Source organism: Pyrus communis, chromosome 3 (assembly GCF_963583255.1).
Source record: "Pyrus communis chromosome 3, drPyrComm1.1, whole genome shotgun sequence".
Lineage (NCBI taxonomy): Eukaryota > Viridiplantae > Streptophyta > Magnoliopsida > Rosales > Rosaceae > Pyrus > Pyrus communis.
This window is the reverse complement of record NC_084805.1, coordinates 29,992,585-30,205,769: the sequence shown is the minus strand read 5'-3', so window position 1 is coordinate 30,205,769 and position 213,185 is coordinate 29,992,585. Positions and strand designations below refer to the sequence as shown.

At 37.7% G+C, this 213,185-nt stretch overlaps 40 protein-coding genes, 1 non-coding gene and 1 pseudogene across 52 annotated transcripts; 24 read left to right on the top strand and 18 right to left on the bottom strand.

Annotated features, from left to right (window-relative positions):
- Positions 1-5,640: 5,640 nt before the first annotated feature.
- On the bottom strand, positions 5,641-12,224 carry LOC137730286 (tonoplast dicarboxylate transporter-like). The gene is made up of 6 exons (XM_068469345.1): positions 11,671-12,224; positions 7,265-7,742; positions 6,762-6,805; positions 6,585-6,680; positions 5,962-6,475; positions 5,641-5,844 (listed from the first exon to the last, which is right to left on the bottom strand). The coding sequence occupies exons 1-6, from the start codon at positions 12,091-12,093 to the stop codon at positions 5,807-5,809; spliced, it is 1,593 nt and encodes a 530-aa protein (XP_068325446.1). The 5' UTR covers positions 12,094-12,224; the 3' UTR covers positions 5,641-5,806.
- Positions 12,225-19,159: 6,935 nt separating this feature from the next.
- On the top strand, positions 19,160-20,718 carry LOC137728643 (uncharacterized). Its single transcript, XM_068467372.1, has 3 exons — positions 19,160-19,905; positions 20,050-20,192; positions 20,663-20,718. The coding sequence occupies exons 1-3, from the start codon at positions 19,160-19,162 to the stop codon at positions 20,716-20,718; spliced, it is 945 nt and encodes a 314-aa protein (XP_068323473.1).
- Positions 20,719-27,382: 6,664 nt separating this feature from the next.
- Positions 27,383-31,046, top strand: LOC137729658 (F-box protein CPR1-like). Of its 4 annotated transcripts, none has more exons than XM_068468658.1 (3): positions 27,383-28,792; positions 28,980-29,056; positions 30,431-31,046. In XM_068468658.1, the coding sequence occupies exons 1-2, from the start codon at positions 27,603-27,605 to the stop codon at positions 29,017-29,019; spliced, it is 1,230 nt and encodes a 409-aa protein (XP_068324759.1). In that variant the 5' UTR covers positions 27,383-27,602; the 3' UTR covers positions 29,020-29,056; positions 30,431-31,046. The 4 variants fall into 4 exon arrangements, with proteins under 4 accessions (XP_068324759.1, XP_068324758.1, XP_068324757.1 ...); XM_068468657.1 differs by having other exon boundaries at positions 29,346-31,046; XM_068468656.1 differs by having other exon boundaries at positions 29,198-31,046.
- Positions 31,047-31,918: 872 nt separating this feature from the next.
- Positions 31,919-37,335, top strand: LOC137729098 (E3 ubiquitin-protein ligase UPL5-like). Of its 2 annotated transcripts, XM_068467926.1 has the most exons (4): positions 31,919-34,145; positions 34,887-34,969; positions 35,279-35,479; positions 36,698-37,335. In XM_068467926.1, exons 1-4 carry the CDS (start codon positions 32,237-32,239, stop codon positions 36,959-36,961), a joined length of 2,457 nt encoding a protein of 818 aa, XP_068324027.1. In that variant the 5' UTR covers positions 31,919-32,236; the 3' UTR covers positions 36,962-37,335. The 2 variants fall into 2 exon arrangements, with proteins under 2 accessions (XP_068324027.1, XP_068324026.1); XM_068467925.1 differs by having other exon boundaries at positions 31,928-34,145; positions 34,887-35,479.
- A 1,030-nt stretch (positions 37,336-38,365) lies between these two features.
- On the bottom strand, positions 38,366-39,660 carry LOC137728006 (major latex allergen Hev b 5-like). The gene is made up of 2 exons (XM_068466882.1): positions 39,502-39,660; positions 38,366-39,131 (listed from the first exon to the last, which is right to left on the bottom strand). Exons 1-2 carry the CDS (start codon positions 39,514-39,516, stop codon positions 38,646-38,648), a joined length of 501 nt encoding a protein of 166 aa, XP_068322983.1. The 5' UTR covers positions 39,517-39,660; the 3' UTR covers positions 38,366-38,645.
- A 5,807-nt stretch (positions 39,661-45,467) lies between these two features.
- LOC137727955 (uncharacterized) lies at positions 45,468-48,588 on the bottom strand. The gene is made up of 8 exons (XM_068466818.1): positions 48,304-48,588; positions 48,084-48,177; positions 47,294-47,413; positions 47,146-47,194; positions 46,841-46,940; positions 46,668-46,729; positions 46,471-46,529; positions 45,468-45,878 (listed from the first exon to the last, which is right to left on the bottom strand). Exons 1-8 carry the CDS (start codon positions 48,453-48,455, stop codon positions 45,774-45,776), a joined length of 741 nt encoding a protein of 246 aa, XP_068322919.1. The 5' UTR covers positions 48,456-48,588; the 3' UTR covers positions 45,468-45,773.
- An 8,901-nt stretch (positions 48,589-57,489) lies between these two features.
- LOC137728641 (F-box protein At3g13820-like) lies at positions 57,490-59,043 on the bottom strand. The gene has a single exon (XM_068467371.1). It carries the CDS (start codon positions 59,041-59,043, stop codon positions 57,490-57,492), a length of 1,554 nt encoding a protein of 517 aa, XP_068323472.1.
- Positions 59,044-63,893: 4,850 nt separating this feature from the next.
- LOC137728640 (uncharacterized) lies at positions 63,894-65,428 on the top strand. The gene is made up of 5 exons (XM_068467370.1): positions 63,894-64,265; positions 64,384-64,495; positions 64,621-64,702; positions 65,022-65,073; positions 65,159-65,428. Exons 1-5 carry the CDS (start codon positions 63,894-63,896, stop codon positions 65,303-65,305), a joined length of 765 nt encoding a protein of 254 aa, XP_068323471.1. The 3' UTR covers positions 65,306-65,428.
- A 376-nt stretch (positions 65,429-65,804) lies between these two features.
- On the bottom strand, positions 65,805-68,853 carry LOC137729375 (uncharacterized). The gene is made up of 6 exons (XM_068468318.1): positions 68,185-68,853; positions 67,261-67,375; positions 66,952-67,123; positions 66,660-66,871; positions 66,286-66,430; positions 65,805-66,140 (listed from the first exon to the last, which is right to left on the bottom strand). Exons 1-5 carry the CDS (start codon positions 68,706-68,708, stop codon positions 66,305-66,307), a joined length of 1,149 nt encoding a protein of 382 aa, XP_068324419.1. The 5' UTR covers positions 68,709-68,853; the 3' UTR covers positions 65,805-66,140; positions 66,286-66,304.
- A 6,308-nt stretch (positions 68,854-75,161) lies between these two features.
- Positions 75,162-77,114, top strand: LOC137729277 (uncharacterized). Its single transcript, XM_068468150.1, has 3 exons — positions 75,162-75,396; positions 76,385-76,606; positions 76,707-77,114. The coding sequence occupies exons 1-3, from the start codon at positions 75,211-75,213 to the stop codon at positions 76,914-76,916; spliced, it is 618 nt and encodes a 205-aa protein (XP_068324251.1). The 5' UTR covers positions 75,162-75,210; the 3' UTR covers positions 76,917-77,114.
- A 1,085-nt stretch (positions 77,115-78,199) lies between these two features.
- Positions 78,200-80,146, top strand: LOC137729278 (rho GDP-dissociation inhibitor 1). Its single transcript, XM_068468151.1, has 5 exons — positions 78,200-78,673; positions 78,782-78,848; positions 79,232-79,450; positions 79,561-79,685; positions 79,920-80,146. Exons 1-5 carry the CDS (start codon positions 78,425-78,427, stop codon positions 79,995-79,997), a joined length of 738 nt encoding a protein of 245 aa, XP_068324252.1. The 5' UTR covers positions 78,200-78,424; the 3' UTR covers positions 79,998-80,146.
- A 1,563-nt stretch (positions 80,147-81,709) lies between these two features.
- On the top strand, positions 81,710-85,940 carry LOC137729249 (uncharacterized). Of its 2 annotated transcripts, XM_068468120.1 has the most exons (11): positions 81,728-81,792; positions 81,970-82,059; positions 82,180-82,569; positions 82,681-82,925; positions 83,068-83,152; positions 83,629-83,814; positions 83,906-84,073; positions 84,177-84,377; positions 85,047-85,218; positions 85,306-85,477; positions 85,559-85,940. In XM_068468120.1, exons 3-11 carry the CDS (start codon positions 82,204-82,206, stop codon positions 85,650-85,652), a joined length of 1,689 nt encoding a protein of 562 aa, XP_068324221.1. In that variant the 5' UTR covers positions 81,728-81,792; positions 81,970-82,059; positions 82,180-82,203; the 3' UTR covers positions 85,653-85,940. The 2 variants fall into 2 exon arrangements, with proteins under 2 accessions (XP_068324220.1, XP_068324221.1); XM_068468119.1 differs by lacking the exon at positions 81,970-82,059 and having other exon boundaries at positions 81,710-81,792.
- Positions 85,941-87,201: 1,261 nt separating this feature from the next.
- Positions 87,202-88,781, top strand: LOC137729845 (acyl-CoA--sterol O-acyltransferase 1-like). Its single transcript, XM_068468888.1, has one exon. The coding sequence runs from the start codon at positions 87,470-87,472 to the stop codon at positions 88,574-88,576; it is 1,107 nt and encodes a 368-aa protein (XP_068324989.1). The 5' UTR covers positions 87,202-87,469; the 3' UTR covers positions 88,577-88,781.
- Positions 88,782-92,356: 3,575 nt separating this feature from the next.
- On the top strand, positions 92,357-93,650 carry LOC137727532 (long-chain-alcohol O-fatty-acyltransferase-like). Its single transcript, XM_068466383.1, has one exon. The coding sequence runs from the start codon at positions 92,485-92,487 to the stop codon at positions 93,595-93,597; it is 1,113 nt and encodes a 370-aa protein (XP_068322484.1). The 5' UTR covers positions 92,357-92,484; the 3' UTR covers positions 93,598-93,650.
- Positions 93,651-97,803: 4,153 nt separating this feature from the next.
- Positions 97,804-99,640, top strand: LOC137729279 (V-type proton ATPase subunit e1-like). The gene is made up of 4 exons (XM_068468153.1): positions 97,804-97,944; positions 98,111-98,266; positions 99,125-99,172; positions 99,331-99,640. The coding sequence occupies exons 2-4, from the start codon at positions 98,169-98,171 to the stop codon at positions 99,395-99,397; spliced, it is 213 nt and encodes a 70-aa protein (XP_068324254.1). The 5' UTR covers positions 97,804-97,944; positions 98,111-98,168; the 3' UTR covers positions 99,398-99,640.
- A 657-nt stretch (positions 99,641-100,297) lies between these two features.
- On the top strand, positions 100,298-100,728 carry LOC137727719 (uncharacterized). Its single transcript, XM_068466538.1, has one exon. It carries the CDS (start codon positions 100,354-100,356, stop codon positions 100,690-100,692), a length of 339 nt encoding a protein of 112 aa, XP_068322639.1. The 5' UTR covers positions 100,298-100,353; the 3' UTR covers positions 100,693-100,728.
- Positions 100,729-100,936: 208 nt separating this feature from the next.
- On the bottom strand, positions 100,937-101,721 carry LOC137730183 (BAG family molecular chaperone regulator 5, mitochondrial). Its single transcript, XM_068469241.1, has one exon. It carries the CDS (start codon positions 101,660-101,662, stop codon positions 101,024-101,026), a length of 639 nt encoding a protein of 212 aa, XP_068325342.1. The 5' UTR covers positions 101,663-101,721; the 3' UTR covers positions 100,937-101,023.
- Positions 101,722-102,641: 920 nt separating this feature from the next.
- LOC137727878 (fumarylacetoacetase) lies at positions 102,642-106,269 on the bottom strand. The gene is made up of 14 exons (XM_068466713.1): positions 105,945-106,269; positions 105,772-105,850; positions 105,605-105,663; positions 105,398-105,522; positions 105,229-105,303; positions 104,839-104,914; positions 104,624-104,723; positions 104,479-104,538; positions 104,297-104,367; positions 104,134-104,196; positions 103,904-103,968; positions 103,443-103,539; positions 103,197-103,322; positions 102,642-102,924 (listed from the first exon to the last, which is right to left on the bottom strand). The coding sequence occupies exons 1-14, from the start codon at positions 106,149-106,151 to the stop codon at positions 102,862-102,864; spliced, it is 1,266 nt and encodes a 421-aa protein (XP_068322814.1). The 5' UTR covers positions 106,152-106,269; the 3' UTR covers positions 102,642-102,861.
- Positions 106,270-107,269: 1,000 nt separating this feature from the next.
- On the top strand, positions 107,270-111,345 carry LOC137728014 (transcription initiation factor IIF subunit alpha-like). The gene is made up of 10 exons (XM_068466894.1): positions 107,270-107,415; positions 107,555-107,736; positions 107,820-107,978; positions 108,271-108,422; positions 108,585-108,967; positions 109,427-109,542; positions 109,900-110,034; positions 110,321-110,539; positions 110,643-110,852; positions 110,998-111,345. Exons 2-10 carry the CDS (start codon positions 107,563-107,565, stop codon positions 111,088-111,090), a joined length of 1,641 nt encoding a protein of 546 aa, XP_068322995.1. The 5' UTR covers positions 107,270-107,415; positions 107,555-107,562; the 3' UTR covers positions 111,091-111,345.
- A 569-nt stretch (positions 111,346-111,914) lies between these two features.
- On the bottom strand, positions 111,915-113,242 carry LOC137730105 (mavicyanin-like). The gene is made up of 2 exons (XM_068469169.1): positions 112,890-113,242; positions 111,915-112,432 (listed from the first exon to the last, which is right to left on the bottom strand). The coding sequence occupies exons 1-2, from the start codon at positions 113,077-113,079 to the stop codon at positions 112,062-112,064; spliced, it is 561 nt and encodes a 186-aa protein (XP_068325270.1). The 5' UTR covers positions 113,080-113,242; the 3' UTR covers positions 111,915-112,061.
- Positions 113,243-118,874: 5,632 nt separating this feature from the next.
- LOC137729253 (phosphatidate cytidylyltransferase 2-like) lies at positions 118,875-123,967 on the top strand. The gene is made up of 12 exons (XM_068468125.1): positions 118,875-119,029; positions 119,975-120,126; positions 120,486-120,739; positions 120,854-121,005; positions 121,226-121,367; positions 121,450-121,606; positions 122,023-122,070; positions 122,171-122,257; positions 122,725-122,853; positions 122,948-123,004; positions 123,211-123,294; positions 123,401-123,967. Exons 2-12 carry the CDS (start codon positions 120,043-120,045, stop codon positions 123,482-123,484), a joined length of 1,278 nt encoding a protein of 425 aa, XP_068324226.1. The 5' UTR covers positions 118,875-119,029; positions 119,975-120,042; the 3' UTR covers positions 123,485-123,967.
- Positions 123,968-124,151: 184 nt separating this feature from the next.
- LOC137729254 (alkaline ceramidase-like) lies at positions 124,152-126,791 on the bottom strand. 2 transcript variants are annotated; one of them, XM_068468126.1, is made up of 3 exons: positions 126,657-126,791; positions 125,608-125,928; positions 124,152-124,940 (listed from the first exon to the last, which is right to left on the bottom strand). In XM_068468126.1, exons 2-3 carry the CDS (start codon positions 125,859-125,861, stop codon positions 124,427-124,429), a joined length of 768 nt encoding a protein of 255 aa, XP_068324227.1. In that variant the 5' UTR covers positions 125,862-125,928; positions 126,657-126,791; the 3' UTR covers positions 124,152-124,426. The 2 variants fall into 2 exon arrangements, with proteins under 2 accessions (XP_068324227.1, XP_068324228.1); XM_068468127.1 differs by having other exon boundaries at positions 126,630-126,778.
- Positions 126,792-130,068: 3,277 nt separating this feature from the next.
- On the top strand, positions 130,069-131,553 carry LOC137727331 (uncharacterized). The gene is made up of 2 exons (XM_068466197.1): positions 130,069-130,723; positions 130,981-131,553. The coding sequence occupies exons 1-2, from the start codon at positions 130,327-130,329 to the stop codon at positions 131,490-131,492; spliced, it is 909 nt and encodes a 302-aa protein (XP_068322298.1). The 5' UTR covers positions 130,069-130,326; the 3' UTR covers positions 131,493-131,553.
- A 1,324-nt stretch (positions 131,554-132,877) lies between these two features.
- LOC137728639 (uncharacterized) lies at positions 132,878-134,044 on the top strand. The gene is made up of 2 exons (XM_068467369.1): positions 132,878-133,271; positions 133,719-134,044. Exons 1-2 carry the CDS (start codon positions 132,878-132,880, stop codon positions 134,042-134,044), a joined length of 720 nt encoding a protein of 239 aa, XP_068323470.1.
- Positions 134,045-135,027: 983 nt separating this feature from the next.
- On the bottom strand, positions 135,028-135,120 carry LOC137730392 (small nucleolar RNA snoR109). Its single transcript, XR_011068152.1, has one exon. It is a non-coding gene; the product is annotated as a small nucleolar RNA snoR109 (small nucleolar RNA).
- A 755-nt stretch (positions 135,121-135,875) lies between these two features.
- LOC137730185 (phosphoribosylglycinamide formyltransferase, chloroplastic-like) lies at positions 135,876-138,397 on the bottom strand. The gene is made up of 5 exons (XM_068469244.1): positions 137,851-138,397; positions 137,144-137,255; positions 136,477-136,653; positions 136,232-136,358; positions 135,876-136,071 (listed from the first exon to the last, which is right to left on the bottom strand). Exons 1-5 carry the CDS (start codon positions 138,242-138,244, stop codon positions 135,958-135,960), a joined length of 924 nt encoding a protein of 307 aa, XP_068325345.1. The 5' UTR covers positions 138,245-138,397; the 3' UTR covers positions 135,876-135,957.
- A 3,111-nt stretch (positions 138,398-141,508) lies between these two features.
- On the top strand, positions 141,509-143,102 carry LOC137728638 (uncharacterized). Its single transcript, XM_068467368.1, has 3 exons — positions 141,509-141,527; positions 141,589-142,132; positions 142,218-143,102. Exons 1-3 carry the CDS (start codon positions 141,509-141,511, stop codon positions 142,564-142,566), a joined length of 912 nt encoding a protein of 303 aa, XP_068323469.1. The 3' UTR covers positions 142,567-143,102.
- Positions 143,103-144,881: 1,779 nt separating this feature from the next.
- On the top strand, positions 144,882-147,961 carry LOC137729594 (uncharacterized). Its single transcript, XM_068468575.1, has 3 exons — positions 144,882-145,377; positions 147,013-147,171; positions 147,463-147,961. Exons 1-3 carry the CDS (start codon positions 145,030-145,032, stop codon positions 147,568-147,570), a joined length of 615 nt encoding a protein of 204 aa, XP_068324676.1. The 5' UTR covers positions 144,882-145,029; the 3' UTR covers positions 147,571-147,961.
- Positions 147,962-148,271: 310 nt separating this feature from the next.
- LOC137728734 (mitochondrial pyruvate carrier 4-like) lies at positions 148,272-150,086 on the bottom strand. Its single transcript, XM_068467484.1, has 5 exons — positions 149,965-150,086; positions 149,475-149,573; positions 149,317-149,369; positions 148,758-148,831; positions 148,272-148,572 (listed from the first exon to the last, which is right to left on the bottom strand). The coding sequence occupies exons 1-5, from the start codon at positions 150,017-150,019 to the stop codon at positions 148,527-148,529; spliced, it is 327 nt and encodes a 108-aa protein (XP_068323585.1). The 5' UTR covers positions 150,020-150,086; the 3' UTR covers positions 148,272-148,526.
- Positions 150,087-151,049: 963 nt separating this feature from the next.
- Positions 151,050-151,799, top strand: LOC137728637 (carboxylesterase SOBER1-like). The gene is made up of 3 exons (XM_068467367.1): positions 151,050-151,162; positions 151,546-151,615; positions 151,707-151,799. Exons 1-3 carry the CDS (start codon positions 151,050-151,052, stop codon positions 151,797-151,799), a joined length of 276 nt encoding a protein of 91 aa, XP_068323468.1.
- Positions 151,800-152,869: 1,070 nt separating this feature from the next.
- On the top strand, positions 152,870-154,441 carry LOC137729395 (uncharacterized). 2 transcript variants are annotated; one of them, XM_068468340.1, is made up of 2 exons: positions 152,870-153,754; positions 154,279-154,441. In XM_068468340.1, the coding sequence occupies exon 1, from the start codon at positions 153,037-153,039 to the stop codon at positions 153,685-153,687; it is 651 nt and encodes a 216-aa protein (XP_068324441.1). In that variant the 5' UTR covers positions 152,870-153,036; the 3' UTR covers positions 153,688-153,754; positions 154,279-154,441. The 2 variants fall into 2 exon arrangements, with proteins under 2 accessions (XP_068324441.1, XP_068324440.1); XM_068468339.1 differs by lacking the exon at positions 154,279-154,441 and adding an exon at positions 154,106-154,261.
- Positions 154,442-159,668: 5,227 nt separating this feature from the next.
- LOC137727302 (serine/threonine/tyrosine-protein kinase HT1-like) lies at positions 159,669-162,021 on the bottom strand. Its single transcript, XM_068466166.1, has 3 exons — positions 160,951-162,021; positions 160,186-160,641; positions 159,669-159,917 (listed from the first exon to the last, which is right to left on the bottom strand). Exons 1-3 carry the CDS (start codon positions 161,368-161,370, stop codon positions 159,669-159,671), a joined length of 1,125 nt encoding a protein of 374 aa, XP_068322267.1. The 5' UTR covers positions 161,371-162,021.
- Positions 162,022-167,532: 5,511 nt separating this feature from the next.
- Positions 167,533-172,188, bottom strand: LOC137728636 (probable splicing factor 3A subunit 1; annotated as a pseudogene).
- A 3,731-nt stretch (positions 172,189-175,919) lies between these two features.
- LOC137729220 (uncharacterized membrane protein At1g16860-like) lies at positions 175,920-183,118 on the top strand. Of its 2 annotated transcripts, XM_068468081.1 has the most exons (4): positions 175,923-176,865; positions 181,593-181,730; positions 182,018-182,229; positions 182,338-183,118. In XM_068468081.1, the coding sequence occupies exons 1-4, from the start codon at positions 176,119-176,121 to the stop codon at positions 182,528-182,530; spliced, it is 1,290 nt and encodes a 429-aa protein (XP_068324182.1). In that variant the 5' UTR covers positions 175,923-176,118; the 3' UTR covers positions 182,531-183,118. The 2 variants fall into 2 exon arrangements, with proteins under 2 accessions (XP_068324183.1, XP_068324182.1); XM_068468082.1 differs by lacking the exon at positions 181,593-181,730 and having other exon boundaries at positions 175,920-176,865.
- Positions 183,119-183,431: 313 nt separating this feature from the next.
- Positions 183,432-185,660, bottom strand: LOC137728984 (tropinone reductase-like 3). The gene is made up of 6 exons (XM_068467801.1): positions 185,393-185,660; positions 184,703-184,819; positions 184,317-184,451; positions 184,000-184,128; positions 183,805-183,906; positions 183,432-183,703 (listed from the first exon to the last, which is right to left on the bottom strand). Exons 1-6 carry the CDS (start codon positions 185,528-185,530, stop codon positions 183,554-183,556), a joined length of 771 nt encoding a protein of 256 aa, XP_068323902.1. The 5' UTR covers positions 185,531-185,660; the 3' UTR covers positions 183,432-183,553.
- Positions 185,661-186,166: 506 nt separating this feature from the next.
- On the bottom strand, positions 186,167-190,017 carry LOC137730274 (EH domain-containing protein 2-like). Its single transcript, XM_068469335.1, has 16 exons — positions 189,852-190,017; positions 189,670-189,749; positions 189,212-189,280; positions 189,054-189,108; positions 188,880-188,935; positions 188,754-188,793; positions 188,619-188,674; positions 188,247-188,360; positions 187,992-188,094; positions 187,855-187,904; positions 187,590-187,718; positions 187,230-187,481; positions 187,061-187,140; positions 186,837-186,963; positions 186,564-186,707; positions 186,167-186,473 (listed from the first exon to the last, which is right to left on the bottom strand). Exons 1-16 carry the CDS (start codon positions 189,934-189,936, stop codon positions 186,288-186,290), a joined length of 1,626 nt encoding a protein of 541 aa, XP_068325436.1. The 5' UTR covers positions 189,937-190,017; the 3' UTR covers positions 186,167-186,287.
- Positions 190,018-190,890: 873 nt separating this feature from the next.
- LOC137728635 (RPM1-interacting protein 4-like) lies at positions 190,891-192,765 on the bottom strand. The gene is made up of 4 exons (XM_068467366.1): positions 192,760-192,765; positions 191,460-191,957; positions 191,028-191,225; positions 190,891-190,920 (listed from the first exon to the last, which is right to left on the bottom strand). Exons 1-4 carry the CDS (start codon positions 192,763-192,765, stop codon positions 190,891-190,893), a joined length of 732 nt encoding a protein of 243 aa, XP_068323467.1.
- Positions 192,766-195,164: 2,399 nt separating this feature from the next.
- LOC137728634 (non-specific lipid-transfer protein 4.2-like) lies at positions 195,165-195,704 on the top strand. Its single transcript, XM_068467364.1, has 2 exons — positions 195,165-195,499; positions 195,689-195,704. Exons 1-2 carry the CDS (start codon positions 195,165-195,167, stop codon positions 195,702-195,704), a joined length of 351 nt encoding a protein of 116 aa, XP_068323465.1.
- Positions 195,705-198,543: 2,839 nt separating this feature from the next.
- Positions 198,544-199,113, top strand: LOC137728633 (non-specific lipid-transfer protein 1-like). The gene is made up of 2 exons (XM_068467363.1): positions 198,544-198,887; positions 199,098-199,113. The coding sequence occupies exons 1-2, from the start codon at positions 198,544-198,546 to the stop codon at positions 199,111-199,113; spliced, it is 360 nt and encodes a 119-aa protein (XP_068323464.1).
- A 549-nt stretch (positions 199,114-199,662) lies between these two features.
- On the bottom strand, positions 199,663-201,459 carry LOC137730273 (uncharacterized). Its single transcript, XM_068469333.1, has 4 exons — positions 201,036-201,459; positions 200,369-200,818; positions 199,970-200,273; positions 199,663-199,888 (listed from the first exon to the last, which is right to left on the bottom strand). The coding sequence occupies exons 1-4, from the start codon at positions 201,429-201,431 to the stop codon at positions 199,755-199,757; spliced, it is 1,284 nt and encodes a 427-aa protein (XP_068325434.1). The 5' UTR covers positions 201,432-201,459; the 3' UTR covers positions 199,663-199,754.
- A 1,774-nt stretch (positions 201,460-203,233) lies between these two features.
- On the top strand, positions 203,234-206,860 carry LOC137730272 (ubiquinol oxidase 4, chloroplastic/chromoplastic). Its single transcript, XM_068469332.1, has 9 exons — positions 203,234-203,701; positions 203,902-204,085; positions 204,403-204,496; positions 204,996-205,111; positions 205,202-205,310; positions 205,671-205,739; positions 205,945-206,016; positions 206,101-206,148; positions 206,407-206,860. Exons 1-9 carry the CDS (start codon positions 203,550-203,552, stop codon positions 206,619-206,621), a joined length of 1,059 nt encoding a protein of 352 aa, XP_068325433.1. The 5' UTR covers positions 203,234-203,549; the 3' UTR covers positions 206,622-206,860.
- A 1,299-nt stretch (positions 206,861-208,159) lies between these two features.
- LOC137730270 (E3 ubiquitin-protein ligase COP1-like) lies at positions 208,160-212,842 on the top strand. 4 transcript variants are annotated; one of them, XM_068469330.1, is made up of 14 exons: positions 208,161-208,551; positions 208,657-208,734; positions 209,112-209,267; positions 209,367-209,693; positions 209,832-209,974; positions 210,064-210,129; positions 210,308-210,386; positions 210,728-210,883; positions 210,985-211,083; positions 211,221-211,325; positions 211,477-211,656; positions 211,758-211,868; positions 212,064-212,261; positions 212,513-212,842. In XM_068469330.1, exons 1-13 carry the CDS (start codon positions 208,168-208,170, stop codon positions 212,232-212,234), a joined length of 2,055 nt encoding a protein of 684 aa, XP_068325431.1. In that variant the 5' UTR covers positions 208,161-208,167; the 3' UTR covers positions 212,235-212,261; positions 212,513-212,842. The 4 variants fall into 4 exon arrangements, with proteins under 4 accessions (XP_068325432.1, XP_068325431.1, XP_068325430.1 ...); XM_068469329.1 differs by having other exon boundaries at positions 212,571-212,841; XM_068469328.1 differs by lacking the exon at positions 212,513-212,842 and having other exon boundaries at positions 212,064-212,425.
- Positions 212,843-213,185: the final 343 nt, after the last annotated feature.

Here is a 213,185-nt window from a genome sequence, read left to right as displayed (position 1 = left end):
AGGCGAGTAGCCGACAGCTTTGCAGGCGGTGGGGCCCGCGCGGCAGGGCAACTTGCAGTCGTCCGGGTGAAGGATACGTGGCCTTCCCAGAGCCGTTGGATTTCCAACGGCTAGTTTTTTAGGCCGTTGGATTTCCAACGGTAAAAAAAATTTCAATTTCAATTTTAAATTGGACCGTCCGATCATAGATCAACGGTCCACGTTTATTTCACCAAAAATTTAAAAAAAAAAAAAAAAAAAGGCCCAACGGTCAGAAATTTGACCGTTGGCCACGTGGCGTAATGAGTGCTGTTGGATTTGATTATTTTTCAAATCCAACGGTCCCGATTAATTACAACATTAAAATTTATTAAAAATTAATTAAAAAATGTCAAAATTTTTTTAAAAAATACAGAAAAATTTTAAAAAATTAATTTTTTTTTCTATAAATACCTAACCCTCATCTTCCACCTTACACCACATTTCAATATTTTCTACACTTTCTACACTTTCTACATTTGAATATTTTGTACACTTTGAGAGAAAAAAATGACTTCGTGGAAGCTCAGTGAAGATGTTACGTTGTGTGAATGTTGGGTTCGCACTACTCATGACCCGATTACGGGTAATGAGATGGATAAGCGAGAAATGTGGAGTAAAATTACGAAATCGTTCAACGATGTACATGGAAAAGATGTACATGGAAAAGATGCCAGATCTAGTCAAGGTCTTCAAGGTCGTTGGAAAAAACTCAACGCATCCTTTACTTGTTGGAAAAACGCCCTCTGTCATGCTTCTGGTAATTTGCGTAGTGGGACAAGTTTAGCGGATGAGGTAACAATATTTTTATTTATTTATATGCATTCCACCCGATTTGATTATTTTAATTTATTTAATTTCTTATGTAATTTTTATGTAATATGCATTCCAAATACTTATGTAATTTTTATGTACTTTTTATATAATTTTTATGCATTCCACAATTCTTATTTAATTTCTTATGTAATTTTTATGTAATATGCATTCCAAATACTTATGTAATTTTTATGTAATTTTTATATAATTTTTATGCATTCCACAATTCTTATGTAATTTTTATGTAATTTTTATAGACACTACAAGCACAAGCATTCTACAATGCAAAGAACCATAACAAATCATTCAACAAATGGGAATGTTGGCAAATTGTCAAAGATTGCCCTAAATACAAAATTGTGGCAACCGGTCCAGAAGTTGTCATGCACGGTATGGGTCTACACAGTTCGCCAGAAGAAGACACAGCCGAACAAGAAGCCAACACATTTGAAGACACGGAAGGGATACCTGAACAAGTGCCAGAGACCCAACCGACTCGTCAGTCCCTCAGGCCTCAAGGTAAAAAGGCATCAAAGAAAAAAGGTAGTTCTTCCAAAAATGACTACACTAAATATATGGAGGAACTTACTCGTCAAGGTGAAATGAACATGGCATGGGAAAAGGCTAGAGATGAGGAAAAAGCTGCTGCTGTGGCAGCAATTATTGCAGCTACTGAGGCTCGTGATGCGGCGTCTGAGAGACAAAGAGAAATAGTTAATCGAGAGAACGAGATGATTAGAGAAGCACTTCATCGAGAGAACGAGATGATTAGAGAAGCACTTCATCGAGAGAATGAGATGCTTAGAGAAGAAAGGATAGCTCAAACAGATCGTGACACTATGAACAAGTCTCTAGTAGGACTGTCTCCGAATTCAAAATATTTTTGGACATCAGAAAAAAGAGATGTCGTGCGAAGGAGGCGTGCAAGAGATGCCGAAACAAGTCAAGGGGGTTCCAGCTACAGAAATCCTAGCAACCAAGATCCTAGCACCACATATCCTAACTCCACAGACTTTGTATAATTTCGCATTTATTTGTACTACTTTACTTAATTTCTTATGTAATTTCTTATTTATTTTTAGAACTTTATTTAATTTCTTATGTAATTTCTTATTTATTTTTAGAACTTTATTTTTAGAACTTTATTTAATTTCTTATGTAATTTCTTATTTATTTTTAGAACTTTATTTAATTTCTTATGTAATTTCTTATTTATTTTTAGAACTTTATTTAATTTAAACTTAAAATTACATAACCTCACCATTTAAACTTTTAAAAAAAACCATTTAAACTTAAAACACCAAATAAAATTACATAAAACACCATTTAAACTTAAAATTACATAACATCACCATTTAAACTTAAAACACCAATTAAACTTAAAACACCAAATAAAATTACATAACCTCACCATTTAAACTTAAAAAAAAAACCATTTAAACTTAAAACACCAAATAAAATTACATAAAACACCATTTAAACTTAAAACACCATTTAAACTTAAAATTACATAACCTCACCATTTAAACTTAAAAAAAAAACAAACACACTAAATAAGATCACTTAAAAAACAATACACTTTATTCTTCAACCACAAGCCTTATTTTAATTATCTTCGCCTTCGTGCAATCTCCACTGATGGTCAATCAAGTCATTCTGGCGGGCTATGTGCCAGTATGGCTCTTGCAATGAAGTGTATCGTTGAACGATCAATTCATTGTAACGTCCATCCCGTTCCAACGGCTCGTGTTGCACGGGATCTTCGGTCCGGTCATGAGCATAGTAGATTTGTGTTCTTGAGTTGTTCATCGGATCCGGCTCATATTCATCGACGGCATCATAATCATACTCGTCTTCAACAATCATGTTGTGAAGAATAATACACGTCATCATGATGGATCGAAGAGCCTCGACATCAAACATTCTAGCTGCACTCCTGACAATGGCCCAACGAGCTTGCAGGATGCCAAAACAACGCTCGACATCCTTCCTACACCCTTCTTGACACTTTGCGAAGTGTTTATCTTTTTCACTCTGCGGGTGTGGCACTGTTTTGACAAATGTTGACCACCTTGGGTAAATACCATCTGCAAGGTAGTATGGTCCCTCGTATTTAGTACCATTAACCCAATATGTGCATCTCGGCCCACGCCCTTGTAGCAGTTCGTCAAACACTGGAGATTGGGCAAGGACATTTAGGTCATTCTGAGCTCCTGGAACACCAAAAAAAGCATGCCAAATCCATGTATCAAAAGAAGCCACCGCTTCCAAAATGCTGCTTTTGGCTCCTTTTCTGTCGCCATAAGCTTCTTGCCACGCACTTGGACAGTTTTTCCATGTCCAGTGCATGCAGTCGATGCTTCCAATCATGCCAGGGAAGCCTCGCATCTCACCCTTCCTCAGAAGCCTTCGCATGTCCCTTGGCGTGGGTTGCCGAAGGTACTCATTGGTGTAGAGGGCTTCAATTGCAGAGCAAAACCGCATCAGGGACTCCAGAACTGTTGTTTTTCCCATCCTTGCGATCTCATCCACTTGATCTGCAGATGCTCCATATGCAAGCATTCGCAAGGCAGCCGTAATTTTTTGCTCAGGAAGAAGACCTAGCACATGAAAAGCATCCTCTTTTTGCACAAAATATGGATCATGGTTGCAAACATCACTCATGATTTTAGCGAACAAACTTCGTTGCATTCTAAAACGACGTCTAAAAACATGATCAGGGTAAACGCTGTTGGGAATAAAATAATCTTCCAAGAGATCTTTACCTCGTCTTTCCCTTCTTCTATCGATGTTTGCCGCACGTTCGGGTTTGGCTATCTGACCCATAGCTTGCATGATACGGCGGGAATGTGAGGCCCTCCGCCTTCTATGGTGATCATCCTCATCCTCCTCCATTGCGAAGACCTCATCTCCACCTCCATCTTGGTCAAGATTGACCAATTCTTCCTGTTGTGCCAACAACCTTTTCTGCTGCTCTTGCAACTGTTTATACGCTCTCCTTGAAGAAGACATTGTAAGAACTCAAGATTTGAAAACGATAAAGAAGAATTCTGAGCTAAAAAAAAAGGATTGAGTTTAGTGTGAGGATGGATGTAGGGATGTAGGGTTTATATGGACAAAAAAAAAGAAGATGAGGTTCTGGACAATGCCACGTGGCACTACGTGATTGGTTGAAAATCTTAGCGGAAATCTATTCAAAAAATAGTACGTTCGGATAATGACACGTGGCGTGACGAGATTGGTTAAAAATCTTATCGAAATCTTGCCTAAATTATTGTAAACAGGAAGTGACACGTGGGTTGTCGGGATTGGTTGAAAATCTTAGTGGAAATCTATTCAAAAAATAGTACGTTCGGATAATGACACGTGGCGTGACGAGATTGGTTAAAAATCCTATCCGAAATTAAAACTATTTTTTTTTTATTATTTTATAAAAAAATTATTTAATATTTTAAATGGACTGGGTGCCAGCGCATTTTGTAGGGGTGGAGATCGTTTGTGCCAGCGCATTTTTAGACTAGGTGCCAGCACATTTTTTTTTGGGGTGGAGATGCTTTGGCCTATTACTGTTCATTGAGTCTGTTACTGTTCAATTAAGTGGATAAATGGGCTGGGTGCTGGCACAAAGTGGATAGGGGTGGAGTTGCTCTTAGTTTAAAATGAGAAGATAAAAGAGAAAAGATTTCAATTTTTGTTGCAGTCCTATTTGATTAGGAATGTAATTGTGTAAATCTTAACATATTTGTGATATCCTTATGGGATTCTACCATATCTTTTAGACTATATATTATCCTATTAGAGTTGTAATCATATTGTGATAAGAAATTAACCTTCCCTACTGCTATAAATAAAGACACAATGGAGTAGCATAGAACGCGCACCTCACAATTACACATTTATCTCTTCTCTCTCTATGCCGCACCCCCTCTCTCTCTCTGGCCTCCATAATTGTTCAGCAAATTATGTCTATAACACAACACGTTATCAACACAAGAGTTATGCCTACAACACTTATCAGCACAAGAGAGTTTGATCTTTAATCAAGGGAGTATGACATTTTAATTATTCTTTTATGATTAATTTATTATTTTATTGAATTGATTTACATGCTATTAATTCAATTTAATTTTTATGTGTTGAACGTGATACAACGCATTAGAGATGCAATTCCGGTTTTCCGAGATGAATCTTTTACAAATTCAAAGGCTTTTGTTGTTTTCTATCAATTAGATACGCTTAAAATAAAGTAAAATATTTGAAATGACCGTGAAGCATGAAAGCATTCCCCATGATGCATGAACCTCCTACATTTATATCTACCTTCCGATATATATATACACACACACACGTTTCATGCATTACGCAATTTTTGCTATGTGGAATTTGTGAGGAAAATTATGCCCGCACTCCGCTACATGGAGATTAGCCATTGTTCAAAGTTCAAAAATCTTCCCCGCGAGGTTGAAGAGCAAGGAGTTTGGAGAAAGCAAAATTGATCATGAATAGGGATCAATAACAGCCCAGAAAATCACCATCTCCGTGGAAGCCTCTGATCATTGATTTATCTTGGTTACTGTAGCCTTAAACTTTGTGTGCGATATATATTGTGGTGTGCTGTTAAAACTTAAATTTTCTTGGGATGTAATGTTAGTTTATTAGAGATGATGTAATGGTGTGATCTTGTATAATAAGCAAAAATATATATGCATTAGTTGTACTTTATTTATTTGTTTGGTTTAAAGTTAATTTGATTTGATGTACATAATCACACATATTTATAAGGTTGATCATCATGGACATCATATTTGAAATGTAAATTTAAAATCGTGCTTCGAATTCATATAGATATCTCACAATCACATATAGCCTCACAAATGAATGGGATCATAAGATTATCACTAACGAAACATGTTCTACTTTTTATTATGCCCTGAGATTTTGTGAGACATCGTAACAGTATTGAACTTTCAAGTCACTGAATTGGTTCACTTGTCCTAAATACATAAGCTCCTGCAATAGCCAAAACTCAATAGTTACTTATGAACTACAACATCACGTAGAACTAGTGAAGATGAAAACTAATCAAAATTTAAGTGAGCTAAATAATGAAGAGAAAAGGAATGATACCAAGAGTGGGCATCAAAAGGGACAACACAGCAATCCCAACAATCTTCAATGGCAAGCCAATCTTGATCATATCTTGGATCTCAATGTGGCCAGTGGCGAATCCTACGGTATTTGAAGGAGTTGCCGTAGGAAGCAAGAAAGCAAATTGTGCCCCAATGCCACCCGGAATCATCAGAAGGAGAGGATGCACATGCATACGTTTGGCAATTTGAATTAGGAGAGGAATAATAAGCGTGGTTGTTGTATTGTTTGATATGATCAACTCGGTGATGGAACTACTTATGAGACACACAGCAGGTGCAATTGCAACATATGGGACTGCCTCCAAAAAAGCTAGGGTTTCGGATAATATATTAGCAAGGCCACTGGATCGAACTCCGTCAGTTATGGCTAAACCAGCACCTAGTAACAATATGATATTCCAGGGTAGCTTCTTGCATTTTTCCCAGTCCATCAACTTCTCACCTTTTTGTTTTTGGCTTGGAATTATGAACAAAAAAGTTGCAATCATAACCTACAAACATTTCAAGTCACACTTGAAAATTTGATCCAACGAAAGGTCTGTTTATAAGGCTATTTCGTGTTTAAAGTTAGAACACATAAGAAGAAATGTCAATACTCACACTGACAGTTCCATCTCCGGCATGCCCGTTGAAGAGGACTCCCCAGCCCGGAATATCCTCCGTTATGCTTCTTGTCATCCACAAAACAATCAGCATCTGCAGAAAATGCTAGTCATAATAACTGGAGGACACATCCATACTAAAAAACTATGCGAAACTGAGTACTTGGGGACGCACCGAAAACAAAGCCAGTACCATCTTCTCAACAAAAGCCATTGGACCTGCCGGTTGCCGCATCAACAATTGTAAGTTGATTTGGAAATACAATTACACAGAAGGTGTTCTCTAGTGCCTAAGATTGGATACTGAACATTGGACCAAAAGCAAACAAGAACATGACCAATACGGTGATACCATGTGTTAACTATTTTATCATGGCATTTGGGGTATCCACAACAATTGCTATAAAAAAAGAGTGGTTTTTTCGAAATTGCTTTTGTAAGAAACATTTTTTCTCATCAACGCTTTAATATCAGTACTTTCATTATAAACAAGTTGATTTTTTTTTATTAAAAGTCCTACTCCCTCAAAGACACATTTGAATTTTTTTTTGCCTAATTTATTTAGAAGCAGTTTTAGTCATCAAAAAATTCACAAACAACAATGCGTGATTGATTTAGGATACACCACAATTTGATGCTGATTGCATGTAAGTTGCTCTAAAATTTGAGAGATCCTACCTAGCAATTCGAGCTCCTCCTTCAAATGGGCTTTGTCTAAATAAACAGAGAGAGCCTGGCCTGAACTCCTTGAGCAATACAAGCAGCAAAGCAAACCCCACAAAGCCAAGAACATCAACAATGCCGAAGGGAAGGCGAAACAGAACCAGGTGTTGAAGGTGATCGGAGCTGCTTGTGGGAAATAGGTCTTCCACATTCCAACCAATATGAGATTGACATCGGTCCCCGTCAGAGTGCTCATCCCTCCTATGGTTATGGAGTATAACACCCCCAAAATCACCGCTTTGCAAAAGTTGCTCACAACCACGGACTGGTCGTGACCCGTCGGAAACCGCCGGAGAATGCCGGTGGCTACGGGCATCATCATCACTGCAGTTGCCGTGTTGTGCATCCACATGCTGATGAACGCTGCGGTCCCACATATTCCCAGCAGCAGCAATGGCGGATTCAAGGGGTCTCCATAGAACACCAAGGTTATCTGTGTTCGGGGGTAAAAAAAAAGGGGTTAACTAGTAATACTAAATAAATCAACTTATCCAATTTGTAAATATGTCACTAATAAAAAATAAGTGTTACTACGCTTATCCAATGTCTTATCTTTTCACCCATTTTGAAATTGTACTTTTATTGACAAATTTGTCCTTGTATGGAATCACTTTACTTAAAAGACCAATCATTCATATCTTGCCCCAACCCCCTTCACCTCCACAATTAAGATAAATTATTGAGTAATGCAAGGAGATTAAATTAGCAAACTAAATTATATGTCACCAATAGAAATGAGCACGTCTATCAATACTTAAGTAATAAATCAATCATGAACTTACATGTCATTTAGTTTTCAAAATTTAGTCTATAAATTTAGTCTCCCTAGCATTACTCTAAATTATTGGAAAATGATCTTCGTCGGATCATTTTCTTGGGGATCACATGATCGTGATCGTTTATTGTACATCGTGTGGTCAATTTTTGTTAAGTATTATTTTATATTTCATTTAAATTTTAAATTTTAAAATAATTTATGACCGCACGATGTACGATGAATAATCACAATCACGGAATTTCTAGGATCTCCAAGGAAAAGTGTCACATCCCAAGCTTGACTCCACCGTAGCACGATATTATCTGCTTTGGGCCCCGACCATGCCCTCATAGTTTTGTTGTTGGGAACTCACATGAGAACTTTTTGATGGGTCACCCATCCTGGGAATACTCTCACGCGCTACTCGCTTAACTTCAGAGTTCCTGCAGAACCTGAAGCCAGTGAGCTCCCAAAAAGTCTCGTGCTAGGTAGAGATAAGAATATACATATAAGGATCACTCCCCTAGGCGATGTAGGATGTCACAATCCTCCCCCCTTAGGGGCTCGACATCCTCATCGGCACACCACAGCCAGGGTTAGGCTATGATACCAAATTGTCACATCCCGACCCCGGCCCCCACCATATCCCGGGCTCAACTTCACAATAGAACGATATTGTCCGCTTTGGGCCTCGATCACGCCCTCACGGTTTTGTTTTTGGAAACTCACACGAGAACTTCGAGATGGGTCACCTATCCTGGAAATGCTCTTGCGCACTACTCGCTTAACTTCGGAGTTCCTACGGAACCTGAAGCCAATGAGCTCTCAAAAGGCCTCGTGCTAGGTAGAGATGAGAATATACATATAAGGATCACTCCCCTAGATGATGTAGGATGTCACAAAAAGGATCTGGGTGGTAATACAGTATTACCACATACATAACTTCCACCCAAAATGTAACACATACACAATTATTATACAGCTGGACTTAAAGCTTATTTTAACATAAAAATGAAAAGTAAGGAAAAAAAATAAAATTGAAGAACCTCATTACCACCACCCTCCCCAACCTCATCCTCCACAAAAAATCAAATGTAATAAAAAAATTTCGCACAAGGCTGTCTCTGAGATTTTGGGGGCCCTGTGCGAAATTTATAAAAGTGCCCCTCCTTAATATAAGTCTTAAAAAATGTAAGACAATGTATTGAAGCTAGAAAACAATCACTTAAATCAAAACAAAGTTTATCACTCACTAATTGCAAAGTTTAAAAATGTCATTAATAATAAGTAAAAGGAGTTACAAACATAACATTCACTAAATAATCAAAAGCAGTTCAATCTTAAACAACCAAAGAAGAAAACGAACTTAAAAAACTCTAACTTTAAAGTTTCACTTGAATATGTAACATTATTATATAATAATATTGAAAAAATATCGTCTTTTATGGTGTATTATTGACACTTTAAATATCTTATTGTACTCTAAATTTTTGTATTTAGAAAGAAAAAAAAAATACTCTTATAAGAAGTGTAAGATGAGATTTTAACGTGCTAACAAAATCAATTTTTGAATATAGAACATTATTTCATAACAAAAGCAATTTTAAATATAGAATATTATTACATATAAATATTAGGTGACAAAAATTTTGGGGGCCCTGTGCAACTGCACCTTTCGCACCTTCTCAACGCCCCCTCTGGATATTTGGAGTTGGAGTTATAGGGTATATTTGTCACATCTCGGCTCGGGAGGACCACTTCCCGGGTCTGCTCCACCACCGTAGTACGATATTGTCCGTTTTGGGCTTACCATTCCCTCACGGTTTTGTTTTTGGGAACTCACGAGCAACTTCCCAGTGGGTCACCCATCATGGGATTGCTCTAGTCCCCTTCTCGCTTAACTTCGGAGTTCCCATGGAACCCGAAGCCAGTGAGCTCCCAAAAGGCATCGCGCTAGGTAGGGATGGGAATATACATTTAAGGATCACACCCCTGGGTGATGTGGGATGCCACAATCCACTCCCCTTATGGGCCCGACGTCCTCGTCGGCACACACGGGACCAGGGTTAGGCTCTGATACCAAATTATCACATCCCCGCCCGGGGCGGATCACTTCCCGGGTCCGCTCCACCACCGTAGCACGATATTGTCCTCTTTGGGCTTATCATTCCCTCACGGTTTTGTTTTTGGGAACTCACGAGCAACTTCCCAGTGGGTCACCCATCATGGGATTACTCTAGCCCCCTTCTCGCTTAACTTCAGAGTTCCCACGGAACCCGAAGCCAGTGAGCTCCCAAAAGGCCTCGCGCTAGGTAGGGATGAAAATATACATTTAAGGATCACACCCCTAGGTGATGTGGGATGTCACAATATTTGTTTAAAGCAAGGAAAATTGGAAGAAGCAATATATGGGGTTATTTTGGGAATAATGGTGGGTGGGAAAAGAGTTTATGTGTGTTTTGTTTTTTTATGATGAGTGTAAATATAAAATGGATAGAAAAATAAAACATTGAGGTGAGCATAATACTATTCTAGAAAATAAATACGTTAATCAATATTTAAGTAGTAATTCAATCATCGAGAGATTTTTTAGTATGCCGCAAACACCGCCCGTCAAATCAAGTATAATAATACAATTTGTTAGAAACTTGAAAAAAGAAATTCTAACAAATTTTATTATGACATTTAGCGAGGGGTATTCAATTTGGATTTTAAGAGAATTTAATTATTTTAATGAATCTAGGGGTATTCAATCAGGATTTTCAGTGATTCTCTAAAATTCAAGGTGTCTTCAATTAGAATTTTAAAATAGTTTATTAAAATCCTTAGAAATCCGAGTGTATTCAATTAGGATTTTAAAGAAGTTTATAACATTCCAAGTGTATTCAATTAGAAATTGATTTTAAAGAATTTGAGAAAGTTGAGGAATTAGCGGGAATTAAAGAGATTTCGTAGTGTATTTTAAGCATCCACAAATCTCACATCTTCTGTCACATCCCGGCCCGGACGGGACCACTTCCCGGACCTAACTCCATCGTGCCAATCCTTAGGCGGGGTGTGTCATCTTCCCATGAGATTTTGAGGGAATTGAATCAAAATTTAATATGGAATCTCTACAAATCAATTAAACTCCATAAAAATCCATAAATTTATAAATCCATTAGTCTCTCAAATTCTCAATTGATACACCCCCTTAGTGTACCGAACCGAATTTCCACACATTGAAAAATTTATCTCAATCATCAACAACCACACCATATAGTTTCCAAAATTTAGTTTAAATAAATGATCTATTTAGCATTATTATAAATTATTCATGTACCAGAAGTTCAAATTTTGATTCTCCTTCACTAATATCGCTTGAATCCAAAAAATAAATTATTTTGAAAACCCTAAGCAGATAGTACGAGCTAGGATTCGGGCACAATGCAGCTCTCACCGTAGTAGGATTCGGAAACTAAAGCATCCAAATCTCAAGTTGTGACACGTATCAATATTATTGAAAATATATTTATGTTTGCTTTGTTGGTGACAATAATATTTTGTGAACATATATCACATGAATGAGGTAATATGAGAAAACTGCAACGAAAAGAGGACTCACATTCAAGGCGAATCTTTTGGGTATGTTATAATGCTCAACGGCGAGAGCCAAAATAAAGCTTCCAAGAACAAGGGCAATAACATCGTTCATGTAAGAGTGGGCAACATCATCTGCAGAGGCAATTCCGAAGAGCGGGAAGAGGAAGAGAGGGGACAATGAGGTAACTGGCATCGGCACGGCCTCCGTGAGCCACCAAGCAAACACCCATACCAGCACCGCCAACATGTTCCGGCTGGCCACCGGGCCATCTAGCTTCACACAGAGGCATATGATGGTGCACAGAAGAGGTCCGAGGAGGATGAAGAAGTTCTCGAGTGTTAGAATGGATTTCAAGGATGAATGGAAGCTCTGCGACCGTTGGATTTGATCGTGGAGATGGAGAAGCGGGGTTTTGGGGTCTTCGGATATTGGATGATGATCCATGTTATTGATGTTGGATTGGATTACGGAAATCACTTGACTATATATTATACTGCGAGGAAATGGTGCTTTTATATTCGGTTTTGTATACAAAGAAGTAAGGCTTTTCTATCTAGTTAGGCGTACGAGGAAGTAAGGTTAATTGGTTGGCCGGTATAGTGTGTCCGTCGTTTTGTCTTTTGAGTTTGAGTCTTTTTATTTTTATAGAGTAATGCCATTTCTATTTACAAATTGTTCATGTTACTGATACATACTCTAATACAAATAAATTCTATAAATTAAAATGTTTTAAAATATCACATCTCAAAGCATATAAAATAATAGACAAATTTATCTTTCTTTTTATATGTGATATCACACGTAGGTATTGCAGATCATTCGTGCGAGCTTTGAATAATATAACTTAGGTGTAAGAAGTTTTTGACTCATCACTAAAGCTGTAAACAAGTTTGGCTTTCATTTTGATATTGCTAATTAAATTGGATTTTGCTGCTAATTGTCATATCTTCTATATATAAAGCGAGACGCATTGAACAGTGGGATTTGGTGTCACCGCCTTCGACAAAAGTAACTGAACCAAAATGCCCCTCGGCCAAAAAAATTCAAAATCAGCCCAAAATGATATATCAAATCATGCAAGGGTAATTTGGTAATTTGATTATCATAAAATAAAATATAAATATAAGTGGGAAGACAGAAAAGAATAAAAAAAATGAAAGGGTAGAGAGAAAATAATAAACAAATGACAAAATTGATGGTGCCCACGTGATGAGGAAAGAAAAATATAATAAAAAATAAGAAAAATTATGAATGTTGTGTTCAAAACATCTTAAGAGGTGCGTAGCGTTGTTGATAAAAAAAAGAAAATAACGAAATAAAAAAATATTAAAGCAATTCACGCATATAAATAAATTTAAAATGTATAAGTCACGCGTAGCGTGTTGTGATTCAAAAAATATCTTTTGCACGCGGTTGTTTATTAAATATTATTTCTCAAATTTTAAACACTTAAGAGGTGCATTGTGCCGGTTATAAAAAAAGTCTCTCGTACTCGCATAATAATGTGATTCAATTAGTTGTCAAATGATCATTTTTTTAACAAACGATGTTATCTACACTAAGGGGAGGGAGTGACTTTAGCCTCACAATGGGCTAGCAATCAATTGTTTATTAAATATTATTTTTCCAATCTTAGTGTAAATTCAATAAAATGTAGATGGAAATTGAAATACAACTTTTATTAATATGGATTCAGCTGTTTTGATTAGTTAAAAGACCGCTTTGTTAAATGTATATATTATTCATTAATATTTTATTATTCATTTCCATCTACATTAATAAATATATTTAAAACATGTACATCACGCGTAGCACGTCGTAATTCAAAAAATATCTTCTACACGCGCTTGATTGCTTGCATGGAGGCTAGTTATATATAAAGCCAATGGTGAGATGAACAGTGGCTTGGATCAAGCATGGGACAAAATTTTGGCGTCACCCCCTTTGACAGAAATAACTGGACCAAACTGCCCCTCAGCCAAAAAATTTCAAAACCTACCCAAAATAATATATCAAATCATGTAAGAGTAAGTTGGTAATTTGGTCATAATAAAATAAATATAAATATAAATGGGAAGAGAGAAAAGAATAAAAAAATAAAATGAGAGAGAGGAAATAATAAACAAATGACAAGTTGATGGTGTCCAAGTGATGGGGAAGAATAATATAATAAAAAATAAGAAAAATCATGAATGTTATGTTCAAAACATGTTAATAGGCATGTAGCGCTAGTGATAAAAAAATGAAAATAACAAAATAAAAAAATATTGAAGCAATTCATGCATATAAACACATTTAAAATGTCTAAGTCGCGCGTAGCGCTGTGATTCAAAAAAATACTTTTTGCATGCGGTTGTATATTAAATATTATTTCTCAATTTTTAAACACTTAAGAGGTGTGTAGTATTAGTTATATATATATAAATAATAATAATAATAATAATAATAAAAAGTCTCTCGCACATGCATAATAATGTGATTCAATTGGTTGTCAAATGAATTTTTTTTTTTTTTTAACAAACGATGTTATCTACACTGAGAGGAGAGAGTGGGCTTAGTTTCACAATGGACTAACAATCAGTTGTTTATTAAATATTATTTTTTCTAATCTTATTGTAAATTCAATAATATGTAGATAGAAATTGAAAGACCGTTTTTATTAATATAGATTCAGCTGCTTTGATTAGTTAAAAGACTGCTTTTATTAAATGTATTTACTATTCATTTTTATCTACATTAATAAATACATTTAAAACATGTAAATCACGTGTAACATGTCGTGATTCAAAATATTTTTTGCACGTGTGTGAGCACGTGCATAAAAGCTAGTTGTCATTTATTCGCTTAAGAGTTAGCAAAATTTATATCCAAGAACATGGCAAAGTGATATTTTCTGACAAATGACCTTTCATTCAAATTTAGTGTGATTATGCGCGTGCATGAACGCTAATTGTCATTTATTCACTTAAGAGTTAGCAAAATTTATATCCAAGAACATGGCAATGTGTGACATTTTCTAATAGGTGACCTCTCATTCAAATTTAGTGCGAGCAAAGAGGCCACGAAACAGAGCCACGTGTGCAGAAAGGACTACAAATTGCCACAACCATTGAACTTGATAATAATGCAAGGTCCAGCCAGGCTCTGAATGATCGTACTATAAACCATGTAGCATGAAATATATCAACGGATCTCTTTCCATCAAGACTATATGATCAAGTGATCCGGATCTTTGAAATTTTATCTAGCAGCCAATTTATTTTAATTCTTTAAAAGTTATAATAATTTTTTACTATTAGATAAAATTTAAAAATCTGAATCACTTACTTCAGTAATCTTGATGGAAGATATTCGGAGATAATCTCTTTCCGATGTCAATGTCAAAAAACAATGAAGAAACTGTGGAATGGTTCGGTGGAGGGATAGAGAAGCTTGTTCACAATTAGTTTGATTTTTATATCGTTTTCTTGATCTCGAAATGATGTGTATGTACACGTGGCAGACCCAAATACATTTTATCACTGAAGATTAAGCTTACAAGTGATATTGGATTATTTTTTAAGATAACGATAAAAAGATTATCAATTTAAATCGTATGAAGTGATCGTTGATAATTACATTATTATTATTATTATTAACGTGCTTATTTTATTATTAGTATAATCCGATCACGACATGTAAAAATAATTCATATCAATCTCTAGCTGCCCTCAATTTCGAAATAAAACGTGATAAGACCTTCAAAAATCAACTCTTAGTGATATGTATTTTGTTAATGAAAGTGACGTAAAACACATATTGGGCAAGGCCTTGATGATTCTTCTCCAAGTATCTCACGCGGGATCAAGGAAATGTTAAATGTTAACGTGTGTACAAGTAGGGCATCAGTCCATGTGAGGCATTGTACATTTGGTTTTATTTTGAAATAATTAAACAAAGTTGGAGTTCTACCGTAAAATTAACTGGCAATATGAGGAGTAGTCCAATTTAATTCTATGCAAAGTCCATTCTCTTATCAATATGAGATTCATTCTCAACACTTCTCCTCATGTGTGTCGAATTTTCAAACCTAACACGTGGACAACACAAATGGGATGACGTGAAGCACGTTTAACAATAACAACTTAATTCTTTCATTTCTCTCCTTCAAGTTTCAGTCTCACTTTCATTTCCTGTAGCCATGATCTCCACACGTAAGTATATCTTTCGATTCAGATGATCATGTTATCCTCAGTCGGACAAAGACTGCTGTTCGTTTCTTTCAGACTTTGAGAGAGACAGAGTTTGAGAAACAATTATATGCTGATCATATATAATATGATCATGTGAAAGTGGTTTTGTAGGTTTTGGATTGCCAGAGATCATGTGCGAGCAAATAAGAAAGTAAAATAGCACTAAAAAGGGAGTATTCGTGGCAGCTTGTGAGAAAATTTTTTGTTTGATATTAAAGGCACGGGTAACCCTAAGCCGTAAATATAATGCGTAAACAGAGAACCCTAGCTCCTTCCTTCTCTTAAAGTTAAACAAAACTTAGAGCGAGAAATCAACATTAGGTACTATGTTAAAACTAAAACCAAGACACTAATAAGATTGATTAAAGAAGAATTAATAATCCAAGTACCTCGCAAGGGACGATTTCTTTGCAGGCATTGAAGTTGGTGCCTTCGTCCATGAATATTCTACACCTATTGCATTTGATGTCGATGGAAAGCCTCAACTTAGAAATTGGAAAGGGTAGTGCTATTCTCATCCTATTTTTAGGTTTCACATTTTCTCTCAATTTTAAGCCTTAGGACGAATAAAATAAAAAAAAAATCAATCGTCAAATATTAACAAGAATGTGAGGATAAAAATATATGTATGAATAATATTATGTATTGTAAATATCCGACGATTCTCATGTTGGTACTGTAACATCCCGTCCCAAATTTCATTTTAACGTACGTGTGAGAATTACAATTTTACCCCCTAGTTGTTATTTTACGTGTAGTTTTGTGTTGTGTGGTGTTGTAGGACCACACACACACTCATACACCTCGTCTCACTCCCCCGGGATTCCCTCATTTCCTGTCTCTTCTCTGTCTCTTCTCTCTCTCACTCTCCCCGAGTTCTTCTTCTTCTTCCTTCTGCAAACATACGGACACACACACAAACCTAATCAAATCTTCACCAATCAAGAAACCAAGACCACCCTCGTGCTCGTGAGGCTGAGAGGAGTTCAGAGGTACCATTTTCAGGTAAGGATATAGTTGTTTTCACGTCGTTATCGCCATGGCCGAATTATGTACTGTTCATGCAAACCTATTCTAGCTTGTTTTAGGAGATTCTAAGCTTGTAGTTGTGTTTGTGAGGTTCCCAGGAGCTTGGGAGTGTTTCGTTGGACGAGTTTGGACGTCGGGAAGGCTAGGTTCAAAGTTGGCCGAACTTGGATCGTTGTTGCAGGTATAATTCCTTGATTTTTAGGCCTTGAAACTAGCCTATCGTGATTCTACTAGTCCTAAGCTTCATTTTGGTATAAAGATCGTGAAAAATGGTTGAAAAACGAAGGAGAAAACAAAGTTTGAAAATTTCCCAGTTTTCCGGCGCCGTCGCCGGCGCCAGAGTCTCGCCGGAGAAGGAAGGGGAATATTCCGTTAAGTTTAACGGAATATTCCTAACGGCAGTGACGGCGTCAGTTAACGGAATATTCCGTCAGTTAACAGAATATTCCTGACGGCGTCAGTTGACGCCGTCAGTGTGCAGGTCACGTGGCCGCTCGTGGGGGCGCGTGGGTCCGTGCCTGTTCAGGCGCGTGGGGGCGCGTGCCTGTTCAGGCGCGTGGGGGCGCGTGCGTGGTCCAAAAATTATTTTAAAAATATGGGTGTGATCCTGAGGTTGTGTAGATCACGTTGGTATATTCAATTGTCCATTTTGAGCAATGTATGAGAAGTTATTACGAGAAGTTGCTTAGGTGCTTTTAAATTAACGTTTTCGTAGCTTTTCCGCGTATAGGTGATTCGTATTCCGAGGACGAGCGTACGCACTCGAGGCAGGGGGGCTACGACCCTTCTAATTATCTGTGAGTGGGCTTTTGTTTTTCGTATATACCTATATACATATTAATTCCCAGAAATTAAATAGAAAAGGTTATTTGTTTTATGCCATGCATCATATGAACGTTGTTTACGCATCATCGCATGTATTAGTATTGGCATACATATATATATGTGTATTTGGTGCTGTGGACGCACAGGTAAGTGCCAGGTAAGCGGTATTCATGTTGTTATGCAATAGTAATTTGAGATGCTTAGAGAGCTCATAATCTGCACCCCCGGTGTTAGTGCTCCCGCCCAGAGAGGGGCATAGTCCTTCACGTGATGTTCACCCGCACCACACGCTCGCCTTGGATCCAAGTTAGGTGCAAGCCTTGTCGTGCAGACCACATTAGGTGGTTCCGACTCGTAGGTGACCCGCGATTATTCGCACAGTCTTCACGTGATCGTAGCACTAGAGCGTATATATTACACCCAGTCCTGTCGTGCAGACCACATTAGGTGGTTCCGACTCGTGTGCAGATTCAGTTATTGAGTTGAGATTGGAGCTCTATATGCAGCGGTACATGTCACGTTAGGTGACTCCCGGCTGCCAGATTATATGTTATTAATGCGAATTACGCTTGAGCATTTACATTTGATTATGAGATTCTGTTGTGGCATATTCTCAAGCATGAATGGCATATTGTGAGCATGAATGGCATATTTTGGAGCATTATTGGCATACCTATACATACGGATATATGTTCATTTTCTGGGAAGTATACAGGTTTTACGGCGAGGGGTTATAATGTATTTTGCTAAAGAGTTTTCAAAGAACTTTGTTTTTGCCCACTCACGCTTTTGTTTTTGCGCCTCTCCAGGTTCTAGTGGTCTAGAAGGTTCGGTGGTTTTTCCCAGAGGGCGTCCCGGCATTTCTGACAGACACTCACCATTGTAGGGTCACCTTCGGGTGTAATTATGTCGCACTTTCCTTTTTGACTGCTGTAGACTCGCTCTGAAATTGTGTCTCACATACACTAGTACTTTGTATGCTAGTTAGTTTTTAATTATTCGTACTTTTATATTACTATCTTAATAGCTTCCGCACGCGCACATGGCTACGTCACATTCGTGTGACGGCCAGCACTCCCTGATCTCGGTCGGGGTGTGTCAGCTTGGTATCAGAGCCTAGGTTTGGCAGTCCTGTGTCTTTGTGAGTATTCTAATAGTTGGTGTCTTCTGTCAGAATCATGCCGCCTCGTCGGGAACCACGTCGCTCAGATGAGCCTAGTTTCCCCGATCTTACTCAGTTGGGGGAAGTGATTGCTACAGCCCTTCAAACAGTGATGCGCCCTCCCCAGAGGACTCCTCTGGAGACTATGTATAATTTGAAGTTGGATAAGTTTAAAGGTAGTGAGGGTCACGAAGGCGCAGAACGTTGGTTGGAACACATAGAGAAGACTTTCCGTGTGTTACATAACCAGGAGAACCTTCCTATGGAGAGGTGGGTCGAGACAACTTCATGGTTTCTGGAGATGGAGTCTGCAGCCTGGTGGGAACAGGAGCTTCGTAGGTTGACTCCAGCTCAGAGGACCGATTGGAATGTTTTCAAGGATGCGTTTCAGAGGAGATTTGTACCCCCTGAGTATATTGATCGTAAGAAACAGGAATTCACCGAGTTGAAACAGCGAAAGATGACGGCTAACGAGTATTATCGTAAGTTCACTGATTTGTCTCGTTACTATCCTGATGTCGCTGTTCGTCGTTTCCGCTTAGGCACTAAGAAGAAATGGCGTTCTATGGCGACTACTACTCACTGTGAGTCCTACCAGGATTTCTATGAAATATTGTTGAGGGTAGAGGACTCTGAGAATATGTCGAGTGACAGTGATGAAAAGAAAGATGACAAAGGGAAAAGTCAAGTGTCGCTGGGGCCTCGCCAAACTCAGAACTTTAAAAGGGGTGGTGCAAGTTCGAGTTCGTCTAGTGGTGGTTTCAGTACCTCTGGACAGGGACGTGGAGGTAGGTTTTATGGAGGTGCTCGAGGCCAGAGACAAGGTGATGGTGGTCGAAACCGAGTTCCATTTTGTCGTAGATGTAATAACCGACATTTCGACGAATGCTGGCGTGGCAGCGGTGTTTGTTTCACGTGTGGACAGGGGGGACATATAGCTGTGAATTGTCCCCAGGGTCAGCAGCAGAAGCCGCAGCAGACCTTTATGCCGCCACCTGCACCGATTCGGCAAATCCAAGGTCCGAGTAATTATGGTCAAACAGGTAGAGGTGGTGCTTACCACTATCAGGGTGATGTTGTTCCCTATGCCCCGGGACCGTATCAGTACCCCCAGGACCTGTATTCACAAGGTGGTTATCCCCCGTATCCCAGCAACTACTTGCCGTATCCTCCAGTTCCAACGGGTGGTTCTCAGTGGTACCAAGTAGGACAGTATCAGCAGAGTGAGAATGCTACTAGTAGTGCAGGGTCTTCGAGACAGATGGGTCAGCCCAGTCAGGGGCGTGGAGCTCAAGGTCGCGGTGTTCAAGCGAGCAGAGGTCGCGGCGGACGACAGCAGGGCCAGGGGCGTATTCACAATATTTCCCTGCAGGATGCTCAGAACAACCCGGATCTAATTATGGGTACGTTAAACATTCTTGGTTATTTTGCTAGAGTCTTAATTGATTGTGGAGCTACACATTCCGTTATTTCTCATACATTTGCTCAAGTAACGCAACCTCGCCCCACACCTCTAGGGTACGATTTAGAGTTCGCTATGCCTAGAGGAGAGAGATGTGTTGTAGATTGTCTGTACCCAGGATGTCCAGTGATAGTAGAGGGTGTTGTTATGCCCGCTGATCTTATCCCGTTAGATATTGTCGATTTTGATGTGATTTTGGGCACAAATTAGTTGCACTTTTATCGTGCCAACATTGATTGTTACGGGAAAGTAGTTACGTTTCACCGTCCTGGATTACCTGAGGTTACTTTTGTGGGTGAGCAGAGTGGGGTAAAACACGGCGTTATGTCGGCTTTGCGAGCGAAGAAGTTGTTGTCTAAAGGTTGTCAGGGGTATCTAGCTCATGTGGTGCTAGAGGAGACCGTTCCTAGCAGAATTGAGGATGTGAGAGTGGTTAGACACTTCCCTGATGTTTTTCCTGAGGATTTACCTGGTTTACCCCCAAATCGAGATGTGGAGTTCACTGTTGAGTTGCTTCCAGGTACAAATCCTATTTCTTTAACTCCTTATCGTATGGCTCCCGCCGAGTTAAGGGAATTGAAAGTGCAGTTACAGGAATTAGTGGATAAGGGATTTATTCAGCCTAGTACTTCACCTTGGGGCGCTCCAGTGTTGTTTGTGAGGAAGAAAGATGGGACTTTGAGGCTATGTATCGACTACAGACAATTGAATCGGGTGACGATTAAAAACCGTTATCCATTGCCTCGTATCGACGATTTGTTTGATCAGCTGAGAGGTGCTTGTGTATTTTCTAAGATAGACTTGAGGTCTGGGTACTATCAGCTGAAGATTAGTAGGGATGATGTTCCTAAGACGGCGTTCAGGACTCGTTACGGTCATTACGAATTTCTGGTTATGCCGTTTGGGTTGACGAATGCACCAGCAGCTTTTATGGATTTAATGAACCGGGTATTTCAGCCTTACCTGGATAGATTTGTTATTGTCTTCATTGACGATATTCTGGTGTATTCTAAGTCCAAAGCGGAGCATGTCCGACATCTTACTTTGGTGTTGAAGAGGTTGAGGGAACACCAATTGTACGCTAAGTTTAGCAAGTGCCAATTCTGGTTAGATCAAGTCGCATTTTTGGGGCACATCATTTCTGCTCAAGGTATTCTGGTTGATCCTCAGAAGGTTGCAGCTGTGGAAAGTTGGGAGCAACCACGAACCGTCACTGAGGTGAGAAGTTTCATTGGTTTGGCGGGATATTATCGGAGATTCGTTAAGGATTTTTCGGTAATTGCCTTGCCACTGACGAGGTTAACAAGGAAAGACGTTAAGTTTGAGTGGAATGATAAGTGTGAGCAAAGTTTCCAGCAGTTGAAGCATTGTCTTACTAATGCACCTGTTTTGACACTCCCGGACGATAGTGGTGATTTCGAAGTTTATAGCGATGCTTCCTTGAATGGTCTGGGATGTGTATTGATGCAGCATGGTAGGGTGATTGCTTATGCTTCGCGGCAGTTGAAACCCCATGAGATGAATTACCCTACACATGATTTGGAGTTGGCTGCTATCATTTTTGCGTTGAAGTTGTGGAGACACTATCTTTACGGAGAGAAATGTAGGATCTTCACAGATCACAAGAGTCTTCAGTATCTCTTCACTCAAAAGGAACTTAATCTTCGTCAACGGAGGTGGTTGGAGTTGCTCAGCGATTACGATTGCACGATTGATTATCACCCTGGTCGTGCGAACGTAGTAGCCGACGCACTTAGCAGGAAGTCACATGGCCGTATCAATGCGTTGTACGCTAGTCGTATTCCTCTTTTGGTGGACTTGCGTACTACGAGAGTAAGGTTAGAAGCAGAAGATCGAGAAGTGGCGTTGCTTGCTAATTTTCAAGTTAGGCCAATCTTGGTTGATCGGGTGCTTGAAGCTCAAGTAGCTGATGAACAGACTCAAGAACTAATTCGAGCTCGAGATCAAAGAAGGAGGCGAGATCTCAGAGTTCGTGATTCTGATGGCATGTTGATGTTAGAGGGTAGAATGTTCGTGCCTAGTAATGCGGATTTGAAGAAGGAAATTCTCGATGAAGCACATATCTCGGCTTATGCCATGCACCCAGGAGCGACCAAAATGTATCATACCATTCGACCATTTTATTATTGGCCGGGTATAAAAAGGGAGATAGCTGAGTATGTGAGCAGTTGTGCTGTTTGCCAGCAGGTTAAAGCAGAAAGAAAGAAGCCGTTTGGATTGTTGCAGCCGCTTCCCGTTCCAGAGTGGAAATGGGAAAATATCACCATGGATTTTGTGTACAAGTTGCCGCGTACACATAATGGCTTTGATGGCATTTGGGTGATCGTTGATCGGCTCACTAAGTCGGCACATTTCATTCCAGTAAGAGAGAAGTACTCTTTGAGCCGGTTAGCAGAATTGTTTATCTCAAAGGTTGTAAAGTATCATGGTGTCCCTGTAAGTATTGTCTCGGATCGTGATCCACGATTCACATCGAAGTTTTGGGTAGCTTTTCAGGAAGCTTTGGGCGCGAGACTACTTTACAGTACAGCATATCATCCACAGACGGACGGACAGTCCGAGAGAACTATTCAGACCTTGGAAGATATGCTGCGAGCTTCGGTGTTACAGTTCAGTGATGCTTGGCACCAACGGTTAGACTTGATGGAATTTGCTTACAACAACAGTTTCCATTCGAGCATTGGCATGGCGCCATTTGAAGCTTTGTATGGTAGATCTTGTCGCACTCCGTTATGTTGGTCAGAGGTTGGCGAAAGAGTCTTAGTAGGTCCGGAGATTGTCGAGGAGACTACTCAAAATGTTCAAGTAATTAGGTCTAACCTGAAAGCAGCTCAGGACAGGCAGAAAAGTTTAGCAGATCGATATGCTACGGATAGAGTGTATGAGGTCGGAGATTGGGTATTTTTAAAGCTTTCACCGTGGAGAGGTGTTGTGCGGTTTGGAAAGAAGGGGAAGTTGAGTCCCAGGTACATCGGGCCGTACATAGTTACGGAAAGAGTTGGTGAGGTAGCTTACAGGTTGGAGTTGCCTCCGGAGTTGGCTAAAGTGCATAACGTTTTTCACGTGTCTATGCTCCGACACTATGTTGCTGATCCGTTGCATGTGATACCTCCTCAACCGTTAGAGATAAATCCAGATTTGACGTACGACGAGGAACCGTTAACGATATTAGATTGGAAAGAGAAGGTTCTGAGGAACAAAACGGTGAATTTGGTGAAAGTCTTGTGGAGGAATCACTCGGTTGAAGAAGCGACATGGGAGACAAAATAGGATGAGGGATTTGTATCCTAGATTATTCTTTGACCGTTAGGGGTGTAATTAGTTATTTTGAATTTCGGGACGAAATTCTATTAAGGTGGGTAGGTTGTAACATCCCGTCCCAAATTTCATTTTAACGTACGTGTGAGAATTACAATTTTACCCCCCTAGTTGTTATTTTACGTGTAGTTTTGTGTTGTGTGGTGTTGTAGGACCACACACACACTCATACACCTCGTCTCACTCCCCCGGGATTCCCTCATTTCCTGTCTCTTCTCTGTCTCTTCTCTCTCTCACTCTCCCCGAGTTCTTCTTCTTCTTCCTTCTGCAAACATACGGACACACACACAAACCTAATCAAATCTTCACCAATCAAGAAACCAAGACCACCCTCGTGCTCGTGAGGCTGAGAGGAGTTCAGAGGTACCATTTTCAGGTAAGGATATAGTTGTTTTCACGTCGTTATCGCCATGGCCGAATTATGTACTGTTCATGCAAACCTATTCTAGCTTGTTTTAGGAGATTCTAAGCTTGTAGTTGTGTTTGTGAGGTTCCCAGGAGCTTGGGAGTGTTTCGTTGGACGAGTTTGGACGTCGGGAAGGCTAGGTTCAAAGTTGGCCGAACTTGGATCGTTGTTGCAGGTATAATTCCTTGATTTTTAGGCCTTGAAACTAGCCTATCGTGATTCTACTAGTCCTAAGCTTCATTTTGGTATAAAGATCGTGAAAAATGGTTGAAAAACGAAGGAGAAAACAAAGTTTGAAAATTTCCCAGTTTTCCGGCGCCGTCGCCGGCGCCGGAGTCTCGCCGGAGAAGGAAGGGGAATATTCCGTTAAGTTTAACGGAATATTCCTAACGGCAGTGACGGCGTCAGTTAACGGAATATTCCGTCAGTTAACAGAATATTCCTGACGGCGTCAGTTGACGCCGTCAGTGTGCAGGTCACGTGGCCGCGCGTGGGGGCGCGTGGGTCCGTGCCTGTTCAGGCGCGTGGGGGCGCGTGCGTGGTCCAAAAATTATTTTAAAAATATGGGTGTGATCCTGAGGTTGTGTAGATCACGTTGGTATATTCAATTGTCCATTTTGAGCAATGTATGAGAAGTTATTACGAGAAGTTGCTTAGGTGCTTTTAAATTAACGTTTTCGTAGCTTTTCCGCGTATAGGTGATTCGTATTCCGAGGACGAGCGTACGCACTCGAGGCAGGGGGGCTACGACCCTTCTAATTATCTGTGAGTGGGCTTTTGTTTTTCGTATATACCTATATACATATTAATTCCCAGAAATTAAATAGAAAAGGTTATTTGTTTTATGCCATGCATCATATGAACGTTGTTTACGCATCATCGCATGTATTAGTATTGGCATACATATATATATGTGTATTTGGTGCTGTGGACGCACAGGTAAGTGCCAGGTAAGCGGTATTCATGTTGTTATGCAATAGTAATTTGAGATGCTTAGAGAGCTCATAATCTGCACCCCCGGTGTTAGTGCTCCCGCCCAGAGAGGGGCATAGTCCTTCACGTGATGTTCACCCGCACCACACGCTCGCCTTGGATCCAAGTTAGGTGCAAGCCTTGTCGTGCAGACCACATTAGGTGGTTCCGACTCGTAGGTGACCCGCGATTATTCGCACAGTCTTCACGTGATCGTAGCACTAGAGCGTATATATTACACCCAGTCCTGTCGTGCAGACCACATTAGGTGGTTCCGACTCGTGTGCAGATTCAGTTATTGAGTTGAGATTGGAGCTCTATATGCAGCGGTACATGTCACGTTAGGTGACTCCCGGCTGCCAGATTATATGTTATTAATGCGAATTACGCTTGAGCATTTACATTTGATTATGAGATTCTGTTGTGGCATATTCTCAAGCATGAATGGCATATTGTGAGCATGAATGGCATATTTTGGAGCATTATTGGCATACCTATACATACGGATATATGTTCATTTTCTGGGAAGTATACAGGTTTTACGGCGAGGGGTTATAATGTATTTTGCTAAAGAGTTTTCAAAGAACTTTGTTTTTGCCCACTCACGCTTTTGTTTTTGCGCCCCTCCAGGTTCTAGTGGTCTAGAAGGTTCGGTGGTTTTTCCCAGAGGGCGTCCCGGCATTTCTGACAGACACTCACCATTGTAGGGTCACCTTCGGGTGTAATTATGTCGCACTTTCCTTTTTGACTGCTGTAGACTCGCTCTGAAATTGTGTCTCACATACACTAGTACTTTGTATGCTAGTTAGTTTTTAATTATTCGTACTTTTATATTACTATCTTAATAGCTTCCGCACGCGCACATGGCTACGTCACATTCGTGTGACGGCCAGCACTCCCTGATCTCGGTCGGGGTGTGTCAGGTACGCAATCACAAAATTTTATATAAAAGATAATGAATATAGTAGAAAGGAAACACATACATGTTAAAAGCTTCGTAAGACTCGTAATCAAATTGAAAATTCATCATACACAAGGTTATATTAAATTCACTAATTCATAGTATTTCTCAAAGTTTTGCTTTTGTTTCTTTTTATACCTAGAACCAGATCAAAGACAACTCAAATGCCGGCACAAAAATAGAAAGAGTCATGCCATCTAAAATTGAATTCTTCTAAGATTTATTGCTTGATTTTGCATGCCTTGTCGTATTGTATAAGGTCTATCGAATGCTAGATGCAGATGTACAAATTAAATCGATATGAACATCATGAGGTATCTCGTAATAAAATCGGTTGTATTTGTTTAATGATGACATAATATATTTACTGTATCGTGACAAGATAAAGTATTTGATCACACAAACCTAAGACTAAGATGCGTTAAATAGTTTTTTTTTTTCCTTTTTCTTTTCAGTTAGTCTTATATGTCTAAATGATAATTTTTCATTTTTATTGCAAAACATTTGATTATGGACCTAAACAAATGAATTTTTCATTTTTTTTATGCAAGCTATTGAAAAAAAAGGATTCAAACTTGATATTTGGGTGAGAGAAAAGATATTCTTGTGAACTCTTAAACTTAAATGAGAAGATAAAAGAGAGATGATTTCGTCCTTAATAAATGAAAAATCTTAGGTTTGATTTTTGCTAAAGGCAAGTTTGAACAAATTTCTTTTTTATCGCTCATCCATTATGTGATTCCCCTTCGTGTAGATAATATCGTTTATCAAAAAAAAAAAAAAATTCGACGTCATTAAGTTAAGTCCCCCCCCACCCTCTCAAAAAAAAAAAATATATATATATATATATATAAAAGAGGTGGTAGATTTAAGGTAATTCTATAATAAGAAAATCATAATAATTTAGTTTAAACTTCTCCTTGTTAATAAATTTTTTAATGTACGTTATATGTCATTATAAAGAGAAGAAGAAGAAGAAGAAGAAAAAAAAAAAAGAAAAAGAAAATCATAATAATTTTGTTTAAACTTCTCCTTGTTAATAAATTTTTTAATGTACGTTATATGTCATTATAAAGAGAAGAAGAAGAAGAAGAAGAAGAAAAAAAAAAAAAAAAAAAAGTCATTCGACTTGTACAATAGCAAATGATGTACGTGCCGTGTATCACTAAAAGATCTCTCTTCGACCACCATCGAAACTTTTTAAAATATTTTATTGAATTCGGTGGGAGAGAAAGAATAGGCTTCGAACGTGGTGCTCATTCGCGAGTTCCACGTTGACCTTTAAGCAGAAAAATCATCTTTTTCAGTACATCACGTGGCTCACGAGAAATCTTGTAAGGAACGTGGTGCTCATTCGCGAGTTCCACGTTGACCTTTAAGCAGAAAAATCATCTTTTTCAGTACATCACGTGGCTCACGAGAAATCTTGTAAGGAACCTCGCGCTCTCATGACTCATCTCACATTTCTCCAAACCGCCACTTGAATTCCTTCCCCCAACTGCAAAGAACACTCTGAAAGAAAGTGAAAGTGAAAAAACCCTAGACCCTGCAAGCAAATTCCAGAAATGAAGACTCCAAAATCCACCCTCGATACGACGCAGCTTCAAATCCAAGCATCCATGGCCATGGCCGAACTCCCGCCGGAGGTAATCGTCGACATACTCTCTCGTCTGCCGGTCGCCCGCCTCCTCCGCTTCCGGTCGATTGCAAAACCATGGCGGTCGCTCATCGACAGCTCATACTTCGTCCATCTCCACCTCACGCAATCGGCAGAGTCCAAATCGCATCTCAGTTTGATTCTCAGAAAGGAATCCGACCTCTACTGCATCAGTTTCGACTCCTTAAACGACGCCGTCGAGCTCAATCATCCACTCATGTGCTACAGCAATCGAATTCGCGTTTTGGGATCCTGCAACGGCCTTCTGTGCCTCTGTAACGTGGCCGAAGACATCGCTCTCTGGAACCCGTCGACGAAGAAGTACAGAATCTTGCCGTCTCTGCCATCGGATCGAAAGCGCGATTCGAACATGTGCTTATGTGGCGCGAGGGTATATGGTCTTGGATACGACGCTATTCAGGATGACTATAAATTGGTGAGGATTTCTCAGTTTATCGGATTGGATTACCTGTCGTTTCAGTCCGAGGTGAGGGTTTATAGCCTGAGAAGCAACGAGTGGAAGCGACTCGAAGACATGCCTTATGTACTCTGTTACACACGAAAAATGGGGATTCTTGTGAGCGGTTGTGTGCATTGGGTGGTGACTCGGAACCTCGAATTGGATCAATCAGCAACCGAATTGGTCATTGCATTTGACGTTGCGAATGAGACTTTTCGTGAGGTGCCTATGCCGCAGAGCATGGACTGTAAGTGTCAGATTGATGTGGGATGCTTGGGAGGGTGTCTTTGCATTGTAGCTAAATATGAAGATAAGGATGTTGATGTGTGGACATTGAAGGATTATGGGGTTAAAGAGTCTTGGAGTAAATTGTTTACCGTTGCGCAAACTCGAAGAATCAAGAGCGTTAGGCCTTTGGTGTATTCAAAGAATGACCGCGAAGTTTTGTTCGAACAGGACCACGAATGTCTTGTTTGGTTTGACCTGAAAAGCCAGAGGGTTAAGCATGTCAAGATTCGCGGCTTGCCAGATTTGTTTGAGGCTGTAGTTTGTATGGAAAGCCTTGTTTCGGTTCATCCTCGTAGACAAGACGATCGTAAGCAGCAGGAAGCAGCAGGGGACAAGAAGAATAAGAAGAGGTAAATGACATGCTTCTTCACATATCATTGCCCATTTGGTTGTATCTGCAAAAGTATCCATGTTGTGATTGTTTTGGGTATCAAAATTTCGATTAATTGGTAATTTGCTGCAATATTGTTATATATGCTATTATGTGAGTCAGTATTCAGTGATTTGATTTGTTGAGTTGGTTCTTGTATTTGTCAGGGATGATTTTCTGGCCCAAGGCTTCAAATTGGTGCTGTAGGCAATCAGAACAAAAGACGAGGACATAGAGCAGAGAGGTAATTATCTGACTTATACTTGGTACTCTAGTTTAGATATAAAGTAGGAACCCGAGTTAGTCGAGTAGGATCAACGCAGAATGCATGGATGTCTCATTCACCCACTTTTACTTTGGTCTTCGAAACAATTGTTTCTCTCAGGGCTGAATATGAAGTAGCCAGGTTGTGTACTTGAGCTGAGCACATCAGCGAGTGCCGAATGATTAGAGCATAGTTACCTTAGAATGCTTTCACTTCCATTATACGAACATACTCGAGTCAGGTTTGGTCTGATTGTTAACCATATCAGGTGCACATTTCTTCATCCACAGCTGCTAACCAAAAATAAGGACGTGCTTTCTCTATGATATCTTTTTCCATTTAAGAACTTGAACTTCTGGAAGATATTCTGAATTCGATAGCCACTCTACTGTCTGATACGGTCACTGCACTGTTGAATGTAATAGTCACTACGTTTTTCAAAGTAGTATTTTCTGTTTCTTCTAGTTCTGTATACATATTATATAAGAAATGACTATGTAAGAACTTTTAACCTTTGAAACCTACAGTTGTAGATTTTCATTTCAATTACTTGTATCACATTAGGATTTGACTTTTGTGTTTCACTTTGAAAACACGTACAGCACAGCTCACAAGTCATATCTTACTGGGTTCCTCAATGAAGGATCGTGAGTGTTCTATAGTGGATGGCCGATACGGTCACTATGCCGCATTGTTTGACAGCAATGCTAATCTCTAGATTATGACGGAAAGCACTTCTCATATACTCTGAGATACTTATCTTTAGCATTCCGGAATTTAAGTTGATACACAACACTTATTCTATAAAATTAACAAAATTTCAAGGTATAATTAGAACTTAGACTTTAAACAAATTTCACAAAAAAAAAAAAAAAAAAAAAAAAAAAAAACCCCACCCGGCTGCCTAGCCCGCCTAGAGCCACCTCGATTTTTCCAGCTGTTTTGCACAAAATCGTCTCGGTTCCAAGGTGTCTAGGGCGTTTTTTAGAACACTGATTATAAGTGAAATTCTTGGGAAGTCATCCGTAGGGGTGCTCTCACTATCAAGCGGGGGACCTCTGCAATTGGGGTGGGACTGTCATTTGGAGCTGGATCCACTTGATTGTTAGACATATCCTGCGGATGATGTAATCAGGCCGTTAGGCACACTCATTAAGATGTTCTACAGTATTAGATGATATTCATGATATTGTTTCTTCATACTTTGTATACCAAATCTGTTTCTTGTGAGGGGCTGGTTAAAAAGCTTTTGTGTTGAAAATGCTCGTTGCTGAGATGGATTCAACTGATCAACGGCTCACAGTTCTTCACCGAAGTGCGCCACCAATGTTTCATTGTGGAACTTATCTGCAGGTGAAGAAGGTTTCGTTCACAACCTCACACTTTTGAGGTGCCAATCCGAGTTCTGTTTTTAGGGCTATGACCACCACATTTGAATCACGGGGGAGTTTTTGATTGGAATGCTGCCGTCACCGGGACGTCATTCATTCCAACCCTTGAGATCTCATGAAATGGTATTCTTGGAGCAACATGTGGTCTATGTTTTGCAGTGTTTTGTTAAGTGACTTTGATTGGAATCCTTGAGATGGTATTGTAAGAAACGCAAATTATATTATGTTCAAGGGTAGGTATCCTATATTACGGAGTTTTTAGCTGTTGGATATTGATCGTTGTATCTTTGACCAACAATCTAACGGTCAAAAACCGCAGAGCATAGGTTACCCGAAGCATACTAGAAAATCTTTGTAAGAAAAAGCCTATGTTTATTCACTAGGAAGACTTGGTATAGAAAATGTGGTTGGGGAAAGAACGCGTGGAAATTAGAGGGCAGAAGTGCATTGAATGTACGCCGACTCGGCTAATAAGTGCTGAGTAGAAAAGGAAGCGGCGACTTTACACCGACATCATACCATCCAAATTCGTTTGTATTACTCTCAATTGTGATCACAAGAAAAAGCAATTTGTTTCATCAGATATTTTTTTGGCCAGAATTTCATCAATACGTTTTAATACGCCTATTCACCACAGTTGCGGTACTATTTTCCTCAACTCTTAACATTTAAGCTGAGATCAAATGATTTAACAAACAATTTTAGTGAGAATTCTGCTTCAGACTCCTCTTCGATCGAATTTTTCTTTAGCCCAAGTCTTCGTCACTCGATTATAGACTAATAAGCACTCAAGAGGTTATAGCTTCAAGCCTGCAAGCTATGCACGCTCACTTGGCCATGGCCATGGCAAATCTAAAGTAAATTTTAACAAACAACTTAGTTCGAACTTAATACTTTTTTCAAACATTGGAAACAGAAGTATCACTTTTTCTTTTTTTCTTTTTTTTTTATAGGACACCACCTTGCATATTTTCCACTTGTCCATGAGTCTATCATAAGTCAAAAACTGGTGACTGGCAAAATGACAAATTACCCAGTAATTAACTATTTCATTAAATTATTGGGTTGAAAAGTGTGGATCAGGATCCTCTCTTGATCTTTGTATGGGGATCTTCATGACCAAGGAGTGTGGGCCGTTAGATGAAAATCCAACGGCTATAATTATTATAACTTTAAAGATATCCTCCTGTTTGTAGCTATTATATAAAAATTCAATGGTCCATACTTTTTGATCATGAGGATCCCCATACAAGGATCATGAGAGGATCCTGATCCGAAAAGTGTAAGCTAACAATATAAAACTAGTGGCATCAGAGCCGTTAATTATCAGTAACGCCCTTGGTACTAATCCTAGTAGAGACCAGAGAGTCGATAATAACAAGAGGGCATTTTTGTAATCCAAAGCAATTGAAACAAAAACATTAAATTAATCGAAAAATTATAAATAAATCCAATTATATAAATTAAAAATATATAATAGCGTAGGATTACAGTCTTTGTAGATGACGGCTGTGAATGTGAAGCCCAGACGTGAGAGAACGAGAGAGACAGACGACCCCTGCCCCCGATCGTTGGCTTCCCCCAACTTCGACCCTCGCCGGTAATTTTATTCTCCGTTTTAATTTAATTTAATTTATAGAATTTTGGTTTCCCGGGAGGACCGGCGGCGATTTCATGCACCCACGGCCACCGTGCGCGTGAATTTTCTCTCGAGAGGTAAAACCGTAAAGGGAAGGAACCGGCTGGCGGGGTGGGCCCCACCCTGTAAATGTCCATCACCGGGAGCCCCACCACCAGCAGCACCGTCGATTGCGCTGCCTACCAGCGCAGCGACACCACTGCCCTAACTGCCGTCCCCGCCGCGGTGGATCAGTTCCACCACCGATTGTCGTCCAAGCGCAAACTCGACGACTATGGCGGGCCCACCTTCTCCGACGAAGAGGACGACGCCCTTCTCTCTGACCTAGTCCACGTCAGGATGAGGAAGGACGAACCCAACGCCATCGATTCGTCGTCCAACGGCGTCGCCAACCTCCCTCACTCCTCCGCCAACAGCGACGCCCTCAATCCCCGTGTTCCCAATGCCCGATCGGCCTCTCACGGAGAGTCCGCTCACTCCGAGTCGACTCGGTCCCGTACCATGCTCCAATTCTTCATCAGAACCATGTCCGGTGGCAATAATCTGGTAATCCAGGCCTACGCTGACGACAAGGTGAAATCGCTACACCATCGCATACAGACGATCACTGGCATTCCGGTTTTTGAGCAAAGGCTTATATATAGAGGTAAACAGCTGCAGCCGGACCAGTCGCTCGCTGAGTGCGCAATCCAAAACGACGCCAGTTTGCAACTGGTCGGCCGCTTGCGGAGCACCGACCACCCTCAGGCCTGGCAACTCCTGGAGGACATAGTCTCCGCCGCATTTCGGATGTGCCGAGGTGAAGAACTTCACGAGCCGTCCAAATACATCAAGAGCAGGATGAGCCAGTACTTAACCATGGCTCAGAAGGAGATGACAGCAGGATATGGGGTTAGCCATATCCGGGTGTTCCTTCCGTCCTCTGCCCCCTTGGCGCTGCTGATGCTCTATGTTTCTCCCCTGCCAGCTAACAGAACAGTTGCTGAAAATTCAATCAAGTATTTCCTGAATTCGTACCCTACATTGTTGCCGAAACACTTGCATAATTACTGCGCGCCGATTGTGTTAGAGTTTTGTAAGTTTCTTAGGAGATTAGGGGAGGAGGACCCTCTGTACCTCCTGTGCCGAGGTTCACTTGGTTCCTTGTTAGAAAGTGATGGAAATTCGCAGGACTCGGAGCCAGTGGAGGGATTGATTGGTGGGTTGAAAGAGATTTCTCCATTTGTTAGGGAGCTGTCAAGTATTTTGTCTAGGGACTTGGTAGTGAGTATGGACCTTCCTGCGAGTGGCCGGCCGGTGTCGGATGATGTACGTGATTTTAGAGCGTTCTTGCTCCCTTTGCGCACTGCAGTTGCCAGTCAAGTGTGTTTCAAGAGTTCTAATCTTGCATCCTCGAAAGGGGGTACTTTTAGGCATCCACTATATGGAGAGGAGATTGAGCTTCTTCACGTTATATATGCTGATTTGCTGAAAAAAATGGATGAATGCCTTGGAAAAATGGAAGAGTCTTTGGCTGGGAAAGGAAAGGTGGAAGGTGATGTTACTCATTCTGGATGGTCTCAGTATCTTGCTGTTTTAAAGGAACTGAGTGGAATTTCTATGCTTTATCAGAGCTGGGAAGAACAATTTAAGACGATTTTGAGGCTTAGAAGGGCTGCATTATGTGCTTTAGTTGTCAAGTATGCAATGCGAAGTGATGATCATCAGTGGCTTATTAAGCACAAAGATGTGCTAGATTTTGAGTCTCGGAGGCATTTGGCTATGATGATGTTCCCTGATGTTAAAGAAGACTATGAGGAGCTGCATGAGATGCTCATTGATAGGTCGCAAATATTGGCAGAATCGTTTGAGTACATAGGGCGTGCGGAACCTGAGTTACTTCATGGCGGTTTATTTATGGAATTCAAAAATGAGGAAGCTACAGGTCCAGGTGTACTGCGGGAGTGGTTCTTTTTGGTATGCCAGGCCATATTTAATCCGCAAAATGCACTTTTTGTTGCATGCCCAAACGACTGTAGAAGGTTCTATCCTAATCCAGGTGTGCTTCCTTCAGCCTTTAATGCATGGTGTTCTTGGACAACATTTACATTTTGTTTTTCATTTTGCGTGTCTTGATATGTTAATTCCAGCCTGCGATGATAATTGGTTGACTGAATCCTATATAGCATTCATATATAGATAGGTGTTGAAATATGATTGGGTATTGACCAGAGATTTGAACTTTAAATTGCAGACAGACAGAACAGTGTTGGTTACTCGATAGATATGGTCAAGCACCAAATGTATAATGGAATATTTTAGTACATAATGATGCTCTATTCTTTTGTTGCTGTGTGTGATCACATGTGCATGCTTCACTTTGTTGGATCTCTCTAATTGATGCCGGCGAACATTAGATGTCCTTTACAGAATGTTCAGGTTTAGACTTTGACTAGTAGAAACATTGGACACCAGGGTAAGGTCAAATTCTTTAGTATATTGTGCCTAGATTTGTAGAAATGTTGAAATTACGAAACGACAAACAGAAAAGGATTGTCAGTGTATTAGTGTTGTTGTTGGTTGTTCTGTAGGCAGACTAAAGGAGGCCATAATTCTGCTAAAATTGTTAATCTCTAATCAATTGCATGAAGTTGTCACTTCTGTTAGCATTACTCACATTTCTGAAACATTTGTATCCTATCATATATCATGTAGCATTTTTCTTGCGTGAACTTTTTTTTATATATGCTTGAAAGTTCCTACAAATTTTTAGTAAGTCACGGGTCTTTTATTTTTGCAGCATCTAAAGTTGATCCTCTGCACCTTGAGTATTTCACCTTTGCTGGCCGAGTGATTGCATTAGCTTTGATGCATAAAGTGCAGGTGGGCATAGTCTTTGATCGTGTGTTTTTCCAGCAACTGGCTGGAGATATATATTTATCTTTGGAAGACATAAGAGATGCAGATCCAGTCTTGTATAATAGTTGCAAGAAGATACTAGAAATGGATGCCAAGTCTATTGATTCAGATGAGTTAGGGTTAACATTTGTTAGAGAAGTGGAGGAGTTAGGATTCCGGAAAACTGTGGAGCTTTGCCCTGCTGGGAAAAGCATTGTTGTGAACAGCAAGAACAGGGGGGAATACATTAATCTTCTAATTCAGCATCGTTTTGTCACATCTATATCTGAACAGGTGTCCCACTTTGCGCAAGGTTTTGCTGATATACTTTGTGGCTCAAGGCTCCAGAGCATCTTTTTCCGAAGTTTAGAGCTAGAAGATCTTGATTGGATGCTTCACGGAAGTGAAAGTGCTATTAGTGTTGAAGACTGGAAGGCGCATACTGATTACAATGGCTATAAAGAGACCGATCCTCAAATACTCTGGTTCTGGAAGGTAAACTTGCTCGTTTCCCGCTTTTATTAGCTCTTAATGTGCTTTGCTTGCCTTATATTTTGCTTCTTTCTCATGATGCAGGGCAGCAGTGATAAGCTGCTGTCCAGTGGGTAAAATAGGGCCAAATTGCACTAGGAGCAGATTCCAGTGATAAACATAAAAAAGAGAGATAATGGCAATAAAATCAAAGATGGAGCAAAGATAACTAAGTTCTAGGGCAATAAACCCAAGAGAAACTCTTAAATCTGAGTTCTGGAATTATAATTGATAAAAGTTTAGTAATAGCCTAGCCTAGCAACCCCTAATCCTTGTTCATTAAGCCATCCAAATCCAACTAGGACTTACCCAATTAATCCCTTTCGTATTAATACTGCTTAGTTTAGTACAATTATTATATTATTAGCATCAGATTTCAGATTCAGGATTCCACGGGATACCATACTGTTCTGGGTTTGGCTTTTTTAATTACTCCTGATCTGTGAAATATGAAATAGAGTAGAGTATTGAATCAACCAATAATTATTGAAAGTAGAAATTGGACTTGCGACTTGTTTCTTTTGGTCAAATATGTAATTATATTTTTGTTACATGTCTACTTTTCCTCAGCTGTCTAGTATTTTTCAATATAGCATATCAATTGACAAGCAGCTTTATTCATAGAAAAGTCTTTGGTGAACTAGTTTGGCTTATCGCACACGGAAGCTATTGCATTACTTTTCAAATTAATGAAAGCATGCATTGTGATGGTTTTGAAATAATGGAGTGACAAATAAATTAGCGTTGCAATTGGGCTCACTAATTAGTTATTTAGCACTGGGTTTTTTTAGATATTAATAGTATCAGACACTCAAAATTTAATTTGTTTCAAATTTGATAAGGTTGAACAAAGTAAAACTGCAGATAGAACAGGGAGTGTAGTGTTGTATGCTCAGATGAAGTTGTAAGGTTTTCGTTAAATTTTCGAGTTAAGCGGTGTGTGGCCAGATTTGTATAAAGCTTTGTGGGAAGGTTCACAGTTTATGAGAAAGCACAACCCCAACCTACACACTCCACATCAGGGTTCAACATCTTTTTGCAGTTGTGATCGTTTTATATTATGATGTTAGTATAAACATGATCGAAAGACAAGGAAAGCAGCTAAAAGTTGCTTTGTATTGGTAGGCTATGAGCATAGAAGTACAATGTGGCTAAATTTTTTTTTCCTTGAAAATTATGCAGATTGTTGGGAAAATGTCTGCAGAGCAGAAAAAGGTTCTTCTCTTCTTTTGGACCTCGGTGAAGTATCTTCCAGTAGAGGGGTTCCGAGGTTTGGCTTCTCGGCTTTACATTTACAAGTCCTCAGAGGCTTGCAGTCGCCTGCCTTCGTCTCATACTTGCTTTTACCGGCTGTGTTTCCCGCCTTATCCATGGGAGGCAGAGATGAAAAGCCGCCTTGACATCATCACCCAAGAACATGTCGGCAGTAGCTTCGGCACATGGTAGTAATATATTAGTTGCATCTACATTTTGAGGTAAAATGGGGGGACTTGACTGCACATAAAAAAAAAAAAAAAAAAAAGACTCGGAACTCAGATTGTACAGAGTATAGGATACTGTCGTCTTCGATGTCGTCGTCTCTTGTCGTTTGACTAATGTTAGAAGAAGGTACTGTGGATGGTAGTGTTTTTGTTTGTTGAAGGTTTGCAGTGTCATTGCTATTTTGTCAAGTGTTTATATAGGGTGGTTATAGTATAAATAAATTTGGAAGCAAGAGTTTAGAAAATTTATCTGCTTAACGGACGTTACTTTTCTTGACATGTTAAGTACAAACAGATCCTGCAATGATACATATGCAAATTCTATACAAATGATTTTCCTATCTTGTCCGGCCATCGCACATGCTATGACATATGTGCTTTTGGAGGATAATGTTCAAGATACTAAATACACGTTTTAAATTCGAATCGAAATGTACATGACCAGATGCATAATGTACATATAGAAAGTAAGTACGAGATCATTCTCAAAAGGATTGTGCTAATCTAGATTCATATCTAGATTATGATTCTTAACAACTTAAACTAATTTATTCACAAAAGATATCAAATATGCACAGGATATAACGGATTAGATTGAAGACGGCATGGGAATATAATTAAATGCAAACATATTTGGAATAAGATTTGAAGAAAATGAGGAGACGGATTAGGGTTTTAGAATCCACCACCAATTGCCTTTCTAGAGTAACGATATACACAATGCTATAAAACAGATTAAGATGCTCATGTTTGTCAACTTAAAGGCTCGTTAGGTTATTGATTCCCCTCAGCAACACATTAGACATGGTATATACTGTAACTCTTTTCATTCTCAAAGTATTTAGCATGATATCTACTAAGTTGCACTTCGAGTAAGCATAATACAATAGAAATTGTCAAAACATAGAAGCTATAGGTGAGCTAGCAAGTAAGCTTCCCGACTCCTAAAGGCAACTAATTTATAATCGTTCATACGATCAGGACTCATTCATTCATTGAAACGCAAAGCCTAGAATATGATATCTATTATTGTCTTTCATGTTGATTAATCCCAAGAACTTCGCAAAAGTTCTTTTGTCACTTGGCATAAGCACCAGACTCGGTCATCTAAACTTACTTATGTAACAAACTAAATACAAGGCATGATTATCGTGATCAAACATAACAAACATATGTGAAGAGTAAAATAGAAAGAAAAATGAGCTCTCTGCGGTTGCCATTGACTTCTCAACTTTCTTCTTGTTTTCAACTCCATGCATTTTAATGCGATGCGAAGTCATTGATATCAACATCAGCTCAAGTCCACAGATCCGTCAAATTATTACAACAGAGGATGAATATTACAAAAAACAAAAATATTATTCAAAACTAAAGCAAATCATATATTTTCACACCATACTAATCACCAATGCATTACATTCTTCAGTATAATCTCAGATATATCAAACCATAAAGCAGGATGCTTACATTAAGTGGAGATCATAATCCAAATGCCAAACCCCATTAATTTAATTTTAAAGCCTTACCTCAATTACAACATAAACTAACAAACAAATAGAAATGTGGATGAAAAGATGACCAACTCGAACATGCAAACCTAGAAAAAGGACTCCTTAAACTTCTCTCTCATCTTGTCATATGTTCATCTTCTATTCTTCAGTCTTCTCGACTGGAACTTCTGTGGTAGCTTCCTCTGCTGCTGCTGCTTCAACTGTTTTCTCTTCCTCAACTGGAGCAGCTGCTGGTGCCTCAGTTTCAATGGTCTCTTCTTTGGTCTTCTCTTCCACGGCAACAGGCTCTGCTGTTACGACCTCTTTAGGCTCTTCTGCTTCTGTTGTCTCCGTTTCTACTGTTGGCTCCTCCACCTCAGCTGCCTCGGCCGCCTTTGGTTCTTCTGCCACCTCCTCCTTGGTCTCAACTTCAACCGGAACTGGCGCCTCGGCTTCGGGAGCAGCTGGTTTCTCGATTTCTGCTTCTACGGGTGGTGTTGTTTCCTTTGGCTCTTCGGTGGTTGTAGCCTCAGACTCGGTTGAAGGGGGTGCTGCAGCCACGGGCTCTTCCACGATTGCCTCCTCAGTCTTGGTCACGTCGATTGTCTTTGGCTCATTCTCTTGCAACGCTGCTGCTGGTGCAACCTTGAGTACCAATTTTGTTGAAAATCAGTCATATTTTAATTGTAAAATTAAGAAGATAAACAAGTTTTAAGATGATCTAATATACATAATACTTCGTCTAAAGAACGGAGGTCATGCGCATAGAACTTTTGATATACACGATATCGCATATCTTACGTTTCTCAAACGGATCAATTAACTTCGAGCTTGTATTTGTATACAAATAAGCGAAGGGATTTCTTAGAGCAAATAAAAAATATATGAAAACTAATTGCATGAAGGTGTGTGTGTGTGTGTGTGTATAGAGCAAATAAAAAATATATGAAAACTAATTGCATGAACGTGTGTGTGTGTGTGTGTGTGTGTGTGTGTAGTCTGTAGTGTGCATTACCTCAACACTGGCCATTGCTAGAGCAAATGAAAACTGAACAAAACAATACTTGGAAAGATGGGAGGAATGAAGGGTGCTTAATCGCTAGTGAGTGAAAGAGATGATCAAATGTGAGAGCTATATATAGATGTGAGAGTACCTCACTCTAATAAAAAACTGAAATTGGAGAAAGAGAGAGTCTGGAGAGATTTTTCAGTGTACCGGGAACAAAAGCCATACATTAAGTGTCATAATATAAGTGATTAGATTCCCGAATTTCTCAAGAGTTTGAGCACTTGAGGAATCTTTTTCCAATTTGACACCTCATGTCACTAATACAAATTAAAAGGACATTAACTTGTCTAGTTGTAAATGTTTTTTGTTATTTTTATATATTCAGATAACACTTTTGCAAATTGCAATGAAAATAAATATTAGCTTTGTGGACAATGAATTGGAATGGCAAATGGTGGAGGCCATTTCTCATATATATCAGCATCATCATATCTTTTCTTTTGAGTGGGTTTTTCTGTGTTTTGTGCAGTAGGGCATGTAGGTGGCTAACCATCATGCACTCATGTTCTTGTGTTGTGCCTTCGTTTCTTTTTCCATTAATCTTTTGTGTTGGTAGGCCCTAACCTTTCACTAAATAAGCTTAGCCTAGTTTAGATAAACGTCTTTCTTTTCTTTTTTGGATGCAAAATTTAGGCAAAATATTTGATAACTCAATTTAGTTCACAGAATGCAAGTTAAACATGACAAACGTGAGTTAGATCAGTCATTATTTAAGCACTTCAATTGTCAACCTTATAAAGGCCTAGGGTCTCTTTGACTTGGTGTTTACACCGCCTGACTTTTTTTGTTTATGCTTAGATCAAGGCATTTAGATGCTTATTGTGTGTTTGTTTTTGGTTGAGGAATGGAACTATGGCAACTAGAATGGGCAAGGTTTCTCTTGATCTGCTGGTTTAGCTCCTTTTCACTTGCGTTGAGATGAAGATGAGCGTGAGTTTAGCTTTCTAGGGAGGTTTTTTTTTGGATTTTCTGTTTGCTAGTCGTCTCCACCAATTATGTGGCGGAGGAGGGGCGGGGGAATCTCCCTTAAGGGTTTTTAGGTTTTTTTGTGTGGTCACTTTGGTTTTTGTGTGGGTCTTAGCTTTTGAGCTAAGACGCATTCTATATAATTTTATGTTTTGAGTATAAATGAGAACCTTTACTCATGCATTGAATGTATAAGTAGTGTCTCGTTTGTACATATTTTATTTACGAGACGGTTATTATTTTCTCACCTTAATTTGCGGAGTTTTTGTATGTTGTCCTTTTGGAATTTGTTGTAAAAGTTCCCATTGAACAAAAAAAAAAAAAAAAAAAGCTCCTCAACAACTATAAAAAGAATCTTTAGGTTGGCATAGTAATGGAAAACCCTTATAACTTTTAGGTATCTCTTTTTATTTTTAATCACCATCATAATTCAATTGCATTACTATAAATCATAAATCATGAATGACTGAAATGCTTCTGTGAATCTTCTCAATTAAGAAAAATAGACTGCCAAAACAAAATCAGGTCTCTTTCAAAAAAAAAAAAAAAATTCAAAATAAGCATGGGGCCTTGGAATCTGAAGAAATTCAAAATAAGCATGCATGGGGCCATGGAATATGAAAATAATTCAATTCCTTTTTTATTTTTAAAATCAAAATCAAAGGATTATTTGTACAAACATGATGGCATTGTTGAATTCAAAAGCATTGGCGGACAGCTTTTACTGTTTATAGTCAAAAATTTTACCATTTTTAAGGTTTCAGTTCATCTTCTTAATCACCCTTCGATTGAACTGAAACCATAAAAAAACAACTCCATCGATACGATCAAATCCTTCAAATGGACGTCAGCCAAACAAAAGAAAACAACTAATGCCTGAGGGGTGGGACCCGACAGCACCACCCTGCGATCATCACCGTCCCATGCCCCATGTGGGATCCACATGTAAACAAATCAAACGCTGCCGTGGCTTGCTTTTCCTTCCCTTTCAGCCCATTGCTCTTGGCTTTCGCAACCGCCCTTTCTAAAGATGGGGGACTGCGTGGGCCCCGGCGGGCCATGTTCTTGATGCTTTCCAGGTCGGATGCTCGTGACAGGGGACCCCACTAGCTGCCCGTCTGATGCGCCCTGCTGGATTACGGAATCCCCGATTGAAAAATAAACTAAACATTATTCTAATAGTAATGATATTCATACTATGTTTTTGTACCATATTTTCATATCATCTTAAGTAGCATTTGATATGGACAACCACATCATTTGAATTAATCAGATTTTTAAATTTAGTTCATTATTTAATAAACTAATACTTAAGAAAAACTAGTTAATTAAATTATGATTGTAGTATACAATGGGTCTTTCTCCTTCCTTTCCTTGGGTTTTACAAATTTTTTAAATAATGTGACTATCCACATCAGATGTCACCTAAGATGGTATAAAAATATGGTATAAAAACATGTTATGAATAACATTACTCTTATTCTAATGATTGAGGTTACATGATAAGTTGTCTACTCAATTGTTTTAAAGAAAAATTGTATCACTCCACTCTAATAGGCAAACAAAGTAGACAAATTTAATTCTATTATTTATTTTCATCATTATCATCTTTTTTCACTTCCTTCACATAAAATACTTTATTATAAATAGAGACGTGAGGTCTCGTTCGCCTATAATGTTAAAACTTAAAAGTAAGTAATATTGTCTATTTTGTAAGTGTAGGTAAAATTTGCCTACCCAATTAACTACATCATTGAAATACATATTCGTCTGCTATCTCATAAAAATGGATTTTAATTTTTAACATTCTATTTGCCTGCTCCATTGAAGATGCTATTACAGTCGTAGTTCTGATTATACCCTCGAGGGCCTCGACTGTACACGTAATAATCTGCCCTCTTCGAATCATGCATGTGCCATGCACAGTAATATAGTATAAGCAAAGGACGAATTCGACAATGAATTTGATCGAAAAATAAATTTACTATGCTATTGTGGATCTCCACAATGACAATAATTGTAATACGTACATGCGTGATTCTACAGATTAACTCGGATTTTGGACACAAATAACAGGAACAAACGATGCCCTCGATTTGTGTGTCGTCGCTCACCAAATTCATTCCTACTCTGCTCTTAAAATGCTTTAGTCATGTGATTTAGTTCAGCGACATTCAATCCTTGATATTAATTTTTAGGGATAACTTAATATAGATCCAATTTTGTGAATCATTAGTAGAATTAGTCCACTTCATTGAAATAGATCCAATAATTGAGATTCTACGTATGTTTATTTGTGGTTTGTACCATGTTTACCCCTTAGGCTTACGAATTGTTGTAAATACACAAAATTTCTTAATTATAGGATTATTTGTCGTTTAACTAATCCCTTAATTGTAGGATTAGCTATAGCCAGCAACATTCAGTCTTAAATTTATTACTTTCTAATATGTATCGATCTCAAGATAAAGATTGTCCGATATAGGTTGAATTAGGATGATGGTGTCCAACCTCTTCCTTCATTGCTTGGTTACTAACTTCTAATATATGTATTTAGGGTAGAGATTGTTTGAAATAGATCGGATTATGCTCCTAGTATTAATCATTACGAAAAATATATATTATTTACGAGTAAGAGAATGAGCTCAGAAAATACAAATGCAAGTATTATCCTAATATCAATTATGCGTCTGTGGTCAAATTTGTCCAACATTTAGTTGGACTCCGAAAGGATTCATCATCTTTTCTAAATTTCTAATTACATATCTGTACTGTAAAGTGTGATTGTGGAGGAAAAGCTAAATGTGGGGACGGTGGGGAGTGTCCCACCAATTGGATCCCGCGAGAATTAGCATTACGAGTGGACCAATCAATAAACATAGATGACTTACAACTTGCTTTAATCTATATATACTAGCATATGGACACACAAAGTATGTGTGAAAATTTTTTATTTTTATTTTTGAAATAAAAGGAGAGAGGAAGAGAGTGATAGAGAATGTGGAAGTGGGAAGTTTTTATTTTTATTTTTTTAAATTTTTTAAGTAGAAATATGCTAGGATTACACATAGGTGATGGTTTGGAAAAAAAAAAAAACAGCAAAATTTGGTTGTGTAAAATTACATTTATATCCCATATTTCTTATTCATGTTATTTTTTAATTAGAAAGTTAAACTGGTATTTTCATAAAATTTTGATTGATAATGAGTGTTTTATTAATTAGTAGAGATAAAAACTCTAACTATCTCAAAGCTAATAATTTAGTGCTATGCAAAAGCTTTTTCAGCTTTCTTATGTAGTAATGTGTTTAACTTGAGATGCATTGTGACATGCCTATGCCAATAAATTCTTCTCCTCTAAATCATAAAGAAAACTTCGTATGGGAGTCAGATCAGTTAAATGTTCAAACTCTCCCGCAAAAGGAGGAGCTTTGCTCTGTTTAAGTATCATCAGGTCCGATGCAAGCGTAACTTTTAATAATGCTACTCTCACCCTTTGCGAAAGTGGACAAGCTAATCAAATTGCGCTACTAAAGTTTTATCCTGTGACAATGTTACACATGTTCGGAATTACCGAATCATTTAGTACGTCAAAGCTTCCCAAAGAAGTGGGGCTTACGAGTCAAGAAATCCTCTCCGGATCCCTTCCACCAAATCCATCAAGTTAAGAAATCTGAACTCTTGAAATTTGATCCAATGACTAAAAACAAGGGTCCCCTTTAAAAGTTATAATAATTTTAACCGTTGGATCAAATTTCAAGAATCCGAATTTCTTGACTTAGTAAATTTGATGAAAGGGATCCGGAGAGGATCCCTTTTCCCCATCCCATGGCTCCAAGTTGAGTCTAGGTGTGTACACGTAAGCCTGAGTTTGGCCATGCTGGAAATGGTAAAGTAGTGAATGATTCCCTTTTGCCCATACGCTTCTCCAAATTTCTTTCTTTATTAGCTAGTAGATCATAACACAAGATTTTACATTTATATCTTGTGAAAGGCAAGCTTCAACATGGAAGGGCAAACCTTGAGTATGTACTTGATTTGTTCTGAATCATTGTGAAAATTGAAATGCGATGTGTTTTGCTTAAAATGTAAAAATGGAGGGAAATACCTATCAAATCATTTCGGATCATTGTAGCTAATTTTTACAAAAAAAAAAAAAAGAAAAACATAACACGATTATCAAATTTGTGATGAGCGATGTAGAGATACTGCTTGATTACATATAAAATTGTTGTCTACTGAAAGGTGGTGAGTTTTATACGTAACTACAAAGTTTTTAATTTGTCCATCTATCTCAATCACCAAAAACGTTACAATCACAAGGTTAATCAGAAACTATATAGCTTTTGCCACATATATTTTCACTTCTATCAGTTCTATGTATTGGAAAATTTGGGATTGCAACAGTTGGGCAGACATCTCTTTCTTCCTTTTAATTTTTTCCACACTTGTTTTGGTAGGCACTCTGCTCTTTTCTTTTAGGTAATGCTAAGGAGATTAAATTTGGAGAAATTTATAATTGTAACCGGATCACGGGTTGGTACATCACGTGCTTTTATATAATTGGTGGGAAACTTTATTTTTTAAGTTATTTTGTCAATTCAGCTGGTATTTTTTAAGTTATTAATCTTTTAGGTAATGCTATGTATTTTTTAAGTTATTTTCAAAATTTTATCTACAAATTTAATCTCTCTAACATTATTCTTTTCTTCTTTTTCGCGCATATTTGTCGATTCAGCTGGTCTACCACAGAAAATGGCGGGCCTTCTTTGAGCGACAAGGATTTATTTGTCAATCAAAAACTTCCGAAGTTTCGGGCACTCGGGAAGGAAAGGAAAGGCTGCAGATTCAATTGAATCTTTAAAGTGCAGACCATACTCAACGCTAATCATGTTAATTAAAGTACAGCAAGCCACTTTTGTTTGGCAGCCACTTACTTGCGCCATCTTTTTCAGGGAACTTTGAAAATAAATCATTTCAACAGTTAGTTTCAGACCAAAAAGAAAAGGAATTACGAGTTACAACCAGCAGTGGGTTCGATCTGCTAAAAAAACAGTGCCTTGTTTAATGATCAGAACTTAAATTTAAGCTGCTAAAGACTACGACGACTGCGTTTTTTGTAAGTTCTTATGTTTTTCTTGGGTCTCTTTAAAGTCTGACTGACTTTACTGCCTGGGTGGAAGAAACCCAGGAGGAGAGCATGTGAACAGAAACGATGCTTCCGTCGGGCAGCCAACTTCACGATTTCAGGTTTCATCTGGCAAGTTCTCTCAATACTGCTTCGGCGCGATGCTCAAATTTTGGTAAGGCCCAGTCATGCTGGACTATATCAAGACTGTCCTTCTCAGCTCCCAAGCTCTGATCAATCCAAAAAGGAAAAAGCAAAACCCCTTTTAGATTAGAACTCGTGATGCAGAATAAAAGTACTTTTTAGTTAATCATATTTCCAATTGTTTTCATCCAAAATAAGTAAATGCAAACATGATTCAGACGAACATCCAGATGAGGAATGGTTGGAACTTCATTTGAATGCTTCTTAACAGATATATCAAACTACCACAGCACAAGTCTATTAAAAGCTACAGAAAAAAAAATAGCCATTCTATTACAAACTTTACCGTTCAAAGTGATGGGTGCTTCCCAAATAATTAAATGATTAGTTTAATGAAGGATAAGGCATCCATTGTCAAGTGAGTAAGTTGATTGGACAAGCATATAAGCCCCAACAAATTTGCCCCAAAAGGAAAAAGGCCCTGACCTTAACGTTCACATGACTTGACAATAAATGTACTTAAAGAACAATGGCGATGCATGCACTCAGGGTCTAAAACAGATACTTTCATGAAATTTAGTTGCGTATCTGTGTTTTTCATCCGTCAAATTGAACAGGCCAACAGTGCATAAATAGATTTGTCCAAAAAAAAAACATAAAAATTACTTAAGTTCGTACCTTTGATGGATCAAATCCAAAGCCACTCATTTGCATCATTTTCTGAGTATCGTCCATGGCTGCATAACAAAAGTTAATAGTTTTCAACCTCATAGATCATATAAACTTGCGGTGCACATGTGTGAAAAGACAAAAAATATGCATTTCTGAGGAAGAAAAATTATCGTGAGGTACTAATCATATAAGGAGATACCAACCATTTTCTTCTCCCAGAATGAGACTAAACAAACCCCTTAATCCAAACAGATTAAGAAAGTACCTGAGAGAACAAATTTGAATAATTAGAGACAATCAGTTAAGAAAAAACACCCAATAGAAAAAAAAAAGATGAATTTTATACAACGGGATTGCTCAAAACATAAACATGTACCATGAGCGGCTACTGACATAGCTAACATCAACAGTGCTCAAGTCAATCCCATTCTGAAGCATAGACCTGAACCTTTGAGTAAGAGGAAAGGGAATTTTGGCTGTGGAAAAGAAAATAAAGACACTCATAAACATGACATCTTGAGCATATTATGAAGATTTATATTACTAAAAATGACTATTATATATCTATTGAATGACAACCTATTATACAGGTCAATCATCAAGGACGTGAAAAAGAAGGATGACAAAAATTTATGCAAGCACAGGAACCGAAAAATCAGTTTGAGAGGCATTGAAACATACCTGCTACAAATCCAGAGAAGAAAAAGTTGACCCATGCAAAAGTAAGAGTCTGGCCAACACAAAGGTAATCATGAAAAATCAGTTACAATATCTGAGAAAATGAAGCCAAATTACAGTAAAAACTAAAAACTCAAGCAATCTGAAATACCTGGGGTATTATCATGGACAGATTTTTCTTCATCATATCCATGGCCATGTTGGGATCAGAGAACATTTGCGCTTGTGGATTCTGTGCCTGACCCTTAGGAACAATTAACAACCCATTTTCCTGCCATAGTGAAAAATGTTTGACATCAGTATCAACAGAATGACAACAAGAAATAGCAGACGACAACCTAGTTTCAGTGCATCTTCTAGACCTCCATACATGAATCAAAGTTTTGACGCTCCTAACCATAGAGAAAGCATTGAAAGTTTAGTAAATTCGAGAACACTGAAAATTAGTAAAATAGAGAGCATTGAAATTTTATACAAAAACGCTTCAAGAGCTCAATTGGAGAAAATACAATAAAAATCTTATCCAACCACATGTTATGCTCTAATTGGTTCGTAGTTGTGAGATTTCTTAAAGCTTCCCTTCTTCCATTACAAAGTCAGCTGGGTTTGTTTAAAGAATTGGGTTTGAAGTGTTTCTAAGTGTAATGCTATCAAAGGGTTTCTATGTGAAAAGCCTTGAAATTTCTCGTATTCATCGGCTCCTTACCATAAACCATGCTGTAAGTTTTCAACAACAAAATGAGACGAAGAATTCTCGCTATCCGTTACAACAAATTTCCAATCCAAATTACATAAGCCCAATGCTAAACTCTAACTCATCAACAACACCAACAAATAAAATTCCTTTCAGCTTACGATAACAAAAGCATGTCAATTTAGTGCTCTTAGAAAAAAAAAATTAAACGACTAATTAGCAAATACAACAAGAATTATTGGCAAACCTCGTTGTTGTAATACAATCGGCGAGCACGAAACGACTTTGGAGGTATGAAATTAGCAGCAGCACGTAAGTTCCGAGCCCTGATAATCAATTGCCTGAATTCACAACCAAAAGCTATTTCATGAAGTCAGACGCAGTAATAGATCACAAACACATACAAATATAGACATACAAACGCATGTAGTATAATAAGCATGTGTAATTAGGGTTAAGAGGGAGACCCTTCTTTGACAATTTTGGCATCGGGAACTTGGTTGGATCGCATGAGCTTGGAGACGAAGTATCGGAGGACGCCGATGAGAACCATGACCACCGAGAGAGGGATGAGAACCCAGTCTCTGATGGCTGTGTCAAGCACCAGATCTGCCGCCATTGTTGGAGCGGGCAGTCAAAGAATGAGAGCTAAACGACAGTCTTTGGTTGCGCTTTGGGTATATCTCTCTCTGTTCTGCTCTGCCTCGCCTCGTTATCGATTGGATTTTCACTACACGGTGTTTGTCTTTCAGTCGGTCCAGGAATGCGAATGTGAAAAGACCAAACGCAGAGGGGATATCCGTGTCCTACTCGAAAAGGTCAAGGGTGTTTTAGTACTTAAGGAGTTGAACTTCATGAACTCACTGACCCAATGAAGACAGAGTAAAAGGCCCAAGCCAATCATTCTCAAACCCAAAATCGTACCAGCCCAAATATTTTTCTAAGACTCAACAATGCGAAGATATTACTGGTGGAAAGGTGTTGAGTCTTTGCATGACGATGTGGGTTCGAACCCGCGGGTGGCTTAAAAAAACAATGCGAAGATATTATCTTATTGTTTGTGAAGAAAAACAAATAAACAAATGTACCAAACTTCAAATCACATTTATGAGCACCGGAAATACAAATTACGCTAGTATACCATTTTACGTGTTGTAGATACTAGATAATTCATTGAGGAACTTACAGAAAAAGATTAACTAGCTACTATGCAACACCTAAAAAGAGTACAACTAACGAAATATTACACCTTTGAAAGGTAACATTGTGCTACTGCTAGTGCTACATCATGAGGTAAACTAAATTCCTGCCTTCTGCAGACGTGATACTTGCAGTAGTCGGTTGTCCTTGAACCAAACTCCCGTAATTTCTTAGAGAAATCAAGGACGGGGTATAACTCAAGATGCTGGTGCACACGCTATTGGATGGGAATCATTTTGCTTTCTTCGTGGAACCGCTTCTTAGATCCAAAAAATATGTACTACAAGTGGCACCTCCGTGTTGATTGAAAAATATGCCGTGCGCCCATTGGTAGCAATACAAAGGAAACCGCGCATGGTAGAAAGGAGTATCCCTCCCGTAAATTATTGTGGTTTCTACCTTGTACTCAAGACTCCGCTCTTGATTCTTGTCATGGTAATTCTTTAACACCCATATCTCAATATGATCCCATGACGAAGCATCTACCAAGGCCATATATCCTCTCAAATTTACCAAGTGGAGGTGGAAAAGGTGGTTTTTGCGAGCACCTTCCAACTCCGCTGGCGGTCTATCCCCACAGGCAAGATACTTGTAGCTGTCTCCAAAGTATTTGGGAGGAGGAATTCTTTGGTGGAACTCCTCTTTGCTGAAGTCGAAGGAAACTATGCTTATAGCCCATTTTATTGGATCACCATCATCATAATCATAATAATCATCAGCATCATCATCATAATACTCACCATCATCATCACCATTATCATCATTAATGGGATACTCATACTCTGACCATACCAGCCAATGCATGTCCCCGTATGCATATAACTTTGTCACGCTTAAAGGAGGAACTGAGTCTACCTCCCGCCACGAGTTTGTTCCCAATACATGAACTTGGGCCACCAGCTGGCTGCTGTAGTCTTTATTGCCAGAGACACGTACGATCTTGAGATGATTGGTAACATTATCCAATCCCATAGCTAACCAATCTAAGACGCTATCTTTTGGACATGATGCTGGAAGTTAAGCGTTGGTTGTTGTTGGGAGCACTAGGACTTCTCTCCTAAGAGGATTAACTAAGATGCATGGTTCTTCAAATCTTATGGTATCAGATTCCGGATTCCCAAAAAACCTATAACAAAGCAAGTTGCAGAATACAAATTCAAATTTGTCGTACCAACCATCTTGCCGCAGAGGTGGGGGACCAAACTTGGGCGGCGCGGTTGCATCATCTTCCTTGTGTGTGAAGGCATTCTTACTGTCGTCGTATTCCACTGATTGGAAGGCACAATATCCAGCTGTGGTGGTACTATGATCTATATGCATAAGTTTAGGTACTTGATCATGATTAACATCATCAAAATTATTCTGGGTAGCTTGTACTGTAAGTAAACGTTGCGTGTGAAGGGCAACAAAAGATGGACAGTCGACTATGTTTAACACGGTCTTCGAGACGCATCGGTTGCAAAACAGTGAGCTTACGGGTAGCCTTAAGAAGATGTCGATAAGAATTTCGGTGGGTAGGCTCGTTAACGAAGAACAACTAGTGTTGTTGTTGATGCAACAGTCCTTCATCTTCCTGTTCTTTCTCTGCTGCTCGATCCCAGCCAGTATCTCCATGTATTTTCTCGATATAAAAAAAGCAGTAGTTATTTCTCTCTCTCTCTCTCTATCAATTGTTTTCGTGACTTCAGCAGTTGAGGTTCTTGAGGCTAGGTCTTGTATATTTATAAGGCTTTGAACTTCTCCATGTGCCGGAAGGATTCTCTCTCTCAATTTCCAAGTTTTCCACTACAAAACGAAGTCGTGTTCCTATTGCAAAACGGGAAACCAAGACCAGTTAGGAAACTAACACTTACTAGGCATGTTTTCTTAACTGAAATCGGAAAGTTACATTGCTACAGAAAAATCACATTGATTTGGTCCTAGATGATGCAAAAAATGGACGAAAAGACAAAAGAGTCAAAGGCGGATGGGAAAATAAGGAAGACTTAATTAGTTAAACACCAGAGTTCATAGATATGATCGTCTTTCATCACTGTGATAAATTGACGTCAGCATTAATACTAGTGGATTTGAAAATTAAAAACTTGTTTACTAACTTTTTTTCATTTTCAGTTTTTTAAAACATGAAATTATATTTATATATATTAAAACCCAAACTAGAAAGAGATTTTTTGATGTGACCAATACATGAATTGGTACACCACGTGTTACTATACAAATGATGAGATATGTGTGTTAAAAAGTTAACAACTTAAAAAATAAAATTTTTCACCACTCATATAAAAACAGGTGGTGTACTACAATGAAAATTTTCTCCCAACCCGAAAACACTGTTCATTAACAATGATCTGACGAAATTACCCTTCATTTGCTAAACATTCTATGCTTTTTTTTTTTTTTTTTTTTTTCTGTATTTTGCACAGCAGATTTACTAATCTATCCCTCCTTTACACATTTTGCTCACCGTTTCCTTTTAGGCTGCGTCGATCATCGTTGAAATCTCTACTTCCAATTCTTTTCGACATTTATGGCACGTTTACGTAAGGGTAATCAGAATAAGGAAAGGGAATTGAATTTCGATTATGGAGTATTCTGGTGTTTACTAAATACTAAGGGATCAAAAAAGTTGTGGAGTCCACACGAAACAAGGAATCCAATTCCTGAAATTGGAGGAACAGGATTCCCTAGTTTTGTGTGGTATTTGAATTCCCTGAGGGTAAGGGAATCGGGAATGCATCTTTTATTCCTATTATGCCCTTACTTTTTTTCTATTATCCCAACATTACTCTTCATTTGACACTCATTATGTCATTTTCAATAAATAAAACAAACCTATTTATATATTTTTATATAGATAATTTTATTATATAAAATAAATAAAACAAACCTATTTATATATTTTTATATAGATAATTTTATTATATAAATTTAATTAATTAGTATGAAAATAATTTATTCATGTAAGGGCAATTTAGTCATCAACTTAGTTTTCATTCTGATTGAAGTGAATTAGTAAACAACTTATATGGACTCAACATTATTCTTGCCATATTTTAATAAATAAATAAAACCTATTTATATATGCTTATATATATGAATTTTATTATATAAATTTAATTAATTAGTATGAAAATAATTTATTTATGTAAGGGCAATATAGTAATCAATCTAATTTTCGTTCCGATTGAAGTGAATTAGTAAACAATTTATATGGACTCAACATCATTCATACTCCGATTTCAGACAGTTTTAGTAAATATTTTTAACAGAAATCTGATTCTGGTTCCATCTCATTTCAATTCATTCTCAATCCAATTCATCTCAATTTGATTACGGATTAATAAACGCGCCACTAGTATAATAAGCATGCGTAATTAGAGTTAAGAGGGAGACCCTTCTTTGATGATTTTTGGCATCAGGGACTTGGTTGGATCGCATGAGCTTGGAGACGAAATATCGAAGGACGCCGATGAGAACCATGACCACCGAGAGAGGGATGAGAAACCCAATCTCTGATGGCTGTGTCAAGCACCAGATCTGCAACCATTGTTCGAGCTTCGCGGGCAATCAGAGGAATCAGAACTAAACGACGGTCTTTGGTTGCGTTTTGGCTATATCTCTCTCTGTTCTGCTCTGCCTCTGGATCGATTAGATTTTCACTACACGGCGTTTGTCTTTCACTCCGTCCAGGAATGCGAAAATGACTGACCCAAGGGGACGTCCGTGTCCTTCTTGAAAAGGTCAAGGGTATTTTAGTATTTAAATGGTTGGATTTCATGAACTGACTAACCCAATGAAGACAGAGTAAAAGGCCCAGCCCAATCATACTCAAACCCTAAATCATTTCGAGTACAGTACAACCTAATTATTTTAAAAAATCAATCTCTGCACATTGAAAATTTTCTCAAAAACAAAACGTCACACAAATCAGATTAAAATAGTATAATGATGTTTACACAATTTTTATCTTTCACACAATTTTATTAACTTTTATATATTAATCTTCTACGATTAAATGGTTTCTGCAGTCAAAAATAAAAAAAAAAGTGTTTGCGGAAATAATGTTTGTGTGACCTTAAAGCATGCGAAAACGTGGCACTCTCACAGACTATAAATAATACAAGAAACGGATAAAAAATCAGATCATTTGTGGCTGTAGTTGAAGATGCTGGATCTGGGAAAAGCGGAGGGTTTGCGATTCGGCCGAGGAAGTGGCGGCCAACGCGCTTACGAAGGCGCGAAGCTGGCGGAGTGATCAGAGGAAGGCCGGGCCGAGTGATCGGAGAAGAACTCGGGGAGAAGTACCTCGTGTGAGATGTTCAGAGATACTCTGCTAAAACGCCATGCTCCGGCGCCGCCGTCACGCTTAAGCGGTACAAAGTCTAGGCCCTTCTGGTAAACTGTCGGTTGAGACTTATATGTGTTTTCTTTGAGTTTCTCTTATTATCTTACAATGATGATTATATTAGATAAATGCTTTTTTGGTTGGCCAGTTCATTTTATTATTGCCCGAATTAGTCTGTGCTACGAACCATTTTCTTTCCACAACAAAATTATAAACAAACTTCTAAATCTAAACAGATCACTTAGTATCCTAATTTTCTTAAAAGAACGGATCCTTCAAAGCATTTTCGACTTCATCTTTTTATCAGGATCATACGCAAGTAAACCTTGCATGTGAAACGAAATATCATAAAAACAAACAGATTAATTCAGAAACTAGGAGCCTAGCATACATATATGGGAAAGATCGCAACCATGAACACACAGAAACAACCATGTTAAATCAACCTCTAGATGCTGCGTAGACAAGCCGGCCATAAAGGTACCTGGTTCACTCTTGGCTATTTGGTTGGGGTGATTGTTCCTAAAACCCTGTATATCCATCCATATAGCTTAATGTTGTTGAAATATAATTAATTAAAACCACAAATCAAAGCCAAACCCACTCATTTGCATCATTTTCTCAGTATCGTCCATGACTCCATGGGTGCATAAGAAAAGTTACTAGTTTATTAACATCCTAGAGCATATAAACTCTAGCTCATAGCTGTGGCGGTGCACATGTGAAAAAACTAAAGACATGCAATTTTGAGTATGAAAATTACCGTGATGTGACTAAACAAACCTATGAATCTTAAAAGATCACTTACATCCTAATTTTCTTCAAAGAAGGGATGGTTCAAAGCATCTTTAACCTTCATTCTCTTACCAGGATCATAGGCTAGTAAACCCTGAAAACATGTTATAACGAAAATATCATAAAAACAAACAAACATATGAATTAAGAACTAGGAACCTAACAAACATACATGTAGCAGGTCACAGCCATGAACACCTAGCGACGGGAACAGCCATGTAAAATCAACCTCTAGGTGTTGTATAGTTTTATGACACTAAATGCAGCACTTTGCTGCAACAGAAATCAAAGTAGCACTTGCCTATACGTTATATAGTTTTATGACACTAAATGCAGGTCAAATATAATATATACACACACACACATATATATCTATATATATGTAAAGTGTATACCTTCTTACACAACACCTAGAGGTTGATTTTACATGGCTGTTCCCGTCGCTAGGTGTTCATGGCTGTGACCTGCTACATGTATGTTTGTTAGGTTCCTAGTTCTTAATTCATATGTTTGTTTGTTTTTATGATATTTTCGTTATAACATGTTTTCAGGGTTTATTAGCCTATGATCCTGGTAAGAGAATGAAGGTTAAAGATGCTTTGAACCATCCCTTCTTTGAAGAAAATTAGGATGTAAGTGATCTTTTAAGATTCATAGGTTTGTTTAGTCACATCACGGTAATTTTCATACTCAAAATTGCATGTCTTTAGTTTTTTCACATGTGCACCGCCACAGCTATGAGCTAGAGTTTATATGCTCTAGGATGTTAATAAACTAGTAACTTTTCTTATGCACCCATGGAGTCATGGACGATACTGAGAAAATGATGCAAATGAGTGGGTTTGGCTTTGATGCTTCAAAGGTCTGACTACAAGTAGTTTTTTGTACTCGTTAAGGTTTAAGAGTCACCAATCTTAGAAGATTTCAGATGCCATTGTTTATTGGTTAATTTCTTTTCTACCACTCTGTTTTGCACTGCTGCGTTAGTTAACTTGATGCACTGCTGCCTTACTTAATTTGATGCATTATTGCCTTACTTAATTTGATGCACTGTTGGCTGTACTGTTGCCTTACTTAATTTAATGCATTGTTGCCTGCACTGTTCCCTTAATTTGATGCACTGTTGCCTTACTTAATTTTATGAGTGAGCGTTAAACACTGGTATCCATGTAAATTTTACGATAGCATTATTTTTAGACCTTGAAATCCATGCATTGTTGTCGTTGATGTTGTTTCTCAAGTGTATTTGTTGTCAAGTCATGTGTACTCTAAGGTCGGGGCTTTTTCCTTTTGGGACAAATACATATGCTCGTCCAATCAACTTTCTCACTTGGCAATGGATGTTCATGTTTTATCTTTTAAACCAACATATTAGTTTATTCCTCTGAATGTTAAGCACCCCTCACTTGGGAAAGATTTAACATTTCTAACAGAATGGCTTGCTTTCTTTCTATCTTTTCTTTTGTGCTTTAGTAGTTTGATATACCTGTGAAAAGACATTCATGTGAAATTCCAGTCGTTGCTCTTCTGGATATCCGTCAGTATCATATCCAGATTAAATTTTTGTATGGATCATAACGGTTGGAAAGATGTAAAATGTCCCCAACATATTTAGTGTCTAACTAAATGCATGCGAAGCTGACTAAAGTACTGGAGCATTTACCATATTGTTTATATATATATATATGGCTTAACGTTTCGAGACAGAAAATCAAAACTAATTTTATTCTGCATCATGAATTCTGATCTAATGGGTTTTCCTTTTTTCCCCTTTTGAATTGATCAGAGTTTGGGAGCTGAGAAGGAGAGACTAGAAGAAAACTTGCCAGAATGAAATCCGTATTCACGCAGTTGGCTGCTTGACTGAAGCTTCATTTTTTGCTTCCGTGCTCCAGTCCTGTGTTTTCCCACTTCAGCAGTATTAAGGTCAGTTGGTGTTAGAGAGGCCTATGAAAAATATAGCAACTTTTGAAAACCATAATCGTTCTAGTATGTAGAAGAAATGTTAGTTTTGCATCGTTGGGGATGTATCTCCATCTCGGCGCTCGTAACCAAATTCAGCTTTATAGATTGTTCTAGTTCTATTGTGATCGACATGAAATGTTAGTTTTCGAACTTTACCATCACATTGTCCATGAAAAAGTATATGAATGACTTATTGTTGTCGATCTTTGAGCGCTCTTATTGTTGGCTATATGAAATTGTTTGTTACTTCTTACTGGTCGTGAAAAATACCTTATCTCCACTCGATTGATTTTTCATTAGTCTCCATCAGTTCCGTATATGGTGTTGGACCAGTTGATCTGAATTCTCAAGTCAGCGAACAAATCGAAGCTTTTTACTTTTGAATTTTCTACAACCCATAATGGGTATGTTAAAATTAGACGGGTTGCGGTCCACCACTAATAGTATCAAGAGTGTCCTCACTCAATCACCCTTGTAATCAGTACGTGCATGATTTTTATGCAAAATGCCTTGATGCAGTTAGAAGTGGAACTATTTGTTTTAAGTTGTGATTTGTTGTAAGATTTGTTAGTCAACCTAATAATTTAGGCCTGTATCAAAAAGATATTATGTTAAAGTTATTGCTGCTTAATCACCAGTGCAATGAATACGTAGAGTTTTTAAACAAAAACTCTCGACGCAATAAAAGTGGAATCATACACTAATACTACATTTGTTTTTAAGATGCCTGCGTACTTGCTTCGCGATGGGATGGTATAACACCGCGCCACTCGTAACACGAGTTTGTCTTTCAGTGAGTCCGGGAATGCGAAAGTGAAAAGACCAAAGGCGGAGGGGAGGATATCCGTGTCCTGCTCGAAAAGGTCGTGTTTTAGTACTTAAAGGACTTGGACTTCATGAACTCACTGACCCAATAATGACAGAGTAAAAGGCCCAAGCCGATCATTCTCAAACCCAAAATCGTACCAGCCCAAATATTTTTGTAAGACTCAACAATGAGAAGTATTATCGCCGTGGTTGAAAGGTGTTGAGCCATTGCATGATGACATGAGTTTGAACCCCGTCGGTGGCTAAAAAAAACAAGGCGAAGATATTATCTTATTGTTTGTGAATAAAAATAAATAAATAAATGTACCATACTTCAAATCACATTTATGAGCACCGGAAATACAAATTACGCTGGTATACCATTTTACGTGTTGTAGATACTAGATAATTCATTGAGGAATTTACAGAAAAAGATTAACTAGCTACTATGCAAAACCTAAGAAAAATACAATTAACAAAATATTACACCTTTGATTTCTTCCTCGAGGCTGAGAAAGGTAACATTGTGCTACTGCTAGTGCTACATCATGAGGTAAACTAAATTCTTGCCTTCTGCAGACGTGATACTTGCAGTAGTCGGTTGTCCTTGAACCAAACTCCCGTAATTTCTTAGAGAAATCAAGGACGGGGTATAACTCAAGATGCTGGTGCACACGGTCTTGGATGGGAATAATTCTGCTTTCGTCGTGGAACCGCTTCTTAGATCCAAAAAATATGTACTACGAGTGGCACCCCCGTGTTCATTGAAAAATATGCCGTGCGCCCATTGGTAGCATTTCAAAGGAACCCACGCTTGGTAGAAAGGAGTATCCCTCCCGTAAATTATTGTGGTTTCTACCTTGTACTCAAGACTCCACTCTTGATTCTTGTCATGGTAATTCTTCAACACCCATATCTCAAGATGATCCCGTGACGAAGCATCTACCAAGGCCATATATCCTCTCAAATTTACCAAGTGGAGGTAGAAAAGGTTGTTTTTGAAAGCACCTTTCAACTCCGCTGGTGGTGTATCCCCACGGCCAAGATACTTGTAGCTGTCTCCAAAGTATTTGGGAGGAGGAATTCTTTGGTGGAACTCCTCTTTGCTGAAGTCGAAGGAAACTATGCTTATAGCCCATTTTATTGGATCATCATCATCATCATAATCATAATAATCATCAGCATCATCGTAATTATTATTATCATCATCATAATACTCGCCATCATCATCACCATTATCACCATTAACGGGATACTCGTACTCGGACCATACCAGCCAATGCATGTCGCCGTATGCGTATAACTTCGTCGCACTTAAATTACAAGGAGGAACTGAGTCTACCTCCCGCCACGAGTTTGTTCCCAATACATGAACTTGGGCCACCAGCTGGCTGCTGTAGTCTTTATTTCCAGAGACACGGACGATCTTGAGATGATTGGTAACATTATCCAATCCCATAGCTAACCAATCTAAGACGCTATCTTTGGGACATGACGCTGGAAGTTGAGCGTTGGTTGTTGTTGGGAGCACTAGGACTTCTCTCCTAAGAGGATTAACTAAGATGCATGGTTCTTCAAATCTTATGGAATCAGATTCCCGATATCCAAAAAACCTAAAACAAAGCAAGTTGCAGAATACAAATTCAAATTTTTCGTACCAACCATCTGGCCGCGGTGGTGGGGGACCAAACTCGGCCGGCGCGGTTGCATCATCTTCCTTGTGTGTGAAGGCATTCTTATTGTCGTCGTATTCCACTGATTGGAAGGCACAATATCCAACTGTGGTGATACTATGATCCATATGCATAAGTTTAGGTACTTGATTAACATCATCAAAATTAGTCTGGGTAGCTTGTACAGTAAGTAAACGTTGCGTGTGAAGGGTAACAAAAGATGGACAGTCGACTATGTTTAACACGGTCTTTGAGACGCATCGGATGCAAAACAGTGAGCTTACGGGTAGCCTTAAGAGGATGTCGATGAGAATTTCGGTGGGTAGGCTCGTTAACGAAGAACAACTAGTGTTGTTGTTGATGCAACAGTCCAGCAGCTTCCTCTTCTTTCTCTGCTGCTCGATCCCAGACAACATCTCCATGTATTTTCTCGATATCAAAAAGGCAGTAGTTATTTCTCTCTCTCTCTCTCTCTCTATCAATTGTTTTCGTGACTTCAGTAGTTGAGGTTCTTGAGGCTAGGTCTTGTATATTTATAAGGCTTTGAACTTCTCCATTTGCCGGAAGGATTCTCTCTCTCAATTTCCAAGTTTCCCACTACAAAACGAAGTCGTATTCCTATTGCAAAACGGGAAACCAAGACCTGTTAGGAAACTTACACTTACTAGGCATGTTTTCTTAACCGGAATCGGAAAGATACACTGCTACAAAAAAATCACATTGATTCGGTCCTGAATGCTGGATGCAAAAAATGGACGAAAAGACAAAAGAGTCAAAAGGCGGATGGGAAAGTAAGGAAGACTAAATTAGTTAAACACTAGAGTTCATAGTTATCATCGTTTTTCACCACTGTGATAAATTGTCATCAGCATTAGTACTAGTGGGTTTGAAAATTAAAAACTTGTTTATTAACTTTTTTTCGTTTTCAGTTTTTTAAAACATGAAATTGAAACTAAAAGCTGAAAGTTATTTTTTATGAACTTTCAATGTCTGACTTTCAATTTTCTGTTTTAGGTTTATAAAAAGAAAATATAAAGGTTCGCAATACACTTGCTACTGGGTGAGAGTAGGAAATAGAGAAAGTTTAGAAATGAAGTACGATGAGAAAGTAAATTTATTATTATTTATTTATTTATAACCAATAGAATAATTATTATATATATATATATTTTTTTTTTTTTGGAAAACCTCGGCGGCACAAGGTAAATATATAGATAAGAAAAAAGAAGTTACACCTAGTCAAGGGGGGACAAAAATCTTACCCCTCATAGAACAAGAAAAACAAAAGACAAAGAGGGAGAACATACACCTTATCCCTTTTGAGAAAGGAAAATACAGGAAAAAGAGGGGGGACATAGACCGTACTCTTCTTGAAAAGAAAATACAAGGAAAAGATTGGGTGGACATATGCCCAAACCCCTCTATAAACCTTAAAAGGTAAGAACCTGCAAGACAAGCTACAAAACGAAAAAGGAAATCCAAAAAGATTAGGTAAAAAAGGGAAATCACATATCAAGAAGGGGAGACAAACCTGTAGGCTGGCATGTCCAAGAAATCTGAGTGCAGAAAAGGAAGAATCTCTATAGGGGAATGGAATGCCAAACAAGTGAAGATGAGATAAGCCCTAAATTGGCTAATTTGTCAGTAACATCATTCCCTTCTCAAAATGTATGAGAGCAACGGAAAACCATGTTCTGCAATTAGAGAATACAATTGTTCCAGCATGTCTGGAGCGACCAAGGGGGAGGGAAACATGCAGAAGCAAAACACAATATTACACTAGAAGAGTCACTTTCAAGCCATAAATTTTTCCAACCCCGCACATGAGCCAATTCGACAGCAAGCATGACATCATGGAGCTCCACATAGAAAGAAGTACGATGGCCCAAGCTTAGGGAGAAACCACCAAGAAAATAACCCGCAGAATCTCGGAAAACCCCGCCACAAGCCGCAGGACCCGAATTACCTTTAGCAATACCATCAGTATTCACTTTGACCCAAGAAAAAGGAAAGGGATGCCAAAGAACAGGGACAATAGAAGGAGCTTTACAAGACTTAGCTGAGATTCCAAGAGAGACTAAAAGTTGCCTATCCAAAATGCCTCGTGTGTACCCAGGGTGAGAGCTCCAACTTGCCTAATCCAAGCCGAGATGGAACGGCAAAAACGTGGGAAGGAAAGGGGTTTGCTTTCAAACTTCACTTTATTACGCATCTTCCAAATAGTCATTAGTAAGAAAAACCCTAAGGCTAACCAGACATTGCGAAGTTGTGGAGAAAACCGCTTTGACACAAAGGCAAGCCATAAATCGGAGAGGGAGCCCGTAAGTGGAATAATAGTGCCAAATTGGGTAGCTAGCCAACACCAAGCACGTTGTGCAAATTCACAACTAGAAAATAAATGGTTAATAGATTCAGAATCCTTGTAACATATTGGCATATTGGAACCAGCGGGATGCCCCATCGCTGAAGTTGATCTTCCGTTGGGAGCTTGTTGAAAAGAATCTTCCAAACTAAAATAGAGTAGCGAGGTGGGATGAAAGAACGCCAGATAGTGGAAGCCCAACTCTTAATAGGAAATCGATGACAACAATTTCATAGCCATCGAAAAACAAAAAGACTCCAGATGTAAAAGCTTCCCAAATTAAAACGTCCTTGTCCTCATCAATTGGAAGAGGCATTTCTAAAATCTCTTTACCTAGGTCTGGAAAAGTAGATGAAAAAATAGAAGGAATAACCCATTTTCCCATACGAATAATATTTGAGACTTAGTACGAGATAGAGAAGGAGGAATCTCAGTTGCACCAATGATGTCCACAATAGGCGTATCCAACCATTTATCAACCCAAAGGGAAGTAGTAGAACCATTTCCAATCACCCAACAACAATTCTGAAACAAGATATGAAGAATGGATTTAATACCAGGCCATATAGAAGATCGCTTGTAACTACAAGAATATAAACGACCATGCAGCTGGAAACGTTCTCGAAAATAAACACTCCAAGGAGAATCAGAAGTAATAATAACCCATCCAAGCTTTAAGAGAGCTGTAGTATTAAGAGAGCAAAGATCACGCAATCCCAAACCACCTTCATTCTTCGGTGCACATATCTGATGCCAAGAAACTGTAACAAACTTCTTGGAGGTCACGTCACCAGACCATATAAAATTGCGAGCACATCGTGAAAGAGACCTCAGCAAGGAAGAAGGCCACTTATAAACAGAAAAACTATGCAAGAGCATACTCTGAAAAACTGATTGAATGAGTTGAACTCTTCCTGCCATAGATAAAAGTTTCCCCTTCTAACCTGTTAACTTAGCTTCAGCTTTATCTGCCAAGGCTTGAAGATGACTCCTATTAGGCTTGCCACAAAAGATTGGAACTCCTAAATAGACAAATGGTACTTTGCCTTCTTTGAATCCCAAGTAACTCTCAACCACAACTTTGTGATGCCTTGAAGTAGAGCCCAAGTAGAAAGTACTTTTTGCCTTATTGATAAATTGACCAGAGGCCCCACTATATCTATCAAAAAAACCTTGCAAATTACGCAGGGTGACACCATCACTTCTACAGAAAATGAATAAGTCATCTGCATAGAGAATATGAGAAGGAGAGATACAACCTCTTGGAGCAAAAATTGGCTTAGTAAGCCCATCAAGTTGAAGACGACTCAAACCCCTTGATAAAGCCTCCTCAGCTAGACAGAAAAGTAACGGAGAAAGAGGATCCCCTTGGCGCACTCCTCAAGAACAAGAGAAAAAACCATGCGGGGAACCATTGATTAAGATGGACAATTTAGCAGATCTTAAGATAATAGAAACCTAGTCCATAAAACAAGTGGAAAACCCAAAGTTAGTAAGCACCCGCAATAGAAATGACCAATCTAAAGTATCAAAAGCCTTAGCTATATCAACTTTAATTCCCATATTACCACCACGAGATTTTTTGTCAAGCACATTGAAACATTCTGAAACAAGGCCAATACAATATGTGATACGTCGCCCAGGTATAAAAGCAGCTTGTTGTGGAGAAATAATGCGTTGAACAACATGAGAAAGACGAACTGCCAAAATTTTGGGAATAATCTTGAAGAGAAAATTTGCCAAAGCAATAGGTCTAAATTGGGTAATGGAAATAGCGTCTTCCACCTTCGGTATCAGAACTAAGAAATTATTGTTGGCATTAGGGTATAACCAATTCCAGTGAAAGAATTGCTTCACAAATTGAATAACATCAAAGCCAACAATATCCCAACAATGGTGATAGAAAAAACCTGGAAAACCATCTGGCCCTGGCGCACTAGAAGCAATTAAAAAGAAAACTGCTTCCTTAATTTCCTCATCAATAGGTAATGCAGATAAAAGATCATTTTCAGAATCAGTGACCATTGGCCGAATGACCTCACAAACCTCATCAATACCTGAAGGAGTGAAAAAAGAGCCGAACAAGGTCTGATAGAAATTAACACTATGGTTCTCAATTGCCTGCGGATCAGTAAGAAGATTATTTCCATCAAGAATACAACTGCTACGAGAGCTGGAGGATTTAATACGAGCATAGGAATGACAGAAAGAAGAATTTGTATCCCCTTCAGTCAACCACTTATAAATTTATCAAAATTATGAGGTGGAGAATTTTAATTTGGGTGTAGAGGGTGGTAATACTAACCCTTAGAAAATGGAGACCATGAGTCCTAATCTTGAGAACAGAAACCAATGTCTTGGCTGCCCATCTGCTGGGCATGCCTGCCAGTAGAGCAACTGAGCAAGGTGTGAAAATCTGGCCAGTTCTCCGAAGAAATTGTGCCCATAACCCTTCATCAAAATATGTAGCCGTTCTTGGTTGTCATGTGATGACAAGGATACCCTTCCCTTTTCGCAATGTGGAAAAAAGTTGCCAAACCTTTTCTCCATACATGAAGAAATGGACGGTTAGTTTTGCTTACGCGGAAGAACAGGTATTTCAGGTTTTGAGCTTCATCCGTAACTATTTGAATGGTGTTTTTCGAATCGTTTCATTGGGGTTTCGCTCAAATTTACGTTTTAAGCAAACAAAGCTGGCAGTGATCTAGGCGATACCATTACCAAGTAACCAAGGAACAAACTTTGCTTGTGGATGTGGGCAACATACTTAACTTCCTTTGCTGTATATAGCCATTTAGGTTAGGAATCTTGTCAAAAAACATATTCATCTGCTGCATTATGTCTGTCTATATATCATATCTCATATGGTTTAGAACTTTCGATGTCTTACAATATTGATTCAATGTTCGAATGACTTTGGTTATTTGCCCTACCGGGGCCATTGTTCACAAAAATTTGAAGAAAACAGCGTCTTCTTGTAATGTTTTTGGCAATTTTCATCCACCAAGTTGTGATCATCGACAACCTACTATTCAGGAGAGCATCTTTCCAAAATCAAAGAAGAGAGACTTCTTGTTAGTGCCAGTCAATTCTGCTAGAAACTCAGGAGGATTACCAGGGGATCATCAGGGAGCCGAGGATCCACGAGCTCTGGAAACAGTCCTCAAACTCTACACCGCTATCAAGAACAAAAACATTCGCGAGTTGTCTGAGATTATAGGAGATGAATGCCAATGTGTATGCAATTTATTCTCAGTCATCCAACCCCTCCGAGGAAAGAAGGTATACATTTTACATATACATATATATATATATATATACATGTATTATATATGACCTGCATATAGTATCATAAAACTATATAACGTATAGGCAAGTGCTACTTTGATTTCTGTTGCAGCAAGTGCTGGATTTTTTCTCATATCTAATCCGAAGCTTGGGAAGCAACATCGAATTTGTTGTAACGCCGACGTTGCACCATGGAATGAACGTCGGTGTTCAGTGGAGCTTAGGTATATGAACTGATACGCCTGCAATTATTTTTTCTGCAGATTAATTAAGATTGTGTAACTATTTATGGAAGGAACCCCGTTTCTCTTTCTTTTTTGCAATAAGGGATTTATAATTTGATATGCAGAGTGGAAAAAAACGCATGCGCCTCTGGGAAAGGGCTTTAGCTTCCATATATGCCAAATCTACAAAGGGAAGGTCATCATAAGGTGCTTGTTTGCTTCATATAAATTGCATACCCTCTTCTCTCACAGTTCCCCAAGAAAAATTACATAGGAGACCACATTTTTTAACCTCATCCACGTACTATCTGATGTGGCAAGTGATGTGAATGTGGTAAAAAAATGTGATCTCCGTAGCATTATTCATTTTCCCAACATAAGTGCACAAGCGAAGCTCAAGTATTGTTGGGAAGCCACTTTGGATGTATCTCAAACCATTCATTCATGGTCGTGTTTGATTGACTTAAAATATTGATTGTGACATCATTAAACTACTCGTTCATAATTCCCGTTATCTTATTTACAGAAATGTGGAGATGTTTATGGAACCACTCCTCCATATTGAACCCCTCAGACTGGTAAGTTAGGTTCTAATGACTTCTTAATTTCACTAATTTTCTTTATGTTCATATTTTCTCTGTGCTTATTATATCACTTTTGCAGAAAATAATGGGAATTATGGCGGGTTTAATGGACAAGATGGGTTCCAATTCAATGTTCAAGGGTAAAGCAAACAGAATTCTGTGGGTTTTACTCTTTCTGTTCATCAAGGCTGCCTTTTTAATCATATTCAAACTTATCTTGGATTAAGCCATACCCACGAGAGAAACTAATCTACAACCGGGGTGTCGTTGCTCTTTTATCTCAAGTCAATCGCACTGTCGTACCTTTCATAGGATTGTTTTGAAATTGCAAAACTTCGGCGTCTTTTGATTTCACGTACCACTTTTAAGTAATTTCAGAATTTGCAATAGCAGAAATTGGTTGTACGTCCAAGTCTTTCTTCAAGAATGGGACGCACTGTACTGGCAGTGAAACTAAAATCTCAAACTTTTGCAGTTACACTTCAGTCCACCCCGTGGCAAGGACGGATTGATCCAAAACACGGGGTGGCCGGCCTTGGGCAGCCATTGACGGCTGACATTGCGCGTGATGAAACACAACATTTTCTTTCCGACTGATCAGTAGTTTCCAAGTATTATCCAATTTGAATTTTCTGAAATATATGTATCACCACGAAAGCCAGAATGCTAAAAAAAATCGAAGTTAAAATAAGAATTTACTGCGATGTAAGAAGATACACAAGTTGCAGTTAAAACTAACATTTACCGCCATCTATGAAATACAAAGGTCCTTCCACGCTGTACAGAGCATTTTATCATTCTGTCACAGTTTCAAGGTTAGGAGAAGACGATTAAAAACGAACTAACCTAGGCAATGGCGTAATCTAAGAAACTTGTTCCCATTAACCCACAGCACATAGCAATTCTAAATCCAAATAACCACGACAAGTAAGACGGCGTAGCACCTAACCACGTCAATGCACAAATGAGATGACGAAAAAGAAAAACAACGGATATAAAGAACTGCTCTTTCCTATGTTTTCTAGGATCAGAAGAGACCAGATGGCAAAGGTCCCGAGCACCTGCAAAAGAATAAAACAGACCATTTCAGTGATTGTCAATAACACATCGAGTGAGAGGCAAGCAAACTAAGCTAAATAGTTTATATGCATACAATTTTGTTAAGAAAGAAATGAGACGAATTAAACAAATGGAACTTATACTAACCAGTCAACACTACCAGAAATCATAATTGTTTGAATAAATGATACCGATCTAACATCTCGTGCAACCCCGCAGCAGAAATGCTTTCGCATCCAAGAAGCTCGTGGAGCTTTGCGTCACATAATATCACTGTAGAATTTAGAGGATCCTATGGAAATACAAGCAAGGCGCCATCATAAGTCTTATTTCCACATGCACATGATGTGAAAGGTCCAAACCAAGCAAGGTAGCAGTTAAGCAAGTAGAAAGGTAAGGAGAATTACATCACCTCACTAGCTAAAATCAATCCAGCTTGTGATTGATAATGGAATAACGGAGATAAATTCAACGTACCCAATAAAATAATCATCTACAGAATTCTGCACCTGGATACTTACCTCCAAACGGTTAACCTTTACATACTCCCAAACAAGTCTTGTTGCCTCAGATGGGAGCATCTCCCTTCCTCCAAAGCCCAAAAACTTAGCTAGTGCTTCAGATATTCCTACAGTAAGGGACCCCAGTTGCGGTTGCGGTTGCGGTTGAGGTTCAGTACTCTCAGTTGTAGACTTGGCCTCTACCTTCAATCGTTTAGCTTGACTTGACTCCTCTGTATATACACAGGAGAAAGATATAAATTAATCTAGCCACATGGAACAATATCTGAAGCAATACTCAGTGTTTACATACTGTTAGGTCCAAGGGGTATAATGTGTTTGGATAGCAGCTTATTCATCTTGAACATGTCAGTACAGTCTGTCTCGAATACCACACGTAAGGCATCATCACAAATAATCTTTCTCTTATTACTTGGATCTTGGAGGTTGTTTTTCCTTATGTATGCCCAGAGCTGCTTCACAATCTGAAATAAGCAAAAATAAAATCTTAAAACATACCCACAAACCTACATTAAGATCTACCGAGAAAAACCTGAGCCACATCATTGAACATAACAAGTTAGCATAAAAAGAGAATCCGGGTTTATGTGGGAGTAATAACCTCAGTCCTTGCCAAGGCCGGTTCACCAACAACAGCCTGAAGCTCAGGTGTGACACCACAGACTTTGTTAAGACCCCCTGGCCCTCCTCTTCTCTTGGTTCCAGAAGATGGAGCACTGCAGTAACATTACGGAACACAAGCAAGTCAGGTCATCCGTTGCAGCATGAAATAAACTGAACCATAATAGATTACTTGCAAGTACAAAACAAGAAGATAATATTTGAGCTACGGTGAACGAAGGGATGATGCTGCTTTTCCAAATAGTTTATTCCCAAACCCTGTTAACAGGACGAAACTTCAACCCACAAAACCTCCAAATTTACGTAAAAATATTAACGGCCAACCAAACTGACAAGCGAACTCGTTTAATTAGCACGACCATTAAGCCAGCTCTTTCAATAATTGAGGATTGAGACTCTTACAGTCTTACTATATAATTAGAGTAAGAGTCTTCCTAATTGACCACCTGCTGGTTCCTATTTCATGTTTTATGCAACGAGACAAACAACAGCATTTTTTAGTCTGACTTTTATCCGAACGACAATTCGTCCGCGAAAAAGGTTAAAACTTTCCTATCACAATACTAAGGAGGGTTTGAAGGCCAATTTCCATATGTTTGTTCCCTAATTTATTATAAAAATTTACACAGTAGGCTCTATTTACCCAAAAGAGAAAACGATTAGTGAGAAATAGCAATTAAGATATGCAAATTAGCGAAATTTGGTAGAAGCAAACAGGAAAAAGCAGAATTTTCAAAAGTTTTAAACGGACACTTGACGAAATGTTGCTGATTGGAACCTCTGGAAACATGGGAACCAATTGAATTTCATAAACATGCAACCTTCGAAATGTACAGGAAAGAAAAGCGGGAGCCTTAAATCCACATATTTTTTAATTTCAAAATTTGAAACATGAAATCCGAACCTCTCTTTGGGCGTTTCCGGGGCGGCTGTGGGGGCATTTTGGGGGAAAGCCTCGGTCTTCACAGACGGAGGCGGAGGCTGAGGCTGTGACTGAGGCTGAGGGCGTAGTTGCTGAGTCTGAGGGCGTAGTTGCTGATGCGGCGGCGGCGGCGGCGGCGGGGGGTGGAAGTTGTGGGGTTCGGGGGCGCGGTGGTGGGGGTGGAGAGCAAAATGGGGAGGGAATTGTTGGGGGAGGAATTGAGGATGGCGGTTGTGGGGGAGGTTGTGAGGGTGGTTGTGGTGGTGGGGGTTGAGGTTGTAATGTATGGCAAAATGGTCTTTGGGGGGTTGGGGTTGCGGCGGTTGGGCGAAGGGGCGGAGGAGGAAGTTGATCTGGTCGCGAATGAAGGCGGCCTTGTGGGAGAGGTCCAACCCTAGCTTGGCCTCGAGCTGCTGAACGACGGCGTTTACGGAGGCGACGTCGTTAGGGCCTGATTGACGGAGCACAGTCTCCACAGCTTCGGCTATCTCTTGGTCCGACACCATGGCGTTGGCGATGGCACCTACATATAGTAACTGAATAAACGGAAAATCAAACGCTCTTCACTCTCTCTCAGGCTGCTCTCTCTCTGTCTCTCTCTTCCTCTCTCTATCTCTCTCTACTCTCAACCTCTCTCTCTTTATAATTCTGCAATGACGAAAATATCCCTTTGTGTTTGTTTTGTTGGTAAAATGTCGGTAATATGCCCATCGTTCTAGCCACTTGAGATAGAAATTGCTGAAAAAGGAAAATGATTTTAGGCTATTTTTACCTTTGTGTACTTTATATTTATTTTTTCTCTAAATTTTTTTATAAATTCAAAAGGTCTTAAACAATTAACAGTGTGTAAATTCAGAAAATAAGTGCGAGAAGTCACTTCTTTTAAAATAAATACAAAAACTCATACTAGAAAAATGTTGTCGAAGTATTCAAAACCAATAATGCAGCTTGAATTACTTCTTTTAAAATAAATAAAAAAGAGTTTTTATTACAAATTATCTTTGAAATTGATCCACACTTTCAAAATGAGTTTTGAAGTTAAAAATTAACCAATGTAGCATCTGAAAATAGGTGTTACAAATCAATATGGTCATTCTGTCACAATTCTGTCAAAAATTATGTTATATGCTGATGTAGCATACAAATGAATCTCATTTTTATCAAAACATTCTTGTAACGATATTCAAAATTAATCATACATTGTTACGCATTTAAACTTTCTCCGACAGCAGCCCAACAGTGTATAACACCAAAGTTGTTCTCCTCCTCTCTCTCTCCTGTTCTAATTTTTTAAAGACTAAAGTACCCTTCGTTATGGGTAAAAGATTGGGGGTAAACACGTCATCTGCGAAAGTTAAAGCTGATTTTCTTTTCTTTTTCCCTCTTTTTGTTTTCGCTTTATAAATTAAAGATAAAGAGATAGCGTGGTAGAAAATGAAACTCGTTTTGTCTACAGCTACATAAACCAAAGTTGACGATTGAATTACTGTAATACCCTCACCAAAAACGGTTGATCTCTCTCTCTCTGCATCGTGGATTGAGAGTGCAAATTAGATGAGGAAAATATGATTAGTGGTTTTGACTATGGACCGTTTGATAGGGATTGGTGGGGTTTGGTCAACCACTGTTGAACGATGTCGCTTGATCCGAAGGTCGAGAATGTACTTGCAGTTATCTATCAGCAGACAACCCATGCTTCTTTCTTTTACCTACCACCTACTTCATGTGGGACAGTGGGATCGCTTCGAATGTACAACAACAATTAAGTCTCATGGTACTTGAGTGTCTTGTTTGCCACGTTTGCCACACGGTGAATAAAGGAACTCGAGAAAACAGTGGTATTCTGAGTTTATCGCACGTTAACACGGTCTCAAATTAATAAGGTTTTTCATTTTATGAAAATCAGAGAAACAACTGTCGTACGTAGCTTTTGTAAATAAATTGTTTTTATAATTCAAATTTGTGATTTTTCGATCTCAAAAATGTAATATTTTTGTTGCGTCAAAACTCACCCTCGTAAATTAAATCGTATGTTATTAATTTTAGTTTTATAACATTATATGATTAATTTAAAATACAATCGTAAGATAAGAGTATCTTTCGTTGTATTAAATTAAAGTTGTTTTTGTTTACCAAAAAAAAAAAATTAAAGTTGTTCTCTGCAATGTTGCAAATGAAAGCCACAGATTATGTGAAGTTGGTGAAGCCACATGGAAAATGGAACTCCACCCAAAACGCAAAGCATATGGATTTTCATCGTATTTCGTATACAAGGAGAAGCAAGTGAAGTCTCATATGCATGGGTCGATTTTGATGCATGTTGCTCTAAAAAATATTGGTGAAATATGTTGCTTTTCTAATGATCACCCTCGAATAGTTTTGAATTTGAGTTTTTTTTTTTTTTTTGTAGAGATGATATTTAAGAAAATACTTAAATAATATATAGTTGGATTGTTAGAATACGATGTAGAGTGAAATCTACAAAAGTATCCCTCAATTATTTGAGAAATCTTTCAACCAATAGTGATTGTAAATATATGTATTTGAAATTTGGACAATCGTCGTATGCTACTAAAACTCAATGAATTTTTTTATAGGACGTTAATAAGGCCATTGATGCCTTATAACTCATAATGTTAGGCGGTTAAAAAACAACACGTGCAAAGAATGTCATTAATCTTATAACACATAATGTTAGGCGGTTAAAAAGTAGCATGGCAAAGAATGAGAATAGGGGAGAATGAGTGTAGAGGGGATGAGAATGCTTCGTTGGATATGTGGGCACACGAGAAAGGGTAGGATTTAGAACGAAGATATTTGAGGTAAAGTAGGAGTGGCTGCAATTGAAGATAAGTTGAGAGAAAATAGTTTAAGATAGTTGGATAAGTGAACTAATGACCTACATATGCTCTGGTTAAAAAATTCGACTATGAAACGAAAGATTAGAACAAAATGAGTAGATGGCATAGAAAGACTTGGAAGGAGACTATAAGCTATTGAGTACTTGAAACCAACATAAAACTTGACGTAAAACTAAGCACAATTGCGTTTTAAGATTCATAATGATTTCACTTAATGAAACAAGACTTATTTGTTGGTGTATAGATTGCGTTTTTAGGTGATACCATGCAAGACAAACACGTGTCATAATAAATACATATTTCAAAAATTTAGAAAATTAGAAGTCTAATTTTGATGTTTGAAGTGGCTAATCAAAGAATTTAATATTGTGGCCCCTTAGAAAAAGGTTCGTAATTGTTGGCCCAACGTTGATACCGATCCAACTTGAACGTAAAATAGTCTTTTATTCACGCACCGACCCAAGTGTTATGTTGACTAAAAGGAAACTTTGAAATGTTTATGTTGACTAAAAAGAAAGTTTGAATTGTTACGTTAATCCATCGATGATGTTTTATGGCAATAACGGTAAATAAGTGTGTATATCCATTTGGTCACGGGTTTAATCTTTATCGATTTACCTTCTTTCTTAAGACCATCTACAATGGTTGGGCTAAAAGCCAAATTTTTTAGCCCGAAAAATTTAGCTTTTAGCCCAGAAACAGTTTTTTTGCTTCAACCGTTCTAGCCTAAAATTTTAGCCCGGGATTATTAAATAATGAACTTAGGCTTTTTTTTTGTTAAATTATTTTAAAAAAAAATAATAAATATGTAGATTATCGTAAATTACTTTTATGAACATTTTAATCTAAAAAAATTTAAATTCCGATAAATATTCGGTGGAGTCCATTCCGATTTCTGGGCTAAATTTTGGAGGGAATTTGGCATTGGTTTAACATTTAGCATTTAGCCCAAAATTTCCCCTTGGGTTGGAGTGGGTTTGGGGGGAAATTTTGGGAGGTAATTTAGCTTTTAGCCCACCATTAGAGTTGGTCTAAGCTGTAAGTTATAATTATTTTATTCATTAATACTAGCAAATGTCTTCACATATTGTGTGTGAACAATTTCATTTCATTTTGTTTTTTATTATAAAGTGGGATAAATTTTTTTAAAAGAAAAACTAATGAAAAGGGTTTGAAAACTTTGAGTTTTAATGATAAGGACAAAATAAAGGGTAAAGTAAATAGTACCAAGATTGACTTTTTAATGTAAAATGTGGTTTTTCGTTAAAGTGAACAGTACCGCGGACTTTTCGTTAAAACTCCCTTTTTAAAATTAAAAAAAAAAAAAAATCAGTTATGAAATTTGAGATAACGATGAGCAGCTTCTTCTAATGTGAGAATATTTTATTTTTATTTTTATTTTTTAAATAGGGTATGTTATATTAACCTGACTGTTAAATTATTGTAAAAAGCAGCAAAATTTATGTTCATATAATTACTAAATTTTTATTTGAGTTTAGTTTTGATGAGATGATTAAAATGGTAATCTCCCAGTGTGTTGGTTGACAACCAGAATTTTATTAATATGTAGGTTAAACTATCATTTGTCAAACAAAAAGTTATGTTAAATGTAGGTGTTTATCTGTAAGAGCAAGTCTAGCGTTGTGCATTGCCTTGGGGACCGACTACTCAAAAACCCAAATTGCCAGCCTTCCTTGCTCCAGCCCATGCTGGCAATTGGGCTAGAGGCGGGCCTATGGGAGAGGGGAGGCAGGAATACACGGCCCAAGCGCCTGAGGCGCACTACTGACGTCAACCACGTTATAAATTAATAAAAAAATTAATAAAATTTTTAAAAAGTGTAACAAATCCGAAAACAAAATTAAAAAAAAAAGATTTAATTTTGCTATAAATATCTTATTATTATGTTCAAACTTACACCACAATTTTGTATTTTCTCAAATACTTTGGGTTGTAATTTCTTATTTAATGATACGTGGTACAACGAGACAGATTTAAAATCCTATCCGAAATTACAAATAAAATTATTTTTTATTATTTTATAAAATAAAAATTACTAATATTTTATTGTCTATTGCCATGACTATTCAGTTTAGAGGTGAAAATGCAAAAAATAATTACTGTTAATTAAAGATAGTTACTATTCACTGAAGGGGATTCAATAGGCAGTTGCCCTAAGAGCAACTCCACCCCTATCCACTTTGTGCCAGCACCCAGCCCATTTATCCACTTAATTGAACAGTAACAGACTCAATGAACAGTAATAGGCCAAAGCATCTCCACCCCAAAAAAAAATGTGCTGGCACCTAGTCTAAAAATGCGCTGGCACAAACGATCTCCACCCCTACAAAATGCGCTGGCACCCAGTCCATTTAAAATATTAAATAATTTTTTTATAAAATAATAAAAAAAAATAGTTTTAATTTCGGATATGATTTTTAGCCAATCTCGTCACGCCACGTGTCATTATCCGAACGTACTATTTTTTGAATAGATTTCCGCTAAGATTTTCAACCAATCCCGACAACCCACGTGTCACTTCCTGTTTACAATAATTTAGGCAAGATTTCGATAAGATTTTTAACCAATCTCGTCACGCCACGTGTCATGATCCGAACGTACTATTTTTTGAATAGATTTCCGCTAAGATTTTCAACCAATCACGTAGTGCCACGTGGCATTGTCCAGAACCTCATCTTTTTTTTTTTTGTCCATATAAACCCTACATCCCTACATCCATCCTCACACTAAACTCAATCCTTTTTTTTAGCTCAGAATTATTCTTTATCGTTTTCAAATCTTGAGTTCTTACAATGTCTTCTTCAAGGAGAGCGTATAAACAGTTGCAAGAGCAGCAGAAAAGGTTGTTGGCACATAAGAAATTAAATAAGTACATAAAAGTACATAAAAATTACATAAGTATTTGGAATGCATATTACATAAAAATTACATAAGAAATTAAATAAATTAAAATAATCAAATCGGGTGGAATGCATATAAATAAATAAAAATATTGTTACCTCATCCGCTAAACTTGTCCCACTACGCAAATTACCAGAAGCATGAGAGAGGGCGTTTTTCCAACAAGTAAAGGATGCGTTGAGTTTTTTCCAACGACCTTGAAGACCTTGACTAGATCTGGCATCTTTTCCATGTACATCGTTGAACGATTTCGTAATTTTACTCCACATTTCTCGCTTATCCATCTCATTACCCGTAATCGGGTCATGAGTAGTGCGAACCCAACATTCACACAACGTAACATCTTCACTGAGCTTCCACGAAGTCATTTTTTTCTCTCAAAGTGTACAAAATATTCAAATGTAGAAAGTGTAGAAAATATTGAAATGTGGTGTAAGGTGGAAGATGAGGGTTAGGTATTTATAGAAAAAAAAAAATTAATTTTTTAAAATTTTTCTGTATTTTTTAAAAAAATTTTGACATTTTTTAATTAGTTTTTAATAAATTTTAATGTTGTAATTAATCGGGACCGTTGGATTTGAAAAATAATCAAATCCAACAGCACTCATTACGCCACGTGGCCAACGGTCAAATTTCTGACCGTTGGGCCTTTTTTTTTTTTTTTTTTTTAAATTTTTGGTGAAATAAACGTGGACCGTTGATCTATGATCGGACGGTCCAATTTAAAATTGAAATTGAATTTTTTTTTACCGTTGGAAATCCAACGGCCTAAAAAACTAGCCGTTGGAAATCCAACGGCTCTGAGGAGGCCACGTATCCTTCACCCCGGACGACTGCAAGTTGCCCTGCCGCGCGGGCCCCACCGCCTGCAAAGCTGTCGGCTACTCGCCTGGCCTCCCGTGTGTTGTGCACACGCCAGAAACAAACCGGGGAATGGGTCTGTCCATTTTGGGCTGGGCTCTTGACTGGCACGGGCTGGGTGCCAGGCAAGTTGGCGGGCTGGAGCACTTTCCCTGCATGCCGGGCTGTTATTTGGACTTGGTGCTGGGCAAAAAAAGCTCCGGTGGAGCTGCTCTAAGAGGCCTTCCAACACTGGAAGTGCTCTAAAAAATATATATATATGAATCAACGCAAAAAAAATAAAATATATATCAAACGCAGCGTTTAACTGTAATGTTCTCCTAACGTTTAACACCGGAGAAAACTTAGGGTGGGAAGTACGAAGATGGCGCTCGTTCTTAACCTAATCCCGCCATCCCAAACCCTCTTTCAGTCGTCGTCCTCCTCCACTCGCCCACTTCCGACTTTCGTTTCCCGCCCAAATGAAGCAACTCAGGACTGGAATTCTCTTCTGTTCAAGCTCAAGTGCCGCGGCAGGTTCTCTTGCCTTTTCTCAGACAATAGCAAACAGGTCCCAACATCCCAAATTTCAATTCAATTTCCCCTTTTGTTTTCTAATTTCCCTCTTCTAATTTGTCAAAAGAGATGATAAAATACCAATTTTCAGAATTTTGACAGCTGACCATGTGGATTTTGAACAATTTTAGGCAAATTGAGCAAACAGTTCAGTTGGGTTTGTATTTTGTTTGGCAATGATGCATTCCTTCTTGTTAGTTTCTCAGTGGAGTATTATGTGTTTTCTCGTGGTATCCTTCTCTGCTTGGCCATTTGCCCTGTGCGGTTTGAGCCTTTGGGAAACTGTATGCTCAGTTAAATTGTGCTTGGAGATTTACATTTGAACATTCAATTATGTCCGAAAAACACTGCGTTCTTTTAGTGCCCGAGCAAAGTGAATTAGCTTTATGCATTGATTTGAGTTTTGAATAAAAGTCGAGTATTTGGTAGTTTGAGCATTCAATTTGTTGGAGAATTGTAAAGAATCATCGAGTGTTGAGTTAATGGTGCACACAAAAGGAAAGGGACCTCTCCGGATCCCTTTCCATCTGAGCCTACTGACCACACAATCCGAGCCTTTGAAATTTGATCCAACGGTTAAAAACAGAGGGTCCCATTAAAAGTTATAATAACTTTAGCCGTTGAATCAAATTTCAAAAGCCCGGATTGTGTGGTCAGTAGGCTCAGATGGAGAGGATCCCTTTCCCACACAAAAGGTTGTTCCACTCAGCTTGCAGAAAGCCTATTTTTCCCTGACAATGTTCTTATGATTTAGTTGTCTCGAACACCATCTGTTGCTCAAGGTATAGGGGCTGCTGACAAGGTCTAACCATGACACTGCACATTGTCATTCGGACAAATAACAATTTTATCAGATGTAACTTGCTGAAAAGAGGAGTTGATTGATCTCTTGGTCCCTCTTTTCATCTGGTTTAATGGGCCATAATTTAAATGCGGGTTCATCTTTCATGTATGAATTTAACTTAACCATTTTACGGTTCCAGGACCAAGCTAGGAAAGCTTTAGAAGGTGCACTTGGTGGAAAGAAAGATGAATTCGAGAAATGGGACAAAGAAATTAAGAGAAGGGAGGAGGTGGGTGGAGGAGGCAGCACTGGTGGAGGGGGATGGTTTGGGTGGGGTAGATGGTTTGGATGGTCGAATGATGGCAATTTCTGGCAAGAAGCACAACAAGCAAGTCTTGCTGTGATAGGTATCATCGTGATGGTAAGAAACTTCTTGCCCCATAACTAAATTCAACTCAATGCCGTTGCCTGGAATATATACAGACCTCTCTATATCTCATATTCTTATTCTTGATTTTCAGTACCTCATAATTGCAAAGGGAGAACTGATGCTTGCTGTCATCTTCAATCCGTTGCTATACGCCTTGCGAGGGACAAGAAGTGGGTTTGCTTTCATAACTTCGAGAATCTTAAGGAAGGCAGCACCAGATGGCCATAGTATCTCGATGAAGGAAGCCTATAGCACTGTCTCCGCTAAGGAGAGTGTTCTAAGAAAATGGGGAAGTGACTAGTGAGTGATGATTTTTTTTCAGGTTTGAGATCACTCCTAACATGCATTGAGAATGTGACCACTATTCTTTGTATCTCAAGTCCAGAACGCGTTTAATTTGCTGCAATGCTGAACTTGTGATCAGGCCCTTGAATGAACAACTTGTGGATTCAACTTTAAAATCACGAAAATACCATCTAACGGTATTTTCATTCAATTATACATTGTTATGTGAAAAAGTTAACGTAAATAATACTATGTGATTGACTTTGTATATCGTCGGAGATGCATTTTTCAACCTCAAATTTTTTCTGAGAATTGGCCTTGTATAAAGGTAAATGTTTGACCAATTCCTACAATAGGGGGCAATCATAATCCGATCATTGCTTTGATTCCTCGGCTTTGGATCCTCTAATTATTTAGTAGTTGCAATTTCAATTAATCCCCTACCAAGAAATTTAAATCAATCATAAAAGCTAATCGCCCAAATTATTAAATAAAAACATGTCATGCTGCTCATGCACATGTGTTATCTGGAAAATGATCTGCCTATGAATTTTATATAGCATTGTGGAGCTTTATAGTGCCACATTATTAGTCACAACTCTGACGTATCAATTAACAAATAAAATTATTCCATCTTGTAGCGGTTTCGAACACATCATTCATATTGGGGAATTAGACTAGTTATCAGGACAGCTTCTTGACCGGTCTCTTTTATCCCTTTTATTTTCAGGTAATGTTAGAGATATTAAATTTATAGAGAAAGTTTTGGAAACTAACCCTTTATTTTCATGTTTTACCAGGAGCTACAATTTTGGAAGGTACTAGGTGAGTGAGCATGATCTAATCTAAACGTAGCGATTGCTCGTGTATAAAGAAATCACATATGCTTTAACTAATATAATTATGTTATCCTCTCTAACAAATATGATTACACATGTAAATTATAAAACTAAAAGTAAAGATAAAAAGCGGAAAATAGGAAGGGGTCAAAAGTTGCTATCTTTGGTCCACCCAATCCACAGGCTTAAGCATGTCTCATCCGATGTGTTTGTTTCTGTGTTTCAAAAATTGAAAATCCCTCCTCGAGTCCTGGTCTTCGTGGAAGCTAGTGCTGCAACAAGTGACCCTCACGATCTCTCCACCCTTCTCTCTCTCCTCTCTCTCTCTAAAAGTTTCGGATCACCACACGACCATTTCCTCTCGGCTTGAAAACTCCTCCTAAACACTCCCTTCTCTCCCGCCCCGCCAACTTTTTTTTCTTGATGCAAGGTTTATCCTTGATGGGTTTTTCTTAATTTTCTGTTTACTTTTCTGGGTTTTACTGAAACTCCCTCATATTTTATTGGGTTTCTGTCTCCCAATTTTCTTGTTGTTTTCCCACAGAGATTCTCCAACTGGGTGTTTTGTCTTGTTCTTTTTGTTTATTTTGTTCTGTTTTTTCATTTTTTACTTGTAATACTTTGGTCATTGGGTCTACATTCTCTGTGCCCTTTGATCTTTTTGTTGGGGGTTGGTGACCTGTTGATGTCTCTGGCCGTTGGACTTGTTTCGAGTTCCAAAAACATGGGGTTGGATGATGATAACGCCGCCAAGGTTTCCGACAAGACGGCGAAAACCGGTGAGGCAAGTGCGGATCAACTATCCACAGGGATGGTTAGATCACCCAGTGAGGGTTCTCTCTGTCAGACCGAGGACGAAGACGACGATGACGAAGTAAAGAAGATTGAGTTGGGGCCTCAGTTCACTCTCAAAGAACAAATTGAGAAGGATGCGGTTTGTGTTTTGGTTCGTTGTCTCTATTTTGAAGAATGTGGCATTCGGGTTTTTGTATCTGGCTAACGTTGTTGTTGTTTGTTTGTGGTGATAATTTTGAGGTTTTAGGACGATGAGAGCTTGAGGAGGTGGAAGGAACAGCTTCTTGGGAGTGTGGATGTTAATTCTGTCGGAGGTAATCTTTCTTTTCCTTCGAAATTTCGAATTCGTTTTTGTCAAATGAAAAAATGGAGCCTGAAAGTGTGTAAATTTTGATTTTTGCCTTTCAATTTCCAGCTGAAGTTCAAAACTTTAGGCCCGTTTGATCACCATTTCGGCTTTTAGTTCTAGAAAAACAAATGTAAAACTGAAAACGAAATGGTTAAACCGGCGTTTAGCTTCGTCACATGATTTTGTTTGCACGCTTTTGTTTTATATCTTCAGCCGTCGATATATCTTCAACTGTCAGTAAAATATATGTTTGTTTTGGTGTATAAATATGCTGCTGATTTCAGCTTGCGGTATGCGATTTTTACGATCTCTGATGGAACAACTTTGTTTCTGTCTGTTTTTGTGCAGAAACTCTAGAGCCAGAAGTTAAGATCATGAGCCTGGCAATTAAATCCCCTGGCAGATCTGATATAATTCTTCCGATTCCTGTCGACGGAAATCCCAAAGGGTTGTGGTTTACTTTGAAAGAAGGTAGCCGTTACAGCCTCAAATTCACTTTTCAGGTCAGCAATAACATCGTTTCAGGTCTCAAATACACCAACACGGTCTGGAAAACTGCTGTGAAAGGTACTCTCTCTCTCTCTCTCTCTCACACGCATATATTCATATTATGTAACAGCATTGATAAGCCTTAGGGAGTTTCGATGTTTCATTCTCGCGGATCATTTTCTTCGCAGTTGATAGCACGAAAGAGATGCTTGGAACATTTAGTCCACAGTCAGAGCCTTACACACATGTGTTGCCCGAGGACACAACCCCATCTGGCATATTTGCTAGGGGATCTTATTCAGCTCGAAGCAAGGTAAGTTTAACCGGCGCTTGATGTTTCCATAACCTCAGATCTTTCAAATTAGATTCATAAAACCGGACCCTTTTGCGAAAAGAATGAACTGGTAGATTTGGTACTTACACATCCACCATGTAGAAGAACGATATATGTTAGCCTGTTAGGATTGTGCTTCCAGTACTGAAAGCCCTCTTTGACATGAACTCCACTCACCGTCTCACATTATTCGCTTTTGGTTTTGTGGTACAGTTTGCTGACGATGACAACAAGTGCTACTTGGAGATTAATTACACCTTTGATATCCGAAAAGACTGGCAATCGTCGTAAAAATTCGATCTGTTTTATCGATTTGTAGTCCATTGTTTTGTTTTCTCAAGCTGAGACGATCTGCAATTCATTGTAAACATGTGAAAAATATTCCGCTGCTGCCTTTGTTTATTTTTCAATCCAATCTGAGACTGGTGACTTCATACAATGACGAGAGGATCGATCCCTTGAAACGAAGAGGGAAGGGTAAACAGATAATGGTTAATTCTCGTTAGCCAACGAGGGATGGCTCAATTGGTAAGGTCCCTTTCTTGTGTGACCGACCTGAAAATACCTATATAAATCCATACTAGTGGCAACTGGTAGTTAAGTGTCACGTATAAATCTTTATGACTTGAAGTTGTGGGTATGCTTTGATGCTGATGGTGATAGTTGTTTGAGAAGTATAATTATTCTTATGATGAAATAATTTATCTTATCCGGTGAAATAAATAATTACTCGTTGTTGCTCAAATTTAATCCACATTTTCAATGAAATAAATGATTATTGATAAACAATCCCAAACTGAAATATAGGCTAATGGCTAGTAAGATATCTTTTTGAGATATCCGTCAATATATACGTAAATTAGACAATCGATACTTCCGTAACAACCAATATTTAAACCCTTGGGCTGAATGCATGAAACAAGTAACACAAGATATGATTAATATATGTGGGAAGTTGGGAAAAGGGTTGGGGCCACGAGCGCTTGATTTTCATTATGGCACTAGCCATCCTCCAATTCTTGATTTGATTCTCATGATAGTTTGTGTTTTGAGCAACCAACTTCTCGGTTAGATGGACTTTTAAAATGACTAAAAATATTTTTGGTGAAAATGTTATTAGAACTAACGTTTAGTAAAAATGCAAATATCTTGAAAAAGCACTTAAAGTACTTCCCAGAGGAAGCACATAATTGGTGCTTCTTACAGAAAACACTTCAAGTGTTATTGGAACCCAAAAAGATTTTTTCTAAAAATATTTTCAATCATTTTAAAAGCACATCCAAACGAGCCTTAAGTTTTGAAACGTGAGCCTCGGACCATCAGGTGTTCTGACTAAGTTATTCTTTTGATATTGCCTATACAGGTTGATGATGTTACCAATCAACTTATATTATAACTCGTATTTATCAACAATTGTTATAAATAGGTCAAAGTTAGAGGAATAACCTTTTTAATGGTAGGTGCGAGGTATATGTAAAATGTCACACTAAAACTATAGCACAAGATGATAACAAATAAAGACAGGAATAGATGATGTTACTGATCTTTTTCTCTCGTTTTCTTCTTCTTATATTTTTCTGTATCTTTTGATTGCAGTCGAGTGCTCTATTTATAGAGCAACTCGTATTACTACATTTGAAATTTACAACACACTTTTTGACAAAATGATATCCTGAATTCCCAAAGTCAGTTTCCAAACTGTTATGGGAATTGACAATGTATATTTTTAGTCATAAACAATGCAAATGTTAAAAGCCAATCTGTGAGGGCATTGAAAAACTCCATCAAAACACTGGGCATTCACTACCCATCAGCATTTTCAACAACGATGTCGATATAGGGAAAATAAACCCGTAGCAGACTTACCATCACAGTTAAAAAACGGGCCTAGAACGTCTCCTTGGACCTATTCAGTATTAAGCCCATATTACGCCGAAGGTTCCGGAAGGTCCAAATTATTAGACTCTCTCTCTCTCTCTCTCTCTCTCTCTCAACTGAGCATCTTACCTTTCATTTTTGCTTCGAAACAAAATCGAAAGGCTCTCTCCCTCGCGCTTCTCCGACTGCAAACAGCACACTGATCTAGGTAATCGTTTTGCAATCTTCACCAAGCTAATTTCATCTGTATTTTATCTAATCACATGTAATTTCCGATATATTTTCAAATTCAAATCGGACGAGAAAGCAAAGAAATATCCTAACGCACATAACTCAACACTCTGATTTTCTTTCACTTTCCCTCGTTTTCTCGGCAACCAAACAGAGCATTTGCTATTTTATTGGTGTTAAAACTCGGAATGTTGCTATTGAGCTTTCAGTCGACTATTTTTTGGCGTGTATTAGCTTTTTACAGGTTTGTACTTTAGAACTGCTTTATATTTTTCTGTTCATGGCTGCGTTATATGCTTCTAGGGTTTCAGAAAAATCAAAGTTTGAATTTTGCCCTAATTTGTTTCTGTTAGTGTTGAAACAGGGAGATTTCAATTGGGTTAAGAGAATGAGCTCTAAGAGGGAACATGAAGGTAATGCTAGTGTGAACACGGAAGGGTTTGAATTGCATCCGAAGAGGCAAAAACTGAATGAGCATTCATCGCCGTCACCTGCCTCTGAAGGCACTCTACTTCCGGGTTTTAATTACGGAGACGTGGACGACGAGGACAACCACAGAAGGCCACCTGTGAGTGGCTTTAACGGGGACGGCGGCGATAATCAAAAGGGTGTACAGAATGGGGGTCAAGTAGGAGAACTAGAGGATGATGATGATGATGATGATGATGACCTTGAACAAGGACTTTACCAAAGGCGGGGACGTGAAATCGAGGTCAGGAGGGATTGCCCATATCTTGACACTGTCAATCGCCAGGTATATTTCTATTCTGAGTTGTTACAGTGTGGTATTCCAGCTTGTTTATATATTATCCATACAAAAGTATTAAGTGTATTGATACTGATTGCTTGCTTATTCTTTGTCCAGGTTTTGGATTTCGATTTTGAGAAGTTCTGCTCTCTGTCACTGTCAAATTTGAATGTGTATGCATGCTTGGTTTGTGGGAAGTATTACCAAGGCAGAGGGAAGAAGTCCCATGCATATACTCATAGCCTTGAAGCTGGGCACCATGTTTATATCAATCTCCGAACAGAGAAAGTTTATTGCCTTCCCGATGGATATGAAATAAGTGACCCATCATTGGATGATATTCGACATGTCCTAAACCCAAGGTTTGATGATTATATTTTCTTATTTTTCTAGTCTTCCTTGGGTATCCTTTTAAGTATGCATGAGTAAACGAATAACTTTGAATTCCTTGTAAGTATGCATAATTAAACAAATAATTTTGAATCCATTTGTTCTTATGTGTAGGTTTACTGAAGAACAAGTTGAGCAGATTGACAAGAACAAGCAATGGTCTAGAACACTTGATGGTTCTGATTACCTTCCTGGAATGGTATTGATTTTAGTTCTTGCACAAAATTCCACATATGTTTCTATTTCTGCTGTTGTCAATTCTGATGCTTGGTGCTATGTTTCAACTTCCTAATTTGCTTGGTCAATTCTGTAGAGTTTCCTTTCTATTAACTAACTCAGGGAAGAAGGATCTTTAATCCTTGCCAAATATGGAATTAGTTATGATAAATCTATTATGTGCGTAGCCAACAATTAGAGCTATGATATAGCTGTTCAGAGTTTTGATATACTTGTATGGTATCAAGAAAGCACCAGCCAGTTCTCTCTCATCCATAAGGTTAGACTAGATTGTTTTGAACCGCATAAGTACTGTGTTTTCATGCGTGTGGGAACTATTAGGGATGAATCTGTCTGATGGGTGCACTTCATTACAATGTGTCTTAAAAATATCTAGCAAGGTGTTATTTTGGCTCCTAAATGTTGCTACCTTTGTTTTCTTGATTTTGCAAAAAACAGGTGGGGCTCAATAACATCAAGGAGACTGATTTTGTGAATGTCACGATTCAGTCTTTAATGAGAGTCACTCCTCTAAGAAACTTTTTCCTTATCCCTAAGAATTATCAACATTGCAAGTCTCCACTTGTTCATCGATTTGGGGAGCTAACGAGAAAGATATGGCATGCACGAAATTTCAAAGGACAGGTTTGATCTTGATTCTTGTAGATTTCATATTTATGCCACTAGGTATTGTTATTAAACATTTTCATATGTCTTATATCTGTAATGTCTACAGGTCAGCCCACACGAGTTCCTACAGGCAGTTATGAAAGCCAGTAAGAAAAGGTTTCGAATTGGAGCACAGTCTGACCCAGTCGAATTCATGTCATGGCTGCTTAATACGCTGCATGCGAATCTTAGAACTTCAAAGAAAAATAGCAGCATCATATATGAGTGCTTTCAGGTTTTCTTTCTTATTCTTATTTTCCTTTGTTGTTGTATTGTTGTTGCTTCAATTTAACCTGCACTTTTCTTTAGAGTGTAATATGTTTTATTTCTGTGAATAGGGGGAACTGGAGGTTGTGAAGGAGATTCCTAATAAAGGTATTGAGAAGATAGAAAATAGTGATGACCAGAATTCAGGTGCTGCGACTGAAAATAAGGGCATTGTCAAGGAAACTTACAAAATGCCTTTCTTGATGCTTGGATTGGATTTGCCCCCACCACCGCTTTTCAAAGATGTGATGGAGAAAAATATAATACCCCAGGTACTGGGAACACTATTTTGTGCATATGACGACCTTTGTAGTCTCTATATATGTACTGCATCTTCTGGCGAGTGTGAAGGTCATTCTTTAGTTGCCTTTTTACAGGTTTTAATGTCTTTCTAATAATTTTAGTGCCTGAGTAACTTTTTTCCTAGCTTGTCAGGGGATTCCCATGGCTACATAAAACATGTCTGAATTTACTGGAGTTACGTACATTGACTTTAGTGGTGCTATTACCCAACTTGTACACTAGTTGTCTAAGATTGCTCTGAGTCGGATTCTGTAATTATAATCTTAGGTATTTACAACTTTGCTGGTCATTAAGATGGGTAGTTGGGCTATTCCTCAATTTTGTTGGTCTGAATGGAGGATAGTTGATTGCCTTGAATTAAGCGGTTGAGTCTTTCTTTCTGCTCCTGTTCAATACCATATAGTTACTTAAGATTTGATTGCAAATTAGGGACAAAGCAACTGGTCTTTCTTCTAAGCATTTTGGTTTTCCATTTTCCTTGAATATTGAATCGAGCCCAGGAAGATGCCCGTCATGTATGTCTCATTAGTCTTACATCATACATCATGCTCTGTTTAAACGATTATAGCACACCTATGTTATTTTGAGTTTTGCTTTCAAAATGTATTTATTTCTCATTTCTGTCTGGTATGGTTTAGGTCCCACTCTTCAACATTTTGAAGAAATTTGATGGGGAGACTGTCACTGAAGTGGTCCGACCTCGCATATCAAGGATGAGGTATCGAGTCACCAGATTACCTCAGTATCTTATTCTCCACATGCAACGTTTTACAAAGAACAATTTCTTTGTGGAGAAGAATCCCACACTAGGTGAGAATATATGTCTATGGAAATATTTTGTACTGGATGAATCAATCAGTAATGCTCATATTTTGTATTGGAATAATCATTTTGCAGTGAACTTTCCTGTGAAGAACCTCGAATTGAAAGATTACATCCCGTTGTCAACCACCAAAGAGAATGAGAGGCTGCGCTCAAAGTATGATCTCATTGCCAACATTGTCCATGACGGAAAACCTGGTGAAGGTTCCTACAGGGTGTTTGTACAAAGAAAATCCGAAGAGCTATGGTAAACTTTATTCTTTGTTTATTGGCCTAATGTAAATTTAAAGAAAATTCAAATGCATGGGCTCACTTCTGTTCTTTTCAGGTATGAGATGCAGGACCTTCATGTTTCTGAAACCCTTCCTCAAATGGTTGCGCTGTCAGAGACATATATGCAGATATATGAGCAGCAGCAGTAACACGGGACAATTTGAGGACTGTGGTGTTATAGTTCTGTGGATTTGACGTTTTGTATGTGGAGATGTACGAGCAGCAGCAGCAGTAACATGAAATTCGTAATGGTATGGTCCTGTGGATTCTACGTTTTGTAGTTTTGGCCAAATTTTGACAGTAAAGCAATCGATGTTAGAGTAGATAGCTTCGCGTCTAAAATTGTGTCTTGTAATCGAGGTGTAAAGTGCCGAAAGGAATGTAACGAACTGTTTGATAATTATCTGTTTATCAGAAAAAATTGTTTCCTTTCTTTTCTTCTGAGTGGATGCTTTCTAGTTTCTGGTATCACTGGTGAAATTGAATTGCATTAGGATGTGTTTGGAAGTGCTTTTAGAATACGTAAAAGCGTTTTTGTTGAAATATTTTTAAAATAAATCCTTAGTAAAATGCAAGGGAATCTTGAAAAGGCAGTTGAAAGTGCTTTGTGCTTGCACGTTATTGATGCTTCATTCAAAATGCATTTTAAGTGCTCTTGCAATTCAAAAATGCTTATCAAAAATGTTTTTAATCATTTTAAAAGTACTTTCAAACGAGTTTTTACTCTTTATGTTGTGGGCTGTTAACCAGAATTTTGTGGACATTTCGGAATACTTGCTGCTAGAAGTAGGTGGCAGGTTTTGAAAATTGCTAGTGGGTACTTTTCAATTATTCAATTGTTCGTTGCAACGTTATTCCTTTGGAAGCAGATGCTGATCCCTCAGTGTTGACACACAAATTGAACTCTGGAGTTGGTCAGGATTGACCCTTACTTGAAACACCAGTGGAAATAGTCGCAGTATCTGCCAAAGATTCAAACTTGGACGGCGATCGCGGGTGACAAATTTGGAAAATTTCGCCCCTTTATTTATTCACTTGAAGAAAATAATAAATTAACACTTTTATAGTCCTTATTGTAAGGGTTATTAATTTCTTACATGACTCATTAAAGCGATTCGAAATGACGTAAAAATTAACAGACTTTGGATCAACTGCTTAAGAATCCATTAACGAGTCGAGTTGTTATTGAGTCATTTGTTAAGTACCGATAAGATTTAGACGTACGCATGACAATGGCTTGCATGACCTATTAACGCGATACGAACCATTAATGAATTGAGGCCTATCTGTAATTTGCACAAATTTTCACTTTTGTACATGCAGTTTCGATTCGTAGTCATTTGTTAATTTTTTACAGCTACCGCTCTCTCTCTCTCTCTCTCTCTCTTTCAAGCCAAAGACATTGACCAAAACAAAATGCCTAACTCCATTGAATGGAAATAGTCCGTGGAATAGTACGTCACACCCTTTCCCCTGATTACCTAACTTTCCTTGGACCGGAAATGCTGCTGTGATTGTAGTTTTAAGCCCATCACTCATGAGGCACTGGCACCATTTAACTTTTCTACCTAGCAGTCAATGATTGCGTCGAGACGCCAGGACAATGACATCCCGCTTTCTCCGTTGCTGGACGACGATGGATTTGGTTTTTCCTTTTTCTTTTATTTTATGACAATGTCGTTTCGTCGGTGAGAGAATTAAGTTTTTTCCACATTACATACCTCCCTCTTCAGCTTCACAAGTCAAAAATATAATCTCCGTCTGACTGGATCCTATTGGTGATGTGATCAAATATTATCTTTTCTGTTCCATTTGCAGCTAGCCGCAGAATCATTCACGTCAACACATCAACAGTCCTGAGAGCTGATAGGTTCGTAGCTTCTTGAAGTGGTTAAGAGCGTTTATATTTGCTCTGATATCGTATAAGAAAAAGAATTCAAAGAAGCATCATTTCTTCGGGAAGAAGATGGAGGGTGAGATTGGAAACTTCATCAAGGTATGGCTCTCAGTTTACCTATCTCTATGCTACTGCTATGCAATTGCTAAGTTTGTGCCAAAGGGAGTTCCAAGACTTTTGCTCATAATTCCAATCGTGTCCCTCTTCCTATACCTCCCTCTCCACCTCTCCTCCCTCCATCTCGGCGGCACCACCGCTTTCTTCATTTCTTGGCTTGCAAACTTCAAGCTCTTGCTTTTCGCTTTCGGCAAAGGCCCTCTCTGCTCCGACCCTTCGATATCTCTTCTCCGTTTCGTGGCGGTTGCTTGCTTACCCATCAAAATCCAGCAAAACCCGTATTCAAAAACCCAAAACAAAGAAAACCCAGCCCCGAAAATAACCAAAAATGGAACAAAATCCCCATTAAACTACGCAGTTAAAGTCCTACTCTTTGCCTTGTTGGTTAAGCTATATGACTACAAGGAGCACATTCATCCAAAGCTCTTATGGATCATGTATTGCTTCCACATATACTTCGCCTTGGAAATAATCCTAGTCATCGCCGCCACGTTGGCTCGAGCGCTTCTGGGGCTGGAGCTTGAGCCCCAATTCAACGAGCCTTACCTCTCGTCCTCGCTCCAGGACTTCTGGGGTAGGCGATGGAACATCATGGTCACCAGCATCCTGCGCCCAACCGTGTATGAGCCTATCCTCGCGCTAGCAACTCGTGTGGTCGGGCGCAGGTGGGCTTCTCTCGCCGGCGTGATGGGGACGTTTGTGGTGTCCGCAATCATGCACGAGCTCATATTCTACTACCTGGGCAGGACGCGGCCCACTTGGGAGATCACGTGGTTCTTCCTCCTCCACGGGGCGTGCTTGATGGCTGAGATCGGCGTCAAGAAGGCGGTCGGGAAACGGAAGAAGCTGCAGCTGCCGAGGTCAGTGTCCGGGCCGTTGACCGTCGCGTTTGTGACGGCCACCGTATTTTGGCTCTTCTTTCCTCCTCTGCTGCGGTGTAAGGCAGACGTGAGGGCATTGGAGGAGTACGCGGCTGTTGGTGCGTTTGTGAAGCATATCGGCCATGCTTTCGCTTCTACAGCGGTGAACGCAACAGCGACAATAACAAGAACCTCGTAATAAAAGCAGACTTGTGGTGGAGAAATTTTTGAATGTCATCGGTCGACGGGTTGGTATAGTATGTATTATCATACAAATACGAAGATATTTATTTTAAAATATTAATAACTTAAAAAATAAAAAATTTCTATGATAGTTTTAGCTGTTGACATTGTATTAACTAAAGCTACAACTTTAATAATTTTTAAATAGATATTTTCCCATTTGATCAGTCGGCTTCATTCTTGTCCTGGTAATAACTTCTCACGTTATGTAAAGACCAAGTTTTATTTTTTATTTTTTATTTTTATTGAGAAAAAGATGATGTCTTGATTATTTCGTTTAAATAATATGTTAATTTTTTGTTTAATATAATTTAAATATAAGACATATTGTATGCATACATGCAGTAAGTAAATAATTTGAAAAAGAAAAAATGATGGACAATAATAATAACAACATAAGATTGACACATAGGTGAATTTTACATTGGGGAATTGAAAAAATTAAGAAATAATACATGTGTGTAATAATATATAAGTGTATAGTTTTATTCTTAATAGTACTGATAAAACTTAACACTTAATAATATAATTTTTTTTAGTACATCGATATTTTTATATTAAGGGAAGAAGAAGTTCGGCCAAGTCACATAATGAATAACCTAATTTGGTATCGAATTCGTCATTCACGAGATTCGAATCTAAGACCTTTCACTTTGAAATAAAAAAAAATACTATCAAACCGCAGTACTGAGTAATAATAATATAGTTGAATTAGAACAGTATCGGTGTAAATATCTGACAATAGGGCTTGCCGGTTTTCTTGTGGGATATGATGGTATGTAATGTGGCAGGATTGTATTTGCCACCGTCCAGAAAAACATGTAAGTGAGAAAATATAACCAAACAGAACAATACTTGGGTACTCACTGGAGAGTACCCAGTATTCTGACTTGGAGACGTGGAACAACTAGATAACAACACTTGTTCATCTCAAATCTGCCCAAACATAACCAAACAGCCTTTATTCTGTTTGCCAAACATATGCTATCGTGCTATCCAAACACACGGTTTCTCCCTCACCGAAATACTACCAGCCCCCTATCCCATTATCGCAAGCCACCATCCTCTCCCACCACCACTAAGCGCATCCCGCCCATATTCAGCGCACCCAACCCTCCTTCAGTCGGTGACTCCACCCCCGCAGCGAGACCGCCTCGACGAAATCTGGGAGGATTACAAATTGGGGTTTCTCAGTTAAAAACTCGATGTTGGCTTGGCGAGTGAGCTTGAAGCTTGCATGCCGGAGCCGACGAGGCCACGAGATGGGGTTGATGGAGGTAGGAGGAGGATAGGACTTGTCCAGATCCACCTTGACAAGGGCAATGGGAGGAAGAAGGGGGCTGTTTGGTTCTTAGCATATCAAAAATTTAATAAAGAATTAAAGGGACGGCTGTGCTGATTTTATTGGCCCATATCATTTGATCAGTAAATTTGGTACTTTTCCGTGAATATCTAAGTATTATCCGTTTACACATACGTGTAAGCATTATATTTCATGATTTTGACATATGTATTCTCCCGAATTAGTTTTAAGGAACTTTAACGAAAAACTACCAGTATTGTTAACTTTAATGAAAAGTCATATTTTTACTCTAAAAAGTCAATCATTGTACAATTTATTTACAATTTTTTTTGATCATTTTTGTTAAAATTCAAAATTTTCAAAAATTTTCTATTAGTTTTCCTTGGCTTTTATTAGTATATAATCCAGCAAGAATTTTGCTTTCATATTTGACATTATTTGCTTCGTGGGAAAAGTGTTGAAAATAAAACTATATCAACCCCCTCTTTCTCTAAAGATCAAATGAGGACAAAGAAAATTATTAATGTGACGGAGATCCATAATTCATATATAAACTCTTAAGTGTCGGGGCGATCGCCTTCACATTAAGCATGATATATTGTGCTGATAGCCATCAAATGCAGAATGATTGCATATAATGAACTCATTATAATTATGATTTTTTGATTTAATAATATAATATTATACGTAAGTTTTTTATTTTATAATAATGCATTACTGAATTAAAGGACCAGGTATTGAGGAATCCGTTTTAATAAATTCGGATGGTTTAATATATTCTTTTCAGCGCTCGAGAAAGTTTAAAAGAAGTAATATAGAAAGAACACATCACCATAGAAACAATGATGAATCTTAAATAAATGGAAAAATCATGAATTGGTAAATTATAATATGAATTAGAGATGATCAGTGACCTAATTATAACTGATTTCGACTACTTAATTAGTTCCAACACTATTTTTTTTTGTCGAAACTTTTTTGTTTTAATTTGTTAGAATAGTGGGAAGTCCTTGGTCCTAGGAGACGTATATGTAATACAGTTTACCAACAATATCTTTTTGTTACATCATTTTTCTCTTTGCTTTTTGTACATATACAAGTTTAGATTTATTTAAATTTTAACACGTATTTATTTAAATCTTTAAGCTAGTCCACCTGATGAAAATTTTCTAGCTCTGCCATTTCAAGCTACTGCATATGCCACATGCAACGCTATCAAACCACACATCTAGAAAACGATTGCAACATATGGAAAAAAAAAAAAAAAAAAAAAAAAAAACTAAAGCAACATCCATCTACCATTGTTTTGTTTCCATGGCATATTATTGCCCTGCTAATTTTAAATTTGCCGGCATGTCAATTCGCCTTTAAAGAGGACACGAGGTGGCCTCGTGGTTCACGACTTGTGTTATTACTTTATTTTCTTTGTTAGACCACCGACTATTTCTTATACTTCTCTCCGAGTTTTTCCGATCATCGAATAGTGAATTATCGTAATAAAATTATTAACTGGTTTTCTTATAAAAAAATCACTAAATCTTTATATTTAATCTTCGTGCATGTACCTCGCATTTCGTATTATCTCTACTATTTTAATAATTCAACAGTTAATTACAAGTAAATATACAAAAACTGAATCTAGAAACTCGAGATATATGAAGTAAAAACAAAGTTACATCTAGACGAAAGGCGGGCTGCTCTATATTAAAATTTGTTTGAACTTTGAGTTGTTGAATCCAACTAATGTGTCACTTTAAAGTCCTTCACGTGAATAAACAATTGGCCTCAAATCAAAGGTAATATTTGTTGGATTGCATTGCAATATAATAAAAAGAGCCATCATTTATTCCACTACATTTTTTTTAACAAATGATATTATCTACATTAAGAGAAAGGGGTGAGCTTAGCCTCACAATTTGCTAGTGGTAATGTGGTTCGAATTCACCTTTAGCGAAAATCAAATTTAATACCTCTTACTTAAAAATGAAGAAAAATACCACTAAACTGTGACACTAAGTAACTATTCCACTAGACTTTGATTTATTAAAAGTTTGTTTAATTACACTATCCTCGAATGACATGAATTTATAACTGACTTTTAGAAAATTATAACAAATTTTTTTAGGAAGATCATATTCGTAATCATATGATGGGACATTTAATAATTGAATTTCATAATGTTTTAAAAAGAAATCTAACTATCAAATACCACAACATCTCTGATTTTCAAATTTCAGTCTATATTCTTGTTTACAAAAGGCTAATACTAGAGAGATTGAATTTGTGTACTAAATTTTGTATACTAAGAACATGAAAGTTGATGTTTGAATTATTACTTTAAATGTTAATTAACGTGCTTATTTCTTATTAATGACATATATCATTTTAATCGACTTAGCATTACCCTTTTATAAACAATAATATAGGCTTCGAATAAATAAATAAATAACTACAATATAGGGACGAGCGTGTTCCGTCACAACCTTTACAATATATAAATACGATAGGACAATCTTTCTCCATCTAAAAAATTAGTACTCTCATAAGAATTGTTCACAGAAATGAAGAAATTGGAAGGAGAAATCCCAATCTTTTTCATGGTTTGGATTTTGGTTGTGGCATCACTATCTTACTGTCACACCGTCGGCAAGGTCACTTCTCCGGGCACTACCAGACTCCTCGCCATCCTACCCGTCGTATTCTTCTTCTTCTACCTCCCTCTCAATCTGACCACCATTTTTCTCGGCGGCCCGTCGTCTTTCTTCCTCGCTTGGCTTGCCAACTTCAAGCTCCTCCTCTTTGCCCTTAACAAAGGTCCCCTCGCCACCACCCCTCCCACTTCCATATCTCATTTCATCCCCTTAGCTTGCCTTCCAATCAAATTCCGAAACGACCCCAAAAACCATGAAAAAAAAGAACGTCCTGCGCGGAGAATTTCTGCTTCAAAATCTCTCCCAAAAGGCCAGAAATCGACTCTCAACTATGTGACCAAGGCTTTGATTTTTTCCACGTCATTACATGTATATCACAACAAACAGTTTATTCACCGTAAAATCTTACTCTTCCTCTACTCCATTTACATGTACACCGGCCTTGAGCTTACCCTCGCCTTGGTCGCATCACTGGCCCGAGTCTTCCTCGGCGTCGATTTCGAGCCGCAGTTTGACGAACCCTACCTCGCCACCTCACTCCAGGACTTCTGGGGAAGCAGGTGGAACATCATGGTGAGCAGAATTCTACACCCTACCGTATACGAACCCGTCCGGGAAATCTCCACCGGTGCCCTCGGGACAAAGTGGGCCCCGATTCCGGCTGTTATCGCGTCATTTTTCGTATCGGCGGTGATGCATGAGCTCATCTTCTATTACAATATTGGACGGACGTTGCCCACGTGGGAGCTGACGTGCTTCTTCCTCCTCCACGGAATATGTTTGTCCATCGAGATTGTGATCAAGAAGGCTTTTGACGGTAAGTGGCGGTTGCCTGCTGCCGTTTCGGGGCCGTTGGCGATGGCATTTGTAGTGGCGACGGGGGTGTGGCTGTTTTTGCCGTCTATTATGGTGCGGTGTGAACCGGACGTCATGGCGTACAGAGAATATACGGCTTTCACTGAGTTTATGAAAAGTGTTAGTAACTTTGTTAAAGTTTCTTTCTTAAGCATTGTTGGAAATTAAATAGAAGAAGCACTTCCATAATTGTATTTATTAAGAGTGGCTTTGGATGCAGTTCCTATTTATCAACGTTTTTTTATTAAAATTTTGTTGGTTTTATGTTTTTGATTGAAGTCCTTAAAATTAATGCAATAATGCATTTCTATGTAGGTTATTATAATTTTTAAATTACACTTGATATTTGTAGTTATTTATATTAATGAGAATTTGAATAAAATCCATAATTTGTTGAAAATATTAAAAGAAATTATACTTAAATAAAACTCATGATTGTCATTACTTATATTAATGACATTTTACATACAAAAAATTGGTAATTTTTATACGATGCATTTTACATACAAAAAGTTGGTACATTTTATATAAAAAAAGGGTGATACGTTTTATATAATGTGTACATTTCATATGAAAACAAAAACAATGGCTACATTTTACACAAAAGAGATGGTACTTACAAAAAAAAAATGGGAACATTTTACATATAACAAAGTGGTACATTTTTAAAGACAAATGGGTACATTATTAATAAATTATGGGTACAAATAAAAGGTCAAAAAAATATGAGTACAAATAAAAGTTTGAAAAATATGGACACAAAAAGAAATTAATATATGGGTACAAACTAAAATTGAATAGAAAATTGGCACAATTTAAAAAAAAAAGTGTTGCAAATTAAAATGGGTACAAACTAAAAATAAAAATATATGATACAAAATTTAACCATAAATATAAATATATCAGATGTAATGTTTATAACACTAAATGAATAATTTAAAAATAAAATTTAATTATCTTGATATTGTAAATATTTTATTATTGAAATAATTAATGATGTTTATTAAAACCAAGGGACCTTCATTAAAATTTAAAAATGAATAAAGTTTCAATAAATAGAATTGAAAAAAAAAAGGATGTGCACCTAATTTCTCCAATTTTTTTTTTTTGGATACTGCACCTAATTTCTCCATGTATTAATTAGTTAGTGTAACTGAGCAATCCCAGTCTTTAATAAAAGACCAAAATTGCCAACATTTTGTTGACACTCTGTTCGCCCTAGCCTCAAGTTTTTCTGCTATTTTTGTGGCTCTCCTCTTGCTAAGAATCTTGGCAAGTACCTTTCTACACGAATAACACTTCCAAGGGCGACTGCAAGACAATACGGCTACCCCTTTTGAGATAGTCTCGAGGGAGATCTATCATACACAATCTTACCCTTACTTTATAAAGAGGTTGTTTTCACGACTCGAACCCGTAACCTTTCAGTCACAACCAATTTGACAAAAATATTTTCCAATTTTACCTTGTTAGTTAAAGTTTGTGGCTGAAGTCAAAGTAGATTTAACTTAGTCAAGTTAAAAAGAGCAATATAGTTAGAAAACATTTTGATTGAAGATGATTATGTCTCTCATTCTTGTACTTCAAACTTCTATAAATAGTGATGTGTTTCTGGTAAGTTCGTAACTACTTTTGTGGCCGGCGACAAGAACATTAACGTTGAAGCTTACTAATTGCTTCACATTCTAAGTAGAGACCAGCGCAACGCCAGTCTTGCTTCCTTGCCACTTTGTACTTGGATCTATATTGTTCGATTAGCATGTCGAGTTTATCTGCAACATCCCGCCCTAATGGATCTTTCTGCTTCTTTGCCAGCTTTCTTCTCATCACATTCTCTTCCCCCTCCACCTCTTTCCGCTCCCGTAGCTTCCTCTTTTTCTGATGCCTACTTGTCTTTGTTGAAGATATTGAATTGCGAGCATCAACGGCGATGGTTTTACTTTCAAATGATCCTCCAGCACCCGTTCCATCTCGATGACCATTTGTTGGCCTCTTAGAAGGTCTCTATGTTTCAGTGGCAACTCCATCATCACAATTTCTGTTTGGAACTGAGTAGTCATCCAGCTTTTGCTTGTCACCTTTTTGTTTCCGTTCGTTGAACTGACTAATCACGTCTTTTGGAACACGATCACGATGAGCTGCACACTGCTGCGCTTGTAGCTAAGCTTTTTGCCCGTTCAAGTGCAAACTCCACAATCGGCCGATGTTGAGGACCAAAAGTTTCTATGAGCTTTCCTTTCTTCATATAGATCATCCAAGAACTTTATCTTCACGGTTGACGTTGAATACAAATAAGGGAGATCTTATGCCAAAAAGGAAAAGAATCACTCAAATTAGTTTAGCTAGCGGCAGGCAAATCATAGCTACTAACGAACCTTTAGAATAACTCGTTTTTGTTTTATAGCTCGTAAGGTAACTGCACCGATACAAAGTTTGCTCAGGGACTTCGGCAATTTTTTTGTAAATATTCTTGTCTTTGAAACGTGATACTTTGGAGATTGAAGCTTCTCCATTATCCTCCTCTCCGCCCTGCGTGGTTTCAGAAATTCACTACAGTATGTTGCGTATATGTAGGGGAACGAAGAGATCAGCAACACTTACATTTAGCATATCGACATATCAGTAGCTGAAACCCCTTCTGCCGCTGGAGTTCCCTTGAGAATAAGACCTTCCATTTAGTATTTTGAAGAAACCAAATGGCAACCGTTCAGGACACAATTTATAAAATCTAGATAAAGCCAGGGGCAACCGTTCATCAAAGACACAATTTAGTATTTTGAAGAAACCAAATGGCAACCGTTCATCAAAGAAACAAACTTTGCTACATAGAGATTGCGGCAGTCTAGCTCCTCTTTTCTGGCCACATTCGGTTCCTTGTTTTGAGCCCATTTTTTAACCAAAGGGCGCAAGACTGTCAATTCTTAACCCTTTAGAGAAATTCCCAAGCCAGATGCCGCATTCCCGGCCGAAACAGCATAACTGGCTGCATCTTTTGTTTCAAACATGAGAAACCCCTTCCTTTCCGTTTCCTGCCACAACATAATATCACATGTACTTTCAAACGCAACAAACGATGCAAGAATCGTATCAAACTACATATAAGACATCCTCGGTGACCTGAAGGACTGGGGTAAAAGATTGCACTATCCCAAAGGTCGAAAACCTTTGTTTGACGTCTTTATTGAAGTCAGACGGAAGATTGCTTATGAAGATTGTTCTATCCAGATCATCTCCTTCTTCTATCTCATCAGTAGCATTGGATTCTTTTGCAGTAATGTCTTCTTAAGCTCATGAACCAATTTATCAACAGGCGGCTTCTTGTTCCTTTTGGGCAATGCAGAACCTACGACTTCATTAGTACTACTCCAAAGTAAAGCGCGATTAAAATATGTACATTTTCTGCATCCTGTTTGCGTGTGAATTGTACAAATGCAAAACCGTTCGATAACCTGCAAATAGGAATAAAAGTAAGAACGAAGGGAAGGAGAAGAGTTTATTTCATTGAGCGAGAAACGATACTGGATGATGGTAAGAACAAAATTTCATATGACAATACAGTAAGCAAAGAACCTCAAAAGGAAGATTTCTAACGATCAGCTTCCACTTCCGAACCCTGAAACCCTGTCTCATAAAAACTATCGAGCGGATCAGAAGCAATATAATTACAAAGACAATAACGTGAATGACAGGCTAGAGCGATTCAACATTTAGTAAACCCGCCACTTTTCTTGCTGGTGTAACAAAATACATGCTTTTTTAACACTTTATAATAATGTAATTAACTTCCAACATTTAGTAAATCTGCCCAGTAACATTTTGAGAATGTAACTTCAACTAGGAAATTAAGCATAACCATATACCAAATATAAGAAAAAACAATAAATTGCGCGTACGAAAAAGTTGAGAATATTTGAAAACTTAAAAAGTATTATGAATTTTCGATTTATGTTTCGAAATTTTTTAGATTACTTCAATTCTGAAATTTTCAAACTTGTCAAAAATCCCGAATTTGAAAATTGTGGTCCAATTCTAAAATTTATGACGGAAATTGGGAACGCTGTTTCCGATCAGATGCTTTAGAACACGGCCCTAGGCCCCTAGTGAATTCGGATCCTTTTTGTGAGGATCCCGGTGATCCATGAATCATGCTCGTTCATTGTATATCGTATGGTCAGAAATTATTTTAAATATTTTTATTTAAAATTAAATAAGAACAGTACCTAACAAAAACTGATTACACGATATACGATCAAACACAATTTACAAATCTCTATAATCCTCATCAAAAGATCCGGAGAGGATGCTGTTGGGCCCCTAGGAACTTGCTATGGTAGATGGAAGACATTTCGGTTAAAGTACCAAAACGACCTTTTAATTTATTTGATCTTTCTAAGCAAAAACAATCCCAATCTTCGTCATCCCCTTCCCATCACAGCCCAAAATCAGAGGTTGGAGGCTTGGAGCCTCAGGCAACGTACAAATTGTTTTTGAAGACAATCATATCATTCATTCGCGGTAACCACTAAGCTTTAAGCTCTCCCTCTTTCTTTCCCTCTTGCATAATTGCATTTCTGCCTCTCATTTATTTAATTTGAAGGTCGAATTGGATTTAAGTACGATAAATCGAACTGGGTTCTGATCTGTGACCAGATTTATAGATAAAGGATTGTGTTTTTTGCAGATCAACTGTTTGTGGATTTGACTGTTCGAAGAAGGGGTCGGAATTGGAGAAGATCGAAATGGGTTTTGTAGTTACAACTCTGATCTTTGCAATGGTGGGCGTAATTGCTTCCCTCATGGTCAGAATCTGCTGTGGCAGAGGCGCATCGGCCAATTTGTATGTCTTATTTGCTCTACTAGTTTTCTCTTTTAATTTCTGAATCCAAAGATTTTAGCTTTCTAACTTGTTTTCCAATTGTTGATCCAATATTTTGAAGTTGGTAGGATGTTAAATTGGATTTTAGTGATGTTTAGAGTTTAGGGCTGGTCAGATTGAAACCCTTATAGTATGCTGATTATGCTATTGGAACCGATTTTCGGTGATGGAATTCGAATCTTTTAAGGGTTTAGAAACATTTGCATTGCATTTTAGCGAATCGTAGCTCCATTCTTGTTGGATGACATTGTAGGGAAAATCTACCACATAGATTGTCGGGAAAGAAGAGGAGAGTTTTGGTCAGAAGATGCTTTGATATGGGAAGCCTGAAATATGCTAATCGGGTTCGATAATTTGATTTATATTGCATGATTTTCTAAATGTTTCTTGGTGTTTATATAATGAATATTGTCAATGAGTTATTGTGAAACTTTTGTCTATCGTTTCCTAAGGAAGGAAATCTGTGGAATGTATGGGAAAGGAAGACTGTGATAATGTTGTTCTTCACCATCTTAAATCCTAGGAGATATGTGAGGGTTTTAGTTAGACACATCAAGGAGATCCCGTTGAATTTATGTTGGATGAGTTAGATTTATTGGTTACATTCGTGAAATATATATAGATTTATCCTCAACATTTCTGTCTGCATCAAATGAGATGAGGCGGCGTTGATTTTGATGTTTACTCCATGTCTACATCTAGACTTACTGCACAATGTTGTTTGCATGATTAAGATTCAAACACTTTTGGACCTTTCCGGTGTTGGGGGCATCTTTCAAATCCTCTTAAAGCTAAACGTATTGTTTTTTTCATGTGCAGGCTTCACCTTACACTTGTTATCACAGCGGTAGTGTGCTGTTGGATGATGTATGTCATCGACTCTTACCATTGATTTTTTTTCTGTTAACTTTTTGGGAAAATTTTATCAATTTGGATTTGCTTCAGTTGGTGAACTTTTAATGTTACTCCTTTACAAACTTTCCCACCTGGATATTGACTTAGCATGCTCCTTTCGTACTTGGTAGGTGGGCAATCGTATACCTTGCACAGATGAAACCACTCATTGTTCCGATCCTCACTGAAGGAGAGTGAAGTGTGTATGGAAGAATTTGTTCGTGCAGAACTGGGTCACGCATTATTGTTTCAGACTTTCCATTCGGGATTTGGTTGTATAATTTTCGAAGAGAGTTAGTTTGCTACGTAGGTTTATTGTACCGATATATTTGTTTGCTTCATCCTCCGTAAACAGGGTGATAGACCAGTCTATTTTTTGCTATTTCGGTTTGTATGTACCTCTGTTTTATTGATGTGAAATAAAATTTCGATCCCTTGCCATGTTCTATGTGCATGAAACTCGGATTGCCTGAGGGTCGTGTAAGAAAAGAATTGGGTTCTTTCTGTTTTTCCGGTTCGTCTCATTTTGTTATTCGCGTATTATAATGTCGTTCATAGTACGCTGATATACTATAATACATAGATTTTCAAACTATAACGTGAAATGGTAATAGCATGTGACAATACGATACATATATAAATTGATTTTTAAACAGTAACACATGAAATAGTAACATCATGTAACAATACGATATAGATCAACCATTTATGCCAATTTTATCTATATCGAGAAATTTTTCAGTGTGCCTGAAATACGAAGTGGTACACCACATGTCATTATACAAAGTGATTTGAGTTGCATCATATGACATGTGATGTACCACACACGTCTTAGCAAATTGAAAAATCTCTCATCTATATCCTACAGCATGGACTTACCGTCTCTGATGTGAAGACATAGATGTACGCGAAGATATTATAACATTGTGCAAACCAATACATAGCAATTAATGGCACTAAATGATCTAGTTGAACTGCGAGGCAACAAGCAATGCGGCAGATTTGTTTTATATTTGTTTGATCCAGTGAATGATTCACATAACAAACAATAATATAAGGTCGTGATTTCATTTTCTCCTAGAAAAAGAGCGTGCGAAAATCATTCTTTAATATATAGTCGAGCAAGCAAAGATCAAACATTTCAGAAGCAGATAATGGAGAAGAGGCCGCCTGCACTAGCTCTTGGGCCGCTGAAGCTGACGCTGCTGCTGTTGCTGTGGTTGATTGCGTTTCCGGCAGCTAAGGCTTGCCCATCAGGCGGCAGCCGATGCAGAAGTTGCCCACCGGATGGCAGTCAATGCAGAAGTTGCATAGTAAATCAGATGAAGTTCGGCTGCCCAGAATGCACGCCGGTTCTGCGCTGTATGGCTCGATGCTTGTGGGGCGGCAGCTCGAGGGCCAACTGCATCAAGAACTGTGATTGTGGCACCCCGAAGCTCTCCGACTGTAAGAGGTGCATGTCACGCTGCAAGTGCAGCTGCATGTTGTGGTAGATGAGTGTTCTCAGGAAGAACAACAAAGCCTGTATGTTTCTGTTTGAAGTATGAAGTTTATGAGTTATGAATTCTGAAATCTATCTTTCTCATGTTCATTTCATTGTCAACGTGTCGATATTCTAAATTGCTCTAATTTAATTTAAACGTGTCGATATTCTATCTTTACGATATTTCATAATTAAAACCGTTGAATTTAAGTGCATGGAAAATAAAACTATTAAAAAAAAGGGTCCAAACAAAATTACAATTTGCGGTCTGTAGTTTGTAGACTCTGTCACTCTACAGATAACAGAGTAGGCAAGCAAAGCAGTGCCGGCGATGAACCAGATCACGGCTCCTGCAAAAATCGCTGCAAGCACCGAAACCCCAGATACTGAGCGCAAAACCTCTCCATCTCCTCCCCTCCTCTATCCCTGCACACCTCCTCCTCCATCTCCGCAAGGATGTCGTCCCAGTTCCTCCCAAATCCGCCGTCTCTGCCACCCCAGAAGCCATCCACGTCTTCCGATACGATCGCGTCCACGATCTCCTGCAGCCCCACGATCCGACGGCTCACCTTTCTCCTCGCTTCCCTCACCGCGGGGTCCACGCCGGGCACCGAGTCCAGCTTCAGCAGCAGCCGCATCAGGGACTCGTTCATCCTCAGCTTCTCGCGCTCGCTTGTCCTGATGGCGTCGACAGTTTCCTGCCGTTGGATCCGGCGCTGGTACTGGTTGGCCTCGGAGTGGACGGCTGCGATTGTTTTGAAGTGGGTGCGGATGAGGTGGGCCCGGTAGGCCGATTGAATTTTGATGGCTGCGGTGGATTGCGGTAAGTGAAAGGTAATGGGAATTGGGGTGTCCGAGGTCTGGATGGGAATTTCGGTGGTGGCGGGAGGGGCAGGTTGGTCATCGTGGAGGGTGTAGGTGACGGTGGTGGAGGCGGAGGAGGAGAAGCTGAGTCTGCGGCTGCGAGAGGGTTTCATCATCTTTGGCTAAGCCCTGGTGAACTTGAGTGTGAAAAATGAAAATCATTCTTGAATTTAAAACGACTTTTTTGAAAAGAAAAAAAAAAAGGTATTTTTGAAACAGTAGAAGGTTCTTGAATACTCTTGGCGCGTAACAGCATCAGCAGTTCAGCACTATCGCTCCCGTCCGTTAATTTACGGGACCCACACGCCCCCTCTCATTTTTGGATAGAAGGCTTTTTGGCACACGAAAGCCAAAATGATCATCTCCGGATCATTTTTACTAAATTCTTCTCATTAACTAATTTGAATTTTAAAATTTGACCAAACGATTATAAATAGGAACATATTTTAAAAATTATAATAAATTTAACCGTTAGATTAAATTTCAAGAGATCGAATTGTTTAATGGAAATAATTTGATGGAAGCGATACTGAGAAGATCTCTTTCCCACGAAAGCATCTTTAATCTCACAGGTAAGGGAAGAAGTTATATGCGCAGCTACATATGCTACGGTGTCGAGCTAATAATATAGCTCATATTTTTCAATCAAGCTATTGATCAATGCAATTGGTGACATCAAATGGCAGACTCAAGATTCAAATCTTAGAGAATTCTAGTGTTAAATACAAGATTTAGATAAAAACAGATCACCGCCAAAATTTTAGTTTATTCACAAAAATTTCGTCGAACACTTAATGGGCTTATTGTTGTCAGCCAAACTAGATCGTGCACATGTCAACATCTATCAACATATGCCGAAAATATCTGATGAATGATACGGAAAGAATTTGTTGAGTGTTGTCAATACAACCTATTGAGATATACATAGCAGACATTACATAAACACTTTGTAGGCACAAAAGGGACCGTATCAAATATTCGAATGGTCCTAGAAAGACCTATACACGTATATTTCTTGAACGTCGAGTGGTCCTAGAGACCAAGCCCCCGGTGACATCCACATTTGAATGTATAGAAAGAGAGAACACTAAACCGTAAACAGTAAATAATACGTGATTATCATAAAGCAGAACAACGCCGTCTTATTCCACTACGGGTAGCCAGGTGAATTGCGCATGGTTTAGAATTACAAAACAACAAAGGCCAAGTGAATTACAGAGTAAATGGTACACAGCTTCAACAACATATGAAATTGAGGTTTGCTAATGGAATACAAGTACTCTGACTGATTACTTGAAGGCCAAGAAGAAAGCCTTCAAAGAGGTGAGGGAACAATCTTTCCGGAGCAAGTCCCAAAGCCAACGTTGTAACCATTTCCCTGCAATCAAAACATCAAACGTAAAAATCAGACTGATAATCCTGCTGCATAACAAGTTCACAGGACCGATGGCAGTATGAAGTACATGTTATGCACAGTAGCGTGGATATTGTTTCATTCCAAAATTCTGGCAAACTTCATATCGAGGTATTGCATCAGAACAACAATAGGAGGAAAGAACAACAATAAACAGCATGACGAGACCGCAAGCAATATGTAAAAGAGATTGTAAATGTAATTAAACATGTAAAAAGACTTGTATCAACAGTAACCTTGCTAAACCCAGAAATGATGACTTCATCACCATCTTCTAAGAATTTGCGGGGTGTCCCATTTAATGACAGCTGCTTTTGTCCATTCCATGTCAACTCTAACAAGCATCCAAGAGAATCGGGCTCCTGTTGTGATACACAAGTGAATGAAATTCACTCTAGTAATAAAAGAAAACTCCACGAATTTATAGTCAAGCATAACTTAATATGAATGTACGAAATAGTAAAAAGAAACTGAAACCGTACAGGCCCACTGATAGTCCCTGTTCCAAGGAGATCGCCTGGCCTTAAGTTGCAGCCGTTGATAGTGTGGTGGGCTACCTGTTGAGTCAATGTCCAGTATCTGTAAATGAGGTGCACGAGTTAAGACACCTTATAAATGAAGCACGCAAGAACAAAATAAAAAGTACAAAACCATGGATTTTCCTTCATCTGATTACTTAGGCATCCTGATTAGCTCAACAAAAGCTAAAATGCACTTATTATGATGCCCCCCAAGAAGCGCAGAACTACAGAAAGCATGGTAATGAATATAAAGTCCATTATCCTAACCAAAAGGAAACTACTACGGAAAAGTTATCTCAACGCTAGGCAGTATGATTATGACCATCTTCTAGGTTACTTTTCCAATAGTTGTCAACAGGGTAAGACTTATCTCAGCTAAAGATTAAAGACTCTTGAGAAAGTAATTGGGGAGAAATCCTTACAAATTATTGAAGTTGCTCTTTGTGACCACATGCGACTCATCTTGTCCAGCAGGTTTGATTTGAACCTAGCAATAAAATGGCAGTTCCATCGTCATCCCAAGAACACAAGAGCACATGACTATTTACAATATAATCACTAAAAGAAAATTCCGTAAGGCCTTAAGGGTAAAAGAAACCATAAACTTTGTTAATTAACTAAAAGAAACAAATTGCAATGAGCTGGTAAATACCTCCAATGAAATGTCATAATTTTGGGAGATTTTTTCAGCCAGATAGGGCAACGGATGGGGGTCCTACGAGTCAGAGTGAACATAATATAAATATTCTATGACTTATAATTGCAAAGAAAGATTGAATTATGTGGGTATGCATTATGCAAATATGAGTAACCACCTGCTTGGGAGCATCACAAAGAAAAGGTTCTAGAGCTTCCAGCGTCACTATCCAAGGGGATATTGTAGTCCCTGATATTCACATTTTACACAAAGTTAATGTCAGTTTCGCAGTCATTACACGTTTTACACACTTATAAAACAATAAATGAAGAATTCAGCATCATAGTTTCCGCTTCTTACCAAAGCTTTTCCCAAGGAAAGGCCCAAGGGGAACATATTCCCATGCCTGAATATCTCTAGCTGTCAAAACCCAAACTTATTATCAAGCAGCTCCAAACATTAAACATGAAGGATTAAAACCTATTAATGCAAGAGGCAAGCATACCACTCCAGTCATTCATCAACACAAGTCCAAAGATGTGATCTGCTGCTTCATTAACATCCACCGGCTTTCCTAACTCATTTCCAGGGCCAACTATAGCAGCCTACAATCAAAATGAGAACCCACACGACATAGTAAATAAAAATGGGATAAGCTTAACTGTAATTATGAGTTCTACTTCTACACTAAAATGCTATACTATAGCATAAGTGGCTAACCATTTCGAGCTCAAAGTCTAGTTTCAACGAAGGACCAAAAGGTGGTGGAGAGTTTCCAGTAGGAGCGGCTTGACCTCTGTGATAAGACAAATAAAAAATGTAAACTTTAAGATTGAAATCCAATAAGTATAATATGCCATCAGAAATCAGAATTGGATGGACAACTTTCACCGATTCAATAAAGAACGTGACATAAGACCAAAATCACCTTACTCATAAATCAAATATATAAGCAGGCAATCGACAAAACATCAACGGAAAAGTTTGGCCTTGAAATCAATTCTTGGAAATTGAAGTACTATTACTACTAATAGACAAGTTCAACAATTTTTACTCACCCTGCATATTCAATGAATCTAAAAGCAACAAAAATAAATGATAAGTTCTCACCTTGGTCGAATAATGTCCGTTCCTGAGATAACAACCGAAGAAGCTCGACCATGATATGCAATTGGAAGGTGGAACCTAAACATCAAATAAGACTCCCTTAACTTGGAAAAAACAATACTAAAACTAAAATAAGAAATTATGTTCAATGAGTTATCCAAAATCCACACACCAGTTTGGTGGAATCGGGTTCTGTGGCCCGCGAAATATGGTCCCGCAATTCTTCGCGTGATGCATTGACGAAAAGAAATCCGTATAGTCCCCTATTGTAATCGGAAGAACCATTTCTACCTTGCTCTACACATCAATCCACATAAAACATGAATGATTTGAATAAAATATATTGAAAATCTAAGCAGGATTATAAAATTTCAGGTACCAATGGAAGAAGTGATTTCTGCCTTAAACTTTCATTGTCACGCAAGGTCGGCTCAGTAGCTGCACCAGTAATAACCAAATGAATCTTAATTACCAACTTCATTAAGTGTAAACTAAGCCTAATTACTTCAATAAACACATTAATTAATAAGCATACTGCATACATACATGACAACAGCTTCTGAATGGTGGTGCGCGCTTCCTTCCACGCAGGCCGTCCAAGCGCCAAGAACTTGTTTAAATCAGGCTAATCAACCAAAACAGAGCATTTAATAATTAATCACTGCATTTATCATCATCTTAGTCAACTAAAAGTAATCTGTGATTAATGATCAACGGACCTGATGAAAGCAATCGGAGTTGACGAGGATCGGACCGTTGAATAACCCGGCGGCGGCGATTTCGGAGAGGTCCAAGACGTAGTCGCCGATGGCCACTCCCGGTCGAGCTGACGAACCCGGTTGGGGCTTGAAGACGCCGTACGGGAGGTTCTGGATGGGGAAGTGAGAGCACGGGTGGACTTCGATGAAGGACGTCAGAAGAGCCATGCTGTAAAACGGCGTCGTTGAGCGGAAGGGCGAGCTTAGCTGTGCAGTGAGGAAGATGGAGAGTGAGGTTGCTGACTTTACATAGGAGCAGCCCGAAGAAGTAGATTTGGCTTTTCTTTCCGTTTATTATTTTAATATGATTTTTGGGATATTTTAATGGATAAAAAGGTAATATTATATTTGGGGATGTCGAATTTTGTGCTGTAACGGAGTTGGTTGGGGGACTTGGGTTTCATCGGTCCTCCTAATCGCGAATCATGTGGTAGATGGCTTACCAATCTTTCAATGAATGCTCTTCATCTAACGGTCCGATTTTAACTTGCTAAACCAATATTTGGTTTATGTGGCGTTACGGCCTGATAATTAGTCGTTACGTGTTTAACACATGTTTTAATAGTTTAATAAATAATTGTCACGTAATAAAACAGAGACACATATACGAAGAATTTCTCTTAATCTTTATATGTAAATTGGGCTTTGGTTTTCCAATTGCGCTAGCGTTTGTGTGGCACTATGTGGCATAAAATGAAAGAGGTCATGTAGGAAGCACGTCATCTGCTAAACAAGTTCACTGCCCACTTTAGTGTCATTTTCCATATGAAGAAAAACTCACGCATAAACTACGTTATCAAACCAAAACACCGAGTGACGACAAACCCGTTAACCTTTTCTATTGCCTAGGAGACGTGAGATAGTGGTTTTTTTTAATAATATGGCCAGATGTGACGTGGCCCGCTAGTTGGGCCGAACTAATTCTTACACCATTATGGGCTGGGCTTGGACATGCAAATTGGGTTGCATTTTCCATTTTAGACATTGGCACGAGGAATGTTATTCATAATATCAGATTTGAACAATCATATTATTTGAAAAAATTTCAAAATCCAAAGAAATAAAGAAAAAAGATTCTTCGTATACCATAATCATCATTTAATTAACTAGTTTTTTTTAATTATTAATTTATTAAATAATAAACTAAATTTAAAAATCTGATTAATTCAAATGATATGTTGTTCACGTCAAATATCACTTTAAATTATATAAAAATATAGTTAAAAAAAAACATAATATGAACGTTACTCTTGGTGCACCAAGCACGTGGAATTGCCGCAGATCTGATGACAATATATGCGTTTTTATTCTTTTCCGGACTAGGAAATTTCAATCGACCCCAAAACGAAAAATAAAGAAAATTCTGTCCCGGCAAAAGAACAAGAAAACCCAAATTCACAACCGATACGCGATCTCTGTTATAAATCAAAAGGTAATCATCGAATTGTTGAATGAATTGGTAAATTGTTGAATTGTTAGGTTTCAGAATCAAAACCCTAGCTTTCGTTTGGGAATAGGATTTTCTCTCTGAATCGGTGTTTGTTTCTCGGGAAAATTGCGTGGTTCTGCAGGTGGGAAAATGTCGACGACCGATTTAATACTGAGACCTGAGTGTGGCGGATGTAAAACGACCAAGGATTTATACGGAAGCAATTGCAAGCACTTGACTCTGTGCGACGACTGTGGCAAAAAAATGGCTCTCAACCGCGCCAAGTGCAACGAGTGCGGCGCCGTCGTCACTCGCTTAATTCGAGTTCGCCCTCTCTCTCTATATATATGTATGGTGTATGTGTATATGTATGTAAGGATTGATTGATGTATTTGTTTCTGATATAGGAGTATAATGTTCGAGCGACTACTGCCAACGATAAGAACTACTTCATTGGGAGATTTGTGACGGGGTTGCCGAGTTTTTCGAAGAACAAGAATTTTGAAAATAAATGGTCTCTCCACAAAGATGGACTACAAGGACGCCAACTTAGTGATGCCATGCGGGTAATTTCGATTTGATTTTGCCCATTGGCTATTACTTGCTTGGTTTTTACTGTTTCGCGAGTATCATTTGGAGATCGTGTTGCTATAGGTAATAACCATTATAAATTTGTGAGTATTCTGTGACCCGATTGTAGCAGTGTTTTAAAGTGTGAGTTGCGTTTCAAATGTTTTTGGTTATTGTAATTTTCTTTTGTTATGTTCCGCTCGGAATTAGTAAGTTGTGAGATGTTTCATGAACTGACATCGAGATGGTTTGCACCCCTTCGTATTTACATTAAGTTTCATTATATAGGAGAAGTACAAGAACAAACCATGGGTTTTGGAGGATGAAAGTGGCCGGTCTCAGTACCAGGGTCATCTTGAAGGTGCACAGACTGCAACTTACTACTTACTAATAAAACATCCCTCTGGAAAGGAGTTTTCTGCTATTCCTGCTGGTTCTTGGTATGCATGCCTTACCTATTTTTGCTACCGATGTTTTTATTTTACGGTTCATCACTTTTAGTCTTGGCATGAATATGGGGAAAAGCTTTTCATGAGTACCAATTATGGCTTCAATCGTATATTTACTTATCAAAACAAGGTTGTTTTGAGAATGTTTACTAGGTTCAATTTCAACAAGGTTGCGCAATACAAGCAACTTACATTGGAGGAAGCTGAAGAGAAGATTAGTAATAGGAAAAAGACTGCAGATGGGTATGAAAGATGGATGATGAAAGCTGCAAATAATGGAGCTGCTTTATTTGGTGAAGTAGAGAGGCTTGACAAGGATAATGGTGGGGCTGGTGGGAAGGTACGAAGAAAGACAGCTGGTGGTGATGATGATGAAGAAGGAAATGGCTCAGATAGAGGGGATGAGGATGATGATGAAGAGTTGGAAAGGAAAAAAAGATTGAATAAAAGAGGTGGTGATGGTGGTGATGGTGATGATGATAATGAAGGTGTAGGGGGAGGTGATGTGGACATGGATGATGATGATATCGAGAAGGGTAAGCATCTATCCTTTTTCTATTTTGCCTTATAAACAAAATATCATGAGCACTATCTTTTCTCCTTACTAACCTAAATAATTGCTACCCAATACCATTATTAATCACCACAAATTCTTAGAAGAGTGAAGTTCAGCTCGGTTCTGCTTGCCGTGGAAAGATGCTGCATATACAGACATCGTATCGGCCTCTTTTTTACTTTTTTTTTTTTGTCTCGTGAAAAGTAAAGGTGGTTTTAATCCATCTTTTTCTGTAAAGTATTTGATTACTTCATTAGTAAGGCTTTCATGTTAGTTCCATGTCTTGTCATCCATTGGGGAAGCCATATCAATTAAGTCTTGTCCAGATGTCTTCTTTTTGTGAACATAACAGGGGTACCTGATGATGTCCATGATAACCATGTCTGGATTATGTTAGTTCCGTGTCTTCTTTTTATAATCAAGTCTCCATTTATTGTAGGTGATGACTGGGAGCACGAAGAAATTTTCACTGATGATGATGAAGCTGTTGGAAACAATCCTGAGGAAAGGGAAGATTTGGAACCAGAGATTCCAGCTCCTCCAGAAATTAAGCAGGTTTGTTGCACAAATGTCCCGCAACCACTATTCTTTAAGCATTCAATTAGAAACTAATACTGATCAAGAGAATAGGTAGACTTTATTTTGATATTTGTAAACAAATTGATTTGAACTTCTTTTTTACCTTTGAAAATTATGCTAGGGAATATATTAAGTACAGCACTTGAGACCTCCCGTTATCTTGCATGTTCAGTTTGGGGGGTCTCGGGTTTTTCTTTTTGCACCATGTATCTGGTGCTACCTTGGAAGTTCATGCACTTGTATATCAGTTTTATCCATGGTGCAGTTGCTGTGTTAGTTATGGCTCTTTGTACAATTTAAAGATGGCCTTTTTTGTATGCTTCTTCCTCATAGGATGATGAGGACGAGGATGAAGATGACAAAGAGGGTGGACTAAGCAAATCAGGAAAAGAGTTGAAGAAGCTACTTGGGCGAAGTGGTGGACTGAATGATTCAGATGTAGAGGATGACGACGATGACGATGATGATGTAGGTTTTTTATTTTATTTTTTTGGCACACTTAGTCTGACTAGATTTCCCATTTCCCATGATAAACATCTCAAATGCTTTATTTGGCACTTTTGTCAGAACTGCATCTGTTAGATGATTTTATTTTTTTTTCCCTGTACCACGTGCATTTTGAATAACAATGGACATTTTTGTTGAAGATACCATTTTATCATAGACACGGGATTTTTGAAAATTTGATTTGTGCTGTAAAAGTGGATCACAGCTCTTTTCCCGCTAATCGGCCTGTTCTTTCTGATGTGTCCAGCTGGATGATGATATTGGCTTTCCTCCAGCGCTGGCTCCAAAGCAGAAGGATGCACCCAAAGAGGAACCATCTGACAACAGTCCCTCAAAACCAACACCTTCTGCGTCCAGTCGAGGAACTACACCTACCTCCAAACCCTCAAAGGGAAAGAGAAAATCAAGTGGCGATGATTCTAAGGCAACGAACAGTGCACCTCCCAAGAAGGTCAAGACTGAAAATGTATGTTTTGCTACTTTGTTTTTATCAGCTTTATTTTTAGAAGCTTTGAAACTCCCCATGCTCGCTAATTATATGGTATTCATTTACATTGTATCTATATTAGGAACAAAAATCCATCAAAGAGGAGCCTGTGTCTGTGTCTGCTTCTAAAAGTAGTGCGCCTCCAAAAGGTACTCCACCCGTGAAAACGGAGCCATCGTCATCTGGTGGACGCGTCACCGAGGAGGAAATCAGGGCTGTATTGATGCAGAGAACACCACTCACCACAAATGATCTTGTATCTAAATTTAAGGGAAGACTCAAATCTTCAGAGGTACACTATCATGTTTTCTACCATTGTCTTGACTGACCTTGCTCTCTTCTGTTTGAACTTGAAGGAACGTAGGCTGAATAATTTGAATTGTGATAGTTTGTTCCTATTTTCTTCACTCTGTCTTATGGTGTGTCTTATGGTGCAGGAAAAGACCGCTTTTTCGAATATTCTAAGGAGAATTTCAAAGATAAAGAAGGGGAACGGAACCAGCAGCTATATAGTACTGAAAGAGCGATGATTGGATGATCCAATTTGGATCTCCCAATATATCCGAGGTGCCCAAACTGAGAATTTATGATTCTTCTGTTTAGTGTATTGCATACTTCGTGTATAATTGCGGTTGGACGATGCTCGCATCAGTCACTCGTCGGTACATGACTTGAATGGTAGCCATTGATCCTTGTGGGCTCTCCAGGGATCAATGGCTAGCACAACTCTGTGTGCTTATAGTCTTATTGTGCTCCTAGTAATACTAAATCGTCATAAATTGGAACTTGGTTGCAATATCAGAAAGGAAGTACGTAAACTTTGGGGCGTAATGCAATCCCCAGTTGAGTGCACAGGTTATTATTGCGGTTGATGAAGGTATATGATTTGTTTAAATCTCATTCATTCATTTCCCGTGACGTTGTCTAAATGGAGGAATGCAACTTCCGTAATGAAATTTTCGTATTGACGCTTCAACTTGAAATGGATTGATTGCAAATTTTAAACTTTCATCTTCTTATGAGGTTGTAAATAAGAACAATGCTTGGCTATTTAAGATCAATAGGAACTTCTATTCAAAATTCTTCATGTTCCGATAAGAGTTTTGTGTTTATGGTCAGAATCGTATAAAAATTATTTTTGCAAAAAATGAATTAAATATAAGATTGTTTAGTCAATCTATTATAGCAAATAAATTGACAGTTAATAATACTTTTCTAATTCTGTCCATCTATTTTATACAATTTGATGACTAAATGATTTTAGTTTTAATAGATTCTTTGAAGAGACGATCTTTATAGAGTGATTTATAATATGAACAATTCTAATCATAAACACGAATTTTTATAAATCAACAACGAACAATTTTGATAGGAATTATTACTCATCCAGAGTAGCTGAGTATTATTCTACAAATAATAAAACCAAAATCCAATTCTTCATACCAATCCTCACTCTCTTACTGAATTATAATTAACACACATCAATTAATTACTACTTTCTCTAAAAACCCAATACATAACAAAGCAACCCAACGGACAACACCACGAAGCTTGCAGTGAGATGGGCCGAACCAGAAGGGGTCGTGGGCCCATTAGCTGCAACCAACGCAGGGCCCTCTGATTCCGCCACGTTGGTGTTGTGCATTTCAGGAGCTTGATATGACTGAGGCATAACTTCCACGTGTAGTTTAAGGCCATTCTTGCAGCTCTCGACGTTGCTACTTGCGAAGTAGCGGAGTCCTTCCTTGTCCATTGAGATGGTATCCAGGCCGTCCGTGAACATCCTGATTGGGTTGGTTACATCGCACGACTCGAATTCCTCCTTGCTCTTCACTTCAGCTATGTACCCATGCGCCGTGGAGTAGGCTAGCCCTAAAAGTGCACACACAAAAGAGTTGTAATTTAAAGAATTCGAATAACGAACCAGACGCATGAAAGTGTATTGACTTTCTTTCAAATTTATTCTCCTTTCTTCGGAAACCAAACAAACGGCTTGGCTAATGGTGCCAAGAAAACTAAACCAAAATTTGAGATAGTCTAGGACTGGTTTGCGATTGCTTTCATATCGAAAGTGTTTTCTGACTAGCAAAAATTCAAGACCTTCTAGCATTTAATAGGTAATTTTTTCTAGTAAGTACTTTTAAGTTTTTTTATCAAATGATGTCAAAACATGATTTCTATAAAACGCGATTGATTTTGTAATGTATAATCACTTTTAAGGTTTTAAGGAAGACATCCTAAGCGTTTTAACCGTTTTAGAAGCAATTACATGAGTAAAACTAAACAAACCGTAATTAAGCTTTACAGAGAGGATCGAGAGAAGACTCACACATCTTATCTCCGGCCCTAAATGTTTTGTCCGAGGACCAAGAAGCAAGGTCGGAGGATGGATCCCAGCCGCGGTCTGCTCCGACAACGTGGTACACTTGTGCTCCAACCAAGCTCCCTCCGAGGCTCACAGCAGCGACACCAACGAACAAAACAGCGATCGCCACCTTCAATATGCCATCTCGAGCCATTACCTCACAATAAGCTAGAGTATCTCAGCAGTCAGCACCACCCAAAGTGCTTCCTTTTATCGCTCTTATTCTTGAACAAAATATAAATGTTACGTAACCGCGAAAGAGAGTGATAATGTGAGGGAGAAGTAAAGGCGCTCCCCTCTTTCGGTTTTTAGCAATGATATACTTTCCAAGCAATTTCCCACTTGTTTTAACCAAAACAAGGGAATACTGGTGGTTGATGCTGCTAAGTGTATTTGTTGGCTCCCTCTATGTGTACGACTACCACTGGTCCACTGCCCTGCTCCTTCTTTATGAGAATGCCCCTCTGTTGTTTTGGAGACCAATGTACGGTCTTCAATTGAAGAAGAGCAATTTATATCAAACAAATTTATCGTCATGCGACGTTCTGTTCTAATAAAACATTGTTATGTAGAGAAAAACTTCCGCATGCGTTATTGAACAATCTGACGTTACGTAATGGTGAATTCGTTCTATGTAAATCTTTCTCATTCTTGGAGGTGGTTAAATGCCTTCAAAGCCGTAGAAAGGCCGTTAGGCCCTAGGGTTCCATGTTGCATGGCAGGCACTAAACCTTGACTTCCTTCATGGCCTAGACAGACACTCTTGCATGAAAGATTTCAGTGCTGTCATTGGCATCCTAAATCACTAATATAAGGTCATATAAAAAGAGTAGTGCAGTCTTCTATTAATAGTTCCAAATGCCACAAAAAAAATATGTATCGTGTTGTGTATTCATTTCATATAAGCCTTTCTTCGTTACTCTTATTACCAACAATCTCATGCGAATATAAAACATATGCCCTATTATTATCTTAAGCATCAAGCATGCTGTCCTATTCTTGTATTTTCTCCGAAGTTGTAAGTTCTTTTGTTGATTTACTTATAAAGCTAAGAATTCCACAATTAATTATTTAATCATGAATCGTATATAAAAGGAGCACAGAAGCGTTTGAAAGTTGAAGGCATGAGAGATCTTTAAGTATGACCGAAATACGGAGTGGTACATCACATGTTATAAACAATTGGAGAGATAAGTTTTTTTTTTTTTCTTCAAATGTCTCTCTAATTGTATAATGACATGTGGCATATTTTTCCGTATTTCGATCACACTGAAAAATCTGTTGAAGGGTAGGTATGCTTTATTTCTTCTCTACTCTCCCAACGCAACCCTAGCTAACAACACCAAGGAGCAAGGAAAATCGTACGTACCCTCTAACATGGTCCATGCATAGTAATCAAATTTTACAGCAGAGCGAGATCAGTAGGAGATCTCATGTAGTGATCGCTGCAGCATTTCATACACCAACTCGAACTTGTCGTCTTGAATGAAAATCGACTACGCTCCTACGTATCATCTTTATCTACCTCTCATTTTTATAGTCACATAACGAAAATATACAGTCAAGGAGTAAGAATCTCCTCCATTAATTTGGATCAATAAATAGGAGTACTTTGTTACTTTCGTGGGGCTTGTGTCTGTTATCAATGAGGACTTGTGCCTTAATTTAGAACAGTCTCTAGACTCTCTACAGAAGATTGCCGACTTGGATTAACGCAGTCCATGCTCTAATTAAATAAATAAAAATTTGATTGATACAAACTAATAGAAAAATGCTGCCGAGATAGAAAATCTATAGAATTTTGATACGTATATACTGATTTTGGAACGATATACAAATCATATGACTCGCATCTTATCAGTTATTCCTAACTGCTACATGCATCATCACCAATTATTGTATAATACGGGAATACCGCCATCTTAATAAGGGACATCAAAACCCAAAACCAAATATGATAAAGAAAAATTTGGTGTGTTTAATAAAATAAGATGTGAAATCTTAATAGGGTAGATTATGTATTAATCAAAGTCTTCATCATTGTCGCTGTCGTCCGTCGTGATGGCCTCCTCTGAGGGGTAAAATATGAAAATATCAGCTTCTTCTGGCAATCGAAAGCTCACCTTCTTCTTCAACTTATGAGTTTTATTCTCACTTAATTGTGTATTAATACTTCTGCAGCTCATTGACGCGGAAATGTCATTGACGATCAAGTTTGCTTCATCAGATTTCTTATCCTCATTTTTTACGAGTCTCTCGAGGCAGAAGCTGTCTTTTGCTTTAGAGAGAGGTGGCAATTTTGACGAAGAAGATGCAGCTGGATGTATTCTTTTCGAGCTGGGTCTAAACACATACAATTCGCCTCCGTTGATGTTGTAGTTATGATCTGCCTTGACGTGGCCGGGGGAGGCCAAGAGCCATTCTTCTAGGGTTGTCATCCTAGTCCCACTCCCAGCTGCTCCAACAATTCCAGTATTTTTTGTGTAACTATTGTAAATATTCTTCTTCTCTGGTGCCAATTGTCTCTTCCTTTTCTTATTCTCCGATTTTAAGCAGTCAGGTTTCAGCAGCTCCAAGATCGACGGCACAGGACTCGAATTCCCACCACCATGGCCACCATTTGATAACGATGAGGGCTTGCAATTGCTTTGATTAGCTCCCATTTCTGACCCTCTTAGCCTCTTAACTAATTAGAAAGTACGATTAATCAACGTACGGGCGAACAAACGAACGAGAGTTAACTCACCGTAAGTTCGTCGTGGATAAAATGAAAACATGTCGAAGATGAGAGAAATGTATTGACTTTGCTTTTGTGGGAGGGTTTTTTAAAGAAAATTTTAGACGGAGAGGCCTAGAGGATTAATGTTGTTCATGAACACAATGAAAGCTTAGGTAACGTCAAAGTTTAGTATTTCTGTATTTGTGTGTACGTGCTTTATCCACAACATCATCGCCTTGCATGCGTTAAGAGAGGGAGCTTCCATTTGAATGTTATTATACAAACTAGGGTTAATATATACAAATTCATATAATTGCATGCATGATATATCTTGGCAAAATACGCCATTAATTACATCATCAATTGGTTGATTTAATTATGTATACAAACAAGAACCACCGTAGGTGGCTTGGATTACTCTTCATCTTACTAAGCCAACACTCACTGCCTAATTACAATTTACAAGTTGGATTTTAGAATTTGAATATTAAAAATGGCGATAAAACCAACTTTGAATCTTTGATGCTTGCGTTGGCCTTTTTCCTTAATTCCATCAGATGAAGGAGATGCATTGTAGAAATCTATCTGCTAGCTCATCAGAATCTTTGTCATCTCTCAGTAGGTAGTGACAGAGAATCCAATTGGAGTATCGCTAAGCTACTGCTAAAGAAAGAGCAACTGTTAATGACCTGACAGTGAGCGGTGGCCGTAGGTGTTATTTATATCTATACTAATATTAGCATATATATGAGTTCCTGTGGTGACGGGTCTGTCTGTGCTCTTTGTCTTGATTTGTCAATATAAATTTGCATGTATCGTATGTGGATATAGAGATATGTATGATTGCTAATTTGTTATTGCAGCCTCTTTTCCTATGTCGTCTTTGTTGTTTTCTTATTGACATGCAAAAATCATAATCCAACAAGAAGGGAACATTAATTACGTTTTAGGAGGGATCGTTCATTAACTTACAGGATACAAAAATACTAAACATTTGACGATCCGAGCCTTCAGGTATCCCTAAACCTAAAGGAAAGCCCGAACTTTAAATCCCTCCAGCCGCGGGCCTCCAGCTCCTGCTTGGGGCCGGTGGCGGCCACCCTTGTAACCCTTCTTTATCCTCTCCTTCCTCCTCTTCCTTCCCTGCCCCGATTCCTGTCAGAGAACGTGGAGCAACCCACCTTTTACAAGTGGTGTGAATGAGCTCTGTCTCCGGGCATTTTGCTCATTGTTAAAGGTATTATACCTTTTAATTTGGGGCTTTTGCGCCATGATTTGAGACTTTTCACTCAAACTCTCCAACAGTTTTGAGTCAACCCTCCAACCACTCACATCCGGCCGTCATTACCATCCCTTCCAGATTTGGCGGATCTCATCTCAACACTAGTTCGCTGCTTTATCGTGCTTCTCTACTATCGAAGACAACTATATGTTGTTACCCTTACAAAGGTCTGGGGTGTGAGGATGTGAAGGTAAAAGAGTCTCACATCGGTGAAAGGAGAAACCTTGCAAGGGCTTATAAGAGGTTTGACTATTTCCCATATTGCTAATTGGTTATATGGTCGAGAGTAATACTAGGAAGACTAAATTTGTAGACAAAATTTTAGAAACAAAAGGATATAGAAGTTGATAATTAATTTATTACTTAATCGTTGATAAACGTGCTCAATCTTATTGGTGACATGTCATTTAATTTGTAAATTGTCTTCAAATTTAGTCTCCATAGCATAGCATTACCCTATAGTCGAACCTCAACTTTCTTCGGTTCTTACACCCCTTTGGTTTTTTCGTTCTACTTGGATCAGGGCATTTAGCTGACTATTGATCTGCATGTTTGGCTCCATTTTACCGACGTTGAGACGAAGATAGGCTCGAGTTTAGCTTTCTGCAGACTATGATCATTGGTCGTCTCCAACAATTATGCGGTAGAGGAGGTGGCGGGTGAATCTTCCATTAGGCTTTTTAGGTTTTTCTGTTGAGTTCACCTTTGGGACTTTTTGTGTGGGTCTTAGCTTTTGGCTGATACACGTTTTATGTAATTTTTTGTTTTAGTATAGATAGGAACCTTTGTTATGCGTTGAATGCATAAGTGACGTCTCGTTTGTATCTACTACATTTATAGGGCGGTTGTTATTTTCTCACATTCATCTGCTGCAGAGTCTTTATACCGACTTTGTTATAAAAGCTCCCATTGACAAAAAAACAGAGACAATACAGATCTCCCCGCAAAAAGTTAGCAGTCGAAACTAGTTTCAGTTGTATCAATATGTGGCCTCTTTTCCAATGTCAGTTTTAGTGTTTTAGGTTGGCTAATTCCGCTTATACATGAAAAAAAGGTGTTGGGTTTCACAAGTTACCTAAAATTGCAGAATAAATATGGGCCTCATAAAAGCCCAATAGAAGCTCAAATTCAAACTAAACCATCACGGCCCAACACTATTTGCATCGCAGCCTGAAGCGTTTGGGCTGGGCTAAGCGTCAGTTCGATATATTCCAAGTGTCACATAATACGAACACAAAAATGTGAAACATTCCAAGTGTCAAAGAGTGCGAAAGCGTTCTCCCGAAAAAAAAAAAAAAAAAAAAAAAGATTGGGAAGGCAGCAAACAAATAGCATAGCATGCTTCCCTTCTTCCTCGCTTATAAAAAATAAAGTGATTAAGATTAAGAGCTTTTGAAATTATATATTTTTGTTGAAACTTGAGGACATCAAAATTACTATTTATTTTTTGTGTTAGCTTTATATATAGATATAGCATTATCTCACTCATTATTGTTCACGGACTATTATTCACAAGCTTCTAAATCCTAAACCTCACAGACCTCTACTACTTTTGAGTTCTGATATATCTTCTCAATATTAGAATGTGTTCAAAGTTCGAATTATTATCGTCTCACAAGTAAAAGAATGATACATAAAAATTAAAGTGATTAAGATTAAGAGCGTGTGTGCACATTTGAAATTATGTGTTCGGTATCAATAGTGGTAAATGTTTAATTACAATATAAATGGATTGCACAAAGTACAAAATAAGCATAATAACCAATTAAATGTTTGATTTGATTCATTGACTTTTTTACATTGGAGTGTGACGGAAAGAAACAGCGCAACCAGAATCTCCTACGGTCAAACACTAGCCATACACGTGTACTCCCAAAACCTAAATCACATATCGGACGGTCAAAACTCCACCACTTTGTACAATTAGAAGGTGGTTCACAACTAAAATTCGTTTTTCGTTGTGTTCTTCTCTCCTCTTCCAGAAAACCAGTTACGAGAAAGGCACTTTCACTCTCTCTCTCTCTCTCTCTCTTCGTGTTCGCCTCTTTTTTCCTTCGTTGGGCTTCACCTTGTCAGTTCCCACAAGCGAGGAAACGAAACGAGGTGGGTTTCTCTCTCCTATCTCTAACTTTGTGGTGATTTTCGATCTTTAGGTTCAATTTATTGGTTTTAAGATTTGAATTTCGACAGTTTCTTTGTGTTCAGCTTTAAAATTGTTAAAACTTCGTATTTCTGCACTTCTGCACTATGTATGTGTGTTTAAATCTTCTGGGTGGGCAAAAAGTTCTTATTTTTTTCATGAATCTTCCATTGGGGCAGTGAAGATTTGCAGACTTGTTATTTTTTATCTTATTTTCCAAGCAAGGAAGTGATGAACATGGTGGGAAGGTATTGAAATTGGGTTGATCCCAAAAGGTTTGAAATTGATGGTTGAATTGTGTGTTCCCAAAGTTTTGGAATGCTAGCTCATAAAGAGTGTTTCTTGACTGGTGCTTGTAGTCACACCCATTTGATTGATATCTGATACTCATTGGTGGGTTCCTTTCATCTTCTATTTGTATCTTTGGTACCTGCAACAAATGACGTTAGTTTAGTGTACCGCCAGCGTGTTAAGGTTTTAGCTTCGTATACCTTGGAGCATTTTGATAACCATTTCGTTTTTAGTTTTAGTTTTAGTTTTCGTTGTTGTGTTAGCGATAGAGGGTGAATACATGGGAGAATTTAGGAATATAGAAGGGTAGAGGAAGTAAGTGGAAGAGATGCATAAGGTAATGTACGGAAAGTTTAATCTAAAGACCAAAAACGAAAAAGTATTTGAAGTTGTTTTCACTTTCAATATGTTGTTTTCATCCATTCTTCTTTATTTGTTCCCTTCTCTTTCACCTCCTACTTTTCCCCCATACTTTCCTCATATCTCAAGGTTTAAAAGGAAACTGAAAATGGCCATCAAAAGGGCCCTTGATGTATGCAGTGCATAGTGACAAGACAATTATCACTTTATTTTATGATTACCATCTCCTTTTATCTGAATGTGATTTGTTCTTTCAGGTGACGGTCATTTTGCATCAGATACATGTATGTTTTAACCTGTTGAGCAAAACTAAGTTAGAACAGTCATGCCAGGAGACAATAGTGTCGGCAGCCCACCAAATCCAAGGTCCCCAATTGCTCGACTTCGGCATCGTAGACGCTCAGCTGAGGTTTGTTAGAATTGGATACTTATATTATTTTCTTTCAGGATAGAGTGTTGGGCTGTCTACCTTCATTCTGTATGATTTTATATCTAAAAGAATTGTAGGGGACAATATGACTTTCTCTGGTAGTTTAAATAATGTAGAGCGCACATTCGAGTTTCTCCTATTTTTTTGTTCATTTTTCTTGGTTTTGTAAACTGATCATTTGCATGTTTTTTTAGTTGTTTCTGCACAATATGTGTTTTTGTTTTGAGCTCTTCTGCAAACCAAAAAAATTATAATTTTTATGCATGTGCTGTATTAGATGTAGGCATTTTAGATTAAGGCAGTAGTACTTATTCATTTTATTTCCTTTATGGCTGCAGGCTGTCCCCGATGATAGTAAAACAAATGGAGGCAATTTACTGGTTAATGACCGTAATAAATACAGGTCAATGTTGGTACGTGCGTACTCTTCTATTTGGATGATTGGAGGTTTTGCATTGAGTATATATCTGGGTCATCTCTGCATCACTGCTATGGTGGTGGTTATCCAAATCTTTATGGCGAAGGAGCTGTTTAATCTACTCAGGAAAGCTCATGAAGATAAGCACCTACCGGGATTCAGGAATCTAAATTGGTCAGAATAGTAGCATTTCATTTTGTCTAGTCTATTTTACTCCACAGAATCAGTTCAGGTGTTATTTAAAGAGTGTTACTGTAATATTTATTCAAGTTCAATTTCTCTGTTCAGGCACTTTTTCTTCACTGCAATGCTGTTTGTTTATGGTCGCATACTCAGTCAACGGCTTGTGAACACTGTCACTTCAGATAAAGTTTTATATCAGCTTGTCAGCAGCCTTATCAAGTATCATATGGTTGTCTGTTATTTCTTGTACATCGCAGGTTTGTTACAAATGATGTGTTCGAGTATAGCCAAATATTTGGTTGAAGTGAAATTGGATTTCATTGTGTTTTGCCTCTTGTTGACCAGCATCGAATACTATATTTGATATGCATAGTGGTTTAATTGGGTGAACATTTGTTTCGTTGGTGTTTTTCCTTTCCCATTTATATATAACTCAGATGATACTGATATTATTTCTTTCCCCATAATTGGGTGCAGGATTTATGTGGTTCATTCTTACATTAAAAAAGAAGATGTACAAGTATCAATTTGGCCAGTATGCGTGGACGCACATGATTCTGTTTATTGTGTTTACCCAGTCCTCTTTCTTTGTAGCGAACATCTTTGAAGGAATTTTCTGGTAATTCAAGTTTCTGTAGGAACAAACTCACACATTGCCTTTTTTTGTTTCATTATCTGAGACAAAGACAAAATTGATGCAGGTTTCTTCTTCCAGCTTCACTTATAGTAATCAATGACATTGCTGCTTATATTTGGGGTTTCTTCTTTGGAAAAACCCCTTTGATCAAGATATCTCCAAAGAAAACTTGGGAGGGATTCATTGGAGCGTCAATTACAACTATCATATCAGCATTTTTGGTGAGCTTGCTAATTAATTGGGTGATAGGAGATAGACTTCTCTTGTCTTGCATGAAAGATAAACCATAGTTTCAGTCCGATTGCCCTGATTTCATTTTTATAGATCTTATGCTCCAGTAAGATAATTATTTGACTTGAAGGTCCACCATAATTGGTCACGGTACATCTCAACTTATAGAAATATGTGTTTAGAAGGTTTTTTTCTCTGTGACTTGTTAATCCAAAGGTTTTCCACTTTGAATGTATCAAAATCACCTTGTACAGCCTATCTTTTTGTTTGCATGCTTCAACCAGATGCACAATGTTCGCAGATGTATCCACATTCTGACTATAAGTTCTATGTGATTGTGAATAAACGATAATGTGTTGACATATTCATTTGAATACAAACATGGTATGTACATTTGTTTATGCAGCTTGCAAACATCATGGGTCGTTTCAAGTGGCTAACGTGTCCAAGAGGGGTAATGATTCTGATGAAATGTTATTCAATTGGTTTAGGAAAGAAATAGCATTTCAGCTGATGTAGCTAATCTCCACTGGTTTCTGTTGATGCACTTGTAGGATTTATCGACTGGTTGGCTTGATTGTGATCCTGGTCCCTTGTTTAAGCCAGAGTATTATACCTTTCCAGAATGGCTCCCACAATGGGTGAGTAAAGTGTCGCCTCTTGATTCTGTAATTACATGACAGCATACCCGTTTGTGTATTGTACTAAACCATAGATCATGGTAATCCCTAAGAAATTGTGAATTGAATCTTCTGTTTTGGAGATCAGTTAACTTGTTTTCCACTTTTTGATAATGAAGTCATTATTTGGCCAAAGAGTTTTGTGTCAACTGCTCACAGAACATGCATATTGTATTTGATAAATAGTCTCTACAGTGTTCAATGTTGTTCAATGTTCTTTTTCTTCCGTGCTGAAGCTTCTTATAAAATTCGATCTTAACTGTTCTTTCAGTGGATCAGCAGGCAACCTCTTAGTATTAACAGTTAGATGATTGTTTTCAGAGACTGCTTCAGTTATGTTATAGCCATGCCTGCAATTAAATAGGCTATTTAAATTTGGATTCTTATAAATTGAGTGAAATATAATCCTTATCTATTTTTTGTTGCAGTTTCCTTGGAAAGGGATCTCAATTTTGCCAGTTCAATGGCATGCGTTATGTCTCGGTTTGTTTGCATCAATAATCGCTCCCTTTGGAGGCTTCTTTGCAAGTGGCTTTAAAAGGGCTTTTAAAGTCAAGGTTTACTTCTGTTGTTGTAATTTGGATTGATGCAATTTTGCATAGTAAGCTTCAGTTGTTCGAAATTATTTTAACATTCTTCCATTTGTCATAGGATTTTGGTGATAGTATCCCTGGACATGGTGGAATCACAGATAGAATGGATTGCCAGGTATGATTTTCCTAAATAATAACGATAATAATTTTTCTGTCGGAGTGCTCTAAATTGTTCTTTAGTACTCCGAATGAATTGCTCATACTAATTATTGCTGCTTCCAATTCCCACTTTATGTTGATCTTTTGCTCTAAATGATGGGGTCTTTATGTTTGGCTTCAGCGAATGACTTAGATGACGCAACCCATTTTGTTTTCTTGTAGATGGTGATGGCTATCTTTGCTTATATCTATCATCAGTCTTTCGTTGTGCCTCAGAGCCTCTCAGTTGATATGATCATAGACCAGGTATCCTTTCTACAAGTGTCGTGCGTAATTCTGTTATTGGCTTCGAAATTTTTAATGAACAAGAATTGATAGCGATTGGATTGACTTTTTTCGTTTTGCAATTTAGATTTTGATGAACCTTACGCTTGAGCAGCAGCAAATTCTGTTTGAGAAGCTTAAACAAGTCTTGCAGGATAGGCTGGTTGGTTAATCGTGTGTGAATAACTTGTATTTCGGTCATCTCTTCGCCTCTCCCTTGCATGTTTGTACATGGGAATATTTGTAAATGGCGGTGTTCTGTTTTCGGAGAGCAACCCCCATTAGGCTGGAGGCATTCTTGTGCGCAAACCCTGTATATTCTCGTTCTCGTTTCATAGGCATCAACTATAGATGGACTTGCATTTCTCTCTCAATTTCCCTTGCGCTTTCGATGGATAACATGCCCATTGCAAAATTGGGTGATGCAGTAGTGTTCAATTTTTGCTGGCCTTTTGTGACAACATTGTATTTTTATAGTTTGATGGATTCTTGCTTCTAGGATTCATTTAACAGAAGATGTGACACATAATCAAGCACAATGGCGTTCTAGGATTTATATAACCGACCCTATTTAGTGAGAAAAAGTTTTGTTGTTGTTGATGGATTCTTGCTTCTTTTACTCGTCTTCCTTTCTAATACATGCGATATTTGATATTTTCGGACAAGGGTTGTTCAGAATCAATGTGCTTGGCGTGTACATACACACGTGCCACGCAATGTGTAGGGGTTCCCTCAGTGCCAAAAAAATGCTTGGTGTGCTAGAGACAAGCAACAAATACAACTGAAAAGTGCTCCTGCCATGAAATCTCACAATTTTTTCAAAATTTGGTGACAAACAATTGATAGAACCAGAGTTGCACTTCCAGAAATGAAAAACGAAAACAAAATTAAGTCATATCGACCAACGCAACAGAAAAGAGCTTATAGATATGTTACACGTCCTACTTTTACAACGAAAATGAAGACAAGATCCAATCTAAAACAACAAAAACCAACCTTCTTCTCGGTCCAATCTAGAGAGTGAAAGAAAATGATTGTCCGGCTGTCCGGTTGCGTTCCACACCTGCGAAGAAATCTTACTGAAACTATACTCCTGCCTTTTGCTTTCGACCTCTCATTGGGTTTTTGGTTTTTCAATCTTCACATACGGCAAAAACCCCATAAAACGAACAATCCTGGGGGACCATCCTCGTTGCTGAGCCCGGCAAAACATCAAGAAAGTGTTCGCAAAGTAGGAATTGAAACCCATGAACAAATGCCACAAGGCATGACCCTGTGGGTTAATCATCCAACTGGATATCTCTTCGCAGAAGATGTTATCACAGAGCCAACACAAACTGCCAATAACAAGGGTGGCCACATACAGCTTTGCAATCCGCTTAGCACACACGTCTTGCGTATATATGTAGTACTTATACATTCGAGGTACACAGAGAAGACACAAGATCACATAGTGCACCTTGAAGCCAATCTCAAAACGAACCACAGAATGAACACCAGCGAAAAGAGCACCATAGAGGAAGAGGAAGGTGGGCATTGTACTGCGATAATGCCAGTCTGGGGAGTAGAGGATATACATGTAAAGGAGCATCTCCCAAACCATAGGAGTCTCATCGCTCTGTTGTTGCCTGGAATTACATACCAGTAAAGTTTCAGCACTCAACTTTCATTGCAACAATTTAGACAAATAAATTGAATAATAAAGTTACTGGACCTGACAGACCGAGTAACTAAAACAACTATTGGGCAGATAATAAGTCCACATACCTTCATACCTAATGTGGATTATGCATGTGTTAATGAATGCATATATATGCGGTCATTTCTTACGAGAGTGAACACATCGTTGTCATTAGCTACCCAGACTACCTGTGTTTTGCAACTTCATGACATGTCATATACATTCCTTAAACTGTTAAGGATTAAAGAAATGAACACATCGTTGTCATTAGCTACCCAGACTACCTGTGTTTTGCAACTTCATGACATGTCATATACATTCCTTAAACTGTTAAGGATTAAAGAAATTTACCCTGGTCCATAGAAGACGGCCTTAACCGCCAACTAACCAACTCAACTTAAACTTTCCAGAGTGCACGGGCTTTGTTTTCAAAGAAACAAGCTAACAATATTTGCAACTTTCATGTAATTTGTAATCAGATATATTACTTGTAAAATGTATAATATACTCATAAAAGTCTAATATTGATATTTTTAATGTTTTGAAACACTTCATTCAAATTTTCCTGTTAATCCCTTCTGTCAGCATATAAACTTAACGAGAGTGATACTTACACATGTTGCAATGTGGCATGGTATAACATGCTTCCGATGGCAAGAATCATATTAGATATGTGTAGAATGCCAAATCTCTTCTCAAACCGCTGTCTCAAGGCGTTTATAAGGCCAATGAGCGCCAACAGAATGCATGGAATGTTTGATATAGTGTTGTAAAATTCCGCAATATAAGAAGAGTAGGCATAATTCTTCTCACAACACTCAATTGTTGATGTGACAGGACCCCAGAAGCTTGATCTTCCATCAGCCATTCCTATTTCTATGCTTGTATATTCTCAACCGAGTCTTTTACTTCAACCGTTGCAGAGTTCATAAAACCTGCAGATCATGTACCAGCACAAGACAATGTTGTGAGCGATTTGACTTAAAACTTAATGCAAACAGACACCATATCAGTATCGCAAGCGATTTGGCATAAAATTAATGTAAATAAAACACCACACAGTATCGCGAAAATCACGTTCATCAAATTATTTATTTCCATAGAAAGCAAACAATTATGACTATCCTAAAACCAACTACGCATGAATCACGCGCAAAACGCAACTTCTTTTAACTTCATCACTGAACCGAACATATTAGTAACACTTCCCTTAAATCGAAACAAAAGTCCCGATATTGATCCATACAACACGATCAAAATCAACCATGACAAATGAAAACCAGCAAATTCCACATATGGGTCATCAAATTTCACCAATAACCCACACTCGAATAAAGGAATTAATCAGATCCCACATACCAAATCATCAACCCAGATTACACCAGCACCATTATCCTAGAAACCACAAGAAATTCGCACAATACAATAAAAGATAATTCACAATAAGATCCAATCTCAACCGTTAAAGCTCACGTAATCTAGCCAAAAAAACTTGAAACCCACCAAAAACCAATCATTTCCCATGACCCATGATCAACGAACGTGCTCAGAAAACTTGAAAACCCCACCAAAAGATCGAACCAAAACAAAAACAATAAACAGTACAATTTTATGCATAATAAAACAAGCATATTACTTCTGCATATTGAGGAACAAAACGCACCGTCTTGGCCGACAGAGATCTCATCTTATTCTCCTTGTGTGCTTTGGCGCGGCCACTCTCTGCCTCTCTCTTTCAATGGCGTTCCAGTCTCTGAAATTTTCTTTTCTTTTCGGCGACCGATTCTGCTTGCGAGTTGTGATTCTTTTCTTCTTTATTCTTTTTTTTTTTTTTTTTTAACTATTAATTTTAGTGGTTTTGGAATAACCTTTTACTTCTTGCTTGGGCCGGTGCCGACGCAAAATGATGGCCCAGACCATATTGTGCTGGGCTTAAATGGGCTTTAGATGTGAAACAAGTCCATTTAATTTTGTTACATTTTGGGCTGGCAAACTGTGCACAGCATCAACGAGGGATGTAGCTTGATCTTTTTTTTTTTTTTTTTTTGATGCAAGGGATATAGCTTGTTAACAATGCAAAGCAACTTTAGCAAGAATGATTTCGACCAGACACAAAAGTAACTCGAGTTGTCAAAATGCTGACTTTATGGGCAGTAATGTGAACAAACTAAAACAGTGTTTATTTTTGAAAGTCGCGTAAGTGTCAAATTACAAATCCCGTTGATATTATATTTTATTTGTATTTTCTCACCTACTAGTACAATGTATACAATGTTTTATCACACAAAATTCAGTCTTCGTTCCGAGCAAATATACTACACCTTATTTTGTCAATTATATTTTGGATTTGTGTATTCCTCAAGAACATTAAAGGTTTATTTTGTGATAAATTTGTATTTTCATCATGAATCATATTGAAAGGAGGAATTGAATATAGAACGTCGTGTTCAAAAATATTATTCTCAACTACTTAAACTACAAAACTCATTTGAACGTACAGTTAAGAGCACCTTACATATATTTTATTATATAAACTATTACGTAGAGGTACTTGTTAAATGCTCGATCGAATGCTAAGATGAAGTGTGCAGTACCTAATAAGATTATTATTCCTTAAGCATTAACCCTTCTTCTGGAGAAATTTTCCGGTGTGCTCGGAGACACATGTTAAGTGGAGAAAAGTTTTAATTTTCAAGTGTCCCACCACTTGTATAATAACATAGTATACCATCCCGTATTTCTAAGTACATTAAAAAAATCTCCTTCTTCTTCATGATATGAAACTATTGATTCAGTTAAAAAACTCAGTGATCAATTAATTAGTATATATAGTATATAGAAAATGCTAATTAATATATACATGGGGATGAAAAAGAAAGCTCCCCGCAACATATATAAGTTTAGAGTAATGGAGTAGGGCAACATGATTATCAATGTATGTAGCTGAAAAAGCAGTCGTATACATGATCTTAGACTATCGCAGAGCTGACGGATTGGAATATATTTCTATTTATAGGACCAAATGGAAGTACTCGATGTATGCATGGGAGTTGGGACCATTTTAAGCAGACAATCTTCACTTCAATTGCCCAAAAATAATGATCAAATTGACTGATGGAGATACACACGGCCTCTTAACGTCCAACGAATTTGGATCCTCTTTTTAATGTTTTTTTTCTTTTCTTGACAACGATAGGTATTTACATGACATATTAATTAACTACGACAAGAGGTAACTCAAATAGAATGTGAAATATCCACAAACTAAGTGAGACAATTACAATTATTAAAGTTTCTTTAACACTACAAGAAATACTTCTGTATATAATATATTATTACTGTAATGACAATACTTCAAACTAATCATATATTTTTATTGAGAAAGTTCAAAGTAAAAGAGTTTCCTTATTAAAGGACCAACACGAATGTAGCTTGAACACTATATTGCACTCTTATCAATCATTCAAATGCATGCATGTCTATTAAAGTTGAAAATTTTACTTGATGTTTAAGTTCGATAAGTACCATATTGCATTATGGGAACGATATATGTTCTCTTCCAATTTTCGTAAAGTGAAAAATCTTATTAGCTTGGGTTACCTTTTAGTTGTATATGTCCACTTTTGGCGGCTGCAATTTGTTTGAGTTTCTTGTTACTTTAGCTGTTAAACATTTTAACACGTGCGGTCACGGTTTTTTTTATAACTAGTGTACATTTTGTAATGACATTGGCTTAGAACAAGATGAACAATTTAGATTCAATGCATGTGGACACAATTAGGTTCATTGAACCTGGACACCAACAATGATTATCAGCTTCGATTTGCCACATCCGAGATGAAACGCCGACGTATTTGGTACGTGTGAGAGTATACGAATCCACATGCATGCGTAGGCCAATGAGTGTAAAGTTACCACGCTCAGGTCACCAATCCATACACGCAACACCTACGCAACTTCCAAGCATTGTTCTAAAAATCGTCGCCTAACGCTGTTTAGATCCTTTCTAGTGCTGCATAGACCCTGTCTAGGCGTTAAGTAGTTGGTCATCGTCCTAATTAATGTCTAGGTGTTTGAAAATTAAGAAATGACGCCTAAACCTATTGAGGCACCCGCCTAGACCACCTAGGCACCTGCCTAGCCCGCCCAAACCTGCCTAGACACCTGCTTAGTTTGCAACTCACTTAGACAGAAAATAAATAACTTTCATTTTGCATTTTTTTTTCAATAAATTATAAGGGACTTGTTGAATACTTAAATAAATACACATTATATACATATTCCCCATGTTTTAATTATGTTCTAGTACTTTTTAATATATATGTTATTCTATTTTGTAGTTTATAATGAAATTATATATATTTTAAGTGTAAACAGACTTATTTACACAAAATGTAATAGATTTACTTAAATCCACCTAGTTCGCCTAGGCTCCTAGACTCCAACTGATTGTCCGACTGGCGCCTAGCGTCTTTTAGAACCTTACTTGCAAGTCATAAAACGGAAATGAAAACCAAGACTAATCTTTCATGTATTGTCTATTAAAACTCTAATATCATATTAGGCAGTTAGTTATTGTAAAAGCTGCAGCTGCTAAATTATTGGCACAACTTTGAATTTTACAGAATAAATTATTAATCCCCATCACTTAATTGGTAATTTCAACTTGATTTTTGGTCAACCTTATCTCCTAAATATAATTAAGGAAGGTTTTTATTTAAGGAATTGTTATTAGCATTAAAAAAATCTCATTTGGCATTCCAAACTTTCTATAATTAGAAGAAAAAAAAAACATTTATGATGAGTATAGAATAAAATTTTTAAAGTACTAATAATAATTTTCTTTATTTAATGCAAATTTAAATTAGAAAATGCAACCTGACTAAATCTCCAAAATATTGGTTACATTGTTAATATAAAAGTTTAGTATCTACGCAGGCGTACAACAAACGAAATACAGAAAACGGAACCAAGACGTCAAATCGGGCAGGTTCATCGTAACTCATTAAACTCACCAACCCCTATAAATAATCCGCGGTGTCGTTTTAGTCACCACATCATGTCATCATCTTCATTCTCTCCCTCTCTCTCAAGACTTCTGTCTTCTATGTAAACACCATGAACAAACCATGACAACACTCTCCTTCTATATAAAAACACCCAATCGGGTCATTTGCTCCAATCATTTATCCCAAAAGCGAAAAAAATTGATAGTCTGATCTGATAGGAGGGAGCAGAGCGAATCGGGGTCGGAGTGCGAAATTCCGACCAAGTTGAAGAAATACGGTTGAGATATAGTAGCCAAGATCATTCGCGATTGCGAATTGGAAAAAATGGGAGCGGTGAGGTTTCAGAGAGTGGCGGCGGCGTTTGACGAGGTGTCTCGGGTGAGGCTGTGCGAGAGCAGCGGGAGCGAGTACTCCGCGGCCGGGGAGAGTTTTGCGGATTTGTCGGATCTTGTCAAGTCCTTCATCGAGAGAGGGGATTTGGGAGAAGGCGGTGGCGACCGAGACGGCGTACGGAACGATGAAGAATCAGAGGGCGGTGATTGGTCGGATTCGGAGACGAAGAATTCTCTGGAGAGATTGTTTGATGTGAAAGGTGATGATTTGAAGAAGACGATTGCTGATGAGGTGAAAGTTGCTTTGGCGGGCATTGGGGACGACAAGTCGTCCCGGGGGTTCAAAAGGAGGTTGATGACTCACTTGCGCTACAAGGGTTTTGATGCTGGTGAGTGGAGTTTTAAATTTAGTAATGTTACTTATGTTTTGAGATGAGTTTTGGCGCAACAAAAATGTTGTTTATATGTGCCCGAATGATCACATAGACGTTATTTGCTTGGGGTTGCCTGTTATTTATGTTTTGGTTCCCAAAATTTGAATGAAAAAAAAATCAGTTTTTTCTCGTTATTTGGCAGAAATAATACAATTTAATTACATTATGAGATTGATTAATCACTAATTACATTATTCATACAATGTGTGCAGGCCTTTGCAAATCAAAGTGGGTGAAATCGAGCCAGTTTCCAGCAGGGGACTACGAGTTTGTCGATGTCAACCTCGAGGGAACTCGTTACGTAGTGGAACCATTCCTTGTTGGACAGTTCGAAATTGCTCGTCCCACGACACGTTACACATCGCTCCTCGAAGTTTTTCCAAACACATTCGTCGGAGAAGTCGATGAGCTGAAGAAAATCGTGAGGCTAATGTGCACGGCAATAAAAAAATCTATGAAGAGCGTGGATATGCCAATGCCGCCATGGCGGCGGAACGGATACATGCAGGCTAAATGGTTTGGATCCTACAAGCGCACAACCAATGCAGTAGCACCATTAGCCGCCGCCAATACGGCATTGGAATCGAACCATGGATTTGGAGGTGTCAAGAAATCAATGAGGCTTGAGGCATTGCCTACGAAGTCTTACTATTGCAGAGATGATTTTGCTAGCAAGGATGGCTTGAGAGTTGGGCGTTTGACTGCTGCGTTTCAAGAGGGATAGCTGGTCGTTTTGTCTTGATTCATTTTGGTCGTATTAATTTTGTTTTTGTTTTTTTTCGTTTTTGTTTTTTTTTTGTTTTTTTTGTTTTTTGTTTTTCGTTTTTCGTTTTTTGTTTTTTGTTTTTACGGGCCCAATGGCCTTGTTGCAACCGTAAAATACCCATCTCGGTTTTGGTTAGAGAAAATTTATGTATTAAAATAGATTGCAAGATAAATTCGATCCCATGTTCATAATATATCAAAATTTTCAATTCCAAAATGTAATTTGCAGTTCAATTGTATGTTAAAAATAAATCATTTAAAATAGTGTTTCATTCTCTTGCACTGTAATTCACGGAATCGGATCCCCTTCGAATCCAAGGAATTAAGCTCATCCATCAAATGATCTGGACCATTAAAATTTGATTCAACAACTACAAACAGAGAACCCCTCTAAAAGTATAATTGTAACCGTTTGATCAAATTTTAATGATCCGGATCAATTGATCATTGAGCTCAATTCGTTTGAGTTTGAAGGAGATCTAGTTTCGTAATTCACAACAAAATCGATGTTCAAGACTCATCGGATGTTCAAGACTCAATTCCTTTCATGTATTGTCTATTAAAACTCTAATATCATATTAGGCAGTTAGTTATCGTAAAAGCTGCAGCTGCTAAATTATTGGTACAACTTTGAATTATACATAATAAATTATTAATCCCCATCACTTATTTGGTAATTACAACTTGATTTTTGGTCATCCTTATCTCCTAAATATAATTAAAGAACGGTTTTATTTAGAAAATTATTATTATTACTAAAAAAAATCTTATTTGACACTTTAAATTTCTTATAATTAAAAAAAAAATACATTTTCTTTATTTAATGCAAATTTAAATTAGAAAATGCAACCCAACGTAAGAGCGTGACTAAATCTCCAAAATATCGGTTACATTATTTATCAAAAAGTTTAGTCTCCGCAGGAGTACGACAAACGAAATACAGAAGACGGAACCAAGACGTCAAATCGGGCAGGTTCATCGTAACTCATTAAACTCACCAACCCCTATAAATAATCCGCGGTGTCGTTTTAGTCACCACATCATGTCATCATCTTCAGTCTCTCTCTCTCTCTCTCAAGACTTCCGTCTTCTATGTAAACACCATGAACAAACCATGACAACACTCTCTTATTTGGCTCTCTCTATCTATATAAAAACACCCAATTGGGTCATTTACTCCAATCATTCCTCCCAAAAGCGAAAAAAATTGATAGAAAATTGATAGTCTGATCTGATAGGAGGGAGCAGAGCGAATCGGAGTCGGAGTGCGAAATTCCGACCAAGTTGAAGAAATACGGTTGAGATATAGTAGCCAAGATCATTCGCGATTGCGAATCGGAAAAAATGGGAGCGGTGAGGTTTCAGAGAGTGGCAGCGGCGTTTGACGAGGTGTCTCGGGTGAGGCTGTGCGAGAGCAGCGGGAGCGAGTACTCCGCGGCCGGGGAGAGTTTTGCGGATTTGTCGAATCTTGTCAAGTCCTTCATCGAGAGAGGGGATTTGGGAGAAGGCGGTGGCGACCGAGACGGCGTACGGAACGATGAAGAATCAGAGGGCGGTGATTGGTCGGATTCGGAGACGAAGAATTCTCTGGAGAGATTGTTTGATGTGAAAGGTGATGATTTGAAGAAGACGATTGCTGATGAGGTGGAAGTTGCTTTGGCGGGCATTGGGGACGACTTGTCCCGGGGGTTCAAAAGGAGGTTGATGACTCACTTGCGCCACAAGGGTTTTGATGCTGGTGAGTGGAGTTTTAAATTTATTAATGCTATTTATGTTTTGAGGCAAGTTTTGACGTAACGAAAATGTTGTTTATCTGAATGATCACAGGGTTGTCCTTTAGTGTTATTTATGTTTTAGTTCTTAAAATTTGAAAAAAAAAATCAATTTTTTCTTGTTATTTGGCAGAATAATACAATTTAATTACGTTATGAGATTGATTAATCACTAATTACATTATTCATCCAATTTGTGCAGGCCTTTGCAAATCAAAGTGGGTGAAATCGAGCCGGTTTCCAGCAGGGGACGAGTTTGTCGATGTCAACCTCAAAGGAACTCGTTACACAGTGGAACCATTCCTTGTTGGACGGTTCGAAATTGCTCGTCCCACGACGCGTTACACTAATTGCTCGTCCCACGACGCGTTACACATCGCTCCTCGAAGTTTTTCCAAACACATTCGTCGGAGAAGTCGATGAGCTGAAGAAAATCGTGAGGCTAATGTGCACAGCAATAAAAAAATCTATGAAGAGCGTGGACATGCCAATGCCGCCATGGCGGCGGAACGGATACATGCAGACCAAATGGTTTGGATCCTACAAGCGCACAACCAATGCAGTAGCACCATTAGCCGCCGTCAATACGGCATTGGAATCGAACCATGGATTTGGAGGTGTCAAGAAATCAATGAGGCTTGAGGCATTGCCTACGAAGTCTTACTATTGCAGAGATGATTTTGCTAGTAAGGAGGGCTTGAGAGTTGGGCGTTTGACTGCTGCGTTTCAAGGGGGATAGCTGGTCGTTTTGTCTTGATTCATTTTGGTCGTATTAATTTTGTTTTTGTTTTTGTTTTTTGTTTTTTTAACGGGCCCAATGGCCTTGTTGCAACCGTAAAATACCCATCTCGGTTTTGGTTAGAGAAAATTTATGTATTAAAATAGATTGCAAGATAAATTCGATCCCATGTTCATAATATATCAAAAATTTCAATTCCAAAATGGAATTTGCAGTTCAATTGTAAGTTAAAAATAAATCATTTAAAATAGTGTTTCATCCTCTTGCACTGTAGTTCACAGAACCGTATCTCCTCCGAATCCAAAGGAATTGAGCTCATCCATCAAATGATCCGGATTATTAAAATTTGATTCAATAGCTACAAACAGAAAACCCTTCCAAAAATATAATTGTAGCCGTTTGATCAAATTTAAATGATCCGGATCAATTAATCTTTGAGTTCAATTCCTTTGAATCCGAAGGAGATCCGGTTCCGTAATTCACAACAAAATCGATGTTCAGGACTCATCGGATTTTCAAGTCCAAAAGTGTATTTTGAGGGGAATTGCTAATAAGACAATATTCTGTCCGTTCTTTTATGTTCGATCCTTTATATCCTAATCATTAAATTAGAGCAGTGTATCCGCTTGCAGTCAAATATGCTTACAAATTCTAATTAAAATCCAACTCGATGGTAAAATAATTATTTTTCTTTTGAAAAAAAAGTGTAAATTGAGGTTGTAATTAAAAATGTCCAACCGCATGAAAACTGAATAAATGTGGGCACCAATAGACGCAAACAGCCTGGAAAATCGAAGCAGGTTTGCCTGGAAGGTAACCCTAAAATTTGAATAATTTTAGTTCATGTAAGAGAAGGGTCTCACGAAAAGGCTAAATCCTATGCCATTTCTCTCCTCTCCCCTTCTCAATCAATTAAATTAAATCACACCAAAATTAAATAAAAATAATAAAACAATTTAGATATGAAAAAAAAAGGAAGAAAGAACTGTGAGAAGCTCGGTAAGCAGATCTGTCGACGGAGAACAACGACCGGCCAGTAAACTTCTCTCTTTTGTAATTCGATATAGCTACAGCCCTTTTGGCCAAAATCAAGCGAAAGGGTATGTTGAATTTTTATAAATCAAACCCTTCTCTTGGTACAAGTAGCTTTCTTTTTTCATCAAATCCATAAATTTCCCACAAAAAAATATGAAAATAAAACTTGAAAATTCGGGAGAGAAAATGAAACGGTTAGCGGCTGCGGAGAACGAGTCAGAGATGGAAGTGTGATAGCATTTTAAAACCCTAGCAGCGGCTGCTCATTTATAATGTATGAATCTCAAAGGACTTGTTGGCAGGATTGATCTCAGCCGTACATCTGCTTGATTTCACTAATATGGTGGCGAAAATGGACCAGTTGGGCTTAAAGGGAGATGTTGTGATCCACACCGTCCAAATGTGAGGGATCCCGTCATACAAAGGAGAGTAAAGGATGGATTGGACGTTCATGATTTTGGGGCCTTGGAGATTCAACCCGAAAGAGCGGAAATTCGAGAATGGGTAATGCGACTGCTGCGGTATTTTAAATCAATTATATTGTTAGGTGAGAATTTTGAAACGCATGATAATTCGTAACTAGCTTGAGATACTGACATAGTCAAGAAAAACTAGGGTACGAGATGGGTAGACATTGAAAAAAGAACAAGAGTACTGCTGTATTTGGGTACTATTTGGCCTAATGCGGTTAGAACTCTCAAAGCAAACAGCCTCACTTTTGCCATAGGCTATTTAGCCATTGTACAGATAATGCAGTAAAGAAAAAGGATATATACGACTCACGCTACAGGTTGCAATGTGCAATGTGCGCATCCAAGTAACAGGTAGTGTATATAACCGGGACAAAGTCTCTTCAAAAATGAAAACTTTCGGTTCTGCTAGCTGTATTCGTTGGGATTTTCTTTGCTCCGGATAATAGGAACACCATCGTCCCTCCAAGCCATCCGTTCTTCACATACTGCTGTTATCACTTCCACGTACAAGGAGTGCTCCTAAAATCAATAACAAACAAAAAATTTGATTGATACAATGTACAGACTAACACATTTATGATTCCAGCACCCGAAAGAGGCCAGAATCCAAAAGGAAACACATGGAGAAAAGATTCTTCGGATTCATTCAGTGGTTCAGACAAGACAAAAATTGTATTACCTCCCGAAGAACCCTTGCTGCCAGCTCCTCGGCAGTGTCCTTAGCAAGCACAGGGACAACTCTTTGGGCAAGGATACGTCCTGTATCATAGTGCTCATCGACAAAATGTATTGTAGGGCCTGTGTATCTAACCAAAATAAAAGTTACAAAATATTAGAACATTTCCTGTACATACAAACAGAAAATGTAACTTGAATAGTGAAGTTTGACTCAAAAGTTTTTGGATATTGGTGAAGGATGCATACCTTGCCCCAGAAGCAATGACTGCCTTGTGGACCTTCATACCGTAATGACCTTTGCCTCCAAATGCTGGAAGAAGTGAGGGATGGATGTTCAGTATGGATCTGGGATAAGCTTGTATCAACTCAACCGGTATAAGTTTCAAGTAACCAGCCAGGAGAACAAAGTCAACCTCTAATCCCCTGGTCATATATATAATCAATCAAAAGCTAATTAGCAATAAAACTATGCTTAAAAGACTGCTCATAGATAATTCACACCACGCTAGCTACTGCTGAACTTGGTCTATGTCCCTAGGCTAATGAAACACCAGAAAATAAGCATGTACTTTTAAGCTACGGTCTTACAGATTGTTTATAGTGCATAAGACTGATGTTATACATAACCAACCAAAATGTGAAGAGGCTGATAAGTAATGTAAGTAACATACTATTGGGTTGTCTCCTTTATGAATTCAATAAAATGAGGGGGTTAACTTATTTAAAAATTGGGTGCCAATAAAGGCACCCGAAACTAAAAGCACCAATGCTAATGCATTTGTATCAATATTTGCCCCTGCCTCAACCTCCTCTTTGAGGGGCGTAATCGAACAAGTAGCATATAAGCAGATGGTTCGACATTCTAAATAACCAAGTGAGAGAGAGAAACTTTTGAGCTGTAGAAGAGGCTGACCTAAAGGTAGCAACAAGGTCAGCTGGAGATATTCCGTCAGGCTCAAGTTTAGTTTTTGGGAACACCATAATTGGGAGGCCTTTTTCTCTTGCATAGTCGGCGCCTCCACAACCTGACAAGCAAAAATAACTATCAGTACACCTGAATGAATATACAATATTCTCATCAATGATTTCTACAATATATTTTGAAGTTCCTAACTTGCTTTTACCACTCTATCATTAGCAGCCGAAACCCCAGGTGCCAATGTAGGCATTTTGAAACAAGCCTTTTGAACAAGTCTAAGGGCTCTGGCTCGGAAATGCATTTGCAGGAAGCACTCCTGCTCATAAGTGCTTTTGCCAGAAGCATAAGACCATTTTTATTCACAATCTAAGTGCTTCCTAGAAAAACACTAAATACTCATTCTAAAAGCATGTAATCTATCTCCAACATCAATGCTGCCATTGAAAGAATGCTAAAACATGTGACTACAAAAACTTTTTCATTCAATCTATATGCCCGATTTTGCCTTGATACGACAATAAAAAAACGAAGACCAAATTTTGAGCAAGCGATAACAACAAACGTTAAGATAGAGCAATTGCGTAGAAGTGAAATTTAATCCCATGACAAGTTAAGATCGAGCAATTGCAACCAGATTATCGAGTAAGAAAAGCAAACTGTATTGCTGTCAATGACAAAAAGCACTTGAGAGTGGAGGATACCTTGTTTACTTGCGACCAAAACCACAACGTCTCCGAGAATTAAACCGTTAAGACACGCTTCATGGATCGAACGGAAGTTGGAGCCCCCGCCGGAAACAAAAACGGCAAGCTTTTTCCGTCGAATCCCACTTGTCAAATCTTGTTTATCCGAAGAAACCACCACCTCAGCTCTCTCTGTGTCCGCGGTGTTCCTGCACTGTATTAGCTTGGTAGACAAAGGGCGAGCTTTGAAGGAGACCCACCTGTGGGATTGAGCAAAAGAAGCGGCGGAGGAAGAAGAAGAAGAAGAAGAAGGAGAAGGAGAAGGGGAGGGAAATCTGACGAAGTATTGGGTTCTGGCGTTTGGAATCGGCGAGGGTGAGCAGAATCCAGAAAGCAGACGCTGAGCTTCCATCGAAAGACAGACAGAATATTTAGTTCTGAAGCGTTTGGAATGTGTCTGAGAGGAGAGGAAGCAGCAGAGTCAATCTGTGATGAAAATATTGGATTTGAAGCAACTTTCACATAGAGATGGAGGAGAACGAAGTCGCGGCGGAACTCGAAGTGAGTGTCACTGATGGTTCTTTGTTTATCTTTTTCTTCGGCTTTTGGTGTTTTTTCATATTTTATTTATATTTATTTGTTTATTATTGGGTTATATTTTTACGGTAAGAAAGAAAGAGTTCGACTAAATCACATAATGAGCAGTCTAATTTAAGGAGATGTATTCAATTGAGATTTTGAGAAATTTTAATTTTTTTAATGAATCTAGGGGTATTCATTCAAGATTTTAAGTGATTTTTTGAAATTTAAGGTGTATTCAATTTGAATTTTAAGATAGTTTATTAAAATCCTTAGAAATCCATGTGTATTCAATTATGATTTTAAAGAAGTTTATAACATTTTAGGTGTATTAATTATAAATTGATTTTAAAAATTTGATAAAGTTGAGGAATTAGATGAAATTTGAGAGATTTCGTAGTGTATTTTAAGTATCCACAAATCTCATCTCTCCCTATAAGATTTCGAGGGAATTGAATCAAAATTTTATATGGAATCTCCACAAATCAATTAAAGTCCATAAAAATCTATGGATTTATAAATCCATTAAAGTCTCTCAAATTCTCAATTGAATATATCGAATTTGCCATCTACGAAATTTGAACATAAAAGCTCTTACTTCTAAGTGAAGAGAAATATCACCATATCAGTACTGAGTGGCTTTATATACACACACACTATAATTGGGTTTTTGTGTTCTGAACGTCAAATTTATTTATTATTATTTAGAATTTTGTTTTGGTTTAATTATTATCAAATTTAAGGGCTTACTTCAATTCAGATTTTCAAATATATTAATTCTTTTAATGAATCTAGAGATATTTAATCATAAGTTTAAGTGATTATTTGAAATTTAATGGGTATTGAATTAGATTTTAAGATAGTTTATTAAAATCTTCATAAATCTTGATGTATTCAATAAGGATTTTAGATAAGTTTATAACATTTCATTTGTATTCAATTAGAATTTGATTTTAAATAATTTGAAAAAATTGAGGAGTTAAAGGAAAATTGAGAGATTTCATAATGTATTTTAAATATCCACAAATTTCATCATTCTCCATAAGATTTCGAGGGAATTAAATCAAAATTTTACATGAAAATCCCTACAAATCAATTAAACTCTATAAAAATCCATTTAAATATCTCAAATTCCCAATTAAATACACATCTCTTATATAGCACTTTGATTTTTATTTTTATTTTTTTCTCCACCCCGTTACGTTAAATTTGAACTATTATATACTTTTCATAATTTTGATTTAATTCCTTGAAAATCTCAGAAAGAGAGATGAAATTTGTGAATGCTTAAATTACATTACGAAATCTCTCAAATCCTCCAAAATTTGTCAACATTTTAAAATAATTTAAAATAAATTCCTAATTGAGTACAACGTTATAAACTTTTTGAAATCTTAATTGAATACAACAAGATTTATAAAAATTTTGATAAACTATATTAAAATTGTAATTAAATACAAATTGAATTTCAAATAATCACTTAAAATTCTAATCGAATACTCTTAAATTTTATTAAAAGAATAAAAATCTCCGAAATCCTGGAACCCTCCTATACACTTCGACAAAGCAAACAAGTTAGACTGGTTAGTTTTGTCTTTCTCCTCTGTCTCTCTTCCGGGCTCGACTTTCTCTATCCTCTCTAACCTAGAAGCTATAAGAAAAGCGTCGCAGAGGGAGATCCGTTTCGGACCAGGAAATGCTGCCCTGCCACTGCCAGATCTGATGAACAAAAGGGGGTGCCCAGCTTCTCAATTTTCCAAAAGCAAGGTACACACCCTTTTTTTTTTTTTTAACAGATTCAAAACTCCGAAGTTTACGTTTTTTTCTTCTAGTCTCTTTCGTAGATATCGAATTGTTATGAAAATTTTGATCTTTCCGTTTCCCATATACCAAACGCGGATGCCACCATCTAAAAATTGAATCTTTATATTTTTCCACATATCTAATTTGTCCATTGCTTTACGCAAAAGATACTACTTGCATCCCCCCATTGCTAATAATCTACATTCATTCATCTTAGAAAATTCATAATCGGAACTGTTCAATTTCAAAATCTCCAATTCGAAAGATTTTTCGTACGAATGACGTTTAAATGATGATTAAGAAATTGAACGGTTTTGTTTATGAAATATATTCATGAAAATACGTTTATGGGGATGTAAGTATTATCCGAACTTGATGAACGCTACCCTGTAACACTCCTTAGTCCTTACTCGGTTTGTTGTTGTTGTTGTTTTCCCTTTGGGGTTGGCATGTTGATCTATTAGAAGAATGAGCACAACTTCGGGACGAGAGGAAAGGCATCAAAAAGAGGAAAAAACTTGGGGACAAAAGAGAAAAATAAGGGCAAGTGCAACGCGGTGGGCAAAATCAGTCGTCGTTTGCCAAATAGTCTTCTATTCTCGCTTTTCATGCTAACGGGAGCAGCCTCTGCTAGGAACCTTTATCGGCGGAGTAGAGACATGCCAAAAAGAAAAAAGAAAAACTTGGGAATAAAGGAGAAAAATAAGGGCCAAAACAACAATTTGGTGGACAGAATTAGTGAGTTGCCTGATGAAATACTTTCTAGTATTGTGTCTCTCTTGCCACTTAAGGAAGCAGCAGCTACCAGTATCCTTTCTAGAAGATGGCAGTATGTGTGGTCGTCCACTATGAATCTCGATCTGGATGCTAAATTTGAACTTGGTGAATATTTATTTCACTTCTTGGTAATGGAACCAGAACTAAAAGACCAAGAACAGCATAGATACGTCAATTGGGTAGATAATGTGGTGGAACAACATAGAGGTTCAGTCATTGAACACTTCCGGGCTTGCTTTTATGTAGATTTCCGTTTTTCAAGTTTGCTCGACAAATGGATTCAGTTTGCAATGAATAAGAGAGTAAAAGTACTTGAGCTGGTATTCTATCTAGAATTTTGTAACCGTATTTCAGACGATCTCTATCCATTTCCCCACAAACTATTAGGTCTCGAAAACGTTTCTACATCGAAGCTCAAGGACATGCATTCTGACATTCCACAATCTCCACTCCATTGATCCCTTCTCGAGCAGCAAGATGCTACAATTGACGAGCATCAGAACGGTCCTTGGGATATATGCTTATGAGAACTCTTGGTTCCCACTTTCGATTTCTCTTAAACCACTGATCCTTTTTCTGGTTCCATAACTCGATCAGCGATTCCAACTCGCGCCACTCGTGTTGTTGTGAAGAGTCGTATCGAGTTGGAATCACTGATCGAGTTATGGAACCAGAAAAAGGATCAGTGGTTTAAGAGAAATCGAAAGTGGGAACCAAGAGTTCTGACAAGCATATATCCCAAGGACCGTTCTGATGCTCGTCAATTGCAGCATCTTGCTGCTCGAGAAGGGATCAATGGAGTGGAGATTGTGGAGTTGGGGGAGGTGTCAAGGAAACACGGCGAACGGGTGCAAAGCTGGGGTGACGTCAAAGGGGCGTTCAAGATTTTGGCCAAATTGAACAAGCAGAGGGAAAAGCTTGAGGTAGTGAGGATCTCTATGAGCCAGTTCGTGCAGCAGCTGGAGGCCGGCGCATCTGTGCGCATTGGGACCGAAAAGCAGGCTATGACCGTCGGCCGCCTGAGGGAGTTTGTCAGCACATCGTCTTTGTGCGCGCTGGTTCTGGAGGACGCCGACGTCGAAGTGTCCGGTATGGTAGCAGACGTGGCACGTGAGGCAGGCTTCACACGCGTTAATCTCGGGTATATAATTTAGTTAATTGATTCTGATTATAGTTAATTGATTCTTGATTATAGTTAATTGATTTTGATCTCTCTCTCTCAAAAGTATAATTCTCCCTGCAAATTCAAACCCGGAAATGTCGTCGGTGATGGTTTCTATGGCCAATTTCCTGGCTATGGAAGATCGGTGTGAAAAGTTGAAGTCCAAGATTTCCCACTCGAGAGAATGCTTCGTGGAAAAGGCTAACAAGGTTCATCGCGCCGCTCGCGTTGTTGTGAAGAGTCGTATCGAGTTGGAATCGCTGATTGAGTTATGGAACCAGAAAAATGATCAGTGGTTTAAGAGAAATCGAAAGTGGGAACCAAGAATTCTGATAAACAGATATCCCAAGGACCGTTCCGATGCTCGTCAATTGCAGCATCTTGCATCTTGCTGCTCGAGAAGGGATCAATGAAGTAGAAATTATGAAGTTGGGGGAGGCGTCAAGGAAACACGGTGGACGGGTGCAAAGTCGCAGTGACGTCAAGAGGGCATTCAAGATTTTGGCCAAATTGAACAAGCGGAGGGAAAAACTTGAGGTAATGAGGACCTCCATGAGCCAGTTTGTGCAACAGCTGGAGGCCGGCACATCTGTGCGCATTGGGATCGAAAAGCAGGCTATGGCCGTCGGTCGCCTGAGGGAGTTTATCAGCACATCGTCTCTGCGCGCACTGGTTCTGGAGGACGCCGACGTCAGAGTGTCTGGTATGGTAGTAGACGTGGCACGTGAGGCAGGCTTCACACGCGTTAATCTCCGGTATGTTTGTGGTTGATATTGTTAGAATGACATTTCAGCAACCACATCAGCCTTGCCATGTTAGCAGAGTCTGTTAGGGTTGTTAGAATCTGTTGAGAGTTAGTTAGCACTGTAACCGACTAACTTGAGATATAAAAGGATAGATTGTAATTCATTTGTACTAAGTCGAAATACAAAGATCAAATTCTGATTTCTCTCTCTAATTGTTCATCTCTCTTTTCTTACATTTTTGTAGTCTTAGCATTTCTTTTCAGTTCTCTAGTTTGGTTATCATGGTATCATTCGCCCGGACGATCTTTTGTGCCATCATCTTCTGCTGAAGGTTACAAATTGGTGATCTTGTTTGGGAGCTTCGATTTGAGTTTCTTCATCTGGGTTTCGATCTGTTCGGTTCAAGATCTCGGAGGATTGGTTTCTCAGGTTATATTCCTGAAACTTTATGCACAGTAGGTGTTTGATAAATTGTCACAGTGAGAAGTTTGTTAAGTTTTCTTTGAAATTGTATTGAAATTCGATAATGTTTGATGAAGTTTATGATTGATTGAGATTAGTGCTAAAAAAATAAGCATTTTCATGAAGAGAGAATTGTTAAAAGCATGTCGATTAGAGGCAAATATCAGCAGAAGATTGATTTTTCTGAGAAGATAGTGAATTAAAGATTGTGAATTGAGAAGTATGAAGTGAAGATTGTGAGTTACAAGATTGTTAACTGAAGATTGTGAATTAAAGATTGTGCGTTGAAGATTGTGAATTAAAGATTGTGAATTGAAGATCGCTTGGTGCAAATATCGTTATCGCAAAGATTGTGTTGCAGTTTGTGTTGAGAATTGTTTCTGAATTTTTTGAGTTGATATGGCGTCTAATAATGTCAAGATCGAAAGTCTGTTAGGAATGATAATTGTGAAGCTCCAAGATGACAATTTTGTCAAGTGGAGTTATCAATTCTAATCGGTTCTTAGAGGGTATGATCTGTTTGAGTTCTTTAATGGGGAATCTCAGTGTCTACCAAAGTTTTGCATTACTCCTTAATGTGGTGTCACCAAAGAAATTACTACAGCATATAAAAAATGGGTTAAGAAGGATTTAGCTTTGTTAAGCTTACTGATTCAAATTCGTCTTTAATGATAATTAAACTTACATTTCATTTAACAATAAAGAGAAATATTACTAGATCGTAGTAAATAGAATCTAACTCCACTTGACGATTCCTTAGGTTTCCAAAAATTGGTGAATCAGAAAGAAAAGGTCCCAATGTGGTAAGAATCCGCGTAGACGCCCCTGATTTAGCATCACAATAGTAAGACCATCTTGAACCGAGGGCTGGCCAGATGGCTCGTTTTAGCCCTTTTGCCCTCCAAGAAATTAATATTTTAATAAACATTTCATGGCCATATTTGCCTCCGTCTTCAACCGAGAACCAAAGGGCCAAACATAATTTATTATTTAAATTTAAAAACTACAACAACTTAAATTTAAAAACTAAAACGGTAACTGGACCAAAAAACCAAAAAAATTAGAACTTAAATTTAATGAATGGTTTAGATATTTATAGGAAAAAAAAAATAGAATTTTTAAGAATTAAAAAAAAAGAAAATTGGCCCAAATAACCCCAAAAAAAAAAAAAAATTTTGAATACAACGGCTAGCTGACCAGCCGTCGTATTCAAAATTTTTTTTAAGCAATTCTTTCTGGTATAACCGACAGAAATATATTTAATTTTTAATATAAATATATGATTGCTCTATTTTTTGGTCAGCCCTCCAGCCTTCTCCGATTTTGTGGAGCCCTCTTAGATTCCACAGCCCTCTGGCCTAGTCCTCGGTTAAAGACGATTTTTGGACTATTTTCGACCCTTTAGCCTTTTGGAGCTTTTAGTTGAAGATGGCCTGCATGACCACCACCCAATCCCACCCGGACACGGAAACCATATATACGAATCAAAAACACACCTCACCCAAATCTAGAGAGAGAAAGTCTTTGTTTTAGAGGGAGAAAGCAAAGAAACAAAGAATCATAGAGCAATTCTTTAAAATTCGTGATATATTTTTTTTAATTTTAATTTTAACGACGGATCGGACTCCTAACGACTCGCCAACGTAGAATCGGAGATCCATCAGCAAGATGGAGGGAGTTGGGGCCCGACTCGGGCGGACTTCGACCCGGCACGGACCGGCCACGGTGTTCACTGGGCCGGTAAGGAAGTGGAAGAAGAAGTGGATCCACGTAGCTCCTCCCTCCAACCACAACACCTCCACCCATCACTCTCACCAGATTAACGGTTCCTCTAACGGTATTAACGGCTCCCATCTCTTGCTTTACAAGTGGACCCCAATTGCCCAAAGCCAAAACGCTACCATTAGTAATGGTGCAGTCGCCAATGGAGGGGACAGGAACAAGGTTTCTGCCAAGGACGACGGCCTTTTGGCTGCGAGCGAGGAGCCGCCCCGCCGAAAATTCAAATACATTCCGGTAATTTTGCTCCAATTTTACTTGTTTGATTGATTTTTTGTCATTGGAGTCTGATTGATGTCCTGGGTTGTTTGATTTTTGTACTTTTTTAATGAAAGCTTTGTGGGGTTTTTTGTATTGAGTTGATAGTGTGTTTTGGGTTACTAGTAATTTAGGGTTTAGTTTCAGAGATGTTGGGGAAGGAGGTGTTTGACACATTGGAAATTATGGGTTTGTGCTTCTTTTTAGTTTCTTTGTGGACTGAGTGGAGTGAGGATCTCGTGATTTGCATAACGCGTGCAGCGAGTCCTCGAGTCAAAAAATGAATATTTGAAATTGAGTTATGAGTTATCTTTGTTTGTCATGTTGATGTTTAGATATAGTTGTTGGATTTTGGTTTGGTTTTTATGTTTCGTAAGTAGTCGCGATCCTGCTGTGAATCATACTTCATGCGGCTCATGAGAATCCATTTAGAATCGAGAAAAGATTAGCACATTGGAATGGTTTGTATTTAGAAGTAAACTGATTGTTGATTGGTTAATCATACTTAATGCAGCTCCCGTTAAACCGAACTTTGTTGTTGTAGTGAAGATTCAGTACTTTGAGAAAACATGGGATGTTCGAGGTTGTAGTGATTACAAAATTCAGCAAGAGTTCTCACAAAGTTGATATAGAATCTTGGTAATCAAGAGTTGGTTTTTGGGGGTTTATATTGACATTTTCCTCTAGACAATGATATACTACTTTGTTACCGGTTTTTGTTTTGTGGTTCCTTTTGGTATTTCTCTGAACCTTATTCTATTGGAAAGAGTTTCCAGCTATTCATCCATAGTGCCAACCGGCAAGTATGTAGTGACGAAATTTGGTAAATGCAGCTATGAAGTTTTGAATATTTACAAGTATGTTGCGATGGAACAGTGGGATAGACAAGTTTTGAATATTTACAAATACCTATTTATACATTGTGTTATGTTAAGATTTGAGGTTTATATTGTGCAAATAAGCTAGATTCAGTGAAAAAGATTGAACTCTGAAGACCTTTCTGGTTTGTCCGGCCATCTCTTGTTTTCCTAAAACCTGCACTAGTGCATGCTTGACTGAATCAAGCATCATCCGAGTGATATTGGGCGTGTCATAAGTGTAACATCACGTCGCCAATTTCCAACTTGGAGAAACATTACCAATTTCATAAAGTGAGCTGGCTCTAGAAATCTTATTCTTATGGTGGATGGCTGGAGGGAAAACAGATGCATGGTTTGCTTACACTGGATAGTTAGGAAAATAGTTACACCAGGAACTCCCTTGTAGTTATTTAAATGCCTAACTCCTACCCCGGTGAAGTAGTCAAATTTGAGTTTGAGATATTGGGAATAGTTATTTTTACTGGTGTGTATAGAGTGTGTAACATTTGAAAACAGAGTAGAGGTTCTCTATGATTGTTCATTTTCTTATTGGATTATGGGTAGGATGACTCTAAGATAGTAATGATATTGAGTTCATTTTGATTAAAGTTGGGTAGTATCGTTAGACAGGTTTCCATCGTAACATTGCTAGACAGGTTTCCATGATTGGAATGGGGTTAATTGCGTAGGATTTTATTTGATTTTGGTGGGGGGTTTTCTGTTGAATGATAATTTTATCCTTTTGACAAAGCAGATTGCTTTACTAGAAGAACAGCAAAATGAGGCTGCAGAGCAGGTTGAAGATGACGGCAACTCTATCGATGATGAGCCAGTTGAAACAGAGGCAACCCCAAAGAATGAGGGTTTAGATGAAAAACCTGACATTAATGACGTTCCTATGGAAGAAAATCAGGTGAAACGTTTTTGCCTTTATATGCTTGCGTTCTTTTCTACCATTTCTTTTTTTGGGTTCGTGTAACATTACTTTGTATGGTGGAGACACATGCTTATCATATGCATTAGTGTGTGTGGGAACCATAAATTGACTGTACTTTTCTGTTGGAGGGATTTAATTTACGCCTTTCTCTGTTAAGAAATTGTGGAAATCATAATATTGGTACTTGAATTCTAATGGTAAATCAAAAGAGGTTTGATTTCATTTTTTTTTATTAACAGTTGCTTGATTTTTTTGTTTCATTCGCAGGAGAGTAATCAGGTAGTATGCCAAGATCTGAATTTAAGTTTGGGCTTGAATGGGCATGAAAACGATAACGATTCTGGTCTGAAAGGTGAACAAACCAGAAATGGTTAGTTGCAGCGACATGGTTCAAGCATTAAGCGAGCCCATATTGGAGGTCTTCCAAAACTGGCACTCATAACCTTACAAGGAGCAGCTAATTGTTGGTGACGAATTCAGAATTCAGTTTTCCCTTTTGGCTTTATAATTTACCTACGGCCATATAGGGCAAGTGAGTTTCAGTGGCATTCGCGTGTACTGTTAGTCTTCATTGTTTAGCTGATTGCAAATTATACCCATTCGGTATAAGATGCAAAACTTACATACTTCAACATTCAAATCATTGAAATTTTTCAGCCTGCCATTTTTGTTTACTTCTGAGATGGGACATGTACTTCGAAATTTTAGTGAGGTTGTAAACTTCTGAACTCTTAAACATTTATGAAGTTTTAGTTCTTCATTACAATTTGATTAGGCAGATTATCGTTCCCAAACCATCGAGATGTCGCACAGGTTGGAAATGTTGTAGTTCGTCATGCTTGATCATTCCAATTATACAGATGTCATTTGTTAACTTTGCTGAAATTATGTGAGATGGTCATTTTCATCCACTACCGTCTTCCTTCTGACCGGAAAAATACCGCACTACTCTCTTCCTATACGAGAGTAGGCCGCAGCCCGCCAACCGTGCGGGAGTGAACAACAGAACCAGGGATTTTGGGGGAGGAGGGATTACGAAATATGAACTACCCAGATTTAGATACAGGCACTGCAAATCGAAATAATATAGCAGAGATAAAATTTATTAGTGAATTAGGAACTTTTGGCTGTTCAACTGTCAACAAATTTTTTTCAGTTGCAAACTGAATCAAACAGAGAAGTACAAACTATCCGTTACCACATCAAACTCGACTATCCAGATCCCTCCAAGAAGGCGGCAACATGAAATCAGATTCAATGGAAACGGAAGGGAAGGAGGCGACATGAGCCTTGGCACCCATGACAAGATGTGGTTGGTACAATTTTCGCCATCATTCTTCAGCAACTGCTGCTTCTTTCTCGGAGAAATAGTCATGCCTGGAAAAAGTAGAAGATTATCTCATACAGATGTTCGTGTCAAGATGAACACGCCATAAAAATGTTTTGATCGGTTCCAGTTAACCATTGATAACAAGCACTGTTTAGTGAACTATTTAGTAAGAGCTATCCCTTTTATCATCACCAAAATTTCATCAAAACAATTAACATTACATTGAACTTACCGTATTTTACGACTGAGTTGGTAGAGGCCTGTCCCTGCCATTGCTACGTTCACGCTAAAAAGATTCCAGTTCTTCTGCAATTATGAATCGCAGAACGCAAAGCTCAAAATCCAGTAAAAACTCCATCCAGGAAAGCTCCAACATACAGAATCAAGAAGAAAACCAAAAGGCTAATCCTTAATGCATGCACTTTCACTCATCTGTTACTCCAAGTCCCTTTTTATGTTCTATTTCCACATCAAAGTAAAACCATGACTCTTTTGTTCTTATGACGAATATTATGTATCTACGGTTTTGGAACTCACAAGTTTACTGAAAGCCGGTCTATCATCTGAGGAAACCTGAAATCTAATTCTCGAACCTATCTCTCCTCGGAAAGTAATGCCAAATCCACAAAGATACATTCCTAGTGTTCATGATCTAAAATTTGGTAACAACAAAAAGAGAACGACAAAAAGTAAGCACAAGCTGTTTGACACTTCCTGGACCGAGCAACTATCATCGATCTTCTGATCTTCTAGAGGTAGGAAGGAACATTATATCGATTAGTTCAACTTACCGGAGTAATGACGGTGCTATAACGTGACCAGACAACTCCAGTGCATGCAACCGCTGGGTACAAAACAAAAGCGGGAAACACATTAATTTGAGGCGAGACCAGACAAATCCTCTACTCTCGTATGGAACATGAAACAACAACATATGTACAGAACAAACCTATTTGCTGAGGATATGAAAGGTTTTCTGGTGGTTTAGCGAAGTCAGCAACATTAGCTATGCTGATTCCCCATTTAAATGTGGGAGCCCAAAAGTGAACTGCAATCAAACAAATTTTCCACTACACTTGATCAAGAACAATAAGCGCAAACAATTCAAAGAATAAAACTTGAACACATTAGTCTAAGGGAAGACTTAGCGCAAAACCGAATGCACTCACGTCAAACGATACATGCATCCAATCCCACCTAATGAGATAAGGCTTGGTTGTTGTTGTTTAAACATATTGAACTAAATTCTAAAGAACCAACTACTTTTCCAACTTCTAATTTCTTGGTAAAAAGCTCAATTGGGTGTCTTTATCAAACCTAATTAACAATATACAGGTTGCAAATTAAAAAAATTGAAAATATAAAGATGTGAAAATTCGAATAAAAATATATCGAGATTAAGATAATTCGGATGTGAAATCGGAGGAAGTGGGACTCACTGGTTTTAGGGCCGGCCGGGTGATTCCACAGCGCTTGGAGCTTCGTAGCCGCCATGGATTGTTCTCTCTCTAAGCTCTGTAACTCGCGAAAGTCAGAGAGACCAATATATCTGTTAGTGTTTTGAGATGGCCAGTAGTGTTTAGCCACGTGTGACTTAAAGGCGGGCTGGTCTAACGAAATGGATCCTCTTTGATCCCCTTCCACCTAATCCATAAAGTTTGTGATCTGGGATGTTGAAATTTGATCTAACAGTTACAAACAGATAACACTTTAAAGTTATAATAACTGTAACCATTGGATCAAATTTCAACAACTCCGATCACAAACTTGATGAATTAGGTGGAAAGAGATCTCGATTCTTTCCTTAAAGAAATATTCTCTTTAGCAGTTGAAAAGGCGCTAGGTAAAACTGCGATTTTTTTATTTTATTTTTAATTTTAACATATGATAATGTATTTGATGGCGAGGAGGGTGGCTACGATTTTAAGCTTGCGTTAACATGTAATTTTAATTTTTAACTGCCGTTAATCTTCCAAAAATTCAACAATTATCTCCATAAAACTGTAAGATATATCCACGATTTTTTGTTCTATTTTGCAAAGAAAACTATCATGACGATTTTTGCTTAACACTAAGTTAACTATGACACTGCAAATATTTGGTTACAAATTTTAGACTTATGGTTAAATTTTGACAAGTCGTCATTTAGAAAGGTTACAATTTGTATTGACCACTTACGAGCGAAACCAGTTGCCATAAAAAGCGTTGGCATGCAGGCTTAAGTTAAGTTCCATTGCTCTTAGAATTGGAGTCTCAAAAAAATTAGGGAATGGTTAATGTTGAAACTGCAGAAATCACTTTTTCTGTCATTAAAAGCATGCCTCAATTTTAATGTTGCAGAGATATCCTTGTGCTGATTACGACTTTATGAAGAGCATAATTTGTTCCAAAGCAAGTCAGTACGATCTAATGGCCTTCAGTATGCTGATTTGCTTGTTCTTGTAGATGGTTCTGTGATGCCTTCTTGGTTTGACATCCACGAAAAGAAGCTGGTCTGCTTAAACCCGTTAAGAATGTGCATAAGATGACAGACAATGAGATAGAAGCTGGCACAAATCCTAGTAATGTCCTTGTGTGTGGATTCAGTCAAGGTGGTCGGTCTCTTTCTCTACGCACTCACATTTACACAGTTACACTGTTAGAAACAGTTGCGCGTTGAATTCCTTACTGTTGGTAACTCGAAAATACAATCTTTTTATCAGGTTCCTTGGCATTGGCAAGTTTTCTGCTATACATACCCTAAAACTTTGGGAGGAGGTGCAGTGTTTAGTCGATGGCTTCCTTTCAATTCATCTCTGATGGAACAAATAAAACCAGAACCGAAAATTGTTCTTTTCAGAAGTTTATCGTCATTAGCATTCGTTATCGTGCTTCAAACTTGAAAAAGCATGCACACCATTGTCGTGATACCATCATCGCCATCATCCTGGACTTTGTCCCATTCATTTGATATATTTCAAATGAAATATTATCTTCCGTTATGTCTAGTTTGTGGTCTCAATGTTAAATTTGGTTGACAGAAACTGGTCGTTTTGTCGAACAAGCTGGAGAAGCAGTGTCAAACAAGCTGGTGTAAGCTGCGGGTTGAAGGTAATAATATGCGAGCAACACAACATTCCTTAAATGCACGCATACTCCACGTTTATGCAACTCCTACATTTCACCCGTTTCTAAACTGCAGGCTTATCCTGGTCTTGGTCATTCAGTAACCAATGAGGAGCTCAAGAAACCTGGAATCATGGATCAAAAACTCATCTACGTAGTTCGATCTTGATGGTTTGCCGGAATGCAGAGCTTTAATCCGATTAGTGTTGAATTGTTATAAACGTGCGAAATTCAAAACTCGCGGTTCATATTTGACCTTTGTGGCTCGTGTAACATTAGCTTTTTCTCGAATTGGATTCGGCAGAACTATAAGTTGCTCTTGTGTAAACTTTCTTTCACTTCCTATTATTCCCAATGGCCTTCGTGCATCGCTCATCAGGGTGCTCCCATTTGACGTATATAAATTTTTTTATTGGAAGTTTATAGAATTTTCAGATCCTACTCAAAATTTAAAAAACACGAAGCATATGTACAACGTTGTCTAACACATTGTCCCTTTTTGGATTTTAAAAACAGTTGTATGTTTTCAATTTCCAAGTCAACAAGATATAGCGCAAAATGCACGTTACTACGAAATGGAACTCGTATCCGAAACATGACATCCTACTTGCAGTGCTATATTATTCAAACATCTATTCAATAAACTCCTTTTGACGCAGTCTAAATTGCTTGGCATTTAAAATACTCAGCTCCTTGTCTTGTATCAACACTAGAAAACATACTAAAGATGTCACTGTGACAAATATTCTAAATTTATCATATTCTGATGTATAATTAATATTTTTACATAACAGCATACGGTTGATTTAGAATACTACCACATTTATAATCTCATTACGTATTTTCCCTTAACCTTGTAGATACGGCCAAAATAGCTATGCCACTATTACAATATTATCACACGTTATCACGTGTAACAAAGCGCAATTCATTTTATGTAGTACTGCAGATATTAATGTTGCATGATAGTTGTTAATGATGCGGCACCGCAGATAAGGCCAAAGCTTCGACTGAGAAAGTCATACCAACCCTACGTACAATTAATCATATCATACTAAGTTAGTCCCACCACATCACAACCGTCCAAGCAATCCAATTCAATATTCACTCACTCTGATGAGACTGCATGTACAGATACAGTCAGTAGTCCCGCGTCGCACATGAACACTTGCCCAATCAGAACCCAACTTTCAAAAACTCATTACATCACCCCATCACCAACTCCAATGCCTCTCCTCTCTCTCTCTCTCTCTCTCTCTCTCTTCTCTGAATCTGGAATATAACCTCAACAAACCCTTCTAAGGCCAGAGATTCTATCTCTCTCTCATCTCTCCCTCTTTCTCTATCTAAAAACCTCACCATCTTCATCGCCAACTGTAAGTCTTTGCTTCACCAACAATTAAACCATGAAGAAGCTCTACCGAAAGGGAGCGGTTCATCCGTCACCGCCAATCATATCAGACCACCTGGCCTTTCTTCCCGCCACCATCCTCACCCTGGCGGCGGCTCTGTCACCCGAGGACAGAGAAGTCCTGGCTTACCTTATCTCCTGTTCTAACTGCTCCGTCAACTTATCCTCCTCATCCTCGTACGCTCCTCCACGTAATAGGACAACCGCCACCGCCAAAAAGACGGCAGCAGCAAAGGGCGGCAGCGGGAGCGGTGGGGTTGGCGGGGACCACCCGGCTAGGTTTAACTGCGACTGCTTCAGGTGCTACACGAGTTACTGGGTCAGATGGGACGAGTCGCCAAATCGCCAACTCATCCACGAGATCATCGATGCTTTTGAAGATGAGCTGCTGACTGAGAGCAAAGGGTTTTCATCAAAGACTAGTAGGAAGGAGAGGAGGAACAAGAGTAGGGCTAATAATGGCTCGGGTGAGTTGAAGAGGTCCGAGTTGAGTGTGAAAAGGAAGGAGCTGGCTCAGTCTCACACGGCGGATCAAGAGGCCGGTGGTGGCGGCGGAGAGGTTGTTGAGGAAGCCTCGGAAAAAGGGTCAGTGAGAAGGTTTGTGAGCTTTCTTGGAGAGAGAATATGGGGTGTGTGGAGTCAATAATTATTGGGTTAAGTTCTTCTGCTTCCCTGAAGACGGTAATTAAGCTCTAATATGGCTTAATTTTGAGGTGGGTTTTAGCTAAATTCCATCTTCTTCATCTTCATGTTCAAAGAAAAAACTACTTTGTTTTTGTTTTTTTGGCTGCCCATAAATTACCCCTTCATGTTTATGTAAAAAGAAAATGGGTAATTAAATTTTGACTTTTGGAGTCATGATCACAACTTAGTTTCAGTTTTTATCATTGCGGTCTAGCACTTAATTAACAAATTATGAATGTTAAAAATGTTTGCATACAGTGTGCTTTTTAATTAGATAGTATATATGGTTGGATCATTGATGCGGTATATGTTCAATGCTAATTTAGCACTGTGATAAGCCTACTTAGTAATATTTTCTTTGTTTTTTTATCCTTAAGAAGAGGACATATTTTCTTGAGGAGAAAAGGCCAAAATGGAATACGAAATACAGGGAATATGAAGGAAAAAAGAAAGAGAAAGCCTGGAAATACTTTTGTGATTGTTTTGTGTGGCATGCGGGGAGTGGGTGGCTCCTTTCCTTTGTTTGTCTTTTGACTGTCTAATTTCCTCCTAGGGTTTTGACTGCACAAGTGCAACTGCGGAATTAGAAAGCTGGTTTGTTTGTATTGCAACAATGTCGAACAATCCATCGTTTGTGTCTTTTTTCATTTTGGTCGTAACTCCGACGTTCTTTTCTAAGCAAGAATATTTGGCAAATTATTGCCAAATTCACAGTGTGAACTGGATGCATGGGTGTTTCCGTTCCTATTAAAAATGTCATCAATCATATACTACTACATTTCACCTCAACTTTTATATGTAACTTTGCACGATTGTCTTGTAATATAACTATCACATGGAATCTGTGATAGGTTTATAAAGTAAGTAATGATACTTTAGGTACACTACTTTGTATTTATAAAACTAAGAGAAATATTAAAGAGATTTTCTTAAAGTGATACTCTTTATGAATTTTTTGTCACCTCATAATTTAATGTTAATTCTGTATCAAAACTATAAATCATTATGTCAATAACTTGAGGTTCATAAAAATTATTACTATTTTAAATCTCCTTAGCATTTTAAAGTGAGATATTTAATAGCTTGAGCTAAATTACGCAATAAATTAACAAAATATAATGCTAGTGACTTTGAGTAATTGAATAGAATCAAATATCGAGGCATTGAGATATGAAATTCCTCCTTGAGGAGCGATGGGGATGTGTCGCTGCTGTCGCACTAGACAATGTTGGCATTCGGCAACACAAAAAGTAAAGAGATATAGGATTCGTTCAAAGCAAAGGATCCAAAACCCTGAAGAATCCCCCCACTCACGTAATTAAACTATATTCCAAACCCTCTTTTCGTTGTTCTCCAAGGCCATTGCTTCTTTCCAAGGCTAATTATGCATACCAATTATTTTCTTCTTATTAATTTAGCCCCTTTCCTTCGTCGACCGAGTTATATTCAGGCCGCTGGTAAATTAATAATGTTAAGAATTCTCCTTGATCTTCATGCTGCACTTACAAAAGAAAAGCAGCAAGTGTTGCTGAAAAACTAATCACAAATGAATACGTGTTTGAATAATTGAAATTAAAAATTATCATTGGTCACTTGTCTATTTGTGATTGGATTTCAACAACACTTGCTGCCTTTCTTTCAGTAGCAAAGCATGGTTCTACTTTATATGATGCATGCTCAAACTTTTCATCGTCTAATTTTAAGATTCCTATATATAAACATCAAATTGATGTTTATTGTTTAATAATTACAAATACAAATACAAAAATAAAAAAAAATAAAAAATAAAAAATAAAAAAATTGGTGGTCTTTCCTTTTTTTGGGTTGAAAACTTGGTGGTGTTTCAATTGAGTTGAATTGCATTAATCCTTTTGAGGGATCGCTTAAGACAAAGGGAAAAAAAGGTAGGGGAGAGTTGCAGTTTACCAAACGAAAAGAAAGAGGTTATCCATCACTTTTGTGGATTTGTTTTGTTAATTCCTTTCCACTTAAAAATATAAAATGGAGAAGCATTACCCCAAAAAATCTAGATATTAAAAGCTTCGTTTACAAAAACTAGGGCAAGTGAAAAGAGATCATGTTTTTTGTTGGTAACTTGTGTAGAAATATTTCGAGTGAGAGTTTGGATTTTAACAACGTAATTAAACAAGAAAATCACTCACTTTTTTTAAGCGTAAACCCTAACCTTATACAGTTCCACCTAATACGATTTAGTATACCAACACATGAAGACACATGTAAGCATATACCATGTGCGTATTGTATTTAGGGTTGGTTTGGTATTGTGTTTTGAAAAAAAACTACTTCTGCTGTGTTGTGAGAATAAGCAGCTGTGAAATAAACCAGCAGAGTGTTTGGTAAACTTTTTTGTAAAAGTGCTTTTGAAAAGAAAAAAAAAAATAGTATTATAGTGTTTAGTAAACTTTTATGTAAAACAAATGTGAAAAAAAGCCGGTTTTTCAAAGCTGAGTTTTGCAACTTCTTGTTTTTGGCTTTCTTTCATCCAAAACTGTGAAAAAAAGTTGAAGCTGAATGTTTACCAAACACAAAAACAGCTCCCACCTTTTTTTGATACCAACTTTTTTCAAAAATCACCTCAGTACTAAACTAGGCCTTAGTGAGCACCAGATATCCGACAACCCCTTGTAAAAATGAGTTTAATAACCCTTATACTTGTCTTTTATTCACTCTATCTACTCCACTCACTAATAGACTGAATTTTTAGTGTAATCATCCGTAATTATTACATACAAATTATAATATAAGTGGAAGTTAATGTATAGTATAGTATTAAATTATAAATACATATACATATTTTAATATCAATGAATTCATAATAATACACAACAACACAACAGTCACAATCGAAAAATATCTTGAATTGGTTGGATATAAGATGCATTGAACGGATTAAATAATTCATAATAATTCAGTTCATCAAAGTTGAAATTTTCAAAGGGTATTTGGGTATTTTGATCATCAAAAGAAAGAGAATGAAGAGCATGGTATTCTATGAAATTTTGAACCCTTGTATATGCCTCACCCAGTGCGACCTCTCTATCTCTTACTTTTTATATGTATTAATAAGTTAATAACATGCTAAAATTAGGTAAAGAGAAACCTCTGGAATGCGGACTCTGCATTGTGTTTGCTGGGCCAATAAATAGAGAACGATAGGGGGACAATTGGCTCAGCTCTCAGTGCCGTCAGCAGAAATTCCCCGACAGTTTAGCTTATCATATGGTCAGCTTGCATGCATCTACGTATCATCACCGTACACGTAGCTGTGGAAAACCTAGGAAGTGCATGATTCCCGCGTTTTTAGGCAACCAAAACTCAGTTAAGTCTCTAAACTGAAAGCATTAGTTGAGGATGCGGGTCAAGAAGGTGGTGTGAGTTTAGCACTATTGAATCGAATGAATATTTGATTCAATCATAAGCAAAAATATTAATCAAGATGCAGATTGCAAGGCAACAAACTCTGACATATGCGTTTTAGCTATGAAATGATTACTCGTTAAATATGTTGATTTAGTCGCTATGCTGGTGTGAGTTTAGTACTCTTGAAAACATTGTTAAATCTCACTTGTCCCCTTGTGTCTCACTTTATCACCCTACTACAAGTTAATTAAAAAATTCCACCAAAGTCGTCGATGTAGCACGTTGAAGTCAAACTGCTTGTTAAATATGTATTTGGTGAAGAAATTTCAAATGTGTGGTTCATGTTGCACGCTGCGCAATATTATTAATCTACATATTTTATAAAATGATTTAAAATAAGGAAGTTTTAATGAAAAGTTCACGGTACTGTTCACTTTAACAAAAAATTATATTTTTACACTAAAAAGTCAATATTGGTACTATTCATTTTACCTTTTATTTTGTCATCATCTTTAAAACTCAAAGTTTTCAAACCCTTTTAATTAGTTTTCCTTTAAAATAATCTATAATAAGTAGATGATTTAGATGGTTGATATGTTATGCATAGAGCCTTTAAAGGAAGTGATCTTCATTTTTATTTAAGGTTAGTTGTGAGGTACACATCAAATCAAATTTTAACAATCCAAATTTTTTATTGTTCAAGTAGCAGTTCATAGATTATTCTTGCAAAACCAAATCGGAAACATATGAGACATTTAATTGAATTCAAAAAAATTGATGAACGTTATGTTCTAAGAAACATTAAAGTTTGTGCATAATAGGAGCCATGACAATTAAATGGACAAACGGTTTTCGTATTTAATTGAATTTTTGTAAAAATGATTTATTAATAGCGAATTACAAAATAAACATAATTCAGATCGTTAAAATTCGATGTGAGGTGAGTCTCACACTAATCCATACTTTTTCAACAAATAGAAATCACTTTCCTTAAGGGACCTGAATTTCGTGCATAATAGAAGCCATGCAACTGACCAGAAAGCCAACTTGGTGGTGACTGGAGGTGCATGTCGTCGTTCATAGCTTAGTTCTCACGCGTTTCCTCTGACTATTTCTTCTCTTTTTGCCTAATCCTTTTCTGTATCAGAACTGTTTTGTTTTTTTGTTTGTAATTTCTTGGCAAATCCACAGCCCTCATGATTTTGGAGAAATGGAGTAGTGTTTGGTTTCGAGTATTGAATGGATCAAGGGTCAAGGGTCAAGAGTCAAGGGTCAAGGGTCAACATATTTTAACAATTTGATTATCATCGTTTAGGCTCATCCACAAATATAAGATGACTGATCACTTGCTTTTGGTTTGTTGCAACTTTTAAAACTGAAGTAAATCACGCTGCGTGTGTGAATATATATATATGTGTGTGTGTGTGTGTGTGAGACAGCAACTGATATCAAACGCTACGCATTTGTAGCTTTCACGTACAAATGATTGAAATTTATAAAAAAAAAATGTTTTTGAGTTCCAAAAGTATTTAAACTTAAAAGTGTTTTTCAAGAGTTCACTTACATTTTTACTTAAGATTGGTTCTAAAAGCATTTTCACAAAAAGCGTTTTCTGTTATTTTCAAAACAGTTCCAAACAAGTTCTAAATTTTTAATCCAAAAGCACTCTAAACTTTTTATGTCACATTAATCAAAACTTCTTTAATAACCTAAAAACGCTTTTAATTATTATAAAAGCACTTCTAGCCCTTAACCAATACTACAAAAGCAGATTCCTATTTTAGTGCAGCAGTATCCAATTCAAACGCTTTCGAAATAACAAAACAAAAACGGAATATGCAGAATTAATACAAAGTTTGAGGTATCGTTTAAAACGAATATGCATCAATAATTTTCTTCTTAAAGAGAAATCTTGAATTAATTATCAACATGTCACATTTATATATAAATTTAGAATCCACTTTACTTCTTTGCGGAAGATACAAGAACTTGGGAAGGAACTTATTGCTACGTATTTTTGCTCAATAACTTTGTTCACGTAGTGAAAAAACCATTAGTGGTGAAGCTTATCCCTCTTCGTCTCACTCGTGTATGATAAAAAATACTACTCTTCTCACATTTTTAATCACCAGATTTGTACCACTTCTCTAATAAAGATGAAACCAACATATGTTGGTGGGCCCTACCTCTATTAGAGGGGTGGTAAAAGTATGGTATCAAGAATGTAGTAAGTGTAACATTACTCGTATATGATTGCAACCTATTTACTTTTCTCTGACTGCTTGAACAAATATTTTTTTTTTCTCAATAAGAATTCTATATCTGAACATTCATTATGATATTTACTGAAAATCAGTGAATCGAAACTAAGCACAGAACCCGTGATCAGTCGGTGTAGGGTTCATACCAAAGCTCACAATCCTCACATACAAAGTTACTTTAGATAATTAAAAGAACATCATGTACAAATTATAATGAACTAATTAGTTTACTAATTAACAACAAAACATATCTTTATCATGAAAATAATAATAATAACTGCATTAATACCTTCTAATGGAGTCAGGCCTGTACAGTTACGGAGGAGCTCAAGGATACACAGCCTTTCAAACGTTCAAGAATTACATTTCTGCTTACCAATCCGGAGTGGTGCGTGAGAGGAAGACCCTCCTTCACACACTCATCATACTTCTCCAAAGTAGACACAATATTGCTGAAATCTGGCCGCTTCGCAGGGTTTTCCGCCCAGCAGCGCTTGATCAGGTGTGCCAGTGCCGGTTGACAACTAGCCGGCATTGGAGGCCGTTCATTCTGCACCATTAGTACAAATAATGTTACAACACAGCATCTCTATCATCAAATACGAAATTAAATATATTTCTGACGCTAATGAAAGGATTTACAATTTGAAAAGAAAAATACTTGTCTTGTTACATGTAAGTAGACATTCGTAAATTAGATTTTGACGTGCACATGAACTTTTCTTTTTGTAGTTGTAATGAGATATTTAGTTACATGTGCCAAATTGTGATTGGCAGTTATGGAGCACGCAGTATTTGTTTGAAAATGAGCATCTCACCTTCTCAGCCACAGCAAATGCAGCCTGCACAGGGGTCATTCCTTGGAAGGGAAGCAAAGCTGTTGTCAGCTCCCATAGCACAATCCCGAAACTGTAAACATCAACCTTCCGAGAACAAGGTTTCTCCTTGATCATCTCCGGTGCCATCCAACGATAAGTCCCCTTGTTTCCCTTGGTTTCCTGGCACTGCGTTTCAAGACACGATGTACCAAAATCCGCCACCTTAACCCTCATATCATCATTCAGAAGCAAGTTATTTGATTTGAGGTCCCTGTGGATCACCCCTTGTGAATGAAGATACTCCATTCCGCGGGATATGTCGAGAGCTAACCTCAGAATTGTTTCTGTGGACAGAGAATAGGGCTCCTTCTTGTTGAGATACATCCTCAATGTTCCTTGTGACATATATTCTGTGATTATACAGTACACAGGAGGCTTTTTACAAGCTGCAATAAACTTTAAAACAAAAAAGATTTCACCAATTTAGCAACACAAAACTCTAATTTAACTACAAGATCTTCAATTATCATATATCATATGATCAGCAAATGCTGATAGTCGAGGATTACAAGATTAAAACTAGTTTAAAAGTCGATCTCATATTATGAGCTAAAATCATTCCAATTAGAAAAGTGATTTTCACACACTTACGTTTATTTTTGGACATTTGGATTGAATAAATCAAGAGAGAATCAAGAAATAGAAACAAACATCGCTGTGCAGAAATGATTTTCCTTCTATTGGAAATTGGGACATAAATTTTACCTGCACTATGTTGGGATGAAAGAGGCGCGAAAGCAGGGCAACTTCGGACTTGAATTGCTGCTCAAGTAAGCTTCTGGTCTCCTCCCTCTGGTTTGGAATCCTCACCATTTTCACAGCAACAGCTCTCTGCTTGTAGATTCCACGATAAATCCTACTGTGCGCACCAGACGCAAACTTGTTACCAATAAACAGCTGAGAAAGATCAGCAGTCCACTCCTCCTGGTCCTCCTTTGAAACCTCCCAAGTTTCCACATTTTCTGACTCCAGTATCATAGACCATGAATCCAAGCTGTCAAACCTCTTCCTTTCCATGCTGTTCATTTCGGAATTGAACTGGGATTTCTTTGACGAGGAAGGGTTTGGCAAAGGTTTGCTCTTCGACTTTCGCAGACGGAGCTTATGGAAGCATGACGTCGCCATTGGTGTTAAGAAAAATTGGTTGGTAGTATATGAAATATGGGGAGATACTTTTTATTTCTGTCAAAACAAACAATCAAAATGTATTTTCCTTCTGAATGTGTGAATTGATTTCATGAAGTGCATGAACTGATTGCGAAACATGGGTGTTGAGGAAAAGTGGATTACATACGTGGGTTTTCATTAAGAACATGTTATCGGCAAAAAAGCTTTGAAATTTTCGGAGAAAAAACACAGAGATAGAAGAACCAAGAGACTATTTTCCATGAAAAAGATAAGCTATTTGTTGTTGTGTATCAAAGCTTGAGTAACCGAGTGGAGGAAGAACTCTTGTGATGAAGCAAAGTGGTTGGAGAGAGAAGTAATAATTTCATTTCATGGTTGGAGGAAGAAAATGGAGGTTCAAAAGGAAGAGAAAATGCAGCAAGAAAGTGAAGATTTTGCAGACGAAGAGAGAGAGAGAGAGAGAGAGAGAGAGATTTTTTTGTTGTTTTGTTTGTGATAGGATAAGGAGGATTAGGTCATTCAGCAGTTGAAAAGACGAATTCAAAGGCAGAGATTTCAGGGGTAGCTCGTGATTGCTCGCTTCAAAGTTTGCTTTTCTGTTTCGATCGATCGAGAGAGAGAGAGAGTCCAGCTACTTCTGTTGTTGTGTTTCTGTGGCAGATTCTTTTTAGCATCATCAAGGCTAAGTGGTTACAGTGGAAAGGTCTTTAACTGTAATCAACTGTAATGCCTTACTCTTAACGATGTCCCGAACTAATTATCAATTATAATATGAAAAAGTAGAAACGCGTGATATAATGCTTAATTCCCTTATAATATCGCCACTTGTCATCATGGTATAGGCAAGAAGAAGAAGAACGTCATACGTGGCAAGGGGCTTCACCCAGAAATGAAATTTACACAACCGGCAAGGACTGGTGGGCCGAGCGACAATTGAAAAGTGGCACAACTTGAGGCACATCATGTTACATGTTGGGTTTTTCTAACAAAAATAATTTCTTATTCAAAGAACGATTCCAAGCTAATAAGACTCCTAACTTTGCAATGGTCGAAAAATGAATGTCTATCTTCGCAACTTTATTCTTACTTTGCAAAGAGGTTATCTCCACGACGGTCATGGGTTCGAGTAAAAATTAAATAATTGCATCAACAACTCTTTCTTCTTTAATCAATATTAATCAAGAGGAGAATCTAGGATTCAGACGAAATGATCTATTACTCTTCCCATCATATGATATGCTTTTGTATACAAGTGATTTAATATATTACTACGCTAAGCTACACTAAGGGAAAGGGAGAAAGTTTGAACTGAAGACACAGTAAATTGCAGTGAAATATCCCACTCAACAAAGCAATCCACCATATGCCGTCATACGATATCCTCAATAATGCCTAATCTTCTTCATATCCAGATTAATATATCCTTTGATTCTTGAAGAAAACTTTGATGGCTCTGATTTATGTCAACATTATACCAGGGATAATCCTTGGAGCCCTAAAATTAAATACTCATCCCACAACTTTATTCCAAACTTAAGGAAAAAAGAGTGGATGTGGGGTAGGCCTGGCAATTTCTGACACGATCCGATAACCCGACACGACACGACACGAAATTAACAGGTGTTTGGGTCGACACGATAACGAATCGGGTCTTATCGGGTAACCCGATAAGCACCTGTTAAGATAACGGGTTGGGTCGGGTATACACGTGGGTAAACACGATACACGATAAGCAGAATATTATTTTTATAATTTTATAACCCTAAAAAAATACTGTAATAATTATATACATTAATTTTACAATTTTATACCCCTAAAAATTATAATAAATATATATATATATATATATATATTAAATTAACTATAAAATTTATAATAATTATAATTATTATATATACTATAATAATTATACCCCCAAAATATTAAGTCTGTCTATACTAATTATATATATATATATATTAAATTTTATAAAAACTATAATGCATATTAATTAATAATTTAATATGCATGAATCATGATCATGCATTTGCCAACTTGCAGTTGCCGCCCTTTTTGAAAAAAAAAATGGAGGGAAAATGAAAATGTTAAGAAAAGTTGAAAATAAAACAAAAAAGTGAGGGAATTAGGGAAAGATGTTGGAGGGAAAAGTGAAAATGATAAGAAAAAGTTGAAAAGGAAACAAAAAAAAGAGGGAAAAATGAAAATTAATAGAAGTGGTGAGAAATTTTTTTTTTTTTTTTAAGTTATTAACTTTTTATTACACACATGACTGTCATGACATATCTCACTATTTTTATAATGACACACGTGACACGTGATGTATGTACTATTCCGTGTACCAGTCAATTATAATTTATACGTACAAAATAAATAGATTTAAATCTACTTAATAAATATATATATATATATACACACACACACGGAACTTGATTGATGGCATACGAATTCTCCAAAACTAATTTCAACGATCCAAACCGTCAAAATTGTTTGTATATGCTTTGAGATCACATCAACAAAAAATCATAAAAAATAAACATTCAGAGATCAAGTAACGGGACAAAGCTTTTCAACAGTTATAAACGAAAAATCACGATTTAACGGTTATTTTAACTCTGATTTTGATGATTTTTTATATATACACTCCTTGACCCTATATGAATACAATGAATGAATTCGATCTTCAATTTAAAATATTTACACAAGTGGATACCACAAAATCTTTTGTTATACTTAATGAAAGTATAAATAAACTCTAAGTGTTAGTCAATCTATTGTTTTACGAATTCTCCAAAACTAATTTCAACGATCCAAACCGTCAAAATTGTTTGTATATGCTTGGAGATCACATCAGCAAAAAATCACAAAAAAAAAACATTCAGAGATCAAGTAACGGGACAAAGCTTTTCAACGGTTATAAACGAAAAATCACGATTTAACGGTTACTTTAACTCTGATTTTGATGATTTTTTATAACTACACTCCTTGACCCTATATGAATACAATGAATGAATTCGATCTTCAATTTAAAATATTTACACAAGTGGATACCACAAAATCTTATGTTATACTTAATGAAAGTATAAATAAACTCTAAGTGTTAGTCAATCTATCGTTTTACGAATTCTCCAAAACTAATTTCAACGATCCAAACCGCCAAAATTGTTTGTATATACTTGGAGATCACATCAGCAAAAAATCACAAAAAAAAAAACATTCAAAGATCAAGTAACGGGACAAAGCTTTTTAACGGTTATAAACGAAAAATCACGATTTAACGGTTATTTTAACTCCGATTTTGATGATTTTTTATAACTACACTCCTTGACCCTATATGAATACAATGAATGAATTCGATCTTCAATTTAAAATATTTACACAAGTGGATACCACAAAATCTTATGTTATACTTAATAAAAGTATAAATAAACTCTAAGTGTTAGTAATCTATCGTTTTACGAATTCTCCAAAACTAATTTCAATGATCCAAACCGTCAAAATTGTTTGTATATGCTTGGAGATCACATCAGCAAAAAATCACAAAAAAAAAACATTCAGAGATCAAGTAACGGGACAAAGCTTTTCAACGGTTATAAACGAAAAATCACGATTTAACGGTTATTTTAACTCCGATTTTGATGATTTTTTATAACTACACTCATTGACCCTATATGAATACAATGAATGAATTCGATCTTCAATTTAAAATATTTACACAAGTGGATACCACAAAATCTTATGTTATACTTAATGAAAGTATAAATAAATTCTAAGTGTTAGTCAATCTATCGTTTTACGAATTCTCCAAAACTAATTTCAACGATCCAAACCGTCAAAATTGTTTATATATGCTTGGAGATCACATCAGCAAAAAATCACAAAAAAAAAACATTCAAAGATCAAGTAACGGGACAAAGCTTTTCAACAGTTATAAACGAAAAATCACGATTTAACGGTTATTTTAACTCCGATTTTGATGATTTTTTAAAACTACACTCCTTGACCCTATATGAATACAATGAATGAATTCGATCTTCAATTTAAAATATTTACACAAGTGGATACCACAAAATCTTATGTTATACTTAATAAAAGTATAAATAAACTCTAAGTGTTAGTCAATCTATCGTTTTACGAATTCTCCAAAACTAATTTCAACGATCCAAACCGTCAAAATTGTTTGTATATGCTTGGAGATCACATCAGCAAAAAATCACAAAAAAAAAATATTCAGAGATCAAGTAACGGGACAAAGCTTTTCAACGGTTATAAACGAAAAATCACGATTTAACGGTTATTTTAACTCCGATTTTGATGATTTTTTATAACTACACTCCTTGACCCTATATGAATACAATGAATGAATTCGATCTTCAATTTAAAATATTTACACAAGTGGATACCACAAAATCTTATGTTATACTTAATGAAAGTATAAATAAATTCTAAGTGTTAGTCAATCTATCGTTTTACGAATTCTCCAAAACTAATTTAAACGATCCAAACCGTCAAAATTGTTTGTATATTCTTGGAGATCACATCAGCAAAAAATCACAAAAAAAAAAACATTCAAAGATCAAATAACGGGACAAAGCTTTTCAACGGTTATAAACGAAAAATCACGATTTAACGGTTATTTTAACTCCGATTTTGATGATTTTTTAAAACTACACTCCTTGACCCTATATGAATACAATGAATGAATTCGATCTTCAATTTAAAATATTTACACAAGTGGATACCACAAAATCTTATGTTATACTTAATAAAAGTATAAATAAACTCTAAGTGTTAGTCAATCTATCGTTTTACGAATTCTGCAAAACTAATTTCAACGATCCAAACCGCCAAAATTGTTTGTATATGCTTGGAGATCACATCAGCAAAAAATCACAAAAAAAAAACATTCAGAGATCAAGTAACGGGACAAAGCTTTTCAACGGTTATAAACGAAAAATCACGATTTAACGGTTATTTTAACTCCGATTTTGATGATTTTTTATAACTACACTCCTTGACCCTATATGAATACAATGAATGAATTCGATCTTCAATTTAAAATATTTACACAAGTGGATACCACAAAATCTTATGTTATACTTAATGAAAGTATAAATAAATTCTAAGTGTTAGTCAATCTATCGTTTTACGAATTCTCCAAAACTAATTTCAACGATCCAAACTGTCAAAATTGTTTGTATATGCTTGGATTTTCGAGTGTAGATATAGTACTTGAACGAGAAATGTTTTAATGTTTTGAAGTAATATTTATGTGGCAATGTGTGGTATGTGCAAATTTTTTAAAAAAATATTTTTTTCTTAATGGGTCATAACGGGTCATAACGGGTCGGGTCACTTTACCCGTTGGGTAAAGTGACACGACCTGTTAAGGACCCGTTAAGATAACGGGTGTGACACGACACGACCCGTTAAGATAACAGGTGTTACACGAAAACGACACGAACACGATAGACACGACCTGTTTGCCAGGCCTAATGTGGGGTGGGGAGCTGAGGGAGAGAGAAGAAAGTGTTGTCTTCTCATTTCAAAATAATTCTTTAGGAAATTAGGAGTACAAAGCAATCATTCTTAGGTTTTGGAATCAGATTAAAGAGCAAGCATGCATATAAAGAAATGAATATTACCTAAATTTAATCTGCTGATATGATCGTTGGAATTAGATTAAAGAGTTTATATTCCGCTACTTGTCACAAGAACATGAGTGGTTCTCAGCAGTTGATGTTTTTTGGAGTTTACATAAATCAAACCCGGCCATGGCATTGCCATCAGTGTTGATCTAACCGATTCCACAGACCATTTTATGTGTCCGAACAGGCATAGAGATATCAAAACCATAAAACCAAATATTTCCAAGAGGAAGAACCTGCATTGCGAAAAAGGAACAGTAATCAAATATACAAGCAAACGACTACGTATGGCTAAAGGAAATAGGAACTAATCAATCTACTTCCCATTCTCCTTGAGAGAGAATCGCCGATACGCCAAATTTGCATTAGATACGATAACCAGCGTCTAAAGACAACAATAACACCTTCAGAATAAAATCATCTTATTAATGCATGATCGACAGATAATCCACCATATAAGCAGCAAATAAAACAGAATCAAAGACTTTAACATGATATATTGTGTATTCTCACTGTAACGAAAAAATTTCCAGCAAGAAGCTTAATCGTCCTGGTCACCATATCCGATCACCTCTTTCTTCCACCACGCTTTCGTACTGAAAGGGTAAGTGTTTCTCCAGCTCCAACAATGTAGTAAGCAAGCGACAAATTGTCCTTGAGAAAGCCGGGTTTTCCACTCAGTTTCTGTTTATTTGCAGGAAGCTGAATCTCCGTGGAAATTTTTTCTTTCAGCTTAACAACAGATTCAGACAAAGACTGCACTGTAATCTCCAAAAATTGCCCCTTCAGATTACCTTCGTTGGCACTGGGGACAGAAACTCTGATGCAAACAGGTCCCCGATGCTGTGCCAGAAACCGATCTTCCGGAATAAGCATATATATTTGATGTGAATTACATGAGCACTTCACAACCATATAGTTGTAATGTAATTTTTTTTCTCATGGATCCGATTGCTTATAAGGGGACTTGACCCCTTTGTATAAGCCATAGGTGAGCCCAAAACGTCCTAAGCTCTTAATTCTCTCAACCCCATCAATTATTGCGTCGACATGGAGAAGAAGTGACATTTATTCAGAGCTACTTTGTATAATTTCTCGAGTCAACATGTAACGAGCACAACATTCATTAGAAAGTGGTTGAAAAGCACTTATGTTCTTGGTGATGGCCTACACGTAGTTTTGTGTTGGCGCTTGAATAGACATGTCTCTGGAGCTTCGTGCCAGAAAGTTATTAAGTATGATAACTGGCTTGAGCAGTCATAAAGTACTTTAAATTCTACACTCATCTCTTCTTATCAATAGACAATTAAGGGCTATGAGTGGTCGTTTGACACAATCATCTTTATTTTCGTAGTGGCCTCTGTCATCGGGGTTTCTTTGGCTGGCTTGCATGACCAACGTCTTGATCTTCTTATCCTTTAGTGGGCTCTCTATTCAGCCCAAAAACACTATATATTATCTTAATAAATCTAAAAAACCATGCGTTAACCATTGTCAAGCTTCTGCCGCTTTGGCTTGGGCTCTTCTGGAAGTGGTGGACGGGCTTCTTCAGGTGGTGGTGGTGGTGGAGGCATGACCTGAGGCAAAGGCGGCGGCGGCATCAATTGCATTGTAGGTAAAGGAAGAGGGAGAGGAATACAGGCACGGGGAACTTGCATGGGTTTAAAATACGGGACTGTGTTTAGAGGAACACAAGGTAGATTCAAGGTCGGACCAGGTGGCGGGGGAAGAGTACGAGCTGAAGGCACATTCAGTTTTGGAGGAGGTGCTGTAGGACCGGGAAGGTTCCTTGCATCATTGTTAAGAACATAATTTTGTTTAAAGCCAATGGTTCCAGTGTGACCATCCCATATGACCTGCTTTTCTTGCTCATCTTTCTTTTTTTCGATCTCAACCCTGACAGCATTAGAAACCTCTTCCTCTGTGGTACCGAAAATATCAGGACGGGTTCTTGCAAGTCCCATAATGTTCCTTGAGATTTCGTCATCCTGAGCAAGAGTAGTATCCCTAATCTTAGCAAACATCCTCTCTTTCTGCTCTTTGAATTTCGGATCAATGAGAGAAATCCTCATGTATTCAGACATCTCACTGATTGGAATAAGCTCCCGGTGATTGGCGAAACAACATACTTCGTTGAGTCTCTCTCGGCTTGAATCCTCTCCTCTGGTCTCCTCCAGTTCTTCACAACTCTCATCGGTTCTTCTACGTCCTTTGTCGCCAACCCCTCTTCAACAAGCTGCATCTCTTCGTCATCCATTTCCATTTCAATCTCCTTATCAAACTCGACAACATCTTCTTCCGTATCCGTGACCCTGATCCTCCTAGAAACCTCCTCAACCGTCATCGGAGAAGGTAAATACTCATCCTCATTGTCCACAAAATCTACTCTCTCAACGACCACAAAATCAAACCAATCAATCATAGCCATTTGGATCCTTTCCCGCTCAATCTCATCCTCCACCTTCCGCCTTTCCTTCTCTTGTGACTGCTCCCACTCCAGCCGTTTGCACACCGTTCAAGCACGGTTTCCATGTCTGCAACACTTCTCCTAAGCTTCTCTGTTAAACCCTCCGGTGGCATCAACACCTTCGAATACGCATCAGCAAGAGAGGTGAAAAACGCAAACATCACACTGCCCGGCTTCAGAAAACTGAACTGGGAGTTCTTGATTTCCCTGCTTGTCAATCCCGCCAAAAATGACTTCCCGTTTCGAGCCATGAACTGGGCTGTCAGCTTAACAATGTCCAACTCTTCCCCAGTAATCCCTTCCGGAATCCGAACAGCATACTGCTCAGCTTCCGGTGTCTCGAATGCCTCTTGCACCGTTTTAAACTGGGCAGAGGGATCAGGCGTTGGTGACCCTGCTCCACCATCTGAGGCGGGAGCCGGTGGCGCCGCCAACTCTGGCGCGGCAGAGTCTGCATGTTACTGATTCCGGTCCCGGAATTCAGACAACCGATGCTGATAATACGCATGGTAAGGACTTAAAGAACTCAAAAAGTCGAACTTCGAATTTCCAGAATTTTCAGCGACGATTCTTTTCACGAATTCGGGTCCGTTTTTCGCCACGAAGTGCGCGGTTTTGTCGACGATGGTTCTGATGTCTTGGGGAGGACGTATGACGCCGATAATCCTAGTGTGCGACGTCGTTTTGGATTCCGAAATGGCAAGCGTGAAGCTTCAATCGGAAGCAGGATCCCTTGACAGCGACATTGAAACGTCGGAATCGATTTTCTGAATCTCTCGAGAAGTTCGGTACCGATCGAAAGAGCGAATCGAACCCGGAATCGAAAAACGGAAACAATTTGTAATCTTTTGAAGCAAAACGAATAAATTGTTGCAAATTCTAGAGAGAGAAAGTAGCTTGGGGTTTATGATCGCTGCTCTTCTGGGTTCTGAAAGCAAGAACGAACTGCTGAACTTATAATTCACATTGTTTATATACAGATATTTGGATACTAATTACCGTAGGAAATCCAGAATCCTAATTCCTAATGGAATCAAGTTTCAAATGGGAGATACAAAACAGTAGTGATTTTGCAGAAACAGCCCAACAAGTCTGATACCTCTTTCTCAAAGCCCGCTAAAACATAGGCCCAAAAAGGAAGGCTTCTTTTTTTTTTTTTTTTTTTGAATAAACGATATTATCTATACAAAATATGAGGGACGTGGACTTAGCCTCACAATGGGCTTCTCTTCTCTCTTGATTTCTTGGCATGTTCATTTCACTTATATGGAATGGTTATTCCAATTATTCACGTCCTTAACTTCTCCGTGTTTACTAATACATATAAAATAGTGAGATTAACTAATCAACTACTTAATTATGTACCCATTCCTTCTCGTTTAAACATATAAAATAGTGAGATTAAATCACAACTTTCTCGTTTAAAGTAAGTACATATTGTTGTTGAGCTCAAAATTGAGAAATCAATAAAAATCAATATGGTCAATTCTTGGTTGGTTCGGGATGTAAAGCTAGATTATAAACCAAAGGATTTGAGTGGTTCACCCCTAAAGATGAGCTATGTCCATTGTAATGATTTGATATATATTTGATGTGAATTACATGAGCACTTCACAACCATATAGTTGTAATGTAATTTTCTTCTTGTGGATCCGACCGCTTATAAGGGGACCTGACCCCTTTGTATAAGTCATAAGTGAGCCCAAAACGTCCTAAGCTCTTAATTATCTCAACCCTATCATTTATTGCGTCGAACATGGAGAATAAGTGACGTTTATTCAAAGCTACTTGTATAATTTCTCGAGTTAACGTGTAACGAGCACAACACTTAATAGAAAGTGGCTGAAAAGCACTTTACCCGAGGCTATGTTTGACAATATTCATATCCATTCATAGACTTATGTTCTTGGTGATGGCCTACACGTAGTTTTGTGTTGACGGCTAAATGGACCTGTCTCTGGAGCTTCGTGCCAGAAAGTTGTTAAGTATGATAACTGGCTTGAACAGTCAGAAAGTACTTTAAATTCTACACTCATCTCTTCTTACCAATAGACAATTAAGGGCTATGAGTGGTCGTTTGACACAATCATCTTTATTTTCGTAGTGGCCTCTGTCATCGGGGTTTCTCTGGCTAGCTTGCATAACCAGCGTCTTGATCTTCTTATTCTTTAGTGGGCTCTCTATTCGGCCCGAAAACATTAGATATTATCTTAATAAATCTAAAAAGACTATGCGTTAATCATTGTCACTAAATAAAAATTTTGTCATGTACCAACAAGAAAATTATTAAATAAGAGGAAGTAGGATTCTCTCATTTCTTATTACCACCCCCTCCTCTTAGGGTTGAAAAAATTTTCCGAAAATCCCAAACCAAATCGAAAAAATCCCACACCCAAACCAAAATTATCCTGAACTTATCACGTACCGAAAAATACTGAAATATTAATTATGGGATTGGTTTCCAGATTTTATTTATTCGGGATCTCGAAATCCCGAAATCCTGTTTTCCTCTGATTTATGTTCCTACTTCCAGCGCTACCAAAAAAAAAAAAAAAAAGATTGGCATACAAATAAAACCAATGCCAGAACCGTAAAAAGAAAAGTTCTCTCCTCCGTGAGAGCTTTCTCTCCGCCGTGAGAGCCCTCCTCTGTGAGCGTATTTCTCTTCTTGGTGAGAGTCTGATCGAGAAACCTTGAACACATTTCAGTTCCTGTCTTTAATTCATTGACCAACCTTCTGACGCCTTCAACTCCCTCAACAACCCCACCTAAATCCCCACCTTAACAAATCCACCTACATCCCGCACTAAAATCTTGTCTGTATGCACCCAACCCCTGATACTCTTAAATTCCCAAATCTTTGAATCCAGATTTGCCCTGGTGGGTCAGGTTTGGAGAGTTGTGGGGATGGGACAGCTAATCCCTCCTCTATCCGCAGAAGGATTCAGGAAGGAAGCAACCCTAGCTAATTATAGATCTGACGACTATGGCAATCAGACTCGAAGTAATTACCCCCACCTCTCCGGAGAAGTAATTACCCCCAACCACCCAAGGCTATCAAGGCAGAGACAGATATTCATATCACCAACGGATCTAGCAGTTTGAATTAGCGATATACGATTTTGGGGCTCTGATTATTTCTGGATTTGGATTTCTAGATTAATTTTCTCTGGATTTTTTTTATTAATATTATGTGGATTTGGTTGATTGGATTTCTGGATTTGCATGGTCAATTTCTCCTATTTGATTTCTGGATTTGTATGTTCGAATTCTGCAGGTCTTAAGGCAATTTATGCATTGGTCAGTACGCATTGGTCACTATTTCAGGAATTCCTATTTGTCTCGAAATCCTAAAATTATTTCGGGTTTTCAAAAATTTGGTTTGAAATCGATCTTGAAATTAAGATTCTTGAAAACTTCGGTTTGGAAATCAGGATGTGATTTTCGGTTCGTTATCCCTTACCGAACCAACTGTACCTTCTCTCACACTTGAGAAAAATTTTTATTTTTATTTTTGAAATAGAAGAAGAAAGGAAGAGAGTGATAGAGAATGTGGGACGGGAATTTTTTTATTTAATTAGATATATATTAGAATTATATGTAGATGAATCTTTGAAAAAAACAGTAAAATTTGATTGTATGAAATTATATTTCTGTCTCGTATTTCTTATTCATGTTCTGTTTTAATGATAGGCTAAATCTGGTAATTTTATAAAATTTTGATTGATAAAGAGTGTTTTATTAATTAGTATAATCATTTAAATAAGATACGATAGAAGAAAAGAAATATTAGGAAGGGAGAAAAACCTTTTCTAAAAGAGTATGATTACTCATAACGAACCCCTAAAATATACCATCATCGTATCTGAGTGAAATTTTTATAATTGGTCAAATCAATCAAATGATCATCTGATTGATGACAGCATATTCAATGTCTATGTGCATTATGGTCATGAGGCCATCAGTCATGTCATATGCATTGTTATTGCATGAAACATGCATGAGCTCCAAATTACCAAACTCTCCTTCTCTGTCGCACCCATTATTTTCCCTCCACCGACAACTTTCTTAATTAATACCTTTATAATTAAAAAAAACTAATGAAAATGATTTAAAATTTTTTAATTTTATCGATAAGGACAAAATAAATGATAAAATAAATAGTATTATTATTGATTTTTTAGTGTAAAAATATGATTTATCGTTAAAATGAACAGTACTGAAAGTTTTTTGTTAAAATTCCCTTATAATTATAGGTGCTTTCCTTAATAGAACACTAATCGGCTTCCCTCTATGTCATTATTGTACTTCAGATAGCATTTATAGCTTAATTACAAAGTGCCTATTTAAATATAAAATGATTCCGTCCAAGAAATATGTGTATATATATGGGTCAAATTCGTGATACCAATTCTTTTACACAAATTTTGACACAAGTTTTTATGAGGTTCACTTTATAATGTATTTCAACGATTTAAAGTATCTATCTTTTAAGTCTTCCATAAAAGATTATGTTCATAAAAAATCATCAAAATCTGAAAACCATATTACTATTGGATTAAGAGTTTAGGATTTTTTTGCATGACCGTGTTCGTCCATTTTGTTCATCATAAATGAATGTCTTAATGATTTGGGATTTATCTAATTTTTCGTAAGGATGATCTATGAATAATATTATAAAAGATAAATTGTTCAGATCGTTAAAATACCTTACGAAGTGAGTTCACAAAAATCAATATAAAGAATTGTGTGAAAAAAGTATCGTCATGGATGTATTTGCATATATATATATAATTGTTCAATCAAAATATATTGCTACTAAAAGCAACTCATCGTCTAACTATAGTTAATATACATTTGCATTTAATATATTTAATAATTCACTAATGCTATAATTATGTTAAGCCTAATCATCATTCTTTCGTTTTGATGTACGATGATTGCTGTTGTTTGTTCCAATGAGTAGATTGAAGAGACGCTCAAGTTTCTCCTTTTATCATGATTTTTTTCTTTCTCCATAATTTTTTCAAACAACGAATGTTTGAATTAAAATTGCGTATTTGTTCATAGTTTTTACGAACAAGTTGTGGAATGACATTCTGACTATCCGTTATACATTTTAATTTACTTTTGGTCAAGCTCGCAATTGGCCCGATTACATTGCTTTCTAGGCTTAATTAAAATTAGAAAACCTTAAGTAGTAAAAATGAAAATTAATGAAAATGACTTGTAAACTTTGAGTTTTAACAATAAAGACAAAATAAAGGTAAAGTGAATGATACCATGATTGACTTTTTAGTGTAAAAATATAATTTTTTATTAAAATAAAGAGTACCGGAAGTTTTTCGTTAAAATTATTTAAGTAAAAATGTAGCTCAGTATCAATGCGGTCTAGCAGTCCATAATCCAACATTATCATATTTATTCGGCCCAAACATTTGGAGCTCAGACCAATTTTACCGTCCTAAAAGCAAACTTTAATCTTGAAGAAGACTAAAGAATAAAGGACGGAAAGATGCAAAGCTACTACAAAGTACTAAGCCTCAGGTAGCGTAATTAGAAAAAGATACAGCAAACAAACCTACTTTCCAAATAAGGACGCAATTGCAAGCATAGAGGAAGAGAATCCCTTGCAAAAGAAAAAGGGGAGAAGCTTTACGGCCATGACAAACTATCGATTCCAATTCCTATGTCTGGTTTTGGCCCACCGTAACATGAAATTACCAAATTACCCTTTTCAAAAATTAAGGTTGGTAATGACTTGTTATTCTTTGATCTCAAAAAAAAAAAATTAAATAAATAAATAAATTTGCTATTCTTGGTGGAAACTTGACCAATAGTATGGTTGTTAGAGATCAATATCATATGGACTATTTGATGTAGAACAATGTTGTAGTGAATCGTTTATTACGTGTGAGTTGATTCTAACCGTTAATATATTGTGATAGTGTTGTTAGGATGACTACTCATGCTAGTGTGAGATGGTTCTGACTTTTAATGCAATGTAAGAAGACTAGCACAACGACTACCAATGCATTGCTTATACAACAAGCATTAGTGGAATTTGCAAATTAATACATTACAAGAAGAATTATCCGATGTTATTCATATGCGCATGAGTTGATCGTAACTGTTAATACATTGCAAGAAAAAAGTGCCACTACGACTATTAATGTGCGTTTGGCCTGGTAAGATTGCCCTAGGAACTAACTCTGTACCTATAAATTTATATATAAATGACCGTCGCTAATATTAACTTAGACTTTACCACCTTTGGTATAATATAGTATCGAGTGGAGTCGGTGAGCTAGGCAACAAAGATTGAGGGGGTAAAAGGGTAAAATCCAAGACTACTTGGTGAGTGAGTGTGTGAGGTGGGCGCATAACAAGAGCCATCATCAAAATAGGGAAAAACCCAATCGAGTAACATCGCTGTATCGACATCTGAAGACAGCGGACACACACATCGTTATCACAAAACCTCAGACCCATTTCAGTCATTTGAGTCACCTCCTCCCTCGAACTCCCACCATCACCGTTCACACCCACACGCCACTCTCTCTCTCTCTCCTCACTTGCAACTCTAACGTCTGCAGCTGCTGCTGCTACTTCCTCTCTGTAAAAACCCCAAAAATGAGCAGTCGAATCCCATCTCACCAGCTCAGCAGCGGGCTGGTGGTGTCGGGCCGGCCCGAACAGCAGCTAAAAGAGCGCCAACCGACAATGGCGTCGCGCGCCGTCCCATACACTGGCGGTGATGTGAAGAAATCTGGAGAGCTAGGCAAAATGTTCGACATCCAAATTGCCGATCATCCTCTTTCTGCCCCATCCAGCGGACCTCCTCCTCTTTCCAAGTTCTCAGGCTCACGCCCGTCTTCCTCCTCCCAACACAACAGCGGATCCGTTCGATCGGGACCCAACTCCGGTCAGATTTCTAAGAAATCCTCAGGCCCCTTGACTCCACAGCTCCAGGTAACTGGCCTTATCACCTCCGGGCCGTTGGGCTCGGGCCCACTAAGTTCCGGGGCCAGAAGGTCGTCCGGTCAGCTGGAACACACTGGCTCGATGAGCAAAGTGCTGTATGGTTCGTCGGTGACCACTTTGAGCGAGGAGGTGAAAGTGGAGTTTCGGGTGTCGAAAGTGGCGGTTTGGGTGTTCATGGTGGTGGCGGCAATGGGGTTGCTGGTGGGTGGGTTTCTGATGGTGGCCGTCAAGAAATGGGTGATGTTGGTGGCGGTGGCGCTCTTTCTGGTGCCGGTGCTGGTGGTTGTTGTCTGGAATTGTGTTTGGGGAAGAAAAGGGCTGCTAGGGTTTGTGAGGAGGTACCCAGATGCTGAGCTCAGAGGTGCCATTGACGGACAGTACGTCAAGGTTACTGGGGTAATCACTCTCCCCATCTCTCTCAGATTTTCCTTTCCTTTTTCATATTTATTTATTTAGTTGCTTGCCCGCTCTTAAAATAATTGGGTTCTCTTGCTATTTAAATTAGATACTTTCCCAGTTTATAATTGATAGCATTTTTCCCACTCCATAAATGCGGTTACATTACATAAAGATATTCATGATAGGCCAAGGCAAAACCAGGGTTAAATCACGTAGAAATATTTTTAAGAGAACAATGTTACTGTAATATAAACGGCTTAACTAAAGTCGATCCCCACAGAGGCTAATATAAAGAACTTTTGTTAGGGAGAAAATCAATGTGAGAAGCACTAGGGTAGCCGTCACCATTAACACTCTTACATAGTCATACCAGCTTATGAGTTAACACATGCAAATTTGCAAAAATATAGAAAACACCTTTTTGTTAAAGAACAAATTGTCAAAAGCTCCTCGTCCGAGTTCTCCAAGAAAAGAAACAAAACGTATTGAACCCTAAGGCAAGACTTGCTATATATAAAGAAAACTAGAAAATCATAATCCTACCAAAAATAGGTCTCCCAATAAATCTGGAAAACCAAATAAAATAATATAACTAGAATATACATTCATATTCTACTTTGGTAAACTGGGTAGCCAGAAAGTCACACGTTTTCAAACCAAATATGCATAAAATCAAGCATGCAAGTTGGCGTTGGAAAGCTTAAGATGCCCCCTTCAACTTTGAAGAAGGAATTTTTCTAAAATATGTCATCTTCAATAACTTAGCGTCCAAACAATTCAAAAGCGTCAATCTGCCAGCACTTCGTATTTGCCTCCATTTAATTGTCACGATCAAGGTTAAGAATTAATGGCTGAAAATTTGACATAATCAACTTCACTTCTTAAGGAATCGGCTTCAAATGGAATCACTCCGAAATCCCATCATTTTCTGTAATTCTTAGCCATTTGATCGTGACAATTAAATGAAGGCAGATGCCCAGTGCTGATAGATTGACGTTTTGAGATTGTCTGGACGTAAGTCTGTCAAGATGACTTTTTTGGAGGAAATTTCCTTCTATAAAGTTGGAAACGACATCTCAAGCTTTCAATTGATATCTTTTGGGACTGAACTCATGATCCAAGTATCCATTGAACACATTCATGTGGTCCATGAGATTCCCGCCTTCATCCATCTTCAGCTTGTACAGCTTCCTCTTCAGATGTAACTTGTTGGTCAAACTCTTAGCAATATAGAGTTTTTCCAACTTCTCCCACAGTGCAGGCGCAGAATCTTCATCCATAACATTGTTGATAATGTTATCAGCTATGCAGTGTCAAATCGTGCTAACACAACGCGACTCCAGCGCCTTCCACTGGTCATCTGTCATTTCTTTAGGCTTCCCATCTTTTCCCTTCAAAGCTCTAACCAAGCCTTGTTGAGTCAAGACATCCTTTACTCTCATCTGCCAGAGAGTAAAACTGCCCTTCCCATTAAACTTCTCAACTGAAAACGACATGTTTGTAGTCATCATGGTGAATAATAAATCTGAACCTTCAATGAACCAAAGCTTCCAACAAAGCTCTGATACCAATTGTTGTGCCTTGGCTGATTATCTTCACCAACATACAAACCCACAGTTGAATAGTTTAAAATACAAGAAATAAAGACACCGAGAAATTTACGAGGTTCGGCAAAAACCTGCCTACGTCCTCGGAGAGATATTGCTCTTCACTATGAGAAAAACAGTACAAGTTACACATGAGTTAAATCGACATAACCCAATCCCATATCCCTTGTACACCCACTCACAGAATTTTCCCAAGAGCCTCACTCTACCCCAAGAGTTCTTTCACAAGAGACCTTTCACTCTAGCTCTCTTGATTTCTCTCTGCAACTCTCTCTCTCTACAACCATAAGGCATAACAAATGCCTTAATATAGAATGTTCAACTTTTCCCATGGGAGAGCCGAATGCTCTCCCCTTGGATGCTTTCTTCCTCATCATGATGTTCCTTTCATCATTTTCTTATTTCTTTTAACCAACACTTTTCCATTTTTTCCTCCCCAAAACAAGGAAGGTGTTGTCCACCTTCTTTGTTTAGCCGAAAGGTATTTTGGACACTTGTCACCTCACTTCCAGATTCGTATGAGAATCTTGTGACAACCTTATTGCATGGAAAAGATACAGTAAGTTTGGAGTAGGTGCAGGCTTCTTTGGTGTCTTATGATACACAAAAGAGGAAGACCATTGTTGATGGTGGGCACGAGACTGCTTTAGCTGTTCAAGGTTGGAATCATGGAAGAAAATTGGGAGGAGGATTTGAGAGAGACAGCAGGTTCAAATCAAGCTCCAAATGCAAGGGACCACAATGCTATGACTGCAAAGAATTCGGGCATAAAAAGATAAATTGTCCTTTGAGAAAAAGAAAGGATGATCTTGGTCCAGGTAGCAGCAATTTTGTGGCAGAAGACTTCGAGTATGCCCTCTAGGTACTCGAAGCAACACATCTCCTGGTGATGTATAGTCTCAAGTGTTGCAGGGGTTTTGCAGCAGGTGGAGCTATGGGATTCACAGGTGATGAGATGATCCTGCAGACAATGAAGAGGAGGAAAACCTGCTGGAGGAGACGAGGATGTGTCGAGATCCTGTCTAAAGCTAAATGTTTTTTTTTTTGCTTGCAGCAGCTGCACATGCATTGACAGTGACTGAATCGGAACAGGACCAACGAGGTTGATTCAGAGTGTGCATGCTGGTACGTAAGGCCAATGGACTTCGGAACTTGGCCAAGGTGGAGATTGTTGGAGTTTGTGGCCAAGTGGACTAGTGTCCAAAATACCTTTCGGCTAAACAAAGAAGGTGGACAACACCTTCCTTATTTTGGGGAGGAAAAAATGGAAAAGTGTTGGTTAAAAGAAATAAGAAAATTATGAAAGGAACATTATGATGAGGAAGAAAGCATAAAGAAAGAATCTAAGGGGAGAGCATTCGGCTCTCCCATGGGAAAAGTTGAACATTATATATTAAGGCATTTGTTATGCCTTATGGTTGTAGAGAGAGAGAATTGCAGAGAGAAATCAAGAGAGCTAGAGTGAAAGGTCTCTTGTGAAAGAACTCTTGGGGTAGAGTGAGGCTCTTGGGAAAATTCTGTGAGTGGGTGTACAAGGGATATGGGATTGGGTTATGTCGATTTAACTCATGTGTAACTTGTACTGTTTTTCTCATAGTGAAGAGCAATATCTCTCCGAGGACGTAGGCAAGTTTTTGCCGAACCTTGTAAATTTCTCGGTGTCTTTATTTCTTGTATTTTAAACTATTCAACTGTGGGTTTGTATGTTGGTGAAGATAATCAGCCAAGGCACAACAACTCAAACTACTTTGGTCGGTCAAAAGGTCGAATTTCTGTGTAGTCCAAATACCCGTTAAATGAGGAATGTATTTTTCAATTTTATTATTTTATTTAGTTTTCTAGATTTGTTGGGTGACCTGGTTTAGGTAGGATTTGTATTGATTTGGTATTTATAGCTGAGTCTTAGCCTTATGGTTTCTCATGCACGACTTTGGTTTGAGAACTCGGTTTAGAGAGCTTGACGATTTGTACTTCATTATACAAGGGTGTTTTTCCTGTATTTTCATCTTAATAATTTTTTATATTTAATTATGACTATGAGTTACCAATTATCTAGCTTAGCTTGAATATATCGTTTCTTTTCAATTTACATATGATGTTATGCATGCTTGCTTTGAAGTGTCAATAACTGATTTTAAACTATGTATATGTTTTAATGCTTAGCTACCATTAAGATGTTTAGGCAAGTAATTGGATGCAATTTTTGTTGAAATATCACCCTAAAATTGGTTAATGCTTTCTTGTGATTGATAATTGTAAGTTCACTTAAGGTGAATGTCACGCTTTTAAGGGTTGCATGGTTTTTCAAACGTTTTTCACAAAACTTAATGAGTCTTGCATGTTTATTTTTATCTGAAGGCCATAGACAGATTGCATGTTAGATATACGTTATAGTTTGAATGCCACAAGTATAATGCATTAGGAAAACCTAACCTTCAAAGTTAGCGTTTTTAGTTTTTAATGTTTTACTTATTTTCATTTGTTCTTTTAATTCACTCTTCCAACTTTCTAAATTTTGTATTAAATAGGTAATTAAGAATTGTGTTTTGAGTACAAGTTATTTATGCCAGAGAATGACCTTGCTTGAGCCGTTTGTAGTACAATTACCTTTTCTCTTGCAAGTATTTTTATGTGATTTAACCCCATTTATGCAGGTCGCTACTATATTTAAGCCTTTTGTTTAATGCAACATTTATAGTTTTGCGTTGAAGACATTCTGGGTCAATTGTTTGATTTTGACAAAGACTAATGTAAGGAGGTTGGATTATCACAGTCAATTGGAATGTTTCCAATTGTGTATTGTAGATATACGGGCATTTGGTACGACCTAGGAATTACATTTATCACTAGCAGAGAAGTTAAAAGTAAAACAATATTGCAGAAGCGGATTAGGTCAGTTGGCAGTGACAGTGTGTCTGCCCCTTTGCACTCATCACTCGAGTTTAATCTCCCTCCATGTAGATTAGGGTTGATTAAAACGTCGCCATGCAAAAAATGTGAAACAATCTTGGATGTCACCATAGTAGTAGCTCTTTTATTCTAGTATGTGGTTTGATTTTATTCTTCTATGCTTGTGTTTCATATCGTGGTAATATATGTGGATATTTCTGCATGTAGGTTGTTACCTGTGGCAGTATTCCGTTGGAATCGTCCTACCAAAGAGTACCTAGGTGTGTATATGTTTCCACAGAGTTGTGTGAATCTAAGGGATGCTGTGTGCACAAGTCAGAGAATAAAAAATCTAGACATTCAGAGGTTAGTTGTCAGAATATTTGTGCTTATGTGCCCTTGGTTGCGTTCAGTGTCAAAGTTTGGCCGACGATGATTTGTGATAAAGATTTGTAACTAATGCACTCACCGATCTGACAGGGCTCTGAGAAGTGAAACCTAGTAGTTACATACATGTATATAGATATGAACACCATTGCTTTGTCTTTTGTAAATGTTTTACACCACAAAAAAGAATGCATATGCAATTCTTTGTGCAAAGATTTCAATCAGGCTGGAATTTTAAAAACTAATTTTATGTTTCTTTTGAACAGAAATATGTGTCTGACTTCTACTTATCAGACTTCCAATCGGGTTTAAGAGCATTAGTGAAAGCTGGCTATGGAGCCAAGGTTGCCCCATTCGTAAAACCAGCGACTGTGGTGGATGTGACAAAGGAAAACAGAGAGCTGTCTCCAAGTTTTTTGCGCTGGCTTGGTGAACGCAACCTCTCTGCTGATTACCGCATAATGCGTCTCAAAGAAGGGTATGCTGCTTTTTTTGTGTCTAGTCATACTTTGTGCATGATCATACAAATTGTGAGGTTCTGGCGTTTACAATTTATAGGATTTTAAGAGTGTTTCTTCTTCGTCAGGTATATTAAAGAGGGCAGCACTGTAAGTGTGATGGGGGTTGTCAGACGCCACGATAATGTGGTCATGATTGTCCCTCCAACGGAGCCTGTCTCAACAGGCTTTCAATGGTTTCGCTGCCTTCTCCCAACCTATGTTGACGGTCTCATTCTGACATGCGATGATAATCAGAATGCTGATGTGGTTCCTGTGTAGATATATTCAGTTCCGTGATAGTTTTGTTTAGAAATGGGTTTGGCATGTGAAAATATGAAGGCTGAAACCGAAGGAAAAAACCACACAACAACTGGCTCTGTTCTTTCCTTTCGCGGTTAAGTGTATGTAAGCCTAAAGATGCAGTTCAGAAAGACTGAAGATACTGTGAAGGAAGTAATGTAATAGGGCAACAAGGCTCTACTACTACCCTTTTGAAGAAGTTTGTAGATGATGTAACGTCGGAAATCTGGATGTTCTGATCGTCGGAAATCTGGATGCTCTGATTTCATGTACATATGTCATAGCTTCATAGTGTGCCCAAAGGGGTTCCGGCTGCCCTTCGTGACTTTCATCTGATGCTCCAGTTTAGTACAAAAAGTAGTTCCTAGGGTTCCTGTGGTTTCCTTTTTTGTTCTCGTGTATTTGTATTTCATCCTGTAATATGTATTGTTTGTGACAAGAAGAGTAATGTTGATATTCTTTTAAGCATGGGATTGTATAGTGTTAATGTTTCGTGCCAGAGGACTTTAGTGCAAAAACAAGCACAGTAGCCTTCTAAGATTCATACAACCGACCTCAATGGGATGATGTTTTGTTATTGTTGTTGTAATGTTTCGCATCAAAGATTGTAAATGCAAAAATTATGCTCCGTTGTGAGATTTATATGTATTATTATATTTTGGAAATTTTAACGAAAAGCTTCCGGTATTGTTTACTTTAACAAAAAACCACATTTTTACATTAAAAAATCAATCCTGGTACTATTCATTTTACCCTTTATTTTATCTTTATCGTTAAAACTCAAAGTTTTCAAACCCTTTTCATTAGTTTTCCTTCATATTTTTCGGTATCAGATTGGAAAGAATAATCTGAATGACCGTACATTATGACATAGCGAAAATTAAAGTCGAAAATCAATAGGAGTGAATCTTATTGATATTTACTTCAAGGTCTAATGCCAATTATGAAAAACATTTGTTCTTGTAGTGATTAGAGCAAAGAACATGTCGATAAATAAGGGAATTAGAGTCGAGAGGGCATCCCTCCTGCCACGACTATAGTTTCTCCTGTTATGTAAGAAGCATCATCAGATGCCAAAAAGGCAGCGGCAGCAGCCATGTCTCCAGTGGTGCCGAGCCTCTTGAGCAACGTGTTCTCCTCGAGGGACTTCCTCTGCAACAAAATACCATTCGAGTTCAGTCAACCATGAAGGTGAAAGCCCTTTACCCAAGATCCGTTGTAAAGGAACTGTATATATGCAAGTATATACTTACCACAGCATCATTTTCTGTAATGTATGAAGCAAAGTTTGTAGGAACAAAACCCGGAGCAACACAATTTACGCGTGTATCTGGCGCCATATCACCAGCAAGGGCCTAAAACAAGACCAGCAAAGAATGAGAAGAAGAAAATGTGTGGCTTCTGGAGTAGAAGAAACAAACGGCATAAGACATGAACCACCTACATACCTTGGTTAGCCCAAGAAGGGCTGTTTTAGTGACCCCATACATAGCCATGGCAGCTCCTGGTGGATTGTAGCCAGCAATTGAGGAAATGATAACAACAGAAGAACCCTTTGTCAAGTGCGGCGACGCATCCTGCAAAAATAATCTAATACTATAACCTAGCATACTACACCAGACATTTATGCACATCGAAAATGAGAGGAGAGGACAAAATAAGTCATATAAAAGTTTATCTCAGCAACTGTTTAAGGATCAAGCAGAAAATTTCCATCAGAAAAGAGCTCATGACTGCTCAATCATGTCTTCCTATGACATTTTACCTTGAGAAGAAGTATAGTAGCTTTGACGTTGATTTCCCATAGCTTGTCAAGCACAGATTCTTGGGTTTGCAATATGGGGTCAACTGATGGATTGGCAGCTGCATTTGATACTACCACATCTATTTTTCCATATTTCTGCAAACAAACCAGTAAAATTCATCGTTTAGTAAAATGGCATTGAAGAATCATTGAGACAGAGAAAGTGATTGTTTATGAGGAACAGAGATCATCTTCTTTCGAAGGTGAGTTAGATCAGAGGTTTTAATCAAGTATAATTCATTATGACATTGTAGCAGTCTACTATATCGACCAGCTTTTGGATGTGTATTTCCCGTCTTGCTTCGATAGTAGACACAAAAAATCATGGATTCAACAAATGTTCTTACCTGCACAGTCTTGTTGATGAGATTCTTCCTTTGTTGCTCATTTGAAACGTGGCACACGACTCCCAACGCTTCAATTCCTTGAGCTTTAAGTTTCTCAACTGCTTCATCAACGTTTTTCTGGAACAATTTGATCAAGCACGAAAAAATATTTGCCCCATCACAACCATTAAAAAACAGCATAAAACTCAATTACCACTTGCTGCTTATGGAAGATAGCAAAAGAAGCAAAATTTGTGATTCAAACATGTACGATTTAGATTGATTGTAGTTCATGGTATGCAATATTTCACTAATTCTTCCTCTCTTCATTTTCCCCGGAAATGGGTGGGAAAAAACATCTAAAACTTCTCCATTTTAAGAAGCTAAATGTTCGTGTCGGACTGCTTCTGTAGAAAGCACTTACGATATAGAATGCTTTTATTAAAAACATATAGAAATTTTCTTAAACGCGCTTGGTGCAATACTTCTCGCAAACGTAGTCAGAAGTGCTTTCGGCGGTGAGAAAGCACTTTTATCCAGAAGCCGTCCGAAACATTTAATTTCATTTTCAGCAACAAGACATAACGAAATTCAGGGGTTCATTTTTCGATCCCAATTTCCACAGAAACCCGAAAGAAATCAAATTTAACTAAAATTGAAGAACAAAGTCTAAGATTCTTTCAGAAGAATTGATGAGTGTCGGAGACTGACCTGCTTGCGGGATGAGATGACGACGGAGGCGCCTTCCAAACCGAGGCGCTCGGCGATGCCGAACCCGATGCCCTGAGTGGATGCCGTCACAATCGCTACCTTGCCTTCGAACCTCCTCCCAATCTTCGATTTCTCCATTTTTCTTGGGTTTCTCCGTAACCAGACGGACTTGTTTATTTAGCTGAGCAAAGCCCGGGCAGAGACAAGATTTCTTCTCCCCTTTTTTGTATTTACTGACAATTACGAGTGCGATTCTCGCCGAATCTTCTTTCTGGGGGATTGTAGGAAGCTCAAATCACGTCTGTTTATTGTACATCGTACAGTCAGAAATTATTATAAATTTTTTTATTTAAAATTTACTATAAACAATACTAACAAAAATTGATCGCATAATATACAATGAACGAATATAATCGGAAGATTTCCAAGATCCTCTCTTGACAATTATTGCCACGCTGAGCGATTAAGAAACTAATTACATATGAACTCGTTCGCAATTGTATTTTAAATAACTACTAAAAGCAATTTTGATAAAAATATTTTTGAAATCAATTTTCAATAAAAATTTTAGTTGATTCTCAAAAAACACTAAAATACTTCTTGCAAGAAGTACATATATGTTTCTTCTTCAAAATCAATTTCCCTGAACATTTTCAAACAAGCCTATAGTAATTATTTAATTTACTACAACAAAACGTTATTAGTCATGTTGGTTATAACGTCCAAGTTTAAATTCTCCTTTTTAACAATATTTCAAGCTAATGATTATTTAGCTTAAGAAAGGTTAAAACTTTGATTATTAACCTCAAACCATCTCTTACATGCCCATGAAGAATGCAATCTCTCAAAAGTACTCAACTAAAAATAAACTGCAACAATCAAATATTAATCTCTATCAATTGTAGGGATTTCTGAATTTCTTCAGGAGCTCAGGTATGTCATAGCCAAGCATGTCATCCACAGCTTGAATCATTTTCGGCTTCAACTTGTCAAATTTATCGATGCTGTAGCCACCCAACACCTCCCGAAAGTGCTCCACGTCTGGAAAGTCGCCAGCCGGTAAATGGAAGTCCCTCTGAACCTGTTTTTTTTGGAAAAATTAACCAGAGTAAGCATGCCTCCAAAGATACAGATTTAAAGATCGAAGAGTGCTGTTTAAGAATCGATAAACCTTTGCAAATTCTTCTTCGAGGTTATCGATGAGTTTTCGCTGAGCCTTAGATTTTCCCATCACAGCAGGCATCTCTTTCTTCAGATGACTCATTATGTAGGCATGAATTTTAGCAGCTCTAGCACGTTTTACAAATTCATTGATCTGCAACATACGAAGTAATAGATTTTGGGATTCAAACGCAATGCGCGCAAGAAGAGCAACCAAGCCTTCTTTCGTATATCAACCAAAACAAAATCAAGAAAGATCGAAATGGGAAGCATATAATCCTACCCGGCGATCACATGCTTTCTTCGGTATATCAACCAGATCGGATAGGAGGTCATCTTGTTCTTTTTCAAACAGTTCTTTACCGATAGGGCCAACAAGTCCTTCATTGACAGGCTTATCATTGAATGAGCTGCAAAGCCATGAAGAAATACCAATATTCGATCAAGATCAATTACACATCGAAAACAATCCCAAAGAATTGACAAATTGGAAAAAAGAAAGCCTACCCGATATAAACACGCACAACCTCCGGAGTATTCAAAACTTTTCCAAGCGACCACATCAATGCCCCATAAACTCTCATCAGCTTCAGTGTGTAAACGAAAAGTTAATAACTTGAAATTTGCTTTCAACAAAAGTATAATGAATGCAATATAAAATAGAGGTGCATCTCACTTGTTGAGTATCAACTTGATCAGCTTTATTCAAGACCACTCGAATCTTGTCATCATGACCACGTAGAGATGAAATAACACGCTTAAACTCGTCGCTGATGTCGAGCTTATGAGGATCAAACAGAAGAAGAATGACATCACATTTTGCTGCAAACCATGATATAGCACCAGTGAAATCGTAGCTCCTTTGTGTTCGTTGCTTTTCTCCAGATAGAACTCCAGGGGTGTCCACAAATGTAATTTCATCTAGCAACTATAACAAAAAAAAAGAAAGGTTAAAACACTCCAAGAGGAAGACTATGGTGACATAATCAACGGAAATGCTATACAAATAGAGGATTATAAAAATTTCAAAACTCACTGGATGTGGCATTTGTGAACACTCAAATTTTGACAAAAATGCGCCTCCAAAAGTTGTTAGACCACTGAAAGGCATGTCTGCATGAACAGCTATAGTATTTCCAGGAATACTCCTCTCATCAGGTCCAGACTGAGAATCGAATTGTGATTGACAATTAGAAATTACCAAAAAAATTTAACATACAATATAAAATTCAGAGTGTACAAAGAAATAATGATAAACTTGATAGACTTTTAGAAGGAAACCAGGTGGTTAGCAATTATACCATCACTACAACGAATCTATCTGTAGTAGGTTCTGGTCCAATGTGAGCTCCTGTTCCAACAAGCGAATGTTAAGCCCTTCAATGCTAAGGTTGCCAATTATTCATTTCAAAAATAAAATAGAGATACCTTAACCAACCTGGATAGTCGCATCGTAACAAATGTTTAATAAATGTTGTTTTCCCTGTTGAATACTGACCCAAAAGCATGACCATGGGTTTAGCATCAAAATCACTATTAGTCTGCAAAGAAATAAATCAGCCATATGTTTAGCAAATGTACTATCTAAACGAAACAGTGCAAAGAAGAGCAAAAGGATATTTGATTCCCCAACACACTATGAAGAATAAAGAGGTGAACTATACATCCAAAAACATATAGAAAATCCACTCACCAACGATGGAGAGGCAAAATCGTTGAAACGATATGCAAGTTCCAAAGGCTTTAGTTTCTCATTGTACAATCTCTTCAAGCCATCAACGATAGAAGTCACAGCATTAGGAGGGAGCTGAAGAAAAATGTTAAAATAGTCAGCCAATAAGGAAGGAGAACATATCCCTCCATAAATATGTAAAAACAGTTTGATCTATAGATGACAAAAAAGATAATATGTAATATTCGATGAATTAGAATACAGAAGAAACTAACTCCTTTCAATCAAATAAGTAAAGAAACTCGTTAAGGAGATTGTTTAATTCATGAAAAAACATACGACGAGTATAAAAATACAGCAGTAATCAATTGCACAATGGACATCTGGTCTTACTTTCTTTGCTGATTTTGAACCAAACCGCTGAACTGATGGTTGAAATTGAGCAGTTTCTACATCATTGCCAAGGAAGACATTCAGTACAAGATTATAACAAGTACATTCCCATAAAAGTTGGATCGATTTTCTAACCATTTACTTCAACTCCATATGTTGTTAAACTCTTGGTTTTCTGTCAGTACAGAATCGAGAAAATAGTAAGTGAAAGTCACAATGTATGATATAAAATCAAAAGGGAGGTAAAAGGAAGACACTCACAGCTATCAAATCATCCAAACCTTCTATAACTGGAGGTTTAATGTTTTCCCAGTCAACTGCAATTGAACATGAATAACTTGAGGAACAAAATCAATGAGACCTAGATAAAATGTATATGTTGGTTCTTCCATATTTACGAAAACAGAAAATACAATATTAAATGGAGATTCTTGCCTGCGGTTTTGAGGACGTCTGGGCTTAGTTCATGTTCTTGTGCCAAGGAAATCATCTACCAAATTCAACCACACATGAGGGTAAGATTCTATTACAATTCTCAATAGCTAATAAAGCATACACTAATCAAGAAATATATCCCAAAAATCATGCACAACCTGCATTGCAGTAACGAACTCCGAAAACCCCAAGAATCCCTGCCGTTTCGTGTCAGCAATCGCCCAAACCTTGAATGATAAATGAGAAAACAAAAGGTGAGTTCCAAACAATCATACCTAATCCCAAACACAATCAAATTAACTTCCAATCATATCGATCTGAGGGCAAAACCATACAATCATACTTTCCTAGTCGAACATAATAGTTTCGGTACTATTTACGGAAGAGAGAAAAGCATTTTCATTTCTCACAACCAAAACCACTTTTGACTGTGATTGACACCATATATAGAAGTGCTTCTGAGCACCAGTAATGTGCTTTCAAATAAGTATTTAGACTTTTATAAAAATTTCAAAGTGTTTTTACCAAAAGCACTTATGAGCAAAAGTGACTTCTACATAAGCAATCCCTATAAATAAAGAAAACTATGAGCCTGCTATCGCAAAAGAATGAAAACCTGCTTGAGTTCTTCTCGAGAAAGCTTCGACATGGCGAAGAACTTGGTGGCTTCGTTTCCAGTAATACGGCCATCGCCATCTAACAATCAGAGCAATACGATTAACAGGCAACCGATCAGAAGTTCAAAACCAAACTTTTAATCAAAAATTTGCGAAAGAAAAAGAGGAAAACATATTTCACCGGAATCAACCAAGTTGAACCACTCCTGGTAAATCTTCTGATGCTCTTTCGGGCACACACCGGTCCGACCCGATCCAATCTCCATTCGGACGAAAACAGGAGGAACTTCACTCAGAAATTTGAAAACCAGAGAGAGAGAGAGGGAGAGGGAGAGAGAGAGTGTGAGTGAATTTTCTCTGTTTTCGTAACAGCTTTTGGCGCTTGGGTTTTTATTTCCAAGGCAATGGCAAACGGCGTCGCATTGGGGTCGTGGGGGGCCAGGGTCGCTGTGGAGCGACACGCATGATTTTGATTGACTTTTAACGGTTGGGCGATGTGAAAATCATGGTGATGGAGCTGGATATTGAAAGTGGGCCCCATCGGGGCTCGACGGGATATAATCGGGCCGTTGGGGTAATGGAGCACAATATGAGATGATGGGGCCTCTTGTAGGGCATTCTGACCTACCATAATTTTGAATTTGGGTAACGACGAACAATAACATAATTTGAAGTTTTGAACTTTAATTTCGAGCGCCATTTAATTTCGATTACTTTTTATTTTGTTGGATAATAATTTTTCAAAACAACATCAATAAAAATTTATCTCACTAAATCGGGTTGATTGTATAATTTTTAAAACGTTAATGCAGCGTCAAATATTTCTTTAGATCGAAGTACTTCATGTTTTAAAAAAAAAACTTTGAATAGCAACTCTACTGTAAACAAACTCGATTCAAATATACTTCCATTAATTCTTCCAACAAAAAAAAAAAAAAATACTTACATTAACAAAATAGAATGCAAGAAATTCTTTATCAACATAAATATTAGGCACATGAAATCATAACATAACCAAAGAAAATTAAACACATAACAATCAGGAATAATTGTTGCATAAAAAATGAACAATTACTAATTACTCAGTAACGACAACGAAATTTTCATTAAAAAAAAGAAAAAAATAATAAACTGTCCGGTCTCAGAGAAACTAGAGAATAATTGAGTTTCTTTATCTTGCCATAAAAGGACCAAAGCATGATCATCTCAATGTCATTGCCCTATTTACTTGAAAATATGCAGCACCAACTCTGCGCAAGAACATAAGGAAAATTTATGTATTAACAGTAATTTGTCGATGAAATTTTAAACTGTCGAGAACATGTAATTACGATACTTTGTTTGGCCGCAAAATTACCTTTGATTTGGAAGGCGATTTTCCACTTTTATTTGCGCTGTTGAGATTGTTGCGTGCTTGCTGAGGCACATTTGGGAACTTTGATGCAGTTTTCTTTTCTTCTTTCACTCGTTCAAATATGTAAGTAAAACCTTCACCAGATTGGGGATCTTCTTCATCCCAATCCCCAAATTTGGGTATTGAAGCTACTCTAGTATGCTGTCACATTACAAATCTTGCATACTTTAGCAAAGAATTCTATGTAAGTGGGACGATCACAATTTACGAGCTATAATATAACAGTTGAAGATAAGTACTATGTTACATAAAAAGAAGGCATAACATTAGTAAATTGATATGTGTTTTATGACATTAACGGATTGATAACACCATTTGACGGTGACAAGGTTTTATCAATCCGTTACTGTAGAGAGAAAAATGAAGAGAACTTACAGTATCGTGTTGAATATGATTACTGGACTGATGAGTGCTACTGCCAGTACTTTTAGGCTTGCTCTGGGAATTGGAAGCGCTATGACTACGATCACTTCCTGATGAAGCCAAGCTACTTTTTCTATCAGATCTCTCACGGTGGTGTCTCGGTTGTTGCTGCAAGAGCGAATAATCAGAGTTGCTCCTTTCGCTGCCAGACTCCGATGTGTAACTCTTGCGGCTCCCTCCAGAAACCCTATGCTCATGCGCACGGTGGCTATTGTCTCCTTCAGTTTGGCGTACTTTTTCGCTTGAGGTTCGTGGTTTGCTGCTCGAACTCGTGGATATGTAAGCAGGTTGTGCGGCGGAGGACTTGAGCATGCTCTTGAAGGCCTCTGGGTTGTCTTCGGGATCATTTGGATTTCCCTTCACTCCATTTTTACGAGCACTTTCAAAACATGCAGTGTATGATATGTTGTCACTGTCCCAGTCCCCAAACTTTGGGACATGGGGTTTTTTCTGCAACAAATTAATCTTTTTAATATTGTTTCTTACAACAACAAAAATCTTCCACGAGGACTTCCATGAATCGAGATGACATTGTAATTATATTCTGGACAATTCGCCCAACGTTATATAAGAAGTTAAAACACATGATAGTGTGTGATTTGCATCGTCAACAGCGATGGCGTTGTAAATAAGTTTTCAAATTATACTCATATAAAGAATCAAGGAAACTTGACTAAAATGATAAAACTTTATATCACAATTGTTGAACTACTAGTCAAAAAATTAAAGATCCAACGACATAAAAATCAAGGGATCTTGACTAAAATGATAAAACATTATATCACAATTGTTGAACTACTAGTCAAAATTAAAGATCAAACGACACAAAAACCAAATATCAACAAATTAATAATCAATGACTGACCAAATATAGCAATCAAATATTGACAAGACACTGAAACTGATCACTTTACAATTGAGATTTGAAAATTGATCATTTTAGACAATTTCCTAAAAATGAAATTCAATATGATTTTAGTCAAACATTGGATAGTATCAAAGATTTTCTAATTAGGATCAATCAACAAAGATTGTCAGCATTTATCAATTCAAAAACCGCCTTTACGGTATGAATTAATCTAATATATGGCCCTAAAATCATAATATATATATATATATATACACACACAAATCATGATCAATTTCTTCAAAAATGAAAAAATACAGTTAGTAGCTATAAGGCAAAATTGTAATACTGAATAAAGTATAATATACAGTAAGAATTTCAATACTAAAAACAGAAATAACTTACGGCCATAATATCAGGTGAATAAATTGTGCAAAAATAAGTCCTTAAGAAGAAGAGGAACAACAACAAGTGGAGGGGAAGACGAAAACTATAGAAGAAGGGTGATTGATCCGATTACTTGTTGTTTTCAGAGAATATATCCCGTACGCGTTTCGAGCACCAAGAAAATTGGGGGACATGGACGTGCCTTAGAAAATTGCCGATCCGATGGTTACAAAGTTTGCTAAGCGTGTAAACCTTTTCAAAGCCTCGACAAACGGTGTATTTGTTTGCTAGCTTATACTATAAGTTCAATTTATTCATAAAAAAAAGCTCCTATAGGTGATTTTTATTTTTTTATTTTAACAAAAAACAAAAGAAAACAAACGAGAACAAGAAAACAAGCATATGTATGCCATGGTTGCCATGAAAGTGGAGGTTCTTCGTCCTCTTGCGCATGTTCTCTTCAATTCCGAATTTTCACACAAAATTGTATAAATTCTAGAACGTCATTATGCTCGATTTGCACAAGTACTCCTCTGTTTTGGTTTTGGAATTTCCACACAAGTTAAACATTATTCCAAAGTTGTTTTTCATTTCACTATATACATATATATTTGTGTAAAATTCCCATGAACAGAGTTTTTATGGGGAAATTACACAAATATAGTACATTACGAACATGAATATTATATAGTAAAGAAGAACAAAATAAGCAAAATTATTTGGCTTAATTAAAAGGACTCCTAAAGCAAGATATCAAATAATCAGGATTTAAAAATACAGAAGACAAAACCAAAAACCTGCTTAATGTCGACAGAAGAATTGCAGTTTGTTTGTTGATCATCCATTCTAATCCAACACAAAAAATAAGAAAAACGTTTCCTTCTAATTAATTAATTGAAGGGATAAAAAATGGTAAAATGCAACTGATCATCATCAAAGGATCATAAAGAGAGAGCAGTAAATGAGAGTATACCTATAGGGACATGTGTTTTTTCTTATTTATTACTCTTCTAAGCGAGCTCATATACAAGTCGAAAAACCTGGAGTGTGTGCGGGAAAAAAAATGGGAACATATGGAAACTAGGCGATGCAGAAATTATTGCATGTTTATATGATTGCTTGTTCATATGTACGATGTTGGATATAATTAATACAGAAATAATACACAGATGCATGATTCCTTTTATATAATATTAGATACGGCACATTATTAACATTACCTTAATTACTAGGTGACACCCCTACAAGGAAACATGCATTAACCTTGGAACCCAATATATTTCAGTTGTTCATGAATTAGAGATTGATGATCATCCTTGTGGTATCTCAGATTAAACTCTCTAAATGCTTCGTATAGAGGAAGACACGAACCCAGGATTTTGTTTAATTTGGTTTGTCTTCCTCGTTAGCTGGAAAATCAACTCCTAAACAATTTGTTTGCTGACTTAAAAATTCAAGTACGAATAGATAGGATCGATGGTGATTAAATAGTAGACAATCGAATTCCCAATAGCCAGTAGAAGGACGCCTTTGACCACACAGTTTTTATAATGCACTGGTTCCAACTTCCAAACACGTTCTTACGCAAACATACAGAAGAAATATATTCACGCGGTCCATTCAATAGTAGAAGATAGAGCTGCGTTATAATCCTGAACCCCTTACTTTCAGGCCTGTTTAGTTTTGGATTTTAATGGAAAAGAACCATGCTTCCAGCGCAGGTCTGGTTTGTTTATTTCCAGCCATTAGAAAGCGTTTTAACAGCAAAGAAAACATTTCTTCTCAGATAGGGTAAAAGCTAGCTAAACATATAAAACGCTCTCAACTGGAAATTAGCTGGTTGTTGTTTTGTATAATTATATGCATAATTTGTCGAAAATGGCCAAAGAATAATATTTTGAACCCAATAATTTTTTTATTTATTTAAACAAATGATATTATTTACACTAAAATAGAGGATGTGGGTTTAGCCTCACAAGCTAGCAATAGTGTGGTTCAAATTCGCCTTTGGCGAAAATCGAACCTAAAACCTCTCATTTACAAGTATTAAGTGAAACCATAATTGAACCTAATACCTCTTACTTACATAGTTTACAAAATATGATTTAAATAGATGGTATTCCTAGCATTCCTGGCAATTGTGGTTTCACACATTTTTAAACCTGTTTTTCTTTTGGTGAGGTTTTTAATTTAAAGTAAAAGAAATCTGTGTAAGAAGGGAGAAAAAAGTATAGCTCCTTAAGAAGGAGAAAAGCACATGAGCAACCAAAAAGCTGCTTCCAACTTCCCTATAATAGAGCATGCAATTCATGGTCCAAGCCACACCCAAATCTTCAAGTCTCTGCTTATCCAAGTAAATTAGTCAATTATAATCAACATTTCCTTTTGTTTGCTTACTTTGTTTGAAAGTGGAGATGAAAATGATGTCTGCGTTGGTTTTTGGGTTAATGGTTATAGTTGTCAACCAAGCAAGTCCTGCATATGGCCACATCACATGCCGACAGGCCTTGATGGATTTGAAGCCCTGTGAGGCATACGTGAAGGGGTCCGGCCCTGGGACTCCTCCGATTAGTTGCTGCCATGGTTTGAAAACTGTTTTAACTGCTGCTAACATCAGTGAATCTCAGATTAAACTCTCTAAATGCTTCAAGAAAGCAATTGCTGGAATGCAACTCAGACTTGACAGAATCATGCAGCTTCCTCATTTATGCCATGTATCCCCTCCCGTTACTCTCGACCCCAAAATTGATTCCGAATCGTAAGCACTCTCTTTCTCACTCATTTATTGTTTAAGCTATAATCCACACATCAAAAAAGTCATCTTGCACCCGTTCATGGTGAAAAAGAACACAATGACTACTTTAGAGTGATAACAACACTTTGTTAAGATTTTTGTTCATAATTTGACACTGGTTAATGTGTTTTTAATTACTATTGTGACGTGCAGAATTCCTCAAGTCTGAAGGGCGTGCACGCAAAACCACAGATGTTATAAATAAGACTTGGAGAAGGATTAGCTAAACCACATATGTTTTGTGATGTGTTTTTATTAAGTGGTTGATTACTATTTGTGCATCCAAAATATGCATTACAAAGCACTTGTGGGGAAATAGAATGCTATCTTTCTCTAATTTCCTTTCTTATTTCTTCATTTTCCTAAATCTATGCTCCAACTAATTAACAGTTAAGCTTTGCGGTTATAAAATTTAACATGCATTCCCAGAAACACGATGACTTCCTAACAACAAAATTACCCACCAAGACTTGAAAGAATTCCCAACTTCACTACCAAGCCTTTTAACAAATTGCTCCACATTATAAGTTTAGAGAACAATACTCACGGATTATTAGTTCAATGACTAAAGCTCCAATTGGAACAAAGTTTAAGGACCATTGCTCCAATTTTTTTTTTTATATGGAATCGTTCATGCTCAAAACAGGGAGGTGAACAAAAACTTGTATGGTTTACCCTTGGCGGGTATGGGATATAAAGCTAAACTACGGATACAAGTATTTAAGTGGTTCATCCTTAAAAATGGGCTATGTCTCCTATAGTGGTTTGATATATATGTGATGTGGATTCCAAGAGAGCTCTATAATAGTGTAATATAATTTTCTTTTCGTGAATCTGACAGCTTATAAGTGGTGTTCGGTCTCTTTATATAGGCCTATACGAGCCTCAAAAGTCCTGGGCTCTTAATTCTCTCATTGCCCTAGACACGACCTATAAGCTATTCCTCTATTATTCACTCCATATGTGGAGAAGATGCGGTATTCGCTCAGAGTTACTTGCACAGTTTCTTGGGTCGACGCGAATCTAGCGTCCTGCTCATTCAAAAGTGGTTGGAAAGCACTTTAGCCTGGCGCGCTAGACCTCTCTTCATAAACTTCTTTGGCCGTTGATGGCCAATGCGTGGCTAGGAGTTGATGTCTAGGCAAACCTGTCTTTGGAGCTCCATGTCAAAAAGTTGTCAAGCCTGCCACCTAGCTCAAGCGATCAGAAAGTACTTTAAGTTTTGCACTTGTCTCTTATTGTCAGTGGACAATCTTGGGTTGTGGGATGTCGTCTTTCGTTCTTGTGGTGGTGCTTTGTCATCTAGATTCCTTGGGCTGGCTTGCAAATCTAACGTGTTGACCTTCTCGTCCTTCAGTGGGCACTCTTCAAACCCATTTTATTAGGCCCAACCAACAACTATATTCTAAAATGATTATGCATTAACATAAATATTAACTTTCTTCATGGTACATATCTGGCACATTGGTCAAATTTTGAAGGCCAACATCATCCAATAAATGTCGTTCATGCATTTGACTTGAGTGTCATCAAACATACACGTGATGAGGCGTGTGTATGAAAGTTTTGTCTCACATCGTAAACTAAGTTTTGAAACTTTATAGAGCTTATAAAGAGTTGGGTTGGAAAAAAGTTGAGTTTTCATCATAAAACCAATTAGTAATGTGGGAAGTAGTCAACCTCTTATAAGCCTTTGCAAAGTTTCTTTTTTTATCGATGTAGGACTCTTTTACCTTCACATCCTCATAAGGCCACTAGCCACTCCCCGTATTGTGACACTCCTAATAATGATATTCAATGTCAGTGTAATAATCTTAAGTTATTGATATATAGTATCTGTCATAACTCATAAACTTGACCTGCATAGTACGTAATGTGAGTTGGTGTTAGCCCAGTGTTTCTAAGGAGGAAGACAAACGAACCCGGGATTGTTCAAGTTGGTCTTTCTTCTTTGTTAGCTGGAAAATCAAAGTTTCACCAATTTTTTGCTGCCTAATTACATCCTGAAATATTAAGTACGAATTGATAGTAGTGATTAAATGTTATTTTCTCTGGCTGAGAATTGGATTCAAATATTAGACATGCCTTTGGGTGTAGCTTTTGTTTTGTACTGATCGAACACAATGCATGCACTGGTTCCAATACTGAAACACGTTGTTTTTGCGCAAACAAACACAAGAAATTCACCACGCTTTCCTACAAACAGTAGAAGACTAGACCTGCGTTTTAATCCTGAACGGCTTAATTTCAAGCCTGTTAGTTTTGAATTTTAATGGAATACAAGCATGCTTTCAGCAATGTTGAGGTTTGTATTTATTTCTGGCCTATAACTCTAAGGGCGTTTTATACCAGCATAGAAAACGTTTCTTCTCCATATATGTAAAAACCAGCTATATAGATACATAACCCTCTGAACTCCCAACTGGAAAACTAGCTGTTGTTTTGTTTATATGCAGAAATTGTCGGAAATACCCCCCTAATCCAAACTCCACAATCTACATGAATAATCTTTTGAACCCAAAAATAAACTTAACAAGATAAAAGAATTAAATTACAATTATCCATCAAGATACGAATTTTGCTAGATTTTGATCATTGTGTAGATTTTTAATATTAATTGTTTGGGCAACTTTTATCTGCTTTAGTATTGCCTATTTCTTATTGTTTTACACAAATATTTAGGGTCGAGGCTTCAAATTCAAGAAAAAATGCTTTTAATCAACTGGCGCCTATGGTTTTACATAGTTTTAAACCTGTTTTTCTTTTGGTCTGACATGGTTTACACTTTTAAGTAAAAATTAGCTGTTTAGAAAAAAATTCTCTTAAAAAGGAGAAATTTTTTTGACTGCACCTCTACACATTAAATGAGCTACCAAAAAGCAGCCCGCGACTCCACTATAAATAGAGCATGCAGTTCATGCTCCAAGCCACACCCAAAGCTTCAAGTCTTTTGCATATCCAAGCAAATTATAATCACTATTTGCCTTATTTTTGTGTTCCAAAAGAAAATGGAGATGAAATTGGTGATCCTTATCGGGTTGATGGTTATGGTTCTGAACCATGCAAGTCCTGCAAATGGCGATATCACATGCCAAGAGGCCTTGATGGATTTGATGCCATGTAAGGCATACTTGACGGGGTCCGGCCCCGGGACTCCTCCGATTACTTGTTGCATTGGTGTGAAAACCGTTTATGATGCGGCTACCACCAGAGAGTGTCGGAGGAACCTCTGTGAATGCTTCAAGAAAGCAGCTGCTGGCATTCCGATCAACCCTGACAGACTCAGGCAGCTTCCTGACTTCTGCCATGTGTCCCTTCCCGTTCCTCTCGACCCCAAAATGGACTGTGAAGCGTAAGCACTCTCTCAATTTTTAATTTTTAATTTTTTTATATAAGCTGTTATTAACACTAAAAAAATCGTCTTGCACTCGTCCTTTGACCGAAGAAATAATGAAAATGTGCATGATGACTGTTTTCAAGTGCTGGCTAACAACGATATTCTAGATTTTTTGTTCATACATTGATATGGGCTAATGTGTTTAATTACTATTGTGATGTGCAGAATTCCTCGAGTCTGAAGGGTGTGCGTGCATTGCATGATGCGATAAATAAGACTTAGGAGAAGGATCAGCACAGATGTTTTGTGATGTACAAATAATTAATTAGTGTTTGATTACCTTTCGTACATCCAAAATATGTATTAAAAAGAAATTATGCAAATGGAATTCTACCCTTCTCCGAATTTCCTTTTCGTCTCCAATTACAATAATTAACAATTAATCTTTAAGGCTATAAAATTTGGCCATAAAATTTTGGAACCAATACTTAGTAAAACATACAGGTAAATTCTAAAAAATCACATAACTAGTGTTTCTTGCACATAACACTTCAAGTGCTTTTGGAATAAAATAACATTTTCTAAAAGTGTTTTCGGTAATTTTAAAAGCACTTTTAAACGAGCCTTGTATGAAATTTCTAACAATAAAACTACCCACCAAGCATTTAATAAAATCTCATCTCCACCAGCAGCACAAGGTGAACTGATGTGCTTAGGCTTATTCCGGTAGCAAACAACACAAATGTTGATTGATTGAATCCTAATTTCAAAAATATATAATGACCTCAAATCAAAATCTCTCGATATCATTTTCCATAGAAAAAGTTCAGTGACCCATACACCTACATTGTTTTGGTACCATCCTCAATGGCAATGGGTGCATCAAACACCCAGCGTCTTGTTCAGCAGCCATAGCAGAAGAGCCAGTTGAATTGCAAAAATGGAGTGAAGCCACATTCGATCCACCGTGAATCCGAAAACTGTTATCCCTGCTCTATTGTTCTCCAAATATGTCACTGCAAAAAACAGACCACAAGTTAATGGCTACAAACTCAAATGGTAAAAATAATTTTATAAAGTGATCTGTTACTACTAACCTAGAGACTGTCTTTTCTGGAACGAGATTGTTTGACTGTAAATTGGTACTAACTTCGTGTTGTCCAAATCGTCATCTTCTACACCTTCTTCATCTTCCGATTCCATGTCGACACCAAAAGGAAACGCCGGAGTTGAAGAAATCGGAGCCATCGGAGTCTCAGTTTCTGTGTAATCAAAAGAGTGTAATGTGGCGCACACATGCCACTTTGTAGCAAGGCCGGTAATTGACTGTGCCTTGTGTGTTATTTTGGTTGCACTTCTCAAGCAAATGAAAAGGCTAGTCACTAGGCTAATGGAACATAACTGCACAAAATAAAAAGAATTGACGGGTTAGAATTTGGACAGGTTCAGAGTTCGATTCTTTCCAATGTAACAAATAGAGTTGAATTGAAAATTACCGCCAGCTCCCCGGCCTTGGAGATGTTGACATGAGCACTAGACCTTGTTACCAACACCAGAGAAGTGAGCTGACTTGCTGTAACCATGATCAGAGAAAACAATATGAATATGCGAAACCGATGGCTCATTGACCGGAGGTTCCGTCTGATCTTGAGGTGTTCCATCAAGATCAACTCGACCTCGGTCTCCTCTTGGAAAACTTGTGCAAAATTTTGTAGTCTAAGTATTTGAAGATGGCAAACGAGCCGGAACAGAACACAAACGAGGAAGAAAATTGTGGTTCGATAGAGCCATGAAATCAGCTCCAACATGCACAAAATGCTGTTGCTCAAATAGATGTTGCCGTAGTACGGCAATTCGCTTGCTCCCGAGACGTACCACCATATTTTGTAGACACACTCTAATACAAAACAGGGGATGACGATCAAGCAAAGGAGCTTCATCGAATTCTGCAATACCAGATACCAGATTCGAGATTAGAGATCAAAGTTTCAATAACTTTAGCTGGAGCGAGATTCATATCGACGCAATATTGATAACTATAAATCTAAGTATTTACTATCAATAAAAAATCACAATGTTAGGGGTGATCTCAAGCCAACAAGGCTCCTCGCTTTGCAAGAGTTGGGAAGAACATCTATACATACGTGTTAAATTGGGATTTACCTGGAAGTGTTGTTTGTATCCATGGCGAACTTTCTCGCTTGATTCATATAACCTGTCAAGGAAGAGAAACTTTCTTAAACCGTATCTGTGAGTCCAGATAGAGAGGCTGACGAATGCGAGCACCGAGAACAAGGAAAGCGAAAGTTGGGAGACAACATGGTAAGGGCGGCTGTGATTGGCATCGCAGTCCGAGCAGGCAAGGAGAAAGTGAGACACGAGTGGTACACCAATGGCTAAGACGAAGAAGACGGACCATGAAAGTCCGGTCCTCCATATGCTGGACTGATCCACGAACACCCATTTGAGGCATACTCCGAAGCTCTTGAATTCACTTCCTTCGCGGCCAAAGTAGTCTGAGCTATTGGCTCTTTGTTTTGCGATCATTTGTTCATCCATGGTTTGGAAGTCAAAAGCAGAAACAGAGGAAAACGTAAAAGCAAGACCCTAAATAAGTTCAAAACTCAAGTTAGGCCAATTGGTCAGGTTAGAACTCGGACCTAAATAAGTCTGTCTAATTGTATCGAGTTGAATTTCTCGTATACTAGAGTAGTTCAGATTATTGTTTTACTGGATTCGGACCGATAATTTTAAACTAAATAATTTAACTTAAAAATTGTCAGATCTACTTGAATCAAGGTGCACAAGACAAGTGTTTAACATCTTTGATTAAGATAATGTTTAATGTTCTTAATCATGAGATCATGATGCACCACGTTACAGTATGAATAATTTGGGCAACCAATTTTTTTACGTCTTTTTGGGGTTTTGGTTGATTGAATTAGGAGCATATCTGTACACGTGTAAAAGGAGGTGAGGACCATAAGGTTTAAAGAAAGCTACCATTCAGAATTTCAGATTGATCCATGATTTGCATTGCCATTTTGCAGTGGTCATCTCTCTATTAGTTATTTACATTAAGGTAAGAGAACACGAAAGGTCACGAGTTTGAATCATAGAAATAACTTTTTTGCAGCGTATTTAGGATAAACGTTCTTCCCTACTCTCGCAAAGCGAGAAACCTTATTAACTTAGGGTAGCTCAAAGTAAGAAAACACGAGAGGAAGCGCCATTTTCCTAATACTTGTGACGGACATTCTGTACTCGGGAAAAACCGCTCTAACCAAAAAGCACTTGCATGTGCTTGTTCAAAGAACACAAAATTTTTTTTAATATGATTTTATCGCCGCATGAATTTTTATATAAGATTATCGCCGTGCTTCTGATAAAAGCGATTACAAAACTTAATTAAGCTTTTTCAAAGGGGAATTTTAGTAAACGACCGACCATAACATGCAAGAGCTGCTATATTTTTAATGGGTGTGTGTTATCCACATACCCCATTTTACTTCTCACACACCCCTTATTAGTTTATGTCATTTGATATTCTTCAATTCATTCGATCCGATGATAGAAAATTAAAAAATTATGTGGGAAGTAAAAAATGATGTGTAGATCGCACACCCTATTTTCAATAAGTAGTTATGTGTACACCCAATTTTATCTCTGGACGCACAATTTATTTTCACACATTTCTTTTGTACATCCAAAATAATTTACTAAACTTCTAAATATACTATTCTTTTACTTTTTTATGAATTTATTTTTTACAGGCCACCCATTTTTTATTTTCTTTGGACGCCCATATTCCTTGTATTAATTATGAAGGCTTTCTCTTTGATTTTACTATAAAATTCAACAGTCACGAAGTTCTTCAGTCGATTGGTTACATAAAGAAGTTAGAAACGCGCTCAACGCAACATCAACAAATTTTACTCCTTGGCTGAGCTCGACCGACGAGTTGGCACGCCTCGTATTCAATCGAATGATGTAGTTAGCTTATTAGTTACTCGGCCTGTGCGCCACGTAAGCTTTGTAATTTTTAGAGTAACAATGTCCAAGGAAAATAATTGTTTATCTTAAGAAATCATTAATTACCTTGTGGTCATTTTATATACTGGTATACAATTTTTTTTTAAATAAAGTTAATGAATGCCTAGAAACAAAATTTAAGTGTACAAAGAACCACTAATTTTCAATTCATAGTGAAGAAGCCCAATTCAAGCCCAAGGGTGATCAAAGCAAGAAAGACCAAAAGCCCAACAGTCCAGTAGCAACTGGTGATAAAAGCAGCCACGTCCACGAAAAAATGAATACAAAATTCAAGTGTAGACAAATGTCTGTCATTTGTGTCGTGTTTCTAGAAAGCACCAAGTAAAAATGCAGTCGGCCATGAAGAAGAATCTTCGCCGAATCATTTTGCTAAGATTTCTAGGATTAAATGATCTAATTCGCTTATCGTATGTTGTATGTTCAAATCAACAATAGTTGCATGCTGCCCTCCCCACATTTCCTACAACACGACACAATATTTGATGCTATTTTTCACACTCCCTCTCCCTCCCTTTGGCGGTTGACTATTTCCCTTCACACCAACAGACGAATCGAAAAACCAAATTCCAATTTTGATTTCCACTTTCTTTTGGGGGTTTGAATTCTCTGCAAAATTCGTCGAGAATGGTGGCGGCGACTCTGTCTTCGACGGTGTTTGCATTCTCCGCCTCCCGCCCTTCTTCTCTCGGAGCAAGTAGGAGCTTGAAGAATTCAGCCTTTTCATCCCGGAATCGTTTTCCTCACAATCCCATTTCAGCTCGTCCGTCGATTTCCAGGTATATCTGTTTTCCACCGCTTTATGGGTTAAAAAAAATTGATTCTTTAATGTTGCCAACTTGCAATTTGTGAGAAAACCTTAAATTTTGGTGTTTGTGATTTATGGGTTATTTTTGTAATCGGATTCTGAATTCAAATTTGTGGACTTTTTAATAATTTGATAAATAAAATTTGGTATTTGGTATTGAAATTCGTATAGAGTTCGAGCAACTATTCTGCAAGAAGATGAAGAGAAAGTGGTAGTGGAGGAGTCCTTTGAGTTCAAGGCTTCAACCTTCGATGAATTGAAAGCAAGCAGTGAGAATCCCCCAGAGAATTCGTCTTCAAGTGCTTTTGAGAGCTGGGTTATCAAGTGTGAACAAACCTTCAACATCTTCCTTACGGTAAATCATAACTCTTGTTAAATTAATCGTTTTACTGTGCTTGCCTAGCTCCAATGTCGATTTTTCGAAGAAATGTTATATCATTTGGTAGCTTTTTTTATTCATTCAGCGCACCTACCGAATGTGAAACACAGATTGCAGTTTGTTACCTTCTTGTTGAATATTCAGGATGATCCTAGCACTTTAGTATTAAGATGTCGTCCTAGTTGATTTATTATACGCTTGATTTGATATCACTTTTGGGAAGTTTAGGAGCTTTTGTCTTTGGCGGTTGTTATTGATGTTAGATTTTAATTCAGTTCTACTAATCATTCCAGGATACAGTGATAAAGGTACTTGATACTCTGTACCGGGACCGAGATTATGCAAGGTTCTTCGTACTGGAAACTATTGCAAGGGTTCCTTACTTCGGTGAGTGCTACTACGCCAATTTTAGTAAATATTGCAAGGGTTCCGTACTTCGTATTTATAAAAATATGCAAAGAAATTCCTTTTCAAGCAAGATGAATTTAAGCATTCAAATGATTGAGGACAACTCACATTTGAAGGCAGTGCATATTTATTGTTACGTTAGTCAAGAAAATGTACAGCCAAATCATGCATGCCCTCACATACTTCAAAATTTGACCGTATCATCTATTATAATTATGATTTGGTCTGGTATATGGAGTGCCTTCGTGTCATCATCTTCTGGAGGTCAAGATGATAATGATTGATTTCATGGAAGGGTGTGCCATTACATTCCTTTTAATTTTCTCTCAAATTGTGCATTTTACCCTTTTAGGAATATGTTAATCCATTCTAATGACCATTGTGGATCAGTGCGTTCTTCAGTAGTTGTGTTCCTAATATCTACTCTGGTTTCTAGTTGCGAGTTTTAAGTCGTGTCTTTGTGGTAAATCTTTGACAGCCTTTATGTCTGTTCTGCACATGTATGAGAGTTTTGGCTGGTGGAGAAGAGCAGATTATCTGAAGGTGCATTTTGCTGAGAGCTGGAATGAGATGCACCATTTGCTTATCATGGAAGTAAGGATCTTCTTTGTGTAATAACATAATATTATCTAATATCTACATGTTTTGCTTGATATAATTAATAGAATATGGATCTAATTGCAGGAATTGGGGGGAAATGCTTGGTGGTTTGACCGCTTTCTTGCTCAGCACATTGCAGTCTTCTATTATTTTATGACAGCCTTTATGTATTTAATAAGCCCAAGGATGGCATGTAAGTATGAGCATCTAGTTTTTAATGTACTATAATTCTTCTGCTTTTGTTGCCTCACTTGCATTCGAGCGTTGTGTTGGTGCATTATCCTTATTGGTTGCAAACTTACAAGAACTTCCTCTCCATCTAAACCAAATGATTACGGAGTATATGGCTGACTTCGTTAAAAGATTACATTCTAATCTCTACTTTCCGAATCCCTTGTTGCACTGAGTAGTCTTCTATTGATTGCATTTTTGTGTTCATCTTCATTATGTGACTGAATCGAAGGGCATTGTAGAATAGGTAACCAGAAAATTAGCCAGCCTAGCGTTTATGTTAAAAGGCATTTTCATATATTTTGTTTGATCACTATTGCAGATCACTTCTCTGAATGCGTAGAGAGCCATGCATTTTCAACCTACGACAAGTTTATCAAGGCCCGAGGAGGTACGATTTAGAGTTTTTCAGGACTTGATGCCTTAAGACCAAGTAGGTTGAATCACAAAAAAGGTGTTTGTTGGATCACATCGAATATTCTAAGCATGTAACGGCCAAGTGATGATCTTAATCAATCAGTTGTAAAATGCTCTGTCTTACACTGACCTCGAATACAAATTCACTTAACCTGATGTGGTATTTTCTTCTGTTGTAGAGGATTTGAAAAAGATGCCTGCTCCTGAGGTTGCTGTGAAATACTACACTAGCGGTGACATGTACTTATTTGGTAAGTTTTGTCTGTTTTTCAGTCTTTGTTTGTATCCTGAAAGGCAACAACGAAGACTTAACATTCCCCCCAAATTTTATGCAGATGAATTTCAAACTTCAAGACCTCCCAATTCTCGAAGGCCAAAAATAGGCAAGTCTTCAGATTCTGATTTTCTAATGTCAGTTCATACATCGACATGCCTATGAGTTTGCTCAATTTTAGACTTTGTTTTAGAATCCTGTTGAAACTATGACGTCTCTTTTCCGCTATATAAATAGTTGGGACGGGACCAGTCTCAGGAACCTAAAATAGTCTTGCACAGCTTTGTACTAACATAAGCGGGAATAAGTTCAGAATGATGGTATGACCTAATTTGCATTGTGTTTTTGACAAATGTTCCATTTTCAGAGAATTTGTACGACACATTTCTGAACATAAGAGATGATGAAGCTGAACACTGTAAGACAATGAAGGCCTGCCAGACTCATGGGAACCTCTCGTCTCCTCACGCACGCACGGAAGACTCCTTAGACGATGACTCTACCTGCGTCGTTCCTCAAACAGATTGTGAAGGTATTGCAGATTGCATAAAGAAATCCGTCACAACAACGCCAGCAAAGTGATGATTACTCGATACAAGAGGAGAAAACAGGAAAATTAGGTACAATTAGTGAATGGTAAAAGAAATTTGTATACAGAAGAATGATATAGTATAGATCTAAATTACAAAAGAAGTATAAGAAGAAGACATGGATGTGGTGTTCTTTCCCATTTCTTTGACGTTTTTGCCGGGGCTTTCGGTTTTAATGTACAACATGCTCATGTAGGAAACACTTTCGGAGATTAGAGTGTTGACTAAAAATCCAGTTCTTCCTGGTTACTTCTTAAAAAAAAAACACTGAAAAATTGCTTTTACGACTTAGAAGCGTGTCCTAAAACGCCTTTAGCTATTTCAGAAGTAATCCGAGGACGTATCTAAAATCGTTAACATGTGGTAACCCAAACCGAGCATCTTCTTTTTAAGAAAACTAATGAAAATAATTTGAAAATTTTGAATTTTAATTAAAATGATAAAAATGTATGGTAAGTAAATAGTATTAGAAGTTATTTTTCAAAATAAAAATATCATTTTTGTTAAAAATAAACAATACTGAATTGAAAGTGTTTCGTTAAAACTTCCTCTGTACAAGTGCATCCTTCAACTAGATTGCGTTGGATTGTCGCCAACCGCCTGGGTCCGGCTGCATTTAAAACCACAGAAAATATCTAACAGCAGCGTCATCATCCCATCACTAGCAGCGAACTCGGGTCCACATCCATGGGCCATTTTTGCCAAGAAAAGAAATCGAACCGTCGAACTGTCTTCTTGATTGATGACCAAACCGGCTCGCACTATAGCCTATAGGCTATCCTATTCTCTCATCATTCAATATTATGGCTATTTATCTACTTAGAAAAACGTATTAAAATTATTCTGATTCTCGTTTTGTTATGTTAATTACATGTGTAATAACAATTTAGTTGTTGAAAGGGTTAGAAAATAAAGCGAACATGCGCCTACTTTACAGGTTTATCGTTTACCATAAATTAAAACTCTTTATTTAGTAAAGCGATAATTTTAACGAGTTAGTTAATTGTTAGAAGGAAAAAATTGGTAAAAATCCACGAATTAACCTGCATAAAGAATACGCAAATTCATTCTATTAATTTTGACACAAAGGATACTACTTAAATTGATTTAAACTATAAAAATTAGTGGTTCGAACTTGGTGGTACCAGGGAGAAAAATAGATGTAAACCTTCACTGTCCTTTCTTCTTGACCTTTTCTTTCTCTTTGAATGAGAGATCTTTCTATCTATAATATAGTTCGATACATTAAATACAATAATACAATTGATCGGATACTTGAAATTTTTTTAACAATTATATTTTGATACTTGTATACTAAATTGCGTTCTCGGCATATTGAAAACTTTATCCGTTCGGTGGAAGATTCCATTTTATTAATAAGTGGTAGTTAGTTTCTGATACACCAGCTTTTAAATTAGTATGTCGTGTTCAATTTTCGATCGTCCCTCCCAAATTAAAAAAAATGAAATAAAATAAAACAAAAAATAATTACCCGCCTAACGTGCGCAGTTATCGCCCTCAGAAACTCTTCAAGTCAAATGGTCTACTCACGCACGCTTCACCCAGACGAGACACACACAGTCTTCAATTCTCTCTCTACTCTTTCTCTCACTACAGTCTTAAATTCTATTTCAGTCCCTACAATGGGAGAGAGCTCAATGGGTGGTGCGCTGGTCCCCACCGTGAAATCCGAACACTTCACGGACTCCGCCGCCGAAACGGCGCCGTTTGACGACGAGCCGGACAAGGACATGACGTGTCCGATATGCATGCAGATCATCAGAGACGCCTTCCTCACCGCCTGCGGCCATAGTTTTTGCCACGTCTGCATTTCAACTCACCTCCGCATCAAGAGCGATTGCCCTTGCTGCGCTAGCTCCCTCACCCCGGCCAGCATTTTCCCCAATTTCTTGCTCGACAAGGTTCGTTCTTTTACCGCTTTTTTCAGCTTTGGATTTGGACGTGTTTTGGTGTTTGGTTGCCGAGAAAGTGCGCGAAAGTTTGTAGCTTTTCATTGGAATTTGCAGTTGCTGAAAAATGCTTTGGATTCTCGGATGGCGAAGAATGCATCTCCGTTTGAACTTCTTAGTCGGGAATTGAACAAGGTCAGTATCAGGGCCCGTTTGAAAATGCTTTTCTAGAAAGCACTTCTACTCATAATTGCTTTTATTTCAACAAGAACGTCGAAATATTTAATAAATTGTAACTTTTTCAGTAAAATCTTATTAGAAACGTTTTGGTTATTCGAAAGCGCTTTTAGCTAAAAGCACTTCCAAGCCTTAGTCATGTTTGTCACGATTAATCGAAATTTTGTATCCTTATTGACTTAATCTTGCTTAATTAACTCAAGTGGTTTCGAAATTTTACTGCTACCAAGTTATTGTGTTCGAATCCCCTACCCCAATATCACTTGTATCGAAAAAGGGAAAGAAAAAAATGGTCGTATTTACTTGAATGACTTATTCTTGGCAATCTTAGACAGGGCTGCGAGATTTCGATCAAAGAGCTGGACGGCCTTTTGTCCTTGCTTGAAGAGAAGAGGAGAAAAATGGAGCTACAAGAAGCCGAGAAAAGCATGGACATCATGCTTAGCTTCTTACATTGTCTGAGAAGGCAAAAGCTTCAAGAGCTCAATGAGGTTCCAATTATAATAGGTTTTTGGTTTTACTGTTTTAGTTTTCTAATTGTTTTGTTTTTGGCACGGGGATTGGTTATGTTGTTCTGTTTCCCTCTGCAGTTAGAAGCCGATCTCAGGTACATCGAGGAGGACATTACTGCCGTTGAGAGGCATAGACTAGAACTATGCAGCTGGGAACAGGAGAGGTCCGCAAAGCTGAGAATGCTTGTTCCCGGTGATCAGCATGGCAACGGCATTGCCTGCAGCACGCAATATGTGCAAGACTGGATGAGTTCTTTCAACCTACAGAACAAGAGAGCTGATGTAAACGGGCAATCAAGCTCCAAGTTGCTCCAACTGAAGGATGCTTATGGAAGGTCTGAAATGCAGTGTGTTACAACACCAGGAGCACTATCACTAGCAAGAAAAAGGCGTGTCCATTCGCAGGTTAGTAATCTTGCAAAGTGACTTTTGTTCTGTTTGTTGTCGGCTTAATTGATCCAAGGATTGTTTGCATGTTCTGGTTATGTTAAGGCTTTCTAAATATTGTACTTTTCCTTTTCCTTGCTGTGCAACTTGCAACAGTTTAATGATCTACAAGAGTGCTACTTGCAAAAGCGACGAAATTGGAACAGACAGGAAGAGGACACAAACGCCATGGACATAGAAGGTTACAATCCAGGCCTTGAAGATTTTCAATCTGTGTTTGCAAGCTTTACACAATACAGGTATAAACTTCTGAAGTATCATTTCAAACTTCTTTTAGGGAATCCTATCTTGGTATAGTCACTCATACCTGTTTGGTTGCTTGAAACAGTCGATTGAGAGTCATTGCTGAACTGAGTCACGGTGATCTTTTTCACTCTGCTAATATTGTGTCAAGGTGATTTTAAATACCGACTCTCATGCACCGTTTTTTGTAAAAATTGGATGACTCCCTTTCATTAGGGGCTGCTAGCTTGTGACCTATCATGCCATTTGGTTACTACAACTTGCGAATTGTGTGTGAAAATTTCAATCAAATCTGTTGGCATTTGAGATTCCCATTATACTTGCTGCAGTATAGAATTTGATCGTGATGAAGAGCTCTTTGCTACTGCTGGAGTTTCACGGTGCATCAAGGTTTTTGAATTTTCCTCGGTAAGCATTGGACAGATACCTCGCAGCTGTAAAATGTCGGTAACTTTTAGTCTTTTATTAAACTGGATAATGTTCCAGGGCCAATGTTGAGTGATGACTCAATCTATTGCTTCCAAGTGCTACTGATGAAATCTAGTTGATCTTTAATTAAAAGTAGTTTGTTATAGTTTAATATGCAAGGGTACCTTCCTTGATTTTTTATTTTACTTTAAGATAACTATTGATTTTTCTCATAAGACAATGCTTTCACTACAGTTTAGTGTATACTATATATACTCGTCAACTTTTGCTACACTTTAGTTAATTGACTAGTTAAGAAGTTCTAATGTGATTACTTTCAGCTGGTTAACGAACCAACCGATATCCACTGTCCTATTGTGGAGATATCCTCACGATCCAAACTTAGTTGCTTGAGCTGGAATATGTACACTAAAAACCATATTGCTAGTAGCGACTACGAGGGGATAGTAACTGTTTGGGATGTAAATACTCGTCAGGTAGTGAAAGATTGTCATTAAAATATTTGCCAATCTACACACCTCTGCTGCCCCAGCCACATTTGTTCACATACTATATAACAAGGCTCTTCTCTTACCAGAGTATGATGGAATATGAGGAGCATGAAAAGCGAGCTTGGAGCGTTGATTTTTCATGCACCGATCCTTCAATGCTTGTGTCCGGAAGTGATGACTGCAAGGTATTCAAGATGGAGTAAAGTTCATTCTGGAAAATCCGTGAAGAATATGACATTTCAGTGCTCTTGCCAACCCCATATGAAATTCTCATGTGGCCCATATTAAATTGCTTATAAGCAGTCTCATCATGTGTTTTCAGGTCAAAATTTGGTGCACAAAGCAAGAAGTAAGTGTTCTTAACATCGACATGAAGGCAAATATATGTTCTGTCAAGTATAATCCTGGATCCAGCTTTTTCGTGGCAGTATGTTTCTGTTCTTCAGAATTCCAAATTTCTAACCTTCACCATATTTCGAGCGTTTACAGTTGATTCCTTTTGTTTCATTCCATTCCATTGGTGATTAAACAAAACTAGTATGTATTGTCTTGCCCTAATCCACTTAGTAATTTTGCAGGTTGGCTCTGCTGACCATCACATTCATTATTATGACTTGAGAAACATCAGCCAACCACTGCACCTGTTCCGTGGGCATAGAAAAGCTGTTTCGTATGTAAAATTCTTGTCTAACAACGAACTTGCTTCTGCATCCACTGACAGCACACTGCGGTTGTGGGACGTAAAGGAAAACTTGCCTGTGAGTTATCTTCTTATGACACGTTAGATTTCTATACACATTATGATACTTTCATGAATTTAGAAACAAAGTCTGAGGTAATTTTGTTTTCACTTTGACAGTTGTGCATGTACAGAGGCCACATGAACGAGAAGAACTTTGTAGGTCTTGCGGTAAATAATGAATACATTGCTTGCGGCAGCGAGACAAATGAACTATTCGTATACCACAAGGTAAAGAAATTTACACGTGAACAAGTTAAAACCCCACACACATTACAATTCCTCATAAGATGCATTGTTAGTACACGGATTAGTGCCATAGTTGTAAAGTAGTATTCCTGATGTTACACTGCTTTGTGAGGCATCTTGTTATAAATTATACTTGGCACCAACATTAGTTGATTCAGTTTTGATGATTACTTGCAGGCTATCTCGAAACCTATGACTTGGCACAGATTTGGCTCTTCGGATTTAGGCGATAATGATGACGATCCAGGACCATACTTTATCAGTGCGGTATGTTGGAAGAAGGATAGCCCTATGATATTGACTGCAAACAGTCAAGGAACGATTAAAGTGCTCGTACTTGCAGCCTGAGTATCAGTAATCAAGTAAAGTTTTAAGGTATTTGATAACCCCAACTTGAATCGCTACAATTCGTAAGAACATTGTATATCGATGCAGCTTACTACACATCAAGCTAGCTTTTCTGTTTTTAAGCCCTGATGAAATCTTTTAGTTATGGTTTCACACTGAATATCAAAAAGTACAGAGATATATTAAAATTACAGATGGCCGTCTTCTTTATTATGTTTACTCAAACTGTCACTGTGGAACACATCGTTCAGTTTCTTTTAAAAGTTTCTCCCTTTCAGAGCTCGTTTGGAAATGTTTTCAGACCGATGTTGTGTCAATGTGATTTGAACTGTACAGAAGCTTCTCAGTCCAGTTGGAAAGTACAGAAGCTAAAAAGAAGGATGCCCAATTGCCAATGAATGAGTAAGGTAGGAGGATGGAACGTGGTGTGGTACCCAACAAACAGCCCATGTGTCGAGCATAATTGCAACAAGATCAGCCCGTCTTTATCAGGAGAGCAACTTGCATCGATGGAGATATGTACCCTCATGTTTCTATGTCACTCATATTAGGTGGTGAGTATACATAGAGAGAGAGAGAGAGAGAGAGAGAGAGATTTACACGTTACAAACAAGTACAAAACCCCTCGACAAGTGAACAGGTGTACATAGAGAGAGAGAGAGAGAGAGAGATATTTACACGTTACAAACAAGTACAAAACCTCTCGACAAGTGACAAGGTGTAGTAGACCTCAAAATGCCAAATGTGTCACCCGTCGAGCCGTTACGTACTTGTCAATAAACAGACTCCTTTCTAATGAAGAATTCTATAGTCCGACAGTCTAACCGCGTAGCTCATTAGGACACGCACAAAACACCTAGGTCTCCTGTATTGGAGAAAGACTTCTATAGCACAATTATTTCGTCACTATACTCATCGCATTCCATCAAAGTTGCTCTGCCTCTATTGGTT

Excerpts from the sequence above, each read along its gene's own strand:
- LOC137728014 (XM_068466894.1), top strand. The coding sequence starts at position 107,563 with ATGTCGACGACCGATTTAATACTGAGACCTGAGTGTGGCGGATGTAAA. Across the intron at positions 107,737-107,819 it reads TCGTCACTCGCTTAATTCGA|GAGTATAATGTTCGAGCGAC; the intron begins GTTCGCCCTCTC and ends TTTCTGATATAG. Across the intron at positions 110,540-110,642 it reads AGAAGGTCAAGACTGAAAAT|GAACAAAAATCCATCAAAGA; the intron begins GTATGTTTTGCT and ends TATCTATATTAG.
- LOC137730274 (XM_068469335.1), bottom strand. The coding sequence starts at position 189,936 with ATGGAGATTGGATCGGGTCGGACCGGTGTGTGCCCGAAAGAGCATCAG. Across the intron at positions 189,750-189,851 it reads GTTCAACTTGGTTGATTCCG|ATGGCGATGGCCGTATTACT; the intron begins GTGAAATATGTT and ends TCTGATTGTTAG. Across the intron at positions 188,095-188,246 it reads ATTTTGCCTCTCCATCGTTG|ACTAATAGTGATTTTGATGC; the intron begins GTGAGTGGATTT and ends ATTTCTTTGCAG.
- LOC137728637 (XM_068467367.1), top strand. The coding sequence starts at position 151,050 with ATGACAGACAATGAGATAGAAGCTGGCACAAATCCTAGTAATGTCCTT. Across the intron at positions 151,163-151,545 it reads CACATTTACACAGTTACACT|AAACTGGTCGTTTTGTCGAA; the intron begins GTTAGAAACAGT and ends TTTGGTTGACAG. Across the intron at positions 151,616-151,706 it reads GTGTAAGCTGCGGGTTGAAG|GCTTATCCTGGTCTTGGTCA; the intron begins GTAATAATATGC and ends TCTAAACTGCAG.
- LOC137729098 (XM_068467925.1), top strand. The coding sequence starts at position 32,237 with ATGTCCATCACCGGGAGCCCCACCACCAGCAGCACCGTCGATTGCGCT. Across the intron at positions 34,146-34,886 it reads AAGGTTCTATCCTAATCCAG|CATCTAAAGTTGATCCTCTG; the intron begins GTGTGCTTCCTT and ends TTATTTTTGCAG. Across the intron at positions 35,480-36,697 it reads AAATACTCTGGTTCTGGAAG|ATTGTTGGGAAAATGTCTGC; the intron begins GTAAACTTGCTC and ends AAAATTATGCAG.
- LOC137727719 (XM_068466538.1), top strand. The coding sequence starts at position 100,354 with ATGGAGAAGAGGCCGCCTGCACTAGCTCTTGGGCCGCTGAAGCTGACG.
- LOC137730270 (XM_068469330.1), top strand. The coding sequence starts at position 208,168 with ATGGTCTACTCACGCACGCTTCACCCAGACGAGACACACACAGTCTTC. Across the intron at positions 208,735-209,111 it reads TTAGTCGGGAATTGAACAAG|GGCTGCGAGATTTCGATCAA; the intron begins GTCAGTATCAGG and ends AATCTTAGACAG. Across the intron at positions 211,657-211,757 it reads ACGTAAAGGAAAACTTGCCT|TTGTGCATGTACAGAGGCCA; the intron begins GTGAGTTATCTT and ends TCACTTTGACAG.
- LOC137730105 (XM_068469169.1), bottom strand. The coding sequence starts at position 113,079 with ATGGCTCGAGATGGCATATTGAAGGTGGCGATCGCTGTTTTGTTCGTT. Across the intron at positions 112,433-112,889 it reads TAGGGCCGGAGATAAGATGT|GGCTAGCCTACTCCACGGCG; the intron begins GTGAGTCTTCTC and ends GTGCACTTTTAG.
- LOC137729845 (XM_068468888.1), top strand. The coding sequence starts at position 87,470 with ATGGAGGGTGAGATTGGAAACTTCATCAAGGTATGGCTCTCAGTTTAC.
- LOC137727878 (XM_068466713.1), bottom strand. The coding sequence starts at position 106,151 with ATGGCTCTTCTGACGTCCTTCATCGAAGTCCACCCGTGCTCTCACTTC. Across the intron at positions 105,304-105,397 it reads AACCCGATTCCACCAAACTG|GTTCCACCTTCCAATTGCAT; the intron begins GTGTGTGGATTT and ends TTTGATGTTTAG. Across the intron at positions 104,724-104,838 it reads TAGACTTTGAGCTCGAAATG|GCTGCTATAGTTGGCCCTGG; the intron begins GTTAGCCACTTA and ends TTTTGATTGTAG.
- LOC137728643 (XM_068467372.1), top strand. The coding sequence starts at position 19,160 with ATGGAGAGGTGGGTCGAGACAACTTCATGGTTTCTGGAGATGGAGTCT. Across the intron at positions 19,906-20,049 it reads CCGCCACCTGCACCGATTCG|CAACTACTTGCCGTATCCTC; the intron begins GCAAATCCAAGG and ends CCCGTATCCCAG. Across the intron at positions 20,193-20,662 it reads TCAGGGGCGTGGAGCTCAAG|AGTGGGGTAAAACACGGCGT; the intron begins GTCGCGGTGTTC and ends GTGGGTGAGCAG.
- LOC137728635 (XM_068467366.1), bottom strand. Across the intron at positions 191,226-191,459 it reads ATCATATTCAACACGATACT|CATACTAGAGTAGCTTCAAT; the intron begins GTAAGTTCTCTT and ends GTAATGTGACAG. Across the intron at positions 190,921-191,027 it reads AATCGCCTTCCAAATCAAAG|AGTTGGTGCTGCATATTTTC; the intron begins GTAATTTTGCGG and ends GTTCTTGCGCAG.
- LOC137729395 (XM_068468340.1), top strand. The coding sequence starts at position 153,037 with ATGAAGAAGCTCTACCGAAAGGGAGCGGTTCATCCGTCACCGCCAATC.
- LOC137727955 (XM_068466818.1), bottom strand. The coding sequence starts at position 48,455 with ATGGCGGCAGATCTGGTGCTTGACACAGCCATCAGAGACTGGGTTCTC. Across the intron at positions 48,178-48,303 it reads GCCAAAATTGTCAAAGAAGG|GCAATTGATTATCAGGGCTC; the intron begins GTCTCCCTCTTA and ends TTGTGAATTCAG. Across the intron at positions 47,195-47,293 it reads TGTCCATGATAATACCCCAG|ACTCTTACTTTTGCATGGGT; the intron begins GTATTTCAGATT and ends TGTGTTGGCCAG.
- LOC137729220 (XM_068468081.1), top strand. The coding sequence starts at position 176,119 with ATGAGCAGTCGAATCCCATCTCACCAGCTCAGCAGCGGGCTGGTGGTG. Across the intron at positions 181,731-182,017 it reads AAAAATCTAGACATTCAGAG|AAATATGTGTCTGACTTCTA; the intron begins GTTAGTTGTCAG and ends TCTTTTGAACAG. Across the intron at positions 182,230-182,337 it reads ATAATGCGTCTCAAAGAAGG|GTATATTAAAGAGGGCAGCA; the intron begins GTATGCTGCTTT and ends CTTCTTCGTCAG.
- LOC137730185 (XM_068469244.1), bottom strand. The coding sequence starts at position 138,244 with ATGGAAGCTCAGCGTCTGCTTTCTGGATTCTGCTCACCCTCGCCGATT. Across the intron at positions 136,359-136,476 it reads GTCATTGCTTCTGGGGCAAG|ATACACAGGCCCTACAATAC; the intron begins GTATGCATCCTT and ends TATTTTGGTTAG. Across the intron at positions 136,072-136,231 it reads CAGCAAGGGTTCTTCGGGAG|GAGCACTCCTTGTACGTGGA; the intron begins GTAATACAATTT and ends TATTGATTTTAG.
- LOC137727532 (XM_068466383.1), top strand. The coding sequence starts at position 92,485 with ATGAAGAAATTGGAAGGAGAAATCCCAATCTTTTTCATGGTTTGGATT.
- LOC137729254 (XM_068468126.1), bottom strand. The coding sequence starts at position 125,861 with ATGGCTGATGGAAGATCAAGCTTCTGGGGTCCTGTCACATCAACAATT. Across the intron at positions 124,941-125,607 it reads CATGCCACATTGCAACATGT|GCAACAACAGAGCGATGAGA; the intron begins GTAAGTATCACT and ends ATGTAATTCCAG.
- LOC137727331 (XM_068466197.1), top strand. The coding sequence starts at position 130,327 with ATGGGAGCGGTGAGGTTTCAGAGAGTGGCGGCGGCGTTTGACGAGGTG. Across the intron at positions 130,724-130,980 it reads CTACAAGGGTTTTGATGCTG|GCCTTTGCAAATCAAAGTGG; the intron begins GTGAGTGGAGTT and ends CAATGTGTGCAG.
- LOC137728640 (XM_068467370.1), top strand. The coding sequence starts at position 63,894 with ATGACTTTGGTTATTTGCCCTACCGGGGCCATTGTTCACAAAAATTTG. Across the intron at positions 64,266-64,383 it reads AACCCCTCCGAGGAAAGAAG|CAAGTGCTGGATTTTTTCTC; the intron begins GTATACATTTTA and ends TTTCTGTTGCAG. Across the intron at positions 65,074-65,158 it reads ATATTGAACCCCTCAGACTG|AAAATAATGGGAATTATGGC; the intron begins GTAAGTTAGGTT and ends TCACTTTTGCAG.
- LOC137729658 (XM_068468658.1), top strand. The coding sequence starts at position 27,603 with ATGAAGACTCCAAAATCCACCCTCGATACGACGCAGCTTCAAATCCAA. Across the intron at positions 28,793-28,979 it reads GACAAGAAGAATAAGAAGAG|GGATGATTTTCTGGCCCAAG; the intron begins GTAAATGACATG and ends TGTATTTGTCAG.
- LOC137729278 (XM_068468151.1), top strand. The coding sequence starts at position 78,425 with ATGTCTCTGGCCGTTGGACTTGTTTCGAGTTCCAAAAACATGGGGTTG. Across the intron at positions 78,849-79,231 it reads GGATGTTAATTCTGTCGGAG|AAACTCTAGAGCCAGAAGTT; the intron begins GTAATCTTTCTT and ends GTTTTTGTGCAG. Across the intron at positions 79,451-79,560 it reads CTGGAAAACTGCTGTGAAAG|TTGATAGCACGAAAGAGATG; the intron begins GTACTCTCTCTC and ends TTTTCTTCGCAG.
- LOC137728734 (XM_068467484.1), bottom strand. The coding sequence starts at position 150,019 with ATGGCGGCTACGAAGCTCCAAGCGCTGTGGAATCACCCGGCCGGCCCT. Across the intron at positions 149,370-149,474 it reads TTCATATCCTCAGCAAATAG|CGGTTGCATGCACTGGAGTT; the intron begins GTTTGTTCTGTA and ends TTTTGTACCCAG. Across the intron at positions 148,832-149,316 it reads ATAGCACCGTCATTACTCCG|AAGAACTGGAATCTTTTTAG; the intron begins GTAAGTTGAACT and ends TCATAATTGCAG.
- LOC137729375 (XM_068468318.1), bottom strand. The coding sequence starts at position 68,708 with ATGGTGTCGGACCAAGAGATAGCCGAAGCTGTGGAGACTGTGCTCCGT. Across the intron at positions 67,376-68,184 it reads CCGGAAACGCCCAAAGAGAG|TGCTCCATCTTCTGGAACCA; the intron begins GTTCGGATTTCA and ends ATGTTACTGCAG. Across the intron at positions 67,124-67,260 it reads CGGCCTTGGCAAGGACTGAG|ATTGTGAAGCAGCTCTGGGC; the intron begins GTTATTACTCCC and ends TGCTTATTTCAG.
- LOC137729249 (XM_068468119.1), top strand. The coding sequence starts at position 82,204 with ATGAGCTCTAAGAGGGAACATGAAGGTAATGCTAGTGTGAACACGGAA. Across the intron at positions 84,074-84,176 it reads TCATATATGAGTGCTTTCAG|GGGGAACTGGAGGTTGTGAA; the intron begins GTTTTCTTTCTT and ends TTCTGTGAATAG. Across the intron at positions 85,219-85,305 it reads GGAGAAGAATCCCACACTAG|TGAACTTTCCTGTGAAGAAC; the intron begins GTGAGAATATAT and ends ATCATTTTGCAG.
- LOC137727302 (XM_068466166.1), bottom strand. The coding sequence starts at position 161,370 with ATGGCGACGTCATGCTTCCATAAGCTCCGTCTGCGAAAGTCGAAGAGC. Across the intron at positions 160,642-160,950 it reads TTCATCCCAACATAGTGCAG|TTTATTGCAGCTTGTAAAAA; the intron begins GTAAAATTTATG and ends TTTGTTTTAAAG. Across the intron at positions 159,918-160,185 it reads CATTTGCTGTGGCTGAGAAG|AATGAACGGCCTCCAATGCC; the intron begins GTGAGATGCTCA and ends CTAATGGTGCAG.
- LOC137730272 (XM_068469332.1), top strand. The coding sequence starts at position 203,550 with ATGGTGGCGGCGACTCTGTCTTCGACGGTGTTTGCATTCTCCGCCTCC. Across the intron at positions 204,086-204,402 it reads CCTTCAACATCTTCCTTACG|GATACAGTGATAAAGGTACT; the intron begins GTAAATCATAAC and ends TAATCATTCCAG. Across the intron at positions 205,740-205,944 it reads GTTTATCAAGGCCCGAGGAG|AGGATTTGAAAAAGATGCCT; the intron begins GTACGATTTAGA and ends CTTCTGTTGTAG.
- LOC137729277 (XM_068468150.1), top strand. The coding sequence starts at position 75,211 with ATGGCGCTCGTTCTTAACCTAATCCCGCCATCCCAAACCCTCTTTCAG. Across the intron at positions 75,397-76,384 it reads TCTCAGACAATAGCAAACAG|GACCAAGCTAGGAAAGCTTT; the intron begins GTCCCAACATCC and ends TTACGGTTCCAG. Across the intron at positions 76,607-76,706 it reads TGATAGGTATCATCGTGATG|TACCTCATAATTGCAAAGGG; the intron begins GTAAGAAACTTC and ends CTTGATTTTCAG.
- LOC137728634 (XM_068467364.1), top strand. The coding sequence starts at position 195,165 with ATGTCTGCGTTGGTTTTTGGGTTAATGGTTATAGTTGTCAACCAAGCA.
- LOC137730183 (XM_068469241.1), bottom strand. The coding sequence starts at position 101,662 with ATGATGAAACCCTCTCGCAGCCGCAGACTCAGCTTCTCCTCCTCCGCC.
- LOC137729253 (XM_068468125.1), top strand. The coding sequence starts at position 120,043 with ATGCCAGGAGACAATAGTGTCGGCAGCCCACCAAATCCAAGGTCCCCA. Across the intron at positions 120,740-120,853 it reads GGATTCAGGAATCTAAATTG|GCACTTTTTCTTCACTGCAA; the intron begins GTCAGAATAGTA and ends TTCTCTGTTCAG. Across the intron at positions 122,258-122,724 it reads CAGAATGGCTCCCACAATGG|TTTCCTTGGAAAGGGATCTC; the intron begins GTGAGTAAAGTG and ends TTTTTGTTGCAG.
- LOC137728984 (XM_068467801.1), bottom strand. The coding sequence starts at position 185,530 with ATGGAGAAATCGAAGATTGGGAGGAGGTTCGAAGGCAAGGTAGCGATT. Across the intron at positions 184,820-185,392 it reads TCATCTCATCCCGCAAGCAG|AAAAACGTTGATGAAGCAGT; the intron begins GTCAGTCTCCGA and ends AAATTGTTCCAG. Across the intron at positions 184,452-184,702 it reads TCATCAACAAGACTGTGCAG|AAATATGGAAAAATAGATGT; the intron begins GTAAGAACATTT and ends GTTTGTTTGCAG.
- LOC137729279 (XM_068468153.1), top strand. The coding sequence starts at position 98,169 with ATGGGTTTTGTAGTTACAACTCTGATCTTTGCAATGGTGGGCGTAATT. Across the intron at positions 98,267-99,124 it reads AGAGGCGCATCGGCCAATTT|GCTTCACCTTACACTTGTTA; the intron begins GTATGTCTTATT and ends TTTCATGTGCAG. Across the intron at positions 99,173-99,330 it reads GTAGTGTGCTGTTGGATGAT|GTGGGCAATCGTATACCTTG; the intron begins GTATGTCATCGA and ends CGTACTTGGTAG.
- LOC137730273 (XM_068469333.1), bottom strand. The coding sequence starts at position 201,431 with ATGGATGAACAAATGATCGCAAAACAAAGAGCCAATAGCTCAGACTAC. Across the intron at positions 200,819-201,035 it reads GATACAAACAACACTTCCAG|AATTCGATGAAGCTCCTTTG; the intron begins GTAAATCCCAAT and ends CTGGTATTGCAG. Across the intron at positions 200,274-200,368 it reads CCAAGGCCGGGGAGCTGGCG|TTATGTTCCATTAGCCTAGT; the intron begins GTAATTTTCAAT and ends TATTTTGTGCAG.
- LOC137728641 (XM_068467371.1), bottom strand. The coding sequence starts at position 59,043 with ATGGAGATGTTGTCTGGGATCGAGCAGCAGAGAAAGAAGAGGAAGCTG.
- LOC137728639 (XM_068467369.1), top strand. The coding sequence starts at position 132,878 with ATGGGAGCGGTGAGGTTTCAGAGAGTGGCAGCGGCGTTTGACGAGGTG. Across the intron at positions 133,272-133,718 it reads CCACAAGGGTTTTGATGCTG|AAGTCGATGAGCTGAAGAAA; the intron begins GTGAGTGGAGTT and ends CATTCGTCGGAG.
- LOC137729594 (XM_068468575.1), top strand. The coding sequence starts at position 145,030 with ATGGAGGGAGTTGGGGCCCGACTCGGGCGGACTTCGACCCGGCACGGA. Across the intron at positions 145,378-147,012 it reads GAAAATTCAAATACATTCCG|ATTGCTTTACTAGAAGAACA; the intron begins GTAATTTTGCTC and ends TTGACAAAGCAG. Across the intron at positions 147,172-147,462 it reads TTCCTATGGAAGAAAATCAG|GAGAGTAATCAGGTAGTATG; the intron begins GTGAAACGTTTT and ends TTTCATTCGCAG.
- LOC137730286 (XM_068469345.1), bottom strand. The coding sequence starts at position 12,093 with ATGGATCATCATCCAATATCCGAAGACCCCAAAACCCCGCTTCTCCAT. Across the intron at positions 6,806-7,264 it reads GGAGGAGCTCGAATTGCTAG|GTCCAATGGCTTTTGTTGAG; the intron begins GTAGGATCTCTC and ends GGCAACCGGCAG. Across the intron at positions 5,845-5,961 it reads CCTTTTGATGCCCACTCTTG|GAGCTTATGTATTTAGGACA; the intron begins GTATCATTCCTT and ends TGGCTATTGCAG.
- LOC137728633 (XM_068467363.1), top strand. The coding sequence starts at position 198,544 with ATGGAGATGAAATTGGTGATCCTTATCGGGTTGATGGTTATGGTTCTG.
- LOC137728638 (XM_068467368.1), top strand. Across the intron at positions 142,133-142,217 it reads TTCACACGCGTTAATCTCGG|TATAATTCTCCCTGCAAATT; the intron begins GTATATAATTTA and ends CTCTCTCAAAAG.